The sequence below is a fragment of the Globicephala melas genome, chromosome 4, assembly GCF_963455315.2.
Source record: "Globicephala melas chromosome 4, mGloMel1.2, whole genome shotgun sequence".
NCBI lineage: Eukaryota > Metazoa > Chordata > Mammalia > Artiodactyla > Delphinidae > Globicephala > Globicephala melas.
The window spans coordinates 3,142,427-3,426,785 of NC_083317.1; the positions used below are offsets into that span (position 1 = coordinate 3,142,427).

Below are 284,359 nucleotides of genomic sequence, written 5' to 3' on the forward strand. Positions count from 1 at the left end.
TAAGCCCATGTAGCTCACCTGTTGCGCAGGTGCAAACATCCAAAGGACCCCAGAGCGTGACAGTGGGTTTTCACGAAGCTCATCAGTGGTCCAGAGGTCGTATCCTTACTGGAGGTCAGCGCAGCCCCGGCAGTGGCTACGCGGCTATTGGCCGGAGAAAGCCTCTTCTCCATCCCGATCAGGAAGGACAGGCATAAGCTGCCTGCTTTTGCAGGGTGGAGGGTCTGCACCACCTGGTCCACGTGGTCTTCCTTCCACCAAAGCCAGCCTGGCCCTCCCACCGCTGAGTGCCGCCCTGGACCACTGCTGAGCCACCTGTGTCCCCTCATGGGACGGGCTGACTTCCTGGTGGCCGGTGAATTACACTAGCCCCGTCACTCACGGAGGGGCAGCAGTCTGTCCTCACGGGGATAAATAGTTTCCCTTCCTGCCCTTGGTCCTCCGCCAGCACCACATTCTTGTACTTACAGGATCTCCTTCATCACTGCGGTATTCATACTGCATCATCCCCGAAAGCTAAGACAGTTCATAGCAAGGAAGTGCAGCCACCCCTAAAAGAGGTCTCTGGGGACCACGTGGCCCCAACCATGATACTGGAGATGCACAGTGGAATTCCGCAGCAGACGGAAGTTTCTGTGGGACGACCAGGTCAGAGCAGCCTGGAAGGCACTGGGAAACTGTCTGAGCCGGGAGCTAGGGCCCTGTGGTCCCGTCGGGTCCATCTCCACCTCTTCCTCAGCCTAAGCCTGGGGCCCTTTAATGCAGGAGACGCATGGGCCTGGTGAAGAGAAGGTTCTGAAGAGAAGGTTGCTGCCACCGGCTGGGAGTCGCGGCCGGTGCGCTGCCATCAAAGTGTCACTGGAGGACCCTGGTGAAGGGGTGCTCCCAGCGATCAGGGCTCCGACAGGCACAGCCAGCCGTCGTCCCCCTCCTGCGAGTGTAGCGCTGGCCGGGGACCAGATCTCGGTTGATCCATGGTGGGTGGCAAAAGGGTTAGCCTTTCGGCCAGAGACGTGGAAGGAGCACAGGTGGAAAACTGGTGACGAGGTGGGCCTTCGGGAGACACAGGTGGATCTCGTGGATGGGCACGTGGAAGATGTTTGTGGCCCATGTCAATACCCGCGGGGGGCGTGGGCGTGGTGTGTCAATATTCAGGGGCCCAAGGGTGGCCCATCTTCCGGATACCAGCCAGTCCTTTCCTTCAGCCAGCCAGATGCTTGCTCACTGGAGCCATGTAAAAGAGGCAACATTTTTAAACAATCAAAATTAAATTGAAAAAATGCACCATCAACATTTAAAATAAAAACCAGTGCAGCGCCAAACCTTATTGAAGTGTGAGCAGGGTGGGGGGCTGGGGGCATTGGGAGGGGACGTGAAACCTTGGGGTATTCGTTTCTTGGAGTTGCTGTGACAATTTATCACAAACCGGGGGGCTTAGAACAAGAGGGATGTATTCTCTCCCAGTCTGGAAGACAGAAGTGTGAAATCAAGGTGTGGGCAGGGCAGGTCCTTCTGAAGTTTCGAGAGTCCCTCCCAGCTCCCAGCTGGTGTCCTTGTGTGTCTCCTCCCCTTCATGTCTTTTATAGAGACACTTGTCATTGGCTTCAGGGCCCACCCTAGTCCGGGACGACCTCACACTGAGACTCTAACCTGGTTGCACCTCCAGAGGCACTGACTCTAAACAAGGTCACGTTTGTGGGTTCCGGATGGAGCACCTTTTGGGTGCGTGGGGACCACCGCTCAACGCACTACACCTGGCTCGCGTGGAAGCGGACTTAATAATATTTTCAAAACCTACTGGTTTGCTAATCTTATTTTTTAGATTTATTATTTTTATTAAGACTTGATTTTTTTTAGAGAAGTGTAAGGTTCACAGCAAAATTGAGGGGAAAATACAGCCATTTCCCACATCCCCGCTACCCCTGCGCACGCACAGCTCTCTCCCCCGTTAACGACACCCCTTACCCGAGTGGTTCATTTGTCACAGTTGGTGACCCTGCGTGGATGCGTCATAACCGCGCAAGTCTGTGGTTTACCTTACGGCTCCCTTCTGGTGTCCTACGTTCTTTGGTTCAGACCATTCTTATTTTTACTTAAGATTTTCCACGTTTGCCAAGTTTTCTTATCCAAGTAATTATCTTAAAGAATTTTAAATTAACTTAAGTTGGAGTAAAATTATAATTAATTCTGTTTTGATATAAATAAAATAGCGTTGTAAGTTTTAATACATCGGCTTTTCATCTTTGCAACTATTTTAATGCGCTGGCAAAGACAGGACCATATAAAACTACATAGAACATGTGACTAGGGGTGCATCTCTTTCCTTTTGTCTCAGGCTCCACTTTGGTTGGGACAACACTGCTCAGCTATCAAGATGCAGGCGGGGCAGCAGGAAATCAGGCTGGGGTCCCCAGGGGAAGCATGCCCTGAGGGGGCAAAGGGAGGTGGGTGTTGAAGGATGGAGGGAAGGAAGGTGTCTTGACACCGAAACATGAGGCAGGCGGCTCTGTCTAATCAATGGGTCGGTTTACTGTTAGGTAATTTACTGGCAGGGTGGGTCGGGCAGGCAATGGTCCGTATTCACAGCTGCACTCTGCACCCCCGAGGGGCCACTGGGACAGTTTTACAGTTAACCTAGGGCATGGGGTGCGTGCTTGGAAATAGGACGTGCATTCCTGAGTCAAGAAGATTGAATGGGCAACCGCTCCTCGTGCTGGGAACACATCAGCGTTCATCATTGTTTGGGGACTAGCAAAGCATGGAAGCCACCTGGTCCTAATAATTATCAAACGATATCTATTAACCTCAGAGCCTTTGATGACCGAGAGGGGATTTTCTGCACAGTACAGTCCTGGGTAGGGTCAGCGGAAGGACAGGAGGGACCTAGCGGGCCCAAGATGACGTCACTTACGCCAACAGCCGGTGGGTGCTGGCACTGAACACGTCTGTCCGTGACCCCCAGAGCTGCAGTGTGGATGAGAGTTTCAACCCCTGCTGCCCCGGGTCCAGGCGCCTCTCACAGTTTTGGTGTCTTCACTGCACCTGGGGCACCTGATAAAGACTTTCCAGCTTGGACATAAACGTGGAATCAGGATCTCAGTGCAGACCAGGGCTTCAGGGGCTGTAGGAACGGGCTCAGTCGCCCGACTGATTCCTCGCGGCCCCGGTGGATCCCACATCGAACACACAGTGAGGCCCGGCTGTGCTCTCAGATGCACAAGCCAACGCTTCCTGGGCAAGGTCCTCGGAATATCACACAGACGAGGGAGCACGTCACGGTCCTCGGTGGGGAAGGAACACGGACAATTTTACATAAAGACATGCCGGGGTGAGATAATCGGAAGAGCTGAGCTGAGCTGAGTCTCTGCTGGATTTGTGAAGGCTGCTGGGTGAGTGCTTCCTTCCTGATTTTATAAACTGGGACCCAGGTGTCAGCATGAGAAGATCCTGGAAAGTGGAATAGTGCAGGTGGGGCCGGGGACCCCGCTGTGGTGATGTGCCCCAGGGTCCCCGACTCTGGGGAAGGCCAGATTTCCGGTGGACGTTTGTCCCCCGTGACCCTATCCCCTCCCTGGGAGAGCAGGGCCCAAGGCGAGGTTCGGCGTCTGGCGGCTGAATGGAACAGGAACTCCCAGTCCAGTGCTCTGTGCTTGACCATCATGAGGACTGGAGATCACGCGTCTGATTCATGTGGCCCCAGGAAGAAGCACGTGTTGGGCTGGGGTGGGGTGGGGACCTGGTGTGGAGGAAACAAGGGGGACGCTGTCTCCTGAAGGGTCTGGGACAGAGGAGCAGAGGGTCAGCTGATGCAGGGAGGGCTGCGTGCAAGCTGGGAGGCACCATGCAGAGCTGAGGCCAGGGAGGTGCAGACGAGGAGACGGCAGAGAGGTGGACAAGCAGAGCCGTGACTTCCCGAGTCCCGATTCTCCGAGGTTAAAAGCCCCTCGCAGGGGCCCCCTCCTGGCCAGCAGGAACTTCACAAAGCACCCTGGTCAGAGCACACTTGCAATGTAACAAACGCAGACGGCTGGCTTCTGTCTGCCTTTTCCCTCTTGGGTTAAATGTGAGTTTGGGCACCTCAAGGTTGGATTTTGTACAGAAAACATAACTCAGAAATTGGCTTTGGTTTTAAAAAATAATCTTCATGTTATCGAAGTTGAGAATTTGCATAACTAGTTCTTCCTTGTATTTACCAGCCCATATTTATAATTTTGGTAACTGGAAACAGTTCCATTTTCTTAAACATAGGCTTTGATCAATGGAAGCAAATGTCAAACCCCTCTGAATATTTTCAACTGCGTGTGTAAGTTTAGCAAAGTTAACTTTCTTGGTGAGAGCTTCAGTTATTTGATTAACAAATCAGACTTTACCATTGATCTCATTAGCTGAGAAATTCACTTTCTAAACATGGCGACTTCTCCTGTATGTTTCAAAACTGAAAATAAATTTAGTAACATTTCTATTTCACATCCCAAGTCCAGATCCATTACTCCTATATCAATTGAAAGGAGCAACCAGGCAGGGCTTTTATTGCAGTGAACCTAATTATGAGCAGATAAAACTTCAACTGCCCATAAATCCCTTAACTTGAAAATACTATAGGCTAGGAGTTTGATTTTCTTAAAATTTCTGTACATAATTCCAAATATTTCTGATGTTGAAAGGTCCTAAGAAGTGAACCCTAAAAGGCCACTATGGAAACAATGGCTTATGCCCAAACCAGCTGGGGGCAGTGGAGTCTCTTCCTGCTATAGTTGTGTGTGACTGTCTACACTGGCCAGGATGCTAAGTGAATTATTTTTGACAGCACATTTGGACATAGAGAGCCCCACTAAAAGGGGTGGTTTCATAACACAAATCCCTTCTTTTAAATCCTTGTTTTCACATCCCAAAGATTTAAGCTGTGTATGACCCAAGTTTTCTGTCCACTCACAGAGTCATCAATTCCCACCAAGACTGTTAGACCCGCTCCAGGCTTCAGGGGGACTTGCCTTTTCTTGGTGCTCAAAATATTATAATCATGAAAATTTCCAAATATGCACAAAGTAGAGAGAACAATGAACCCTCTGTTTCCACCTTTAATTTCCATTCATTTAAGATACTTAAATATTTTTTCATCTATTTGCACTGACCTTTAACATTATGGAATCCTGCATTTTTCCCCAATCTTTCTTATAGATATTAAAGCGATATACAAGTCATTTCTGGATTTCCCTCTTTTTTTTTTCCTATTTGGTTACAAATTCTACGATGAGGGGAGGAAATGATCATAGAAAATACTGGAAAAATCTTAAAGAAGACAAGAAAGGAGAGAAAATGGTATATAAATAGTGGAAACAAGGAAAACAAATAGTGCAATGGTTGTCACGGCCCAAATATACCAGAATTTATTGAATTAGGTGAAAAAATGTCTAAAAAGTTAACAGGGAAGACATGCATCCTATGGGCACGATGAAAACCTAAAGACAGTTTCTGCTCCCTGCTCCCCGGCAACCTGCCCTTCACTTCAGGCCGGTCCTTCCTCTTTGCAAACCAGCACTGTTCTCTGTGGGGAGAGGGTGGGAGGCTCGCCTGTCCCTTTCAGATGCCAGTCTGTCTAGAATGAGCTGGGAGATGCCCAGAGTGAGGCAGACACAGAGCGGCCCCTGGTACCAGAGAGGCAGGTGCAGGGCGAGGAGCCCTTTGATTGGAGCGTTAGGAAGAGAAGAGCATCAGTGCGGGAAGCGTGTCTACGCGTCTGTTCTTCCTAGCAACACCTGTCCAATCACGTGGCACCAGAGAAATAAAAGATGATCCAGGAGAGCTGGGAAGAGCCTGCTGTCGTCTGCGATCAGCTTCAGGGGAAAGTGCAGCCCAGCTCGAGGGGCCTCTTCGCAGAAACCCCACCCGAGGCCACAGCAGCAGATATCCTCCTCCAACCCACTCACGCTCACGGAGGCCAGAAGGGGACACTTGGTCCTGTGTCTCCTTTTCAGAACAACTCTCGGGTTTCACAGATTCTCAGCAGCACCTACCTCTAGACCATAACTTTTAAAACTCACATTTCATTGCAGGGACCTTTTAAATAAGATGGGAGGGAATTCCCTGGTGGTCCAGTGGTGAAGACTCAGTGCCCCCAATGCAGGGGGCCTGGGTTCAATCCCTGGTCAGGGAACTAGATCCTGCATGTCGCAACTAAAGATCCCGCATGCAGCGACTAAGACCCAGCGCAGCCAAATAAATAAATAAAAAAAAAAAGATGGGAAAGTTGACTGTGTCAGCCTTTCAGAAACATGAGACAGATGAGTCTGCCACCTGCATGAAGATAAAATCGCTCACTTTTGATAAAATTCTGCAGACACTGAAAAAGCCTCTTTTGGAAGATTGTCCTTTGCTGCTAGCTGTCCTGTGTTTCTTCCACATGGACCGTCAGACTCCAGGTTCTGAGTGGACAGACTTGTCAGCCTCCTTCGCTGCTGGACGCTGCCCCTTAAACAGTGTTGACTCAATAAATCTTGGTTGCATAACTGAACACATAAAATAAAAGTAAGTGAATAGTTCAAGGATCCTAGAAAGCAAAATACAGCTCTAATGGAAACCATGGCTCCACAGAGCAGAGGACCATGTCCCCTGTCCCTCTCACTGGAGGGTCCACGGCACACATGACTCCCTCTGTCAGCATCCCTCACTTGTCAGCATCCCTCATCTCTCAGCATCCCTCACCTGGAGTGGGGGAGAGGGAGCCGGCCAGGAAGGACTGGGCTCCAGGAAGGAGATGCCTGTGGGTGGAGTTCCCCCTCCAGGAACTGACGATGACCACATTACTCCACCCTCGGGCCCCACCTGTGTCACTGTGAAAGGTGCTGAATTTGTTCCCCTCTCAGGAGCCCTCCTGATCCCCCATCTGTCTGTCCATCTGTGAGTCAGACGTCAGTTGGGCCCAGTATGGCCAGGCTGTTGAGTTTTGCAGGTGGTGGATTGATAATACCAGAAAGGTATCTGGAGCCAGCCTGGGGAAGCCTGAATCACCTGCCCGATGACCTTGACCTCACTAAGTCGTGAGGAGAACCACTGGCAGGAAGAGAGTAACATGGCTGGGGTGGATCTTTGTCTGCTGGGGCTGCTGTAACAAGATACCACAGGCTTATACGACTTGATCCACAGTGGTTGATTTCCTCACAGCTCTGGAGGCTGGACGTCTGCGATTAAGGCATCAGGAAATTCAGTTTCTGGTGAGCTTCACTTTCTGGCTTGTAGATGGAATGCTTTCCTGCTGTATCCCTGTGTCCTCACGTGGCCTTTCCTTGGTTCATATACTCAGTGGGGGGTGTGTGGTAGAGAGAAAGAAAGAAAGAAAGAAAGAGAGAGAGAGAGAGAAAGACGTAGAGAACAAATGTATAGACACCAAGGGGGGAAAGCAGGGGCTAGGGGTGGGAGGTGGGATGAACTGGGAGATTGGGACTGACATATATACACTAATATGTATAAAGTAGATAACTAATGAGAACCTGCTGTATAGCACAGGCAACTCTATTCCACTTTGCTGTACAGTAGAAACTAGCACAACATTGTTAAACAACTATACCCCAATAAAAAAAAAATGAAATAGAGACATATTTTATGATTGCAATAATCACCTTCCAAAGTAATAAGCTAACCATTATCTAAATGGTTTTATTTTCTAAATCATCATTTATTTTTATTTTCTGAAAATGATGTGAATTAATGTCATTTAAAAAAAGAAAGGAAGGAAGGAAGAAAGAGCTCCAGAGAGTGAGCTCTGGGGTCTCCTCTGATAAGGGCACTCATCCCACCAGACCAGGGCCCCACCCTGATGACCTCATTTAACCCTAATTACTTCCTTACCCCAACTACAGCCATGCTGGGGAGTTAGGGCTTCAACCTATGAATCTAGGGGGTGGACACAGCAGGGTGGTAGTTTAGGAAGATTCACTGGGGTGGCAGAGAGGGGAGCTGATGGAGAAAGAAACACATTTTTCGAGTACCTATTATATACCTGTCTGCGTTAGGGATTTTATGTACCTTTCAAACCTCATTCTCATCCTCCTTTACGATCAGGGAACCGGAGGCCAGGAAGTGAAAGAACTGCCCACAGGTACACAGCCCTGGGGGTGGGACAGGAGGGGTCCTGCCCCTGAGCCCAGGCCTGGCTCTGGGGAAGAGCGCCTGGAGGGGAAGTGAAGGGGCAGATGAGCTTGGAGTTGCTTTGGGCTCCTGGGCACAAGGGAAGAGAAACTCTGAGGATCCCTCGAGTTCAGGGGGGCTACTTAAGGACATGCCTGTGGGGTCTGTGGGAGAACGCAAGTCGGAGAGAAGGCACAGACCGAAGCGGTGAGCCATTGCCTGACAAGCCTGTGTCTGCTGGGACCAGGGGCCCAACCCGGGCCTGGGAGGGAGGAGCCTTGTGGTCCGAGCGTGGACCTGGAGCATGACGGGGTGCAGAGGTCCTTGCATGGGCTCCGGGGGTGGCAAGTGCTGCAGTTGACACCTCTTTACCAAAGCAGATGTGTTGGGGTGACATCAGGGCTCCGGGGAGGGGGTGACTTTGGCAGGAGGGAAGATACCAGGCAGAGGCGGCTGCAAGCTTCTGTGTGGGAGAGGAAGGAGAGTGAGGTGCTGCACGCGCAGAAATGGGGCCACAGGGTGGGGGCCAGCCCTCCCCTCTGGTACAGGGGAGGATGCCTCACCCTTTGAGTTGCTCTGAGCTACAGTGGGAGAGGGAGTGTGGGCTGCCCTCCGGGGCCCACCGGCTGCGTTTAAGAGAAAGCGCTTCCCGAGGAGACGCAGGCAGCTCTCTCTCTCAGCCCAACGGAGGAGTTTCTTTCCCTTCTCAACACAGGTGTGTATTTTCAAACACACACACACACACACACACACACACACACACACACACATTCCAACCCTGCTCTTCCTGGATGGGGTGAGAGGACCAGTCATTCCCCGGGGGACGTCTCCCGTCCGATCACACTCTTGGGCCACAGCGACCTGCTTCCCTTCCATCTCCTGATGTACAGGGTTAAGTGCGTTACCAGGACATAGGTGTAAATTCTGGGTGGGAAGCGGGGCTGTGCAGGCAGCCCCTCAAGGCTACCCACCTTGCCTCAGCCCAGGGAGGCTGTCCAGCCCTGCGAGTGGCCACACTCACAACCTGTTTTATTCCCTTCCCTCGTCCCTCCCCCACCTCTTGAAGGTGGCAGAACAGAGACTCCACAGCAGGGGCGGCTCGGGCTCTTCTTGCCTTTCAGGACGGGGTTGACTGGGGATCCCCTGCCCTGGACTCACTCTTGTGTGTCACACCGTGTTGGCTAGGCACTCGGCTGCCCTGGGTTTCTGTCCCGATGGCCCCAGAGATGGGCAATTCCCCGGCCAGTCTTTCTGTCCTTGGTTGGGTCTGTTTTGTTGACGGTCCATGAAGGCTGAGCTGGAGAAGTGGAGGTGTTCCTGCTGTCCCCCCACCTGGCGACAATCCACTTAGACTACCGCGAGGGAGTGGGTGTGACAGCTGCTTCCAGATGAGGGCCCTTCTGCTCCTGCACGTGCAGCAAGAGAGACGGACGGGCCCCTCGGGGTCCCGCCCTGTGTGGGGTCCTCTTCAGGGGGTGCAGGGCAGACTCAGGGCACAGACACACTGGACAGAATCCAGGCGTTGTGGCCGGACTCATCAGCGTTCTCCAGAGAACCAGATACATATAAACTTATTCTAAGGAGCTGGCTTCCATGATGAGGGAGGCTGAGAAGTCCTAGGACCCGCCGTCTGCAAACTGGAGGCCCGGGACGGCCGTCTGAGAATTGGGGAAGCTGATGGTGCAAATCCCAGCCCGAGGGCAGGAGGAGACCGAGGCCCCAGCTCCACGGTCAGGCCGAGTCCCCGCCTCTAGTTCTGTTCCCGCTCCAATAGACTCAGGAGTCTAGACTCGCTGGTGGAGGTCAAGGGTGCCCCTTTGTAGCATCCTGTGCCAACTCTGGGACCACACCGGGAGATGAGCTGGGTTTCAGCCCCACTCAACCCTCTGGCGGCACCGCTGTGGACGGCACAACCACCTTGGTCTACACAGCAAGCCTGGTTGTGTTGCTGTGGACGAGGGGCGAGTGGGTGGGAGTGGGGCTCCCCAGAGCGTACTGTGTGAAGCAGGAGTTTAATGGGCGCTTCTGGAAGATGAAGGAGTTACGGAACTTCCCTCCAGGTGGCAGCTGCATGTAAAGTGGAGAAGCTCTAACAGTGAAGGGAAGATGTTGGGGTGTTAGCACCGCAATAACTGTCCGAGAGCCCAAAGGGGACGGGAGGGAACGGAAGCTGGTGTCCGACGTCGGGATGGGGGCAGCCAGTCTGCGGGAGTAACAGGGGCAGCCCTGTCAACTCTTTTCCTTTGGGGTCAAGTACTGTCTGGGGAGGATGATGGGAAGGGAGGTATGGTGGCCTTGGGCAGTAGGGTCCTTGCAGGGCACAGCGTGTCTGTGCTGGGGACCTGTCCATAGGTAACGTGGTTCGACTTTCCTCTCCCTCTGGGTCAACCTGTGACCAGTGCCACGATCATAATGAAGGTTGACCATTATCCATGAATAACATGAATCAAAAAAAGAAAGAAGAGCAACAAATAATTAGGGGGCATGGAGAAGTCTTCTCCTGGGATAGAAGGGAATATCTCAGTCTTAGCACCAAAAATGTCCATGCCACGAGCGTCAGCGGCCTTCCAGGTTGAATACATAGTCTAGCTCAGCTCGAAGACGTGACATCGACTCCTTTCTGCTTCAAGGCCCGACCTTGTCTATGTTAGGAAAGTTGTGAACATCACAGCAGCTTCTCCGCCGTGGGACTGAGGCCGTGCCGGTCTGTGTCTTGCCTCCTTGCAGAACTGGGAGGCCTGATCCCTGGACCAGGTGTCTGCAGGGTCTGCAGGAGCTTAGACCACAGTGAGTACGAACCAGGCTCCCTTGACGCGGCAGCGGGCTGTGGAACGTGACCCCGACACTTACCACGTCCTGGACCCCAGCTCTGGAGAAGACTGTAGTTTCAGGTTAATTTTACGACTAGTATGGGTGTCTGTTTTATACAAAATGTCACCTTATAAATCGGTAGATACGGAAAACGGCCATTTTACTCCATTGTTTTGGAAAAGAAATGATAGCTTTTCATGTGAAATAGGCGAGAGCAGTTCAGGAACTTCAGAGGTCACTACTTTAACTCAAGCAAAGACGCTTTGAGGGATGTGCTCCGGAGCTGGGTTCAAGCCGAGTCCAGGAGAAAGGAGACCCTTCGTTAGGGCTCTGAGTCCTCAGTGCAGAAAAGTTCCTCCAGCCGAGCGGGGCTCTCAACTCTGGGTGCCCTTGGGTATCTGCTGAGGAGTTTTTTAAAAAATGCTGATGACTGGGCCCCCCCTAGACTAAGGGGATCAGCATCTCTGAGGGTGGGCCTGGGCAGATGTATTTTTCAAACAGCACCTGGGTGGGCGCTGAGAACTGTTGCGCAGAGTTTCCTGATTGCTGCAAAGCCAGAATCCAACTGTTTCGGTGCCAAGGGTTTTGTGGCTGGGACTGGCTGGTGCAGGGGGTGGGGTGGGTGTTGCTGGTGAGGAAACGCGGGCCCGGCGTCCACAGCCAGGCTCCGTGGGAAGCCCCCATCCTCTTTGCCTCTTGATCAGGATTATCCAGGGGGCTGACAACCCCAGGCGAGGGTGTGTGATGGGCGTACGGGGAGGTTATAAAGGGACGCATGCCCCCCATCTCGACAGCTCCTCTAACAGGCGAGCTCTCACCAGTTCTTCTATGTGAGTCATCCTCCAGTTGCCCCTAAATTAGCCTGCGCATCTCCACGTGCGTTGCAGGGAAGCGGTGACTGACAGCTTGTCCCAAAGTGGAAATGCAGATGACAGACGCTTAATCAAAATAGAATAGATAGTACTTTTAAGACCCCACACGTTGAGGCATGGCTCCCGCTGGGAATGCAGTCGACGGGAACTTGAGTCAGTGAGTTGAGCCGTGGGGACGTGACTCAGCAGGGCCGAGGGGAGGCGTCAAGCCTCAGGACTTCTCCCTGCGGTGTCCCTGACTCCAATCACGTCCCATCCCCAGCGGGCTGTACACTCCTCCAGGGCTGGGACTATGTCTTATTCACCTCGGTCATTTGCATGGCAGCCAGCGTGATGTCACACACATAGTAGAATTACTTTTTCTTTTATTTTTCGAGGAATGAGTGAGTAAAGGCAGTGATGTCTGGGAGGTAGAAGATGAAACCAGCTTCCGTGAGGTGACAGGAGGCACATCTCACTGGGGACTGAGATTCCTCCTGCCCCAGGATGACCAGGCAGACCGGCAGATGCCAGCTGGTGTTTCCAACAGGGCGGTGACCAGTCCTGTCCTGAGTCCAGGCGTTGGACTCAGAACGGTTTGGGGGAGGTGTGGAGGGGAGTCACGTCTTCATCAGGAGCGGGCATGTCACGATGGCTGAATCCTGCACCTGAGACCTGTGGGCAATGCTCTCGTGAAGGGCGACAGCAAACTGGCCAAGGCGCCATATGTACGCCTATGCCTTCGTCCCGCAGTGTTATTTTTTTGTTATTTATTTATTTTTTTTTGCCGTACGCGGGCCTCTCACTGTTGTGGCCTCTCCCATTGCGGAGCACAGTCTCCGGACGCACAGGCTCAGTGGCCATGGCTCACGGGCCCAGCCGCTCCGCAGCATGTGGGATTTTCCCGGACCGGGGCACGAACCCGCGTCCCCTGCATCGGCAGGCAGACTCTCAACCACTGCGCCACCAGGGAAGCCCCCGCAGTGTCATTTTGAGCGTCAGGATGTTCTGGACTCTAAGCTGGGCCCCAGAGACCTAGGCTGAGGGACCACAGCTTGCCCTCATAGAATCACCGCCCAATGTGGAGACAGACTCTGACACAAAGAATTTCAACCCCATTTGAGGGCTGGAGATGGCGCCTGGGGACCAAAGGGGCTCTGAGGAGAAGTACAGACCCTGCCTGGAGCGGGGAGCAGCCCACTTGTCCTGGGCATTTCTGACCCAGAGGAGCTGGGGCAAAGGTGGGAGCAGGCTTCCTGCTCTCCGGTTTTCTGAGCACTTAACGTTCTGGGTTAATGGTGCTGATTTTAGGAGAGTGGGAAGAAGGCCTGGGGTGGGGTGCGCGCGCGCGCGCGTGTGTGTGTGCGCGCGCGCGCATGCGTGTGCGCCTTTGGAGCGTCTGTGCGGAACCCCAAAGCATAGAATTGTCAAACAGGAGTATTGGACTCTGACTTTATGGTGAAATAGGATAAAATGTGTACATTCTACAAAACTACTCAGAATGCTGTTAAATCAGTCGTCTTTGGTGACAAGAACAAGTGGTTTTGCTGATGGTCAAGTATAGAGTGAGCTGAGGATGTCGAGTGGGTCCTTCATGACCAATTCAGTCACCTCTGTTCCCTAACCGTGTCTTGTTTACATTAAGCTCCCAATAAATTGCTGGCGAACGATAAATGGATGAGCTTAATACCCACGCGCATGCCCGCCCTGCATGGGGACGGTTGCAGTCGGCTTTTTATTTATTTATTTTTATTAAAAAAAATTTTTTTTGCGGTACGTGGGCCTCTCACTGCTGTGGCTTCTCCCGTTGCGGAGCACAGGCTCCGGACGCGCAGGCTCAGCGGCCACGGCTCACGGGCCCAGCCGCTCCACGGCATGTGAGATCCTCCCGGACCGGGGCACGAACCCGCGTCCCCTGCATCGGCAGGCGGACTCTCAACCCCTGCGCCACCAGGGAAGCCCCAGCAGTCGCCTTTTTAAATGTCTTTGTGTCTTAATGGTAGACATTTTCCTATTTTTAGCTTTTAATTGCGTTCGTTGCAATACTAATACAAAAGAGATGGTTTGCGTTTCTGGACATGCTCTCACTCGTCCATGTGGAAGATAGTGCACTTTCGAACAGATGTTTACATTAATGCCTGAGATCTGCTATTTCCACCCTTTTTCTGCTGCCAGAGCCAGTGCCTTGAAATCTTTTCGAAGTAGGGATGGAGATCAGATTTTTCCTTAGCGTTACACAGAACATGAAAGTACTGGGGCGAGAAACGAGGATTCAGCTCAAAGGGCCCAGCTGTGCGCTCGGGCGCCATTTTCCAGGTAACTGTGAGTTAAGTCAACTCAAGTTGGCAATTATTCCAGTGAGCATGGCCTCGTCCATCTTCACCTTTAGATGCCTGTGGACAAAGGTGGGGACTTTCTAGAATACCTGCTTGGCATGAATCCCACTCGCGTTGGGGGTTCCCACCGCAGGCACCCCTGGGACAAGTTAAGTCTCAGCAGAGATGCTGAGAGAGCAGTGGACGGGGTGTCCTGCTGGCAGCGGGGACGAGGCAGGCGCCGCTCCTCACAGGACAAGGGGCCGAAGTTTCCAGTTTTAGAAGTCTGAGCGAGGGACTTCCCTGGCGGTCCAGTGGTTAAGACTTCGCCTTCCAAGGCAAGGGGTGCGGGTTCGATCCCTGGCTGGGGAGCTAAGATCCCACGTGCCTCGCGGCCAAAAAACCAAAACATAAAACAGAAGCAATATTGTAACAAATTCAATAAAGAGTTTAAAAAATGGTCCACATCAAAAAGAATCTTTATAAAAAAAAAATCGGAAAGGCAAAAGGGGCCCATTTGAGATTCTTGCTCTGTGCCCTCCTGAGTCCTCGATGAGGTCCTGTCTGGGTGCGAGGCCCTGCTGCTTGAAGATAACCACTGAACCTAAAATGTTTGTTTTTCTGGACCCACCATGACAAGAAGGGAAGTGAGCACACGAGGGGGTTGCTGTCTGATGTGAAGGGCACCCTGGTGCCTGTGGGAGGGGTTGGTGGCCTGGGGACCCTATAGAGAGACTCCCCAGGGCGATACCCAGTTAAATCAGAAACTAACTCCTTAAGTCTCCTTTGTGACAGTTTTTCAAGAGGTAATATCTGTGGCAAGCATGCGAGCCTTGGTCCCAGGATCCACCGGAGGGTGGGAGCTGCAGGGGGTCGTGAGTGGAGTGACAGTTTGTGTGTCGAAAGCAGTTCGGACACTGTCTGATCCTCCCCTTTTAACAGACGCTGTCAGCTTCCCTCTTTCTTTGGTTTTTGTTTTTTGGCCGCACCGTGTGGCTTGTGGGACCTTAGTTCCTCGACCAGGGATTGAACCCACGCCCTCAGCAGTGAAAGCGCAGAGTTCTAACCACTGGACCACCAGGGAGTTCCCCAGTTCCCCTCTTTCTGATGAGAAAAATAATCCGCCACCAGAAGGCTCGTACGTGCCCAGTTTCTCTTTAATAAATGCACTGAGGGGTCAAAGATATTCACGGTGATCTTCCGGTTGGGCTGCAGCCTGGAAGGAAAAACAGGGCCAATTACTTCAGACGTCAACAAGAGCATCTGTGGTTAAAAGAGTGTGTGCCGTTGGGTACCTGCCTGGTGTGCCAATCGTGGGTGCCATTCTGGATTCTTGCTTTGACACAATAGAAAGCCACCCTCACTGAATAATGGATGTGCACGGAATCGAGGAGAAGCTGGAGAGACGGGCTCAGAATGGGCCGGGACCGGGCAGGGAGCAAAGCAGGGTTGGCAGCTGGCAGCACAGTCAGATGATCCTTCAGACGCTGGCCATGGTGGCATAGCCGCCTCTGGACACACCTCTCTCCACCACCGCACACAGGTGTAGGTAGCCAGCTCAGGGAAGCCAGCCAGTCACCCTTGAGGGTCACCATCCCCTCACCAGGCTGCGTTCGCTGTGCTTGTCCATTGACCATTTGAACTGAACATAGGAGAACAAAGATGCCCCAGGGGATTAGATGGGTACCAACCACATTTTTACACGTCACCAGCCCTACAGCCACATGACCATCAAGGTCAGTTATCCCGGCCGCATGGTGATACCTTTCTCTGCCCGTTGGTCTCTTGGCGCGAGGAGCCCAAAGTGCTGTTGCCACCCTGCAGGTTCTTCCTGGACCCTCTTTCCTACAATTGCCAGGAAGCCCCGGGCTGAAAGAGCCTGCCCACCATCTGCCCTGTCCTACAGAGGCTGGCCACCACGGACCACTGGGATCCCCATTCTGGGTGCATTTCCAGGATACCTAGAAAAAAATCAACAACTGTGGCAAAAACTTGTCAATGTCTGCAACGTGGGGCAATGTCAAGGGCTTTTCAGATCCAGTGGACAAACCATACAGAGACAGGGCGAAGGCTGGGAATAAGGAATCCACTGGGACCTACATGCGCTGATGGGCACGTGAAGACATCCTCCAAGTCACCAGGAGTCCCATCCTTTACCTATCAAGTCGTCAAAGATTGAAGAGAAGTTTGGAAGCTTGGAGTTTGCAGTTGGCTTAAAAGCTTTCGAGTATGTTTCCTGCTCTCACCTTCCTGTGCCAGGCTTGTTTCATCTTGGGCCCTTTGTTACTTTAACCGCCATCATTCAGTGAGCTTTGCTGCTTCTTGTTGACAAAACAGCATTCATTTCTTCCGGGCACTCGTAACGCGTGGTGGCCAGTGTTACACCCTTGAGCGTACTGCAGAGTAGGATAGCATACCTGGCAGGAGAAAGATAACGTCCCTGGTCAGAATGATACATACTGGTGGAGCTAGAAAAATGATTAGTGAACAACGCAGAGATGATCTTGGCCACGGACGAGTGTGTGTATGAGTGCACGTGTGTGTGAGGGAGATCACACCCAGCCTTGGCACGCCGAGGAGGCGAGGTGGGCTGGACGGGTGGAGCAGTGGATGGCGGGAAGTCTTGTCCCGGCTCTGTTCCCGGTTTCCTTGGGATTCTGAGCAAATCATTTAATCAGCTTCTGCATCGGAAGCTCCTAAAACCCCTTTCAGCTCGGGCCTTCGTTCTGTTACCTTCAGGGATGGGTCAGAGTTGGGACAAGCTTTGCCACAGAAGGGCTGTTCTGGGGGTACCTACGGAGCCAGCCCCTCGTGGGACCCCACAGGTCATGCTGGCCAGGCTAGACCTCGGATGGAGTCCAAAACGACGTCAGTCATGAGGCCATGCCCGCTGGGAAGCACAGGCACGGTCACTGCGTACGCGGCCTCTGTCCACATGACGTCTTCCGTTCTCCTAGAGTTTGCCGTGTCGTTTTCAAAAACCAAACTGTCAGGGAGTAAACTCTGCCCAGACCTGCAGTGGGCCATGAATGTCAAATGTCCCCTCATCCCTGGAAAGCCCAGAGAAGTCCCTTTGGAAAAAACAATTCCAAGTTTTGTTGTCCAAAAATAGCCCCTTTGTGAATGTGGTTTTCTCCTACAGACACTTTGATCAGACACCCCTGTAAACCATAAGAATAAGGTTTGCAGAGAAACGCACGCAGTGCTGTAGAGCTGGCGGGGGAGGGCCCTGGGCGGCAGCCGTGACCTGCAGGGAGGCTGGCTTCCAGGAGCCTCGTTCCTTTACCTGTAAATGGGGAAAAGCCACGCTGATCATGTAGGGGGTAGGGGCCAAGCTTGGCCCTCAGGAAAGAGTTGTAAACCGCTCAGGCGCTCCAATGACCCTCCACCTGCTTACAGCGTGAGCTCCTCTTGTGGTTGCAACAAAACCAGGCAGGTTTTCTGTTTTCTAGAAAAACTGAGCACAATAGAAATGTCCACTAAATAAAGCGTAGGCAACCGAAACCTGCCAGGAATAAAAGCTTGACTTTGATTGTTTGTAAACTGATAATAATAAGAAACACCCCCCCCCAAAACCCCAGCAGCAACACCGTAGCGTGTAAATCAAATTTGATTCAGTCAGGGCAAAAACCTAAAAAACGACTCCAGATAATCCCAGCCTTACAGACGCCTGGTTTATTAACACAAATAGCTCCAGAAGCCTCAGCGCGGCCCCTGACCTCTCCCATTCGCTGTCTCCCCGTCACGGGTCCCCTTTGATACAAGGCAGACACTGCTCTGCCCTGGAGCAGCTGAAAAAATAACCAGACTTGGAATATCCCTAGGATTCAGAATTGGAGGGAGAGAAAGTTCTGGAAAAGTAGGACCTAATTAAGGGAATTGAATAGTTAAAGTAGAGGTACCTCAGTGACTGTCTCTCCTATTGTCTCCCCCCCAGATAATGTCACCAACTTTCTCTGCAAGCGTTCTGTCCACTCTGTTACCTCTGCTGCCTGAAATTGTACCAGGTGCCTCTTTACAGACTTGGAATTAGTCTGAGCGGATCCCTCCCTCTGTCAGCTATGAGCTGAGACGGCTGCAAAGGAGGAGTCTGAGATTTTATGATGAGGGAAAAGGATGAGATGAACTGGGAGTGTGGAGCAGGATGGGTGGGAGACAGGATGGGTGAGGCTCTCCAGTGCACAGTGGGGACCCCAGGAAGGCACAGGGTGCTGGGAACCCCAGGGAGGCAGAGGGCGCTGGGGATCCCAGGGAGGCACAGGGTGCTGGGGACCCCAGGGAGGCACAGGGCACTGGGGACCCCAGGGAGGCACAGGGCACTGGGGACCCCAGGAAAGCACAGGGTGCCTGGAGGCTGGGTGCTCAGAACGCAGAGAGGTGGGCAAACACCAAAGGCAGAGTGAGCCTATTAAACATCTTCTCCTGGGCCCTCCTCCTACTCGGCAGACAGGGAGGCGGTCCCATCTCTGGCTCCTGTAGTTTTCCTCCCACCTGCACCTCTGATCCTGTGACCCAGAATTCACGAGGCCTCAGTGGCTCAGCCCCACGTCGGGGCTCTTGTGGGCTGGTTGTCCTGCATGGGAACACACACTCCGAAATCTAGGCAACCCCCTGACAGGTGAACTTGGAAAGGCAACCTATTAGAGTGCTAGGTCAGCTTGTCCTCGAGCTTCTGAACTTCGTACAAAGTCTGACTGTATTTGTTTTTCCCATTTGTATTCAGAGTATAGAGTGACGTAGTCAGGATGACAAACCGAGCATATTTGAAGCTTTGATCTCTTGGTGTCAGAAGAGTGAATTGTTAAATTTATGCTGAGAACAACAGTGTAAAGACTTGTGCTTCCAGGAATACTGACCTAAGCAACTTGGACCAACCCTCCCTCTGAGGACAGCAAGATATATTTGAACAAAATATCTGAAAAAAATTCTTGACTACTGATGGACTAATAAGACAGTGAAAACCACGAGGCCAACGTCAGGGAGAAGATCAAAATTTGGAAAGATGAACCCAGCTTCTGGGGCAGTTTTTCTACTAAGAGTGTTTGCCAATCATGGAAGAGGCCACTGAGAAGTTGAGCAGTGCCTTCTACCATCCCATAGTAAGAGAGGATGACATTTAGAGTTCAAGGTCCTCCAAGTTTGGGGGTCTTATCAAGCCTTCTTCTTTGGGTTGGGACCCCAAAGTGTTACACCTAAGGGAAAAAAAGTGAATTGGAAATAAACAAGCCCTCACGAAAAGTTCAGTCCAGTTTTCAGACGTAGGATGTCTCAGAAAATCTCACTTATTACAATTAGATTAAAATGATTCCAGATTGCTAATATAACCAGGAGCCTGGCAGTCACAAAAAGTTCTCAGAGAAAAATATTTTCATCAATTATTTCTATAAAATCTTTTTGCTCCAAGTGCATTGTCCAGTACAAAATCTAGAATAACCAAACACACTAAGAGAAAAGATAGTATTGACAAGAACCAGCAGAAACAAAGGACAATGAAATTAGACGGACCCTCAGGGGCTCTAGATATTGGAATTAACCAGGCAAAATGTTAAAGTGAGTGAGAATTGAAAACTATAAAAAATGATATAACATAAATGGAAATAACCAAATACAAATTTGGGAATAGAGATATACAATTATTGAAATAAAAACTCAATAGATTGGTTTAACAGAATGTTCCATTACCTCATGAGAAAACGAGTGAATCTGAAACAGGTTAAAAGCAAACATCCAGAATAAAGCAAGGAGAGACACAGGACCGAACATACAAAATAGGGGGAAAAAGACATAAAGGCTACTGTGAGAAGGTTTTGTAAATATTTACAGGAGTCTGAAAAGGAAAGGGAAAAAAAAGAATTGGCAGAAGCAATATCGAAGAAATATCGGTTAAGAATTTTTCTCATTGAAGAAAGGCATTCAAGACCCAAAATGTTTCTCTAGACACTGCTTTGTTGCATCCCACAGTATCTAAAAAGTAAGGATAAAGATGGCTTAAAACAAAATAATGAAAAAAAAATGCCAGGCAAATACTCACAAAAAGAAAACTAGTGTATATATACTAATTTCAGACAAAATTGACTTCAAGATTAAAATCACTAGAAACACACATTTTCGAATGACAAAGGGGGATACTTTGATTCACCAGGAAGATATAGCAATTCTAAATTTGTATGCACTTAATAACATGTTACCAAAATATATTTTAAAAATCGACAGAATGAAAATAAGTAGAAAAATCTACAAATGCAACGATAGCGGGAGATGTTAACACACCTGGCTGGAATGCGTAAACTATGTGAGCCCCAAACCTACGAGATGCTTCTTTTCCTTGGGAAGTCCTGCAGGTCACACCATTGACAATAGGCACATGAAATGCGTCAGTGAGACGAGAACCAGCCTCACGAAGAAGTCAGTAGCGGCCTCGTCTGTGGAACAGGCTCACCGGAGGAGGGGCCGTGATAACCAGGCTCACCAAGAGCCCCAGAGACAAAGACATGAAAACCGTAGGATCAGGTGTGGGTGAGGACCCGTCAGAACACAGCTGGACAGAATCACTGCAGAGAGCAGAAGGGTCGGTAGGGCAACCTGCAGACCTCTGAAATGGTTAATAGAGTATAGCATCCTCAGGGGCAAAATGACCATGCGGCCAACAAGGGGACCACTCAACGCAGACCATGAGACAAAAGCAAGGATGGATGTCTGGAGGGTAAGAACAGCTGCCCCATTAAAGAGTCATGATCCTTTGCCCTCTTTCCAGACCTGAGAAGCCTGGGTCCCTAGGGGAATGGACCACATAACACGCGAGCTTGTTACAATGGCTTGCAGCCATTCCCTTGTGTATGGGGGGTCTCCAAACATTTTAAGGATCGCTAGACATAGGTTAGAGTTTACTTTGGTACCTAAGGACCCAGAGCTCCACAGTGGCCCCCTGTTGGGGCGGGTATATAGAAGCCAGGTAGTAATTATAGGTGGTCATGGCCAAGGACTGGCTTACAGTGGGTCCACTGGGTCTCTGACCCCCTATGGTCACGTCCCCCAACCCCAGATTACAATTAGGACAAACTTGGAGCAAGCTCGCTCTGGGTCTTTAGTCTCTGGGGGGTAAAAACAATCACAGTGGGACATGACAGGTGGAAGCCTCTGGAAATGCCCCTGACCCTGGTCAAGGTAGTAAATGAAAAACACTCCCGGTGAGCAGATACAGGAGGAGAAGCCCTGCCCAGTTCAGGGGTGGGTCCATTCCAGCCAAGGCAGCATGGCTGCCACACGACAGCCTCTCTCAGGTTGCTCCAGTGAGAGGGAAAGTTCTCCCCATGGGCAGAGCTTTGGGCCCGCCTGGTCCTCCGCCCTGTGTGGAAGGAGAGGCAGCCCCAATCTTAGAAGGTACTGGAATTCACGAGCGATGGGGAAGGACTTGGCCAGCTGAACAGAGGTGGGGAGGGGGGACGTGAGGGGAGGAACAAGGAGGTGTAAGTGGGGGCCTTGGTGGGTAGACACGAGTGAGCAGAAAGAGAGGCTCTCTGGGCAGCAGGGGGCATCGGCAGCGGGGAGGCAGCCAGCAGCCCAGCAGGAGGACCCGGCCCGCCGTCCCGGACCTGAGGGCCATTTTTGCTCAGATCTCCACCCTGGGACCCAAGGCTGTGGTCTGGTCTGCACAGCAGCTCCACAGCGCCCTTTGCCACGTCCTTCTCTGCCCCTCCTTTCCACCACGGCTTCGATCCCAAGGGAACTCCTGACAAATATCCTACGTGCTTAGCGCCATCTCAGGGTCTGCTTCCTGGGAGCCTGGCTGGGCGCCTAGCGGAGAGAATCGAGGCCATGGTGAGTAGCACTGATGCCCACGCATCCGCTCCACTGCCCAAGGTTCCCTCTCCTCACATTGGAAATAGCTCTGCCCGCACCACCCCCAGCTCCTGTTCAGTCCTGCACAAAACTCTCCGGCTCTCTGGGTGGTGTGTGTGTGTGTGTGGGGGTCTCTGCATTGGGGGTGATGCCCAGCGGTTCCCATGGGTTCAGAGATCTGGATGAAAAGGCAAATTAGCCCCTCCACATTCCATATAAAATGTCGGAACTGGGCTTGGATGACAGAGACCCTCACACCCATTGGACGGGGCCAGGAGGACAGGCACACAGGAGTCCCAGCTCTGCGCCATCCTGGAATCCCGGTGGGGTGGGAAGAGTCCCGTCCACCGTGCTCTGGCTGTGGCTCTGCCCCTTGGGTGTTTTCCCTTTGCTGTTGCTGTCTTCGGTCACGTCTGAACTGGACGTGGGGGAACCGCCCTGCTGGGGGCTGAGCTGCTCTCCTAGCCTGTCTGCTCCTACGAGAACAGGGCATGTTTAAGTTCCCATCAGCCTCAACCACAGCTGGTCCTCGTTATTCGCAGATTCTGTTTTTAAATTCATCTACTCGAGAAAATGTATTTGTAACCTCGAATCAATACTCGAGGAATTTAGGGGCCTTTTCTGACATGCACAGGGAGGCAAAGGATCTGGGGGGCCGGATGTGCAAGTCCCCAGTTGAGGGTGACAGGGTGGCTCTGCCCGCTTGTTTCAGCTCGTGCTGCAACCAGCGTCCTTTCCAGGGCCTGTTTAGTGCCACGTTGTTCACATTTTTGTGCTTTTTGCTGGTGATTTTGCTTTTTAAATGGCCCCAAGCACCGCGGGAAGGGCTGTCTAGTGTCCTAAGTGCAGGAAGGCTGGGACGTGCCTCCCCGGAGAAAACACATGTGTCAGATGAGCTTCGTTACAGGAGTGAGTTATGGGGCTGCTGGCGTGGGCTCAGTGTTAGAGAATCAACATCATGTATGAAATGAGCTGTCTAGTCACCAGAGAGGCTCATTGACTGATGAAAATGTAGTGACCAGAGGCTCGCAGGACCCTGACCCTGTATTTTTCCCCTTTGGAGCAATGGTTCAGATTTCACTAATTCTGGGTTCACAGCGACTTCGTGCAGTGTAGCTACTGCACATGACGAGCAATGGCTGTTTTCCTCCTGGTTTGTAGTCTCTCTGGGGGATCGTCCTCTTACCCCGATGGTGGAGAGATGGCTGCGGTCTCTGAGCCTACGAGCCGACATGGGGGACACGACCTTCTCTTGGCTTGTGTCCACCTGGAATGGAATGACTCCCTGGGAGTCGCCTTGATCCACGGAGAGGTTTTAGGAACGGACGCGAGGCCGGGCCCTGATCTCACCCGTGGAAACGGCTGAGGTTCGCGCAGCTGCCGCTTCAGGCATTTTTCGGGTTCGCCACTTGGCCGCTGGGGTTTGAGAATCAGTAGCTTCTCTCCAGCCCTGCGAGTTCCTCAGTGTGTTGACTCTCTGCCTTTCATCCCGCTTACAAACCAGAGAATTATTTTCTGAGCTCATCTTTTTGTATAATGTCTTTCCAACAGCAACTAAACCCACACACGCTAAAATACAATTTCCAACCGTGTCCCCTAGAGCTACGGTGTCCTAAGGTGGAGGACCTGCTTCCCACGGGTCACAGGTGACAGTTTTACTAAATGAGTGACCAAGCCCACTAGGAATGACCCTCTTCTCGCCTCTGATGATGGTCTCTGCACGGCCCTCCTGCTAGCCCCTCAGCTGTGTAGGTTTCGCAGCGGGGACCCCGCCCCTGGGCCTGTCAGGGGCTCTGCTCACATCTAAGCCAGGCTCGCAGAGCAGCCAGCATCTCAACGTCACCAGCCACAAGGGCAGAGGGAAAACTCTGGAGGGTCACACTCGGGCAGTTAAATGCTTCAGCCCAGAAGGGACACGTGTCACCCCTCTCACAACATGTTGGCCTAACAGGCAGGGGGCTGGCATCACAATGGCTGCGTGTGCTTGGAAGGGGCGAGAATATTTGGCAGAAAATGCGAATGACTGCCGCAGAGGACTAAAGAAGCAGGAGGACTTTTAGGGACTCCAGGGGAACAGACGCATTACAAGCCTGCTTGATGTAGTTTCAGGGCCGGGAGGATGAGCCCTGCGGGCAGGCTTGCCAGGGTGGTCAGGGTGAGCACACACGGTTTCATGGTCCAGCCCCTGCTCCAGGTCGTGCTGGCCACACACAGGATGGTGTCTGAGGTGTGGTGACTCAGCTCTCGGGGTTGGGTAAACCCTGGCACACACCCGGCCATATACCTGAAAGCCCTTTGGGGGTCCCTCCACGGGTCCTAGCTCAGGGAACAGGCCTGAAGTTTTTCTTTTCTTTTTTATTTTTTTGGGTTATGCGGGCCTCTCACTGCTGTGGCCTCTCCTGTTGCGGAGCACAGGCTCCAGACGCGCAGGCTCAGCGGCCATGGCTCACGGGCCCAGCCGCTCCACGGCACGTGGGATCTTCCCGGACCCGGGGCACGAACCCGTGTCCCCTGCATCGGCAGGCGGACTCTCAACCACTGCGCCACCAGGGAAGCCCAGGCCTGAAGTTTTGTTCCCACGTGACTCGGGAGCCCTAGAAGTACTGAGCCACCACTGTTCCTCACGCTGCGTTTGCTTTGGTGGAGAGAGAGCTGATCTTCCCTGGAGGATGTCGTTTAACACCATCGATGGTTTGCTGAGTTGCAACAAGTCCTGCAGTGGTTCACGGTCCCATCAAATCCCGCCCCCAGGCCCCTCTGAGTCATGGGTACTTGGACGGTTTCCTGGCATTTCATATGATTTGGAGGCATGATTTATCATTTCCCCTACTTGGTATTCTAGAGACACTCATTTCTCATTTCATGCTGCAGTTTCTAAAAATGAACTTAGTGGTATCTTGAGTTTCTTACTCATTTCTCTTCCTTTTCAACCCCAGGCGATGGGATTTATGAAATCTTGTGGCCGAGGAGGTAAGTGGAGGACCTAGTTACTCGGCACGTGTGTCGTCACCCTTCTGCTTCGGTCCGGGTGGCACATGTGTGGTCACCTGCAGAGGTGACACCACCACGTCGGTGGGGCTCGCTCCTTGCCCTTGGGGTCAGGTCACCAGCAGGACCCGTGTCCCCAGGGCTCCCAGCTCTGAATCTTGCGGACGTGCTGTGGGAAGTTGCTCAGGCTCTCGGGCTGTCAGTGACTGTCTGGACAGTGGAGATCAGCGTCTGGTCTTTGCTCCTACAGAAGAGAGCTGAGCAAATGGTTGGTGAAGCCAGTGAAGGTGTTTGCGTGCAATGATATGATTCCAGATTTTACCTAAAGATACGTAACATTATAAGAGGAAAATGAAAGTGCACAGGTGGAAACAGGAAACGTGCCGGGATGTCTGTTGAGGCCGGGGACGGGAGTGAGGAGCTTATTACGTTATCTTGTCCATTTCATGTGGACATGAAAATTCCCTTAATAAGAAGTATTAAAAAAAAAGACCATAAAACAAAATCACAAGGATTTTGCTGGTTTGCTCCAGCCTCTCTGGGGAAGGACAGACGGACGGTGAGCTGCGGGCAGAAACGTGGATGCTAACCTGGCTCAGGGAGCTTTGAGCAGTCAACCTGTCTAGACCTCGGCCCTTCGTTATTTTATTAAACGAAGGGGAAGACGGGGCCTCACGAGTGTTGGGAGGAGGGGGTGGTGACAACGTGATGGAGCTTCCCGCCCCCCCCCCACAGCGGTGGAGCTGAGCTTGACAAGGTCGGTGCCTCCCCTGGCCCCATCCCCCTGCCTCCCAGGCCCCCCTCCGCCCCCCTCCCGCGGCTGCACTGGGCCCAACCCCTCCCCACCGCCTGCAGGTCCAACTTTCCCCTTGCCAGGCTGGCCATCTGACACCTGCCCTTCGGTTTCCTGTACCACATTAAATGTGACAGCGAAGCAAAGGGACCCTCTGAAAACCCAGCCCTTGAGGGAAGGCTGGGGGCTTGGCTGGGGGCCCAGGGAGCCCCTGCAGAGGAGCCCCCCAGGGACGTGGCCGTACTTCCACAGGTCCTTCTGTGACTCAGCGCAGGGAGGCCCTCTGGTGGCAGCAACAGATCTGGGTTCTATTAAATCAGAACAAAAGAAAACACATAACAGGGGTCCTGGCCTTTCAGACCCTCAGGCCTGCAGGTCCCGTGAGCCCTCCAGCCCCTTGGCTGGGGGGAGCCCCTGGTGGTCTGTCAGTGGCCGGGACCCCTGGAGCGTGGGCGGTCCCACGGGTTGGGAGGCATGCGTCATGGTAGCCGGAAGGAGCGCTGTAAAGACAAGGGCGTCTCCAGGGGTACTGGCCATCAGAGGTCTGCTGGACTCGGCATTTATAAGGGACGGTGGGCAAAGCTCAGACCAGCGGCCGGCAGGCCTGGGCTGGTCTCCACTGGGCCTCTCTTTGGGTCTCAGCGTCCTCCACCGTCAAGTGGCGTCTGTCAGCTCCGAGCTTGTGACTTGCGCCCACATCGAGCCTCTGCTGCGCTTCACCCAGCTCGGCTTTCCTTCTGCCCCTCCGTCTCTAACCCCTGTCTCCTGATCGCCAGCCGCCCAGCTTGGCCCACCTCCCCCCACGTCAGCCCCCACTTCCGCCACCACAGCCTCAGCCTTGCTGTGGCCGGGATAGGCAGACCTCCCAAGTCTCTGCTCTGAGGCCCGCTGACCACCTCCTCTGCCCGTCTGGACCGTGCAGCACTGTCCTTCCATCAGGTCCTCAGTCCCCCTACCACCCGCCCCTTCTCCCACCGGGGATCCCGTCCCCCTTCCCCGCCTCCCCCTGCACCTCCCTCCCTCCCTCCTTCCCTGGCCCTGCCAGTCCTGGTTAAGGCAGCGCCCACTGTGCACGGTGCCCGCTGACCGTCCTGCCAGCTTGCCCGGGTCCCTGGACGGCTCACTCCATCCCGTCACTGAGTCCTCTGCTCAACTACCCCTTCCTCAAAGACGACCACCCGACGTAAAATAACCTCTTCCCTCCTGTCCCCTCGCACTGGTTTAGTTTCTCCTAGAACTGGCCCCCCGGCGCGGCACTGCTGGTCTGTCTGCTGCTCTGGTCTATGTCCCACAGAATCAACCCCACGAGGCAGGGGCTGCACTCACCCTGCCTGTCGCTGGTTTTCTCCAGCACCGGGAGACACGTGTGTTGGATGAAAGAATGACACCAGTCTACCAATCGGGTTTGAAGTCATGACTCCAGGCACCCGAGAGGTGTCTTCACAGGTGTGGCTTCCCGGCCGGGGGTTCTGAACGCAGCGCTTGTGCAGTTGGTGACATCTGATGTCCCTGAGGGTGTGGCAGGGTCCTAGGCTCCACAGCCCTGCTGCCGCTGCTGCAGCCCCTGGGAGAACGTGCTGAAACACAGCTGGCCCGGGAGACCACAACCCACAACAGTGGTCTTTACTTTCTCTCTAGTGTTACCCCTACTTTTAAAATTAACTTTATTACTTGTTCTGATTATAAAAATAAGACATGTCCCCTTAAAACCTGAAGACAAGAGAGGAAGACATTGTACGGGTCAGGGTTCCAACAGACACACAGAACCAGTAGGGGACTACACATGCACACCCACACACGACACACACACGGACACACACCAGCCAAGCGGAAAACCAACCATCAGAGACGGGGACCAGCTCCAGGAGGTACTCTGCCGGGCAGAAAGAAAGAGGCCAGCAGCCCAACAGGAAAACGGGCAAAAGCTCTCAAGAGGCCAGCGCAGGTGCCTGGGGGCCGCCGACACACGACAGGAAACACACCCTCACTCGCTGCAGTACAGGAAACCTGGTAAGGTCAGAATAATGTTGACTTTGAAGGGCAGGGAGGCCCGGGGCCCTCTCCAGGGTAGGGGTAACCCTCCACCTTTTGCCCTGGATCCCTGCTACATGGCTGTGAAGTTACAATCATTGATCACTTGTACATGAAGGGGTGAGGGGCTCCCCTGGAACGGGGCTGGTTCTCGCTTAGGGGGTAGAGGGAAGGCAGTACTGGCCTCAGCCTTTTGGGGTCAGACACTTTTGTGGAGAGGATGCTGTAGCCCTTGTCCTCTGGAGCAAGACACCTGCTTCTCCTGCGGCCCCCAAAGCACCCGGCTTTTCTGGTGCAAATGCAACCCATGCAGGGACCTCAGTCACATGGACTATGACACACAAAGATATGTTTTGGCCAGGGTTATCTGTTTTTGGTTGTAGGTTTAGTTTGACTCAAAGTAGTAAAAATAGTCTAAATTGATCTATTTTAAACACTGGTGGACCCGTGCACACTTAACACGCATGTGTGATGTGTCCCGGCCGGACAGTAAGCCATTTGGTGCTGTTGGGAAATCATCAATAAGTAAAACCAATGGGAAGAGGAGAGGAAATGGTGTTTAGGACACAGGTACCCAGACATCCGACTGAAAAGGAAAGGGGGGACGAGCCCATCAAAAGGGGCAAACCTCTAGCAGCCTGCCCGCCTTCTGAGCTGCGGGACACGGCCCGGCTCTGCCCGCGGGGTACCCCCTGCAATGGCTCAGCGGGGCCAGGACCCTCCGTCAAGATGTCACAAGGTCCCCATTTGGCTTGCAGTGAGTTTGGAGGTGACGCCCCTGCCTTGTCACGGAAGCATCTCAGCTGGGATGGTGACTCACCAGTTTCAGGGTCGGGCTTTGTGTGGGTCTAGGGTGCCAGCTCCTGTGCTTTATTTGGGGTGTGGGGGAGTCCGGCTCCTGGCGTGGAACCCCGTCCCTGTGGCGGTGTCACTGCCCTCGGGGCCCCGCTCCCATGGGCCTTGGTAAAGTGGCCCCAGTCAGTTAGCGCCCTCGGCAGGGGCCAGGTGGGAACAGGGCGGGGATGGGGACACCTAACCACGCTTCCTTAGAAGCATATCAGGAAGGCTGAGCCTTCAGGGGACAGTGACACCAGGCTGCGTGGTGAAAGGGTGACTTGAAAGGAACTGACTGGCTCAGCTGGAGAGGTAGGCCAGCCCAGCACCTGGAAGGACTGAGACAGGCTGGGGCTCGGGACCCTTTGCTGCAGGGCTTGCACCTGGACAAACGTCTTCTCAAGCAACAAAATACAAAGAGAGTATAAGGGACTAAAAATAACTGCGTGCATGCACAGCTGGGGCAAATTAATGACAGCAAGATATAAAAAGACCAAAACCCAAGTGCCACTTCTGCAGAGCCTGGAGCAAAGGCGGGGCACTGCGCGTGCCCCCTGCACACACCACTGCGCAGGCCCCCTGCACACACCACTGCACAGGCCCCCTGCACACACCACCACCTAAGGGGTGGGCAGACCACCTAAGCTGCCCTTCCGGCCTGACCCCTGGACACACCCCTCCCCTCACCCCATGTAAGGAACAGCTCACCCCCCCCTCGGGGAGCAGGCAAGCAAGGGAACCTGGAGTTTGCTGCCGATCCCGCCTGCTGCAGCAGGGGCCCCAGGAAAGCCCTGCCTGAATTTCTCGTCTGGCCTCTGATCAACTTCTATTGGTTAAGGAGGCCAAGAACCCTGATCGGTAACAGGATGAGCCCAGAACCCGTGTCCGTTCCTGGGGTGGGGGGTGGGGGGTGGGACATTTCAGACACCCTACAGGAGGACGCCCACAGGCCACCCTAACCGAACGGGCTGCACGACGTGCAGGGACCGCACAGTGGCAGGGAGAGCACGCGAGCCCCCTCCTGCTGACTCTGGCCCCGGGCTCCCCGTCTGGCCTGCAGGTCCTGTCTAAGCCTGGGTGGGGCCGCGGCGTCGCCATGATGGCTTCACGGGCTACGGCCGCCGCAGCCACGGGGCCTGTGCTTGGGTTTACGGCTCTGCCGTTGCTGTGTTGAGTCCTGCAGGGTGTTCTCTCTGGATCTGTGGTTTGTAGTGAAGTCCGGCGGGGCAGTGTTAAGGGGCTGTAGGACTGGATCCTCAGTGGTCCCGTGATCCTGTCTCCTACCGCCCCTCCCCAGGGAAGAGGGAAAACGTTTCATATTCTAGTACTTTGAACAGCACTTTCTTCTGACTTTTGAACAAGGGGCCCATGTGTTCGTTTGACACTGGGCTCTGGTTGGAGAAACAGACGCCTGCAGCCCGGCCAGTGAGCAGAGGAGCTGCCGGCGCTCCCCAGCCTGGTAGACCTGGGGCGCCCCGGAAGCCAGGCTGACGCTCCTTGGGGACACTCCACGTGACGCACAGTGTGGGTCACTCACAGCAGCCCCTGCACCCCCACAGCCAGCCTCCAAGCCATCCACCCTGGAGCCCCCATCCCCGGGATGGGGGGGCAGCCACGCAGCTCCCTGCCCTGCAAGCTTCCCTCCTATTCCGGGTGTGTCTGGTGGGTCACTGGTTACAGGTCACGATAAGATGAGCAGATTTCGAAAACAAATGGATGGTTACTGAAGGGGAAACGTGGGTTGCGGGGCGGGGGGGAGGGATGAATTAGGAGTTTGGGATTCACATACACACACGACTATATATAAAATAGACAGCCAACAAGATCCTACTGTAGAGCACAGGGAACTCTACTCAATATTCTGCAATGACCCATATGGGAAAAGAACCTGAAGAAGAATGAACGTATGTGCATGTATACCTGAATCGCTTTGCTGTACACCTGCAACTAACGCACTGTTGTAAATCAACTCTACTCCAATAAAACTTTTTAAAAAGGCTGAGCAGAGAGGGGAGTCAGCGTTCACAAACTCCTACAGCAACGCGGCAGAGTGCTTGCATGTGTATTGAATCCAATGATAAAAAGTTATGACATATTCTTTTTCCAGTTCATTTTTTCCAATAATTTATTCTTACTGGATTTTACAAGCTGGTGATCGGAGGGGGCTCTTTATCATGGCGAGTTTCTAGGACCAGTTTCTCTTTCATTTGTGATTGGAGGGCTGTAGCCCCGCCCCTGGCTCCTTCACTGCCCCTGTCGCAAGCTTGCATTTCAATCATCCTGGGCATTTTTTATGGATTGGAATAGGAAAATCTTACTGACATATACATTCAAGAAGGGCAGAGTTACATTTCCACATGAATACGAGCACGTAGGCACCACGGCTGGCTACTTGCAGAAGGATATTATCCCAGCTACTGCGCGGAATGAAACGATGATGTATTTTTATACTGAAACCGTATACTTTTTTCCTTAAAAGTCAGGATGAAATCTTCCATTCACGGATAGAGAAGGCTTCAGCCAAGCTGCTTTAGAAAATAGCCGTGTGCGAACCTCCTTTCCTAAAGGGGTCCACTCTCCCCCACAAGGGCGCTGTTTGCTGTCCCTTTGCAGGCTCAGGACGGCCGCCCCTCTTCCTCTGTGGGTTGTGGAAGATTTTCTTCTAATACCTTAGTGCCCTGGGTTGGGAAAAATAACGATCGCCTCCTAAAAAGCTTTCTGTTGCTGAACCACAACAGAGGGTAGCTATTCTTCGGGGAAGGTGCAAAATTGAATTGGGTCAACTCAAGACCTCACCTGGGCATCTGAGCAGCTCAGGCCCCAGACAGAACTGTGCTCTCAGGCGGGAGCTCTGAGTCTTTTCCTGCCCTTGTTGATGCCATTTAGTAACGAAAAAAGGACAGAGGCTGTATGGTAGCAAGGGGGCCGCAGCCTGCAGGGCACAGACAAACTCAGGCCACCACGATCCCTGGAGGCCGGGCGAGAAGGATGCTTACAGCCAAGGGCAGGGAGGGAGAATGAGGACGTGTGGGCCAGAGGCAGAGGATGAAACACAGGATGCCGGAGGGACAGAAGGATGAGGCTGAGTGAACCGTGTGTGCGAAACCGTATGGAATCCACTTAGCGTCGATGGAAATTTTACCTTTAGTAGGAGGAAGCTTTCTAAGTGTGTAAGTAACTGCGGTTAACAAAAAAAGCAAGCTCCCTGTGAGGACCAGTGTGCTCAGAAGGGCCCTCACCTCGCCTGCCCGCCACTGGAGAGCGGGGACAACAAGACGGCCGTGGTCTACGGCCAGACCCTGACCACGGCCCCAGGGACAGCCTGCCTTTCAGTGCACAGGTGTTAACACTCGGCACCCTGTCTGACAAAGACGTGTGTCACCTTAGAAGATGCCTGTTCTGAGAAGGACGTCTGAAAGCCTGCCCTGAACTGTGCAGTTTTCAAGTGCAGCCCTGCTCCTGCCGGTGTGACATTTCATGGTCAAGGACAAACCTTGGGGTATTCCTTGCATCACATGATTTACAAAACATCCAGCCGCTGGGTTTGCTGGGGCCTGGGCACGACCTTCTGTGTAGACTGGGGACTTGTCCACAAGCAGGTGACCCCCTCTCTGCTGGAAACGGTCTCTGCTTCCAGCTGCAAAACCACGGACTGTGTCCGACCCTGAGAAAAGCAAGAGCGCGAAGCTCTATTTGGAAGTTTTCTTTTTTGAATGTAATGGAGACGTGAGCAGAAATAACCGACATTCTGCCTGAGTTGGTTTTTCGTTTAAACGTTTTATTTCAAAGGTCAACAGCCGAGAGGCAACACCCGAGGAAACAAGTCGTTAGAGAACAATCGGAGCTTGTCTGAATCAACGACAAGATGCCACGTATGTTCCCTAAGCTTCTGTAACACGTCACCCATTTCAGCAAATAAATCCGCTCCAGTGCTGTGTCACCGAGGACAGGCCCAGGTCTGCGCGTGGCGTCATGGGGGGAGACACAGGGCTGGGCTGGGGGCCCGGCCTCGCCGCGTCCTCCCCGCGACCCCACCCGGGGCCAGTGGCTTCGGGGCCCTTGGGGCTCCGGTGACGGCAACCCCCGGGGTTCCGGGGCGGCCGTCTGTCCTCCAGTCTGTCCACAGGCTTTGACGGCTTCACCGCAGTCCACCCTGGACCGTTTCCGGGTGGGTGCAGAGCAGGGGGAAGTGCTGGGGACATCTTTTGGGTGACATGATGGGTCTGAGCTCTGTCTTGGTTTTGATGCAGGTGTCAGCTCTGTCCTTGCAGAGGTGTCTCTGCGGTCCGCACCCCGACTGCCTGCAGCATCCTGACTGTCCCCCGGCACGTTCCTGCCATCTGAGCTCCACCCACTTGGACGTCCCGCGCTGAAATACCTGAGAGAGACCGAGGCTCCCCTGGGCGCTGCACACCAGTCCCGGCCGCTGCCACTCAGGATGCAGAGGGGCCACCCGGCGCCCCGAGGTGCCAGCTCGTGGGGTTCGGCGGGCGGCAGCCAGCACCGCCCACGAGCTGCTCCACCACTGCCGGGGAGCTCCACGGCCCGGCCGACACAGTACCAGGATTTCTCAAAGTGGCTTGTGTGTCCTTCCCAGGTGAATGTGCAAAAGGCAAGGGTAAATCACTCTTTTCAACACAGGATCCTTTACTTGAACTCTTCCTTGAAAGGCCGTTTGTGAAGGACTGGCCCAGCCTCCCTCCACGGGACTCGAGGGGTCAGTGCTCCTTACACCTGCAAGAGGAGGGTGAAGCAGCAGCTGGTCTCCCAGCCTGCAGCGCTCAATTCACGCCCAAAGCGCAGAGCCTGGAGCTTCTCCCTTCCTGTCCCGAGGCCTTGGGGACAGAAAAGGGGAGAGGACACAGGAAGCGGGAGCAGAGCCAGGCTGAGCCTGGGAGCTGCTACGTTTGTCTGAAAGCTGCAGCCCAAAGAGCAGAAAAGAGGCGAATTTCCCGCACACTGTCCCCTCCATTTTGAGGAGAGGTTGCCGGGATCGCACCCACACCAGATATTGATTAGGAAAGGAAAAGTGAGCGTGAATGAGGCGTGCAGGGCCAGGGGCCACGGGTGAGCTGTGGTCTTTTAGGAGAAGCAGGTGTGGCGGCAGGCAGGCCGGGCTGGCGCTCAGAGGCTGAGGGGCGCAGGGGGCAGGGCGCACTTACAGAGCTTGGTTTCCCGTCGCCGACCCCGGGCAGCTCAGCTCCTTGTGTATGAGGCGGAGCAGGAACTGCACCCAGAGCAAAGACAAGGCCACGGTTACTGCTGGGAGACCCTGCGGGTGGTGCCCTGCTGGCAGCGGGAAGGTGCCCGAGCAGCCCCGCCCCCCGGGAGCCCAACCCAGCGGGCGCTCAAGTTCACCGTGTCTGCGGCTCTCCCGTGGGGCGCGGGGGACCAGCTGCCCACGGAGGGGCCTCTTCCTCAGAACGTAAAGAACTTAAAAGCCTCAAGCAGAGCGGTGGGAGTGCCCCGCACAGCTGCCCACGGGCCGGGTCCCAGGGCAGGGCTGCTGGGCACCGAGTCCCGTGTGTCACTGCGGAGGCCGTGCTCCTGGGAATAACGCCCTTAGGACAGATTCCAGCCAGAAGGATGTCTGTTTAAAATGAAACCAGTCCAGTCATAAAGTGTCCAAATGGGAAGAAGACAGAGAGTGAGGACAAGGTGACCCATGGTCACGGTGACACTGGGGGAGGCCAGGGTAATGGAGGAGGCGAGGGTCCGCAGCCAGCAGCACCAGAGGCTGCCCGGCCACCCTTGGAGCAGCCCTGTCTCACGGGGTAGCTTCTGCGAGAGCCCCGGCCCTGCCGCCTCAGGGCCTGCTGGTCGCCCCACCAACTTCTCAGACGTGACAAAAGCGGCCGTCTGTGTGCACTGCCCAGCAGGGAGAGGGCCTCTTGGCCCCAGAGCCCGCCCAGGTGGCTGCAGCCCCGTGTGACGGGGGTCAGAGGGAGAGGGGAAGGCCCGGGGCTCGGAGAGCAGGGCCCCAGGCGTGATCACAGCCAGACAGTCCGCAGGCCCCCAGAGTCACCTGCCGGCTTTGTGGAGGTCCAGCCTCAGATGTGGAAGGTGGTGAAACTGGCCTACAGACCCCAGAAGAGAAGAGGCATGTCTGGGTTTTTTTTGTTTTTTTTTTTGCGGTACGCGGGCCTCTCACTGCTGTGGCCCCTCCCGTTGTGGAGCACAGGCTCCGGACGCGCAGGCTCAGCGGCCATGGCTCACGGGCCCAGCCGCTCCGCGGCATGTGGTATCTTCCCGGACCGGTGCACGAACCCGCGTCCCCTGCATCGGCAGGCGGACTCTCAACCACTGCGCCACCAGGGAAGCCCGTGTCTGGTCTTTAAGGCTGAAAAGACTGTCCTCAGTGGAACCACCGAGCCGCCTGCTGGCTGTCCTCGCTCTCTCTCCTGCAGCGATTTTGGCTGGAGTCTCTCATCTAACCTAGCCGGTGCCGCGGGCTCGCAGTTATTGTTTGCCTGTTACGTGTTTTCCCTTTCGTCCTTTCTGACATTTCAGGTGTGTTTCCTGTAAGTAACTGGAGTCGGGGTTTCCAAGCCAGTCTGCCGTCCGCTGGTGACGGCAGACCCGCTGGGATCCTCTCCCACACCCCTCACTCCCAGCTCTTTTCTCTTCAACGACTGCTTCGACCTCAGGTTCTCCAGTTTCTTCCTCTGGGACTCCTGCTGGACGGTGCCGGGCCGTCTCCTCTGAGCCTCCAATCTCTATCTGCTCCCTAGTATTTTCCATCTTCCCCTTTCTGCTCCCTAGTATTTTCCATCTTCCCCTTTCTGGGCTCATTCTGGATGATTTCCTTATACCTGTATGTCACCAGCTCCGTCTGTTTTAGTTCTTGTTCTTTGCACGTGAATTCAGTTCCTTCTTTGCCATCTTTAGTCATTTTTTTTCATCTTTTTTAAACTGGAGTCTGGTTGATTTACAGTGTAGTGCCAATCTCTGCTGTACAGCAAAGTGACTCAGTTATGCACATAGAGACAATCTTTTTTCATATTCTTTTCCATTACGGTTTATCCCTGCAGGTTGGATCTAGTTCCCTGTGCGCTACAGTAGGTCCTTGTTGCTTATCCATCCTCTGTATAATCGTTTGCGTCTGCTGACCCCGAACTCCCGACCCTTCCCTCCCCCACTTCCCCTCCCCCTTGGCCTCCAGAGTCTGTTCTCTACGTCTGCGAGTTTGTTTCTGTTTTGCAGATGGTTCATTTGTGTCCTATTTTAGATCCCACATACAGGTGACATCATATGGTATTTGCCTTTCCCTTCTGACTTACTTCACTCAGTATGATCATCTTAGTAATGTTACAAGTGTTTATTTTGACGGTTTATGCGATAACCCTTTTACCTGCCGTTTGGAGGTCTGTTTGTTGTGCCTGTCACTGCATCACAGCGGGCCGTTCCCTACTGTTTCCTGATTTGGGAGTGTGAGCTCATCTGCAGCTGGGTGTTAGAGGCCCCACGCGGTGGGGGGTGAACTCTGTTCCTCGCACATGGTTTGGGATTTGCTTCTGCCGAAGAACCAGGTACATCACCACCCTAGAACCAACTTAATTTTTTGTAGGTGTTACATATTTACATAATGCTAAGTTAAAAAATGGAAGGTTACTGTAAGCAGGTCCATGGCTAAAAGTTCTCAGGGCAGACTTGCCCCCAGTCTGGCGTGTGGGCTGAGACGGCACACATCCTGGCTGTCTTCTGTACCAGTGTGCAAACGTGCATGCTTTCACCACACGCAGGGACCCCCGACGGTCCGGCCTTGACGAGGGGTCTCCACTTCCAGCTCCGCACCCTGGGCCAGCCCAGCACCGCGCCTTAGTCCCAGGGCTGTGGGAGGGGAGGCATAACCACCCAGCCCCTCAATTCCTGAGACCGACGACTCACCCTGGCTGCTCCAGCATCAGCCTGGGTACTTATTTTAGTTATCTTTACATTCTGGGGTCCTGGGGATAGCCTTTCCTCTCTTACGAGTTTAGCTGTGCTTTAAAAGGAAGTTTAGTGTATATATTACCTGGTATTTCTGAAATTGAAGTGTTTTCAGCCTTAAACAGCCATAACGATGGAAGTGTCACTGCTACTTGGCGGAAATGATCTGGGGACTTAATTGAAGAGCTGCTTTTAACACCTAACAGGTTCATAAGTTGAGAGTCGGTATTTGATTCTGTATGAAATGGGGGGAGCTGTGTCTTAGGGCTTCCGGGAATGAAAACATAAAGGTTTCATTTAATTGATGGAGTCGATATTTCCAAGATCCTCAACTCATTTGTAATGGGATCAACATTCGGTTTTCCGGGTGATGCGAGAGGAGACGGTGGCTTCAGGTCTGGGCCCCTGCGCGGGGTGACCAGTCGGGGAGGCGCGGTGGCCACTCTTGCAGGTGGCCGCTGCAGGGCTGTGCCGTCGGGACCGGCCTTCTCCATCCTGGGGAAAGCCTCCGACCGTCGCATGCAGGAGGGGACAGACGCGGGGCGCGGAGACCGCAGTGCTCAGTGCTGCATGGGCGGCCCCGGCTCCTGTTCTGAACTCTAGAACAGTTTGGGTGCGGGGACCAGCTGCTTCCCCAGTGCGGCCGGCTGGGGGCAGGAGGGGTGTGGGAGCAGTCACGGCACCGGGTAGGAGGCCAGCTAAGGGCACCGTCCCCTTTAACCCCCACAGTAAATCCCGCCCCTGGTGCCGTTATTCTGCCCACTGCACAGGCGGGTGCTTCGGAGCAGAGGGGCTCACGAACCCGCCTGAGGCCCACACCAGCCCCCTCTCGGCCTCTTTCCCAACCTGCTGGAAACCACCCGCTGCTGCTTCAGACGTCTGTTTAAACCAGAGAAAGGGCCTAGGACCACGAACATTAGGGGTCTGTCACCGGCCCAAACTCTGCCAAGAGCCGCAGGAGTCCGCAGGAAAAAGTGCCCCCGGTGTGTGGCTGGCAGCCGCAGAGACACTCGTGCAAGCTGCCTGGCTGGAAGGCAGAGGACTCACCACTAAGGCACAGGCGTCTGCAAACACCAGCATGTAGAACACGTTGCTCCACCCCGACGGGGACAGGAGCCCGGCCAGCAGTGGGCCCAGCGCTGCTCCTGGAACGAGGCAAAGGGACACGCGTGGTGCTGTGTGCAGACAACTCTGGAACGTGCCTACCCGAAACACCCAGGCCCAGTAAATACACAGGAAGGTGCCCGACACCTTACTCCTAACTTAAAAAAGCACGTTAAGGGGACTCCCCTGGCGGTCCAGTGGTTAAGACGTCAAGCTTCCACTTCAGGAAGTGGGTTCGATCCCTGGTTGGGGAACTAAGATCCCGCAAGCCACGGAGCATGACCCCAAAAAAGAAAAACCACGTTAAACGCTAAAATCTCACTCTCACCTGTCAGACTGATCAGGGATAAAAAAGCCTGGTACTTGTACTGGTGAAGGCAGGTTTGGTCCAAGCTGTTTTTGGAGGCAAATCTAAAAATGTGTCCTCACTTTACAATATCCATTCTTTTGACCCAACAATCCCATTAAAAAATTATTATAAAGCAGTCAGAACCTAATGCACAACCTTAGACATTCTTATGCTATAAAAATATTTGGTTAAATATGAATAAGGTTCGTAGATGTTAATACTGTATCACTGTTAACTTCCTGATTCTGATCATTGTACTGTGGCTATACCAGGAATTCCTGGTTTTGGGGGAATACACGCTGAATACATAGCTATTGGTAAAAGGGGCAGCATGTCTGCGATTTACTCTTAAGTGGTTTGGGAAAAAACATGCACGTGTATATTCATAAGTATACACTCGTGTGTATGCATATGTGCCCGTGTGTGGGTGTGTACGTACAGAGACAGAGAAAAGAGAGAGGGAGGGAGGGAGAGGGAATGATAAAGCAAATGTGATTTCTTTGTACTATTTTTGAAACCTTTTTGTAAGTCTCAAATTATGTCAAAATAATTTTTAAAAAAATGATAAAACAAAAGAAAGCAAATATTCCTCAAAATATCCAGAAATATCTGTTTAAGAATGTTTGTTGCAGCAGTTGTTTATTTTCCTAAGAGAGACTGGAATAAGTTATGAAACGTGTGGAGGATGGCTCAGTGGCTCGGAACAGGCAGAAGCGTGGAGAATTCCCACCAAGTTCCTGACTGAGCTTTAACCTCTGAGAGAGAGGTTGATGAGGGTCTTTCCTACGTCAGACGTGCTAGTGTTAAGCGTTCACAAAGAGCGCTTACTACTTTTATAATCGGAGAAGCAATTGTGTTTTTTGAAAGTCACAGAAGGACTCCAGGTCAACGTGCATTGTTCACACGTGTTTCTGTCTTCACTCCCGAACACCCCAGGATGAACCATAACTGAGTTAAAAAAAATGAAAACCCACAAGGAGGCGGGTGGATGAGAGAAGGCACTGCTTTTGAGGATGGGATTTAAAGGGCGTGACTGGCATGGTTCTCCTTGCTCACGAGAAGGGGCCGGGGACTCCCAGCTCAGAGCCAGACTGCCCAAGTGCACGAGGCAGGGCCGGAGGGGCGGTAGGAGAACACGGGATCTGGCTGAGACTCTTCTATAATGAATGGCTAGATACGACCCTCCGGCCCCTCTGATCCCAGGTTTCTCCTCCTCAGCAACACTACTCAGTGATCACCCCCCCACACCCACACCCCAGGAGAGCAGAAGCTTAACCTTGCCTCCCAGTGGCAAGAATGCTGGCCGTGAGGTCACACCCCTGTGGGTCCTGGGGGGGCGGGTCTCCTCCTCCTGACCCCAGTTGGACCCCAAAGACCAGCAGTTGACATGCGCCCCGTGCAGAAAGGGCTTCTGACGAGTTCTTAGTGGCTCCGTCTTAAATATGAATATATGATGGGATGGCCAAGGTTCACCCGTGTAGAGGAAAAAGCCTCAACGTGAAAGCAGACAAGCCGGGAGGAGGGGGAATCTGGAGGAAATAAAGAAACTGTGGAGAAGAACATTCCCCGGAAAATGTCATACCCTCGGAGAACTAACAGAAAAAGGAGTTGAATCATGCGAAACTCCCACTTTTGTGTCTGAAAACCATCCAGCTTCAGCAGTTTCACAGCATTCAATCTCACAACACTGCATCCAAGAAGAACAGGATGCACTGAAAGGGCAGGATGACACTAATGAATGTAACATGGTGATGCCTGAAATTAAAAGTTCAGCACGGAAGTTGGGAAGGAAAGCCGAGAACATCTCGGAGAAAGTAGAGGAGAACAAAGACATCGTCAGGCAAAAGGAAAAAAGAAAATTGAAGGATGAATCCAAAAAGTGAAACATCCAACTAATGGGTTTTCTAGGAAGACAAGAACAGGAGAGGAGACTTGTCAAAGAGGAAACACAGCACACTTTCCCAGGGATGCAGGGCATGTGTTTCCAGACTGGGTGGGCCCCAGGTGCCCAGGGCATGGGGGATGCAAAGAGGCTGCAGAGGTAAAGTGAGCCTGGGGGCCTCCAAGAGGAAAGACCAGAGGTCAGAGGTGGAGGCCTGGGCTGAGGGTGACAACGGGCTTCTCTGTGGTGACAGCGGGAGCTAGAAGACACTAGAATTCTGGAGAAAAAGGACTCTCGGCTAGAATTCTATACCCGAGGGAGAGAACCGAATCCAGACCCCACAGACTCCCGAGCCCTCAAATCTGCCTCCTGCAAACGATTCCTCGGAAGCTACTAGGAGACGGTTTCCACCAAAGAGGAGAAGTAAACACGGGGTCTAGGAAACAGGGGTCCACCGTGGCCAAGACATGAAAGGGGCTTGCAGGAGGGCAGTACAAGCAGCTCTGGGATGAGAGCCGTGTCCTACGCAGAGCACAGGGGTCACGTGGCTGCAGGGCCCCTCGCAGGCTGCCGGCCACACTGGAGAGGAAGGAACAGCCGAGACAGAAAAGTAAACAAAAGGGAAAACAGGACGTTTGTTACTCTGGGGAAAACCAAAAACGTGCATATTAAGGGTGTAATAGTTAAAGTTTATTTCTGGGCTCAAGAGTGAGCGAAGTCAAGCAGTCAGGATGGCTGGGGAGGACGAGAGGAGGGGCCGTGGGGAGCAGGGGCCCCAGCTTCCTCACCAGGAGGACAGCAGAGAAGGTGACGGATCAAGAAACGTGTGAATGTGTGTGTGGGGAAGACGGGACAGAATGGTCGAAAGCGATGGCTTCTAGAAAGAGGGGGCGGAGGGGGCGGAGGGGGCGTGGGCAGGGGACTGTCACTTTGCATTATAATACGTTTCTAAGACTACTATCTGGTTTCTAAAGTAACACCGTGTGTTACTTTGAGAAAATAAAAATTAACTTGAAGAAATTCAGGGCTCTATTTAATCGCCCTGCATAAACATAAAGAAACGGCCAGGCTTGCAGCCCACCGGGATGCAGTTCCCAACCCTGTGAACGCACCAAACACGTGAACTGGTGTCCCTGCAACCGTCTGGCTCTGGTGAATTGAGAGAAGGCACCAGCTTGTTCACAATTAGTCGAGCTCTGTCTCCGTTGGAACCAACATTTACAACATTTAATAAACACATCAGGGTAAACGCCCTTGTGAGCAGAACTTCTGCTGGAACAGTGTGCATCTCTGCCTGAGCCTGGCTTTGCTTCCATCTACTTGGGCAGCACTTAAGCAGAGAAACAGTGGGGGAGAGACACAGTGGTGGACGTGCCTGCCTGCCGTTTCCATGGCGACCACCTCCTCTGTCCCGGTGCACTGGGGTTGCCAGAGCCCGTGGAGTCCGAGGCTCAGCCAGACCCAGGATGCAGGACCTGCAGCGAGTGCAGAGGCCGGGGATGGTCTGAGTTAGCCTCTGCCCTCCTTCTGTGAGGGGTGACAGGTGTCCAGAGCTGGGCTTTGGTTCCTCCTGCAGCTCAGAGCCTGCCCCCGATTAGACACGCAGAGCCTCTACCCTGGGCCAAGAACTTCTGCTTCCCTCTTGTTTTGAGAAGATCAAGAAAAATGTGTTCTTTAGGCTACTTCATAATTTCCTTCTTTTTAATCCCCCATCTTCTGCTTTAAAATGCAATCAGGGCTGCCGGCCAAGCTCCCAAGTTGCTTTCAGAAAAGGGTGTCACAGTGGGCGCTGGACTGACTCAGACAGAGGCCTCTGTGGACAGGAGGTAGAGAGGATGCGGCCGGGTCACACAGCCCCTCAGAGCCGTGCTCAGCCCAGGGGTCTCCCGACAGCGCATCTTCCAGGCTGTGGGAAACTTCTCAGGGCCCATGTGAGCCCGGGGGGGCGTGCTGGCAGACCGCGGACACCCGTCACACGACACGGCCCCCTGCCCGACCTCCCTAACCCCAGACCTGTACCCCGGCTCCCAGGAGGCGCCCCCGAGGGGATGTTCTCACCGAGAACCTCAGGGTGGTGAGACCAGTATCACAGTGCGGCCCTGTCCCAGTGAGCCGTGCAGGCTGAGGCCTCTGCTACCCGGCCCCTCATCTTCGAACCCGACAGCCTGGATGGGAGACCGCCCCGCCCACCTGCGCTCTCCCATCTTAGAGCCACCGGGCAATTCCTTCCGCACCCACTTACTGAGTGCCTGCTCCATCCCAGGCACCGTCCCGGGGCTCAGAGTACAACCGAGAACGAAACAAACTCCTGTCCTCCTGGGGCTTCCATTCAGGTGCAGGGAGAGAGGACAGTACAGAGCAGACAGGTGGACGGTGCTCCAGAGGAGGGCAGGCCAGCGGGGAGAGGCCCTGAGCCTGGGCAGGGAGGGGTCTGCACGCCCCAGACAGGGTGGACCGAGGAGGGCCCAGTATTGGGTGGAACTGTGCTTACAGAGCCGCTTCTGTCCGGCAAGCGCTTGGTTTACTGCTACAAGGGTGCTCCAGACCCCCCAGGGCCCCTCCCCACCTGGCCTGCCCTCTCTCTCATTGTCCCCCTACTCCAGGGGCCTGGGGCAGCAGGTGACACCTCCACAGCGGCCATCGGGGCCACTCCGGCCCACCTCCCATCTCCAGTCCCCGTGTCTCCAGAAAGGGGCCCTCACCGACGCAGCAGCCCGGGGCAGGCGGCTCTGGGGGCTTGGCGGGAGGGGTCCCGGTCTGTGTGCTCCTCCCAAGAGGCTCAACAAGGTCATGGACGTTGCTGTCAGCCTTCTGACTCACGGGTCAGGACAGGCTTGCTGTTGACCAGCTCCCAGCGGCCCAGCTCAGAGCCGTGAGTTGCTCCTTTTTCCCTCTGGAATATGCTGCTGCATTCTCTCCAAGGTCCTTAACGGGGCTGGTAACACTCGGAGTCTTGTGCGCCACGAGACCCACCAGTTCACCTGTCATTTATATTGACATAAGATCCTATCTCCCTTGAAACGACTGTGAGAAACACTCAGCGGCCCAGAGGCCCGTGGGCCATAGTCTGCCCACCACCGGCTTGGAAGGAAACCTGGGTCCACCTCCTTTCAGACCGAGGAAACCTGGTTTTGCCAGCCACGCGCGCAGGTCTCCTCTGGAACCATCCGACCAAAGAGGATAGGCAGGGCCAGCCGCCTGTTTGCTCTGGGTTTGCCCGTGCTTTTGATCTGCTCACATTTTAGGAAGGCCAGCTGATCCTGACATCACCAAGGCAGCTGGAATCCTGGGCGGCTGTTAACTAGGATGTGACCATGTGTCTCCCCTAGGGCCACAGTGATGGGCTAAAAGCATCCACGTACCTACAGACCCAGTTCCGTCAATGATGGCGGTCACGGTGGCCAGGGCGTGGGAGTTTCCCTTCAGACTTTTATGAGTCCCCTAGAAGAGAGGGAGACACAATTGTGAGACACGTCCCAGCAACAGCAGAGGCAGAAATAAACCTACACCTCCTCTATGACAATTCACCCAAATCCCTTTGCAAAGCAAAACGGGTATTTCCATCAGAAAATTTAAGTTCTGTTCCATCCCAATCTCACCTTGGAAAAAGATGCAAAGTTTCAAGTGCTTTCAATAGTAAGAACTCATCAGAAATACTTGTCCAAATATATTCTAGTTTGAAAAAGGTCTTAGAATTCTCTTCAGTAAGCAAATCTTTCCTCGGCACTATCACCGAGGCACCGTATCGGCCAGCGTGGAAAATGAAAAGATGAATATGGTGTTCGTCCGGTCCCTAAGCTGTACCAGTGCTAACGCCTGCGTCCGCGAGTCTGCCTGGGGCTTTCTGTGCCGTGGCTGAGACGCCTCTGCAGCGTCTAATTAGTGGCAAGTGCCCGGGGACGGGTAACAGGGCAGGACCCAAGAAACCAACGGAGGGGGCACAAGTCCTACATGAAAAACCAACAGGACCTCTGGTTTTCAGAAAGCACACGTACAGGCTTGGGGGGAAAAAAATCACAAACTGAGGACAATAAAAGGAAAAAATAAAGCAGGAAAAATAGTGCCTGGAAGCCTAAAACTGTACAAATAAACCAAAGCTTGTAAAATACAAGTGCTTGTGTGTGTACGCAGACATCTACAGCATAAAATAAAGCACACACACACACACACACGACGAGTTAATCCCCCAGGATCCACGTCTTCCGGAATCTGTGAAAGTCCCTCTTCCGCCCTCTAACTCCATGAGGGCAAACACGCTGCTGGGCCGGTGTACACCCTTCCCGAATTCTCTGTGCTCACACAGACAGGAGCCTGGACACGCTTTGTAAAGGCAGTTTTAGGAGCCGTCTGTCAACGTGAGGGTGGGCCAGAGCCCTCGTGGGGACGAGGAAGAGAAAAGCACCCCCTCCTTCCTCTTCTGCTCCCCTGTCAGGACACGACTTCTGGTCCTGCCTGGAAGCAAAGAGCCTGGGATGCTGACGACAGTGCGTGAGGGCAGGCTGGTGGCTCTATGAGGGCCGAGGGCCAGGCAGACGCACCGCCCGCGGCCCTGAGAGAAGGGGACGCGGGAGCAGGTGTGGGGACTGCAGAGACATGGGCTTGCTGTGGTTTCTAAACGGGAGAGTGAGCTGGAGGCTGGTGGCTTCTGGGTCTGATGCAGAAAGGGCTTGAGAGACGCCGAAGTGAAGAGGGGGCCACTGGAGCTGGCAGGAAAGTTCAAGGGCACTCGGGAGCTGGCTGGGGGAGGGGACGCAGGACCACATGGCTGAGACGCCCGGCCGCCCTGCCCACAAGTCTGTAAACCACTTCTGGGGAAATGCTCCCGATTTTAAATACGCTTTTAATTTTAGAATAGTCTTAGAGTCACGGAAAATTTGCAAAGAGAGAGCAGATTGTGGCACACCCTGCTGCCACTTTCCCGTGTTAACACCTTACACCTTTCGGCTGTGTTCACCGTGACGAGTGGCCCACTACCGATGCAGTACTCGTGAAAATCTACACTGGATCCAGACCCCCTGGGCTTTTACCTCGTGTCTAATTTAATCTCTCTCTGTCCCAGGATCCCACCCAGGACACTGAATAACATTTAGTCCTTGTGTCTCCTGGGGCTCCTCGTGGCTGTGACAGCTTCTCAGACTTTATTTCTGGGACTTTCCTTGTTTCTTGTGATTGGATGGGGTGTGGGTTCTGGGAGGGGGACCTCGGGCGTGAAGGGCCGTGCCCATCACCTCTTACCCGGCATCCGTGCACCAACATGACGCATCCCTGCTGGTGTTGATGGTGACCCCTGGTGGAGGCGTGGCTGTCAGGTTTCTCCCCTGAGAAGTTACTCTATTTCCCCCTCCCCACGCTGCCCTCTGTGGGAGGACATCCCTGTGCACAGCCTGCACCGTAGGAAAGGGGAGGTGTTCTCCCTCCCCCAGGGCAGAGGACCTGCATAAACCCTTCTGTGCAGGACACCTGCCTCTTCTCTTCCGTTTATTTATGGAAACTACCTTCTAACGGGGATTTTGTATTTCAGTGCAGTGTGTCCTTCAGATGTCCGCACGTGGCCACTGCACGGAATTGACTGTCTTTCCTATCAGGTGGATGAGACAGCCCTGCTCTCTCAGGGCCCTAAGGTCGACAGTCAGATGGTATCTGTAAGAAGCCCCCCTCCAGGGAGAACTGGTCAGGAGCCCCCGTGGATCCCAAGGCCCTGGTGGCCCTGCCGTGGCATTCACCACCCTGTACCAGAACCATTTCTCTACCATGTTGGCCTACTACCTGGAGCGTGTCCTCCCAGGGCCAGGACCCCACTGGGCTTGTCCCTAAAGTCCTCAAGACCAGCAGGGGGCTGGGCACAGAGGGGGCAGCCGGGGTGGGCGGGGCTCTGGGGCACACGGCCACCAGCCTCCGGGGCTGCCAGGGCAGCTCGGAGGAGCGAGCCAGTTGCTGGCTTCGGACCTCGGGCCTCAGGCCATCTCAGCCCACTTGTTTATGGGACGGGACTGCCATGTCCCCTTATTTGCTTCAGAAGACTCTTGGCATCCTTACTGCTCATCTGCAAAAGAGTGCTTATAGAAACAGACCGTTTTACTAACAGAGACCACTGAGTCATGATGGACGGAGCGGCCGCCCCGGGCAGCACCTGGCCCCGGCTCTGCGCTGAGCTGCCCTCACTCACCAGGTCGGCAGAGACGGCGGTCGTGATCAGTGCGTACGGCCCGCTGACCAGGGCCCCGCTGAGGAGCAGCATGGCTGCGGGAAACAGAAACCGGGAGGGGGGGTTCAGCCAGCAGAACAGGGCCCTGCGGGAGCCTCTACCGTCTTAGCTACTCCTAGGTGGGCATCCCGGCATCACACACGGGTCGGGACGCAGGCCTGTGCGGGGAGTGGCCACTGCTGGGGCAAGCGTCACAAACATCTTCCTTCAAACTTGCCCTGAGATGTCTCTAAGTCCAATCACACTTCCCAAAGATCCAAGCGCCGTTCAGAGGACCTGGTCCCCACCTGCTCAAACGTGATGGGCAGCGGTGTTGTCAAAAGCCAAGAGGAACTGAGAGCCCCGGCACCCGGGCACAGACGTGACGCGGGTGAGCGCCTGGATGCCACCACCAGCCACAGCCTCGTCTGTAGCAGACAGGGCTTCCTCTCTGCACCCACAGCTGCACAGCCCAGCTCTGCATGGGCGGGACCACCGAGCTCATAACCTGTCCCCTGGGCTCACTTTCCCAGACCATCCCCTGGTTCACATTCCTCCGTGTGGAAGCTTCTGGACCGAGGGGTCCCAGGAAACTCCATGGTCTCCTTGAATCAGGAACCTGCCCTGTGGATAACTTTTAACGGGGTCCCTGCCAATCCCCACTGCTGTCACGTGACAACAGAAGAAGTAGTTACTCAGTGTCAGAGCCATAATTTGATAGCGCTCCTTGCAGGAAGTTAAAAATAGCAACTGTGCCCAGGATGGCAGCTGACAGAGCAGCTAAGAGGGGACGGTGCCCCTGGGCTGGTGATGCTGGGGGTGCAGGTCTCCGCAGCCCCACCTGCTGCCTTCCGGGGCACGTGCGGCTTCTCTGAGTGCCTCCTGCACTGGGCACCCAGAGCTTCTCACCGCCCCAAGCCCAGGGGCCTGCACCCTCCCACGCTGGCCCTTAAACCTGAGGCCTCAGGTCTGGGAGCAGAAGTCTCTATGGGCCCCTCCCATCTGCCCCCCCCATCCCCCAAAGAGGGACACAGGGACAATTGTAGCTACGTCGCACAAACTGCTTCTTTGTTGATTTTTAAGTTTCATTTCACAAGGCTGTGTGGCCAAAAAAAAAATGTGTGTGAAAGTAAAGAAAGGCCTCATGGACTCACCGATGGTGGCTTCTAGACCCATTTTGCTGATGGCAGAGAATACGTAGAGCTGTGAACGGTGTCAAAACCAGAGAAAGACAAAGGTTTACTACGACTAGCTGAGAGATTACCCAGGAATGTGTATTTCTGAAAAGTGATTCTCAGGCAGCCAACCAGACCGTGGAAACCCCTACAAAGGAAGGAAGGCCACGCCGCCCTGGCAGGCTACCCAGAGACAGGCAGCCAGAGTGCTCGGCCAACTGCCCCCAGGCTTGTCCCAGACACACAGGGTCTGATCACCCTGTGAGCTGGGAACCCAGGGGGGTGGCCCCACTCTGAGCTCCCAGGGGAGGGGCCTGGGTTTGGGGCAGCTCCCCCTGAGCTCCGTGTCCCCTCCCAGGCTGTCTGTCCCGAACACCAGGGCACTGATTGGGGTTGAGGTGATGCCCGTTCCCAGAAACCAGAGCCCTGAGAGGAGGGGGCCCGGGAAGCTGGCGTGTGTGCTGCGGGGAAGACAGAGAAGCTGTTTCCAGAGGCGAGGGTGCCCTGACGAGGTTGGGGGCTGGTCTCACCGTCGGGGCTGCGAGTAGCAGCATGAGGCCGCAGGTGGAGGCCCTCTTCTCCAGTCGATCGGAGATCACACCTGCCAGGATCCCACCTGCAAGGGAGAGGGAGGGTCCTGAGGGGCGTGTGTGGCCAGGGCAGGACCCCGTGGAGAGGAAGCAGGACCCGTGCTGCAGCAGCGGCAAGAAGAGAACGACCTCCTCTCTAGACCCGTTTCCACAGCCCGTGAGCAGGAAGCCGCCTCAGCGCTGCTGACCCGTGACCCGAGGGCACCCAGGTCTAGGGGTCAGCTTTCAGGCTGGCCTCAAAGCCCCTTTGCCTGTGAGGGTCCTGACACCGCCCGTCTGTCGCCCACATGAGGCGTGCCCTGGTCCCCAGGGAGCAACGCTCACGGCCCAGGATGGGGAGGGACCTGCCCTCAGAGGCCTGGCTCGGGGGCCTCCTGGTTGGAAGTCCACTCCAAGAGCGCGCGGGCCGCTGGCGTTCACGCAGCGCTGCGGCGGTGAAGGCTTCAGTCAAAGTAGAACAAAAATGAACTCACCGAAGATCCCGCCCACATCAAACAAGGTGGAGAGCTCCCCGGCCTTCTTGACATCGAGGTGATCTATTAACGTGACAGCAGAGCGTCACCGCAAGCACGCCGCAGCAGCGTGCGAGCTCACACAACGCTCTTTTGTTTCAGAAGCATGATTTAAACCAGGCAGCAATGAGATCCATTATCAGATTAGTGTCAAGGCAGTAAGTACAGAGGAGAAGGAAGAAAGAGCCCGCTCTGTGGGCAGACACGCAGAAAGGATGGGAACCGAACACTCTTCACCTAAAGGTGCGGATTCCCCTGGCTCCGTCCAAGCAACACCCAGCCTTTGCTCTGGGTCCCCCTCGGGGCAGCCGTGAAGTCAGACACAGCCCGAAGGCGAGGCAGGGCCTGTGGGGCACCACCTGGGGAAGGGGCTGGCCGCAAGAGCGCCCTGGACACGGACCACAGGACCCCCAGCTTTCAGGCCAGGGGCGGCTGGAACCTTCTCCTCCAGAGGAGGAGACCGAGGTGTCCTCACGCTCAGCTCAGGACCCGTCGCTGGACTTAGCCTGAGTTTCAAGCTGGATTCCGGCTGGCCAGCGCCTGGAGGTGGAGCCTCCGGACCGTGAATCAGGTCCTGCCCTTCCTAGAGGCCCAAACGGCACATACCGGGAACTCTGCTCTTTTCAAACAATCCCTCGGACGGTAAACGCCGTTAACTCACGATGTGAGCCCTTCGCAGTCACAGGAGACCGCTGGGGTGGAAGGCGCAGGGCCGGCCTATCAGGCACCCACGTGTCTACACTGTGTGCGCCTTGCCTGCAGTAACGAGTGGAGGTCTCTGGCCCGGGAAGGAAGCTCCCTGCTAACACGGGGTGGTCCCCTCGCCGCCTCCACAACCTCCATCCCCGAGAAACTCAGCCCTGCGGCCTCGGGCTCACATCCACCTCTGCTGGTCCCACGACACTGCCGGGAGTCACTGGTCTGTACTCTGGAGCCCCCATGTCCCAAATGTCTCCTCTTTTCACGTTCGCTAGAGCCCGCTCCTCCGGGGGACCCTGGTTTCTTCACTTTGTCCTCACACTCCCTGACCCCGGGGCCCAGAGCTCGGGGCCCTCCTTGACCATCCCTGTCCCCATTTAGCCGCGGCTGCGGCCCCTGCACAGGACCTCTCCCCGGAGGAGCTGCTGGTCCCTGCCCATCTTCCCGTGTGCTCACGCACGGGACAGGGAGTGGGCGTCACTGCGGGGCGAGTCTGCTCTGTCAGAATCTCCGGCTTCAGCGCCTGCTGGACTGGAAATGCGAGACAAACTGTCTGCTCCCCAGAATTAGAGCTCATCTCCAGGAAGCAATTTCCAGGCCAGTTACTCAGCCTTTCTTATCTCAGATCCCTCAGGCCTCTGCTCCTGTTCACCAGCGGCTGTGACCCAAAGTCCGACGCAGCCTACATTAAAAGTATGCTGCCTCAGATAGGAAGAGCCCCATGGAATTTGTAGCCAAGCTGGGATATACCGTGCCAACCCTTTAAACCCCATACAGGTTGCCATGATGGCAATGAAACGTTGCTGTCTGAATTCTTTCTGTCCGTACATTTCTACTAATCATGTTGTTTGATTCAAAAGCATCATGCATCCCTTTCCTTTCCAAGACTACAGACACCAGTGGATAAAAGGGAGTCCCGGTCACAGACCCCGCACAGAACTTCCCAGCTGTGACGCTAGCAACACGTACTCACCTACATTTGTGATGTACAGTGGAAGCCAGAAGAGGAAGGTATAGCTGACCAACTTGGCAAACAGGAGACACAGAGAGAACTCTATCACGCCCTGAAAGAGAGAGAGAGCAGGGGTTCACCCCGAAAGTGGACTCAGCAGGTTTGCTGAAATATGCAATAGAATTGCACAGCACTTCATTCCCATAAAAACAGCCCACGTCCTGGGTCTGGTTTTAGCACCTCCAGATGCACGGATACTGTACTGCTGTGGAGGACGTGAGGTAACTGGAGAACTGACCGATATGGACTCTTACCTTTTAAGGTTGAAATTCAATGTCTTTACATCAGATCAGAGTCAATAAAAATACTACTGGTTTAATTCTCACACCATCTCTCTCTGGAACTTAGCTATTAAAGGGGTTCTCAAAGGGCACAGATGTCGTGCAGGGTCATCTAGTTACTGAGTATTTACTGGCTATTTCTTTTCCCCTAAAACTGAAATCACTGCAAAGGACAGAGATCTGGAAACACACAGCACAAACGATTCCTACCATCCTGTAAGATACACAGGCTACCTCCGCCTGCCTGGGACTAAGCAAGCTAGTGGGTGTTGGGGAAACACCCACGGAACCAGGCAGAACCCTGCAACGCCCCCTCCCCGTCCAAGTACAAAGGCCCCTGCATGCCCCTGCCTCTTGTTTGTAGAGAAGCTGAAGTCTCCCAGGCCTCCCTGAGTCACAAGGGAATAGGTTTGAGCTGCTAGTAACCAGGAGAACAGAGTCACAGAATCTTTCAGTAACTGATGCACATTCCCGAGTTGTTTTACAGATACTGTAACTGCCACCAGAGGCGAAAGCTGACTGCATGGTGACCAGACTGTAGCCATGACACAGCTGCTGCATCTTCAGCTGTACTGGACCTACGGTTAGCAGAGTTCTGAGAACTGGCCTCAAGAGAATGGGATTAACACTACTGCACATAATAATCTCTGTCTTTGTGGGCATCAGAATATTGGGTTGACCAAAAAATTCATTTGGGTCTTTCCATAAGGTGTTATGGAAAAACCTGAAACGAACTTTTTGGCCAACCCAATAACTGTAGCTTGTTCTGCCCATGCACATAAGCAGGCAACTAAAATTGTCAGCAGAGAGGTGCCGCATGTCAACTTCTCCCACTCTGAGAATATGGCAACCTATGTGAGCATGAAGAAGTTATAGAAGATGGACCTTCCCCCATGAACTCATAGAAATGGGATGATGTTCTGACAAGGGAGATCTGTCAGCAGCTTTTGGAAGGAAAGAGCTCTCTGCAGGAGATGCCCCTTCTCTCGTCACTTTAGCAGAGCTGTACTGTAACTAACCTTAAACCAGGCACCCCCATGGTCTACGTGTCTCTGGCCTAAGCACACCTGTCAAATCTTTTGATTACACAATACCTTGCCTAACTTGTTGGTTCTTTCCTAGATCAAAGAAGTAAAAATGAAGAATAAGTAATTAACATCAATGGATGACCAGATCTCTTCCTTAGCTTCCCTGTCCATAAGCCTGTGAACAAGACAGCATCTAAAGAAAGATCACAAGAAGTCAACAAGCCTGCACACAAGCCTGCACACACTGGGGGATGGTGACAACTCTGACCCCTTATCTCAATGATTAACTGAGATTTCTTCTCCTTTTCTCTTTAAAAACGTTCATGGCCAAGCAGAATCTTTGGAGGTGGTTTTGGGGACATGAGTCCGCCTTCTCCCCGGTTGTCAGCTTTTCTGGTTAAAGCGACTTTCCGTTCTAACCAACACTTGCCTCTCGAGTATTGATTTTCGAGGGCAAGCAGCAGAACTGGAGTTTGGTTAACACCCAAAAGGGAGACGTAGCTCTCAGCGAGGACACTGAGGTTTGGAGTCTCACGGCTACTGTGAAACGCTTGTTTGTGTTCCATCTTATGTCTGCGTTTACAAAGAGGTGGCCCTTGTGAGACAGTAAGTCCAGATATCACTTGGGAAATTTGAGTGAGAAATCAGGTAACACTAAGGTACTGACTCCCTCCCCTGCTCCTCCCAGGTTATACTGCATAGTTACGAACATCCCTCGAAACTAGGCAAAGCACACAATATGCAATTCATGGCAGTGCCTTTGAAATTAAGCAAGTTATGTTTTCACAGTCAGACCCAGTATGAGGGTGTGTGTGGGTGGGGTACTGCATGCTTACCATGTGCCTGGCGTTGTGCTTACTGTGTAGTTAATGATCTCATTTGATCCCCAGAACAGCATTAAGTAGTAATTCGGGTCCTGAGCCTGTATTACAGTGAGGAAATGGAGGCCCAGAGTGGTTAACGCCCTTGCCAGGCACACCCAGCTCGTCTGCAGCAGGGCCAGGTCAGGCCAGGCCAGGGCTCTGAAGCCTGTTCTCTCCACCACCACCACAGTAGGTAGCGTGCACCCTACTTTTTAGCAAAAGTATTTGAGGTGGCTACACAATAAGGTACAACAGAAAAGTTACTTGTTGTTATTAGCAACATTTAAAAAATAACTTTTTAATTTAGAACCAGCATGTCCTCTGGCCAGCCCACAGAGATGTCCAGGCCTGGCCTTCAACATTCTCTTCTGGCAGGAAACCGGCAACAGGGTCCTCCACAGCCCAGTTTCATCTGGGCACTGGCAGAAGTTTCTGTTCTACAGCCGAAGTTCTCAGTTCTTTCGTTTCTGGGCCGTGAGTCTAAGGCTCTGGGTGTACCGTTTAGTTTCCAGCTCCCACACAGGCGCTACGGAGCTTCTGGGTTCTCTCTGCTGGTTTTCCCCGAGGCCAGCGTGAGGGAAGCGATCTTGCTGTATGAGACCCACGTCTGTTCCCCGGGATAGGACCCAAGGGCAGGAGCCCAGGTGTTTCTGAGTGTGGCCCGTGGGGCCGTCCATGCCGGCCCCCAGGGGCGGGGTGTGTTCCCTCCTCTCATCCTGCCTCTGTTCCTGGCTCTGTCTTCAGCACCCTCCACGGCTCCCCGTCAGCAGAACACAGCTCCTCAGGGTCCTCCGCATGGCTCCCCAGATGCTCTGCTGAGGGAGCCCATGAATTTCGTATACATACTATACACGTACAATATATTTTATAACTAGTAAGAGGCTAACACAACTCTGCAGCCTTATTCGTTCCTGAGCTGACCTGTCTGCAACTTCTGGTTCATGCTATGGATTTCTAATTTATGGATTACGTGATCCGGAGAATCACGGATTTCTCTTTTTAAGCTTGGTTATCAACAGGCCAGTGTCTGTTCACAGGGAGCATAAATGCCCCCTTTTGAAACTCTCCTGGACACGTGTAACTCACGGGAATTTTCAAGGCCCCTACGAAGCTGATGGCCACGATGCTGCCGCCGCCGTCTGCCGGGAGAACGACCACGTGGTTCTGGTGGCCGGAGCGCTTTCCATCCGACAGCAGTAAGCACTGCATCTCTGGGTCCTGGAGACAGATCCCGTAGAAACGATAAAAGAAAAGAAAAGAAAAGGTGTCACCAGGTAGTCTGCTTGGTTGAGGTGTGGTAAGCTGCCCCACTAAAGGCCTTGGGGAACGCCTTGGGTGACATCTGCACTGTGGCCATTGCTTTATGACCATTAACATTCACGTGGTTTTGGGAAATACTAACTAAAAACACACAAAATCCTATCCTTTGACCCAACAATTCTAGGACTCTGTGAAAAATAATTTGGGAAGTGGAAAAATACTTATGTGATAAAATTAATGTCACACCATCATTGAGAAAAATTGCTAAAGTACATCCATATAAATATCTTGCAGTTGTAAAAAAAAAAAGTTTGTGAGATTTGATGACATAGGAAGGTGCTTATGATACATTAAGTAATAAGACATCATTCAAAAGCACATTTTCATCATGATCTCAAAGAATGTTTAAATATGTACCTCTGTAAGTAGGTAGCTAAAGGATCTATTTATAGGAAGAAAGAAGCTAAATTCTAAACCGACAATGGTTATCACTGAATGGTAGAATTACATGTAATTTGTATGAAATGTCGATAAATTCTTTCCATGATCCTGTATTTTTTAAGGAGTTCACAAAGGACATACATGATCAAAAACAATATTATTTTAAAATTCATAAACAAATTCCACTATTTCATAAATTCTGATTCCAGACATCCCTAAAGGACAAAGTTTATCTTCATTAGGGCTTCCCTGGTGGCGCAGTGGTTCAGAGTCCGCCTGCCGACGCAGGGGACGCGGGTTCGTGCCCCGGTCTGGGAAGATCCCACATGCCGCGGAGCGGCTGGGCCCATGAGCCATGGCCGCTGAGCCTGTGCATCCGGAGCCTGTGCTCCACAACGGGAGAGGCCACAACAGTGAGAGGCCTGCGTACCGCAAAAAAAAAAAAAAGTTTATCTTCATTAAAACAAAGAACTGTGGTCCTCAACTCTGGGTGGGATATCAAGTCAGAGCAAGGATGATCTAAAAGTGTCCTTCGTGAGTGCACTATACAGGTCAAGGATTGAAAAAGCAATGTTTCTATGTATATTGGACTTACCACAAAACCAAATAGGTTTTATTGTACTTATCTCACTATAATCTACACGAGTTAGATTAAAAAATGCAATTAAATTAAAAAAAAAAGGCACTGCATTGCGGTATCCCACTGTTGATATTAGAATTCTCTTCCGGTGAAAGACAGAAATTGGGCAACAGGCTGGCAGGTTACAGCAACCGCAGCCCTACGGGCACTGAGCACGCAGCGCCTCAGCTCTCGGGCAGCAAGGGCTGCATCACCGAGAAGCCCAGTGCCCGCCATGACTCAGGCATTGAGAACCGGCCTTTGGTGAACATGGTCGCAGGTAACCACGTGCTCTGATGTTTCAGGACGCAGAACATCCTCCTGACGACCATTCCGCAAAGGTATATGAAAACTGAGAATTATGATTTGCGTTTGGAAATAAAGTTTTCTCTCATGAATTACGCCGGCTGTCCAGTGTAGGAGATGAAATCTTTAGTTCTCAACCCTGGCATCTCCTGGGGGCTCTGGGAGACCCCAGTGCCCAGGCTGTACCCCACACCGAATACAGCAGTCTCAGGGGCAGGCCCCAGGAGAGCCCGTTGTGTAGTCCAGGCTGAGAACCACAGGACAGACTTTTTTAACACTAAGTGGTCTGACTGGTAGACCATGAAATACAGCCAGATAAAGAGAAAAAAGAAAGTCAAGAGACTCTGCTCAGCCAGGACAGTAGTAACTGCAGGTCCAGCACAGAAACCCACCAGGTCACAGCCCTGGGTCAGCACCTGGCCCTTCCTTGCTCTGTAAACTGGCCTGGTTTAAAGCCCTGGTCCAGCCCCTCTGCTCTAAGCCACGAGCAGCCCCTCAGGCAGGCAGGGAAGGCCCTGTCTTCGTTGAGGATGGGCCTCCTGCCCACACCTGCTCATCCTTTATGCACAGTCTGGGGGGTGGGGGCCGTCCCAGCCACCCAAGTCCAGTCTTTTGCAGTGTCTGGAGGAGACAGAGGGATGTGTGAGGTCATGGCGGGTTTTCCAAAGCAAATCAGGAGAGCAAGGCTGCCTCTTCCTCGGAGCCAACAGGGACCTGCTGGGAGGACAGGGCAGGGGAAGCGGTGTGCCTGGAGCCCCCGGGGGATCTGCTGGGATGGGGAGCCCTCAGGGGGCTGGGGGCTTATTCAGCTGGGGACCCTCCTCTGAGGTTTATACATGCACAGAGTGAAAGGGCTCGTGTGATGAGAGCAAACGCACACGGGGCGTTTGCACGAATGACGGCTCAGCCCTGCCTCACCGCGTGCTGGCCTCAGATGGAGTCGCACTGGCACGCCGGGTGGAGAAACCTTCAGCGTCAAAACACCCACTCAGCGGTCTTGAAGTGGCCGCTGAGCCACAGCCAATCAGAAAGGCCCTCAGAGGGGTGGGAGAGGGTTGGACTGGGAGGTTGGGGTGAGCAGGTGGAAACTGGTATATAGAGAATGGATAAACAACAAGGTCCTCCTGTAGAGCACAGGGTACTCTAATCAATATCCTGTGATAAACCATAACGGAAAAGAATATGAAAAAGAATATACATGTATGTATAACTGAGTCACTTTGCTGTACAGCAGAAACTAACACGACGTCGTAATTCAACTATATGTCAAAGAAAATAAATTTTTTAAAAAGATAAACAAAAATAAATAAAAATAAAAAATAAGAACACAAAATGGAAAGAATTTAAAAAGAAAAAAGATAAAGACCCTCAGAGAAGCCAAGGATGACGTGAAGGACATGCGACTACAAAGACGACAGAGGTCGACATCCCCAGGACGACACGGTAAACGCCCACGAGGGCTGGACGCAGGTCCGCCGCGTGGCGAGACCCCGGAGCCTCGTTCTCTTTGTTCACATTCTCTTCCTGGCCCACCCCCTTCTTTATGTATTTCCCCACAAAGTCTAAGAACCATGCCTGGCATAGAAGGGAATGACGCAGTCCCAGGTGAAACGCAGTGGGGATCAGGGTCCTGGGTAAGGCTCCACTCCGAGCCCATGGATCTGAGCCAGGTCACGCGGGGAAAGGTGACACCAGCGTGTCTTGCCAAACGTGTGGGACATCCTGCATGTGACCCAGGAGCCACCTCCAGCACGTGAGCTCTCCACGCTGCGGAAGGGCGGGGACCACACAAAGCCTGGTGAGCGCGCAGGGGCCAGCTGAAAGGGGACACCCGTCCACTGCGGCCAACACCTGCCCGGTCACGTCCACATCAAAGTCAGCCTGTGGCGTGGCCGGGCCTGAAACAGGACCTACGGGGTCTCTAAATATGTCACTGTCTCTTTGGTGACATGTTAGTAAATAGACTAATAGAAGGAACAGAAAAGAGGAAGAGGGAAGCTATGCTCAGAAGAGAGCTAGCTTTACTGGTCAGTAACTACATCAGAACACAGAGAAAAGATAAGTCTTCAGTAACAAGCGGAGAGGAATTATAGCCATTTGGACATTGATTAAGACCTGATGCTATGGACTGACATTTGTGTTCCCCCAAAATCTGTATGTTGAACCCCCATCTCTAATATGATGGTATTAGGAGGTGGGGTCTTTGGGAGGTAATGAGGCCATGTGGGTGGAGCCCGCATGATGGGATTAATACCTTTAGAGGAAGAGACCGCAGAGAACTTGCTTGTCTCCCTGCTCTTTCACCTGAGGATCCACAGAGAAGGCGGCTGCCTACCAGTCAGGAAGAAGCCTCTCACCAGACATCAGATCTGCTGGTGCCTTGATCTGGGACTTCCCAGCCTCCAGAAACAAACGTTTGAAATGCGAGAAGTAAATGTTTACTGTTTAAGCCACCCAGTCTAGGGTATTTTTGTTACAGCAGCCCAATCTAAGACACCTGCTTCTGATGCAAACTCAGAAGTGAGTAGAGATTTTAAAGCATTTCAGTTGAATTTCACTAAGATCTAAGAATCAAGATGTATGAGACACCATTTTTCCCTCTTCCATTATTTCAACCACCAGAAATAACTTCCTTGGGCACTAAAGAAAAAAAGTAAGAAGCCTGTTTAGCACATTTATCCTTTAAGCTAACGGATTTAAAAAGAAAAGAGAATATCTTATACTTTCAAGAATTAAAACCAAACCTAAAATGCCCTTGCGGCTCCATGCGGTCAGCTAGGCAGACAATGGGAGGAATTTCTTGGAAGGACAGTCATCCCTTGGTACCCGGGATCTGCAGGGGGTTGGTCCCAGGGATCCCCCGCGGAGACCAAAATCTGCAGACGCTCAAGTGCCTCACGTACAATGGCTCAGTACAGTCAGCCCTTGTATGGGCGGGTTCGCATCTGTGGATACGAGGCTGACTGCATCTTGAAAGGAGAGGGGAGGGTGAGCCCAGCGCTGGGGAAGAGCCCTGGACTGCATCCTGGCCTCCCCACTTGTGAAGGGGTGGAAGGCTGGAGGTCGACTTTCTATGTTGCCTTCGGGTCGCTCTTATTCCCAGACCACCTACGCTCTCTCCACCTGAAACCCCCTTGGGCCACGTGGGTGCAGACTCACTCCTCACCTCCTTGACAGCTCCACGCAAAGCCACCAGCTTCGGGAAGCGCCCAACACCAGGCCTGAATTAGTGCCTGCTCAGTCCTCTGGGTGGCTCTGTCTGCTGCTGGTTTTCTCTCTACCCCACACTCGTCCCGCCCCAGGATGTGAGTTCCACAGGACACTGGGACTGATGTCCACGGCACCGGTGCTGCAACCCTGAATGCTGCAGACAGCTGTCGGATGAATGAATCGCTTACAAATTGGATTCACAAACTAACAAAGGCAAACTGAAGAAACACAAGACCCTGGATGTCTGCGACAGATGTCGCTGAGGCAGGACTCTGCCTTCCTGCCAAGCGGCCTCGTGTGCAACTCACCAGAGATTTGCTCCTCTCCTCGGTTAGCGCTTGCTTCTGCAGCCGGAATCTGTGCGTGCCGTTCTCGTAGCTTTTTGGATGCTGGGAGAAAAAAATGTAGTTAGAGCAATTACCGAATCAATGGACAGAAATTACACCTAGACTCACTGCAGCAAGGACACGAAATATCTTCGCAAAAATGCTATCAAGGGAAAATAAGACAAATGATTAAAACAAAACAAAGGCTAATCAGTTTAATCTCAAGGCTCCAGACCCTCAGATAACGGAGGGTGAAAATCAAATCCTTTCCTGAAGAATAATCCAAGACCGAGGAATAAAGAAACATAAAACTGCCGGTGAATGCAACTTAACTCTCCTTAACGGCTTTGACATTTCTAAACGACTTTTCCTCTAACCAGTGAAAAACACAGTCACTTCCTACAACAGCAGATCGCTTCAGAAGGAAGAAAACACCCTCCATAGAGAAGGAGAGCATGGCTTGCCGGACAAGACAGAGCTCGACCACTGGAGCCATGGGGTGCGTGCGTGCGTACGTGTGTCTGTACAATGAACGTATGTTTTAATTTCTCTTGGATACACCTAGGAGTGAAATTGCTGGGTCATATGGTGACTCTATGCTTCACCTTTTGAGGAATTGCCAGACTGTTTTCCAAAGTGGTTGCACCATTTTAACATCCCCACCAGCAGTGTATGAGGGTTCCGGTTTACTATTATCTGTCTTTTTGATTCTAGCCATGTTAGTGGGTCTGAAGTGGTATCTCATTGTGATTTTGATTACACTTCCTTGATGGCCAATGAAGCTAAACACCTTTTCATGTGCTTACTGGCCATTTATCTTCTCTGGCAAAATGTCTCTTCAGATCCTTTGCCCCTTTTTAAACTAGCTTGTCTTTTTATTACCGAGTTCTAAGTGTTCTTTACGTGTTCTAGATGCAAGTCTTTCATCAGATATATGATTTGCACATGTCGTCTCCCATTCTTTGGGCTGTATTTTCACTTTCTTGATGGTACCCTTTGAAGCATAAAAGCTTTAAATTCAGTGAAGTCCAATTTATCTATTTTTCCTTCCACCCCTTGTGCTTTTGGTGTCATATCTAAGAAGGCTTTGCTTAATCCAAGGTCATGAAGATGTCCTCCTATATTTTCTTCTAGGAGTTTTATAGTTTTAGCTCTCACATTTAGGTCTTTGATGCATTTAAATGTTGTGTACGCCGTGACAAACAGTTCCCAATTCACTCTTTGCCTGTGGATACCCAGCTGTCCCAGCACCACGTGTTAAAAAGATTACCCTTTCCCCACTGAATGGTCCTAGCGCCTTGTCAAAAAACAACCGACCGTAAGTATGAGGGTCTAATTTCTGAATTCAGTTCTATTCCATTGATCTGTATGTCTACCCTTACGACAGTAATACAGAGTCGTGAATACTGCAGCTTTGTAATAAGTTTTGAAATTGGGAACTTGGTTCTTTTTCAGGATGCCTTTGGCCTCTCGGGATTCCTTAAATTTTCATATGAAATCAGGGATCGGCTTGTCAATTTCTGCCAAGAAGCCAGCTGGGGTTTCGATATAGATTACACTGAATCCGCAGATCGATTTGGGGCAATCCTGCCATCTTGACAGTATTAAGTCTTCCTGTCGGTGAACACAGGGCGCCTGTTCATTTATTTAGGTCTTCCTTAACTTCTTTCGACAATGTTTTGTAGTTTGCAGTGTATCAGTCTTGTGCTTCCTTGGTTAAATTTATTCCTGAGTGTTTTATTCCTTTTGATGCTGCTGTTAATGAAGTGTTTTTATTTTCGTTTTTGGATTGTTCATGGCTAATGTACAGAAATAGAATTGATGTTTATATACTGATCTTGTATCCTGCAACCTTGCTAATTTTTTAATTAGCTCGAATAGGTTTTTGGTGGATTCCTTGGGATTTTCTATATACAAGATCACGTCATCTGCTAACAGAGGCACTTCTACTTCTTCTTGTCCAATCTGCACGTCTCTTATTTCACTTTCTTGCCTAAATGCTCTGGTGGCTAGAACCTCCTGTACAACGTTAAGTAGAAATGGTGAGAGCAGGTATCATTTGTCTTGTGCCTGATGTACAGGGAAAGCATCCAAGCTTTCACCATTAAGTATGACGTTAGCTGTGTTGTTTTTTTTTTTTTTGCGGTACGCGGGCCGCTCACTGCTGTGGCCTCTCCCGTTGTGGAGCACAGGCTCCAGACGCGCAGGCTCGGCGGCCATGACTCATGGGCCCAGCCGCTCCGCGGCATGTGGGATCTTCCCGGACTGGGGCACGAACCCGTGTCCCCTGCATCGGCAGGCGGACTCTCAACCACTGCGCCACCAGGGAAGCCCAGCTGTGGCTTTTTATCGTCTTTATCTGGTTGAGGCAGTTCCTTTCTGGTCCTAGTTTGCTGACTGTTGCATTAGGAAGGGGTGCTGGATTTTGTCGAATGCTTTTTCTGCTTCTACTGAAAGGACCCTGTGGTTTTTGTCCTGTATTCTATTCATGTGAAGTATTACATTAATTGATTTTCAGATGTTAAACCAACTGTATATTCCTGGAATAAATCCCATTTGATCATGATAGTTAATCCTTTTTATACGTTGCTGGGTTAGTATTTTGTTGAGTTTTGCATGTACATTCATAAGAGAGATTGGTCTCTAGTTTTCTTGTGATGTCTCCTTACGTTATCAGGATAATACCTCAGAGAGTGAATGGGGACTGTTCTCTTATTTTTGGGGAGAGTTTGTGAATAGTTGGTGCTAATTTTTCTTTAAATGTCTGACAGAATTCACCAATGAAGCCATCTAGTCCTGGAATTTTCTTTGTAGTCAATTTTTAAATTAATAATTCAGTTTCTTTCCTTGTTATAGGTGTATTCAGATTTTCTATCTCTTGAGTCAGTTTTGGTAGTTTACATCTTTCTAGGAATTTTCCCATTTATTCTAAGTTATCTAACTTGTTAGCATACAGTTGTTCATAGTATTCCTTTATAATTCTTTTTCTTTCTGTGAAGTTGGCAGTAACGTCCCCTCTCTCATTCCAGATTTTGGTAATTTGAATCTTTTTTTCCTGGTCAGTCGAAAGGATTGTCAATTTTGTTGATCTTTTCGAAGAACAAATTTTGGCTTGTGGACAAAAATGTTGTCTGCCACCAAGCTATCAGCCGCTGCAGTCCCCACCTCAGCCCCTCCCAACCGTGTGCCCTGAGGGGAATTCAGGAAGGAGAGAAACTGGATACTGGCCCTAGATCGTTAAGATGCATATCTAAGGAATAATTTCAATGAGCCCAGACCCCTGCATCTTCCTATAGAGACAAGCAATAAAATCATTAACTTGAGGTGTCTGCTTTTTGTGATTAACAGTAATCTTTCTCGATGTTTGACTACATGGCCTTTTTTTTTCAGCAAAAGCTCCTATATATCCTGGCTCCTACCTTACCTCTTTGGAACAGTTCCTCAGAGCTACGGAGAGGCTGTCTCCTGGGCTACAGTCCTCAGTAAGGTCCCTGAATAAACATTACTCACAACTTTTAGGTTGTGTGTTTTTTCAGTTGTCAGGCTTAATTGATTACCTCTATTTTTTTTTTTTTCTATTCTTTACTGTTGGTCTCTAGGTGTGCTAATGGTATAGTAACGTTGTTGTTTTTTTTTTTTTTGCGGTACGTGGGCCTCTCACTGTTGTGGCCTCTCCCGTCGCAGAGCACAGGCTCCGGACGCGCAGGCTCAGCGGCCACGGCTCACGGGCCCAGCCGCTCCGCGGCACGTGGGATCTTCCCGGACCGGGGCACGAACCCGTGTCCCCTGCATCGGCAGGCAGACTCTCAACCACTGCGCCACCAGGGAAGCCCCAGTAATGTTTTTTGTTGTTTGTTTGTTTTTAATAAAAGAGTCCTTAGAGTTTAGAAACATATATTGAAATAGTTGGAGACAAAATAATATGATGATTGGTATTTGCTTACAAAATAAATCATGAGGAGACGGAGGGAGTATTAGAAGGGGTACTGATGAAATAAGACTGGCAGGGTGATGGGCACATGCGGGTTCATGATACTATTCTTTTTACCTTTTTACGTGTTTTAAAATTTCCATAATGAAAACTTTAAAGAACTGGAAAGGAGAAGAACTTGATGCTGAAAATAACACCTTCAGATGGGAAATTCCCAGGACACGGCTCTACTTAGAAGTCAGCACCTGTGAGATGTCTTGCAAGTGCATCCGGCTTTGCACGGAAGCTCTGCTTACGATAGGGGGGAGGTGCAAACGGACAGAGCGGACAGAGAACCAGCCCAGCTCGCCCTCACTTCCCCAGGCTCTGGGGCCCCTCGAGAAGGCCCTGTGACACCGGTCTCTCCAGGGCCCTACAGGAAGTGAGTAGAGTTCCTGTGGGAAAGAGAACTTTGGGGCTGTGGCAGAAGCTGATGAAACGCCCCCAGAAATCAGTCCAATCTCTCCCTCTGACTGACCCCTGTGAGGAAGAAAGAGGAAGAGGAACCCCAGCTCCGTGGGCCACCCTACCCCATGTACCCTGGGGAGGCTCAGTGAGCTGTCAGGGAGGATTCAGCGGGGGAAGACGACACAGCTTGGGCCCCAGGTCACACACACAAGTGCAGGAACGCCTCTAGCACAGGTACGCTTTCCTGTACGTCTGAAGCTGTGCACAAGGATGACTCCACACACACATGTGCACGTGCACGCATACACACACACACACACACACACACACACACACACACACACACACAGAGCTGACGGGCCTGGGGATGGATGGGCCATGGGGCTGATGGAAGGAGGAGTTGGGACGAGTCCTCTGAATCCAGCCTGTCTAACGGGCGGACAGCGGTTCTCTGACTGACACGGGGAATGCCAGGGGCCTAGCAAGTTTACGGGGTGAAATAAAGAGAACATTCTGGTCATGTTAAGTCTGGGAAGACACCCAGACGCCTCTGTGGGGATGTCAGGTGGGCAGTGTGACCTATGACCACGGAGCTCAGGGCAGAGGACCATGCTGGGGACTGCACATCAACGCACACAGAGGTGCCGTGAGGATGCTGAAAGCCCCAGGCCCACGCAGGATCTCCTACGGTGAGAGCAGGAACGAGGGGAGAAGGGGCCAAGGACCGGGCTGGGGGGGCTCCCATGTTTGGGGGTCTGCCAGAGTAGGGCCAGCAAAGAGCTCTGCATGTTACCAGAGAAGCAGGAGAGCATGTTACGAGCCCCCAAAGGGAGCATCTCATGGAGGGAGGAGACCACTGCATCACACGCTGGTGACAGGTCAGGGGTGAGGCCAGAGCGCTGACCACATGCGGCCAGACCGTGCTGCTGGGGGCCCTGGCGGGTGGCTTTGGCAGAGCGGTGGAGGCCAGAGGACAGGAGGGGAGCCGGGAGAGGGAAGTCAGGGAGCACGACTCGGGGGGTCTACTCTAAGGTTAAGCAGGAAACCGGGTGCAAGGGCGACACCCCTGCTGGGAGCGACACAGGAGAGAGGGCAAGCCGAAGGCCAGGGGCGGGGAGCTGGCCTGGGCAGCTCCCAGAGTTAGTTACCTGGGGGTAGGCAGAGACCTCTGCGGACGCCGGCGGGGCAAGCGCCCTTCCAGGGCCGCGAAGACCGCAGGGTTGCTCACCAGCTGGGCGTGAGCAGGTCAGGGGCGGTGAGCAGTGACAATGACTCAGGGAATGTGGTCCTGGTGCTGGGCGGTCCTAGCGGGCCACCTGCCAGGTGTGGACGCCAGGTTCAAGTGACGTCAGCCAGCTTAGCTTTGCGTCAGCCTGTAGTCACACCCGCCCAGGAAAAGTGTGATGTCCCTGCTCCTCGAGAGGCCCGGCCGGTCCCCAGCTCCTGGTTGCTCTCTGAGTCCCTAACCCAGACCGCACCAAGCTCCTCGTCTGGTTTTGGCTGTTATCATTATGATTCATCTTTTTCTAAAACTGCCCGTATTTTGAGGGCAGGACCTCTGTCCACACTTTGTTACCCACTGACAGGACAGGCAGGGCCAGGCTGGTGACAGTCATCATCACAGCACACTGAAGACACGAGAAGCAGGGAGCACGTCCTTACCATGGCCGGGGAGGAAGAGCAGGCGACGTCCTTCGGATCTGAAACACCAAACACGGAACAGTGTGAACCAGGGCTGGCTGCTTCCTCCGACACAAGAACGTAAACCAAAGCAAGGCACCCTCTGATGCTTTTACTACATTAGCAACAATTTCAGAAAAAAGACAGTGCACGAGGCAGCACGTTTGGTGGGGTGAGGGCGCAGCTCGGCCACCCCCGCAAGAACCCACACGCGCCCCTTCCCTCACGCGGGCCCCATGACTGCCTGATCCCCACGCACTGAAGCCGGGAGGGTACGAAACCAGCACCGACAAACGTAAATCGTCACGAATATGAAGGCTGCTTTGCAACATGGAAAATAGTTTACAAGTAAAAATAAGCAGAGCTTAAATACACTATGGTGACGAGCCGTGTAAGGTACATGCAAAGGACGTAAGTATCAGAAGGAACTAGAAAAACATGACCCGCAGATCAGAGTAGCGGGGCTCTGAATAACGTTTGGGATGAGTCATTTAATGTTATGGAATTAACTAGAAGGAAAATTAGCAGGCACAAAACATCTACCTTGAAATAGAACAAAATGCCTTTTGCCTAAATGCAAGGAGGTGTGAAATAAAATTCGCGTTTTACGGCAGGACCAGAAACACGTGCACGTCAAAATGCTTCTCTGCCCTTGGGCGTCCTCTGCCGCGCACCGTGCATCGTGTATCCACAGGAGGCATCAACCAAACCTCCCCCATGAGCAGGAATACCTGTGCAGCCTAGAGGAGCAACGTTCCCCCAGCAACCACAGGACAACTCCTTAAACATTCCTTACTGATCCCGTAAGGGACCACGCGACCCACCACGACGCCTCTTAGACCTGGATTATGTAAACTGTCGATAATCCCTCTGTCTCAAAAACCTTACATAACTGTGTCTTGACTTCTCATGGGCGGAACAGTCCTCAGAGCTTTCTGAGATGCTCTTCCCGGGTTAGAATCCTCAAATTCAGCTTGAATAAAATGTCCCATTGTTTTCTTAGATCCACTGCTTAACTTTTTGTCGACAGAGGGAAGGACATGCGGAAGCGGACAGAACCAGAAGCGAGGCTTTCTTCATCTTCGTACTTTAAGATCACGCTGGTGTGACCCGGGAACGAGAGCCGGGCTCAGGGCCACGAGTCGCCCTGGCCAGCGAACTCCACTTCTTGAGAATCTAGACAGCCGCCTTGTAACAGCTTTGCTCCTTCCCCATTACCCAGAACCCGGGTCTTTTTTTATAAGTTTTGGGGAGACAGTTTAACCACCCTGAAACACAAACCGAGCCACAGGGCTTTCAACTTCCCACAGCGGCGTTCCCTCCCGCGAGATAGAGGGTGACACCGCGGAGGGGCCCCTGGACCACATGTGCTCCTGGGCTGGGGGCTCCTCCCCGCCGCCCTCTGCGGAGGGTGGGCCTGGGGAGCCCTGATGGTCCCGATGGCCCTGGGGATGTGCAGTGACATCAGCAGTTCCCCAGCCCGTGGCTTTCCCCAGCTGTGCTGTGAGCCCCAGGGTCAGTCTCCATGGGGTGTGGCTGGTCCCCAGGACGTGGCTTTTCCTGGGCTTTCACCCTGCAGGACATTAGTACCAGTGACCCTTGGCTGGGACACGTCTGAGGGCAGCTTCCCAGGCAGCCCTGGAGGGGCCTGTGGATGGGGTGCCCTGTCCCTTGGGCCCAGCCCCGGCAGGAAGGGGGAACAGGGCCGAGCCGGTCCCTCGCTGCTGGTCACGAGAAGGGGCGCTCCTGGGGCTTTCCCGCCCACCCTGCAGTAGGGGATTAGGGAGCGGGAGGGAGCGGAAGTAAGCCACCGAGACGCACGTGGATCCGGTCTCTCCTCTCTGCAGTGTTCTGCTCTCGGACACAGGATGTGCTGGTCACTGCTTGCAGCTGGCTTTCATCATCACTCATGCGGACACCACCTCCTTGTTACCAGGGGGAGTACAGGTACCAATCCTCTCAACAGAGAGGGCCCGGCGGTCTGATTCTCGTTCCGCCGTGGAGGGTCTGTTAGAGCAACAGGCCTGTGCCTGCAGTGGCCTCAGGCTGACAGGTGACGTCGGGCCCAGGAGGAGAGGCCTTGTTCACAAGGGCCCGGCTCGGGCTGCGCGAGGAGGAGTAAGGATGTCTGAGCCTGCGAACCGGCTTCTCTCCTTTCGCTGAGACACTCGTGGACAGGGGGCCCTGGGTGCCGGGTCCCAGCGTGGGAGGGTTAGGGGGCCACAGAAACGCCTCCTCCCGTGAGGCCGGCTGCAGGAGCCGCCCCCAGAGGAAAGTGTCAGAGGCACGGTCGGCGGGCGTCCTGTCCAAGTCATGTGCGCAGAGCAGTGCCTCCAGAGCCCGAGCTCAAGAGGAAGACGTTCAGCGAGAAGGTGGAGAAACGCCAAGTCCGGAAGGTGCCCCCGGCCGCACAAGCTGGGCCCTGGTGAGCTGGGCGGAGGCCAGGCAAGGAAAGCAGCAGCCGCGGGCGGTCGGACAAAGCCGGCCAGTCCCGGGGAAAGGTGACCGGCCCACGGCGGAGAGAGCGAGGACCAGGTGACTGAGCGATGCTCGCGGGACACCAGAGAGCCCTGCCCCAGCCGTGGGGACAGCGGGAGGGGAGCGCAGGGGTGAGGGCAGGAAAGGAGGCCCAGGGGGAGGAAATCTTTGGCGGCCTCATGAAGGACGGGGGCACGGAACTCAACGGACGATCCTGCACAACCCTGACCACGTTTACCTTGGACACCTAACAGCTAAAGGCTAAGACTCCAGGTGAAAAGAACCGACACGGCCCAGGGGAATGCGATGGGCTGAGGGAGGAGGGGAGAACGGCCTCTGTGGCCCGGACTTCAGCCCACAGCGCCCTCCCGGCGGCCCGTGGCCCCCCAGCGCCCCGTCCGTCCTCAGTGCCCGCTGGGGCCGCCTCCGCACAGGCCAAGGAGGGGGCACGAGTGCTCATCTGCTCCCTGAGTCAGTACCAGGACATCTCCCAGGAACACCTTACGGGCCTGGGGGAAGCTGAGCGAGTGCATCTCATCCCAGAGTGGGCCAGGGCGGGGCGGGGGTGGGGTTGGGAGGGAGGGAGGCAGAGCCCCACGGTCACCATGGAAACAGGAGAGGGGGTGAGAGGACGGCCAGAGGCGGGAAAGCAACTCCAGGAGAGACCCCCGGCCTCGCGCCCCCTTGGAAGCTACAGGAGCGGCGGCTCAGTGCGAGGACGCTCTCGTTTTATTATAAACGACCAAACCAGGGCTTCCGCGTTCTTGGAAATCCTGCCCCGCCCAGGATGACTGAGCTGAGCGGTGTTGGCGCTGAGAGCCCTGGCCGGGCCAGCAAACAAGTTCCCGTCCACTGCCAGGCCCTCCGCTCCTTGTCACTCCGCCCCTTTCCCCAGAGCCGCCCCTTTATCAGTTGAGGAAGAGAATAAAAGCCACCGTGGACTCTGGACCTCGGGCCGAAGGCACGCGGGGGCGGGGGTGGGGGGTGTCCCTGCACTAACATAGAGGAAGCGCATCCTTGTCCAGGTGACGGTGTGGAAGCAGCCCCTGGAGAGTCCAGGTGACACGACGATCCTTCCTGGAACTCCGGTGACACACAAGCGACAGTTGATGCCGCAGGTCGGCATGTCGGCAAGGAAGTCACAATACCCACCCTCCCCCCGCGCCCCCATCTGTCTAACGATTCACTTGTTTGGGCCATTTCGAGATGTTGCTAAAAGCTTACTGGGCCCCTGGAGAAAACGGTGAAGATGGAAGCTGAGCAGCCCCGTGCCCTCTGCTCACACCCAGGGGAGGGGGGCGTCTGATTCCTCATCTAACCGTGGCTTCCTTCTTCACTGACAGCACAACGCTGGCCTGAGAGCCTCACGTGTGCTCCACTAAACGGTGGTTATTTTAAAAATGAAAAGGTTAGTTAGCATTAGCAACAAGCAAAAAGAAGTGAGAAACTTCACAGCGCCTTAACCTTTTGGAAGATAAAACCGGCAACGCAACTCCGAACGCAAAGCTGAAGCTATAGTTGGCGCTTCCCAGGGATGAGGTCATCTGACTCCGGAGCAGCCCTACCTGCGGGCTGACAGCGGGAGCCATCTAGTGCCACACGATCTCCTTTTGCTTTAAGACAAATCAAAGAGGCAAACGCGAGATACAGCTCATCAGAACAGCTCGCGGGCTTGGAGCACCCTGACGCGTACCAGCTAAGGGAGCACCTGCTTCTCTGTCATTAGTGTAATTGTCAGCAATGCTTGTCCTGCCGATTTCTATTCAAAAAATTAATTTAAAATTCAGTTAAAACAAAAGCCTGGGATTGAGTCTAGGATGGACCAAAGGCTTGGATTTTCTGGTACAACACTACCTAATTAAGGTATATGATCTTAAGTCACGTCATGGCTTGAAAACATTGGCAAGCCTGTATCTTATCAGAAGGCACACAGGCTGGTGAGGCCCATTTCAGTTTGTGGCAGCAGGACGGACGTGAGCAGGTGTAGCCACGTGGGCTGGGCAGCGGGCGGCGTGGCAGAAGACCACGCATGCCCAGTGCCGTGGGGCCAGAGGACAGGGCGGGAGGAGTGTCAACACTGGTTACTCCAGAAATCAGGAAACAGCAGAAAATCCAGCAAGACCAGGAGAGCAGCGGCTCATCAGGGAAGCCTATACCTAAGAAGGAAGTCTTCCTGGCAAGGGAGAGCCGGACAACCCCATCCCTGCCTGCGATGAAGCAGCAGCAGCCTCTTCTCCTAAACTCGCCGCCCCCCCCCCCCCCGTCCCGCAACCCCGCAACGCCCTCCCGGGGAGAGGTCATCACCCACCGGTACTTACGTTCAATGAGAAAGAGAAAGCACACTATCCCCATGGCTGCCACGATGGCCCCAGGCACGACGAAGGACAGGCCCCAGCACGTGGACACCCAGTAGCCAGCGATCAAGGACCCCAGAATGTTGCCCACAGACGTGTGGGAATTCCAGACCCCCATGATCAAACCTCGCCTGCAACACAGCAAAACACAAGGGGGCAAATGATGTCTCGGGGCTTACACGGATCAGTACGTGAGGTTACAACAGTGCCTGCACAGCGTAAGAGCTGGTGGAGAAGTAAACAGGCAGCGCAACACACCACCTCTGCAAGGCTTGGGACCAGGGGTGTTTACGAGAGGACAGTATCTTCACTTACCTCCGGCTGCATAATTACATGTCTCTGAGCTTATTCATTCTATGACTAAAAGAAGAAAGAGGCCTTTTCCTAGAATTCTTGGAAGGCCCCAAATTTAAATTTGTGCCTTTGCAATCTAAATACGATCATTTGATGAAATACCCCATTAACGAAAGTTCACGTTGAAGAACCTGCCAGACGAACGAGGCTAAGTAAGGCTGGAGGAGTGAGTTTCCTGTTTTAGTTTCCCCATCTTGTCTGGCATCTTCGACCACTTCCTAACCGTGGGCCCAGTCATGCTGCCTGTCACACAGACGTTATGATGGAATCTGACCGCAGTGAGGTCACCAGAGGCTGGGTACAGCTCTGCTACCAGGCCCTGGGTGACCTGGACAGGTCACACTTCCCTGTGCCTTTCAGTCCTGTGAAAATGTAGCTTCTGCTTCGAAAGGCCTGGGGCAAGGCCCTGACTGCATTTCTCCCAGCTTCCCAGGAGGCCAGGTGAGGCCCGGGCTGCTGGCTGGCTGCGCAGATGACCCAGACTCCGCCCTGCCCACGACGGGGGTGGCATCTCCTGAAACAGAGGCCTGCCTGAATTTTAGACCCTCAAGACCCAGAGGTTTCAGTCATCTTATTTCATACAGTAGACTGACGTGTTTTTTTCTGTAATGAATCTAAAGAAAAACTAAACATAAAGCGGTCTGGTTTTCATCAGAATCTTCTGAAAACGGACGCTGCTGGAAGCAGGGCTGCCTTCCTTACCTCCCTTTGCCAAACCAGTTACCGAGGCAGGTGACGACGCTGGGCCAGCCGGTGGTCTGTACCAGTCCGTTGACGATCTGTGACAGAGGGCAAAGGAAGAGACCGCTGAGGGGGGACACCCACACCCGGGAGCCTGGCCTCAGGGGTTTGGGCGCCCAGCGGGGACTCTCACAAAAGGAAGGGGCAGAACCCGATTCGATATGAGCCGCGACAGCCAGACGTGTATTTTAACAATATACGCATATATCTTACCATGAGAGTCGTACGTGCCTATTGTGAAAATTTTGGAGTAAGTAGAGAAAAAAAAGAAAAGAAAATCTCTTGCTCGGAGATGAACTACTGTCAACAGCTTGGGGCCAAGCTGTCCGTTCTCTTTCCAAGCTAAAACTTTATGCAAAGAGAAAAACCCTCTCCTTTTTATAGAACTGTGATGATACCATAAGGGTGGCTTGTGAATTGCACGTTTTCCCTTCTTATATCACGAGGAAGGTACTGTTGCTAACGACCGAAGGGAGCAGAACCTTGACTAGTGCCTAGAGAAATGATTTCTCCAACTTGCCAAGAGCGCCCCGAGCTCTTGTTTGAAGAAGGGATTCAGGAAGTGTATCAGCAACTGGCTCTGCTTTAGTCTCAGGGGCCTCAGGGGCAGCCTCCTCCAACTGCCCCCTGGAAGGACCAGCCTCCAGAGGCCGACTGGGAGCCGCTGGTCCGGCCTCAGGGCCAGCCAGGCTCAGCCTTCCCTCCTGGAACGTGCTGGGACCCTGGGAAATAGGTTTTTTCCTTCTCTCCGATTTTCTGTATCACCATAAAGTGTGCATTGCTTTGGTAATGAAAACAGCCAAACTCTTTCGAGTCCTATGGTGAAAATTTTAAAAGCAAATTACACACGATGTGCCCTGATGACCTTGCCACATCTCCCTGGGCTGTGTCTGGGGAGCCTCGGAAGCTGAGCGTCATCGTTTCAAGTCATTTTCCATTTCTAGCTAATATTATCCACAGGGCTGTGGGGAGGGGCAGATCCAGGAGTTCCTGGAAGCACTGAGCCCCGCGGGAAGGGCCAGGCCGCATGCTCGTCCGGCCCTCACTCCCCTGCAGCACCCTTAGGCCCTGGCCTTTCCCCCGCCCCCTCCGCCCCCGCCCCCCGACAATCCCCAAGTCCCCTCAACCTCCTCCCCTCCCCACGCCCCTCATTCCCCCAACCCCAGAGCGGTCAAGTCTGACCCAAGACAGAACATCTCAAATGAGCCCAAATTAAGGCAGAAGGACTCAGAAGGGCTTCATGCCTCAAGCCCCCTGCCGGGGTACCGACAAGTAGGATTCTTCAGGCGGCAACTCCTGAAACTAAGAAACACTTCCCGGCTGCTGGAATTTCAGAGCAGAGGAGAGAAAAGGGGCTGGATGTGCCAGCGCTGACCCTGGCCTCAGCCAGGACGCAGTGCTGCGCCCCCTCCCACCACCTGCCATGGCGCTGACCCTGACCTCAGCCAGGACGCAGTTCTGCGCCCCCTCCCGCCACCTGCCATGGCGCTGACCCTGGCCTCAGCCAGGACGCAGTGCTGCGCCCACTCCCGCCACCTGCCATGGCGCTGACCCTGGCCTCAGCCAGGACGCAGTTCTGCGCCCACTCCCGCCACCTGCCATGTCCTCTCTTGGCAGAACCTGGGACCCGTGACATTAACACCGCGTCTGGCTCATCACGGAAATCCCATACGTGGTGAGCCGTGGACCAGACCTTACCTGGGTCACCACGTAGAATCCAAAACTGTGGATGTTGTAGAAATACCCTACCCCAAACAGGGCAGTGAAAGCACCGCTGGCCACCATTCCAAAAGTCAGGTAATACCTAATGGGCAGGCGCTCCCCTATTATGCCACTGGGGACAGAGAAAACAGAAAGACAAATGTGAGAAGACAAACACACCCATGATGTAAATGACCCAGCGACTCCCTGCTGGGTGCTTTCATGCTCTGAGCTTTTAGAACTTGAAAGCACTCCAATTTCCAGTAAATTTTAATCACAATCAGTTTTCAATGGAGCATTTATTAACCAGAAACTGGCAACACCTTTTAAGACTTTCTAACAAAAGTCACTGTCAAATAATAAAACTGAGACACTCTGACATATATGATGCCTGCCAATGAAAAAAACAAAACCAAAACCTTGTCCTGCTGGCTAATCCTGTTTTATATAAACAACAGTCAGTGAACGTATATTTTTAAGAGAACCACGTTTAACTGTCAAACTGTAGACAAATACGAAAAGGGGTCACCTGTGACCTTGAGCACGTCTCTTGGCCCTCGGGCTGGCATTAAGCCGCTGCATCGGCGGCCAGGCCAGAGGCGCTCTTGCCAACGACCCTCTGGCCACAAGCACTGTGATCTGGTTTAAAGGCAGAGCCTTTTCCTTAAGGTAAAGTCTGAAACGTGGGGCAAAGCCTCCAGGCTCCCTTTGAACAGCAGCGTGACGCCATGAAGAGCTCATCTCTCTGGAGAATTGCTTCCCAGAGCTGCCTGGGTGCTCGAACGAGATAAATGCGGTTAAGTGCTTGGCAAGGTAGTGGGTGCTCAATCAAACAGCTCCAGCGCTGCCGGGGAGGGTGAAAACCTCCAGTTTCATACCGGGGCATACATTCAACAGGCCTTTACCACCATCACACCTCACTACCCAATGCCATGTGAAATACGTCCTTCACTGCCTTGTAGGACATGTCACTGTGTCACACAGCTTGACACTGTGACTTAAGTGAATAAAGAGCTGGAGAACAACCACAAATGACTGTGAGCCTTCTGCAATCTCTACATACACTCTGTGGGTCTCGTTTCCTTCCACGTAATCATTCTAGGAGTCAGATAGATATGAAACGTAATGAAGGATGACGCCTGCCTGCCTGCCTGCCTGTGAACAGGACCCTGGGAACCAGCTCCAAAATTCTGGTCTTTCATCTCAAGAACAAATACCCCAGCGAGATCTTCCTTCAGAATTTACCAAAGAAAAAAAAAAAGATCAACCTAGTATCACGCAGATGACCTATTAAACACTAAAGCAGAGGAAGTAATTTAAAGTTGTAAACAGCATTCAGGTCCAATTTTAAGCTGAGTAGAAACTGATCACATACAAACTCGAGAGCATTCGAGAGCTAAAGGAATTATCCACTTCATCCTGCTCACTTCAGAGAAGAGGGGGCATGTCCCAGAGGAGCTGGCTGACCTGCCCAAGGTCACGGAGTAAGTGTCAGAGTCAGATGGGCCTCCTGCAAGCTAGTGCCATCGGCCGGCCGGGGCTTACAAACGTCCTCTAGTCTTGCTAGACCATACTGGGACTCAACTTGGTCTCTATTTTCAAGTTTTAAAGAAAAGGCCTAACGGAATGGACAGCATTCCACGTCGTATCAGGCTCCTACAGGTAATAAAGGCCACGCCACACCTGCTTGAACCTGCCAGCAATGACCTGGGTTAGCGAAGGTGCCACCACGTCTGAGTTACCTGCTACGCTAACACCATCCATCTCACTAGCAACGTGTCATGATGTCACTAAGAAGCCATGCGAGGAAGCATGCAAGGAAGCAGCGTACACCCTCATCCCCGTCACGAGTCCACTGTGGATTTCACATTAGGTTATTATGAAATACATAATGCTATTTCACAATAAAATTATTTAATAAGAACCTTCGTTGGCGAGTTGCATGAAGAACGATCTTTGCCAATAAATAAGCAATAATGAAACCACTTTATTCAAACCAGGTTTCTTAGCCTCAGCACACTCGCATGTGGGGCCGGGTAATTCTTTGTGGCGAGGGGCTGTCTTGTGTCCTGTAGCACACTTAGCGGCACCCCCGGTCTCTGCCCACTAGATGCCAGTAGCACCCCCTTCTCCAGCTGAGATGACCAAAACTATCTCCAGATATGGCTAAATGCTTCCTAGCAGACAACATCACTCCCAGCTGAGAACCACCTTTAACTAGTGTTTTCTAGTGACTGAGAAAAACACACTCCAACCTTGGGGTCTTTTTATATTATTGATGATTGGTGTCCAGTAAAACTGCGGTTTTTAGAACATAAATATTTGACCGCAGGATGGAATGCGGCTGGCAGCCTGGTTGCAGCCCACGCCCTGAGGCGCCTGAGGCTTACGCTGTCCTTCTCCGCAGCTGGGCTCCCGTTCTGCGCTGCACCCGTGTTATGCATTCCGCACTCGGACAAGCCCTGCAGCTCCGTGCAGATGTGCAAGTTCAACAAAGGGGTGACAGCCACTCCATCAGCAGAAACCGCCTGTCTGGGTACCAGACACCAGACGGTCCTGAGCTGGGGAGGGGGTCCAGGTCTCGGTGATAACACAGTCTGGGTGGATCTCAGGGAAGAAGGTAAACGTTTACAGGGATTCCAGAGATTCCCAAAGCTCTGAAACTGTGTCTCTGAACAAAGCCCTCTTTGGACTAAAGGCCTTAGTCCCTGTAAGTTTTGTTTTGTTTTTCCTGTTAGACCTGGCTGGACTGACACAGTAGCAGTAGTTTTTAACCGGCCAACGGCATGTCCTGTTATTACCCACTAATGTTTACCACTTCCCTAGGCCAATTCAGAACTGGATCAAGAATGGGTTAACGGGGCTTCCCTGGTGGCGCAGTGGTTGAGAGTCCGCCTGCTGATGCAGGGGACACGGGTTCGTGCCCTGGTCCGGGAAGATCCCACATGCCGCGGAGTGGGTGGGCCCGTGAGCCATGGCCGCTGAGCCTGCGCGTCCAGAGCCTGTGCTCCGCAACGGGAGAGGCCACAGCAGTGAGAGGCCCACGTACCGCAAAAAAAAAAAAAAAAAAAAAAAAAGAATGGGCTAACGATCGTATGTAACAGGCACTGGGAACACAGCACGGGCCAGGCCCTGTTCTGAGCATTCTGCACGTATTAACTCAGTTAAACCTCACCACACTCCTGTGAGTTAAGAACTACTGTTTCCCCCATGTTGCGAAGGGGAAACTGAGGCCCAAGGAGGTGCGGTAACTCGTCCAAAGCCACCCAAGCGGGCCGTCAAGCCGGGATCGAATCCCAGCAACGTGCCTCTGGGGTCCACACCTCCCACCGCCAGGCAGGACGGCCTCTGGCACTCAGGGGAGGCTCTGTTCCGGCCTAGCGGGCCATCCAGGTGGACACGCCAAGCACCCGCTGTGTGAACTGCTCTGATGCCAGGCGGGGTTAGGAAAGAGACGGCGGCCCCTGAAACCAGAGAAGAGGAGGCTCTGCCGTGCTCACCGGGTGGGGAGCTGCCAGGGCCCTGCTCCTGAGAGGCCGGGTCCCGGCAGGGCTCACGGTGCATCCAACCCCGGGGCCAGGAAAGCCGTCCGAGGACAGTCTGCCCGATCTGCAGGACACCCGGGCCGTGTGCTGGCTTCCACCTCACCCTTGTCTCTGAGGAGAGACCGGAGGACCAGCCACCTGCGGGCGGGGCCGCGTCTTCAGCCGTACCTGAGCTGCGCTCTGCACCCAGCGGACCACCTGGGTCTTGCAGTCTTAGCCAGACCTACCTCAGGTACATGCCAACAGCGTACGCACACAGGAAGGAGTAGTCCAGGGCGCCGAGCAGCTGCTGGAAGTTGTCCTGATCTACGTGGGGCGAAAAGCAACAGGAAAAGGAGGGTATTGTTTACTTTTCACTAAACACCAATTTATGTCCGGGAGAGGTACAATGACGTACGAGACATCTGCTCTCTACGTCTGGGCGGCGTCCTCAGAAGGGAACACAGAAAATACAGCAACTGGAAATCAAGTCACCATGTTTCCAATAATCGCTACATAAACGTTACTCCCATCAGGTCAAACCCCCATTGCTGGCGGTGAGCTTGTGGGTTCTGTTCTGTTTCACATGTTACCCCGGCTTTGGTTCGGGCCCCCCAGGCCAGCCCCACACCACAGCTCTGAGATTGCTCTCTTCTCTCCACCCACAGCTTACGCTCTGTTAAGTCCTAACTTCCAGCTTGGACAAATGCAACCTGCAGATGACCTGCAGCAGATCTGACCACTGAGCGACACCCCTGCAGACGGCACGGGAAACGTGCAGCAGCTGAAGGTGCGAGGCTGGTTTGCTGGGAGGAGAGGTTAGTTTGCACCTGGAGGCGCGGCTGCATCTGACAGCATCGTCACCGCTGCTGAGATCAGCCAGCCGGCGCGGGGACTGCCACCTGTGGAGGAGGCCCGCAGGGATGGCCAGCTTCAGTCACGAGACGAAAGCAGGGGCACAGACGGAGAACTCACCAAATGGGGCCCAGCCACAGTCGGTCCCGTTGTCTGGGAGCTGCTGAGCGGGGGTGTCCCCGGCTTTTGGGCTCTGGCTGTGGAATCCGACCTCCCCCTCATATGAAGCCGTGCAGTAGCTGTGCAGCTCACCCTGGGACATCCATGGGGAGGACAGAAGCCAGAGAGAGAGAGAGTGCACTCAGGTGGGGCTCAGCCACCCCTCTCCTTACAGCTGTCCTAGGGTGACTGCGTTCTAGGGGGATACGGCACCTCTGGGGCGGTGTGTCTAGGGGACCCACAGAGTGCCTGCCAACGAGGACGGTTCCTCCAGCTCCCTAGCGGCCGTCTCCTCCTGAGCACAGACACAGCGACACAGCCTGTACCGGGCCGCCCAGAGACGACTGCTCAGAGCAGCCGGGCAGCAGGGGGGCCCACCTGCCCAGAACGGAAGAATGGATTCATCCTGCTGGACTTATATCATTGACTACAAGTTACAGGTCCACAAGGACGAGGATGAATCTCGAAACAAAATAAGCCTGACACAAAGGAGCACGAATGGGAGACCCTGTTTACGAAGCTCCGGAGGAGGGAAATGGATAAATCCAGGTGACACTCATCACCTAGGGAAGGGCAACAGTGACGGGACCAGACCTTAACCTGCGTGATTTCCCGGGTGAGCGTGTAAATATTTGCTAGGCTAGACACCGCAGATCTGTGCACTTTACTATGTGCAAATCACATGTCAACCCCCCCCCCCACCCCCCCCACCCCCCGCCCAAAACTAGCTCAAGGAGCTCCTTAAGGAGGCATCCACACTTCCAGAAGAGTGCCGCAGGGCAGCCGGGGCCGTCCTGGTATGGGGACCTGAGTAACAGGTGACTTGTTCCTTAAAACACAAGGGGAAGCAGACAGGACTCCATGCACCTGCGGTGCCACCTGGGGGTCACACGTGTCCCCTCCCAGGTGGCCCCCGGCTCCCACTTCTCCCCTGCTGGGCGCTTTCTGGGGTTTCCGCTACACGGGGCTCAGATGAACCAATCCATCAGGTGTGAGCGAGGGCAGAAAGGAGGCGTCCTCAAGGTCGAGGAGGTGGCCCTCAGGGGGAGCAGAGGTCCCGAAGGGGCGGCCTTTAGTGAGCTGCGACCTGAGAGAGGCTGGGCCTGGGGGGCTATGAGGAAGCCTGGCCCCGGAAGGAGCATCTGCCCCGGGGTCAAGACACAGGGCAGCGGGCAGGGAGCTGCACCCCAGTCCACCAGGTGCGGGGGGCAGCCAGGAGGCCTGTCCACCCCCTTCGCGTTGTGGGTACCCCGCCTCTTCAGGAGGGGTCACTAAAGAGGCCGATCTCCTTTAAAAGGCCGCCTTGCTAGGGCTGTGGTCAGCCACGGCGGGACACCTGATTTTACACGGACACATGCCCCCGAGACCTGGCTTGGCACACGGGACCCAGCCACTCTGTGGTTATGTGGCTTTGTCATCATCGCTGGGCTGCTCTGCTGTAATTTAAACACAAGGTTCCGCTAAAACTAGCCGAGGTTCCGCTTTCCAAACTCAAAGTGACACTTTGCAGACAGCTTTCCTCCGCCGAGCTCCCACTCCTGGTGGTGGAGGCCGGGCACCGTCATCCTGGGATCCTCCGAGCTCCTTCCCTGCCCGCCTGAGAAACTGCGGACGTGGCTGTGAATTTGGGATGGGGACACGGCGGAGCCCTGCCTCTCTGCATAAAGCTGGATTGCCAGCACTTCCCCACCCGCCTGATGTGATCATTTCCTTCTCCTCTTTGCCTTCAGAAGTCAGGGGCGTCCGCCCACCTTTCTCTGCTGCTTCTCTTGGAAGCCAGCCGGGCCTGCAGGCACCACTGATGCTGTCTATTCACCTTTCAATAAGGGAGCCACAGGCAGGACGCAAGGACCCCCATGGGCTGAGGGGGACCCTCGAGCGGGGCTGGCGTGGGGTTCCTAACACACGCCTTACACGGAAGCCCGGGAAGAGGACCGTTATGGACGCGGCTCCCACTGGCAGGTCCACATCCTCCTTCACCATGCACGGGGGATATAAAGGATTAGAAATCAGCCCTTTTTGTTTCATTAACAAGCAGAAGAGGTTTTCTGTTTTGGTTTGTCCCGGGATGAGAGGTGCCGGTCAGGGAGACGGGCTCCGAGCCGGGATCCTGGTGCTGCTGTCCCAGTTTCCAACCTCAGCCGACTCACGGGGACTCCCCGCAGCCTCTTAAGAAGCCGGCACAGCGCGGCCCGTCGGCGCTGCTGTAAAGACGGGCATGTGGAGGTGTGTGCAGAGAGCTCCTCTCCGGGTCCCTCGCCCAGAAAGGCTCAGCGACTGGCAGCTGTGTGTTTGGGGTCCACCCACACAGGGGCACCCCAGGGCCTCCAGCTGGCCCTAATCCCATTCAGCTCCCTTCTCTCCCCAGACCTCTTCCTTCATATGAGAAATGCAATCTCCAGCCCACCCCGCTGAGAAGCTGAAGCAAAAGCAATAAAAGGCTTGACATTACTTGGGCATAAAGAGTTCTGAGGATATTAAATGACCACATGTTAGCTTTTAATAAGACTCTGCCGTATTTTAACTTTCCAATGAGTTTTATTCCCCAAACCTGGTGTTTGCAGGAAAATTAAGGATTAATGAAACTAAGATAAACTTAGTTTGTCAGAAAGAAAACTCACCAGGTGAACTGATCCTTACCATGTTATAAAATCATTTTGGGGGTGGGGAGCTAGTCCTTTGCTTTCATAAAAGCAGTCTCCTTTGCAAATTTCTTACACATGTGCCTTTCAACAGATAACACATAAACCGGCTCTGTGGCGCAATGGATAGCGCATTGGATAGCGCATTGGACTTCTAGCCGGCCTCGTGTGGTTATATCAACAGATAACACATAAAATTAATCAAAATACACCAGGCAGTGATTAAAAGTCGATCATTCAAAAGACAATGTGGCAGCCGAGAAATACGGCTGTGAAACGCCAAGGGGGAAGAGCAGAATGGAACATCCAGGTGCACGGGGCTCATACGTGTTTAGAAATGTCTGTGTAATACACAAAGGAACGGCGACAACACAATAAACCGCAAGACGCCAGTGTGACTGGAAGGTGGGCGGGGGGTGGGGTGGGTGGGTGGGGAGTGAGAGAAGACAGGTGTGGACATGATGGAAGGATGCAGAAAACAGCCATGACGTCACGAAGCACCATGTGGGGGGGAGGGGCAGAGACATGGGGGTGTGCACTTACCTCCCACCTACAGATCCCCTCTCTAGCGCCCTCCACCCCCAGCACTGGGCAGCTGGAGCTGCAGGAGACATGTTCCCCGTAAGCTCCACACACACCGGCCCGTGCAGTCCCTTAGGCACCAATGTTTTTACATAAATGTACATTAATGAAGACTCTACGCGCTGAACTCTGAACTTGAGCAGTTTCACCCTGAGAAACTCTTTATGCGCTCATTCATTCCAAAAACATGGGCTCTTCGGTTCTCTGGCCAAGGCTACAGCGAGCTGCTCATTGCCTGTGGGAGTGGGGAAGGGGTCCAGAAGATGCTGAGAGGGGCAGGAGACTGAGAGCCGGGGATTCAGGCCTCATCAGGAGGAGGGGGGCTGTGTCAGCTTCACTTCACCTCTGAACGACACACGGAGTGTCGTGTGTGTGCACGTACGTGCACGCGTGTGTCCATAATCTATACAGAGTGTATATGTGTAGTAAATTTTCTAGGGTTCATTAGGTTGTGTGGGTCCATTTATTTTAACTAGTCCTTTAGACTCCTTTTATGAAGCTCTCGGTTAAAAGAACTCTCCAAAGCATTATGCAAAAGAAGTCCTAGAAGCAAAATGAAAGCTCTGGTGCCTGCTGTGCTCTGAAGGCTGGTGTTCCCACCAAATTCACGCGTTGAAACCTAACCCCCGAGGTGACGGTACTAGGAGGTAGGGCCTTTAGCAGGTGATCAGGTCATGAGGGTGGAGCCCTCATGAATGGGATTAGTGCTCTTTTAAACGGACCCCAGAGAGCTCCTCAACCTTCCACCAAGTGAAGCTACAAGGAAGCGGCCGCCTGCAAGCTGGAAGAGGGCCCTCACCAGAAACTGACCGTGCTGCACCCACCCTGATCTGGGACGTCCAGCCTTCAGAACTGTGAGCAACAAATGTCTGCTGGCTACAGCCACCCAGTCGATGGTATTTTGTTACGGCAGCAAGAGTGGATGAGACAGCGCTCAAAACAGGAAGAACAGACAACCTGGGCCCCAGCACCCAGGAGGTGGTCAGTGCACAGGAGCCACGTGAAAATGGACCAGACACACGCCTGCATATGCAAAGGTACACCCACTCACAAAGGTGTACAGAAATGCACAGGGAAGCTTTCGGGTCACTGTCTTTTTTTTTTAAATGGGATCATTCTACGTGGACTTATGTCCACCTCAACTCTTCTGACTCAAAAATACCTGCTGGGAATCTTTCTGAGTCGACTGGTTTGGCTCCAATTAATTCTTTTAAGTGGTTGCACATATCGGAATATGGGTGTGCCACAATTTATTCACACTTTCAGCTGCTGAGTAAGTTCACAGAATAGCCACGTTTTATTTTTTTCCTTTAAAAAAAAAATTGCAGACAATGCTACAAAAAAGATGCCTATGCAAATACTCCTAAGGGCTGGCACTTCCATTCTTATGGACAAGATTCCCAGAAGCAGGACTGAAGGACAAGCATTTTTAATTTCAACAGGTGTTACCCAGATGCTTTCCAAAAGGCCGTAACACTTCACATCTCTATCACCCGTACCTGAAAGTCTTCTCCCGCCATCACTGCCAGCAACAGGGGCTATTACTCTTTTAGGGGTTTTGCCACTTCGTGGGTATGAAGTGGTATATCCCTATGTCCCTTGTCTGTGAACGGCCTCTTCACCCTCCGTCCATCATTCCTTTGGATTCCCCAACTTCATACCCCTAAGAGGGACATCATCTTGTTCTTGGATTTTTACTTTTTACATTTAAATCTTTAATCCATCCATCTATTTTTTATAAGATAGGGGTTCAACTTTATTTCTTCCAGATGAATCTGCAGTTGTGTCAACACCATTTATTAGATGAACTATACTTTTCCCGTCACCTCTGTCAGCCATTCTACTGTATGTTTCCACAGTATTTTCTATATTTTTCTACTGGCCTCTTTGTCTATCCTCATGCAATACCATAATAATTTGATTATAGTGGCTTAAAAAATGTTCCCTTTTCCACACTTTCCTTGGTAATTAATTCTTGGTCATTCTTTTCACATAAACTCTAAGATTATTTTATTCAGTTAAAAAAGACATTGCTGAGATTTTCATTGGAGTTGTGTCCTATTTAAATACGAATACTGGGAACGGTAGAACTTTCCAGATGGCAAGTTTCCCACCCAAAGCCAAGGTACACACTTCCAGCCTTTCAGGCTTTGTTTTCTGTCCGCCACTGAGGATTTCACGGCTTTCTTTTCCTGGGTCCCGTGTGTGCAGAGAGGGCTGGACACTCACACTCAGACCGGTCAATGTGACGGCTCCCCTCGGGGATCCCCTGCAGCTCAGGCTCTCCCCGAGAACCCTCTGCTTTCAGGCTTTTGTTCTGGCCCAGGCCGGGGGTGGGGGGCCAGGGAAGAGCCCCCCAGAGTGTCCCTCGGGCAGTGTGCAGGCCCCACCTGTCCATCGGCCTCCAGTTAAGAGGCAGGGCTAGCACTGGAGCCGCTCTCAGAAGACAGCGGGGTTGTAACCCCACCTCCTCCCAGCCCTGTTTTCATCACTGTCACTTATTTTTCCTTTTTGCTGTATACTAAAATCAGAGAAAAATGAAAGGTTTCATCAGTGGTTAAACTAAGTCTAAACAGAGTAGCCTCGTGCCACCACGACATGTCACGTCCCTGGAAGTGACATTAAAGAATATGAATCAGTTTATGATTCATCACCCCTGGTGATCAATTCCAGGTACGCAAATGTATTTTAATTTCGTTTTGCTCATGATGTGCTAATAAATGTAGGTTATAGATAATTCAGCCTGTTCCCTGGGTCAACAGCACCGTTACTACTTCTAGTTTTATAAATAAGATGAGCTAAATAAAGCACAAGGCATTGCAAAGTAACTTATCGTATGTAGTGTGACATCTTATCTATCTCAGAAGGCAAAGAAGCCCCGGGGTTCTGCGTTAGGCCAATCCACACATCCAGGCACGTCTAAGGTGCTAAGTCGGACAATCTGCGTGTTGAAGAAAATCTGGGCGTGATGCTGCGACTGTACCCAGCTTCTTACACCTGCCCTAGAGACCCGTGGCAGGGAGGGTAAGGGCAGGGACCCTGGAGTCAGCCCGACCCTGTGGAATTCACCTGAGGTGGCCCTGGCCTGCACAGAGGAATTAGGCCCCTGAGTCTCAGTTTCCTCAAAAGGACACGCACAGGACTGTCGTGATGATGAGATTAAATAAGGGAGGCGCGCACCTTGTCAGGCGCGGGGCTCAGCCAGTGGCAGTCACTGTGACTGATGAAAACTTAACTAAGAGCCGGACCCCTCATCACTAAGCCCCAAGCCCCCGACGGGGAAGCCGCGAGAGTGGCCGGGAACAATGCCGCATCCCTTCCTGGCTAAATGGGGACCCTCGTGGCCGCCAGAAGGAGACCCTCCAGTGGCCAGCCCCCCTCAGCATGCTGCCTCGGTCCCAACACGGGCCCCGCGCCTGTCAGGCTGCTGCTGCACCGCGACGCCCCCAGCAGGCCAGGACTGGCCCCAGGACCCTCGCCGGCCTTGCAGGATCCATCGGAGCCGCAGGAAGGCTCCCGACCCCGCTGGCTCCTTCAGTTCTAGGCACTCTCTAAGGTCCCTTCAACGGTCTCTTCCGTTTTCATAACTTGCCTTTCTCTTGAGCCATATGTGTATTTCCCTAACCAGGAAGGCAGGAATTAGTAGTATTTAAGTTGACAGGGGCGGGTTGGTCCTTGGTACTGATATTAGAGACACTGGTCAAGTGGATGACGGCCCACCCTCTCCTGTCCCATCCTTTTCTCTGTTTTGAAAACTGCATTATAAAAGGTCTGCAAAGATTGCCATAGTTATTCAAACTTCGTACATTAAAAAAGGGAGAAGTTTGCAAGCGACCTGAAGGGCCGGGGAAATGCCTGCTTACTAGGGGTCGAGGAATTTTAGGACCCTTGGAGTAGATGGATGATGTTTCACGCCCAATGGGAGTTGCTGGAGGCCGGGGAACACAGAACCGCCCAGAGAAGCAACAGCCTCGGCACTGCCTCTGCCACCGGCCGGGAGCCCGAGACGACAGCTGTCCAGCAGTCGGCCCCTCCTCCCCCCGACCCGGGGAGCAGAGGAGGCAGGACTACAAAGGTCAGTGGAATCACAGTCCTGGACCTGCGTCCCGGCCAATGAGGAGAAAGTGATGGAGGCGTAGTCGGGCTGTAAATGAACTACCTTTGGCCCTGGACGATTTCCTCGTCCCTTCTATGATAAAGGCTCAGCAGCCATTCAAGCCAGCTGACAGTCTGCAGGCAAAATGATGTCATTCCAGTGAGGGTAAGAAAACGACTCTGCTTTCCCCCAGGTTACAGCTGGCTACTACGTAGGACTGTCTCCTTTAATCTTCTTTTCCCCAAGTCGAGTTAAATGCCTGCTTAATAACTTCCTGCCCACCCATCACTCACACAGGAACTCAGTGTTCTAAGAATAATGGAGAAACACCACCACTGCCAGACTTAGGATCAAAGCCTAATGACCGTAGAAGCAATTTGGGGAACATTTTTAGACTGGATATATTGGGAGGGAAAGTTCACACGAGACAGAATAGATATGTAATTAAGCTTTAGAATTCTGGGACAGTCAACGAATATAACCGAAAGTATACTACCTCTGAAATTATAAATCCCAAAACCATTTTAAAGCTATTAATTTCAGAAAAGAGAAACTAAAAACCAAAGCAGCAAAGTACCTTGCTTCTCAACAATCCATTTTCTCCATTTATCTTACTGCTCTCCCCCAAACTCCCCTTCCCCCCAACCGGCTCACTAGTTCCTTACAGAGATTACAGGCAGGAAATGACATTGGGTGCTTTTAATGATTTCTTACCTTAACTATGCTGATAGGCTTTCGAGATAAGTGAAAACTTGCATACAGCAAAAATGTCAAAATAAAAATGAAGGCTCTGTACCTGAAACACAAAACAGTGGCAGGGATGACATAAAATAAGATAAGATGCCGTATGATCCAGCAACCCCACTCCTGGGCATACACCCAGACAAAACCGTAATTCAAAAAGATACATGCACCTTCTGTTTGTTCACAGCAGCACTAGTTACAATAGCCAAGACGTGGAAACAGCCTCAACGCCCATCGACAGGTGAATGGATAAACGAGATGTGGTGCGTATATGCAATGGAATATTACTCATCCGTAAGACAGAATGTAACAATGCCGTTTGCACCAACATGGATGGGCCTAGAGATTATCATACGAAGTGAAGTGAGTCAGAAAGCCAAAGACAAATATCATATGATATCACTTATGTGTGGAATCTAAAATATGACACAAGTGAACCTATCTGCAAAACAGAAACAGACTCACAGACATAGAGAACAGACTTGTGGTTGCCAAGGGGGAGGGAAGCGGATGGGAGGGCTGGACTGGGAGTTTGGGATCAGTAGATGCAAACTACTACATAGAGAATGGATAGACAACAAGGTCCTACTGTAGAGCACAGGCAACTGTAGTCGATATCCTGGGATAATCCACAATGGAAAAGAATATGAAAACGAACATATATATGTATAACGAACACACACGTATCACTTTGCCGTACGGCAGAAATTAAACACAACGTTGTAAACCAACCATACTTCAATTAAAAAAAAAAGGTGCATTAAGAATCCATTCCAACGGGATTCTTAAATTTCCTTATGCTGTATTTTTTTTACTTAGTCCTACATCAAAGATCAATCCTGTTTATAACACCACTACAATATTTCAAAAATGTGCCACTTTTACTTTGTTAATTGAAACTATTTAAACCATCATGAGAAAAACTAACCAAAGAGAAACCTGGGACACCGATGTACACATGGGTTTACAAAGCAGACAAAAACGAATGATGATTTAGTTCGTAACGAAATCAGCTGCAAGCGACTTATAAGCCTGCTACCCTGGGCATTTAAGATCATATTTATTTTTTACTTTTTAGAAGGACACAGCAAGGCAGAAATATAACTATTTCACCGGCCTCAGTGAGAACAACTCAGTGACGCTGACAAGCTATGAATAAGGCCAATGGCATAAAAATTAGTGGCCCAAAGCCCTGCTGCTGCGCTTGGTTTATGAGAAAAGCAGTTCGAGAGGAAGTGCTGAGGTGTACGGAGACTACAGACAAGAAGATACTTTAGCAAGAAGATGAAAGTTCATTCAGGTCTACATGTGGTTCTAAATGTTTGAACCACCCTATAGAAAAGCGGCCCTTCGGGGAAGACAACGGGTCAGGAGGATAAAGTCCTTGGGGCCCCTAACCCTGAAGAACCCGTCCTGTTCTGGTCTGCAAAGGCCAATCACCTTCCAACTGCGTGCGGGCTTAAACCCGTAATGACCCAAGGCGGAGGCAGGGGCGACAGAACAGGCAGGGGCCGCAGGGGGGCCACGGCCCCCGGGGAGGCGGCTCATTCAAGGCCCTCGATGAGGAGAGGGCCTTCCTCCTGTCTCCCACCCACGTTTCCAATGTTGTGATTTACTTCTCAAGGGTAGCTTTCTGGACTAACACGAAGACTCCTGAGGGTGTCTGGCTCCCTGGCCACCAGAAAAGGCAGGAGTCAAATAAATATTGCCAGCTTTTTAACAAAAGGTCATATTTCAGGTGGGAAAAAGGGCTTGATAGTACCGTGGGACTCAAACCGTCAACCTCCGGAACACCTGCGCTTAGCGAGGGCACACCACGCCGACTTCATCAAGGAAACACTGACTGATGGCTTTCCTAGGATTTTTCTCTTCGAACCCCTGCCAATGAGCAGGTAGGAAAAAAGTGAAACTGAAACCCAGTGAGTGTGTCGTCTATCGCAAAGAACACAGACTATGCAAGTACAGTGGACCTGTAACAAAAGTCTAGGCTTTTGTCCTTGTGTTTCTGAAAGTCATCTGTTTTGGGAGGGGGTGGAGGTCTCTCAATTCCTTGCTGGAAGCTCTCCACATCCCACCCCCTGCTCCTCTGCAGCAGCTTATGAAGGTTCTAGGCCACTGGAACTTTCAACACCCGAATTTCCAGCCCATAGCTAGACGCATTGGTTGCTTGATGCCCACTTGCTAGGGCTAGTGTGGACTGTGGGGGACCCCGATCGGCCCCCATCTGGGTACAGAGCTCCCTTTTCCCATCTCCACAAGGAGTAAGAAAATACTCTCAGTCTGAGTTGCCTCCAGCCCCTCCCAAATCAGAGTCTGAGAGGATTTGGAGCCCTCAGTGATGCTACACACAACCAGCTTACAGGTGTGCCATTGGCCAGGGGACTCTGAATTTCATCATCACCCAGCTCACAAGGACTTGGAAAGAGCAGGTCTACTTAAATGGGCCTTGGGGGGCTTCCCTGGTGGCGCAGTGGTTAAGAATCCACCTGCCAATGCAGCGACACGGGTTCGAGCCCTGGTCCGGGAAGATCCCACACGTCGCGGAGCAACTGAGCCCGTGCGCCACAACTACTGAGCCTGTGCTCTAGAGCCCACGAGCCACAACTACTGAGCGGTCGTGCCACAACTACTGAAGCCCGTGTGCCTAGAGCCCGTGCTCCACAACAAGAGAAGCCACCGCAATGAGAAGCCCACGCACCACAACGAAGAGTAGCCCCCAACTTGCCGCAACTAGAGAAAGCCCGTGCACAGCAACAAAGACCCAACGCAGCCCAAAATCAAATAAATAAATTTAAAAGGAAAATGGGCCTCAGGTTCATGGTCTCCACTCTCTACCCAGAACATTCCACTTATAAATATTCTAGTTTTATTAAGTGCATTTAATATATTTATTAAATAGAATAAATAAACCCCGAAATAACGAGCTCGTCCATATGCCTCGATCAGGTCTGAAGACCCCTGGGGCCCTAACACACCTGCATTCGTTCCTAGGCTGTCAAGCTGTCCAGGTTATTGGAACCCAGCGGCCATCCCCGGGCCCTCGCCTTCTTGTCTAGCGGGCGGTCTTGCATGGGATGCTCACCTGCCCAGAGCCTGCAGGGCTGGAAGTGGTTCCCATGACCGCCCCGTGCTGGGGATGCCGCACGCTGGAGCACAGCCGTGGAAGCCCCGAGAACACCGAGGGCTACGGAGTGGAGAACCTGCCTCCAGACATTTTCAGTTCAGTTCTGGGTGGAGGTGAAACACCTTGATGAATCAGGTCCTTTGGGAAGAGTACTGGCCTGCCAGTTGGCAGGGTTCTCGGAGGGAACCTGCTCTGCAGAATCAGGGCAAAGGGTCAACCTACCCTGCAAAGCGGGAGTTTCCTAGACACACACAGAAGGTATGTCGCCTAAAGAGGAACCCGATCTTTCATTTCGCCAGGATCAGTCCAACTCTACTCCCTCTGTTTTCAAATCCTTCCTCTCTCCTTCCTCATCTTATTACGTAGGATTGGAGGAGAGGGGAAGACCCAGTAGCTAGAGGCTGAGCTTTCCACTTCTGGAAGGCCTAAACACAGCCCCACTGGTCACTTTTAAACCACTGTGGGGCTGATGGCTTCCTAGCGGCCATGGCAATACCCCCCGTCCGGGTGAGCGAGCAGACTTTTTACTTCTGCAGGGTTATCCTGGGTTATGGGGATTAAACAATCCTCCAGAAGCCCTTTCTCATTTTGTAATTCTATCCTCGTCCACCCTCTTCCTTTATCACTTGTGAAGCAAGGACTTTGGATGATATTTGTTTCCTTTTATCCATCTTGCAGTGGGTTGAATACTGTCCCCCCAAAAATTGATGTCCACCATAAATTTTAGAATGTGGCCTCATTTGGAAATCGGGTCTTGCAGAGGTAATTAGTTACGTTGAGGTCATACTTAACTCACGTACGACCTAAAATCCACTAAGATCCTAAATCCAGCTCCGTGTCCTTATAAAAGGCCAGGGGGAGACACAGAGACAGACAGGGAGGAAGGCCACGTGGTGATGCAGGTAGAGCTGGACAAGGAAAACTAGGACCGCCAGCAGCCGCCAGAAACGGGAAGAGGCAAGGAAGCGTGCTTCCCTTGAGCCTTCCATGGGAGTACGGCCCTAGCGACACCTTGATCTCAGACGTCTGCCTTCCAGAACCACGAGAAAATTAATTTCTGTTCTTTTTTTTTTTTTTTTTTGCGGTACGCGGGCCTCTCACTGCTGTGGCCTCTCCCATTGCGGAGCACAGGCTCCGGATGCACAGGCTCAGCGGCCATGGCTCACGGGCCCAGCCGCTCCGCGGCGTGTGTGATCCTCCCGGACCGGGGCACGAACCCGCGTCCCCTGCATCGGCAGGCGGACTCCCAACCACTGCGCCACCAGGGAAGCCCCAATTTCTGTTCTTTTAAGCCACCCAGTTTGTGGACTTGTTATAGCAGCGCCAGGATACGAATATAATCCGATACTTCAATTTCTGCTTTGTGTTACATTTAGGCTTATGAATATTAAGCAAATACAATTAAAAATGAATTATTTAAACCTTTACTTCATCAGTGTTCCACTTACTTTCTGTAACAATAGATAGCATTCTCTGTATGCACCAATACTACAAGAATAGTGTTTGGGTTAACCCCAAGTTTCTAGCAAAAAAAGCCTATCTCAGCGAGGCACCTTCAAAGCTTCCTCAGCGATGTTCTAGAATGCTGCAGGCATTCCCAGACAATTCAGAGACTCAAGGAAGAATATTCTTTCCTTATCTGAGTGTTATTTATCTCGGTCATATGCAAATAAGTAAAAAGTTCTTTAGACGAGTCACTGAACAGTATCGTTTGGCACAGAAATTAGTAAGAAGACATCCCTAATTTAGGAACAAGGAAACGAGGCCTACTGTGTCTCTCCAGAGCACCCTAAAGGAGGGCCACGACGTCAGTAATGTTATCACTGACCGCCTGGTTTAGGGGCTTTCTGCGTGGTCGCCCCTCAGAGGAGCTACAGTTTTTCCCTCTAGTAGTCAATAAGGAGTTTGTGGGTACGTACTTTGAGGTTACATAGATATCCTGTTCCTCCAACCTTCCCCCCGTCGTGTGTGTCCATTGATGATCCTTGCCTAAACCAAGCAGCCCTGATGGTTTCAGGTGGCGACGCTCCAGCGTGGACACTCCTGCTCTACTTAGCAGCTGGCGTTGTACTGCAGGAAGGAGCTTTCCTTCCTCCCATTTATGCGTTATTTAGTTAGAGCAGAATGGACTCACTGGATGCTTGTTTTATTCAATGGGCTATAATCCATTACTGGTATCGTTTATTTCAAATCTCATCCCAGACTGGGCCAGTGAGCGCCCCTTCATTTTTAAGCACTTCCTTATTTCTTGGCACAAGATATTCCAGGCTCATCTCACTTTCCCTGCCCAGTGCTGACCCAGCCTCCAAGGATGCCTGACTGGCTCCTTCGGTGGAAAACGTTACAGAGAAACTGAGATCCAGTACTGGGTGTGCTCACTGCTGCCGGGGTGTTACTGTTCCCAGGGCCCCTCAGCGGGCAGAGAGAGGGCATTTTACATACACGCACACACGACCCATACCTACACAACACACACACACACACACACTATGTACACACACATCACACACACACATGTTTCTCCCCCTACTTCCTCTCCAGTTCTTCTTGATATTTTTAATTCCAACCCAACACCACATGGTTCATTCTGTCCCTCCTCCCCCCGCCACCAATATTCGTAACTCCTTTACCATCAGCGAGAAGCTGTCTCTCTTCTGTGTTATTCCTGACAAAGATGCATAATCTGAACCTAACCATGAAGAAATGCCGGACACACACACAACAAGGGACAGTCTACAAGATAAATGGCTTGTATCCTTCCTAAATGGCAAGCTCATGAAAGACAAAGGACGGCCAGGAAACAGCTCCAAATTAAAGGCGACTAAACCCACAGGACAACCAAATGCAAAGTGGGGCCCCAGGCGAGATCCTGGCCCAGGGAAAAAAATCTATAAAAGACATTATTGGACATTTGATATAATTTTGAGTATGGACTGTGGATTAGATAAGAGCATTATAACTGTTAAACTTGCTTATTTTGATCTTTGTGTGCAGTTATATGAAAATGTCTTGTTCACAGGAAGTACATACTGAAGTATTTAGAAATAAAAGGGCATAATGTCTTTAACTTGCTTTCAAATGGTTCAGGAAAAAATGTGTGTGTGTGTATACGTACATCTACACACACACACACACACACACACACACAAACACACACACACACACACACAGAGATAAGAGAAAGTAGGGGGAGAAGCAAATGAGGACAAATGTTAAGAATTTGTCTGCCAGTTGAACCTGGCCCCCACGGCTGGACCAGAGGCGATTCACCATTTCCTCTGCCCTAGGTTCACTCAACTCAAGACGGAAAGTCCCAGAAGAGAGAGGCCCGTAGCCCACCTTAGGTCCTCTCCTGCCTCCTGCTGGACCTGGGCTATGGCGGAAGGTCACGGGGCTGCCATAATGGGATGGAAAATCCTGAGACTCACCTACCTATCACACCTGCACACAAAGGAGGGAAGTCAATTCCCCAAAGGAAATCAAAGTGCTGTGAGGAAGAGGCAACGCATGCTGGGTAGAAAAACAGAAAAAATGTCCTTCGCAGGAATGTTAGAAGAAAAGCTAATTCTCTTCTTTTACAGCTAAGGAAGCTGAGATCTAGAAAGGTTAAATAACCTTTCAAGGTCAAAGAGCAAGTTGGAGGTAGAGATGGAATAGAAATGAAGACAAATACGCTATCTCCTTGCAACTCACAGTGTGGTCTATGGACGCAAAGCACCGCATCACCTGGGAAATGAAGACTCAGTCACCACCCAGATCTACTGCGTCAGAATCTGCATTTTAACATGTTTCAGGTGATTCCCAGGCACACTAAAGTGTGAGAAGCACCTTTCTATCTCTGTAGGTCTCAACCTTAAAAAAAAAGAATAGAATTTGTGATTATAAGAGTTCTACAGGAGCTCCTGGTAACATTCTTATTTTCTTCTGTGAGTTTGAAATTGTATCAAAATAAAGTTTCAAAACAAGGGAAAGATAAACACCCGCTAAATAAAAGGGAACCACTTGTGGCTAGATTAGCAGTAGACGGGAGACCAGTGGACAAGCGAACTGCTGTGGCAAGAGCCAGATGTCTGAAGTCACACCTGAGATCCTGTGGGCGCTCCACCCACCAGCCTGGGCCTGAGAAGCTGTAAAAGGCGCGGAGGCCAAGAGTGCGCCGGTGAGACGGAGCTGAAGGGATTCAGAACACGCTGCTGCAGCATCAGCGTTATTTTGAGCAGAAGACGCGTGAGTCCTGAAATCGCTTATCTGCCTAAAAGCAGAGCCTCTGAGAAAGAACTCAGCTGTCATACATCCTCCCCGGGGAGCAGCCAGGACAGACTGAGTCTTAATGCCAGAAACGGGACGTGTCCACATCACACCTAAACAGACATTGGCACAACGGTATCCTAGCTCTCAGCTAGTCTCCTAAGGGCACATCTACCTTTCCAAAAAGTTACCTGTTCTCCCAAAAGCGCCCTTCTCTTGCCCCTCTTCCCCTATTACGATGGCATACAATCCCCAAATTCTAAGGCCCCCTGGAGTCACGTTTTTCTGTGAACTCCCACACATACGTGGTTAAATCTGTCTTTTCTCTTGTGAATCTGTTTTTCTGCCAGTTTAATTCACATGCCCCCAATCATTCAACCTAAGAGGGGAGAGGAACAATTCTTCCTTCCCAACAGAGGTCAGCAGGGGAGAAAACCCACTGAGAGTGTGGGTTAGAGACTAGACAGCCCAGCTCTGCACTCCGCCCTCACCATCCGCCTGCTCCAGGGAGTGTGGGACTCACGAATCTCCTGTGAGAGAGCTTCTCAGAGCACACCAGGCGCTCTCAGAACACAAAGTGATCTGCGTGTAACTTGCTCAGGTTTCATTTTCTCTCTGAAAGTCCTGACCCAGCGAGGCCACTCACTAAGCTCAGAGTTAATATACTTATTTCACCCACAGCCCTTTTATTATCCTGCCAGTAGTCAGTGGTCATTTTTCTGTGGGTGGGGGCCAGGATTATCTTCAGTGGACCAGAAACCCCTGAAAACCTCGAAGGTTTTCAGTCTGTCTGTCACTGTCAGAACCAAAGATGGACAGCTCAGCCGTGTTCCTGGTCACCGCTTCCACCACCAATAAACCATTCAACAGTTATGGGGAGGCTGGTCATCCACGTGCGTTTTATCATGAAACTGGGGGCGGGGGCACTGGCTGCACGGAGGCACCGTGCCCAAGGACTTACCACTGATCCCTGGAGAACGAGACGATGAAGCGAATGCCGGGGGGAAGTGGGGCCATTTACGTCTCACTGACCGTGGAGCTTCGGTCACGAAATAAGATGCTTCATAAATAGGTTCTTAATCCTGGGAAGCATGCAGGGGTGTCCTGTGGGGTCTCGCCTCCCCTCTTCCTTCCAGCAGAGGCTCGGCTCTCTATAAGGAGAAGGAGGGGTGGAAAAGTCAAGTGTTCTGACAATGGCACCGTCGGAGGCCCTGGCAGAAGTAACCGCACATGGTGTGGTCACCCAGCCCACAGCAGAGCTGGACTTCCCTGCAACAGGGCGCTCCCACCACTAGAGCCACCAGGCAGGGGTAGAGCATTCGTCCTCGGGTGGGGTGAGGGGCAGCTTGTTCAAAGGTCACTGAAATGAACTTCACATGATGTGTAAGAAAGAACCACTGATTACAGAAGAGCTAACACCTATCCTTCTCAAACTCTTCCAAAATACAGCAGAGAGAGGAACACTCCCAAACTCATTCTACGAGGCCACCATCACCCTGATACCAAAACCAGACAAAGATGTCACACAGAAAGAAAACTACAGGCCAAGATCACTGATGAACATAGATGCAAAAATCCTCAACAAAATACTAGCAAACAGAATCCAACAGCACAGTAAAAGGATCATACACCATGATCAAGTGGGGTTTATCCCAGGAATGCAAGGATTATTCAATATAGGCAAATCGATCAACGTGATACACCATATTAACAGATTGAAGGAGAAAAACCATATGATTATCTCAATAGATGCAGAGAAAGCTTTCAACAAAATTCACCACCCATTTATGATAAAAACCCTGCAGACAGTAGGCATAGAGGGAAGTTTCCTCAACATAATAAAGGGCATATATGACAAACCCACAGCCAACATCGTCCTCAATAGTGAAAAACTGAAACCATTTCCACTAAGATCAGGAACAAGACAAGGTTGTCCACTCTCACCACTATTATTCAACATAGTTTTGGAAATTTTAGCCACAGCAATCAGAGAAGAAAAAAAAATAAAAGGAATCCAAATTGGAAAAGAAGAAGTAAAGCTGTCACTGTTTGCAGATGACATGATACTATACATACAGAATCCTAAAGATGCTACCAGAAAACTACTAGAGCTAATCAATGACTTTGGTAAAGTAGCAGGATACAAAATTAATGCACAGAAATCTTTGGCATTTTTATACACTAATGATGAAAAATCTGAGAGTGAAATTAAGAAAGCACTCCCACTTACCATTGCAACAAAAAGAATAAAATATCTAGGAATAAACCTACCTAAGGAGACAAAAGACCTGTATGCAGAAAACTATAAGACACTGATGAAAGAAATTAAAGATGATACAAATAAATGGAGAGATATACCCTGTTCTTGGATTGGAAGAATCAACATTGTGAAAATGACTCTACTACCCAGAATCTGTACTCTACTACAGATTCAATGCAATCCCTATCAAACTACCACTGGCATTTTTCACAGAACTAGAACAAAAAATTTCACAATTTGTATGGAAACACAAAAGACCCGGAATAGCCAAAGCAATCTTGAGAACGAAAAACGGAGCTGGAGGAATCAGTCTCCCTGACTTCAGACTATACTACAAAGCTACAGAAATCAAGACAGTATGGTACTGGCACAAAAACAGAAAGATAGATGAATGGAACAGGATAGAAAGCCCAGAGATAAACCCATGCACATATGGTCACCTTATCTTTGATAAAGGAGGGAAGAATATACAGTGGAGAAAAGCCAGCCTCTTCAATAAGTGGTGCTGGGAAACCGGACAGGTACATGTAAAAGTATGAAATTAGAACACTCCCTAACATCATACACAAAAATAAACTCAAAATGGATTAAAGACCTAAATGTAAGGCCAGACACTATCAAACCTTTAGAGGAAAACATAGGCAGAATGCTCTATGACATAAATCACAGCAAGATCCTTTTTGACCCACCTCCTAGAGTAATGGAAATAAAACCAAAAATAAACAAGTGAGACCTAATGAAACTTCAAAGCTTTTGCACAGCAAAGGAAACCATAAACAAGACTAAAAGACGACCCTCAGAATGGGAGAAAATATTTGCAAATGAAGCAACTGACAAAGGATTAATCTCCAAAATTTACAAGCAGCTCATGCAGCTCAATAACAAAAAAACAAACAACCCAATCCAAAAATGGGCAGAAGACCTAAATAGACATTTCTCCAAAGAAGATATACAGACTGCCAACAAACACATGAAAGAATGCTCAACATCATTGATCATTAGAGAAATGCAAATCAAAACTACAATGAGATATCACCTCACACTGGTCAGAATGGTCATCATCAAAAAATCTAGAAACAATAAATGCTGGAGAGGGTGTGGAGAAAAGGGAACATTCTTGTATGGCTGGTGGGAATGTGGATTGGTACAGCCACTATGGAGAACAGTATGGAGGTTCCTTAAAAAACTACAAATAGAACTACCATATGACCCAGCAATCCCACTACTGGGCATATACCCTGAGAAAACTATAATTCAAAAAGAGTCATGTACCGAAATGTTCATTGCAGCTCTGTTTACAATAGCCAGGACATGGAAGCAGCCTAAGTGTCCATCGACAGATGAATGGATAAAGAAGATGTGGCACATGTATACAATGGAATATTACTCAGCCACAAAAGGAAACGAAATTGAGTTATTTGCAGTGAGGTGGATGGACCTATAGTCTGTCATACAGAGTGAAGTAAGTCAAAAAGAGAAAAACAATACCGTATGCTAACACATATACATGGAATCTAAGGAAAAAAAAAAAAAAGGTCATGAAGTACCTAGGGGTAAGACGGGAATAAAGACACAGACCTACTAGAGAATGGACTTGAGCATATGGGGAGGGGGAAGGGTAAGCTGGGACAAAGTGAGAGAGAGGCATGGACATATATACACTACCAAACGTAAAATAGATAGCTAGTGGGAAGCAGCCGCATAGCACAGGGAGATCAGCTTGGTGCTTTGTGACCGCCTGGAGGGGTGGGATAGGGAGGGTGGGAGGGAGGGAGACGCAAGAGGGAAGAGATATGGGAACATATGTATATGTATAACTGATTCACTTTGTTATAAAGCGGAAACTAACACACCATTGTAAAGCAATTATACTCCAATAAAGATGTTAAAAAAAATAATAAACAGATGGACAGTGGAAAAAAAAAGAAAGAACCACTGAATTCCTCTTTATCTGGAAGCCCTCCTGAGATCAACCTGTTTACTCCCAATCACAGTACTCTGCAGAGCTAACATTCATATTCACAGGAGACCCATATGTGCCCAGTGGTCGCACCAGGTGCTCCACCACCAGAGTGCCAGGGAACTGGCCGTGCTCCATTCCCCCAAGCTGTGTCCCGGGCTACGTCTGAGCCAGTAACAGAGAGGAACATAGGCCTGGACAAGGTGGCAGGTCATGAAGCCCATCATCTGACTGTGGCTTTGCAATGCAGTTAAATGCACGAATGCCGTGGGAATGAACTTCAGCTCGTCTGTGCCACCTCATTTCTCACACCTGTGGTCACCTCAGCGGCCTTGGAAAACGGCCCCATTCTGTAGTCAGGGCTGAAGGCAGAGCCAGACGGGAAGGAAGGCGCAGGGAGGCCTGGTCTCCTGCCCCAAAGCCAACCTCACGACTCGTGCCATTCTTCAGTTTTTCTCCTATGTTCGGTGACAAGGAATCTTCGGGACCCATGCGTTAAATCACACAGCACACAGTGCATGCAGAAGCATGCACTGTTCCACCTTAATGCTTATCGAAAAGTCACAGGTTATATAACGGTGTTCAAGAAAGCGACTTTTGACTAAACATTCATCTCGAGTTAAAGCTGAAATGTATTCAGTGTCTTTAAACAACTTTCTTGAGAGAACAGATAAGTAATAGCAAATAGCTCCGATTTAGAGGACCTCAACTATTCCTCAGCGCCTGTGTCTTCCCGATTAAAAGAGTTTTCCATGTTCATTCCCGCTCTCCCTCCAGAGTGAGTTTTCACAATGCACCTTGCCGAGCTCTCCCACCCTCCCCACTGCCCCCACCTCCTCTCGGTGAGGCACTGAGGCCCCTCCGCTCCAGCCAGGGGAACTACAGCTTTGCTCTGGGCAGCCAGCCCGGCCACTCGGCCTGCGCCCACACCCCACCGGGGCCCTAACTGTGTCACAGCCGCAGCTCTTCATCCCACCAGAGTGCCACCTGCCCCGACAGCTGACCCTGGGCTGGGTAATCCCGGGCACGCCACCGGCTTTCTGCTCCCTCACCTTCCCCAGCTAGAAAATAGGGATGATGGTACCTACTTAGGGTTGTTATAAAGATGAAATGAGTGATCTATGGACAGCCCTCAGCACAGAGCCCGGTGGGGAGGAGATGCTCCGTAAACAGCAGCTGGTGTCGTCTCAGTAGAAATCAGGGAGGAAGGCCCAGCGCTGCAGGCAGCCACCTGGTCCCCATCCCCTGGTTCAGAACCCAGCACAGAGCGAGCGGTCAGGAGATGCGCTGAACCAAGCTCCACAAGTGCTTCGCAATGTTTTTGCTCAAATCTCTATATTTAAAAAAACCATTTTACTAAAATTCTGCTCAGAATGAGTGGACTCCTGTTTGGGCCTAAATATACTTTGAGAAACAATCTTTGAGTGACTCCTTTAGAGTAAAGGATTTGGGCTAAGTTTTATAGCACCTGGAAATGGATGGTCAGAGTCAACTTTCCTCCTCTGTCCAGATGCTGCTTCTCTAGGTACCTATAGCTCATCTGGAAATATTCTATTGCCATCTATTACATCGACTAATCAATGAACCTCAATTCAATTCTGGTAAAACCTGTAATGTTAAAAAAAAAAGAAATCCAGAAGACATTGGAAAAGTCAGCAGGAAAAAAAAAATATCTTGATTTCCTTTTAAAACCATGGTTCTTACCTCTGTAAAATGGGTGAACTCAAGCGCTATAAGTTTTCACTGTAAGTGCAATTAAGATGTGTAAACATAGAGATTTTACACGTAGGACATTAAGAGCTCTATTTAATGAGGCCCCTTCCTCCAAAGCCTGGACGGTGCCCACTGAAAATCATTCCAGCGACAGCCAGTCAAGACCGCCAAGGTCATCAGTGACAAATTCCGTGCTCTCCTGTGAGCCCCACTGCCTTGTCGAGGAAGAGGCCCGGAGGCTGATCTGGGTTGGCTGGACGCTGTGGGGCAAATTCAGGTTGGTCCAGTTTCCCTCAGTGCTCTCCTCCCTCCAACCTGCTTCCTCTGGGCAGGTCTCCTCCAAAGAGAGGGCGGCAGAACTGGAGCAGATCACTTGGTTTAAGCCCCGTTTTTGGCACATAATCCAAGCACATAAAAAAGAAAACGTACTTTTAAAAAAACGGCTCTTAATAGGCACCCTTGGAACTCACCACTCCAGTAGGGAAAAGTGTCAGAATACCCAGTTTCATCCTACTGTTAAAGATAGCAACTTCAGAAACACCCCATTAGAGCATCTCTCTTACAATCTAAAATATACATTTTTATACCCATGTTCCGGAAGTGCCCAACCTACTCTATAAACTACATAACTATAAAATGGGATGACCTGAGGGCAATACACATTCTGGAGCCCAACCCTCAGCACACTACCTGGGGAACAGTTCGTACTCGCTGGAGACGAAAATGAGTCTCAAAAGCAATGATGCGCGTAACACTGAAAGGGGGCGGGGGGAATGCATGTTCCCCAAACAAGTTTTCAGACATTTTTCTTTTAGGGGAGAGAGAGAGAGAGAGAGAGAGAGAAAGAGAAAGAGAAACACAACTTCCTTTTCAGAGAAAACAATTTGTATGGTCTGTGCTTTAAAGGCTGTAAGCAATATTAAAAATTAATGACAATAGCCAGTATTTCTTTCCTGGGCTTAAATACAAAAAGGAATCCTCTACCTGTACCACTTTCTCCCACCAACAAACAGAACCTCAAGGTGGCGGGTACAACACAGAACATGCAAATGCCGTTCCAAAACCACATGGTGAGACACTGGAGGTCTAGAGCCCTGGGTTCTCAAGGTTGACCTTAAAAGACATTAAAGAAGGAGCCATGGGGGGAGGGGGAGATCTAATCTAGTTACCAACTCGAACATCCTCACATAATTCAGATTCAAGGGCAGGTGGGCACTTTCCAGACAGAAAGCTCAGGGAGAATAAAGGGAAGGCGGGCTTTGGAATTCCACCCGGAGAAATTCAAACCTGGCGGTGTGCTGAGGGGCCTTCCAGGATCCTGGTCGCAGTCCTAGGTCGCCAGGTCCCCAGGATCAGCAGCGTGGCTGCAGGGGCTGGGAGGGCCGGCGGCTGGGGGGTGTTGGAAAAAAGAGCCTGACGGTTGGGGCCCCGAAGCCGGGTGACTTTCCGGGGCTTTGAGTCCAGTCAAATCCCTCCAGGAGGCTCACCGGCTCCGGGAACCAGCTGCTCAGACGAACAAGCCGAAGGCCCAGGGAGCCGGCGCTCCGAGCCTCCCGCCGGCTTTGGCGTCGGCTCCTCCCCGGCGGCCCGTCCCGGAGGAGGACTGGCGGGCACACCCACGTCCCGCCGCGCCGCCCACCCCGCGCGGGGCTCCCCTCTCGAGCCCCGGGCTGGGCTGTCACCGCGGTCGCCCGGTCGGGGAAAAGGCCCGGAGGACGGCTGGGCTCGCCCCCGCCCGGGGCTCCGCTGGGCGGCTGCTGGCCGGGCACCGGCTCCCCCGGGGTCCGCTCGCCGGGTCCGGGGGCGCCCGGCCGCTCCTCCAGCCCCGCCCCCGCCCGCTGCAAGGGCCGCCCCGGGCCCGGGGCCCGCCGGACGCCTCCGCCCCGGACGAGCACAAAGACGCGCGCCCGGCGCAGGGACCCCCGGCCTCCCCGCCCGTCGCCGGCGCTGGCAGGTGTCGCTCGGCCGCGGCGCCCGAGTCCCGCGGCCCGGCCGGCGCGGGCGGTGGGGAGGGGGTCCCCGCGCCGCCCGCTCCCCACCGGCCCCCTCCCGGTCCCCGCGTCTCACCTGCGCCCCAGGCCGGCGCCCCGCTGCCCGGCCCGGGCGCCGCCGGCGCTTCCTGCTCGTGACTTCCTGGGGCGGCGCGCGGAGGCCCCGGCGGCCCTTTCACTTTCCTGAGGCAGCGGGGCGCCCGGCCGGGCGGTGGCGGCGGCGGCGGCGGCTCGGCCCCTCCCCCTCATCCCCTCGCCGGTCCTCCCGCGGCCCCGGAGCGCACCCGGAGGCCCAGCCAGCCCCGGGGAGGCCGGGCGGGGACGCCGCCACGAGGAGACCCCGGGCCACCGCCGCTCAGGACTCCTCCCCGCGGTCCCCGCTCCTTGCACCTGCCTGCGGGCGCCCGGGCTTGAGTTCGAAACTGACCAAAGAAGAGCTCCCCAAGGACCCTTTGTCCTCAAGGTAAGTCCTCCCGGACAGCAGCGGAGCCGGGCTTCCCGAGAAAGGACCGGCACTAAAGGGGGCCAGCCTTGGTCTCCTGGACATTATTCTTATTACCTCCTCTCAGGGGTCAGACTCATGAGACTAGCCTCGTATTAAGTGAAAATGGGGCCCACGATCGGCTGTGGTGAACCATCTTTGATCACACCTGTGTGTGTGTGTGTGTGTGTGTGTGACACGCCCCTCACGTGGCTGTGCTGGAGAACCGCACTGGGTCTCAGTCTCCTGAACCAGACGGACCCTCCCCGGTACCATAACAGGCTTCCCACCTCACCCAGGAACAGCGTTCGCGAATCCCACGCTCACTTCTTGCCAAAAAGTGACCGGGCACCGCCCCGCACAAGCCTGATTATTTTCCTGGGGTACCTGCAAAGCACCCGCGGTAGACACATGGCATCTAAATCCAGCCCAGGTGCCCAGCTCCTAGGAAAGCACCTCCCTGGAAGGGCCCAGTGAGGCAGAAAGCATGTTTTGCAGAAGAAATTGCAGGAAGAAGTCTCCCCCTTGTTAAAACAATGCTTAAAGTTAAAACCAATCCAAGCAGGAATAAAGACGCTGACGTGGAGAATGGACTTGACACAGGGAGGGGCAAGGGTAAGCTGGGGCCAAGTGAGAGAGTGGCATGGATATATACACTACCAAATGTAAAATAGATAGCTAGTGGGAAGCAGCTGCATAGCACAGGGAGATCAGCTCTGTGCTTTGTGACCACCTAGAGGGGTGGGAGAGGGAGGGTGGGAGGGAGACGCAAGAGGGAGGGGATATGGGGACATATATATACATATAGCTGATTCACTTTGTTATAAAGCAGAAACTAACACCATTGTAAAGCAATTATAATCCAATAAAGATGTTAATAAATAAATAAAACCAATCCAAGGCCTGGCAGTAACTGCCCAAAGAGGTCAGAAGGAGAGTGCGCACAGCCTCCTGGCAGGTACCCACCTCCTGCCAGGCCTGCGCTTGGGGACACCCTGCTATCCTTTCCCGTTGGCTAAGCTGGGTGTCGAATGCATCACTTCTGTAGGCCTTTGAGAAGCGTTCTCAGTGCAGGAAGGAGACTGGCCAGCCTCACCGTAGCCCTGAGGTTCAGCCGCAGGATGGGTGCCGGCCCCTCATCCTGCAAGGGAGGTGGCCCGGCCTCCTGATTCCTCCCTCCCCCTGGCGAGGTCTCTTTCCGCAGACCTCCTCTCTCACAGTCCTCCTCCCTCCCTTCCCTAACTCTCCATCCATGGTGATGCAAGCCTGCCCACCCTGGCACACCTCTCTCTCCAGCCACCCCAGGCTCTGCTCCGGGCTCCTCCTCTCTCCCTGAGCGTCAGCCTCCCTGCCTGCAAGCTCTCCCCTCCCGAATCCACTCCTCCAGCCCTTCACATTGCCCTCCTAAAGCAGATGGGACCCTGGCTTTCCTGATGAGAACCCTTCGAGATCCCCCTCCGGATCAGGAAAGAGCCTCAGTCCTTAGTAGCTGGAAAACAAGACCCTAACCCACTCTCGACTTCACGACCAAAGCTCAGGACCGCTCTTTTAGTTTCCAGGACTTTCTCACACGTTGAGTGGCTATTTCTGCCTTAGCCCTCCAGACCCCGGCTCTTCCTAGTGAGCTCAGACTTCGAGACCCAGGTCAGGTGTTTTGTCTGTTCCTTTCCCAGGGCACTGTAGATACCTCTTGCTCCTGACTTAGCACACGCAACTGGTACTGGTTATTTCTAAATCTGTCTCCTGGCCCCTAGCCTGGGACTGGAGGGGTTCTCGGGGCCTTGCCCTACTCAGAAGGTCGCATCCACGTTTGCCGAGTGCATGAACAGGTGCGGAAGGACTCAGCACGGGGATGCTCCACGTTTCCACACCATTTCTCACCTGGAAAATGATGATGTTTGTACGGCACACTGGGGAAAACCAGACAGACCTGAGGTGGTCTATATAACACTTGCCGAAAATATTCATCTATGAATTTTACAAAGATTAAAGTATTAATCTTTTAGAAAATATTAGTTTCTATATTAATCTTTTGTATGATTGTAAGAAACACCTAAAAATGAATTAAGGAAGTTAGTAAATTTCTATGAAATCTCCAAATAAAACGGTTCACATTTTGAAACGAAAACGTGTGATTGCTTTGATGATCGTATCAGGTATTATGCTTGAAATGACTGCACACAAGCTCAGGACGGAGCACAGCTGGGATGTCACTCTGGACACTCTTTCTTGGCGCAGGTAGATGATAACTTTAAAGTCTTTTTTACAATCACACAAATTTCACAAAAGTTGAAATTATTTTTAAGAATCTGACACTCTTCCTTTTCTTTCTAGGTGTAATGTTGACATTTCTTGTGTGAATCAATAAATGAATTTCCAACCCAGTTGAACTTTTCATATCCAGCTTTTCGAACTTATGACACAGCGTGGGGACCGGTGGAGGTGTGCCCTCAGGCTGCCGCTGCCACAGCCCATGGCCAGGGTTCCAGAGAGATGAGTCCAGGGTGCCCAGACCTGGGGCTGCCCGCTCAGCACACCTGCCTGGCCGGGCCTCTGCTTTAACTCGAGACTTCGACGCTTGCTTTGAATTTATTTTGATTTTTATTTCAGAACAAGAGGAACAGACCAAATGAGAGGCACATTCACTCTTATCCGACAGATGTGTCTTGGGTGCCTACCAGGGCCAGAGCGTGCCAGGCGCTGAGGCCTCAGTCAACTGGGGCCTTGCCTTTGCAGAATCCACAGAGCAAGAGGCTTGCGGCAAGAGTGGAAGGGACTTGGGTTCATATCCTGGGGCGGCCATAACTAAAGACCTCAGACTGGGGGGCTTAAGACAATGGACGTTTATGGTCTCACAGGTCTGGAGGCCACAGGTCTAGATCAAGATGCTGGCGGGGCCGTGCTCCTTCTGAAGCCTCCAGGGGAGAATGAGTTTCGTGCCCTTCTCTCAGCTTGCGGCGTCGCTGGCAATCCTGGGTGTTTCTTAGCTTGTAGGTGCATCGCTCTAATAGGCCTCTGTCGTCACCTGGCCTGTCTGTGTTCACACCATCTCTCCGTGTGTCTGTGTCTCTGTGTCCCCCTCCTCTTGTAAGGACACCAGTCATGTTGGATTTAGGCTGTACCCTACTCTGGGAGGACTTCAACGGAACTGACTGTATCCGCAATGATCCTATTCCCAAGTAAGGTCATGTTCAGAGCTTCAGGGAGGGACATGAGTTTGTGGGGCGGGGCAGGGCGGGGCCGGAGGGGGACATTATTTAACCCACTACGAGGCTAAATAAGTCTGAGCAGGTGGTGGAGAAGGCACTCCCAGGCCAGAGGCAGCAGGAAGTTGGCACCCGAGGCCTGAAGAGGCCAGGGAAGTGAGCCATTACTGGAACCCAGGGCGCTGAGGCTATAGAGGGACCCCCTGGACCAGGGCGGCACTTTGGTAGAGAAGCGGCAGCGGGGAAGAAGCAGGGAGTCCGCAGCCCCACTTCCCCTCCTGCCCTCCAACTGCCCTGATCTAGTAGGGGGGCGGAGGCCGGGGGAGCCCCCCGACGCAGTTCAGCCCAGGACAGATGTGGTCCTTCCCCGCCAAGAGCTCCCAGCTAGTGGAGAGGTCAGACGACAGGTCACCAGCGATCATCACAGCACTGTGTCACACAGTGCAGTAGGGGACATGGGGTGCAAAAGAGGGTCACCTGACCCAGACTTGATGGTCACAGGAGGTGACATCTCAGCAGCATACAAGGAGTTGGCCAAGCGCTCGGGGAAGAGAAGGGACATGGTCTGTGCAGAGGGGGCACAGCGTGGACACGAGCCCGCAGGCTGGTATGGGGAGCGGGACGGAGCAGGGAAAGGGAGGGGGGAGGCTGAGGACCCTGGCAGCAATCCAGCCCGAGGATGGTTGTCTGGGAGCACAGACTTAAGGAAGGCCCAAGAGGTTAGAGAAAGCAGAAGACGGAGCTGGGATGACACCCAGCTGTCTGGCTTGGGCAGCGAGCTGGATGGCGGCATCTTCGTGGAGCGAGGTGACAGACGAAGGACAGGCAGACTTGAAGGGCAGGGTGCGGGCAAGGAATTAATTTATACTTGTTGAGTGTTTGGTTCCCGTGGGCTGTTAACTGGGGTTGGATGTGTGAGTCTGGAGTCTCTGGAAGAATCCTAGGTGGGTGAGAGAGGCCTGGTACAGACAGCAGGGGAGGAGAAAGCTTGCCCGGGGCCCAGAGACTAGGGCTGAGCCCCCAGGGGTGCCAGTATCTAAGGGCCAGGCAGGGAGGAGGGCCTGGAAGCTGTGGATGGAGCAGAGGGAAAAGCCAGAGAGTGTGATGTCCAGGAAGCCCCAGCAAGTCAGTGTTTGCTGATGGGGAGGGAGCCGGTGTGGAGCTGGAGGCTGCAAGGAAGTCATTGTCTACTGGCCTCACCCTGGAGGTCGTGAAGCTTCCTGGGTGGGGGGTGGCAGAGGCCTGGGTGGGGGTGAGGAAGGAGAGCAGAAAACCATTTCAGGAAGGTTGGCTGCGCTGGGGAGAAGTGAAGGGCCCAAAGCTGGAGAAGGACTCGGGGAGGAAGGACATTTCTTAAACGCAAGGACATTTTCTTCCTTCCTTCCTTCTTTCCTTCCTTCCTTCCTTCCTTCCTTCCTTCCTTCCTTCCTCCCTTCCTCCCTCCCTCCCTCCCTCCCTCCCTCCTTTCCTTCCTTCCTTTCTTTCCTTTCTTTGTTTTAATATTTCTTTCTTTAGGCTGTGCCGGGTCTTAGTTGCAGCGTGCATGGGGGATCTAGTTCTCCCTCCAGGGATCGAACCCGGGCCCCCTGCATTGGGAGTGCGGAGTCTTACCCACTGGACCACCAGGGAAGTGCATGGGCATTTTCAAGCGTAGACAGAAGTCGAGAGAACGTTAGAACGAAGCTCCAGGTACCCCCTGCCTGGCTTCATCAATGATCAATGTGCCACCGATTTTGTTTCCTCTGTCTTGACCCACTTCCCCTCCCAGGATACTTTGCAGAAAATCCCAGACGTTATATTTCACCTGTAAAGTTTCAGTGTGTATCTCTAAAAGATACAGTTTTCAACATAATCACTCTACCGTCATGAGGGCTCCCCAAGCAAGAATAATTCCGTAATAGCATCAAATCCCCAGCCCGTGTTCTCACTCCCCTGAGTGCCCTATAGATGGTCTCACTCTGTCAGTGTATGTTCGGATGGGGACCCAAACAGTCCACACATGTATTGTCTGATGTGTCTCCTAGATCTCTCCATCTGGAGATTCCCCTGCATCTTTGTCCTAAGCAATGTCTTGCTGTTGTCACGGAGGCCAGGCCGTTCTTCCTGCAGAGTCTCCTACGCTTTGCACTGTGCTGACCCCATCGTTGTGACAGGGTCGAACATATTCTTTATGTACTTCCTGTACTACCTGAAATTGGCAAGGAGCTCCCGAGGCGTGATCAGATTCGGGACGATTCAAGCCAGTGAGGCACCTGGTATCTGGTCATCTTCTGCCGTACTTAGACGTTCCTTGCCTAAGTTCATTAATTCATTAGAAGTAGAATTCATAGTTGTGAAATGGACATCATAATTTCATTGTTTCCTTTTTATTTGCTAACCTACTTCTATAAAGAGAAACTTCCCCTCATCAGTTACTTAGTTAACTCTGAAGCACGGTTTATATAGGAGAGGCAGGATACACGTGGAATTCCTTTATTTGCCACTTGTCAAAATAATGAGTTGACTTTCTACTATTCTTCAAAAGTTAGCCGTGAGATTTCCTTTGTTCTGCTTTTTTATTCTCCGCATGAGTGGCCTGAGCCACAGTTGCTGTATTTGCATCCATTCCAGTTACTCTCCTTGTTGAATCGCATTGGCCAGTGAGTCCTTCTGACGTGACCCGGGTACCTTTGATAGTGTCCTTGCTTTCTAGGGTGACAAGATGTCCTCACAAGCTCATCCCATGCACCTCCTGCCCCAGACCTGGAAATTAGCCCCTTCTCACGGGAGGCCCAGGTCCCAGAGCAGCCAGAAGGGAGGGTGGGTGTCCACACGTCCAGGAAAGGGAGCTGCGTGCTTGAATGACACGTCCCTTCAGAGGCGGAAAGACAAGGAATCCAGAACATGTGAGGAGGAATGAGCCTCGGGTTGGAGAAGAGACGATGGAAAAAGGGGGGAGAGCCGTCACTTTGCCTGTGGGCAGGTACGAGGGGAGGGTTCCTCCCTCTGTCCCCTTTGTCGCAGAAGGGAGTCAGTTGTGAAAGTGAAGAGGGAGGTGTTTTGGGGAAATGGAGAGGGTTCCGGGGAACCATTGGGAACCCTGGGGAGGGGACAGCAGGTGTGGGCCGGAGACAAGACGGAAGGTCATGAGACAATGAACTTCTCTCAGCGCCCATCTGAGAGGTGGTGGAAGCGTGTCCGTGAGCCCCAGCGGCGCTGGGAGAGGACAGACAGGTGGACAGCTCCACTTGGAAGGGTCGGCTTTTGCGGCCCCCAACTCTCAGGGAAGACTCACTCCTGTTCCCTGGTCTTAAGAAAGAGGCAACTCTGCCACCTGCTGGAGGGTTGGGTCATCCATGGTAGAGAGGCACTAGGAATGCAAACCTACTATGCGCAAACAAGCTCTGTGCTAGTGCTGGGCATTGCAAGGAGAAATCAGACTGGGAAAAAGGACCTTCTGCCCAGAAGCTCTGTCTCTGCAGGAAAACCACGAGGCGTGTGCATCCAGGGGGGAGCAGACATCGCCTGGGGAGGGCGGAAGCGGGCCGATGGCTCCCTGTAGGGAGCTTTGAGGATACTGGGCTTCAGAGCTCGTGAAAATGCCTCCAACTTAGAAAGCAGAAAAGCATGAAATATTATTAGAGAGATAAGGAAACGGAACGCGTTTCCTGACCGTGAAGGAGTTTCATTTTATCTCCACTGATCAAAAAGCAAGGATTTTAGCAGTATGGGGCGCTCAACCGGTGAGCCGGGGAGATTTTTGGTTCCATTGCTAATGTTGTTGGTAAAGAACCGAATGAAGAGCCTCCCACTAGAAGCACATCTTGTATTCCAGGCAGACAAGAGTCCACACACCAAGGAGCCATAGCCTGACCGAGAATGGAGGAGCAGGTCTGCTGGGTCCCCAGGGGCCCAGAGAGGAGACGGCCAGGCCTCCGGCTGCCTCGGGCTGCAGATCTCTTGATTCGACCCTAGTTGACTCACGTATTCTGTGAGTCACCCCTTCTGTCCCCACCCAAGGCTCTCCTCCTGGATGGGAAAATCTCAGGCAGCAGCCTTAACAGCACTTAGAACTATCCTCGGGGACGTCAGAGAGCTAGATCTCGTCTGCAGAGCAAGAGGTCTAAGCTGGGCAGTAAAGTCGCGGTGTACTCATCGTCTTTGGAAACGTGGAGAAAAGGCTAAGAGTGGGAAGCGGTTGCCTCTGGGCTGTGAGAAGAGGCACAAAAAGGACAAAGCCGTGTATTTTCAAACAGAATAAAAATAAACGTCAATGTTAAAAAAAAATAAAACATAGAACGACGTGCTTAGCCTAGGCAGCGGCTTGTTAGCGGTAGGATTTTAGACCCCGTGATACCCGAGTTGGGACGCATTTGGGGGAGAGGAGCCTTGTGAGTCCTACGATAACACCTAACACTTGAGACAACTGCCATTTGCGAGGGCGGTCCTGGGCGAACTGCTCGTGTAAGACAGGTGGGCAAAGGTCCCTGCTTCCAGGACCCTGGCAGTTTTTCCGAGTTGAGCGCTTTCTTGCTTTTCTTCTGTATTGGGGTGAGGGGAGTGGTCGCTGGAGGATGCCCGAGAGCCTTGGGCGTAGCTGGACCCTGACTCCAGCGGGGTTGCTAGAGAGGCTTGCACCGGATGCAGGGACTGTTGCTTCCATCGGCCAAGTGTTCCTGGCAGCGGAGCTCCCCTCTGGAGCTCACATGTTGCCCGAGCCCATGCGCTGTAAGTTCCTCCTAGTTTTAAACCTATAAGGTCATAGCAGGTCGGGGAAAGGGAAATAGGAAACGGGTCCATCAACTAGGGAGTCACCCCTCAGCTGAGCTAGTGCAGATAAATAGGACAACCAAGTTGGAATATTTTTATACGGTCTTCAGCAAGGCTCAGTACTTTTCAGCCTAGGTGTGGTTTGGTAAAATACGTGTTATAAACCAAGGGACTGTACTTTAAAGGTCCCTCTGGGCCTGTACATACAGACAAGCAGGTACGCCAGAGCCACGGAGGAGAGGCCAGCACCCAGAGCTGAGAAAGGACCCCTCAGGGGGTCATCCCAGAGCAGGGGGGAATGAGGTACCCAGAAAAGACACCTGAAACGGTATTTTCTTAGTAACACAATGGAGTACAATTTCCTTAGGTAACGCCCCCTACATCCTTCAAACTTGTATTAAACATTCCCATTCATTCTTTTATCAAATCTTGATTGAGTCAAGATAATTTTGGTATATCCTTAAGGTGACATACTTTTCAGTCTTTTAAACACTTTTGAAGAAGTTTGGACATGTCACCCCATAATGGTAAGTGATAAATAAAACGACTTCAATTAAGCACACACATTATATGTACCCATTCAAAAAGCCCGGGAGGACGCGCACCACATGCCAGCAGGGGCACCTCTCTCTGGGAGGTGGGGTTAGTGGTCCTCTTTACTTTCTTCTTTGTACTTTACTGTATTTCCCCAATTTGCCAAGAGCGTTTAGTAATTTTTAATAATCCGAGCCTAGGCTCTGCGCTAGACTGCAGGGGTCAAGGCCCTGGGACCCTTAGGGAGGCTGACCCCGAAACACAAGTCACAACTATGCAAGGAGGGCAACAGCCACAGCCAGAGGGATGGTCAGAGGGGCCTGAAGCAGCCGGCAAAGGCGTCCCCAGGAGGTGACATCTGGGTAAAGTTGAAGAACTATTCCCCAGGTAGAGAAACAAGACCCAGGTAGGTCTTGCATTTCAGAAAGAGAGCACGACATACACGGATCTCTGAGGGTGTCCTGGAGACATGTGATCTAAATAGTTAACAACAGCTAATGGAGATGGAGAACGAGCCTTAGGGAAAAGTGCTTATCTTCACAAATAATCAAGGAAGTACAAAGTAAAGGCACCAGGAGACGCTGTTTTGCCCAGCAAATTAGCAAAGAAGAGAAAGGACTTACAGCAGACCGGGCAGCAGCAGGAATCGGTCACTCTGCTGGAGGGAGCAGGCCCAGGCCGGCCGTTCTAAAAGGCAATGTGGTAGTAGGTATTTAGTCTTAAGGTTCCTTCCCACCGGCCCAGTAACTCTTCATTCTCTATAACCAAATTCTACAGAGTCGGATTTGAGGTGTGGACAGAGATCTCTGCACTCAGATGTCCGTGGTGATTCTCTTTATTTCTTCATTCATTTCTTTATCTGGGGAAGTAGGTTCCCGGGTATTTGTGTGTGACTTTGCTACATCACTGACACATATGAACATGTATTCTTCTGTTTGCATCAAATATTGTACAAACAGTGAATTAAAAATGTGAGTTCAACTTACACATTACGTTTCTCCAGCATCTGCCGTTTCCAGAGCATTCTCATCCTCACCGTCTTATTTGGTCCTTACGACCTCCTGAAGGTTGGGTAGGGTGAGCCCGACTCTGGGAAGAGCGGCCTGCAGCCTCCCCACCTGCTCCTTGCTCAGAGAGACTGCTCCATCCTTAGGCCTAGAAGGTGCAGCCCCTCGTATCATGGGCTCTCCCACCACCTCTACCACTGGCCAGAGCAAGGTGACAGGTAATATCAAACACAGAAGCAACCTTCCTATCCACTAGTCGGAAAGGACATCCATTCTAGGTTGAGGCACTAACATGTAGCCATCAGATATCATAGTTTTGGTAATTTTTTAAATAGCATGGATTAATGTCAAACTTGCCCCAAATGGGTCTGTACTTTTTCTTCCCTCATTTCCTCATAACCCCTAGTATATGACCAGGGACCCAGCACACACTAAGCCATAGTTATTTAACTGACATACTGAGAGAGCCCCTGGAAAATGGAATCTGATTTAAGGAGAATAAAAAAAACAAGATAGAAGAAAAAAAGAATGAGAAATTGATATACTTTACCTTTTTTTTTCTTTCCCAAGTGTTGCATAAAGTACAACTCTGTTACAAAATGCTACCTAACACCACGATCACAAGCTTCTTTGATTGAGGGCTTACTATGTGCCGGGCACTGCTATGGGGGTGGGGGTGAGGGGAGCACAGGTGAGCACAGGTGAGCACAGTCTGTGCCCTCAAGTTGCTGCCTAACATAAACTCGAGCTGGCCCAACTTTCTGATGTCTCCTGGCTCCATCCTGCCTGACTGCATGAACCCGTCCGCCCATGCTGCTGCTGAATTACTGAATAATCCCACTACCTGGATGGAAAAGAATTTACTTCCTTTCTGGGCTATAGCATTCTCAATATCCTTCCATGAAACCGCATACCTCACGTAGGTGTGTAGGGGTGTGTGTATCTGTTTATTTCCTCCTTGTCAGTTGTCACTTTTATAAGAGACATAACATCAAACAGTTAAAAGAGTTCCTTTTACGTAAGAATCTACTCGTCAATATCTTTCTAGAAGCTTCGGTCTCTTCCCATCCTCATGTGTATCAGTGCTAATGGATATAAGCATTAAACATAATCTGTTTTTCACAGACTAACTTCTGATTGTCACGATTACCTGGTTGAACCATCTTTGGCAGTCTGATCCTCTCCGGGAAGACACAATTGAAAATGACCAAGACAACCTGACGTCAGAACTTCCCCAAAGACCCATGGATAGACAGAACGTGCTTGGTTACTATGTGAGTAACCACAGTGTAATTATTAACAATAATAGCTAACATTTACTAAGTGCGGAGTAACGATAATACAATTACTAGTAATAGCTAATATTTACTAGGTGTTTTATTGTGTGCTAGGCCCGTGCTAAGCTCATTATAAACATCTTATTTGGACCTCACAACAGCCCTAAAAGGGCAGTGAACGATTACCTCCGTGTTACAGATGGGTAAATTGGCTTCAGAAAGAAGCAAACAGAGCTAGGATTTCAAACCTGGGTCTGACTCCTACCCACTAAATGCCGTAAAAACTCCATTTTAAAAAAGAAGTTACAAGGCCTGTGTTTTTATATCTACCTATAGATATACCTAAAATTGTATGTTTATAATTGTGCGTATATACATATACACATAAAATAGTTCCATTCTCAAGAACACAAGTGTTTTAATAAACAACCACACGTTTCCACACCGAAGATGGGCCTGAATTCCTTTTGTTGAAAGTCCCTGCTTTTTATCTGAGCAGTTTGTAAACAAACACAGAAACAACCCTGTTCGCACTTTGCCGACCCCCCTCTGCCTTGTCCTCCACGGTCCAGAAGGGACAGGCTCAGGGCCTCAGCCAGTCGCCATGGCAACTGCCAGGCAGCCCCGACCCAGCTCGGAGGTGGGTCAGAAAGCTGTGGAACACGGGAAGCGGACCCCCAGGAGGCCTCCAAGTCACCTTCCTCCCCCGGGGCGGTCCCACCGTAGGAGCCGAAGCCACTATCCCCAGCCCCTCTGGGCAGAACCACGGATCGGGTGTCCTTCACCCCTTCTTTTGGCGGAGATGGGAGAAGTAGAGAGAGGAGGGTCTCATTTATATTTAAGAAAAGCAAGAAGATAATTTTTGCCTGGGGGAATGGAGCTGGGAGGAACCGTGGTCCTTCACCTCCGCGGCTCACCTGAAGCCCTGCCGCCTCGCCCCTCCCTTCTCCACGGAGGGCTCATCTGCGCACGCTCCCTGCGGTGGGGGGGGGAGGGGGAGGGGGAGGGGAGAGGATGGGAACCTCCTCCTGGGGGGTGATGGGAAGGGCCGGCTGGGGGAGTAGGGGAAGTGCCTCCCTGTCAGGGTTGAGAAGTAGGAATTCCTCCTTTTTCCAGTGAAGAAACTCCTCCTAGTGAGGCCTCACCTTTTTGTCTCCGGGAAAGGAGGATGAGCTATGCCACAGTTTCGCAGGCCTTCGGATTTTGAAATCGCTGCTTCTGTGATCACCAAGTACTTGCGTGTCACGTGGGGCTTAAGGGTCAGGGAGTTTGGGGCTGCCCGGCATCAGGCTGGCCGAATGAGGTCTTTCTGGACTACGCAGGTCTCATAGGGAGAGGGTAGGTGGGGCTTCCTACCTGCCGTGAGCGGGGAGCAGCCTCTTTCTGGAAGGAGTTTCTGGGCTCTGTGCTGCAGGAGGCTGGGAGGCCGGTCCTGATGTTTACCTGATCTTGCCTTATTTGGACGATTGTTAAACCTGCAGGGTAATGAAATTACTATAGATTGACTGAAAGATTTGGTGGGTGGGGAGGATGACTAATTTGCATAAGCCATAAATCCAGTTGTAAATTTTAGGATCTAATAATTCAATGGCTAGGCACCCAGCTGCTTATGATGTGATCCAGGGCAGGGTGTGCTTAAACCACTTTCTGAGTCTTTTAATCGAAGGCTCTTTGAGCCAGTGGTTCTCTGCTTGGTAGATGGTTAAAGTCACTCCCAGAAGAGCATAGTTATGCCTTTAAATCAGAGATCTTGGGGGGGGCAGTAGAGTGTAGTGATTTACAGCAATAGCTTGGGTCAGATGGCATGGTTTGAATCCCACTGGCTGTGTGATTTTGAGCAATGTCTTTACCTCTCTGTTGCTCCGTTTCCTTAGCTGTACAATGGAGAAACGACAGTGAGGATTTGTTAAGATAATTCATATATAAAACTCTTCAAACACTGCCAGCACAGAGTCAGAACTTAGCAAACATTACTCACTGGCATTTTTAGAGAAAATTTGAAAATTGAATTCCTGACATTTATTTTTATATGCAAAAAAGCTAACATCTGGTTGCATATTCTTGATTGTATTACCATTCCAGATCTCTAATATTTAAAATATTTTGAGGTATTATTATAAAAAGACACACCCCACTGTAGTAAATGTGGCAACTGACAAGTATAAAGAAGAAAACCATAGTCATCGGTCCTTCTAAAGTCCCCACTTTTTCCCACAAGAAAAACTGTTAATTTGGGGTGTTTACAATCTTTTTCTCTTTGCAACTAACAAACAATATAATTGTAGGGTCTTGTGTGTTAATTTGCCTGTACATTGTTTCTTTTTTCGGTAAGTGATGGATTTGGGCCTGAGATGCGGTTGAGATTGCAACCTTCCATTATGCTGTTGTTTCAGAGGGAAACGTTGGCATGCTGTGTGTCTTCTGGAAGATCTGTTGATTATTCAGCCATTCACCTCATGGATTTGGCCTTTGTGTTTCCTCAGGCACTGCTACCCTCCCCCATCTCGCCATCCCCCAGCAACATCACACGACACACCTGGGAGGGGGGTGGGTGGGTGCGAGGAGAACTTTCTATTAACGATATGTGATTTCTTTGTTAGATCTTCATTGATGGCATTATATAGCTATCATAATAAATAACGATACATTAATAAGGTACCATTTTTGATCCCCAGGGCAGCTCTTCGAGTTTGGAAGGGTTTATTCCCCTCAGTTTACAGAATAGGAAACTGAGGCTCAGGGCAGGTGAGTTGCCTGAGGTCACCAAAGCGAATAGGCCATGGGAACCCAGAATTTGACATTGGGCATTCTGGCTCTAGGGGAGTAATATTTCCACTAAATGATAATGACTTTAAGACCTGTTTTCCCTCCATTTAGATCAATTTTTTAAAATACTTAAATATTAGATTTAAATAAACAAAAAGTTGGGGTTATTGTTGAAGTATTAAATCTCAAAAGCAGGTAAGAGCACCATACAATATTTAGATTTAAGATGAAACACAGTTATTTGTATAATTTGCAAAAACACGTTAAAATTGGATATACAAATGTACGATGGCCAAACCATATATAGAAATAGAACTCTGACCCACAAGTTGCAGCGACAAAGGCCAGGAAACCAACCCACTATCTACAGTAGCCATCGCAAGAAGCCAGCCTACTGTAGGCCAGACTGGCAGGAAGTCAGTCGCTAGCTCTACTAGCTGATCTAGCAACAAACAATAACCCCTTTAACAATGGGCTCCAAATGGCCTGGACTTGATTATAACTGAGAGGCACCCTAATTTTTGCCCCCCCCTTCCCCCTTAGGACCAACCAGAGAAAGCTGAATTTTTACTGTAACCAAACTCACGGGCTGTCTCGGTTCTCGTGAGCCCTCTGGCAGCTTTCCCACACCCACAGCCTGCAGTCAGGGCACCAACCCCCTTCCTTTTTCCCACCAGAAAGCTTTCCCACTCCTCTGCCTGCCTTTGAGTCTCTGCCGAAATGCAAGTGATGGTGGCTGAGTCCCTTGCTATAGCAAGCCGCGAATAAATAGTCTTTGCTTGTTCTCATTGGGTGGTCTTTGTTTACTTCCACACACAAAACAGAGATTCTTTTAAGTAAAAGTGATAAAGGAGAAACATTTCCATCTCACCAGGGGATCTAAAGGCCCACATGGACTGGATTTCCGTGGCTTGGTTGAGCATCCACTGTGTGCAAAACATGAGGTGCTGAGGGGGAAACGAAGGTGAGGGCGGCATGGCTCCTGATACCCAGATGACCGTCACATGAGACAGAACTTGTCTTGTGTGTTTGATGAAGATGGCTAAAGGTACGATGGGAATTAAGAGAGACACAGTGAGCACAGCTAACTTGAAGGATCAATAGAAACTGGAGGAAGGTGTCCAACATTTAGAGCAAAAAGTTAAAAATACAGAGAAATATGGTTATTATATACTAATAAAAACTCACTACTTAAAATTAAATTTTGCATGTTGTCACACTCAGACCTTTAAAATATATAGGTAGATGGATGGATGATAGCCAGATAGATGATACAGAGCTGAAGTCCTTTCCTCTTTCTCTAAGCCCTATTCCCCTCTTCCTCCACGAGGGCACCCTTATCATGAATTTGGAGCTTTTTCTGGAAGTGGTCTCTTATCCAGTCTTTGATGAATGGCTATGACTTTTGATAGGCAGGGCTGGGGGAAGGGAGACTTTCCAGGGAGGGTCTGGCACGGGCAGAGGCATAGAAGTGGGGAAGTGAAGGATGTACTGGGGCAAGTGCCTGTGGTTTTCTTTTGTCTGAAGCATCTAAACCAGTATAGGAAGGGGATGGTGGGCTGTGAGGCTGAGAGGATGACTTAGGGCTTGAACATGGAGGGACTGAACGCCAGTGGATAAGGCTGGTCTGCATTTGGGCTTCGGAGTAGAGGAGGAACGTGAGGTGGTGAAGAGTACCAAAGGCTGGAGCTAGAGAGGCTGAATTAGAGACCACTGCTAGAACTTACAGGCTGGGATCAGGGCTGGTGACAGACGAGTTGGGAAGGAGATCATGAGGGGCCCTGGGCAGGCCGAGGGTCAGATGACCGGAGGGAAGCTAGGAGGAGGGGCCCATTAACGAGTGGGAATGAGTGTCCATGTGCAGGTGTATGTGTGCGCGTGTGAGTGACTGTCTAGGCGTGTGTGAGGGAGCGAGCTCCATATGGGAACCCCAGGGGGCTGGACTCACACCTAGGGTGGAGGAGAGACGTCAGGGTAGATTGCATCTGCTAGTAGGTCGGAGCTGACTCCTTGAGTCAGGAGGAGATGTTTACAAACACGAGAAAAGATCTCGAAGAACACATCTCTGTGGACCGCCAACACCGAAGGATCAGAAGAGAGCTCAGAAAGGTGAAGAGGGCCTGCCGGGGGATCCGAGGAACCAGTGGCCGGGGCTGGGAAGGGGCAGTGCCCAGCCCTAGGCAGGGGTGAAGGCCTCAAGTGAACTGGCCCGACGCGCTTCCTGCACCCCTCCTCGTTGCAGCATCACCCAGCAGCTGGTTAAAGGGGGCAAGCCACGTGGTGTCCAGGTTAGCGAGCAGGTGGGTACCTAGTACGCCTCAGGCCCCGCCCCCTCCCTCCTCTTGCGCGACGATTGGCCGAGGCTCCCCTTCTCGTTGCTATGACAGCCCCCGAAGGCTGCCATTGGCTTCTCCCTACGCCTTCCCGCCCCAGGCCCCGCCTCTCTCCCGTCCCAAGCGGCGATTGGTGGATGCATCCCGTTGCTATGACAGCATGCGATGGTTAACAGTGACTCCTACCCCCACCTTTCGGCTTCTACGCCCCAGTTGGGAGGAAGGCGGGCCTGGCCGCGTCTCCGTGGCGACGGCAGACGCGGTGCAGGCAGCTGGTACCTACCGACTAGAAAGGCTCAGGCGGCAGCCGGGATCCAGACTGGGGCGGGATCATGTCGGACCTGGGCTCGGAAGAGTTGGAGGAGGAGGGAGAGAAATATCTTGGGGTGAGATCTCCGGGTAAGGGGGGGGGGAGCTCCCAGGGGTGCGCGGACCCTTGGAAGCCGGTTTCGGAGAGTGGGGTGGCCTGGAGGCCAGCCACAGTCCCACTGGGAGGCCCAGCCGAGAGCAAGGACCACGCAGGCCACAGCGGGCGCTGCGTCCTGCAAGATGGCTGTGAAAGGTGAAACGTTATGACGTCCGCCTGCCGAATCCCTTCTCGCTCCCCCCTCCACCAATTCCTCCTATCGTTAAAGGCAAAGATTTCCAAATCCAAGGCTTTGGAAGCGTCCTCTTCCCTGCTGTCACCCTTCATCGAGGCAGTTTCCTTGGATGGCTGGGTCATCCCAAGCTACCATACTATTCTTGAATGTATTTTTGCATATTATTTTGAAACTATTTCTGTAATGGAGCCTGGCTCCTCAGGATTAAAGGAAGATGGAGGAAAGCTGTTTCCTGGCAGCCTTCAAGAAATGCTAAGGCGGTCCCAGGCTCAGCGAAGGCTTCCTGATGTACCATCATACAGGCCTGTAATCACATGTGCTTTCTTCACTCTTGTTGGAAGTGACCCGGGTCGTTGGAAATATTTCCTGGTTTAGACAGCGGAGAGGAGGTAAGGGATGCACATTCAGTGACGTGAGCTGGGCTCCATGTGGGCATGTTTGTGCTGCCCGAAGCCAGAGGGTAACTATTGCCTGGCTGGCAGGTCGGGAACCTCATCCGCTGTGTGTGTGCAGGGTACAGAGTTGAAATAGTTTCAGAATTACCTGAAAAATCTAGCACCCCTGCTGAGATCGGTGTGCTTGCTCAGACCTTTTTTACTAGCTCTGCACACCCATCTTCCAGCTTCTGCCTGATTTGCTGCTCAAGACAAGCACCTCTGTGCACTGGAGCCACCTGGCCAGTAGGGAGCAGCGGAAGTGCCTGGGATGTACGCATCCCGGGACAGCCAGCAGCTAGTGCTAAAAGGCAGGACAAACTGCAGTGATCTACACTCCAGAACCCCCTGTGCAATGAGGCTGAGTCTGGGACATCACCCGACATCACCCATGCTTGGCAGCCGCCTCTTTCACGTCTGTTTTCGCACCCCCTTTGCTGGTTTCTCCTGGGAGCACTTAAAAAAAAATCTCTCTCCAAGGTCTGCTTCTGGGGAACCCAAGCTACATCACCTTCCCAGTAAGCTTTCTAGTTCATCCCCTCAAATGGCCCTACTGATCTGTAACTTTTTAGTGTCCATAATTTTCAGGTTCGATTCACAGTTGGGGTCATTTTCAAGGGTTCTCTTCCTATTCAGGCACCCCAGCGTCTCAGTACTGGGTGTATCGAGAGGTCTTTGGGGCGGCAGGAGGAGCCTTTTGTACACTTTGACGTAGACTAACCCTGAAACAAGTTTGTAAGGTTATAAAATTCTGCGTTATAATCTGAGCATGAATTTCTGAGCCAAACGGTGCTAGAAAAGCACAAGAACTGCAAAAATGTTTGTTTCTGAAGCCCTTGACTGAATGTGTCTGAGCTTACGTGTAATGTCTATCCAGATCCAGCGCCATGTCAAGTCATTGCTCTATGCCATTTCATTTCATTGCTCCTCGCCATTTCATCATTCATTGTTTGCACTCTACGCTCATGTATTAGGTGCTTGAGAAACGTTTATTTCATGAAGGATGGAGAAAATAGGGAAGCGACAAGCTTGTATTATGTTTTTTATTGATTTACTTTTAAGATAGATTAATTATCGATCTTAGCTATGAGCGTTTGAACCTTAAGTCTCTTGATAAGGAGTTTAAAAATAAGATAAACTAAATTGAGTTGGGAGACTCAAGTTGACAACTGAGCCCAGTTTATTCCTCAGCTCCCCCGCCCCTCTCCCACCATCCTTGAAGGTCAAAGCTGTCTTCAGGCCACAGACACCCCAGGGATGATTTGCATTTTAAGTTCTGTATTATTGGAGGAAGGTGGGTTTAGGACACGTTCCACCTGCAAATGCTACTTCAAATGTGTTCCTATAAAGAACACAACTTGGTGCACCTCGCATTTTCCTCAAAATGGTCAGTTTTGTTTACAGTGTAAAGGATTATCATAATACATTGGAGGGAGAGAGTGAAAGTCCCACCATGGACAGGTGCCAGCTGTGTGACCCTGGACAGATGCTCCATGTCACCCAGGTGTGGTACCTACCTCACCTGTAAGGCAAGGCCAAGGATTGGGAGGAGGCAATGGAATACTATTTATAAAATGCCTAACACATAGTTAGTGCTTTTATTTATTTTATTCATTTTTAAAAAAATTTATTTTGGCTGCGCTGGGTCTTCGTTTCAGCACGTGGGATCTTCCTTGCAGCATGCAGTATCTAGTCCCCCAACCAGGGTTCAAACCCGGGTCCGCTGCTTTGGGAGCGCAGAGTCTTACCCACTGGACCACCAGGGAGGTCCCTGGTTAGTGCTTAATAAATGGTAACTGTGATCGTCTTGTTTTCTTCGGTCCAGGAATACGAAGGGGAGCGGAATGAGGCCGGTGAGCGGCATGGACATGGGAAAGCGAGACTGCCCAATGGGGACACGTATGAAGGGAAATACGAATATGGTAAAAGACACGGCCAGGTCAGAATCAGTGGCTTGAGTGGGTGGTTTACCCAATTTAATACTCTGTTAGCAATGATTAAATTCAGGATTGATATGAATTCTATAATCAATGTGTTTCAGGGGACCTACAAATTTAAAAATGGTGCGCGGTACATTGGAGAATACGTTAAAAATAAAAAACACGGTCGAGGCACTTTTATCTATCCAGACGGATCAAGATATGAAGGTAAAGTATTACCACAAAGCAGACTTCCGTGTTGTGGAGGACTTGGGGATGGAACTTCTCTGGGAATGCTGAGACACACACGAAAGCTTCAAGTTCCCCAGTCATTCAACAAATACGATCTATGTTCCTGTGTTCACAGGGTTGATGCAGAAACCAGAGAGCCTTGTAATTAGTGAACTGATCCACAGGGGGACATGTGACTGTCCCTGTGGCCTGCACATTCCCTCCTGGGGGCCCCTGTGCTGAGAGAGGCTGCTGGGCGAGCACGGACCTCGGGGGGTGGGTTGGACCCAGGTCAACTGGTGCTCAGTGTGGTAGAGTTTCCTTGGAGCTGTCCTTGCTGTCTTCCATTGCTGACCAGCCCCTCTTCTGATGAGCACGCTGTTGGTTTAGATGGTGGTTCCTTCACGGAAGGCTTCTGATCTGGGAAGCGTTCTGCCTCGTTAACGTGGCGTTCTTACCTCTGCCGCAGTGCGTTACGTGCCAATGTTATGTGGCTCAGGAACTCTTGTCCCCTTATTTCCAAGAACCGCACTGCCGCCCCACCCACCATTGTCACCTGGTGTGACGACAGTGTGACGTCTCACCCCAAAGACCGGTGACGGCCGTTCCTAACCCAGGGAGAGAGACGAGCGGGGGTGGGCTGTGAGCCTCGCCAACGGTGTGCAAAGGTTATGTTCTGGGCTGCTTTTCTGGGAAGTTATCTAGTTTTCATCAGATTTCCAAGAAGGTCTGTGAGCCCAACCCTGGAACTGGTGTGACAGTAGGTGTGACCTTGTTCAGGGGACCCCATCCCTCCCTGCCTCAGCCTTCTCCCCTGCAGTGCGAGGATCAGAGGAGTGAACACACGTGAGATGCTCAGAACCAGACCTGACGGATCGTATGTGTTCAGTAAATGTCGGTGGGCCACAATGTAGCTTGTGCGATAGCGGCGCTTCTTACCACGGATTCCACCCTCTGAGGGTGTGGGCTGGAGCTGCGGGTCTGGTGGCCACATAAAACCAGAACCGAGGCATCCTCAAACAGGGCTTCTGCTGGAATCCGACACCTGGGTGGACAGTGTCACTGCTGTTCCTACTAGAGATGGAATTTCTCTTTGGTTTTGTTTCGTAAATCTTAGAAGCCTGGCTCCAGACGTAGGACCCATCTGCTTTTTAAATCAACTTGACACAATCTAATTTAGGATTTAATTCTTTCCAGATTCTGATGAACCTAATCTCATTATTGTCATCTTGAGTTCAGCGTGGATGTTAATCTAATTTGAACAACGTATCTATTTATATATATTATATATGTGATGTATGAGAAGATATATGCATATGTGGAGATACACATATACGCGCTCAGAGTAGGGGGTTGAAGGAATTTTTACTGCGAAGGTTATTAGCTAACATATAAAACGCCTTTGGAGGCAGTTGTAAGTTGTCGTGTCCCCTTATGGGTTTGTACCTTAATGGGTGCAGGGCGCAGTCACTGCCCAGGGGTTTCCTCTCTGAGGTCGGAGGCTAAGTACTCATTTTAGCTCAGTAAGTCCACAGTCTTCCAGCCCAAAGCCCAAGTTAACATGGGACTTCTTCGCCGCTGCTTTGGCCGAAAGGGGCACAGACCGGCTCGCGGCCACTTGGTGAGGATGCTCCACACAGGTGTGCAGGGGGTGCGGCCCCAGGCGCCGGAGCAGGTGCGAGGTGGGAAACAGATGGAAATGCCGGCACGTGGCTGAGAATAGACCACCGAGGCTCCAAGTTGTTGCTGGATCACTGAACGCACACGAGGCAGCAGGGGTGTGGAGCTGGGGCCACTGTCCATAGGGCAGCAAACCCTGGCTTGAAGCCTTGCTGTGCCGCCGGCCAAGTGGGAAAAAGTGGCCCAGTACATACACCTGCCAGCCCGTCCCCCCAGAGGCCCGGCTCAGCCTCCCTCCGCCGGCTCCCCACTCCAGGTGTCCATCGGTCCGGCCGAGAGGCAGGGATGGAGGGGGGTCAGAGTGGGCAGGGACAGCGGTGAAGGGCAGAGCTGTTTCCTCCTGACCCCTGCTTTTGTGTGGCCCTTCCAGGGGAGTGGGCGGACGACCTGAGGCATGGCCACGGCGTGTACTACTACGTCAACAATGACAGCTACACCGGGGAGTGGTTTGCTCACCAAAGGTTCGGTTCTCCCCCTGGGCCCGCAGATCAGTTCACGTCATGAGCACATGACGGTGACTAAGCAACAGAATCATGACTGGAGAGCCCGCTGGCCAGCTCTGCCCCATGGTTCATGGCTTTAAGGCCAGCGTGGGGGCAACGTACTGCTGCGCGGCTGCAGGTTCCCGGGAACCCACCCAAGGGCCCCAGGCCGCGGAGGGCACAGGAGAACCTTCTGGGCGCTGAGTTGCAGCTCCCAGGAGCCCTGCCTTTTCCACGCGCCAGCCGGCTGATAGGCAGGAGGCCGCCGCTGTCCAGCAGGGATGCCTGCTCTCAGCTGGGGCCGCGAGCAGGCGGTGTGCTTAGATTGGGCCCAGATATAGAAGCCACTGGTGAGCCCACCTCAGCCTAGGCCCCCTTGATTCAAATGTGTGTCTCAGGGCTTCCCTGGTGGCGCAGTGTTGAAAGTCCGCCTGCCGATGCAGGGGACACGGGTTCGTGCCCCGGTCTGGGAAGATCCCACGTGCCGCGGAGCGGCTGGGCCCGTGAGCCATGGCCACTGAGCCTGCGCGTCCGGAGCCTGTGCTCCGCGGCGGGAGAGGCCACAACAGTGAGAGGCCCGCGTACCGCAAAAAAAAAAAATTGTGTGTCTCATAAACCTGGAAGGGTTTTCACTGCAACGGAACCGAGTGCATCGCGGCCCTCCTCTTCGTCAGGCACGGGCAAGGCACCTACTTCTACGCGGAGACGGGCAGCAAGTACGTGGGCACCTGGGCGAACGGCCAGCAGAAGGGCACGGCCGAGCTCATCCACCTGAACCACAGGTACCAGGGCAAGTTCTTGAACAAAAATGTAAGTCAGCGGGCAGCGATGTTTGCCAATGAAATAAGCAACACCCTCCTCCCCGAGCCTGTGTAAATGTGTGAGCAGAAAATAGGACAAACCCAGGCAAACCCTCCCCCCCCCCCAGATAGGGAAACAGGGCAGCTGTGCTGAGCTCCGAGCCTCACTGATACCCACAGAGGGCAGGGCGGGGGCGGGGGCAGCTCAGCCAGTTTCTCTGCATCTCAGTACCATCCATGCTCTCTCCCAGCAACGGGAATCCTTATAGCACTGGGGGCATCTTGACCTTGGTCTCATGAGTAAATCGGATTTGTCTGCAACGACGGAGCATTTCCTGCAGTTGAGCCTGTGGGTGTTTTTGGCTTTCTTTCCCCTGGGAGGCCCGCAGCCGGAGCCGCAGGGAGGAAGACCCACCAGGTCCTCCCTGGAGCCCCACGCCCACCCACCTGCTCCAGGTGGTGGTGGGACTGGGGGCCTTGGGTCTGAAGGTTTCCGGTTCGCAGTACCCGTGATGGGTCATTTCTGTTTGGAGGCCTCTGTGGCCTTACCTGTCCTTGTTGCCCGAGCCCTGATGGGATGCAGAGAAACCCTGAATAATTTGAAACCTACCTACCACCCTGCCTTTACCATGTAGCCTTGATCAGGGGTTGAGCAGCAACTTTCCCCGAAGAAAGAGTTTGCTGAGCAAATGAAAGGTGTTAAGAGTTTGACAGAGGAACATCTAACTGATTTAATAAAGCAGGCTCAGACCCTTAAAACTCAGTTTTCATTTCCATGTAATTCACACCCTAATCGCAGACTCTGCTTTTAGTCTTTGTAAGTGTAGGCACGTTCTCCTCAAATCTGTACATGGAATACGTCACTCCCAGCAAAATCTCATGAGAGAGTTTTCGGCACACGGAGGTGGGTGGAAGAAAGAGAATTTGATACGAGTTAATTGGGAGGAACCAATGAATGCTGCGAACCTAGACTCATCTGAGGAGTAAGAGCAGAGTGGGGCTTTGTTCTGCTAGTTAGAAAAAGACTTTAAAGTCGTGCCAGAGCGTAGTTCCACCCGTGAAACGCCCAGACTCTGGATCCCACCTGCCCACCTCAAGCATCGCAAAGGCACAGACTTACACGTACAGCTTATACAGAGTTACAGCGTGGGGATCTTAATTACATAAATAGAACCACACTATATCAGGACACAAAAATATACCCCCCCAAAAGCTATCTTTTTGTGTATTCAGAAGTTTTTATGTAGGTTAGTTACTGGAATTGCGAAATCTACAAGTATTGATACTTTAAATGATGATGGCTACGCTAATTGTCCTGAAAAGCTAAGCCAGTTTATACTCTGGTCAGCAGGCTGTGGGAGTCTCTTCATCACTTCTTCCATCAACATTGGATAGTATTAGTCTTTAACATTTTCTTTTCAAATCTGGTGGGTAAAAAATGTTATCTCATAGTTTTAATGTGGAATTTCCTGATTCCCGGTGAGGCCCAGCACCTTTACACACTTTTATTGCTGGTTTGACTTTCTTCCTTCAGACAATTACCTGTTCACATCCTTGCTGACAAGTTATGAAAACACACTATAAATCTTCAATAATGAAAACAGTGTGATACTAGGATAGAGAAATATAGATCAGTGAAGCAGGTTAGAGTCCACAGACAGATCGAAGTATATAAAATAATTTAGCACTTGAAAGGATGTCATTTCCAGTTAAAAGGAATGGTGGGGAGAAGTCAAGAAATGGTGCTGGGAGGGCTTCCCTGGTGGCGCAGTGGTTGACAGTCCACCTGCCGATGCAGGGGACCCAGGTTCGTGCCCCGGTCCGGGAGGGTCCCGCATGCCGTGGAGCGGCTGGGCCCGTGAGCCATGGCCGCTGAGCCTGCGCGTCCGGAGCCTGTGCTCCGCAACGGGAGAGGCCACAACAGTGAGAGGCCTGCGTACCGCAAAAAAAAAAAAAAAAAAAGAAATGGTGCTAGGACAGCTTGATGACCATTTGGGAGAAAAAATAAAACCAAAGTTTGTCCTCCAGCATGTAGAGGAAGATACTTACTAGAAGAAATAAAGATTTAAATGCAAACAAGAAAGCCACAGATAGAAGAATAAGTATTTATGACCTTTGGATTGAGGAAGAGGACTTTCTATACAAAAATAGAAAGGAAAACCCAAAAGGTTTCACTTGATAAAAATAAGCCAGTATAGATTAGAGAGCACCATAAAGAAAATGTAAAAGATATCTGACAAAAGGGGTTGGGATATTTGTAACATTTAATTTGTAAAGCACTTAATCAACGTGATTTAAATTTCAAAAATGTTGAAAAAAAATTCAGCCTTACTAATAACTTAAAAGGTGTGACTTCAAAGGATGAGGTCCTGTTTTTACATGTATATAAAAAATGTAAAAGTATAACAAATGTTAAGCCCAGAAAAAATAAGGGTTTGCGGACGAGAGGCTCTTAAGTGCTGTTGTGGGAAAGAAAATTATTAGAGCCTTATTCTGGTTTAAAAAATATATATATATATATAAATATAAATATAAATATAAATATATATATATATATATATATATATATATATATATATATATAAACACATACTTTTATCCAGAAATTCAACTTCTGAAAATTTACCCCGAGGAAAATGCCACGGGTGGACCTAAAGATTTAACTCAGAATATGTTCACCATAGCATTTTTTTGCCAAAGTATCAGCATACCAAATGTCAACAATAGTAGGTGAGTAAAACAGATTATGATTCTTTGATGAAATAACATACCAGGTTGACAACTGATGTTATGGAAGAATATCTGTGATATGGGAGGTCATTCATGCCCTATTTCTAAGTAAAGATAGAATAAGAGTCAGCACGTGTAGTTACGGTCAGATTTTTATTTAAAAAAAAAATCTCTGTATTAGAAATAAGGTTACAGAGACTACATCAAAATATTAGTAGTTCTAACACAATATTGTAAATCAACTATATTTAGATAAAATTAAAAAATATCAATAGTACTATTTTTAGCTAGTTTGTGTGGGTCAACTAAGTGAAATTTTTGTCATAAATACATTACTTTTATAAGGAGATAAAATGTAGTTAAAGTTTTTTTTTTAAAACAAACAAAAGGGGGCGTTATACTTTGCATTCCATTAGCCATTAGTTCACAAAAGCATCTTTAATCCATACTGAATTTTCCCCAGTTCCATGATTTGGGGTAGGTTTTATGAAAGTCACATTTATAAAGCATTTTGTACTTTCTACTGGGTGTTGACGCTCAAGAGTGAAGTATTTCTTGGTTTCTCTTTGCTCGTAGCCCGTTGGCCCTGGAAAGTACGTGTTTGATATTGGCTGTGAACAGCACGGGGAATATCGCTTAACAGATGTGGTAGGTTGCAGAGTCTATATCACTCCTACGTTCATAGGCAAACGAGCTGCTTGGTGATACTGATCCTACAGATCTGCGTCGGGACCAATTGCCCTAAGGGAGTATAGGAAAGGGGATTGGGCAGAAGGGGAAGCTGGGTTCTGACGGGACCCCATGGGAGCTCTGAAATGGGATGACCCTTCAAAGTGTCCTGAATGGAGGCCAGGACCTGTGACCCACATGTGGACCAGTCACCGGCTGTGGGCTGCCCGTGGACAGGGCCATGAAACCTGGACAATGTGGCCTCCTTTGATGGAGGGCAGTTCCTGGGAGGAACTCTGTTATGAGCAACCAGCTGCCGACACGGCCAGCAGCTGGAGGAGTGAGCGCCTGAAGGGCGGGGGAGGTCACATGATCACACAGGAGCCAATGAGAGAGCAGACACCCTCGGGGGCGGTTCTCAAAGCGCAGTCCCTGCTGCAGCTCTGGCCCTACCTGGGAATCTGTTTGAAATGAAGAGTTTTGGGCCCCACCCCATTCTTCCTGAATCAGAAACTCAGGCTGGGGCCAGCGATCTGGACTTCAGCAACCCCTCCACGGGATTCTGGTGCAGTTCAAGTTTGAGCACCACTGTCCTGGAGAAACTCAGACATTGGGACATGGAGGAATACAGTGCGTTTCCGAGTGACTCAACGGAAGTGACAGGCAGGGGTCTGTCACTCTTTGTCACAGGTATTATCATCTTTGCGACAGTGAAGTTTTCCATATTTATAGATTGATGTTCAATCTTTGGCGTGTTGTGATAGTTACAAAACTGCGACGTAGACCAATATGCTTGGTAAGATTGCCACATGTTGGCTGTTAACCTTTGCTGGAATTATTCATTATTATAAATTATTCCACGTTTGGAACTGATGAACTTTGTCTACTTCCACTGCATTTTATTTTTCTCTCCATAATCCTTGAGACGAGAGCTTCAGGCTTTATGCCCTTCCCTGTCATTCCATGGATGTCTTTGTGTGTTTTTAGGCTTTTTCTTACAGTGATGTTGATACCGAAACGTGGCCTCTGTACACCTGTGCTGAATCAAATCTCAGAGGCAGAGTTTTGGGTGAAGCAGAAAAGAACAGCTTTATTGCTTTGCCAGGCAAAGGGGGACACAGTGGGCTAATGCCCTCAAAACTGTGTGTCCCAACCTGGTGGAATTTGGTGAGGAATTTCATAGCAATGGTTCAAGGGTGGGGCTGCTGATAAGGATCAGGGTGTGTGCAGGACCTGCGCTCCTTTAATCTGGCCTCAGGTGGTCTCTTGATGAGCTTCTCAAGGTTATCAAACTGTGACCTTCTCTCTGGAATGAACAATGTTTCGTCAAGTAGTGATGAAACATTCCAGTTTCATCAAATGCACATCTTCAAATGAACATCTTCCATTTCTTGGGGGTTTTAGTTCTGCAGAAGGGCTCAGCGACATTGTTTTGTGTATCCCTTGAGGCAGAACGAGGACCCTGCCCCAAGGCTGCACCACTGTTTCTTGGTTCTTCCCCTCTTAATCTCTGCATCCCCTCCCTTTCCTGATTAGTAACCGCTTGAACCTGCCCTTTGGAACTCAGGGAAGGTCATGGAGGCTGGGCCCTATTCCCTAAAACAAGAAACGGGGGACACAAAGGCTTTGGTGTCCAGGAGCCCCACAAGGTCCTGCTCAGTTTCAGTGTTTGTTTTGTTATGTTTAAGGAATCTTAGAGCTGAAATGTGGCTGAGCGGCTGCAAAGGGCACTTAGTCCTGGTCATTTCTTAACTGGGAAGCGTTACGTCTTTTGTGCCATCAGCAGAATGAGTACAGGAACTGCCTTGCCCTCACCTTCGTGTCTCATCCTCGTTCTTTCAAGATTCATTTTCAGCCCTTGGACTATACTATGGAGGGTTGGCAATTACTCTGATCACTGAATCCTGTTATAAAAATGCCCCAATGCAATTCAAAACCTGTCCCGTCTCCCCTCACTTTAAATGTCCCATGCATGTTGGTCAAGTTACATTTTTTAACTTAGGAAAGAGGAGAAGAGGATGAGGAGGAGACACCGGTAACTGTCGTTCCAAAATGGAAAGTGACCAATATCACAGAATTGGCCTTGTGGACCCCGCCCCACCCCCAGGAGCAGCCCGCTGCGGATGGACCAAGCCAGGGCGAGGCCCCAGGAGCTGAGGGTATATGGAGGCCCTGGGGGGCAGATGGAGTAGGGCTCCCCGGGAAGCAGGCTCTGAGTCCCTCCCCTTGGTCAGTGATTGAGTGGGTGTGACCTGGGCAAGGCTCCGACAGCAGCTGGGATGACAGGTCCTTCCTAAAGGGGATCTGGACAGTGTTTCTCTGTGACCCTCGCTGGGGGCTTCCTAAGAAGTTCTCAGGGGGCTGTGGAGTGTCGAAGGTAGGTTACACTGGGCAGGAGCCCTTCTGTTGCAAGTGATTGAAGACCAGTTCCAATTGGCCTAAGTGGAAAAATACTGATACTAATTCATTGGTTCATACAACTGGAGCGGTGGGGCGGGGGGGGGGGGGGGAGAGAGCCTCAGGTGTGGCTGGATCAGGGCTCCGCGCCCGGATGTCCTCTCTCCTGTGCACTGGCTCTGCTTGCCAGCATCCTCTTCCCTTTGGCGACCAAAGCTCAGTGACTTTATCAGATTGCCACCCAATCCGCTCAAGAACCCTAGGGAACAGAGAGCTTCTCTCTCCAAATGCTCATCAAAACCCTTGGGATATATACTGTATACTTAAAATAGAAAGCCCTTGGGAATTAGCGCTTCAGAGCAGTGATGCCCATCCCTGAGCCTATCACTGTGATGGGGATGAGGGAGCAGATGCCAGGCCTGGGTGGAGCTGTGACTCTGAGTTAGGGGGTGGTCCCCTGATGGAGAAGCGGGCACTGCTGTCAGCAGGGTGGGTGTGGCAAGGCGTCTGCTGATACCGGTTCCCTTTGTTCCATCTCAGACGGGGGAGAGCCGGTGGAGGAGGTCCAGCCTCTGACCGACGACATGTCAGAGGGGGAATTAGATTCAGTGCATCCTGGAGAGGAGGAGGGAGACGCCAGCAGGGAGGACGGAGAGGAATTCCACTACGACAGCTTAGATCAGGGTGAGCCTGCGCTCTGGGGGCCAGGAGGGCGGGAGGGAAGGAGGCACCAGGCACGCCGGGGTGGGCGCAGGGTTTTCTCTGCCTTTGACCGAGGCCATCCTTGGGCCAGGCCTGAGAGATGGGACATCTCAGAGGACCTGCCCTGGGAATGTCGCTCCTTCTTAGGTGTCCTGGTAGGGACAGCCGTGCGATGCATGTTCTCTCTAACTGGGTCCTTGCTAATCTGCATTTCAGCAATACGGCATGCCTCGGGCTGCAGGTCCCAGTCGATTGATCCCACGGCTTCACTTTACTACATGCTTTTCACCTTTATAACGCTTTATAATAATGCACGTATAATAATATACAGCAAACACCTTCAAAATTTAAACCCTTTTACCATTTAATTTTTCAGCATTAATACACAAATGCTCTTACGGGGGTGTGGGAGGAGGGTGGGAAGCGTGGAGTACAGCTTCCACAGAGATCAGAGTTTCAACAGTGTTACTTATAAATTATAGTCCAGCAGTTTTATTCACCGATGAGTGCGCGCAGGCAAAAGATAATGCTGGACCTTACTCTCACTTACATGGATGTTCTTTGTCTTAGCATTTACTCTGAATAAACCTTTTGCTTAGTTTATTACTGGTACCAAAAGAAAAACTATAAAAGCCTGTATAAGATAAAATTTAACGTTCCATGATTTTGCCTGATAAATAGAAATGTTTAATATTTATAATACCTATTGCAAAAGATCTGCTAGCAAATCATGCATTTTTAAATAGAAAAAAGGTAACACACTCACATTTCCTTTTTCTTCCCAGGAAACGTTAATTTTGAAGAAGAGGAAGCCAGACAGCCAGAGCTGCTGGATTAAGATGAAGCAAAAGCCCGAGTGGTAGGAGGTTGAGTCTTAAAGATGCTTCTGTTACCAGGGTAGTTATTACTCATCTATCACTAATCTTTCTTACTTAGTTGTTTGTTAAGACGTTTTACAGTTGCAAATAAATTTCTTCATTATCCTTTGTTTATGAAATAGCCTCTGCTTCCAGTTCTTTAAAAGTTACCTGGTTGGGGCTTCCCTGGTTCCACAGTGGTAAAGAATCTGCCTGCCAATGCAGGGGACATGGGTTTGAGCCCTTGTCCAGGAAGATCCCACATGCTGCCGAGCAACTAAGCCTGTGCACCACAACTACGGAGCCTGTGTGCCACAATTAATGAAGCCCGCGTGCCTAGAGCCCGTGCTCCGCAACAAGAGAAGCCACCAGCCCCTGCTAGCCACAACTAGAGAAAGGCCGTGTGCAGCAATGAAGACCCAACGCAGCCAACAAAAAAAGTTACCAGGTTATTTTGCCATGATTTTTTTAGTGCTGTTTTCTCCTAGGAGAAAGAAAAACATCATATGACTGTAACTCTGCTGAAGATGGTTAATGGAAATGGATTCTGGCTAAGTTAGCTGAGTGACTAGATAGTGAAGTCCCTCTCTCAAATTACCCTCAAGCGAGCCAGGAAAACACCTAGAAAATAAGAATTCCTGTGTGCAATGCTCATAAAACACAACGTAACAAATACATGTCAGGCTTGGGTAAGAAACCCTCAGGTGCCGCCGGAGGGGGCGCTCCCATCCGTTCTGCGCCTTCGGCATCTCGGCGTGGGCTTTGGGGCTCCCTGCCGGGAGGTCCCCGCAAAAGGCTGAGGGGCAGGGCTGGCCGCAGAGATGGCTTTGGCCTGTGTGTACGCTCTTCAGGCCTCCTGGTGGGCTGGGGGCTGACACCTACGTCCCATCCGAGTTCCTTGAGTACGGGTCCACCTTGTTTTATTGTGTTTTGCTTTATTGCCTTTTGCAGATACTGTGTTTTTTTACAGATTGAAGGTTGGGGCAACCCTGTGTCAAGCAAGTCTATTGGCACCATCTTTCCAAGAGCATTTGCTCACTTCACGTCTCTGGGTCACATTTTGGTAATTCTCACAATATTTCCAACTTTTTCATTATTTTTATATTTGTTGTGGTGATCTGATCTGTGATCTTTTTTTTTTTTAAATGAAGTAGAGTTGATGTACAATTTCGTGTCAGTTTCAGGGGTACAGCAAAGTGATTCAGATATATATATATATATATATAACAAAATATCGAGTATAGTTCCCTGTGCTGTACAGTAGGTCCTTGTTGGTTACCTATTTTATATATAGAAGTGTGTATCTGCTAAGCCCAAACTCCTAATTTATCCCTCCCCCGACATTTCCCCTTTGGCAACCATAAGTTTGTTTTGTATGTCCGTGAGGAGTCTGTTTCTGTTTTGTAAATAAATTCATTTTTATCTTATTTTTTTGGATTCCACATATAAGCGATATCATATGATATTTGTCTTTCTCTGTCTGTCTTACTTCACTTAGTATGATAAGCTCTAGGTCCATCCATTGCTACCAATGGCATGATTTCATTCTTTTTTTATGGCTGAGTGATAATTCCAGTGATCAGTGACCTTTGACATGACTATTGCCATTGTTCTGGGACACCATGAGCTGCACCCATATAAGATGGCCAACTAAATGGATCAATGTTGTGTGTGTTCTGACTGCTCCACTGACCGGCTGTTGTCCCATCTCTCCCTCTCTTTGGGCCTCCCTGTTCCCTGAGACACAACAATATTGAAATTAGGCCATTGAATAACCCTACAGTGGTCTCTAAATGTTCAAGAGAAATAAGAGTCACATGTCTCTCCCTTTAAATCAAAAGCTAGAAATGATGACGCTTAGTGAGGAAGCCATGTTGAAAGCCTAGACAGGCCAAAACCTAGATCTCTTGCACCAAACAGCCAAGTTGTGGATGCAAAGGAAAAGTTCTCGGAGGAGATTAAAAGCGCTGCCCCAGTGAACACACGAATGATGAGAAAGCGAGACAGCTTTATCGCCGGTACGGAGAAAGTTTTACTTGTCTGGATAGAAGATCAAACCAGCCACAATATTCCCTTAAGCCAGAGCCTAACCTAGAGCCAGGCCCTAACTCTCTTCAATTCTGTGAAGGCTAAAAGAGGTGAGGAAGCTGCAGAGGAAAAGTTTGAAGCCAGCAGAGGTTGGTTCATGAGGTTTAAGGAAGAAGCCGTCTCCTGACATAGAAGTAGGAGATAAAGCAGCAAGTGCTGATGTGGAAGCTGCAGCAGGTTATCCAGAAGATCTAGCTCAGTAATTAATGAAGGTGGCTACATCTGTTATCCAGCGTAGACAAAACAGCCTGCATTGGAAGAAGATGCCGTCTAGGAGTTTCATAGCTAGAGAGGAGAAGTCAGTGACTGGCTTCAAAGCTTCAGAGGACAGGCTGACTCTCTCATTAGGGGCTAATGCAGTTAGTGACTTGCAGTTGAAGCCATTGCTCATTTAACATTCTGAAAATCCTAAGACCCTTAAGAATTATGCTAATTCTACTCTGCCTGTGCTCTGTAAATGCAACGACAAAACCTGGATGACAGCACATATGTTTACAACATGGGTTACTGAATATTTTAAGCCCACTGTTGAGACCTACTGCTCAGAGAAAAAGATTCCTTTCAAAATATTACTGCTCATTGACAAGGCACCTGGTCACCCGAGAGCTCTGATGGAGATGTACAGTGAGATTAGCGTTGTTTTCATGACTACTAACACAACATCCACTCTGCAGTCCATTGATTCAGGAGTAATTTCAGCTTTCAAGTCTTACTATTTAAGAAATACATTTCGGAACGCTGTAGTTGCCATAGATGATAGTTCCCCTGATGGATCTGGACAAAGTAAGTCGAAAACCTTCTGGAAAGGGTTCACAATTCTAGATGCCATTCGTAACATTCGTGATTCATGGGAAGAGATCAAAGCATCAACATTAACAGGAGTTTGGAAGAAGTTGATTCCAGCCCTCATGGATGACTTTGAGGGCTTCAAGACCTCATGGAGGAAGTAACTGCAGATGTGGTGGAAACAGCAAGAGAAGTAGAATTAGAAGTGGAGTCTGAAGATGGGACTGAATTGCTGCAATTTCATGATAGAACTTAATTGATTGAGGAGTTGCTTCTTATGGATGAGCAAAGAAAGTGGTTCCTTGAGATGGAATCTTACTCCTGGTGAAGATGCTGTGCAGACTGTTGAAACGACAGCAAAGGATTTAGAATGTTACATAAACTTAGTTGATAAGGCAGCTGCAGGATTTGAGGGGATTGACTCCAACTTTGAAAGAAGTTCTACTGCGGGCAAAATGCTATCACACAGCACTGCTGCTACAGAGAAATCATTCGTGAAAGGAAGAGTCAGTTGACGTGGCAAACTTCATCGGGGTCTTCTTTCAAAAACTGCCACAGCTGCTCCAAACTTCAGCAGCCACCACCCCGACCAGCCAGCCGCCGTCAACATCCAAGAAAGACCCTCCACCAGCAGCAAGATTTTGACTCGCGGAAGGCTCAGATGACGGTTAGCAATTTTTAGCAATAAAATATTTTAAAATTAAAGTATGTACACTGATTTTTATTTTTAAAAAATTTTATGGGAGTAGAGTTGATTTACAATGTTGTGTTCGTTTCTGCTGTACAGCAAAGTGAGTCAGTTATACACATACATGTATCCACTCTTTTTTATATGCTTTTCCCATATAGCTCATTACAGAGCATGGAGTAGAGTTCCCTGTGCTCTACCTGGTGGACCCTGGTTCCCTGTGCTATACTCGGCATCCTTATTAGTTATCTGTTTTATATGTAGTGGTGTGTATATGTCAATCCCAACCTCCCAATTTATCCCTCCCTGCCCCTCTCCCCCACCTTCCCCCCAGTAACCATACGTTTGTTTTTCACCTCTGTGACTCTATTTCTGTTCTGTAAATAAGTTCATTTGTACCAGTTTTTTTCGATTCCAGATAAAAGCATATCATATTCGTCTTTCTCTGTCTGGCTTACTTCACTCAGTATGACCATCTCTAGGTCCATCCATGTTGCTGCAAACGGCATTATTCGTTCTTTTTTTATGGCTGAGTAATATTCCGTTGTATATATGTACCACACCTTCTTTATCCATTCCTCTGTTGATGGACATTTAGTTTGCTTCCATGTCCAGGCTATCGTAAATAGTGCTGCAGTGAACACTGGGGTGCATGTATCTTCTCAAATTATGGTGTTCTCCGGATATACGCCCAGGTGTGGGATTGCTAATTTTAGTTTTCTAAGGAAACTCCATACTGTTCTCCATAATGTTTGTACCAATTTACATTCCCACCAACATAAATTGTTTTTCTAGGGCTACTGCACACTTAATAGACTGCAGTATAGTGTAAACGTAACTTTTATATACACAGGGAAACCAAAAAATTCACGTGACTAGCTTTACCTCGATGTTCGCTTTATTGCTGTCATCTGGAGCCAAACCTGCAGTCTCTCTGAGGTCTGCCTGCGTTGGTCCCTCCTGGCCCCGCCTTTCTCTCCCAGCACCAGTTCAGGCCCCACTGCTCTGAAATCATGAACTCCGGAGGAGCCCCCGCCTCCCATTTCTCCAGCTCGGCTTCACCCATCCTCCCCTGTTCCCAGAGTCACTCAGAGGGCAAGGGTCTCCAGCTCACCCCAAAATGTCCTTGGGAGCCGGTCTGCCCAGCCCCAGGTCACGCACTGTATCTGGTGGTTATGCCCCTGAACGTGGGGCCTCTGTAAGAAACAGCACACAGCACTATGGATATAAAGTTACATGAAGCAAATATTTATTCAGAATGAGAAATTTCAAAATGATTATGAGCTAAAAGGTGACAAATCCACATATAGCACAACTAGAAAACTGTCAGACTACTGCTACTAATTCATTGCCTAATACAATTCTCTAGTATTTCTTTTCCTACAGTTTTTTCGCCGGCATGTTCTTTGATTGCCTCTTCTTACGACAGTAATTTTGTAAGGTTTTCTACAGGGACATTAACAAGAAAATTAGTTGTTCCTTGAGCGTGGTTTATGAAATACCAATGGTCGAGGGGCACAAAACGCTTATCTTCCCCTGTGTTGCTACTCACAAAATTGCTCCAGCGTGGCATTTCAAACAAGCACTGTGATAAACCCCACTGCGTGTGAGTCCCTCAAAAATTGTATACGCTGCGATTAACATACATACACTACTATATATAAAATAGGTAAACAGCCAGGACCTACTGTATAGCACAGGGAACCATAGTCAATATTTTGTAATAACTACAAAGGAAAAGCATCTGAAAAAGAATATATATATATATATATATATATATATCACTGAGTCAGTTTGCTGTATACTTGAAACTAGCACAACATTGTAAATTACCAATACTTCAATAAAAAAAAAAAGAAAACAAATTGTATACGTTGTATCATCACATTCCCCACAGGAGATACTCTGTTTTGATCTGGCATCAGTAGTAACCTCCCTTACAGCTTTGCACATCTGATGATTGAAATACTTTCCCATAGCCTGGAGCCTGTACTCCTTGTCCACTCCCACATCTATCGTGCTGGACTCACCAGACAAGTTCAGACTGAGACTTGACCTTTGACCCCACGCCCTGGGGTGTCAGAAGCCTGGGTAAGTTATCCAAATGGCTGGCAGGAGTGTTTCTGGAAGCTTTTCCAGAACAGCTAGCAATGACAGAACTACACGTGGAAGTTACTGCAAACGTGTCACACACAGATACATGTATTCTACCAAACCCAAACTCCTAAGTCTATCCTCAGTTCAGCTCACTCAATGCTCCCTTAAATGGATTCTAAAAATGCCCCTGATTGTTCAAGTGACCCCATCGTGAGGACGTGTCTGAATGAGCCGGGAGAAAAGAGACGGAGGACGCAGGTGATTATGGTTAAAATACTTCGCTTCCGCAACTACACAAAAAAAGTCACCACATGAATGCACAGTCAGGGTCTTGGAAGGGCCCAGGTTGGTGAGCTGAATTCACGATAAATCCCCTCTGCCCTTCGCACTCTATTTTGTACAGTCCCTCTCACATCGCTGGGGTTTTTTGGTTTTGTTTTTTGTAATGTTTTTTTAGCAACACTGGTTTTGAAGAAACTGAGCCACTCCCTGGCAGAATATCTGACCTTCTCCATGTGTCTGGATTCTCTCAGCTTGTTCTTCTGTCCCCATATTCCTTATGTTCTAGAAGTTACAGCTAAAGGCGTGATGATTCACCGTTTGTGGTCGTGTGTACTCCCCACTTCATTAAGCAGAAGGTGTGGTGAACCTGGCTGACCCGCCGTCATGGTTGACCCTGGTCCAGCACAGTGGCCGATACCCCTCTGGTCCCCTTTGCTGCTCAAAGTGTGTGCCAGGCGTGATTCTGGCTCTGTGTGCCCGTCCAATTCCCCACAGTCACTTACCTGACAGTTTCAACACTAGTGGATAACCTTCGTCTGAGTTAATTTCATTATTGTCTTGGTTTCCTAGGGCTGCTGTACAAATTACCACAAACTGGGTGGCTCTAAACAACTAAAACTTATTCTCCCACAGTTCTGGAGGCCAGACATTCAAAACTGAGGTCCCAGCAGGGCCGTGCTCCCTCAGAGGCTCCGGGGGAGGGTCCTTCCTGCCGCTTCTGGTGGCTCCCATGTCCCTTGACTCGTGGCCACGTCACTGCGTCGATGCCTCCTTTCACATCTGTATCAAACCTCCCTCTGTCTCTCTTACAAGGACACGTGTGATTAGGTTTAGGTCTCTCCTGGATGATCTAGGATAATCCCCAAATCTTTAATCACATCTGCAGAGATCCTTTTTCCGAATGAGGCAACATTCACAGGTTCCAGGGTTTAGGACCTGCTATCTTTGGGGCCACCACTCAGCCCACTACAATTACGGTTTAAAAAAATGGTTTTTCTAACTACCGTTCCTTCTGCATTTATCAGGCTGTAAAATGTGCATTTATTTGGTTCCCATGAAATACAGTCCTTCTGGGAAGACAGGGTAAATACTTAATTCCTTCCGTTGAATTACCAATGTTAAAAGCAAGACATTAGTTCGATAAATGCTTCAAATGGTAACAGATTAGTTTGTTCTGGACCTCTCTTTTCTGAGCAGTCATCATGGACTCCTGGGTTTTCATGGACTCCATGTGTTTTAATCCACTACAATTCTTATTCTTTATCGTGCTGAAACAGACACAACTTTGGCCAGTGGTAGCCCTTCATGCTGGCTTCTGGTCCTTCGGGCACAACTCTGTTAGCCCTTGAAAATTTCATTACATCTTCCTCAGTGTTTTCATAATTTATTTTTATGTATTTTCAAATTTACAAAAACATTGCAAGAATAGTAAAAGGAACTCCGCTATACTCCTTAACCAGGCTCAGCAATGACTTGATTACTTACATCTTTGCCCCATTTGCTTTAGAGACAGAAAAAGACAATAGTATGTATAGTATCTATATAGTATCTATACTATATATACTATAGTATAGTATATATACTATAGATATACTATATATATCTATACACATACTATTTCATATATATATACACACTATTATATATATTATATATAGTATATATTATATACTATAATAGTATATTAATAATATAATAGTATATTATATACTATTATTTGTATATATATATGTATGTATACTACATACATGTGTATATAGTATACATATATAGTATATATATACACTATTTCTTCAGAACCATTTGAATGTAAGATATGTCTAAGTTTTTCAGTGTATTTTTTAGAAACAAGGACATTCTCTTACATAACCACAGTAGAATTATCCAAATCAGGAAACTTCACCTTGATGTAATTTGGTATGATTCCCCCAATCCCCACTCCTTATGTAAATTTCATCAATTTCTCCCTTAATGTCCTTTTTAGCTAATATTAACGACTCAGCATTTATTCGTGTGCTTATTGGATATTTACATAACATTCTTTGTGAAATGTTTGTTCAATATTTTTTCTGGTTTTTAACTGGCTTGTCTTATTTTTTGATTTGTGGAAGTTCTTGATCTCTTCCGGATGTAATTCCTTCATCAGACACGCGTGTGCTTTCCGTCTGTGGCTGGCCTCTTTTCTTTTTTTTTTCTTTTTTCTGTACGCGGGCCTCTCACTGTTGTGGCCTCTCCCGTTGCGGAGCACAGGCTCCAGACGCGCAGGCTCAGCGGCCATGGCTCACGGGCCCAGCCGCTCCGTGGCATGTGGGATCTTCCCGGACCGGGGCACGAACCCGTGTCCCCTGCATCGGCAGGCGGACTCTCAACCACTGCGCCACCAGGGAAGCCCTGCCTCTTTTCTTGACAGTGTCCTTGACAAGAAGACGTTTGAAATTCTGATGATCTAATTTGGGCAGATTTATCCACAGAAGTTGAGGCTCCTCTTTTCTGGCTTTTTCTGCTCCTGGATTTTCTGCTCACTTTCCAGCAGCTGTGGTGGCCCTGAGCCCGGTCCTCTAGCTCTTCAAATCAGAGAGGTGCCCTTTTCTATCGGCATCTAGTCACTCTGTGTGGCTACCACTGCCCCAGGCTAAAGTTATAATCATGGAAGCTCACCCTTCTATCTCCTCTCCAGGCGTCAGCTCTCTGTCAGGTCCTGGCCAGTTTTTGTTCACTCCATTGGCATCAGATAGTTGTTTGGTGACTTCTCCAGAGTTTATCTCCTGTTATCTGCAGGAGGGCTAGGTCTGGAAGGAGCTTACTGAATTTGGAACCTTCAGTGCGTAATGCTGGGTAGAGGAGAGTTTTGTTCACCGAATGTCTTTACCATAAATGAAATGAGTAAGACATTCATCTTGATCTCAAGATGTGAGTGATTCATATTTCAGGATTTCTGACACCCGGGGCTGTCCCCGGCCTCGGCCAGCTCCGTGGGTTCTGGCGTTCTGGGCCTCAGCCCAGGGCACCTCCTCAGAGCTGCCCCCTCTGCTGGAGCCCATCCCGGGGCCCTTCCCTGCATAGTTGCCTTCCCGAGTGAGGTGTCTGGGAGCCCACCTCAGAGAAGCCCCTCCACTCTACCCATTCTTCTCTCCGCCAGCCCAGAAGGGTGGTCTGGATGCTGGCTCACCCCTCCTCACCAGCCGGGGGTCCAGCTTCCTGGGCTCTCCTGCCAGGTGCCTGCACACTGGTTCTTGGTTGTTGATTTGGTTTGGTCCCAGTTTGGGGTGGGCAGGCAGGGGAACAGGGGAAGAGGAGGGCCTCCAGCGAGGCTGCTGTGAATGAGCAGGAAGCAGAGAAGGGAAAGAGGGTGGAAAGGATTGTAGAAAGAGAGGCATGGAGGGTGAATGGAGCTGCTGCTGGATGTCTACAGTAATGGAATCTCACCAGCAAAAAACATCTATTTCTGCACCTAAAAAGAGCGTGCCGCACAGGAATTCTGGAAACCCTCCAGCAAGGCTGCAGACCCTGGACGCTGCATGATCCTTCAGCCACTCTCCTCGGGCAGCATGTGAACCCAGGGGTGCGGGGCTGGTTCAGAGGGTGCAACGTGTTTGTTCCCTGTCTCCTTTGCCATCATGCGAGTTACAGAGACAAATGCCACCGGGGTACCTCACCAGCGGAGTCTGAGTCTCCCGTCTCTGATTTGTACCCGCTGAATCTTGACCCTTTAGCCCCTGCCACGCCCCCTCTAAAGCCACATGTGTTAGGAAAAGCTCCATCTATCTCCTGCATTTCTCCTTTACTCTCCATGACTGCCACACTCACAGCACTTCTGACACGGATGTGTGGGTTTCTCCACACCCGGCACTTCTGTGACCCCAGCTGGTGTCCTACGACTGAACTCAGTTCTGACACTACCTACCTGGAGATGGCATCAGATCCCACAGGCTAAGGGCTCAGTCCCACAGGACTGCCCCCCACACACTTCAGATGCCAATGGCAAGGAGTGGGTCCCCAGGTGACCCACAACTTCTGTCCGACTTGGCTACAGATCGGACGTTCCCATGACTGCCTCCCTTTTGGATGCAGTAATTTGCAAGAACAGCTCATAGAACTCAGGGAAACCCTTATTTACATTTACCAGTTTATTAAAGGATGAGATAGGGGACACGGATGAACACCCAGATAAGGAGGTACAAAGGCGAGGTCTGGGAGGTCCCTGAGTGCAGAAGCTTCTGTCCCCATGGAATTGGGGTGCATCACCCTCCAAATGCACAAACTGGGAGCTCCTCAAACCTCATACTGTTGGGATTTTATGGAGGCTTCCTCGCAAGGGCATGATCGATTATTAACTCCATTTCCAGCCCCTGTTCCATCTCTGGAGAATGTTGAGGAGAAGGGGCTGAAAATTCCAAGGTTCTAATCATGGCTTGGTCTTTCTGGTGAGACCAGCCCCCATTCAGGAGCCCAGAGTCACCTCATTAGAACAAAAGACACTCCTATCACCCAGGAAATTCCAAGGGATTTAGGAGCTCTGCGGTGAAAGACCAAATATAAGAACAAATTCTAATTGTCTAGTTGTCTTAATTGTTGACAAACTGTCAACAAGTTCACCTTGTCTTATCACCTAGAAAATGACTAGGGTTTCAGGAGCTCTGTGCCGGGAGCAGAGACCAATTTATATATTTTCTATTATTTCACACCACCCTTATCTTTCACCTCTTCACAAAGGCCTTCTTTGACCCAGTCTCTTTTAGGCCCCTCCTAATGTCCTATCTCCTAGCACTCTTTTGTTTTTCTTTATGCCATTTCTCATAATTTTCAATTCATTCATTCAACAAATACTTCCTGAAAGCCAGCTGCTTGCCAGGTAGTGTGTTGGAGGTAGGGCTTAGAGTGGGATGCTTATTCCTAGGACCCCCCGTTACACGGTGAAGCAAAAGGGGTCTGGCTTCCTTGACCGTATTTGCCACTGCAGCGGCCACTTCCAGAACGCATCCTCACTCAACACCCAGCCCTGGTCAGTGCTGGCATCTTTCTGCCCTGGACCATCATGCCCACACTTCTGGCAATCAGTCTTTCTGATTGTCAAATTTTCCACAATACAATATGAGTCTATTACCAACAGATGGCAACATGAAAACTTGAATCTTGCAAAAGATGTAGGATTTCATGGAATTGATTAAATTTATGTTGAATGACTGCTCAAATCACATACAAAGCTGGGAGAGGTTCTGGCAAAGTTAGACTGAATAACAATAGGGTATAAGGACATCAACAAAGGGATAAACCCAGTTTCTGGGGTAAACCTCACTTGGTCAGGATATATCACCTTTTTTATATATTGTTGTATTTGATTTGCTAAAATTTTGTTAATACGTTTTGCAACTATGTTTATGAGGGATATTTACTTGTAGTTTTCTGATTTGAAATGTCTTTCTCTAGTTTTGTTATCAAGGTAATGCTGGCTTCATAGAATATGTTGGTGAGCGTTCCCTTCTCTTCAATTTTCTGGAAGGGTTTGTTTAGAATTGGTATTATTTCTTCCTTCATTGTTTGGTAGAATTCACCAGTGAAGTCTTCTGGACCTGTACTCTTCTTTGTGGAAAGGTTTTTAACTACAAATTCAATTTTGTTATTAGGTATAAGACTGTTCATCTTCCTTCATTGTTTGGTAGAATTCACCAGTGAAGTCTTCTGGACCTGTACTCTTCTTTGTGGAAAGGTTTTTAACTACAAATTCAATTTTGTTATTAGGTATAAGACTGTTCAGATTATTTTTTCTTTGTTGAGCTTCGACCGTTTGCATCTTTAAGAAATTTTCTATTTAAGTTTTGGAAATTGTTGGCACAAAGTTGTTCATAATGTTGTCTTTGTTTTTTTCCTATTTTTTTTTTTTTTTAGAAGATGTTGGGGGTAGGAGTTTTATTAATTTATTTTATTTATTTTTGCTGTGCTGCGTCTTCGTTTCTGTGCGAGGGCTTTCTCTAGTTGTGGCAAGCGGGGGCCACTCTTCATCGCGGTGCGCAGGCCTCTCATTATCGCGGTCTCTCTTGTTGTGGAGCACAGGCTCCAGACGTGCAGGCTCAGTAGTTGTGGCTCACGGGCCTAGTTGCTCTGCGGCATGTGGGATCTTCCCAGACCAGGGCTCGAACCTGTGTCCCCTGCATTAGCAGGCAGACTCTCAACCACTGTGCCACCAGGGAAGCCCCATAATGTTGTCTTTTAATATCTGCCAACTCAGTAGTGATGTCACCTCTCCTGATAGTGGTAATTTGTCTTTTCTCTCTCTCTTTTTCCCTCTGGTTAGTCTGTTGGAGGCTTATGCATTTTCTTGAATGTGTTCAAAGAGCCAGCTTTTGTTTTCATTGATTCTATTAGTTTTTCTGTTTTCTATTTCATTGATAAATCCTGGATTTGTATCATTTCCTTTCTTTGGCTTATGTTGGGTTTAATTTGCTGTTATATTTCTAGTTTTTAGGGTGGAAGCTAAGCTCATAGCTTTTAGACTTTCCTTCTCTTCTAAGAATGACATTTAATGTGCTATAAATTTCTTTCCAAATTGTGCCTTAATGACATCTAACAAGTTCTGATACCTCGTATTCTCATTTTAACTCAGTTCAAAACTTTCCATTTACCCTTTTGATTTCATCTTTAATCCATGCGTTATTTAGAGATGGGTTATTTAGTTTCCAAATATTCTAGATATTTTACTGTTATCAATTTCCATTTAATTCCTTTTTGGTAAGAAAACATACATTTAATGACTTGAGCACTTTTATTAAACTTACCAAGACTTGTTTTTTAGCCTAGAGTATGGTCTATCTTAGTAAATGGCCCATGCACACTTGAAAAAGATGTGAATTCTGCGGTTGCTTGGTGGAGTGTTCTATAAATATTGATGAGGCCAAGTTGGTTGATAGTGTTGCCAAATTCTATGTACTTACTTATTTTCTGTCTACTAGTTTTTATCAATTATTATGAGAGAGATTGAACTCCATGACTAGAATTGTGGATTTTTCCACAGTTGCAGTTCTATCAGTTTTGGAAGCTCTGTTATCTGTAGTACAAATGTTTGGGGTTGCTATATTCTTTGGATGAGTTGACTCATTAATTATTATGATGAAATTCCTTCTTTATCTCTGGCCATAATCTTTGCTCTGAAATGTTTAACATCAATATAGCCATTCCAGCTTTATTCTGAATAGAGTTAGCAGGGTATATCTTTCTCCATTCTTTTACTTCTAATAATTTTTAAAGAGAGGCAAAAGAGGTTTCACGTAGGTAGCATGCAGTTAGGTCTTGATTATTTATCTTATCTGTTGAGCTATGCTGTTTAATGGGTATGTTTAGACTACTGATGTTTAATGGTATCATCGATATGACTAGGTTTAAATACCAACTGTCATTTTATTACCCTCCCCCCCCTTTTGTCTTCTTTTAGATTGTTTTTATGGTTCCCTTTATCTCTGTTCTTGGATTATTAGATATAAATCTTTGTCTTCTCTTTTAGTCATTGTTTTAGGGTCTACAGTACACATATTTAGTTCTTCACGCTCCGCTTTCAAGTGATAGTATATCAAAGTGATAGTATATCAGTTCCTGTGTAGTATAAGAACCCTATTTCTACTTCTCTGTTCCCAGGCTACTGTTGTCTTATGTTTTAATTTACAGATATTATAAACCCCATCCTACATTGTTATTATTTTTGTTTATGTATCCCACAGTCTCTTAAAAATAACAATAAGAATAAATATTATATACTTATCCATGCAGTTAACGTGGTAGATGCTCTTTATTCCTTTGTGTACATTCAGATTTCCATCTGGCATCATTTTCCTTCTGATGAAGAATTTCCTTAAGATTTCTTGTCCTGTGAGTTTGCTGGTGATACCTTTCTTTAGCTTTTTATATTTGAAGAAGTTTCTGTTTCACTTTTATTTTCGATGCACATGTTCGCTGGGTATAGAACTCTATGTTGGCAGTTTTTTCCTTCAGTACTTAGAGATGCTTCGACGTTACCTGTATTGTTTCTGACAAAAAGTCTGCTGTTATTCTTAAATTTGTGTCTCTGTCTGTTCTGTATATTTTTACTCTCTCTGCTTTTAAGATTTCTTCTAATTCCTGGTTTGGAACGATCTGCTTATATTTTTTTCTCATGTAATTTTCATTATATTTCTCGTGCTTGGAGTTTGTTGAGATTCTTGGCTGAGGGCTTGTGGTTTTCGTGAGATTTTAAAACATTTTGGCTCTTGCGTTCCAAAACTATTTTTTCTTCCCCCATCCCTTTCAGGGACTCCAGTTCTTCACGTACTAGCCTGCTCAATATTTTCCTACAAGTCGCTGATGCTTTGTTCATTTCATTGTCGGTCATTTTTCTCTCTGTTTCAATTTGGTTAGTTTTTATTGTTATGTGCTCATATTCACCAATCTTTTTCTTCTGCAGTTCTATCCAATGTGTTTTTAAGTCTTAGTCATTATAGTTTTCATCTCAAGAAATTTGACTTAAGTAAGTGCTCTGCTGAATAATTGAAGTTTACCATCCACATGTCCCTGGAGCTCTCTCTGTGCCACTCTCTTGTCTGGTACTGGTGAATCCCTGCTGCCTTGTCTCTACAAACTCTCACCCCTCCTCATCTACTCAGGCAGACTACTGGGCTTACCTAGGTTCTCGCTCTCTGTACTCTGACCTGGAAACCCTCTCTTCAGTCAGTAAGATGGACAATTGCTGGACTGCCCGTTGTCCAACATCTGAGAAAAACCTGTTTCAGATATTTTTGATGAACCTTCTCATTGTTCATGGTGAGAAGGCGAGGGCCATAGCAATTACTTCCAGGACCCAGTTTCACTTTTGATACTGGATCTAAATGTTTCTAAACCTGTACCCATCTCTTCTCACCTGGGCTCCATCACTTACGAGGTATTTGACTTGAAAAGCCACACCTTTTCACTGATACTGAGATGGTATTTCTCATCCTCTTATAAAGTGTTAAAAGCATAAACTGAAAGAATAGAAAACGATTCAAGAAAATAAAAAGCATTCTGTAGAAGCTACTGTTATTTGTCATCTTGCTCTTTTCAGGAGCCATTTTCTCTTCTAAATTGCTCTAACTTTCTGATTACAACAAATGACTACTTTACCTTTTTGTATATAATTCTTTTAAATCCAAGTGCATAGAAAAATTGATTTAAATCAATTTTCTCAAGTTCTAGGTCCTGCTTCCCTCTCGGTTCACAATACCCCATGTAAATATCCCTTAAACACTCCACATCTAGGCTCACAGGGCCAGAGTGGAAGAGGGAATCTAGAAAAAACCTGAATGGTTTTATTGGTAATCGAAGCTACGATATAAAAAATAACAGAGCTTCCAACACAAATTGAGATCACTGTGTTCTAGGCATTATGCTAAATATTTTATGTAAAGAACATTGGTTAGCTTCACCTCACAACGATCCTATGAAGGAGGTACTAACATATGTCCATTTTTTAGGTGAGAAAATAGAAGTTTAGATAATTAAATGACTCCAGGTCACAAAGTAGGTGAGTGTCAAGTGTGGGCTTAACTCAGAGTTTTCTGACTTGAAACTTGTGCTCTTTTTAGCTCCTCTGCACCACCGTGACCTAATGACCAGATTGGGCCACTTCACGTGCTCTGACGTCACCCACGCCAATCATGACTGCAAACAGTCCACAGAGGTTCCCCAGCTCCAGTGTCCTGCTCCGTGCTCTATACAAGCGAGATGGAACAGGAAACTCAAGAAGCATAGACATGGCAAGATGATTTATGTCCTCCCCAGATGACGTCCTGGCCGGGCCGTAGCTCTGCTTCCCTCCCTTGTCCCCTGCGCCTGCTGGCAGGGTGGCTGGAGGCCTGGATTTTTGCAGGGTGAGAGCCCAGGGTGAGCTCTCCAGCCCCGGAGCAGGCTTGGCCCAGCTCATCTACCCATCCAGCCCACAGATTCCAGTGTGTCCTTCTTCCTGAGCCTCTACAGGCAACTGTCAGGTGTGATAACCAAGCCCCCGTCCCCTGCACTGCTCCTGAAAGATGAGTCCATCCACCCAGCAGGGCCCAGGACCACGTTGGGTTTACATCCTGAGTCGAGAACCAGTCTGCTGTGAACAAGGACTGCTTGGTCCACTTTTCTTTCTTTATAACCCCTGGGGTGGACAGCTGTACTCAGTTCACTGGGGTTCAATTTGGGGGCCGGCTCTCTTTTTGAGCTTCGTTTCATCTCTAGCTCACATGAAGTGACCAGTGTTTTCTCCCAGCCTCCTGGTTGGCTATCTTCCCGCTGCTGCTCAGGCCTCCTCGGTGGGGCTGGGCTGCAGAGCCAGAGGACACGACCGGGATGACGTTTATGTAACAGCGAATGGGCACTGGAGATGTGCCCATTCAGACTTGATCAGGTGAGGCGGTCTCCTTGGGGCTCCCCAGACCCCCGCACGCCCCGATGATGTCCCATTGCTCGCTCACCCATGCATGTCCTGCACACGGCGGGGACTGAGTCTAAGTTTCTGTCTCCAGGGCCTCCAGCTGCCCATGTAGATGATGCCCATGTTCATCTCACATAAACTCTGAGGCTTCCGAGGAGGTCTTAAGGGCGGAAGAAAGCTTTCCTTCTAGTGGTAAAATCTGGGTTCACTTATCTTTTATTTTTATTGAAGTCCAGTTGGTTTACAGTGTTGTGTTAGTTTCAGGTGTACCGCAAAGTGATTCAGTTACACATATATTCTTTTCAGATTCTTTTCCATTACGGGTTATTACAAGATATTGAATATAGTTCCCCGTGCTACACAGTGGGTCCTTGTTGTTTATCTATTTTATATATAGTAGTGTGTATCTGCTAATCCTAAACTCCTAATTTATCCCTCCACCCCTTTGGTAACCATACGTTTGTCTTCTATGTCTGTGAGTCTCTTTCTGTTTCGTAAATAAGTTCATTTGTACCGTTTTTTTAGTTTCCGCATATAAGTGATACCATATGATATTTGTCTTTCTCTGTCTGACTTACTTCACTTCGTATGATCTTCTCCAGGTCCATCCTCGTTGCTGCAAATGGCATGATTTCATTCTTTTTCGTGGCTGAGTAGTAGTCCATCGTGTACATGCACCACATCCTCTTTGGGTTCACTTATCTTAAGGAAGGAAGGAAGGAAGGAAGAGGACTAGTTAGGAAGACGTTAGAGCAGTCAACTGGGACCTCAGAGGCTCAGGGCGTGGTGGCACATTTCTATCACAAATGCTGTGTCACCATCCCTGTGTTCCCTTCTCTGCTGTGTCCCTTTTCATCTTCGCATGGCACGTGACATAATATATTTTCTTCAAGGCAGACAGCACCTCTTCACGTTCACTTCATGCAGACCCGCTGGGGACTGAGTCAAAATGCAGCTTCTGACCCAGCAGGTGAGTGAGGGGCCTGAGACTCTGCACTTCTAACACGCTCCCAGGTGATGCCCATCCCACTGCATGTTTGAGAAGCAAGCTGATAGATGGCTTATTCAGGGTTCCTTGCTTTTCCTCAAAGACTGGTTGTGTTTTCCCAGATAATAAGCTCTGGGACCCCCGGTTTTTAGTAATGTCGACGTGAGCCAGGGTAGAGGGTCCTCCCTTCTGTCAGCACCCCGAGCAAGGAGAGCAAAATGGTCCAAGGATCACTGAAGGCAGTAAAACGTGTACTTTCCAGAATCAACTGCTAAAATCAGCTGGGCTGCCTTTCTGGGAAGGGTTTTTGGGGGAGAGCCTACCTGCAGTTCACTCAGAGCATTTCTCCTTTGGGATTTATGTGCTGTAGCTTCTTGGGAAAACACTTTGCTTATTGCACTAACAGATTCTCACCTTATTGTAAGTGGAACAGAATGAAAGATAATGAGTTACCAGTTGAAAGAAACACTTTTGGAGGGAGAAGGAGAAATCTGACATTTCCAGATCATTCATTTTTGGAATGATTTCTCCAAGAACGTCTTTGCTCCACTGAGGAGATCATGTGTGTGTATGTGTGTGTGTGTCTAATTCTTAGCTTTTGGGGGGGCTTCAGTTTTAGAAGCAAATGATATTCAACAGCTGGAAGTGGCATTTACTTGGAACCAAACAGGGATGAGAAGCTAAGGATTCTGGAAATTTTCTGCGGAGACTTGCGAAGACCTTTCGACACAGCTGAGTTCCTACTACCCTTTGCGATGGAGAAGGCTGTAAAATCTGTGACGTCTCTAAAAGTCAAGTTCAGCTTGGTAGTTGGCCATCTCCACCCCCCAGACTTTACTCAGTGCGTGGAGTGTGCAGGCTTTGTCTTGCCTTGGAGGAAGTGTGTGGTTTTCTCGTGTGTGTGTTGGGGGGGACAGCAGGTCAGGAGGGGGTGGAAGCAGGTGGTGCCCAGGTGAACAGGGAGACTGGGTACAGGCAAGCGGTGGGGCTCCCTCCAGGCAGAGTCCAGGCGCCAGAGTCACTGGTTGGACCCGGAACCCGGAAGAGACACAACCTTGGAGGGATCCTAGGAGCCAAACGTCTGTCCAGAGCCCAGCACACAGCATCTCACTTGATACCCCCTGGCCCGGCTCTTCGGCCAAGTCTTTCCTCCCAGCCCAGGGCCATAGTCTCCTCACTCTCCTGTTCTGGCCCCCTCCTCCTGCCCGTCCCCCTCTTTGTGAAGGAGGCTTGTTTTCTTTAGCAGGAAGTGGGCACCAGCCCGAAGCACATGGCTGCGATGGTGCCCGCAGGCCCGTCGAAGCCCCTCTCACTAACCCTGACCTCTCCCCACAGAGCGGTGGTGGGCTGGAGCCGGCTCACGCCAGCTCAGGAGAGCAGCTTTTGATATTCTCAGGTATTTTGTAAATCGACTGTTAAAACGCTGATGGCTCAGAATCCACCACGGTGGGAGGAGCATTTGCATCATGGAAATGGGCAAACGCCACAGACACCCCAGCTCAGCCCCCCAGTGCTCACTGCTAAGAGGGTGCCACTTCCTCCTGAATAGAGGGTAGGATGCTGTTACCCAATGCCAGGTCACAGTGGCGCACGCAAAACACACAGAAATGGTACCCGAGGTCACATGAGTAAAAGACAGAATCGGAGCTCAAACCCAGGTCTCCCAAACCCAATTTAATTCCTCCGGACAATGCTGGTGGTGACGTTGAATAATTAATGTCTCCTTCGTTATTGGAAACTATTTCTTGCCATTCTATTAATTTTGTGTGTATCCATTGTCTGCTGGCCCTTGGGGCCTGGGGGAGGGAGGAAGCACGGGATAGGGATTGGGAAGATTACTCTGATTTGGGACCATGCGCTGTGTCCAAAGACTCTACAGCCATTGGGCGTTCATGGCAGACTTTCATATGGTATCACTTATACATGGAATCTAAAAGAACGATACAAAGGAGCTTATTTACAAAACAAACAGACTTAGGAAACAGACTGATGGTTACCAAAGGGGAAAGGTGGGGGGTGGAATAAATTAGGAGGTTGGGATTAATATACGTAACTACTATATATAAAATAGATAAATCAATGAGGATCTACTGTATAGCACAGGGGACTCAATACTCCATAACAACCTATATGGGAGAAGAATCTGAAAAAGAATAGATATATGTACATGTATAACTGAATCACTTGGCTGTACACCTGAAACTAACACGACATTGTAAATCAACTATACTCCAATATAAAGTAAAAATTAAAAAAAACAAAAACAGACTTGCAACTTCTAGAATTTGGTTGGAGGTCTCGGTCAAATGGACTAAAAGACTAGAAACAAGGCTGGGTTGTCACCAGGTCTCGGCCACCGGACAGAAAGACCCACTTGACAGAGCTCTCCCCTGCTGGTCTTGGCCACCCCTCCGTGCAGACCCCAGGCTCACACAGCTGTTCACAGGTACCCCCGGGCTTCCTCTGTCCTGTGATGCACAAAGCCCTGCCCTTCAGAGCAACACAAGCTGCTCAGCTCAAGATAGGGACCTATTGGTTAAGGCATTTGTCTCCATGATAGCACGTGTACCCAGCAGGGGTTCCACCCACACACGTGTGTGGGTCCTGGGGAGCCCGGGTGACTTCACGTGTCATCACCTGGGGACAGGGCTCTCGGCATCTCTGGGAAGGGGATACATCAGTGGTTCTCAACTGGGGTGATTTTGCTCCCCCAGACACATTTGGCAATGTCCAGAGACGTTTCTGGTTATCATCATGGGGAGGAGGGGTGCTTCTGGCATCTTACTGGGTCCAGACCAAGGATGCTGCTGGATGCCCACAATGCACAGGACAGCCCCCACAAGAAGCAATTATCCCTCCCCAGTGTCAGCAGTGCCGAGGTTGGGAAACCCTGGACCACGTAAATGGAGCAGGTTCGCAGGTGAATCACTGTCACAGAGGTGACGGGGTGCCACTCCCTGCCCAGGTCCTGGGCTTGCGGTGAACTTGGCACGTGGTCACCGTTGCACCCTTTGAAATAAGCAATGTCTACACAAACAAGTGACAGCAAACAGCAGAGCGAGGCAGAGCATGGCTAAGGGCATCGGGGTCCCTGCGGTGCAGAGGGAGGAGGCTGGGTGGGCTGGGGGTAGGGTTACGCTTGTAGTACTTTTAAATTTTGTACTTTCCCAGCTTGTACTTTTGAACTTTGTTTAAGGTGCTTTTTAAAGCAGATTTGAAGAATATTTTAGTTGAATTTATCTATTTTTCCTTTTATAGTTCCAGATTTCTGTGTCATGGTTACAAAGGCCTTCCCCCCACTCTGAGATACTTTTAAAAAGTTCTCACATGGTATCTTCTAGTACTTTTACAATTTTACTTTGTACATTTAAACCTTTGATTTTTTTTTTTTTCCCCTTGCAATGAGTGAGGAACGACTCCAACCTTCTCTTCCCCGGATGGCGACCCTATTGTCCCAACATCACTGACTTAATCATCTTCTGCCCCACCACCCAGTCATTCCATTACCCAGTTTAACATACATAAACGCCTATATTTCAGGGCTGATTCCTGCCTTTCTATTTATACCTCTGATCGCTCTGCCTAAAATCCAGCACTTCTGCCACACTGTTTTAACTACAGTAGCTTTATAATGTGTTTAAGGGGCTTCCCTGGTGGTGCAGTGGTTGAGAGTCCGCCTGCTGATGCAGGGGACGCGGGTTCGTGCCCCGGTCTGGGAAGATCCCACATGCCGCGGAGCGGTTGGGCCCGTGAGCCATGGCCGCTGAGCCTGCGTGTCCGGAGCCTGTGCTCTGCAATGGGAGAGGCCACAACAGTGAGAGGCCCACGTACTGCAAAAAATAAAATAAAATAAAATATAATGTGTTTAATATCTGTTGGGGTTACTTCCCCTCTTTATCCCAATACTCCCTTTTGGATTTTGTTAGTTATTCCTCCTGGAAGTTTGTTTTTCCTCATGAACTTCAGAATCCACTCATTTCTCCCTCAAAAGTCATTTTCATGATTTGAATTTGATTGTGATCACCCTGTGGATGAATTTAGGAGATGGCATCCTTGTGATGTTGAGTCTTACTTTCTATGGGGGAACATGGCGTGCCTTTCCAACCATTCCAGCCTTCTTCTGTGCCCCTCGGTGGTATGTTAAGTTCTCATGAGTCCTGTAAGTGTATTCCTAGGTGTTTCATGTTGTGCTGTCAGGGCCATGCAAACGGGACATTCTCTGTGTCGTATCTCCTAAGGATGTGGGCCTAAACAAAAGTTATTGATGTTTGAACTTACCCATGAGCTCAGCCATGTGGCTGAATTCTCTTCCTGGGGTACGAGGATTTCAGTCCATTTCTTGGGGTTCCAGGCTTATGGTCCCAGCATCTGCAAGTACTGACAACTGGCTTTCGATGTGTGGCCAGAGGGTGCAGGGTCTCTGCACGTGGGTAGGAGGGACGCCTCTGTTCCCCACTTCCTCTGCCACGCTCCTTGGACTGATCTGGGGGTCTGATGGAGTGGGAGAAGCAGTTAGGGCTGTTTGTAGGCCTTTGTGAGCCCCCAAGACCGGGTGACAAAGGGACTTGGAGAGGCTCCAAGCCTCGCTCCCCAGCCTGGCTCTGTGTAGGAGGTTCTGGGAGCATGGGCCGTGACCCCAGGTGGGTGCCTTTCTCTAGACAGTAGGATGGCAAAGCCACTAGGGGCTCTTGAACTTGGGGGCTGAGAAGGGCAGTGTCCCACAGATCCCTTCCCGAGCACTCGTGCTCCCCAGAGGACTCCCAGAAATAACTGGGGTGGGAAGAGGGGGTCAGCACAAATGTCCCTGCACCTCGTTCTTCCCCAAGGCCAGGGAGGGAGGACTTTTAGGTGACCCAGGTTCTGGCCTTTACTCCTCACAAGACCTGCCCACAGGGAGTTAGATTTTTATGTTAACTGAAAATAAGTACAGAAAAAGTCAGGAGGGGTCGTGTATGGATCTGGACGCTTTAAACAGGCTCGGTTGATGGTGACATTTATTATGGGCCTTGCGCTGAGCTGCGTGCCCTGGCCAGTAACCAGCCCTTCAGAAGTATCCATGTTTGGTGTTTGTGTCAATGTTTTTTATGCTCTGTAGTAGAGTCTTGGGGCTGCCTTGACAAAGTGCCACAGGCTGGGCGGCTCAAAAAAAAGTTGTTTATTTTAGTCTTATACTCTGGAGGTTTGAAGTTCAAGATTGAGGTGTGGGCAGGGCTGGTCCCTCTGAGGCCTCTCTCCTGGGCATGTAGATGGCCTTCTGCTCCCCGTGTCCTCACATGATTGTCCCTCTGTATGTCTGTGTCCTAATCTCCTCTTCTTATAAGGACTCCAGTCATCTTGGATTAGGGCCCCACCCCAATGACCTCATTGTAGTTTTATCACCGCTTTAAAGACCCATCTCCAATGGAAGTCACATTCTGAAGTGCTGTGGGTTAGGACTTCAGCTTATAAAATTTAGGGGGACAGGATTCAACCCATAAAATTCACCAACATGACTCATACCTAAAGCATCTCAAATTTGGTGCTAAAATAAGACTTGCTTCAGTGGAAAATTATGACGGCTCTTTCTTCTCAGAGAAACTTAGCAGCGTTTGCAGGGATGGGTGGCCCCAGACCTGTGGCTGAGGGCTTCTCTGTCACAGGCATGAGCTCAGGCCCCTCAATTCCTTTGCAGCCCAGCCCAAGGCCAGCTCCTCCCCCTGCTTTCAGCCTCCTCTCATCTTCCGAAGGAGCCAAGTACTGGCCAGGAGAAGCCCCAGTCACTGTGCCGCAAAGTTATTAAACAATGTTAACCTCCACCGTGTGGGGGGCAGCAGGTAAAACACGGTGGAGGGCCCCTTTCCAGGTTTGTGTTTTCGAGCTCACAGGTGAGAAAATCAAAGAGATGATGTGGGCGGGAACGGAGGTGGGCGCCAGTGGGCACAGGACATCTATTTCCAGATGACGTCAGCAGGGCTCAGACTAAGCTTGTAAACACCTGAGGACCAGCAGGGCCAAAGGAAAGAGGAAAGAGGAGAGTGCTCAGAAATCTTTCTTTCCTTCTTCTTTTTTTTTTTTTTTTTTTTTTTGCGGTACGCGGGCCTCTCACTGCTGTGGCCCCTCCCGTTGCGGAGCACAGGCTCCGGACACGCAGGCTCAGCGGCCATGGCTCACGGGCCCAGCCGTTCCGCAGCCTGTGGGCTCTTCCTGGACCAGGGCACGAACCCGTGTCCCCTGCATCGGCAGGCGAACTCTCAACCGCTGCGCCACCAGGGAAGCCCTCTTTCCTTCTTTTTTGGTTCCTTATTAGTTCATAGAGTTGAAAACTTACACCAAATAATGAAAAGCTTCCAAAGGCACCTCCATCCTTACCCCTCCGCACGACAGCTCTGTGCCCAAGGACGCCCCGCACAGTGAGGGTCATTCTGGAAGCCGAGAATGACAGAAGTGGGCTTTTCTATCTTTGCAGCACAAGTGGGGGGCTAGTCAGAAGAATTAGAGAATATAAAGAAAACAGTGTTTCTTGCACACGTGACTTCAAGCTCCGAGATTCAAACCCATCTCGTCGTCCTGTGTAAACCCCCATCAGCAGCCCACTGAAGACGAGGTCGTTGTCTGCCCCCTTCATCACCCAGGGGCGTGAGACCTAGAAGCCTCCCCCGTGAGAGGGTGACCCTGGACATCTTGTGGACCACCCCAGAGCAGTGACCACTATGTGGACCACCCCAGAGCAGTGACCACTATGGAAACCCCATTTGCTTGATTTGTGAAGTTTTTATCATCATCGTGATTAGGAAGGTCTGTGTGGCACTGGGCTACCCAGGAGAGAATGCAGAGGGATTGCGAGGTGGTGGTGTAGCACATCCAACCACGACTGTGCCCTCCCTCTGAGCACTTGGAGAACTTTTTCTGTTTCTTCAGCACGGTTGGGGTGAGACGACACCACTGGGGGCCCCCCCTCGACTGCCTGGACCAGCTTCTTCAAAGTCAGAGCACCGTTGGATACACCATCTCTGGATACTTCACTGTGCCTGGTGGGCTTGGGGGCTCTCTGGTTTTTCCTTCCTGTTAGTCAGGGCAGGACCCACTGCCTCCATCTGTAAAGCTCCCCTCCCCCCTCCACTTGATCAAAGGGAGAAAAAGAGAAGCTGAATAAGACCTGCACCAAGGGGGGATGTCACAAATCCTTACACCTTGGCCTCTGTATAAGCAGCTGGAAGTGCTTGGAAGGACTGGGGGTGGGGTGGGCTGAAGACTGAGCGGCCCCAGAGATGTGCACATCCTAATCCCTGGACCTGTGACTACGTTACATCACATGGCAAAGGGGACTTTGCAGGTGGGATTAAATTATGGGTCTTGAGATGGGGAGATAGTCCCAGATTATTGGGATTATTGGGTGGGTTCAATGTAATCCCAGGGGAATTTACAAAAGGGAGCCAAGAAGGTCAGAAGCAGAAGGCAATGTGACTGTAAGTAAAGGAACAGGGAGATCTGAAGGGGCACCACTGCTGCCTTTGAAGACAGAGGAAGGTGCTGTGAACCAAGGAATGCAGGAGCCTCTAATGCCTGGAGAAGCAGGGAAGCAGACTCTCCCCAGGGCCGCGGAAGGAAAGGAACCCGCTGGCCTATTTCAGAACTGCTGACCCGCAGGACTGTAACAGAGTAAACACGTGTGTGTTTAAAAAGTTGTGTCTCTAATCAGTACTGTGCAGTTACTTGTTACAGCGGCAACAGGAAGCTAATACCTGGTCTGTGGTCACCAAGCCTGTTTCCCGGTTTTGATCTGGTAGGTGGTTTCCTTGCAACATTTTATTCAATATTCCACCTCTTTTGGCCTATGTGGACATAGCCAAAGAGTGATGGAAACAGAAAAAGAAAAAAACGATTGGGAACTTGATGAATAAAAACATATAAAGTAAAGTAGAATTTTCTGTGGGGTCAGTGTCATGGTTCCTCATTCCCCTCCAAGCCACATGGCCAATGCACATGGTACACGGTGGCATCCCCACAGCTAAGCTCACAGGATGACGGTCCGCAGAGGGCAAACACTCTGGTATCTAAAAGTGCCTTTTGTGCTTCTACAAGTCACATTAGGGGAGACTATGACTCCTTCGAAATAACGGTATCTTACAGCCACTGCGAAGCGTTTCCCCTCTTCATCATTGTGAATTATGCAAACATAGAGGCGGCTCTTAGTTGCCCGGGATCCAGTTACTCCAGTTAAACGCTGAGTTTGAGCCATGAGTCAGCGTCTTCACGGGAGGGTTCACCAGCTCCCATTTTCCTTCTTCTTTGTTTTCTTCTAAGAAGCACATACCCAGAGAAGGGATCTAGAACAGAGTTAAATCACTTATTATTATTTTATACCAGGTCCATGGATTTCAGACTTGTTCCAAAGGCAACAGCCTTGGAGGCTGGCGTGACGTCCCCACGATGCCTTGAATGCAGCGCTAACACCCAATGCAGCAGCCCTCAGTGGGGCCTCCCCGCCCTCCTACGGGCAGTGGGAAGTGTCTGCAGACCTTACTCTTGGTCACAGCTGGGGGTGCTACGGCATCTCAGGAGTAGAGGCCAGGGATGCTTCTAAACATCCCACAATGCACAGGACAGTCCCCATAGCACAGCATCGTCCCGCCCAGATGTCAACAGTGTTGAGACTGAGAACCCCTTCTGTCTACCCTACTGCTTCAAGAGCGGCTTCCATTCTCGAATTCAGCGTCACAAAAGGATACAGGTATTGTGTTTTCAAACCCAAGATTAAAGGACAAAGCGAAACTTCAGACCTCAATTCCCTGTAAAATAAATGGTTTGGAGGAGATCTTTGTTTTTAAGGCTTTGTTTGTTTACATGTTCTGCTTTCCTTTATTCCCCCTCTCTTTTCAATGTCCAGAAATTCCTTGTTTAGAAGAAACGTGCAAAAACTCCAACCTGGGGGGCAGGATGCAAGTGGGGGCTGGCGTTGACTCAGGGACACCCTCTCCTTCTGTGTGTAGAGACTGGGGGGAGGGTTCGGGGATGAGTGTGATGGGGGTGGGCTCCTGAATGTCCGTTTTCAGCTGCCCCTGACTTTAAGGCCCATCGTTGGTTGGTAAAGCCCTTGATGAATTTCTGATATAAACTGGCAAGTCCAGCTAACTTGGGGATGGGGTGGGGTGGACTCTAAGTCCTCAGTGTAAGAAAGTGGCGGGAGTGTGGAAGTTCAAGGCTGGCATCTCGAGAGGGGAGGCCAAGGGTCAGGGGAGTGGGTGGGAATTTGGCCACAAAGACTAATGGGATTTTGGAACCGTGTCAACATGCAATTGACATGCAGTCTCAGTCAGCGTCTGGCGTGTGCAGCACTGCTGTCTGCATGGATAACGAGGACCCCCAGGGGGCCCCGGGGTGGGAAGGGATGCGAGAATAGGAGCGGCCACGTCGGAGTACGCGGGGACGGGAGACGTGGTGATGTCAGCAGGAGCAAGGCCCTGAGTAGACTTAGGGGGCAGGGATGGGGGCGCGGTCTGAGTCCTGAGTTTCCCGCCTCCATTCACCTCGCCATCTGGATAAAAGCCACCTCTGCTTTGCCGGGTGATGCTCCAGTTTGGTCCAAAGTACCCGTTATCCTTCTCTACACATCCGTCACCTGCTTGCTTTTTCAGTATGTGTTTATACGGCCCCGGCCCGGCACCAGGCACCCCAGCAGCTTTGACCAGCTCGTGTGTTCCGAGGCTGGATGACTCCAAAGGCAAGAGGGAGGGGCTCCCTTCTGTCCGTCAGCCCCCCAGTCCCCAGAGCAAGTGAGCCCAGCAACCGCCCTTTCTCTTCTTATCCAAATGTCTCATCCCCCACTGGACCAAGTGCTCAACTACTGGAGTGACAGGAATTATCATGTGACCTGATAATAAAAGTTCTCTGTCTTGTTTTTTATATTATGTGGGTAGCAAATGGCCACAGTTGCCATAATGGTAAAGATGACAAACATCCCCGTCTGCTCCCTGCCCAAGGCTGCCCTTTGCGTCAGAGCAGGCGGGCACGTTCTCAGGTGACAGGTGGGTCCCTGCTGCCCTGGGTTGTCAGGACGCTTGTCTTCGTCCTGAGAGGGGCGTGTGGTGATGCCGCATCGTCGGGCTGCCTGTTTCTGCGGCAGAAACACGAACGAGGGGGCGCGTACCTTCCTCACTAGCTGGGTAAACACTGTGCAGTCCCGGGGTGGCAGCCCAAGGAGTGGGCGCGTGCAGGAGTCCAGCGCCGAGCCATGGCCAACGACCAGGATGACGCCCACTGTGGGAGGAAGGACACCCCGAGGTCAGAGCAGGCACAGAGAACGCGTCTTATTAGACGGTGGGGGGGGGGGGCAAAGTTGTCGGGCGGAACAAGCTCGTGGTGCCCCGAGGCCTTGAGGGACCCCGGGTAGGAGGGAGGCGTGGTTGATAAGAGCTCGTTAACACTGGCAGTCGGCCTCTCGTTTGTGTAGAAGTTCTTCTGAGCCCATCGCATCCTGTGCGGGGCTCGGGTGGCTGCACCCGCCCGCAAGCTTCAGGGATGGGCCGGCGCCGTGCGCTGAGCGGCCTCGTCCAGGCCTCGTCTGTGAGCTTGCGAAAGATCAGCTGCTCAGGGCCAAAGGGGCCACGGATGACTCTCTCTTTACAGAAAGACCTCCAGAGTCCAGGGCCGAGTGAGTCTCCTAACGGTGACGGGCGCGGGCAAGGCTGGGAGTTAGTCCCGCGCGTGAGCCAGGGGGGCCCCAAGGCCGGACCCAGCCCGCCACCTGAGGACGGAATCAGAACCCGAGCTTCCCTGGAAAGCTGACAGTCACAGAGCGATCTATTCATTTGCCCCTAATGTGGCTATAAATTCTCCGGTGTGACCCCCAGAGCCAAGCCCCCGCCTGCTTCTCCTGTGTTATTTCTGAGTAATTTCACACTCATTTCTTTGGCCTCCAAGGTCATGGTGAGGTTGCCGGACATGCAGGTTTGACCCCTGGCCTGTGCTCTCCAGCCGGGCCACCTGGACACGGCGGCCTCCTAGACACTCTGAGCTTCCAAGTCACATGGTGTCAGTGGAGGTGATATCTCAGACCGCACGGGAGGGTGAGGACCTAACAGGTAAAGCCTGTGACGGGCCGCCAGTGCCGCAGGATTGGCAGGTGTTAGGTTTTACCCTCCAGCCCCACTGGACTTTCCGTTGCTCTGTCCGCTGGATCCACACGTCTCTGCCTCCTCCTGGCCCCGCCTTTGCCTTCCAAACCCTACTCATTCCACGGCTCAGGTGCTGCGTCCCGGGTGCCTCAGCCATGGGTGGAAGGGTCTGCATCCCTGCAGCAGGCCGCGGCCACCTGTGTCACAGGCAGGGCTCAGTAGACCCTAGAGGTAATGAAGCAATGGTTCTGCATCCTCTTCCAGAAGCCCTCAGGACCGTAGGGAGATGCTTGGAAGGAAGGTCATCCGTGGACACTGAATTTCAGCCTGGGTCAGGTGCAGACAGGTGGGCCAGGGCGGGGCCTGGGTGCATGAAAGGCCCTCATTTCATTCTGTCCTCTGATGGCCTGTAGCGATAATTGTGAGCAACGGGAGACTGATAATGAGTCAAAGGCCACTAAGGTGTGGTTTCCAAAAGCACCTTCCCCAGGGTGTCCGTCAGTCAAAACAGGTCACGTGGACCCGTCTCGGGGCCGGGTGTGTGTGCGGTGCTGGACACCGCAAGGTTGAGGCCTCAGAGCCTGTGCCCCACGGTGCACTGGGGACTCTGGCGGGAGGGCAGGGGCTCAGCTGTCCCTGAGGTCCTGGTCATCAGAGTCTTTGGTCCCCTGAGCTCCTTTGGACAAGGGATGGAAAGAACGACCGGGTGGTCCCTTATCGACTCCTTCTGAGCTCTTTTTCATGTTATTTAATATTCCTAATACTCCAGACGTTTGTGTCTTTTCCTCCAACAACATTCATACCCTTTGAGGGCAGAACGTGTGTCTTCTTTGCTTAGATTTTTCCCATGATGCTTTATCTGGTACCTGACACACTGCTGATGTTTGATACGCACTTGCTAACTTAAATCTTACAGGATTCGTTTTTCCAGTTTTACTATGGACATTTTCATATATACCCCAAAAGCGGGTCTGATGAATCCCCGTGCTCCCATCAGGGAGCTCCAACGGTTGTTGACATTTTGCCCATCTTGTATCATCTGTCTGCTACCCCACGCCCTTTTCTGTGAAGTATTTTTATTTTATTTTTACTGAAGTATAGTTTATGTACAATATTATACTGTATAAGTTACAATATTATATAAGGTGTACAATATAGTGATTCAAAATTTTTTTTTTTTTTTTGCGGTACGCGGGCCTCTCACTGTTGTGGCCTCTCCCGTTGCGGAGCACAGGCTCCAGACGCGCAGGCTCAGCGGCCATGGCTCACGGGCCCAGCCGCTCCGCGGCATGTGGGATCCTCCCGGACCGGGGCACGAACCCGTGTCCCCTGCATCGGCAGGCGGACTCTCAACCACTGCGCCACCAGGGAAGCCCCTGATTCACAATTTTTAAAGGCTATACGCCATTTAGTGGCTATAAAATATTGGCTATGTTCCCTATATTGTACAATATATCCTTGTAGCTTATTTTATACCTAATAGCTTGCACCTCTTAATCCCCTACCCCTATCGTGCCCCTCCCCGTTTCCTCTCCCCACTGGTACTCCTCGTTTGTTTTCAATACCTGTGAGTCTGCCTCTTTTTTGTTATATTCACTAGTTTGTTGTATTTTTTAGATTCCACATATAAGTGTTTGTCTTTCTCTGTCTGACTAATTTCACTTGGCGTAACGCCCTTCAAGTCCATCCATGTTGCTGCAAATGTCAAAATTTCATTCTTTTTTCTGGCTGAGTAATATTCCATTGTGTATATGCACCACATCTTCTTAATCCATTCATTGGTTGATGGACACTTAGTGAAGTGTTTTAAAGCACATCCCAAACATCACGTCATTTCACAGGATATACCTCGGTTTGCATCTCCAAATGAGGACTTTTCATTCTTACACAACAACCATGCTATTATCACACCTCACAAAATTAGCATTAATATTTCTCAAATACTTCCATATTCAGATTCCAGATTTAAATTCCATGTTCAAATTTCTTTCATGGTCTCAACCATCAACTTAAACAGACGCTTTGTCCGAACTGTCATTTAAACATGACCCAACATTTGGCTGTTTGCTCCTTAGTTTCTTTTGTTTCCTAGGAAGTGGGCTTGGGTGGTCTGTGTTGACCCTTCTGTCCTGGATCCCATCAGGTCTTGGTTCCGAAATCAGGGGCCCCAGGGCCTGGGTCGGGGGGCACGTGTCTATGCAGAGGCAGCGATATAGCACTCCAGAGGCAGGGAAATGGGGCAGGGGAGGCTGGGGCATCCCTAGGTTCAAAAATCCATCATTTCCATCCCGGAGGTGAGAACCCAACCCCCAGGGCGGCTGGTACCCGAGGACGACGGGGGCACGTACCATCCTGCGGGCGGATGCTGACTATCTGTTCCATGCTCACCGCACACCTGTGCAAGTAATCCTCGTAGCGCTCGGCGGGCAGGAGGGAGGGAAGGGGGAAGGCGGGCCTGGAGGAGGGGGAGGGGAACAGAAGAAAGGTGACGGCTCGCCTCTAGCCAGGGCTCGCGGTCAGCAGGAAGCCTCCAGATCTGTGCTCAAAACCAGCAAAGAGCTGGCGTTGGGCCTCCAGCGTGCCTTCTCACTGCGCACCAGCCACACGGGCTTGTGATGGCGGCCAGCCGCGGGCAGAGGGAGATGCAGGTCCTCTGGCTGACGAACTCTAGCCAGACTGACTGACCCTCTTCTCAGCGGGCCCGACTTGTGGGCTTCACATCCAACCTTGTGGACTCAGTTTAGCCAGAATCGCCCACCCCCGTATCTGACCACTCTGGATATCCGAGCAAACTCGGCTTCCCCTCCAACCCCAGGAGGTGTCCGATCCCCTGGCCTGCCTGCGGAAAGGATCCTTTTAGGTTCCGTTTAGCGAGAATCACCCTGTTCTCTTAAGAATCTCCCATCGCCCCACCCTGCTCCTGGGAGGAAGAATCCCCACTTGGCCTTGTATTCGGAGGGGAAGCTGATCTTCCTCCCGTTCTGCAACCCCCCACTGCAGCGGTCCCTCTTGAATAAAGCCTTCCTTGGTATCTTTACCAAGCGTCGGGAGTAATTTTTCTTTAACAAGAACGAGAAAACCCCAGCAGCAGACGACGCGAGGCGGCTCACCTATAATCCATGCTGACGTTGAAGTTCGCCCCTTTCAGCTCTTCCAGGGTCATGAGGGTCGGGGTAGTTTTGCCAGCCTCCCATTTGGTCCATTCAAAGATTCCGGGCTCCACTCTTATCTTAATTTTCTTCTCCAGTTTGAGCTCTGGATTCAACAGAATACAAGTGTTTATCATCTTCGGCGTCTGTTCTGGCTTTCTGTAAAGATGTCTCTTCCTAGGTCTAAATCAAACCTTTGGAAAAAAATCTGACTTTATACTATTTCTCAGACAAAAGCCACGGGGCAGTTGGAGGGTATGAGAGGAGTGAGGACCCTCTGTTCATCAGGAAGGGCCAGAGTCTCTTGGGATCTGGGAAGTGCCACTGGCAGCAGCCTCCCTGGAGCTCATCCTGGTCACCCGATGCAGCCCCATGGCACGCGGAACCTGCGCGGCTCCTTGGGTCAAGAAGGAACCTGCACCTATGAGGACTTGGCTGGTCCAATGATCTGAGGAAAAGACGAGGGCAATCGTGGAGCTTGTTAGTCACACGGAAGCGCCATCCTGGTAAACACTTACCCCGGACTGAGCTGAAGCGGAGGGTGGATGGGAGTCACCTTTTTTTTTAATACCTTCAGTAAGAGACCTGCAAACTAAAGTCACCTCTTTTCGAGTGGGGGAAAAACAAGACCTTAATGCTTTTATTCAAAATGGAGAAAATGACATTAAACGGAAATGCTGGCAATAAAACCCATTCCCAAAATGTATTTCAGGCTCATGAAATGGGTTCCTTTGCAAAGCACATTTAGAAAAGAGAGTTAAGCCTGGTTGATGGGGCTCCTGGGCTCTCCCGCAGCCTGTGAGGGGCTCGTGTCCACCGGGAATAGGTGACACGAAGAAAGAGTTTGGAGAGGGATGGATTGGGAGTTGGAGATTAGCAGATGCAAACTATTATATATAGGCTGGATAAACAACAAGGGCCTACTGTAGAGCGCAGGGAACTACATTGAATATCCTGTGATAAACCATCATGGAAAAGAATACGGAAAAGAATATATATGCATACAACTGAGTCACTTTGCTGTACAGCAGAAATTAACACAACATTGTAATTCAACTATTCTTCAATAAAAAATAAATTGAAAAAAGAAAAATAATACTCTACAAAATTAAAAAAAAGGAGTCTGGAGAGTGTCCCAAATGGCGTTGGGCCCTCTCCCTGTTCTGTGGGTCACACGTTGGGAAATGGTCCATCGGGACACATTCACTGACATGGTGGTGAGATAAAGCTTAGCATTCTGGGGAAAGGATGGTCATGTTCGAGGACATATGAAGAAGGCCGGGCATCCTGCTTTCTGGGTTAACACAGGATTTATGGATTTATGCTCTTTTAACTGACTTTGTCGTCCTCTCCCCACCTGCATATAGAGTAAAAGTCAATGAGAGATCATGTTAAAGACATTGACATGATCATGGTCAGAAAACATTTTGGGGAGCTTTTATTTTAAAGGCAAGAGATCCACATAATAGAATAGAAGTCAGAGAAATTGGAACAGATACGTTCATAATGAAGAAACATGAATGATAACCAAAAGGGGATAAAGTTATGAAAAATGTTTTTGAAGCTCTCAGTTATATTCATTTAAGGCCAAAAGAATATTCCTTTATCTTTTTTCTCATACATTGTGACCATGGCTGGGAGGCTGGGTGGGGAAAGGGAGCCCGAGAGCATCCTTAGCAAAGGGCCTGGCGACTCGGAGGAAGTAGTCACCGTCAGAGACATCCGCGTGCTGGCCTGGCTGGACACGGGCTATCTGCAGGTGTCACCCCCGCTCACCTGTGGGCTGCCAGCCTCAGATGGAAATTCAAGTGTTTTTTTAGGTTAGTGGAAACGTATCAGCCTCTCGGATGGGTTAAAACAAAATAAGTTCCATTAAATGGCAGGTTTAAAGGCGGGTGGGGGGCATAGGAGAATCGGGGGTGAGCCGTCACCTTTTGTCCTGTATTTGTGCGTGCTTCTTACCTTCTTCACATCTGATCACTGTAGCTGTTGAGTTAATTGCACATATATTGATCCTGAGCTATCCGGGGATAGAATGACTTCATATCTATTTTGCTTTCTTCTGTCCTATTTATTAAGAGTTATCAAATGGAAACAGAGCAAACACGGCGGGGTCCTGGGCCCCTCCCGGGTTTGTTTAGCAGCTGACATTGTGCGTTAACCTGCCCTCGGCTCCATGGGTCCAGAGCCCAGAGCTGCAGGGAAGCAAAGCAATGAACGTGCACATCTCAACAGTGGGGGAAACCACGGGCGTTTCTCCATCTCAGGGACCCGAGAAACCGTGCAGGGGAGTCCAGGGTCCCCTGTCATGCTCGGATGAGACATGACAAACGGAGGACGTCCGCAGGGCTGACGATGCACAGGGACGACGTCCGAGTTTTAAATGTGCGGAAAGTGGACGGTGATGAAATGGGTTTCTACCCTCACAACTTAGCCAGTGGATCAAGAAACAGCACGTTAATGAGAAGGTAGGAAAGGACTGGATTGGCCACGGGCCCACACGGGTCCTGTGCAAGGATCAGGTCCATCCCTGGGAGGGATTCCCGGCTGCATGGCAGAATTGGGAAGGCACTTTGTCCGAGCTTCTCTGATCTACGTGGAGGAGATATCGGGGAGGGACTCGGGCTGGCGGACCCGCCGTCGTTTCAACAGCTCCTCCCGTGAAGGTCCGCGTGCTGCCCTCTTTCTGACCCCGCTCCAGCAGTAGCCTCTTTCCGCTTTGTCCCCTTCCTCCGCTGACGTCCTTCCTCCCTGACCTTGATCTAGTAGGTCATTCCCAGCAGCTGCAACCCCCTCTAAGCTCAGTGCCATTCCCTTCTCTATCTCCAGCCAGCCTTCCTTTCTCTGTAGCCTCCTGTCCCTCGTGTCGGATTCCAACCCTCCAGCCACCTCCCGGGATTTCACTCCACGGAGCTGACTCTTTTCTTGGTATCATTGGCCTCCCCCAGCCCCTAACTCCCTACCTTACACAGCTTAAAATCTCCACTCAATCTCCACGGCCCTTCCCTGTGCACCTCGCACCCTTTCTTGCTTCATCGTACTCACTTCTCAAACCCGTCAGGGGTTACAGCCCCAGGTCCTTCCGCTCCTCCCGGCCCATGCCTGGGGGCAGCCCCAGCCCAGCTGATGGGTCTCCGTGTAAGGCTGTGCCCATGACGTCAAGTGGCCTTTGTGCTGCCCAATGGTCACCTTGTACTTCCCCATCCCTGTCCTGGTCCCCCTCCCCAATAAGCATGTCACACGTTCAGCACTCCCCTTTCTCATGCTCACCTGGTGACCTGACTTCCTGTGTCTCTGAGAAAGCAGAGGCAAGCCACCTCCTCCACATGTGCCCACCTGCTACACCTGTGTCCACACGCTCTGCCCTCATTCCCATCACTGTGGAGGACCGGCCGTGCATGCATGGCGACCTAGGTCTTGTGCCCTCTTCCCCACACTGGGAGGGGCGGAACCAGGACCTCCAGGGCAGGCTGCCCATCTCTGGCAGGAAGTTGCTTCTTCCTGTAGGTGGACGCTCGCTCAGAAGGGTCTGCCACTGGCTTCCGATCACACAGCAGCTTTTGATGGTACTGAACAGCTCCCAGGAGCCGATTCCCTTGCCCAGGGAGTCTTGCATTTTGGACTTGAGAAGGGACCACAGCAGTTCTCAGCTCTCTGGGAACACCCTCGCCCCCAGCTTTTTAAAAAACACATGGCAGAAGCAGGCCAAAGGCGAATTACAATCCTGACCTCCCAGAAATGCTAACTGGCTCAGTGCCTCCTAACAGTCCTCGAGGGCTGGTTCACGGCTGTCTTGTGACTTTGTGTGGCCATTCGTGGTCACCCACCCCAGTCTCACCTCTGTTCACTGTCGTCTCCCCCAGGAGAAGAGTCATGAGGTCAAGGGCACATGAGAAGCTAGCTACAGTTCTCACTGACCTTCCAGGATGTGTTTGGCTGTCTGCACACAGTGGAGGGCTGGGGAGGTGAAGACGGAGGTGATCCTGATGCCACTGTCCAGCAGAGCTTCCCCTGGAAGACAGCAGGTGGAGAAGTGTTCTCTTTATAACTGTAGCTACCCATGGTGGCAACTCCAACAGGTGGCTTATTACCCGTGGCAGGCAGGGTCTTAAGTGGCCCCAAGAATCCCCACCACCACCCCGTATACACACCCTGTATAATCCCCTGGTGTGTGGGTGGAAGCTGTGAGTACGGTGAGCTAGCACCCCTGTGACCAGGTTATGTTATAAGGCAGAAGGGAGATTATCACAGGTGGGCCAGACCCATTCAGGTGAGCCCATTAAAAGCAGAGATTTCTCCAGCCGGTCACGGAAAAGAAGTCAGATAACATATTCACACTGCTATGTATAAAACAGACAACCAACAAGGTCCTTCTTCATAGCACAGGGAACTAGACTCAATATTTTGTAATAACCTATAAGGGAAAAGAATCTGATAAAGAACATCTATCTATCTATCTATCTGTCTGTCTATCTATCTAAAACGGAACCACTTTGCTGTACACCTGAAACTTATATGATATTGTAAATCAAATATACTTTAATAAAAATTTTTTTAAAAACCAAAGGTAGAGGGATTTGACATGTAATAAATTCTCTATTGTTGGCTTCCAAGATGGAGGGGGCCATGTTGCAAGGAAGGTGGGTGGGCTCTAGGAATCCAGCAGGCCCTCTGCTGGCACCAGGCAAGGAAGTGAGGACTTCAGTCCTACAACCACAAGGAACTGAATTCTCCCACCAGCCCAATGAATGTGGAACGTCTTCCAGGAGGCTCCAGGTGGGAAGTCAGCCCAGCCAGCAGCTTGATATCAGAGTTCAGACCCTGAACAGAGAACCCAGCCATGCTGTGTTTGTGTTTCTGACCCACAGAACTGTGAGCATCAAGTGGGTGCTGTTTCAAGTTCATGGTCATCTGTAGTAATGGAAACTCAAGCCCCCGGGGGCTCATGGAAGGACAAGCCTGTAAATTACATTTCTTCTTGCAAAATTAGAGGACCTGGTCTTTGGGAAAGAAGGACATCTCTTCAGTACAAAATCTGCACGGTACCAACCCCAGTGAGGTTTCCGTGGATGTTGTGATGGGCTGATTTCTGTTCCCTAAATTCACATGTTGGAGTCCTAACCCCATGCCTCACAGTGTGACCTTCTTTGAATGTAGGGTCTTTCTAGAGGTGATCAAGTTAAGATGAGCAATTTGAGGACTGGTGCCCTTATATAGAGGGGAGATCTGACCTCCAAGGGCACGTAGCAAGGACTCAAGACACGTGAGTGATAATCACTGCTACAACTATTGTGACTATTCCTACTAGAATGATCCTCAAACATACCTGCCATTCTGGACTGGAAAATTCCACAGGACGATAAAGGTGGATCGTTTTCAAAGTCTTTGATACCTCGGCTCCGTCTGGGCAGACTGCGAGGGAAGTTCAGGTCTGGCCGGTAGTATTTCCCTAAAGCATAAATACGTACCAGATGCTCAGTTCCACTGAGTTAGTGCACATTTGTCCCACTAAACTCTTAAGATCAAGACCCACATTTGAAACATGGTAATTATTTACATTGTGGTCGACTGTGTTTTTTCTTGAGCATGCTCTGTGATGTGGATTCCAGGAGGAAGTCCTACTCCCACTACCCATTCCCTCAAACACAGAAGACGTATGTTTCAGCCATAGGAACCATGAGACCTTCCTTGTCCTCTCAACCCCCCCCCCCCGAAGAGTCATTCATACAATTTTCCTGATTAAGAGCCGAGACTGATTTAGCTTAACTCGATAAGAATCTCAAATTGGTATTAATTAATTAGATGAAACTCAACCCATCCCCATAGCTTGAAGATGTCCCATTGCCTACGGGACAGAATACAGATGGCGGGAGAGGGTCCTGCATTGTGTATTATTAGTCAGCTGCTTGAGGTAGGACTGGACATCAGGGGGCTCCACTGGGACTCCGCCCCCCACCACCCATTCAGAGGCTCAGAGCACCTTGGTTCACTTTGAGTTTGACCTTGGGCTCGAAGATTGGATGATCTGGTGCAAATCCTGGCACCACCAGTTACTAGCTGTGTGTGTAGAGGCAACTGACTAATCTCCCTTATCAATAAAAATCGGGAAACAACAGAGTTGTCTGAACGAATCAGCAAGATAATGCTTGGAGCCTGGAGCCTGGCTCAGAGGTAGTGGCCAATAGGGTCAGGTCTGATCTCATCCTCAGATTATCCAATTATCCCTGCGGATAAATGGATAATCACGCCACACCACACCAAGCCCTCTCATCCTCCCAAGCGGCCCCCAAACCTCCTGGCTACAACAGATTCTAGCAGCCAACCTGCCTCTCCTGAGACCTGCCATACATCATACGGCTGGCCTGTCACTTGCTCCTGAACACGCCACCCCAGCCTCCCAGCAGTTCACCGAGGGGAGGCAGGTGGAGGCTATCTGCATGCCTTGTGTTTTTAGGTTCCCTGCAAGATTTTTCTGGAAGCTGCCTCCCTGGAATTTCCACTGGCAGAGACTTTGTTTGAACCGTAAGCTTTACAGACCTTTATTAAATGCCAGTGTTAGGTGTGCCTGCAGGGAAAGCTGGTATTTGTTTTTCATTCAAAGCGAAGGTCCGTCACTTCTGTCATATTCTCAAGGGCATCTGTCATCCCCAAATGTGAAACTACTCCATTGAGGTCTTTTGCCCTCACTGATGCTTTATCTGTGATCACTTTGGGAGGCAGAGGGCAGAGCTCAGAAGAAGCCGAGGACCTGGGGGGTGGTTGGGTTCTGACGGGAGTACAGTCTGAGCGAATAGGGGTGCCCTGGGCCAGTGCCGCTGGGAAGTCAGGGGCCATAGAGAGTGTGGGTCCTTCGTCCAGAAGTGAGCAGAAACCAGGAGGGACGCCGGAATGCAAGGGGAGGCCAGCAGTGTCCCCAAATACCCGCCATTGTAATTGATCAAACACTGCAACTTGCAGAATTCAGACCAAGTAGACAGTCACAACGCACTTTACCAGGGCTTCCTTACCTGGTAGAACACCCATCAGCAGCTTCCTCTAAGCTGGGAATTTCCAGTGCCTTTAAAATATTTTCCCTTATAGGTGACTTGATCTTTTGCATAGATGACCAAATCTTTTCCCTCTTTTTATGAAGTCTAGTCACTTTTTTTTTCAGTCACTCTTTTTTGACATTGGTTGTTTGGTCTGGTTCTCACACCACCACCACCATCATATACCTACTGACGTGTGTGCCATTTCAGTCTGTAGTTTTAGTAATTGTTTTATTGCAAGAAGTGTCTTATAACTCCTTGTTTGAATGCCAATGCATCTTCAGGGCCACCTGTTTCTTTCTTGAGCCTTTGTGCCTCTACTTGGTCTTGTTTTGTAGAGACAAGCATTGCATTAGTTCTATGGGTTCTTGGCGATAGGTGTAGTCATGACGTCATTTGCTCAGGAATTTTCTTCTGCATTCAGGTCATCTGCCAATGCTTCCCCTAGTCACCTCCCCCTTTCTTGGCCTGTTGGGCTCCTGGAGGGATCCCCAAGGGCTCAGCAAGTCCAGCCACTGTGAATGGATTTTATCACTGGGTTCATTTAATACTTTCATTTATATAATTATCCATGGCTCAGAAATAGTGGCACTCTGGGCTTTCCATTAGGGGATGTGTGTGACACAATTGTGGATCAGTACAGAGACTGTGGGTATTTTGTGTTTACAAGCCCTGTTCTCAGTTCTTGGCATCCAGAGGGGTGAAGTTGGGGTAAGCACCCAATACAGTAAAAAATATGCCCTTCAGTTGAGTATAGCAAGGCCAGACATTGTAGGGAAGCGACCACCGCAGGGAAGAGGACCTCAGAAAGATGCGGCTGTGAGACTGCAAGCTGGGGTATGTGCCAGCAGCTGAGGGTCCGTGACTGCGGTCAGAGTGACTGGCTTTCAAGGCAGTGCCTTACCCACTAACTAAATGCCACGTGTGTGCTGCCAGGATACACAGGGCTGTCCACGTGTCACTCCAGCAGACTTGCTTACTATTGAAAACCATTCCTCCATCTTCCCCAAGCGTTTGAGGTAAGATACTTACGGATGCATACACGCTCACATGCACACATGTAATGCCTGTGGAGAGAGATGGAGCGTGTGTCTATCCCACATGAACAGTCTATGCACGGTCATTCTGAAGAATGGTGCCCCAGGGGCTCTGGCTAAGAAGTCTGAGACGTGATCTCATCTGTTAGCTCTGTCTAATTCCTGCCTCTGGATTCTCCAGGACGGCACCTACCGTCGGGAGTGGAACACTGCTGCAGCCAGGACTTCCCGAAGATCTGGTCCACTCTCTCCCCATGGCGCACCACCAGGACGCTTTTCCTCAGTATGGTGGCCTGGAATGGTGGAAAGAAAGGCACGTGAGAGTGAACACCCACCTTATGAGACTTGTTCCAGCAGCTTCTCCCCCTCATCCAGTGGTGGCCTGGACACCACGTCTCTTCCTTCCTCGCTCAGTAGCTACAGCCCGTTTTACCAGGATCATTATGATGAGAAGGGACTAGAATTGCAGGTGATCTCTCATTTCTTGCAACTTTTAATTTTCTGGGCACTACAGCACACATAGGAAATGAAAAGAAAGTGGAACAAATGACCCACATCATGACACATCAACTGTCTACTTTCTGTCTCTTCCAAGTTCTTACCCTTTGTCTTGGTCCCTTCAGGCTGCTGTAATAAAATACCTGGGTGGCTTAAAGACAACAGAAATTTGTGTCTCATGGTTCTGGAGGCTGGAAGTCTCAGGCTGCCAGAGATCAGGCACCAGCACAGTTAGGTGAGGGCCCTCTTTTGGGCTAACATCTCACTGTGTCCTCACACGGTGGAGGGTAAGGGAGCTCTCTGGGGTCTTTTCCATAAGGTCACTAACCCCTTTCATGAGAGCTCCACCCACATGACCTAAGCCCCACCTCCAAACACCATCACATTGATCAACAAGATTTCAACATAGGAATTTGGTGGGGGACACAAATATTCACCCCTCCATAGTGACTTCTTAGGAAATGATCTGAATCTATCTAAATATAATAATGTATACATTTATTACTTTATAATATGATATGTAATTGTAATTCAATTATATAATATAATTATAATCTTTATAATATACTATATTATAATATATCTATCATAATGTACTATATTATAATATACTATCTATTATAATATTATAGATTACATAATATCTATTATATATAATAGATATATGTATATACTATTAGATATGTACAAATCTTCCTCAACATAGGATGGGGTTACATCCCAATAAACCCATATAAATTGAAAATATCTTAAGTAAAAAATGCATTTAATATCATTTGATATCTGCCCAACATCAGAGAGAGGATTGGACCACATGTCACTAGTCTGGGAAAATTCAAAATTCAAGTATTCAAAATTCTACTGAATGCATATTGTTTTTGCATCATCTTAAAGTCAAACAACGGTAAGTCAAACCATTGTAAGTTGGGGACCATCTGTGTGTGTATATCTATATCTATCTATAAAATCTATCTATTATCTGTTTATCAATCATCTATCTATCTACCTATCTATCTATGTATCTATCTACCTATCTATCTCTCTATCTATCTATCTCTCTATCTAATCTATCTATCATTTAGCCATCCATCCATCCATCCTAGTCTCCTCTGTTGTTGGCACTCGTTTTCTTCCGAGGGGGCCTCTGGGACCACCCCAGTGTTGGTGTGTTAAATGTGGTTCTCTGCTTAAATGTGGTTCACCCTGTTCTCCAGGGCGTGTGTTCAGCTCTGGGCACCCAGGGGAGAAGCCCTGCATCTACCCCTTCCTTCTCCTTTCTTGCCGGTCCTTCTTTCCCATAGCTGGCGTTTTTCTGTTTGGCTGAGGGCTAGGGAAAAACAGCACTTTATTTTACTTCATTTATTTTGGGGAGAGAAAGGCATCGACAGGAGGTTAGCAGGGTCCAGCTGTGGAAACAGCAGAGCTCTCTGGAGCTCTCCCCCTTTGCTTTGGGCAGGGGCTCAGACGGCCTTTGGGCCTCAAAACTGCAGGGCTCATGTCCACCTTTGCTCTTGGGGAGGTCAGTGCTTCGGTGAATTAACCCAAGGGCTGCATTCCAGGCTGTGGCGTGGGGGGTCTTTGAGGAGGGGGCCCCTATATGCGGGGTGGCTGGGGGTTTCCTCAGGGGAGCTGGGGCTGAACCTTCTCCTCGCTGTGCTATGTCGGAGGGAGAGGTTGACCTCGAGAGGAAGCCTGAGCACATTTTCTGCAAAAAAGTCGGAGAGAATGAGGGAGAGCTGAGATGGCCAGAAAGGTGAGAGCGACCTGCAGAGGCTGAGGGTGGAGCCGACGTGGAGCTGCCAGGACAGCTGTGTGGGGCACAGGCCTCCCCCGGGAGCCCCAGAGGTGACAGAGAACCTCTCGAGGGAGGCGCTGAGGCTGGGCCGGGACCCTGAAGGAGCTCGCCTCCCAGCCTCGGGGGCAGGGGTGATGCTGCCCAGTGCCAGGCCCAGACCATTCAGGGGACTCGACTCTGGAGCAGGATGGGAAATTCCACATCAGCACAGGCTCGCTGCCTCTGGGGACTCGCGCCGTCAGGGTCCGGGGACACGCGTGCCAGATGCTGGGACACAAGTTGTCGTCCACAGGTGCCCCACTTAGGGGGCCTCGGATCTCACTGGGGCCTCTGGACCAACATGGAAAGATGAGTCACAGATGGCAGAGGACGAGGGGCAGAGCTGACAGTGCCTGCCACAGGAGGTGGGCTGGGGGGACTCCAGGGAAGACATGGGACTTGGTCATGCCTGGAGCCATGGTCACCAGGGATGGTCAGAAGGGGGAGGGCGTCTGGACAGGAGACAGCTCCAGCCAGAGGTCTGCTTTGCCCTGACCACTCCTTTTCGTCAGGTGGACCCTTTCTCTCCCTCCCCATCTTTGGCCTCACATCCCTCTGAAGGTGGGCTTCGGGGTGCAAATGAGAGAAGCTGATAGTTTTGTATCTGCTATTTTTTTTTCTTTTGGCTGCTCTGCGCAGCATGTGGGATCTTAGTTCCCCGACCGGGGATCGAACTCTCGCCCCCTGCATCGGAAGTGCAGAGTCTTAACCACTGGACCAGCGGGGAAGTCCCTCTATCTTTGCTATTGAGTGAGGTGAGGAAGAGGTGACGAGATGTGGCCCTCCTCAGTGTGAACTCCATCACCAGACCCAGAATCACACTCTGGTTTCCCCCAAATACTGGAGAGGAAAATGTAGGTATTTTTAACAGGTAAACACCCTGAGAGACGCGGCGTTCATTTGAAACTAGCCAGTGCTACTGACCACGCCCTTGGGATTGATTCTGCCGACAGGGGTGGGGCCTCGAGGGTCTGCACCTCTGGCTGCCCCCCCAGCACGTCTTCAAGTTCATCAAGAAGGACGAAGGGGCCCCAGCAGAGTCCCCGCATGTTGGAAAGTGGTTGGGAATTGCTGAGAAGGGCAGACACCAGAAAGTAGGGTCTCGGGCAAACTGCACCTGCCTCACAAGCGCTCTTGGGTCCGACACCATGGGCAGCCCCAGCCAGACCCTCCCAACCCCTCATGGGGCCCACCCACCCCTGGGGGGGTGCAGAATCCCCAGCTGCTTGACATACAGTGCTCTTCTCAGTGGACCTGACTACGTTCTGACGGGCGCGTGAAATGCGGTGTTTGTGAGCCGATGGGACGGTCAAGGTCTCCATATGTAGTTTCTCGGGGCCTTGGGGCGGAGTCTTCAAAATGGGCACAAGGTCAAGGTGAAGTGAATACTGTGGTGGAGGGCGCCGATGTTTGGTCCAGGATGCAAACACCGACCTCTGACAGCTGCAAGGGGAAGGTCGTCTTGCCGTCTTACATTTTTTAAAAATTATTTATTTGGTTGCACTGGGTCTTAGTTGCAGTATGTGGGCTTCTTAGTTGCGGCACGTGGGCTCCTTAGTTGTGGCGTGCATGTGGGAACCCGAGCCCCCTGCCTTTGGAGCACGGAGTCCCAGCCACTGTGCCACCAGGGAAGTCCCGTTGCTGTCTTACATTTTGAAGTATGGCTGTGGGACTGCCTGCACGGACACCAGGACCCCCTTTCTATTTCACTCCCCCTGCCGAGGACGGATCTTCCCAGCAGGTCACAGGACACACATGTGCTCCCAACCTGGATCTGCTCCCTGATGGTCTCAAAGCACATCACTGCCTTGGGCTGAGGTTTTGGACTGGGGACATTTTCTTCCCTGGAAGAGCACGGACGAGTTGAACTTTGAAATGCAGAGCTTTGCATCAGGAATATTATGATAAAGTGAAAGGTCTGTGGGGAATGGAATGGAGTAAGCCCTGGGCCCACACAACAGCAGGGCTGCATCAGATCTTTTTTTTTTTTTTTTTTTTTTTGCGGTGCGCGGGCCTCTCACTTTTGTGGCCTCCGGAGCCACAGGCTCCGGACGCGCAGGCTCAGCGGCCATGGCTCACGGGCCCAGCCGCTCCGCGGTATGTGGGATCTTCCCGGACCGGGGCACGAACCCGTGTCCCCTGCATCGGCAGGCGGACTCTCAACCACTGCGCCACCAGGGAAGCCCACATCAGATCTTTTGACAGAAGGCGCCGGATGCCTTTCCTGGGACTGCTGTAACAAAGCACCAACTGCGGGGGCTGAAAACAAAGGAAGCTTATTCTCTTCCAGTTCTGAAGACCGGAAGTCCAAAATCAAGGCGTCGCAGGGCCAGGCCCCCTCAGAGGCTCTAGGGGAGGGTCCCGGTGGCCCCTGCATCCTTGACGTGTGGCCGTGTGGCTGCAGTCTCTGCCCCGAGGTCACGTGGCTTCTCCCTGTGTGCCTGTCTCCTCGTCTATGAGCATCACATCCCCTGTTTCCTGTGATTAGGTTTAGGGCCTGCAAGATAATCTCCCCATCAAGATCCTTATCTCAGTCCCACATGCAAAGACCATTTTCCTCATAATAGGTGGCAGGAATTGGGACCTTACCTCTTTGGAGACGTTTTTCAGCCCACTACTCGACCATAGCAAAACGATGGCCAGTTTTCCTTTCTCACTACCTGGATGGAGTGACCTCAGGCCAGGGGAGGGTTCAGTTATCAGGGACGGTGTCAGGTTCTCGTTCATTTAAAGCACCAGTGTTCAGACAGAGGCCGAGCTCGAGCTCGGGGCTGACCATTGCAAGCCAGCTCCTCCCCTCCTTCAATCTGAAAGGGGGGCTCAGCCTCAGGGAGCCCACGGCCCCAGTCCAGGCCGGCCCCCCTCATTCCCAGAGAGTCTGGGCCGGGGGCCCCATTTTCATCGGTCTGGGGCTGGCAGGTCTCTGGCTCCCAGTCTGCAGCTTCTCCACCCAGGCCGTTCACCCCCTGAAGGCCCAGCTAAAGAGGTCACCCATTGTCCTCCCAGGGTCCCCTGCCCTGCGCTCAGCTCTTGTCTGAACTGGAGGCAAGCTCTGGGGGCCGGTGGGCTCTTGGGGAAGGAGGCAGCTGGCCGATGGCAGAGTTAGGGTGAGAGTGTGGCCCCCCAGGAGGGCTGGGTCTCTGCCCCTTTCCTGCCCCGTGACCTAGTGCCATGATGACAGTGGTCAGGCTCACAGCGTGTGAGTGTGTGCAGGGGTCACCCTCTGCCCGGGGTGGACGGAGCAGGGGGACCTGGTAGCAGAGAGATGGGGCCCTTGCTGGCCCACCTGGGTCTGAGCTCAGGGCAGCAGTGTCTGAGTGAAAGCTGCCCCTGAGAAGTTGAGTCTACCCCGAGTCGACACAGAGTCGGGCTGTGAGCGGCTCATTTGACCTCAGGGCCCCGTCACCTGTAGGGACTGCAGGCTGCTGCTCTGGGACACAGGCAGAGGCTGAGGCTCCCCGTTCCGTCTGCTGCTGGCTTCACCGTCCTTCCTGGAGCTCTGGTCTGGGGCTACACCGAAGGTGTACGTCCTGTGGGAGAGGAAAGAGATCAGTGTCATGACGACCCCGGGAAGCATCCGGTCGTCACGTGATGGAGACCACGCATGCGACGCGACAGGTGGGTGGGGTCGTCGTGGGGATGAAACGAAACAATGGTTCAAAACGGCTCAGTGCCCAGCACATAGCAGCTCCTGAGCCAGTGGTGGTGGTTCACATTCTCCGTCACCACCTGTTACAGACTGAACTGTGTGCCCTCAGGTGTATAGTCCTGACCCCCAGGACCTCCGAATGGGACCCTATTTGGAGGTCGGACCTTTAAAGAGCTGATGAAGGTAAAATGAGGTCACTAGGGTGGGTGCTAATTCAATCTGACTGGGTCCTTTTGAGAAGAGGAGATCAGGACACAGGGACGACAATGTGGGGACACTGGGAGGAGACGGCCATCTACACACCCGGGAGAGAGGCCTCGGGAGGGACCAGCTTCAGCTTGGGCTTCCAGCCTCCAGGGCTGCAAGAGAAGGGACACCTGCTGTTTAAGTCACCATGTCTGTGATATCTTGTTATGAGGCCCGAGCAAACCAGTGCATCATCCTCTAAGAATCGCCTTCTAAAATAACCAAAGGTGTGAAGATGCTCGTGGTTGGGAACAGGGATAAGGGAGCAGAACAGACACATTAAACACCATGGCAACACACAGGAAAGGCACAGATGCATTAGCGGGCGGGCGGGTGACCACAGTGCCCGAGCAGTTGCAGGTGGAGAAGAAACTGCTGCTCGTCTAGGGGATCAAGAAAGGTGCCCCGGGTGGGCAGCTGTTTGGGAGCTCTGAGGATCACTGAGGGCAAAGGTCATGGCACACCAGAGCTGTGAGAACTCCGGAAGGCGAGTGGCTGCTGGTGCCGAGGTGAGGAACAGGGGAGGGGCCAGGCGCCGACCGTCATGGATGCAAATCCTCCAAGAGCAAGAAATGGCCAGGTTCCCGGGGAGATTCCCTTTAGAAAGCGAAAGGCCATCTTTGTAACCTCTAGTTAAAAACAATTTACAAGCACCTCTGGTTCCCTTTCCCATGGGATCTGAACACCTGTCCTGGTGGTCGTAAAAGGACGACTAGTTAGACTGAAGCTGTCCTCAGGAGCTGTCTGCTTTAGAGCATGTGGGCTAGTTTCAAACAAGGCTGAGTGAAAAAGATACGTACAATCAGAGGAGAGAAATGGACAGTAGCTAGAGAGGGAAATGGGAAAAAAAGAGCTTGTGCTTGATTTTGTTTTTAAGATGACAGCATGTTTGCTTGCTGGTGGGAGCCATTGGGGAGGGCCTTGGGATGACAGGTGATGCTGGCGTGATGCCATTGGAGGGCAAGGGATGCCCAGGAGGGATGGGATGCAACGCGCCGTGAACAGGTGGCCTTGGCTAGGAGTTTGGGCCCAGCATCACTGTGTGCTATGGGGAGAAGGGCACGTGGGCCCAGAGGCTGCAGGTGACCAGAGCGGGTAGACACCCTTCTGATGTTCACCTGTCCCGGTGGATAGGAATGAGGAATGCAGTAGGTGGCCTCTGGGTTCAATGAAAAAATCGGACACAAATCAACGGGTGGGCAGAGTGTCCAAGGATGCCTGGGCCTCCAGTTTACGGGGGAAGAGAAGGAGGCAGACAGTCCGCTCACGTGAGTGACTGGTAAGGGAACGTCATCTTTATTACTATTCTCTGGAAAGCATGTTCTCATCTTGCTCTTTAAATTGTAGTATTCTTTATGATTTTTAACATACAGAAGGCTTACATTTTAAGCATTTAATAATCAGTATTAAAGACACATCTGTTAAGTCTCACCCTAAGATCCATTCCACTGCTTCTCTGCTTTCAAAGCTCTCCCCAGTCCAGAAATCAGAAATACAGTCGTTTAAACTGCCTTCTATTTTAAAATGAGTTTCTTTTTCTGTTTAATTCTTGACTCAGAATTAAACTGATATCAGTGTGTGCTGTGAGGTCATACAGAACACCTCTTATTTTACACCCATTTATTTTCCTATTTCTGATGTATTTATCAGATAGGAACCTGCTAATATACCAGGTCTCCTGCTCTGTTAGCTAGTCTGTTCCATGGATGTATTTTTTCTCTTTCCCTCAAGTCAGTACCATATTATAGATTTATAACATGCTTTTAATATCTGGTAGGGTAAATATCTCCTCTCATCCCTTTTATTTTTCAAAGTGTTCTCAGCTCTTCTCTCCTAGTTATTCTCCCAGATAAATTTTTCAAGCACTCAGTGAAGTTCCAACAGACGATCCCATTGGGATTTTCCCTGGAATTTCATTAAACCTGGAAATGGCTCTGGGAGGATTCATTTTGCTCCATCATGAACGTGGTGTGTTTCTACTTATTCGGCCCATTTGTAAATGTTTGCCTTTCTCTCCCACAGTGGCCCAAGTCCCCCAGTTCTCGTAAAGCTGATGGCTCCCAGGCCTCCATCCTGAGACCCTAACCGGGTCCTGAGCTGGGAGTGGCATCATTTCTCCTGCATCTCAGGGGCCCACAGGCTCAGGCCACCTGCTTTTCACCATCAAAACCGTACGCCCGGGACCCTCAGTGCCCACGCGGTGTTTCGATGTAGTGAACTCACTTCTGAAACTGTCTGCCAGTCGTACCTTCTCTTCCCATCTTGTTGCCTGTCCTGTCTTGAGCGGTAAATCCTACTGGCGGTGAGACAGGCTGGGACCTGGGACCTTTTGCTGGGACCTGGGACCCTTTGCTGCAGGCCTTGCACCTGGACACACCTCTCCTCCAGCAACAGAATACAAAGAAACTGTACAGGACTAAAAATAACTGAGTGCATACCCAGTTGGGTCAAATTCTGGACCCAAAAGATACAAAGAGACCAAAAAACCCAACTGCCACTTTTGAAGAGCCTGGAGCAGAAACAGGGTGTCGGGAGCAAAAGCAGGGCACTGCGCGTGCCCCCCGCGCACACCACCACCTAAGGGGTGGGCAGACCACCTAAGTCGCCCCTCCAGCCTGACCCCTGGACACACCCTACCCTCACCCCATATAAGGAACTAGCTCGCCCCCCCTCGGGGAGCAGGCAAGCAAGGGAACCTGTTGTTGGTTCTCACTCCCCCCTGTGGCAGCAGTGGTCCCAACAAAGCCGTGCCTGAATTTCTTGTCTGGCCTCTGATCAATTTCCATTGATTAAGGAAGCTAAGAACCCTGGTCCGTAACAGCAGGATCCAGGTCAAATAGATTTACAGGCTCATATTCTCACAGCGTCAGATGTCAGCACATTGGACATCTTTAACTGGTCGTAAATAGACAAGAAGGTGATCCCCTTATTCAGACCATTGACATTTCCCTCTTCTAGTGAGCACGCTCTCAGTATTTGCAGAGTCTCCTGTTGACACAGGAAAGGCTGGTGGGTTTCCCCTTCCTGAGGGCGAGGTGTGGCCCTCCCGCACCCTGCTCCCGGCCCTCGGGGCAGAGAGTGAAGCCTCCTTATCTATAAATAACATCTGTGAAGCTTACAGCTGGAGAGAAAAACTGAATTTTTTTTTTTTGCTACTCTTTCAAATGAAATACAACCTTGATTACGACGGGGATGTTGGTGATGAGAAGAGAAAGGAAAGAACGTAGCGTTTTAATACTTCTGTTTTTTTCTGAAACGTCGGAGACCCACTTACTGCTTAACTTACACCATAGAAATAGATGTATTTGAATTCTCCCTGGCTTTTAAAAGGCACAGCTGCCGTCTGTGGGGTTGTGTGGACTGTGTCTGCTAGGGATGCCGTAGCGAGGTACCATGGACAGGGCCGCTAAAGTAACAGATACTTATTCTCATACAGTCTGGGGGCTGAGTCCAAGATCGAGGTATGGGCGGGGTTAGTTCCTCCAGAGGCCTCTCTCCTTGGTGTGTACACGGCCGTCTCCTCCCTGTGTCCTCACATGATCATCCTTCTGTGTGTGTCTGCATCCGGATCTCCTCTTCTTATAAGGACACCAGGCAAATTGGATTAGGGCCCTGTGACCTCATCTTACCTTAGTCACCTCTTTAAAGACCCATCTCTAAATACAATCACATTGTGAGGTGCTGGGGCTTCAGACGTCAACGTACGGATTTGGGGGACACAATGCGGATGACAATCTCTATTATGTCTGAGCTACTTACCTGGAGCTTGCTCTGTGGCTTTGGAAAGTTGCTGAGCATGTATTGCTCCAGGGTTGGTTCTCTCATCTTGGCTCAAAGAGGACAAAGTGTCCTCTAAGCTGTAACGTTCATGGCTCCTTGTTCGAGATTATGCTACATACATTCTTGTCCGTGGAGGGTTGAAAACTGCTGTGATGCATGACTATGTTCCATCAGTATCACAGTGGTCACCTCTGATCTTTTTCTTCAAAGTAACAGGCAAATCTTGTGGGGTCATTTTGTTGCTGAGTAAATCCAGAGACCCTGAACCATTGGCACAAAGGCTGAATTGTCGCACTGGTGGTGGGTCACTGATGTAAGGCCAATAATTTTTCCTGCTTGGGTTGCACGTCCCAGGTGTGAATTCTGTGCTGACACTGTCAGAGATATTTATCCACTGTCTATAAACAACAGTTTGTCTGCCCACAGCTAAAGTAGCCTTGGACAGTATCATTGGACGGCATTTCTGCTCAACCAATTAGTAAGGTGTCCAGACATTCTAGGGCCATTTTCTGAATTTGAAAGTTTGAAGTTTAGTAAAGTACACTTTGGGCCATTTTAAAAGACTTAGCCAGGACAGCTGAGTCCGACAACAGTGCTGGCTCTCTGTCCTTCTGACCCATAATCACATGTCACAGTTTGTCTTACTTCTTCCCCAGCACAGCTGGGGTGCTTCCAAAACACGGCCAATCAGACACCCCACAGCCCAGCCCAGTACTTAGTTTTCTCTTCTTTTGCTATAATTCTTGTTAATACTTATCAATTCCTAGGGGAAACTTGTTTCTAGAAGGAATAGTCCCAGAAATGTTCAGCTTAAAAGCTGGAACCGTTACTTTGGTGACAGGTGACTCATACTAGATTAACTGTGAAGTGAAAGACGCGATAGCCACAAGCTCATTTTCTCCAGAATCTTAGCTGCATAGTTCTAGAAACATCCAGTTTGCCGACTGCCTGGCGACAGTGATGCTCTCTCGTCCTGAGCAAGGATTGGAGGACTTGCTAGAGGACAGGGACCAGACGGGAGCCCACACCACCTGGACCTCAGATGGTCAGTTGGGGTGGAACTGGCATCTTCTCCCTTGTTACTCCTTAAATGGTTCATTGGACCGGGTGATGGTCTGAGCTGGTTCTAAAAGGAACCAAGTGCTTCCCTGATTGCGTGATGTCATCTGGCCCCTCCACCTCCCTGGGCCCAAGTGTTCTCAGCTCTCAGGGATGACGATGGACCTGATTATCTCTGCAGTCCCTCGTGACACCAATGTCCTGTGATTTTGTTGTGGCCACTGGACACATGGCCATGTCCACACCTGCAAAACTGTGCTTCTCCGGGACGACTGGTCTACCCACACCCGGGATGGCTGTGATCTTTTCATGGAAGCCATATCCCTTTCCACGCTGGGTGTGGGAGAGCTCGGAGCCTGGGGCCCACAGCGTGCATGGTGTGCACAGAGCTTGGCCCTGGGTTTGTCTGACTTCTCTCCCTTTATTCTCCCTTTGACCCAGTTTCCTTATATTCTTTTCTTTAAACTTAAAATTGATTAATTTAGATATTGAATAAGTAATGCATTTCTATGGTTCACAAAGTTAAAAATTATGCAGTGGTAGAGGGTGAAACGTCTCCCTCCCATTCCTATTCCATTCTCCCAACTCCCACCCTCAATCCTGCAGGTAGCCACTGTTAGACGTTTATAGACATCTTCCCTTCCAGGGAACTATTACATATGAACGTGCATATAAATACATATTGTGCAGATAGAAGTACAGATGGTAATGTTTTAATGCATCTGTTCGCCACAGTTAGTACTATCCTATACACATTGTTCTGCAACTTCTCTTGGATTTTTTTATATCAGTACATAAAATACTTCCCTGTGATCATTTTTAAAAACCTCCAGTGTTCTATTGTATGGATGTATCATAATTTATTTCACTGGCTTACCTTTAATTGAATTATCTCTTCTACGGAGCTTGTATGCTTCTATAATTTGTTATGCTCATAATAAGGAAGTGGTATTTTGTAGTCCTTTTGGGATTATGATCTCAGAAAAGTTTTGTAGAGTAATTGATGTTTTCTGAATGTTTTCAGTGGAAAACCACAAATCAACCAAGATATTTACCGTATACCTTCAGGGATAATGTTGCCAGCACGGAGAAGGCAATTTTTACCAACAATGGAACTGTCTAGAAGCATACAAGCACCGTGGCCACTGTTTCCAAAAAGACGCTCTCAGACACTAAGTCTGAGAGAGGCGTCTGGGCTGCGGGGGCAGAGCGGCGCTCACCTGTGCTTCACCCAGGTGTCACACTCGCTAGCTCGCTCCGTGTAGTTCTCGGGCAGGAAGCCCCGGCAGCCGGTCTGCTGCGAGATCCCAAACACCCAGCCCTCGCTGGCTTCCTCCTGCTGCGTGGGATCCACGAAGATGTAGTCACCGGGGCTGAGGGTCAGCTCATCCATGTTCTGCGGCTTGTACTGGAACAGGACCCTCAGGGTCTAGAATGGAGGAAAGTGTCTTCACGTCTCAAGCAAGGATGGGTTCTGTGTCTCCAAGACACATCCAAGCCTCTGTCTGATGACAGTAGACTATGACAAAAGGAAGTATACACTTGTTCAGATACATTCAGAAATGCATTTTGATATCTATCTATCGTCTGTCTCTCTAGTTATTATCTATCTATCATCTATCTATTATCTCTCTATCTATCATCTATCTATACATATCAATCATCTATCTATCATCTATTTACCTATCTGTATCTATCAATCACCTATCTAGCTAATCTATTATCTATCTACCTCTTATCTACCTATCAATTTATCTATCTACCTATCTATCATCTATCTAGCTATCTCTATCATCTATCTACCTATTTTATCAGTCTACTATCTACCTACCTATTTATCTCTGTTTACTTATTTCTTATATGAAAATCTCAAAGCATAACCAGATGTTCACATCTGGCCCCCTTGGAATGAGGTTATTTACAGCTTCTCCCACACCACAGAACACGGTGGATTCATTCATACTTGTTCCATGGGTCTGAAAGGAGCGTAACAAGCTTTCTATCTAAAGCAACCAATCCCGTGGGGAGGGAGTCTTGAACCGAGGCTTCACTCAAATCATTATCTAAACAAATTAGCAAGCAGCACAATGTATTCATAAATCTTTGCAACCGTCCATTTTTAATACCAGAAATGTTTCCACTTTTTCCCCAAATTTCTGTGTCTGCGACTCATATATACAAAAGAATGTTAATTCCCAAACGCAGGCCACAGAATGATTTTAGACAAGGGATAGAAGTTCGTCCTTCTGCTGAAATACCTCCATCCGAGGGCTCCTGCGGGTCAGGGCTCCGTCAGGAGGGCAGCGTTCACCTATTCCCATGGCGGGGTCCAGTCCAGCCATCCGCCTGCATTCGCTCACCTGGTAGTGTACAAAGCGCATGTCCCGGGAGTAGAGTGCGGCCGTCCACTGGCAGCCGTGGCCGGGGTGGACGGCTCTGGCCAGCTGCTCCAGCGTCCTCTGGTGGTGGGGATAGAACTTGTGGGCCAGGGTGAGATGCAGCTGCTTGGTGCAGGGCTTCACGGTGCAGTCTGTGAAATCACGCAAACGAGGCACCTTGACCCGGACGTCCGCAATGCACGCCCGGGGTCTCCGCATCCGGGGCGGCCACGAGCCCGGGCTGGAGGTGCAAACGCCTTTACACACGCACCTCCTGCCTCTGCCCACTCCCCTCCCCACACCAGCGCTCCCCAGCCAGGGCAAGGAGTTGGCCCAGACGGGCCACCACACAGAGGTCACCTCGTTAAGGAGGTGGCCGGGTACTCGCAGATTCTACGAAGAAGCAGGAAAGCAGAGGGTATAGAGACACAGGTTTTGGGGGCGGCTGTTTATGGCCCATCAATTTGCAAGCTAATTGCCGCGACAACTGATTCAAATCTCCTTCATCCCCCGGGGTGTGCATGTGACACAGTGGCCTGAACGGGTGGGCTCACGCTCCAGTCAACTGCGGAGTCTCTGGAAGAAAATGCCCTAAGCAATGCGATTCCATCAGGCATCGCAGTGCCTTTAATATTCTGCTGACTTTGGTGAAGCAGGAAGCCCTTGGAGCGGCCAAGGCCCTGGTCTTTTTTTTTTTTTTTTTTTTACGCGGGCCTCTCACTGTTGTGGCCTCTCCCGTTGCAGAGCACAGGCTCCAGACGCGCAGGCTCAGCGGCCATGGCTCACGGGCCCAGCCGCTCCGCGGCATGTGGGATCTTCCCGGACCGGGGCACGAACCCGCATCCCCTGCATCGGCAGGCGGACTCTCAACCCCTGCGCCACCAGGCCCTGGTCTTTTGGAGTGACCTCTGCCCTCATGGCCCCAGTCCTCCTGGCCCCCATCCCAGGGCCCTCAGGTTAGTGGGCAGCAGCGTCCCCGAAGCAGCCAGGATCCGGTTTCAGCCAGGTCACAAAGCAGCTTTGTTCCGGGGAGGCGGTGACTAGTGGAACTGCACAGACTCTGGAATCGGATAGACCTGACTTTAGACCCAGCTGCCCCGTTTGGCAACTGACTTTGGGGACCATCCTGGTCTGACTCAGCTTCAGTTTCGACAGCAACAACTTGAGGATTGGACGGGCTGTCCTGGGAAACCGACCTCTTAACCGTAAGGTCCCCGGGAAACTTTCAGTAAATCTTAGTTACCTGCTACCTTTCTCACAGGCAACACTTAGCAACACACAGGATCCGTCTTCCCCCTGAAAAACGTCAAGGGTGATGCACCCACTTCCTGGAGCCCAGACTTGGCAAAACCCCATTGATGTCTCTCGTCCTCTATCTGAGCCTTTGGTAGCAAAAGAGAAACCGGCGAGGTCTCCAGGCCCTGAGCTGTGGGGGAGAGGAGCTCGAAGCAAGAGAGCATGTGGGTGGCGGGGAAATTCCTTTTCTCGGGTGTTCCAGACGAGGTGGGGGGGACGGCCCTGCCGTGGATGAGTCAGCGTGGCCTGGGAAAGGCCCGCTGAGGTCATCGTCAGAGAGATCACTGAGTCACCTGATCTGAATGGGCGCTTGTCTATTTCTCTGTGTGGCCCATGCCCCTGGGGACCGTGAGCTGGCCAGGATCACGCTCGCTGGCTGAGCTGTGCCTGGTGCCTCCCGATCCATCAGGGTCAGGCCCAGGGTGCCGGCCGTGGAGGGCAGGGCGGAGCCTGCTAAGGGGTGGGCGATGGACGTGAGGTCAAAGCCCGTTTCCCGGGGTGCGGAGCGGGTCAGCACGAAGCCCAGGAGGCGTGAAGCAGGACGCGGCCGGGCTCTAATGCCAGGTCCACCACCCACTGGCTTGGGGACTCTGTTGTCACAGATGGCCACACCCTGGGTGGCCTAGAACAACAGAAATTTGTTCTCATGCGTCTGGAGGCTGCAAGTCCAAAACCAAGGTGTTGCAGGGCAGTGCCCCCCGCTGAAGGCTCCCGGGGAGGGTCCCTCCCGGCCTCCTCCAGCTCCTGTGGCCCCAGCATTCCTTTGCTTGTGGCCACATCCCTTCAATGCCTGCCTCCGTGGTCACATGGCCTCTCCTCTGTGTCTCTGTGTCTTCTCGTCATACAAGGACACCGGACTTAGGGCCTGTCCTACTCCAGTGTGACCTCAACTAATTACATCTAATAGAGACCCTATTTCCAAATAAGGTCCTTTTCTGAGGTTTTGGTGGACTTGAATTTTAGGGGACACTTTTCAACCCATGACAGTGACCTTGGGCAGGCACTTTACCCTGCACAGCCCTCGGTCACTCTATTTTTAAATGAGTGGTCATTAAGAGCTACTTTTGGGGGGCATGGGAGTAAGTGAGGTACTAGGCCTGCTCGGAGGCAAGCGGCTGATACACTGCATCAGGACAGGAGCCATGTCCGTCGTCCTTCTAGAGACAAGGAGATTCAAGAACCATCCCCTGAACTCACGTTTACATAAGGGAGGCAATCCGCAAGGACATGGGGTGAGGTTATCATTAGCTGCAAATATGACCCCAGACTCGACAAGCGAGCCTCCAAATGGAGATCTGGGACTAAGGAAATTATTCATGTGACCGGCACCTGCGTTCATACATGTCTGCAGGGGGCAGGGAGGGGTCCTGCTACCAGGGTGCTGCGGCCTCTTCGAGTTTCAGACTCAGCAAAGCACAGCTGTGCGGAGCACCTCTGAGTACCAGGACCACGGGGAAGTTCCCCAAACATACCGCACTGTTTAAAGGGCGAGAGCCCCAGTCATTTGCAGAGAAAGCAAACGACTCAGGGGTCAGAGGACATGATTCAGGTCACATCACCAACCAGAGACGAGGGAAAATTCACACCTGAGGTCAAGTCTGGAATTCTTCCCAGTAAACCCCAGCCGGAACCTCAGTCTCCAGACCGGGGCTGGTGTCTGAGGAAAGTGAATTTGGTTGATTTGCAAAGTGAGTCTAGATAATTTTCCCCCCAAGAGGCCAAGGAGACAAGACTACGCTCATACCTAGAACGTTAAAATGAATCAGCTAGGACTTGTGTTCTACATACAGCGCTGGCCTGGTGAGGAGGCCTGCCTCTGGTGGGCGTGGGGCTGGGGGAGGTGCCCCAGCCTACGATCCCCTGTCATCATGTGACCACACACCGTCCCTCCTGGGACAGTTTCCCAGCAGCTGGAACACGGCTGAGCGTTTTGAAAAACCACATCGATGCAGACAAGGCTATTCCCACTCAGAGAAGAGCCGTCTGCTAGTTCTGAGTCTTTCTATGCGCTCACTCTGTTTTGTTTTTAATTAATTTTTATTGGAGTATAATTGATGTACAATGTTGTGTTAGTTTCTGCTGTACAGCAAAGTGAATCCGTTATACGTATACATATATCCACTCTTTTTTAGATTCTATTCCCGTACAGGTTATTACGGAGTACTGAGTAGAGTTCCCTGTGCTATACAGCAGGTTCTTATTAGTCATCTATTTTGTGTATAGTAGTGTGGCTATGTCAGTCCCAATCTCCCAATTTATCCCTCGCACCCCTTTCCTCCTTGGTAACCGTAAGTTTGTTTTCTACATCTGTGACTCTGTTTTGTAAATAGGTTCATCTGTACCATTTTTTTTTTCCACGTGTAAGTGATGTCATATGATACTTGTCTTTCTCTGTCTGACTAAGCTTACATTTTTGAAGGACATCCTGGCCCGTTACGGAGGTTCTAGCTAATCGTTCAGTCTCAGGTTAAGGCCGTGTCATAGCTGCTGGCTGTAAAGGGCCAGGTGGGTGTGGAAGTGACCTGGTGAGGGTGCAGACAGCCCTGTGCCCGGCCAGCCCGTAGGATGACCGTCGCTGCATCAGGGAAACAGCCTCACTCTTGCGGCCCTGGGGTCTGCCCATCGCATCCGAGTGTGGCGGGCTCAGCCCCAGGCACAAAGGGACCACTTTCTATTAACCGGGCCCTGCGTGTGCTTCTGCCTGGGGCTGCCTACCTGCTAAGATGGACGCTTCCGTGGCGAACATCACAGCAAATTCCTGGATGATGTCTGCGGTGCTGTCGTTCACGAAGAAGCCCAGGTAGCTGACGGAAGAATGGAGCACCAGAGGCACGGCCGGGGGGAAGGCGCCCAGGGTCCTGTCCCCGGCTCTCTTCAGCGCTTCGTACAGACACTCCAGCTTCTGGTCCTCGCACTGAGGGACAGAGACGGGACGTCACCTGTTACCTTAGCTAATAAAAGTCAGGCAGCCTCGGGAGCCTCCTTTCTGTCCACGATGCTGTAACATAACTTAACTAGTCCTGGCGTTTGGGGTGATGGATCCGTTCTGTAGCTGGTCCCCAGTTTCTTACAGAATTCAGGTCCAGCTCTTTTGGGAATAGAATAGCCTTTGAGTGCCCAGGTCAAACATCCCTTGTCCCTCTAAACATGTGCCTCACTCCATGTTGAGTTGACCCAACCCCGCATCACATCCTGAGCCCCGTCCTCCGGTCCTGTGGCCCACAGCTGGGCTCAGCGCTGCATCACTGGCTTCTGGAGGTTTCCTGTAGACACCAAGGCAGCCCCGGGGCGCACCGCTCAGAACCTACCCTACTGAGGAGGGTTGTAGCCTACCCCTCAGCTGCTGACCTTCAGACCCGGCAGCAGGCCACACACTCCGCCAGTGACCGAGCCATCCTTGCCCCCAACGGGGTCTCCTCTGACGTGGTCTTGGCTCACAAGCTCCCCCTCAACTCTGCTGTCACCCACTCACCTGCCCTCTGGCCACACAGCCCTTGGCTCCTTGCTCAGTGGGAAAGACTCCACGCGCCCGTGTGGGACCCCAGTGGAACCCTGACAGAGCGACCCCCTTCGGGGAGCCGGCCAAATCCCGCTCTCCCCAGCAGCGGGCTCCCTCTGGGCTCCCCACAGCCCTCTTTACTCTCTGAGCTATGAACCTTATCATCGCTGGTAATGTGCACTCTCAGCCCCCCTGCTAACCAGGAGCGCGCTGAATTCAACCCTTTCTGTTGTATCTTTGCAGTCCTCGTAGGGCCTGGGAAGCTCGTGGTGCCTGGAGGGCACTCACCTCGTGGTGCCTGGAGGGCACTCACCTCATGGTGCCTGGAGGGCACTCACCTCGTGTGATCTGGGAGCAAGGGGGCCGCGTTACACACCGACCTGTGGATGACGGCGCTATGCGGTGGTTGAGCGTTATTTTACAGAATCAAAGGCAAGGGTGAATCCCTATTACACTCCTGTGCTGCACAGGGGCGCTCAGCCACCAGGGCAGGGTGGGACGTGGGGCGGGCGTGAGGGGGCAGCTACCTCGAGAGGAGGGAAATGTGTGTGTGTTATCTACGTGTGTGGTGTGTCTGTGTGTCACGCTGTGTGTGTCTCTGTGTATCTGTGTGTATATCTGTGTGTGTGACATGGTGTGTGTGTGTGTATGGTGTGTCTGTGTGTCACGCTGTGTGTGTCTCTGTGTGTGTATCTGTGTGTGTGACATGGTGTGTGTGTGTGTATGGTGTGTCTGTGTGTCACGCTGTGTGTGTCTCTGTGTATCTGTGTGTATATCTGTGTTTGTGACATGGTGTGTGTGTGTGTCATGCTGTGTGTGTCTCTGTGTGTATATCTGTGTGTGTGACATGGTGTGTGTGTGTGTGTGTGGTGTGTCTGTGTGTCATGCTGTGTGTGTCTCTGTGTGCATATCTGTGTGTGTGACATGGTGTGTGCGTGTGGTGTGTCTGTGTGTCTGTGTGAGATGCTGTGTGTGTCTCTGTGTATCTGTGTGTATATCTGTGTGTGTGACATGGTGTGTGTGTGTGTGTGTGTATGGTGTGTCTGTGTGTCATGCTGTGTGTGTCTCTGTGTGCATATCTGTGTGTGTGACATGGTGTGTGTGTGTGTGTGTGGTGTGTCTGTGTGAGATGCTGTGTGTGTCTCTGTGTGTCTGTGTATGCGTGTGTGCGTGCACAAATGGACATGCCTCGACAGGCTGGGAGGAAGAGTTGGGGGCCCCGGTCAGCTCGCCGGCTGTCAGGACCCGGTGTGTCCATTTCTAAGGTCATGTTCGTTGCTGGCTTCACTGCCTCTCCTTTCCCTGATGAGCTCCTAGGACAAGCCAGGAAGGAGCCTGTCACACATGCCATCAATGTGCACGTAGGGTGACGAACTCACCCTGGTTTGCCTGGGACTTTCCTGGTTTCAGAACCTGGGAATCCCTCCCCACTGGCCCTGGCAAATGAGGATGATTGTCAAGGGCTTTGGAAGATGCTGCTTCTCCTGGGCATCTTCTGGAAGCCTTCCTGCACAGGTTTGCAACCCCCTTTCCATGCAGCGCAAAGGAGCCTGGAACAGAGGGCTCCTTGGGCCCCGGTGGGACCCTTAGAGTTTGCTGGCAGTAGAGCCGGGTGGGGCCAGGGTGTGCCCTCAGTACTTTCCTCTGGTCGGGAGCCACAGTGGTGTCTGCCCCTCCTTCTCTCACTCTCATGCCTCCCTCTTGTCTTTTGAGCATCCCAGGTCCTTCTCACCTTCCCAGGACCCCATCCTGGGAGCTGCAGCTGGCTCTCTGAACATCTTTTGAATCAGAGAACTGGTCCCCCAGGCAGGGAGAAGTCCTACATCTGTGGCTGGCCAGCCCGTCCTTTAGTTGATCCATCACACACCTGTGTGAGGCATGGTGCTGGTCTCTGGGGGGCAATGGCAAGTGAATTATCCTCCTTCACTTGAGCGGTTCAGTCCAGTGAGGGATGCGGAGCTGAACCAGACACATGGCCATGCAACAGGGAAAGAGGGCCGCTAGACTTAGAAACAAGAGGATGGTGGGAGCACAAAGGGCAGCAACCTGTTCTGCCTGGGGAGCTGGGGAAGACTCAAAAAGGGAGGGGATAAATGAGTTGGGTTCTGAAGGATGAATAGAAGTTGACCAGATGAAGATGAGGAAGAAAGTAAAGGATATTTCACACAAAGAGTCCAGCTAACACCACCATTGTGGACCACCCTGTGAAAGGAAACCCCTCAATTTTGACCCATCACCACCTAGTTCTGGCAGAAAATGACTCAGCTGCTGTGTTAATGAGCATGAAAAACTCCTTGGACCGACTCACCGTGAAGAAGTCACAGAGCGTTATGTGAGGGAAGACCTCATGGGCTCTGTTCTTTGCGCACTGACGCCTGCTCTCTCTCCAGAACTCTTGAAGTTTGTCCAGCAGGGGTCCCGTGGGACAGAGGAAAAGGGCGTACTCCTGGGGGATGGGGTCGTCGAGAGAAGGGTCATTGCAATGGCAGTGCAGCCTGCAACAGAGAATGGGACACTTTTACCTGGCGTCGTGGCCAAAAGAGTCTTTCCCCATGGAGGACACGGGACAGTGGTGACAGCGACTCAGAACAGCAGGCCGTGCAGAGCAGAGGTGTCCATGCCCGGGCGGGACTTGCCGAGCATGGGGCTGAGTGTGGCCGCAGAGCAGGTCAGTGTCCAGCCAGGTCTCAGATCCTGGCTAGTCTGATTCCCAGGCCAAAGACCCAGAAAAGCAGAGAAAGGTGACAGAAACACTCAAAACCTGGTCTTCTAATGGTGTTTGTGGGCCAGTCATCTCCTTAGGGTTGAAAATTTTGTGGAAAAAAACTCACACTTTAATTTTATCTCCAACTTCAAATTAAGTGTAAAAATCAAAGCCACAAAGAACTAGACAGAACTTAGGTGGCTACTATACTTTCTTTCAATTCAGAAAGTTATTTTAAATACTAAGAAAAAGAATACTAGGAAAAATGACATAGAGCCCCCAATTCAAGTTCATTCTCACCAATAATAAAAAAAAAATTGGGGCTTCCCTGGCGGCGCAGTGGTTGAGAGTCCGCCTGCCGATGTAGGGGACACGGGTTCGTGCCCGGGTCCAGGAGGATCCCACATGCCGCGGAGCAGCTGGGCCCGTGAGCCATGGCCGCTGAGCCTGCGCGTCCAGAGCCTGTGCTCTGCAACGGGAAAGGCCACAACAGTGAGAGGCCCGCGTACCGCAAAAAAAAAAAAAAATTGAGGCAACCATGAGACACTAATTTCTCACTTGTCAAATTAACAGAATGTCTTTGAGAGGGTGAAAGTTAGGCTTAATTGTGTCGAAGGTGCAGTGAGACTTAAGGATGAATTTCTGCAACCTTTACATATAGCAGTTTGCTAAGATGTGTCAATAGCCTTAAAATACCCATTCCATTTGAACTAATAATTCCACTTCCAGAAATTTATCCGAGGCAAAAAGTATAGATAAGACTTCATATAACATATTCATTGTACGGTTATTTATAATAGGAAAGAAGGAAAAAACGAGAAAAAAGATAGTAACTTTATCATGCAGTCATTGGAAATTATGGATTTGAATAATTTTTGATGACTCAGAGAAGTGCTTGTGATATAATATTGAAGTTAGGAATCAGGGTACAGCCACTGGAGAAAACATAAGATACACACAAATACCTTCTCCTTAATAAAAAGAAAATACCAATAGAGGAAGCTATACCCCTTCCACTGTAGCTCACTTCCCCTTTTCTAGAGGAAACCTCAAGTCTTAACCCGCTTTGTTTTCTTCTAGACATCTAGGTAACCAATCCAGATAGCACTTGTGTGTGTTTTATATAAATCATAAGCTATTGCTCAAATAATTCAGCAACTTGCATTTTTTACTCAACCCTGTGGTTTTGTAATCTCTCCACATCGATACACATACATCTGGGGAAGTTTGTCAGAATGAACCTTCTAAGGTCTGTATAACAGTGCACCATCTACATAGCTCATCCACCCATGCCATCGATGGACAGTTAAATTGTTTTCTTTTTTTAAAATTTCACAGCTCTGTGATCGAGATTTTTGTACGTGTCCTTTTAGGTCCTCTGTGTCTCTCCAGGGAATGTACTTGGACATGAACTTCTGGGGGGCAGCTACACATTCTCAGTGTTGATATTCACCGCTATTGCAGCTGAGAAAGCGAGAGACCACCTTCCCCGCATTCTCACCAACACTCGAAGCCGCCTTTTGCTGTTAACGGCATCCTGATTTGCAGCCCCCCCGCCCCCGATTAGGAGTGCGGTTGCGCCCACTCTCACAGAATCTCGGGGACCCACCACCTCCCTGTTCTCCGGCGGGTCTGCTGGGCTTTCTGGCTGAGTCACCACTAGCACGACCCTCAGGGCAGCGGGTTTGGTTTTTAATTCCAATTCTGCAATTGACTTTAGGGTTAGCCTAGCCCAGAGGGTCCCAGGTGCTTCCCTTTGTCCCATACAGGGCTGGCATTTTTGCCCTTGGCCTAGAGTTGTTGGAGGAGGAGGGGGTTCCCGCCGAGGACACGCTGAGCCCTAAGAGACCTGGTGCCTGTGTCTGCCATCCTGCTCTGGGGAGGGCACCCCAGCCTGGCGGGACCTGGGGTTTTTGTTTGATTTTCACTGCAGCTATTCTGGGGCGGAGCACGAGGGGACTTCCCACCAGGGGAAGGATGATGGCATCAGGCCACACGCGGGCGGCACTGAGTTTTAGAGAACGGGGTGTCCTCTTTGATTCCCAGGGCCAGAAACCGAGGCCCATAGCAGCAGGAGGCTGGCAGAGCCGCAGAGCTCCTGGAACCCAGAGCTCCCCCCAGCCCCCAGGCACCTGGCACCCTGAGGGTCAACGTGCGAGGCCTTGGGGGGCATTCAGCACCACCTGCAAGTTCTCGCCCCATCAGAGGTGAAGACGGTGGCAACCTCGCATTCATATCAGCAGGAATGGCTCTGCCCTGTTCACTCAACAAATCACATGGAAATTACTCTTCGCTGACAGGCACGTTTGGATTAAATCAGACTTTTAAGTGAAGAAAACGTTCAAAGTTCTCTCTCTTTTGTTTTCCATTTTGACCGGGGCCTCTTTATTCCTTTCCCTGGGTACTGGGTGGGCGGCGTGGAGGTTCCCCGCCCCCTGGAGTGTCCTGGGCACTTCCCAGCGCTCACCCTGCAGAGACCTCACCGCACCTACCAGTCTGACGCCTCCGCCGCCGTCTTCCTTCCAGTCGCCGCCAACGCCTTGAGCCTGTGGGGAGGGAGAACGCGAGGAGCTCTCAGAACCTGCCTTCTGTTCTTTGGAAAAGGTCAGAGAGACAGGAGTGTCCCTGCAGCACATGGGACCTTAGGGGGTCCCCCCCAGGGGCTGGACGGCCAGACCTCACAGTGGGATGCAGCGCCCAGGCCTCCGCCCTCCGCGTGGCATCACTGTGGTTTTGGAAACGCAGACGCCCTGCATCTCAGCCCATCATTTTCCTTCCCTGGCCCCCACCCCCAGTCCCTGGCACGGAATCCAAGGGCTCCTGTCCTGAGGTCCACCCACACCTGAATCCCGCGTCCCCATCCCTCCCCACGCACCTGCTCCCAAGCCAGGTGGACCCGCTCTTGGACCCTTGAGTCGGCTGCGCAGGGCCATGTCCCAGGCTTGCACACCTGCCTCCCTGCCAAGATTAGGCCCGGTGCCAACATGCCCTGGGGCAAATGGCACTGGGTCTTCCAGGCTCGGCTCAGAGGTTTCTCTTCCAGGAAGCCCTCCGCAAACCGCCCAAGCAGGATGCCCGTGCAGCTCTCCTGCACTTCCCCACAGCACATATGGCCACCTTGCCCCTCATCTCAATGGACTTGAGTCCATCTACCTCATCAACTGGACCACAAGCTCCCTGGGCCCAACCAAGTCTTAAGCATCCTTGAAACTGGGATGAACGTACACTGAATGGAGTTTAACTGAAGGGGACTGAACTGGACAGATGGAGCTTGGTGAAGGTAATTCATCCGGGAATCCAGCCTGGAAATAGCCAGAGTTGACCAGGCACCCAAGATGGCCAGTGCCCAGCGCTGCTATTTCAGAGGATACTGGCGGGGATGAGGCTGCTTGGAGACGTTAACAGGAGCCTTACCTGGGTGCTCTCGCCTAAGGGAGACGTTTAAAACACGTTTCTCCACCTCCAACACGCAGCTGTTTAAACTGGAAGGAATTTTGAGTATGTCTCCGATGGTGGCTTCGGTCACATAATAAAGCGTGAGTGTTGCGAGCGTGAGTGTTACTGGGAGTGGGGTTCCAGCCCTGCCCTTCCAGAATCTGCCCTCTCCAGCCTCGGTGTCCCCGTCTGCCCCTGACGGACGGTGCCCGGCCCACGGCAAGCACCCTGCACACGCCTGGTTCTGTTCCCGTCTCACAGACCCCCGATTTACTATGAGCATAACATGACAACAAAGTCCTGATTTGGGTTGGGGAGGAAAGGGGTCCAGCCTCAGTCATTCCACGCAGCCGGGCAAGGGTTTGTCATCTGTCTAAGGAGAGTTTGCCCCCCCACCCCAAATCCAAGGTTACCTAAGGGGACTTATGATGTATTTCCCACATGAATAAACACGTGAAAAGCACCAGATCTAAGAACACTGTGGAAGCTGCAACCTGATGTCAGTCTCAAGCTCATTGTTTTGGGGGACCCTGTCCTCTCCCGGAGGGTAACCTTCAAGGTGGAGTTGTCTCTGTGTGGCCCTTCTCCTTGGACAAGTAGGCTCATGTCCACCCTGCTCGGGGAGTTCCTTAACCATTTCGCTCCATTCTCAGACATTCAAGAGAGTCCTCCCCTAAGGACAAGGGGTTTCCCTGCATGTTTAGAACTACATTCTTGTGTATTTCAAGAGATCCCAGCATCAGAGACCCACCCGGCTTTGGGGCTTTCAAATTCGAGTCTAAAAAGCTGTCTCAGATTCACTGAGCTGCCCACAGAGGAGGTACAGCCAGGCCCCTCCAAACCCTGCTTCCAATTTTCACAAATTTCAAGGTCCCTCCATCACCAGCCAGCAGAGTTTGTCTTTAAAAGGCAAAGATCGTGTCATTTATAAAAGCAGAAAAGGCCTCATTTTGAGCCAGTCTCTGGCCCTGCACGGTGCACCCCTTGACAGGAAGTAAGTGCTCTGAGCCACCTGCAGTTTTGTGGCCCCAGAGGGGCCAGCTCAGGGTCCAGGGCACATGGCCAGCCAGGGCGGTACTCACGCGATGTGTGCCGGGAAGCCCATGCCCAGGAGGGGGTCCAGGAGCGAGGTGGTGCTGCGGCCCTTGAGCTTGTTGGAAACCTTGGCATAGATCTGAGTCTCGCCCGCTGCCATCTCTTCCTGATGCCGACTGAAGCGAGCAGATAAAGCAGGGAGGGAGAGGCAGGGGAGGCTGAGGCTGAGAAGAAAAACCTCAAGCCCGTTTTGATCTTTCTGACAAAAGCTAATATCCTGTTTGCATGAGCTATTGGTTTTCAGAATTCTCTTTGCAGAGTACGGGTGTAAGGTCAACCAAGCCCCTTCCACAGTGGGGTTTGGAGTCTAGAGGTCCAACCGAGTACCTGCAGGGGATCGGCCTTGGCTCTGACTTGGGCTGTATTGGGGAGCGAGTCGGCCTGAGAGGGAGGGGGCAGGGTGGGGGAGGGGAAGCCGGTGTGGGGTTAACTCTGAACCACTGTATCTTAACTTCCTTATCTGCAAGGCACTGCATCTAGTGTCCCTGCTAGCTCTAAAAGGTTTGGCTCTTCTAGTTATTCATTGACTTTTTTTTTTTAATTTAAAAAACTCTTAAAGTTTAATATGCATGCAGAAAAGCTGATGAATCGTACGTGTACAGCTCAATGCATTTTCACAAAGTGAGCTCGCTAACCTAACCCTCCAAGACCAGCAATAAAACAAAGGTCCTCAACCAGGGGGATTTTGGCCCCCATCCCCAGGGACCGCTGGCAATGTTTGGAGACATTTTTTGTTGTCACAGCTGGAGGAGGGGGTGTTTGCTACGTGCACCCAGTGGGCTGAGGCCAGGAATGCTGCAGCGTATATGACAGCAAAGAAGGGCCCAGACCAAGATGTCAACAGTGTCAAGGTTGAGAAACCCTGTTCTAGAACATCACCAGAACCTCAGAAAACCCCTGGCCCCCAGCATCATTCCCCCAGCCTCCTCGTTTTCTCCTCCCTCCCCCAAAATGTAGCTGCTGTGCTCACTTGTATATTAATTTTGCTCATCTTTGAATCTGACATAAACAGAACCGTACGGCATGTACTCTTTCATGTCTGATTCCTTTTGCCCAAAATTATGAGTGTGAAATTTATCCACGTTATTGAGTGTAGCCATGGTTCACTGTATTGCTGTGAACTATCAGATAAATGCACCCTAATTTATTTCTCTAGTTCTCAGCTGATGTACATTTGGGGGGTCCAGTTTTGCCGCTGCACACCTTCTTGTCTATGTGTGTGAGTGCCCCATGCGTGCATTTCTGTTAGGCACCCGTCTAGGTGTGGGATAGTGAGGTCATAGGACATGTGCATCCTTCATTAGAAACTGCTAAGCAATTTTATAAAGCACTTGTACCAACTTGCCCCCTTGCCAGCAGCGGAAGAAAGTTCCTTCTGCTCTACGTCCTTGCCCACACTTGATGTTATCAGTCTTTCAGCCAGTCTGGGGCTGCGTCGTTGTATCTCACTGTGGTTCTAATTTGCGTTTCCCCAAATGTCAGTGACACTGACCACCATGAGACAGGCTGTTGACCATCTGAATTTCCTCTTTGGGGATGGGCCTCTTCTAGTTGTCTGCCATTTTTAAATCGGATTGTTTGTGCTTGCTTATCAATTTGTGGAAACTCTAGAGATGAGTCTTTTTTTTTTTTTTAAGATGTTAGGGGTAGGAGTTTATTAATTAATTAATTTATTTTTGCTGTGTTGGGTCTTCATTTCTGTGCGAGGGCTTTCTCTAGTTGTGGCAAGCGGGGCCCACTCTTCATCGCGGTGCACGGGCCCCTCACTATCGCGGCCTCTCTTGTTGCGGAGCACAGGCTCCAGACGTGCAGGCTCAGTAGTTGTGGCTCACAGGCCTAGTTGCTCCGCGGCATGTGGGATCCTCCCAGACCAGGGCTCGAACCCGTGTCCCCTGCATTAACAGGCAGACTCTCAACCACTGCGCCACCAGGGAAGCCCTAGAGATGAGTGTTTGGTTGGATGCCTTTACAGGTAACTTCTTCCAGGCTTTGGTTTGCTTTTTTAATCTCTTACTAATGTCTTTGGGCAAAACAAAACTTCTTAATTTGAATAAAAATTAATGTAGCAATCTTTTCTTTTATGGTTAGAACTTCCTACATCTTATTTAAGAAATCATTGTTAATCCAACATTGACGAAGATAGTCTCCTATGTTTCCTTCTTGGAGCTTTTCCATGTTTGCGGTTCATATTTAGCTCTAAGATCCCCTTGAATTCATTCTCTATATGGTGGGAGGTAGGCATAAAAGTTCACTTATTTCCCTATACCTTTCTTTATTCATGGATAAGACCATCCTCTGCCCAGTGAATTGCAATAGAATGCTTATTATAAGTCAGTAGACTGAATATGTATTAGTCTGTTTCTGACTCTGTTTTCCTGTTTGATTTGTTCATTTTTGTGTCCACACTACACTATTTTAATTACTATAATGCTAAGGCCTCTGATTTGTGTCTTCTTTTTTTTTTATTTTTATTTTTTGCGGTACGCAGGCCTCTCACTGTTGTGGCCTCTCCCGTTGCGGAGCACAGGCTCCAGACGCGCAGGCTCAGCGGCCATGGCTCACGGGCCCAGCCGCTCCGCGGCACGTGGGATCTTCCCGGACCGGGGCACGAACCTGTGTCCCCTGCATCGGCAGGCGGGCTTTCAACCACCACGCCATCAGGGAAGCCCTGACTTGTGTTTTCTACTTCAAGATTGTCTTGCTCCCCTGGGCCCTTTGATTTTTCATATAAATTTAAAAATCAGGTTGCCATAGTGAGCCATTGGAGAGTGCAGAAAGACCCTCATATGTAGCCAAACTGATTCTCAACAAAGGGATCCATGTAATTCATGGGGGAAGGGGTAATATTTTCAATAAATAGTGCCGAAAACTGCATATGGATATGGGAAAAGTATGAACCTCAACCCTTTCTCCACTTCATGCCCCCAAATTAACCGAAAATGTATGATAAACCTAAATGTAAAAGCTAAAACTGTGAAACTTCTAAAAGAAAAAGGGGTTGCTATGCTGGAGTTTGCAAAGCTTTCTTAGTACATAAAAAGCATGAATCATACAAGAAGAAAATTGATGAATTGGCTTCATCGAAATTGAAAACATCTGCTCTTGAAAAGACATCATAAAGAAACTAAAAAGGCCAGGCACAGACTGGGAGAGAATATCAGCCTATATACACCTGACAAAGGACTTATATCCAGAATATATAGAGAATATAATATAATATACCGCAAGTCCCCTACATACGAACGAGTTCCATTCCGAGAGCACGTTCGTAAGTCCAATTTGTTAGTAAGTCCAACAAAGTTAGCCTAGGTACCCAACTAACACAATCGGCTATATACCGCTGCTCTTACGCTTGCTTCCAGACATCCTGGGTTTGAAATAAAGACACTATACTGCTGTACTCTATACAGTACTGTACAGTAAAGTACACAAAAGCACAACCACTTGTAGAGGATGCTCGCACGTGACAATGTACGCTAGACACGTGAACTAACTTACGTGATTGGACATGCGAACGCACGTTTGCATCTTTGACAGTTCGCAACTTGAAGGTTCGTATGTTGGGGACTTACTGTAATTGCATATGTATCTATTGTGTGTATTTATATTACTATAATCAATAATAAAAAAACAAACAATCCAGTTTAAAGATAGGCATAAGATCTAAATGGACACTTAACAATAGAAGATACATGAATGGCTAGTGAGGATGTGAAAAGATATTCAATATCATTAGTCATTGGGGAAATGTAAATTAAAACCACAACGTGATACCACAACACACTTACTAGAAGAGCTAAAATTGAAAAGACAGACGATACCAAGTTTTGACAAGACTGTGGAATAACTGGAACTCTCATAATGTTGTTGGTGGGAATACAAAATTGTCCAACCAGTTTGGAAAACATTTTGACAGTTTCTTATAGTTAAACATACATTTGCTATATGACCAATCCATTCTTAGCAATCTGCCACAGAGCAATGAAGATGTATGTCCACAGTAAGACTTGTATATGAATGTCCATGATGGCTTTATTCACAAGAGACCCAAACTGGAAAGAATCCAAATGTCCATCAACTGGAGAATGGATACACAAATTATGGTATATTCAATCCATGGGATAACATTTATCAATAATAAGTAACACACCACTGATTCATGCAACAGCATGGATGAATTTAAAAGAACATTTTGTTGGCTGAAAGAAGCCAGACACAAGATCATGCATACTATATGGTTTTATTTAAATGAAATCCTAAAAACGGTAAAACTAATCTATAGAAACAGAAAGCAGGTCACGTGGTTGACCAAGACTAGTGTATGCAGGGGTTTTGGGAGGATAATGGAAATGTCCTATTTCCTGATTTGGTGGTGACTGTATAGGTGCATAGATGTTCAAGACTGACTGAACTAAACACTTAGGATGGGTGCATTTTATAGTGCGTAAACTAAACCTCAATAAAATTGATTTTAAAAAAGGAAAGGGAAGGAATCCAGAGGAAAATCAAAAGCAGTATATGCCAATTTCCACCAATCAAAAGGCCCGCTGAGATTTTGCTGGAGATTTCGGTGACTCCATAGATCAATTTCAACAATGTTAAGTCTTTCATGAGTATGGTATATCTCTCTATTTGTTTAATTTCTTGTAGTAATGCTTTGTAGTTTTCAGGGTCTTGTACTTCTGTCATTAAGTTTATTCCTACATGTTGTATGTTTTCAATGCTATGGTTTAAAAATAATTTCAGTTTCCATTTGTTTGCTGCCAGTGTATAGAAATACAATTGAGTTTTATGTGTTGATGTCACATCCAATAATCTGGCTGAGATCACTTATTTATTTATTTTTTTTGTGGTACGTGGGCCTCTCACCGCTGTGGCCTCTCCCGTTGCGGAGCACAGGCTCCGGACGCGCAGGCTCAGCGGTCATGGCTCACGGGCCCAGCCGCTCCGCAGCATGTGGGATCTTCCCGGACCGGGGCACGAACCCGTGTTCCCTGCATCGGCAGGCGGACTCTCAACCACTGTGCCACCAGGGAAGCCCTGAGATCACTTATTAATTCTAATATTTGGTAGATGCTTTTGGATTTTCTATGTACATAATTATGTAATCTTCAAATAAGGACAGTTTTCCCCTCACTTTCTAATATTTATAAACTTTATTTCCTCTTCTTGCCATATTGTCTGGCAAAGACCTCCAATGCCATGTTGAATAAAAGTGGCTTTTTGGTAGATACTCGTTATCAAATAAAAGAAATTCCTTTTCACTCCTAGTTTACTGAAGTGTTTTAAAATTTCATTAATGGATATTAAATTTTATCTTATGCTTCTTCTGCGTCTATTGAGGTGATCATATTGTTTTCCTTTTTTATTCAATGAATGAGGTAACTTACACCAATTGACTTTTGAATGTTAAATCGATCTTGTTTTCCAAAGATAAAACCTCTTTGGCTATAATATGTTATCCTTTTTATATATCGCTGGAATCAATTTGTTAATGTTTTGTTTAAAATCTTTGCATCAATATTTGTAAGTTTGCTTGGCCTTTTGTTTTCCCTTCTTGTAATTTCCTTGTCAGGTTTTGGTATCAGCAGTGATCAACTCATTCTGACTTACCTGTGACTTTCTTGGTCTTAGCACTGAAAGTTCCCATCCTGGGAAAACCCTCTCTGTCCCAGGAAAACAAGAACAGTTGGTCACCCTAGTGTCAGCCTTATTCTGGCCTCATAGATGAGTTGGGAAGTGTTACCTCGTTCCAAATTCTGAGTTTTTGTAAGTTTGGTATAATTTCTTTCTTAAATATTTGAAAAGATTTATCAGGGAAGTCATCTGAGCCTAGAATTTTCTTTTTTGGGAAGTTTTAAACTATGGATTTACTTTATTTAAGCAATATAGCACTATTCTCCTTGTGTTTTATTAAATGGTTTTTCAAGGAATTTGACCGTCTTATGTAAGTTGCCAAATTTCCAGGCACTTCCAATTCTGTTCCATAGTTTCTGTATCCAGATTGTCATCTTAAAAAATAAAAGTCCGTTATTTTACCAGCAAAAATGGGTTTATTCGAGAATAAAAGAGAATCGCAATTCAGGACAAGTAAGTCACAGTAAAAACCACAGGCAGGTCTAATAAACAAAGGAGAGGAACATTATTTTATAGTAAAAAGGAGGAAGCTGGGAGGGCTTATTTTGAACTAAGTCCATTGGATAAAAGTGAGAATTCAGGGTGATGATGGTTTGTCCCTGGCTGAGTTACCCGGCTGGTCAATTTCTTGTAGGAGATGCAATGTACATCTTTTCCTGTTGGGGGGCATAATTGGCGATTCTTTCCTTTTGGTGATCCTTCCGCTGGGGTCTGTAATTGACAATTCTTCCTGTAATTGACGTCTACCTGTGTGTCTGTGAGAACTCCCACTTCTGGCCTTCCAATTCCATTTTAGTGAGGTTTCCCTCTTAATTTTCACAAGGTTTTACACTATTGCTTTTATTATTCTTAGATATTTGATTATTATTGAGGCACTGTAAAGTATATCTTTTAAAAATTTCATGTTCCTACTCTCTGTTGCTGGTAAATCAAAATACTATTGATTTCAAATTATTTTACACTCAACTTATATCCACAAGTCTTACTTGACTTACTTATTCATTCTAAAAGTTTATCTTTAGAATTTTAAAGATATTCTTTGTGCAAAAATAATTTTGTCTATGAATAATACTAGCTGTGTTTCTTGTTTTCTAACCAGTACATATTCTTTTCTTTTAAAAATTCTCCCTTCCTTCCCTCTTTCTTCCCTTCCTTCCCTCTTTCTTCCCTTCCTTCCTTTATTCCTTTCTTTTTCTTTCATCTTTTTTCTTTTTTCCTTTTCTTTTTCTCTTTCTTCTTCTTCCTCCTCCTCCTTCTTCCTTAGTTTTATTGCTTTGGTTTGGACACCAAATATTGACTACATATGACATATACCTATATAGTGCATCTCCTTATATTTTCGTCCACCTCAGAGGAAAGAGTTTCGATATTTCACCTTTAAATGTGAAAAGTAAAAATTATATTTTAAAGTAATATCTTTTTCCTTTGGGAATTTCAAAAGATGAAATAATTTCAAAATCAAAGAATTATAGATCTTAAATTTGAATGTCTGAAAATAGGCAAAGCTTGTTACCCAAAGGGAAAAAAGTAGAGTTGGGGTCTGAAATAGAGCCTCTCTTCAAACATACTTTTCTCTTCTAATAGTAAGCCACTTTGTGAACCCTGGTGCTTATAGCACATTAAAATGTAAATTTTTTTAAAAAAATATCTTATCCGTGTAAACCAGGAAGTGCCCTATCTAGCTTAATTCCTTTCTCTTAGATTGCAAAGTTATCTTCAAAGGCCAACAGTGAAAGGACTAAAGCTTCCTGATCAACGATTTCTACTGTGGTTGAGCCCCAAAGCCTCCCTTCACTCACTAAAGGAATCAAGGTGGAAACAGACCACACCTGTAACTCAAGCTGTGTGAAGATGGTTAAGGCTTCACAGCTTCTAGATCAGTCCTCAGGGGAGGATGCCCCTTCTCATACCTTCAAACGGGGACCTCTGAAGACATTAGCTTGGTGAATATCTGCCAGCCCTACGTATGCTGATTTCTGTTTCCTTAACATTTTATTTTGAGTTTGATGGAATTGAATTGTAGGTAACCTTTCTGAAAAGCTACTTTATGGTGGTAGAAGTCCAGCTACCTTCATGGGTTCTTCCCCTAATACTCCCTGGTGAATTGTCCCAATCTTTGACTTCATGTGACCCACATGCCAACATGTGAACACATGGTAATATGCCCTCGTGGCTGCTTTTGGTTTTCTGCATGTCCACTCAGTATTCTCCATCCACCTAGGTTTACAATCAACTCGTAGACATGGAGGCCCATCATACACTCACCATTGGGCTGGACACCCAAAGAGTACATTCTAGACTCTGTCCTTCGAGAGCTGTACCACACTTGGGAGCGCCAGCTATGACACTCAGGTAAAAGCAAAGAAAGAATTAAGTTCTAAGTTTCCTGTTGCTGTCTTTGAGAGCAAATGCTCCTTCAGGGACTGGGGAGGGTAGTTAGGACAGATGTAAAGAAGGGATGTATGGGCTTGAGGGACACCTGGTGTTAAATGCAAAAGACACTGAGAGATATGTGAGCAGGTGCTCGGAGGTGGGAAAACAAGACTGAAGTAATTCACGATTGGCTGAATATAGTTCTTTGGCTACTGTTGCCATTGACAAATCCCACCAAGGCGACCTTCAAAATCAATCCCAAACCCTGCCCTTGATCTCCACCTGCACCACCAGCACCCTGGTTGCAGTCGTGGTGGCCCAGGGTTTCAGTAGCCTCCTACTGGTCCTCTGTACACACAAACCTGCCCCTATACTTGGTGCACACAGGTCGATCCCCACCACACCCGGGGATCTACCACATCAGCTCCTCCACCCCTTCCCTCACGTGGATGCCAAACCAGAGTCCTTCCAGGAGCCCGGGCTCTCCAAGCTCTGCCCTTTGGCCTCTCCAGGCACATAGGCTTTCCTGAGCTTCTCCAACACTCCTAACTCATCCTCTCCACTGGGCCTTTGGCATTGATGGTCCCATGCTTGGAGCAAGCTCCCCTCTTAGCTGGAGACAGGCTGGGACCTGGGATCCTTTGCTGCAGTGCTTGCACCTGGACAAACATCTCCTAGAGAAACAAAATGCAAAGAAACTATAAAGGATTAAAAATAACTTCGTGCATGCACAGTTAGGACAAATTCTGGACAACAAGATTCAAAAAATACAAAAAGACCAAAAAAAAAAAAACCACAAAACCCCAACTGCCACTTCTGAAGAGCTGGGAGCAAAAGCAGGGCACTGCGCATGCCCCCTGCACTCAACACCACCAAAAGGGTGGGCAGACCACCTGAGCCACCCTCTGGCCTGACCCCTGGACACACCCCTCCCCTCACCCCATGTAAGAGACAGCTCAACCCCCCTCGGGGAGCGATCAGGGGAACCTGTTACTTGCTTTTGCTCCTTCCTGTGGCCACAGGAGCCCCGATACAGCCTTGCCTGAATTTCCTGTCTGGCCTCTTATCAATTTCTCTTGGTTAAGGAGGCCAAGAGTCCTGGTTAGTATCAGGCTCACGAGACCCACTTTGCCACATCATCAAGGGCTCTACGAAAACATCACTTCCTTCCTGGAGGCCTTCCTCCACCACACCGTCCCATCATTATCTAAACCTCTCCTGGCCTCATCTCTTCCTACTGTTTGTCATCACCTGAGACCACAGGTGAGTGCTTTGTCCCCTCTGCCACCTGCTCTGAGTCTAGATGGCTGGCTCATGGCAGACGGCCCATCAATGTTTGCTGAATCAGTGAATGCACGACTCTCATCTAGCTCACATTCACCCTGGCCTTCCAAAGGGCTTCCTAGTCCCCTGCCCACAGCAGCAGGGCTCTGTGCTTTCCTGATAACACATCTCTAAGCCGTATTGTGTGCAGAAGCCTCTTGGGACGCAGAGGACTCTGCAGAGTGGAGCGGGCAGGGTGTCTCTGTAGAGTGCTGGCTGCGGGTCCCCTGTCCTTTGTCTGCAGAGCGCTGCAAGTCTAAACCTGAGGTCGGGCACACAGGGGGCTCGAAAGCCCCACCAAAGAGTTTCCCTGCCCTGCTGGGTGACCTTGCTCAGCAGCGGGCAGGACCTGCCTGTTCTTTTAAATAAAAGGAGTGCCTGTGTCCCAAAGCCTCTCTTATGAGAAGTTTCTGAAAAGGTTTGCTTACCTTACTTAACTAATTAAAGGCAAGCCACATTTTCCCCTCTCTGGTCGCTGCAGTCAACCACCAGTGGTACTTGATAGTCACTGCCAGGTAGGGTTACCCAGGGGCCCGTGATCAAGCCATTTGCGTGATGATTGAGTCGACAAGGCTGAGTGCCTCGGTGGAAATATTTCCCGGTTGGACTCTCCTGTCGGCAGCCTGCTCACCATCACGCTTGCTTTTATAATGAGAAAGGAAATTATTTCTGCTTTTAATGATGGCGGCTCCAGAAATGGTGAGTGGAGTGGGGGGTGGGGGTGGGGCAGGTGCAGGGGAGAGAAGCCGCTTCTAAAAGATGACTTCTCAACATTTCTGGATGTGAAACCCCCCAACCATGACCTGCTGGGAAGGGACTCCCTTACCTAGGTTCCCCGTTTCAGAAAGCCTTTTGCTGTCGATTCTTATTCTCGTTCTAAAGCCAGGCTGTGGAATTTGCCACAGGCTGACGGTCAGCTGCAGTTACGAGCAAGAATCAAGGTAGAAGATGCTGAATGTGAATTATTAGTTTCCTAAGCTGTTCGTCGAAGCTACTCTCGCAATGGAAATGAAATAAACATTTTTAGCGCATGACTCTTGCTTAGATTTTCCCATGACCACGTGAAACAGCATGAAGACAGAGTCTGTTTTAAGTGGCTTAATAGTTCCCTTTTGAATTTCAAACATTACAAGTAAATGGAGAGAAAATAACAATGGGTGATCTAAGTATCCATGTTTATATGGCTGTTGGCAAGTCTAGGCTTTAGCACGTTGCAGAAGCAACTTCCTGGGGTGCTCTCGCCTGAGTCCTCGGAGAGTGAGCTGCAATTTAGTCGGGAACATTTGGACTGTTTCTTTGCTCCCTCTGCCCCTCTTTTGAGTTATTGGAAATGACTTCCAAAGGCTTCTGACCTGTCCGGCATCACGATAGGTGGAATTCTCTTGGAGGAAACAGATCCCCCGTGTAGCTTTTGGGCGAGCCCGCAGTCCCCAGCCACTCCTCCCTTTGCGAGGTAAGGGGGGGGGGGACTGGGCACCCAGAGGGCGAGGATACTTTCATCCTTAATTAGGTCAAGCCTGTGCGAGCCAGGAAAAGGTTGTGTTTACGGGAAGCTCCGAATACTGTGGGTGAGCGTCCCTTCCTTGGTGCTATCTGCATTTTGGGGGCACGGACATGATGTGAGTATCCAGACTTCTTATAGTATGGTAGGTGTATCACCTGCACGGGCCAAGGGTCAAGTTTAAGTGGGACAAAAGAGAGAAGGAAAGCGTTTGAAAGTAATGTATCTTCTGAAAAATAATGGTAACTAACTTCTAAATGGTAAAAGGGCATATCTCTAGAGACATGCTATTCAATTGATTTGAAGATTGGTTGAACAAATAATGGGAAAGTCATACGTTTGGCAGAATTACATTCGTAGTTTCGCTCACTCTAGACGTTTCTGCGTTATCTGCTGTGGCTCAGAAAAAAAAAATGCGTTCTCCCTGGACAAATAGTTTCGATTTATCGGCACTGAAAGCTCTTTATGTGGATTGTCAGACTTCAAAGATTTCACACGACAAAGATTCGTTTGATGCTAAAACTATAAATAGGGACGCAAACGCTCTCTATTCTTTCCTGCGAAGGAGGTGGAGGTAGAGCCTGGTCTCCGAGGTCCTGAAATAGTCACCATGGGGGAAAATGACCCGCCTGCTGCCGAAGCCCCCTTCTCCTTCAGATCGCTTTTCGGCCTTGACGATTTGAAAATAAGTCCTGTTACACCAGGTAGGTGGCACCAGGTATCATTTCTGCCCCGCTTCCCCTCCCCCATATAGATGATGGATGTGGCTGAGTGTTCCCCTGGAGAACTATCTCCCCAGGAGCCCTCACACCCACAGGCCGCTTCCTCGTGTTTGCAGAATCCTGGAGAGAAGGGGCATTAGGGGGGCCGTCACTTTGGTTAGCCTCTTGCCAACTCCCTGGAGACAGGTGTTGGTATTCTCTGGATGGAGGTTTTCAGAAATCGAGGCTCCCACTGCCCCTGGGAGTTAGGGGTCAGATCCTGGCCAGGAAATCTCTGAGCCCTCCAGGAATTCCTGACAATCAGTGGTCACCAGCCCTTCCAGAAAACTTAAAATAAGCCGGTTGCCCTAACGATATCAGATACCTAGATTAAAATTCAACAGCAGGTGACGGAGTTGCTCCTAGCAACCGAAGGAAAGAAAGTTGGTTTTGGAAATGGGTCATAAATGCTTGGAGAAATGGCAGACTCCTTCGTGCCTGGATAGGATCTTTCTGGCAAAGACCCTATCAGGACTTGTCACAGGAAGCTGTGGCTCCCTGGTCCTGGCTGCAGTCGGGAAGGCTGAGCCCAGGGGCTGGGCAGAGGGACATCTGGGGCCCCTGGCTAGGGTTCCAGAAATCATGGCATGGGAGCCGCACTAACGATTCCTTTTAAACCACCTGGACAGCGGATGTGGACCGATGGGAGGTGGGAGAAGAGGTTTCAAGTAAGGGAAAATATACACAACTTACAAATGCTTTTCAAAAATTAGCATCAGTGGAAATGAAGAAAAAACATCCTGCAGTTACCTAACCACCCAAACTTAGCTAGTTTTTACATTTTCTTTATTCTCTCCATGCTCTTGACCATAAGTATACACTCACAGGCAGTGCAGGTGCAGACAGGCGTTCTTCCATGTGCTTTTTGGTTTTCTAAATGCCCTTTTTTATAGGATCAGGTAGGTGTGTAATTTACGTAGCCATTTTGGTCATCATTTGACATATAATTGTTTCTAATATTTTATAATATAAATCATAACATGATAGCACTATACATAGTCTTTTCTGCTAAGTTTTGATCATTTCTTCATGATTAATTCCTCGTCATGGGAAGGAATAAAAACTTTTTTAAACTTTTCTTTTTAAGTAAACCAATGCACTGTTTATGAGAGAAATTTAGAAAATACAGTTAATCAAAGTTTTTTTAAGATGACCCACAATTTTACTCTTACTCAGAGATAAACCTATTAGCACTTTATAATTTATTTCTTGCCTTTTTCCTATCAACATATCTGTATTTCTCTTTGGAAGTGAAATATGAAGGTAGACCCCAGAGATATTTTGGGTTTGGTTCCAGACCACTGCAATAAGTAAATATATTTTTTTTAAATTTTATTTATTTATTTATTTTTGGCTGTGTTGGGTCCTCGTCTCTGTGCGTGGGCTCTCTCCAGTTGCGGCGAGCGGGGGCCACTCCTCATCGCGGTGCGCAGGCCTCTCACCGTCGCGGCCTCTCCCGTTGCAGAGCACAAGCTCCAGACGTGCAGGCCCAGCAGTTGTGGCTCAAGGGCCCAGCCGCTCCGCGGCATGCGGGATCCTCCCAGACCAGGGCTCGAACCCGTGTCCCCTGCATTGGCAGGCAGACTCCCAACCACTGCGCCACCAGGGAAGCCCAATAAGCAAATATTGCAATAAAATGAGTCATACTAATTTTTTAGTTTCCCCATACGTATAAAAGTCAAGTTTATTCGATAGCATAGTCTATTCAGTGTGCAATAGCTTTATGCCCCCAAACAATGTACATACCCTAATTAAAAAATTACGTTTTAACTTAAACAATTAACTTCATCGCTAAAAAATGCTAGCCTTTACCTGACTACACAGTGTTGCTACAAAGCTTCAATTTATGAAAACTGCAATACCAGCAAAGCGTGATAAAACGAGGTCTGCCTGTACTATTTGTATGATTTTGAAGCTTATTTTTTTTTAACTTAAAAATACTATGTTCATCTTTCCATGACATTAAATAATTAACTAGCCTTTAAGGCTTGGCAAACTATGGCCCCTGGGCCGAATCTGGCCTGCTGTCTGTTTTTATAAATAAAGTTTTATTGGAACACAGACATATCCATTTATTCACATTTTGTCTGGCTGCTTTCAGGCCATAGCTGCAGAGTTGAGAAGTTGTGACGGGACCACTTATGGCCCATAAAGTTTAAAACATTTATGATCGGGTCCTTCACAGAAAAACGTTGCCGACCCCTCTCCTCTATCGTTTTAGATATTTCTATGCCATTTGTTATTTCACCACCTCCCTTTTGTTGGTCACTTAGGCTGTCTCCATCTGTCCGTGTGTCAATATTTTCAAGGTCGCTCCTTTAAGTGTCCTTTACATAGAGATTTGTGTACATCTATGATGACTTTTTAGGATAAATTCCTAGAAGTGGAATTAATAGGTCAAAAATTCTATCCATTTTTTAGCTTTTTGGTACATATTTCCAATTTGACTGTCAAAAAGTTGACACAATTTATACTCTTATGGACTGTTAAGTGGAGATCCATTTCCTTTCACTTTGGACTGCAGTGGAAATAGTAGTAGTAGTAGTAGTAATAATACATTGCAAAGGTGATATGTAATTGTGTCTAATTTGTGGTGTGTTTTTCGTTTCCAGAGGGGTTGAAGGGTTTTTGTGTGTGTGCTTGTTTATCATTTGCATTCCTCCTTTGAAGAGATGCTATACCTTTTGCTTTTTATTCCAAGCATGACCTCAAAGACAGGGCAAGGAGGAGGGGGACCACAGTGGGACCACAGGGCACGCGGCCGAGGAGCCGTAAAGTGGCAAATGTGAGCGGATACAAAGGCGCTGTGACTGCAGGAGGCGTTATAACTGCAGGACACTCTGGATCTACAACTGGGGCTCACTTCCTAAACCTCACTCTTAGATACAGAACAGCTAGAATGATGAGAAGTCATTCTGGGGTTCCTGCTGAGTTTTAAAGTGTGACTGGAGAGCCGGCATCTCAGTAGGGAGAGTGACTGATTGGGGCAGGCTTCCGGAGGCGGGGGAGGTGGAGGGGAGGGGTCTGCTTTGCTGACTCTAAATGGGTCATCCTGAAAGGAACTGGTCTCTGGCCTTGAGATAAAACCACGTTCATTATCCCGAAACCATCCCCAAACCAACCATCCATCCATCCATCCATCCATCCATCCATTCCTTCAATCTACTAACATTTACTGAGGACCGTGGAATGGCTAGTGCCATTCTAGGTGCTGAGAGCACACCCTGGAACAAGCTGCCTGCTCCTGCATCCAAGGCTAAACAAGGACCGTGCGGGTGGTCCCTCTGCCCCGCTCCACACTCACAGCACAGAGTCTGATGTGCATCTCCTATCCCCCCATTCTTCCCTTTCTGCTCCTGCATTTTCCTTGTTTACTCTTTTCTCCTTTTTTTCCCATTTCATCGCTTTCTTTTTTCCATTTTTGTTTTCTAATTCACTTCTGTTTTGGGCAACCGGGAAGGGTACTGACCATTTTATAATCGCAGTCTTTATAGCCAGAGGATGAAGTTGTGGGTTTCCAAAGACAGACAGGGAGCCTCTTTTTGGCTCTTCCATCGGAGACTCTCGGCCCAACGTCTCCAAGAGCAGGAAAACAGGCCAAGGCAGTCTCCGTCCTGTGTCGTCATGTGAGGCCTGGGAAGCTTCCTCCCCTCCCTACATTCTAACCTTCCTAATTATAAGAGAGGACAACTTCAGCATAGATGTATTTTCAGGATTGATGAGATAATTTGCATGAAATGGCCTGTTCTCCTGAGAGTGAACGTTGCAGTGGAAATCCTCCTGTTGTCCAGAGAGGCTTGCACTTTTGGGTATCTTAAACTCTTCACATCTTCTTTTCTACCAAATCAGCCTTGTTCTATAGGCAAGAACTGGGAAGGGTCTGGGGCTTTACCCTACTTGCAAGCTAACAAGTCAGCCTGCCCCAGTCCCACGGATGCTGGCAGAAGACACAGCCCTTCCGTCAGACACGTGTACGCACAGCACAGGTGGCACGAGCATCCTGTTTGAGTAGGTCACGCTTGCCCACCACGTCCCTCAGCAGCAACGTGGAGCGGCCCAGGTGCACGCTGTACATGCAGCGGGTCTGCACCACAGCTGAGGAGCCCTGAGCTGAGGGAATCCACATCTTTTGTAATGGGCTTCAAACAGACCTGCACAAGCTTTGTCCCAAAGGAAGAGGTGGTATTTACTAAGCCAGATGTAAATAATAACCTGTCCCTTGCTCCGGAGAAGGACACCATCTCTGTCTTCTAAGCTGTTTGCTCTGCCAGCATCCTCCAAGAGATGGTCTGGAATAAAGGCCCTCGGTGTCTATGCCCAGGACTGGTGGAGAATGACCCGCACATCATCTGGTGACCCTCTCAGAGATCCCAGCTGTCTCTCTCCTGAAAGCACCCTGCTTGGGTTTTACATGTTGCCTTCCTCTGTAGGAAAACATCCTTGGGAGTTGGGGTTCTACCTCCCCTCCGTATTAGTTTCCTAGGGCCACCAAAACATCACAAACTCGGTGGCCTAAAACAGGAGAAATCTATTATCTCTGGAGGCTAGAAGTCTGAAACTAAGGTGACCGCAAGAACTTGCTCCCTCTGACACCTGCAGGGGAAATCCTTCCTTGCCTCACCTTAGATGTTGGGGTTTGCTGATAAATCATGGGTTCCCTGGCTTATAGATGTATCACCCCCATCTCTGTCTTCCTCTTCACATGGCCTCTGCCCGTGTCTCTTCACATCATCTTCCCTCTGTGTGTGTCTGTCTCTGTGTTTGAATTTCCCCTGTTTATGAGGACACCAGTCATTTTAGATTAAGGCCCACATTAATGACCTTGATTTAACTTGATCACCTCTGTAAAGACTCTATTTCCAAATAAGATGATATTCTGGGTTCTGAGGGTTTGAACATAAACATGTCTCTTGGGGGACACAATTCAACCCATCACACCGTCCCCTAACCGAGGACGGATGGAGCTGGGCTGGTGTTGGGGAGCTTGGGGCTCAACTTTTAGAGAACGTGCCCCTGGGTAGGCGGCCATTTCTCGAAGTCAACTCCCTTTGGGCTGGAACATTCTCTGCACTGAGGGCAGGGGGGATGAAGAGCTAAATTTTGTTTTATTTCATTCAGATTCGCTGTTCCGTGGCCTTTTGCTCTCCCCGCTTTTTGGTTTCTAGATGCCGACGCGGTGGCTGCCCAGTTCCTGTCTCTGCTGCCACTGAAGTTCTTTCCCATCATTGTCATCGGGATAATTGCACTGATATTAGCGCTGGCCATTGGTCTGGGCAGTGAGTACCATCCATTATTTAGTAGGTTCTCAAATACCTGTTCAGGCGTTTAGACTTTCACGGGCTCCCCCCTCACACCAACCCGGGCCCGCCACACAGCCCTAATTACTAAGGCAAACACCCTCTGGGTTTGCTGATTTGAGCTTTATTTGCCGGCAGGATCGTGAAGCCGACCAGGGCCCCAGCGGGGCCTTTGGCTGTGGTGGAGGTTTCGTCACCAAGGAGCCTCTGCCCAGTTAACAGTGGCCAAAGGCAGCTGATGAAACTGAACCCACAGGCAGGAGAGGGTGGGAGCGGGTGGAGGAGACAAGGAGGCCATTCATGCCAGGCCAAGCTGGGTTTCAAATAAGGTGCAAGTGGCTTTTGAGAAAGAGAGTCATTTGAATGGTCCCTGATAGGGAACAATTTCGCATTTACTCTTCAAATAGGCGGATCTCAGATCAGTTTAACTCTCCACGTGCTCGGCTTTGGGGTCCATGGTGCCCTCACTTCTCGCCCAGGGTCAGAGAAGGCAGGAGGTAGAGTGGGGGCCAGGGGTCCTCTCTCAAGTCTCCTTGCTCAGCCGGCTTAGCCAGTCGGCCACAGCCATGCACTTTCTCTCTGGACCTTGAGCCACCGGAGTCTAAATTCATCTTGAGTTGTGGCCTGAGGTCACTTAGGGAGACACGGTGGGGTGCAGCTGCCCCACCCGCTGGAATCTGGAACAGAAACTGGGCTGAGGGAAACAGGCTGCTGGCAGTGGTGCCGTTTCAATGCAGCCTTCATGACGCTTGGGCAAGCTCAAGGCCGCGTGGCAGGTGCACGGTTGTCAGTGCTGTGCACTGAAGCAGCCCTTCCCCGACCCCCTCCCTCCTTTCCTCAGTCCACTTTGACTGCTCCGGGAAGTACAGGTGTCGGTCGTCTTTTAAGTGTATTGAGCTGACGGCTAGATGCGACGGAGTGTCCGACTGCAAAGACGGGGAAGATGAGTACCGATGTGGTAAGGTCATGCCTTTTCAGAAGCAGAAGCAGGAGGACGTCAGTACAACCCGACCCTGACCTTCCCCATCTGAGACATGGGTCCAAGGCAATGCCTTTGTTAAGTCATGGGATCCAACTGGCATTCAGCCCAGGAGACCTTGGGCTGGGTATTAAGGGAGGGTCCTTACATGGAGCTAAAATTGGGTTGGTAAGCAAGCAGAAGAGAACTCCAAGAGAGCTCAGGGGTACAGACGATAAGAACTGTGGCCGCCCTGCGTGGGTGGGGCACTGACCAGGGGCAGGTCAGACTCAGCACGGGAGGGTCTAGGCTGGCTGCAGAGAAATTCTGCCGGGTCTCAGGGCTCCTCAGGCCACTAACGACCTGTCTTCCTGTGCATTGGTCAGTCCGCGTGAGCGGTCAGAACGCCGCACTCCAGGTGTTCACGGCTGCCACCTGGAGGACCATGTGCTCTGAGGACTGGAAGAGTCACCACGCTACTGTCGCCTGTGCCCAGCTGGGGTTTCCAAGGTAATTCAGAGAGTGTCCAGCAGTGGGCAGGACATGAGCAGTGATCACGATGAGGGCAGACAGCTGCCGTTTAGCTGAGCACGCACAAGGCACCTGGACATCCCCATGGCAACCCCGCGATGCCTGACATCACAGGCGTGCAAACCAAGGTCCCAACATGCTAAGTGACTTGCTCAAGGTCACATGGGACCTAACGTGTTTGGGGGCATCTCAGGTCAGGACCCTAGATGCAAACATTCAATAGAGAGCTTCAGAGCTGAGGACTGAGCCCCCAGTTCCTCAGGCCACAGCTTTTGGGCAGCTTCCCGACACCACCCAGCTTGGTCCCACTTCCCAAGGAGCCCCAGGGAGCCAAGTTCGAAAAGTCAGCAATTTAGTGAATGTCCAGTTATTCAAAACAGTTGATTAGCAACAGGTGGAAGAAAGAAACAGGTAGAAGAGAGAACTATTGCAGTGGAATCTCCATGTTTCAACGTTCTGCGTTCCTTATGTGACTTTTTGCACTGGGGCGACACATTTTGGCCCTGATGCGGCCCCGTCCCTCCCCTGGCCCCTCCTTCGGGCCCCCGGTAGCTGCTGTCTTCCTCGGGTGCCCAGGACTGCACTTCTGCTCCTCTTTGTGCCGGACTCTTGGAGTTCAAAACCAGCAGGCTCTGAGTACCCACACGCTCCTCGGGAAGTGGGCATCCCTGTTGGTGCCCAAGGAAACGGGTGTTGAAACCTCCACGCTCTGAGCAGGGAGCCCTGACTTGCAAATCTGAGGCATCACATTCTCAACTCTTTCCTCCAAAGCCAGCGACACCCACCCTCCAGCCCGTATCCCTGACATGTGCCTCTTTCTCACCCGAGACAACCTGGATTCAGAAATCAGCTGCACTTCAAGCCCAACGACAACAGCAAAACACCCACACAATTGCCTTCAGGAGTTATGTAGACTTGACCCCTCATAGGCAAGGAGGACGTTCACATACCACACACACACAGCCCACATCACACACCACAAACACACACACGCCACACACACCATGTGCACACATCACATCACACACACGCCAATTACACAGACACACACACAAACCCCACCACCACGGCGCACAGCTGAAAGCTTCCCTTGGGCATTTCTGCTCCATAGGAGGTAGTTCCTTGGACTCACTAGGGGGCGTCCCTTCTTCTTCCCATCTGCCTCCCCTGCTACTCCCTCCTGGACCACCTCCCCGCCCTGAATCCTTGGCCTCCCCTCTGTCCTGCAGAAGGACCCAGCAGCCCCTCTCTCCTTCTCCCAACCCTTCCCGGCAGTGCTCAGGCATCTCTGCACCCCAGCCGTCTGCGGAGAGGCTCCTTCCTTGTTCCATCTCAGGGCAAGTCTGGAGTATGCAATTTTCCGGTCTGTCCCCTCAACACTGTCCATTTTCTTCCCTCTAAACTTGCTCTGTTCTTCCCTGTTTCTTCAGTTCTAAGATTTGCTTCTGTATCCTTTCTTGTTTATTCTTCCTATTTCTCTCTTGAAAGCCCTCCTTTATCCCCTCTGCTCTATAGCATCCTGTGTCAGAGGTCTGTGATAAAGAATAAAAGATAGACTGGCAACTCAGATTGCCTGGGTCCAAATCCCAGCACACCTGCAGCCCCGTCACATGACTGAGGCCTCAAAAACAAGGCGAATAATAATACCAGCTTTAAAGGGTCGCTGTGAGGGTCAAGTGATCTTGGGGCTTTGAAGCCGGCCTGGACCGCAGGGACGCCCTGTAAGAGTCTGTGGTCATGGTTGTTGTTACCACTGAGACTTTGACAATTTATGGGGCTCCAGGTGCAGCCTTTGGGGTCCCTTTGCATCACCCTCACCGCCCCACTGGTGGCCCAGTCCACCTGTATCAGGATCTCCATCTCGGTAACATCCAGCTCTTTCATCTGGTGCCTGACGTATCAGCGGGTTGAACAATACCTGGGGAGGCTGGAAGGGTCATCGCTGCCGCCTAGATTACATTTTTCTCAAGACTCAAACCTGGCTGCACTTTGTACACCACGTACGCTGCCCACGCCGCCCCCCAGCGTTTACAATCACCTGATGAAATCGTGCTTGATAAGCTGGTGAGTTCGTGAGCGAAGCAAGCCAGCGACTCTGTCTTTTGTTCATTCCACGACCTCCCATCTCATAACTCTTTGGATGCCTAATTTGAAAAATATTATTCCCTCTTTTCCATCATTCTCCAGACCTGTTTCCTGACCCTTTAAACACTGGCTTGTCCTGGTGCCCCCGAATCTCTCCGTCTACGTGCTCATCTCTCTGTAACGGGAGTCCTGCCAGCTCTGGGCAGCCTGGGAAAGTCTTTCATCCCCCCCCACCCCCAGCCTATCGTACCTGGGGCGCTCAGCATCCCCACTTCGGTGCTCACCTGAAAACACTCCACCCAATTCTGTGTTCTGTTCCCTCTGAGGCAAGCTTCAGGCCAAGCAAAGGTCGGTTCAGCTCAATGCATCGGAGTGTCCCCCCAGCTACGTCAGGAAGTGGTCCTCCCTCGCATGTGGCTGGAGCCCATGGTGGGTGGATGGGCTGTGGGGAGAGGGTCGCCCCAGACTCTTCCAGGTCTGGAATACCTTGCTAAGTTGGCAGAAGGAAGCCATTTACGGTTTGGGGCTGCAAAATGACTCCCCTCCCAGTATGATACCTGTATCCTTGTGACTTGAGCCCAGGTAGATTTGCTACAGAGTGAATTCCACACATCACGTCTGTGTTTCCATTGTGCTTGCAGCTATGTGAGTTCAGACACCATCAGAGTGGATTCACTGGAGGAGCAGTTCCGAGAGGACTTCGTTTCCATCAATCACCTCTTGCCAGATGACAAAGTGACCACTTTACACCAGTCGGTGTACGTGAGGTAAGCGGCCAGGTGGTGCTGTGTCCACTTATGTCCACTCATCCGCTGGACCTGTGCATGAGGTTGTGTTCTCCAAGTGCAAGGTGCGGGTTTGGCCACTTTGGTTAGAAGGGTGGACGCACCAGGCTGGGGTACAAGAACCTAATCCCAAGCCAGGCAAATACAGCCCAACAGACAGAGGGAGGAAGGATGGTAGAGTGGTCCCGTGATGCGCGTGCCGTAAATGCAGCATTGCACCGTGCACACGGTGGGCGCTGCTGATGTGTTAGGGGAAAGGAGGGAGGGAGGGAGGAGAAAAAATATTAGAAAGAAAGAAATTAAGAAAGAAACGTATCCTTCTTTATTTACAAAATACTTTAATGTTCACCATTTGTATTACATGTTTCCCCAAAGAAGTCATAAGGAAGGTAAAACGAGGTATCCTTAAATGACAGTCAGGTACCTGAAGCTTACAGGGGTCACCTGTCTGGTGCACAGAGGTACGTCAGGCTTTCTGAACCCACGTTCCATGTGATCTTCCTGACTCATTGGACCAAACCCCAAGAGGAGTGTGTTCTCTGCTCCAGGAAACACCTGCCTGTCAGCCTATTGTGCAATTGACAGTCGCTCCTGAACCCACGTGAAATCTGCAGGGACAGCTCCTCTCTTGGGTCCTAAAACCTCAGTCTGGTGACACTAGCTATTTCTTGCATGATCATGTGACAGGACTGGGGCTCTAAAGGCAGGAAATCTACAAAGCGATCTACAAAGGGATCCCAGGGTGGATTGTAACATGAGCACCCACCCACGCAAGGGACACTGTGTGTCATTTCCCGGGCAATCACATCTCAGCTCTGGAGGTGGGGGGAGGTCTTCTCTGACATGCATGTGTCCCAGGCTGCAAGGACTTTGTGGCAGGAGAGCCACAAAGCTGACATGCACATGACACCAGTGTACATTTGTATAATATAGCTCATTAGACATTTCTTATCATTAGCTATACAAAGCCTAGAAATACTCAACACCCGGTCACGCACACCAGACCTCACTGTAGTCACGTGTTTTATAATGCATTGTGTGACCTCACTCTCGTGGGGTTTTTTTATAGACTAAAATTATAATCTGTATTCAAGAGCAGGGGAGTAAAGTTTATTTTTCTTTTACCCCAAGATTTAAGTAAAAAAAAAAAAAAAGTGTTCAGTTCACAGGCCTCGGGTATTTATCATTAAACGCATTCTTTTTCCACTTTAGGGAGGGATGCACCTCGGGTTACGTGGTTACCTTGAAGTGCTCAGGTGAGAGTTACAGCAACGCAGAGAGAAACGGAAGGAAGCCCTGGCTCACAGGCTCCTGTCCCCCCTCCCCGCTCCTTGGACTGCTCTGTTGGCAGTCCCTTCCTCCCAGGGGCCAGGTGGGAACTCTGTGACCCCCATCTGCCAGGTTGGTGAAGAGAGCCCTGGGCGACTTCTCAGCAGCAGACAGGACCATGGCGCACGATGTCCTGTCCTTCCGTGGTGGCTCCAATCGCCTGACTCTCTGTCACCTTCTCTTCCCCACCCCTCCTGCCAGAAAAGTGTGCACGGGCTGCTTAGTGCCCGCCCCCAGCCTGGGCAGGCACCCTGTGTTCCTGGCAAGGGGGCGCCGTACCTGGCGCTGTGTCCTGACGGGCTTTTCCCACTGCACCCCTACAGCACCCTGCTTGTCCCACGCCGCAGGGGACCTGCCCCCCCCATCCCTCACCCTGTGCTCCTGCCAAAGCTCCCGCCCCTGCCCCTCCCTCTCGCTCTGCAGTCTGCGGTCTGAGGACGGGCTCCAGCCCGCGCATCGTGGGTGGCAACGTGTCCTTGCTGGCTCAGTGGCCCTGGCAGGCCAGCCTGCAGTTCCAGGGCTACCACCTGTGCGGAGGGTCCGTCATCACCCCCGTGTGGATCGTCACTGCTGCCCACTGTGTTTATGAGTGAGTTCTCCTGACCTCCTTGCGGGGGGCCCTCATCTTCTGCAGACCCCCATCCCAGTCCGGGCCATGTTGGGACAGGGCTGATTTGGGTGGTCGACAGCAGGGCAGGTCCAGAAAGCAGGAAGACAGACCGGATGGTCACAAAGTAATGTCCCCGGGGCGGGGCACCTTCCTTCTTCACTGTGGATCCAGCTCCATCAGCTGGGTGAGACTGGTGACCCCGGGCTCATTTTAAGGATCTCTGGCCCGCAGCTCTTACAGAAAAGAGAGAAGGAAGAGGAAGGAAGCTCTCGCGGGAGGGAACCCAGCAACGTAAAGGCCCTAGGCCTCCCCGTAGCTCATCACAGTGGACCATGCTGTGGCTGAGAGGGAGAGGGAGGGTGCAGGGTAGGCAGGGGTGTCCCCAGAGCCACCCCTCCTTGAGTTTCTCTCCAGGGGGGTGGCTTGGAAGAAAACCACAGAAGATACTTCCAAACACAGGGGCAATTGTCCCCGTTATTTCCACCTCCCTCTACTTCGGTTTCTGATGGAGAACAGACCCTGATGGACTCTCACAGGGAGCAAAGTTCAGCTCACTTCTCAAATGCCCAGAGGTGCAAAGAGCAAGGCCTGTCTAGGAAATGCATAGGGTGGGTCTGTGCTTCTGCAGGGCTTGGTGGGGGGGACGTCTGCTGGCATCTCCTTGGCACCGGCTCTTGGGACACCTGAGGGGTCCGTGGGTTAACGTGCTTGGGGCTTTCTCATTTTAGTCTCTACCTCCCCAAGTCATGGACCATCCAGGTGGGCCTCGTTTCTCTGCTGGACAGTCCAGCCCCCTCCCATCTGGTGGAAAAAATCATCTACCACAGCAAGTACAAGCCAAAGAGGTTGGGCAATGACATCGCCCTCATGAAGCTGGCCGGGCCTGTCACTTTCAACGGTACGTCTGGGTCTCTGTCATTTTGTTGCTATCCTTTGTTTCAAGAGAATTTGAATTGCTTGTTGAAGCATGGTGATGAAGGCTGCCTTACAAACTCTGCCAGATAATTCCAATACGGGATTCATTCCCGCGTTGGCCTCAGTTGACCGTCTCTTTGTATTAAAGTTGTGATTTTCCCCCTTCTTGGTATGATAAGAAATCTTCAGTCACATTCTGGTCATTTGGACCATCGTGTTAGGAGACGTACATCGTAAGGAGACGTACATCGTAAGGAGACGTACGTCTTCAATGTTAGCAGACGGTCACCCTGTTCAGGTTCACTCTGCAGGTCCTGGCCTGCTTCTGTGGGCTGTGGTTCTGATGATTATTTGACTTCAGAGCCTGTGTGGTTCTACTTTGGTCAACTTGGTTTGGCTGGGGCCACGGGGGCCCTCACTTGTGCTACTTCCTTTCTGCTGGTACCACCTGGAGATTAAAGGGACTTCCCCAGGCCAGACCACCCGGTGCCTGTGGGTGGTAGAAGGGGGTCTCAGGCACGTGGGAACAAAGAGCTTTTTCTTGTGTCGTGTTTATTGTGGTGAGGTCCCCACCCATCTGCCTGGTGTCTCAATCTTGGCTGAGAAAGAAAGGGCCTCCCAGGCCAGCCAGCTGCTTGTGGTGGGATCTTCCCCGCAGCCCTTTCTTTCCAAGTCAGAAGACACTGGGAATCTCCAGCTCCTGGAAATACTCAGAAACGTTCTCTCCCAACCAGCTGCTGAGTTCAGAGGCTCTGTTTCTCCACAGAAACGTCAAGTCCTGACTCCCGGAGGTTTCAAAAACACCAGAAAAGCCACACAGGACAGAACTTTCCGAGGTGTTGCAGATGCAGCAAAGCATATGAGCTTACTCCTAAATAAGTGAAAGCCCCCTGCTGCTTCCCAAGGACTAGGGCAGCTCAGAGAGCAGCAGAGTATGATAAACAAGGCCCCTTGTCGGAGCAGGATCCTGGCTCAGGACCAGCAGCAGGTTGGACCTGGCAGAATCAACAGTGTGTTTATCACACAGCACACAGAATTCTCTACGTATCACACTCGGAAACAAATATTTCTAGAGAAACAAAGAAATTGTAAAGGTGGTGTTGGTTTGTTAATTATGATTAATGACCCTTGGTTATAAAGAACTGAGGTGCCAACACTTGCACTTTGACAAAAATTAGAGTGAGTGCCCTTCCCCCTTCTACCTCTCCTCTAGCTGCCCCGGAAGCTTAGCGTGTCCCAGAACACGGGCACACGAAGGCCCCGTGACAGTCTTTGGTGGAGGGCTTACGTGACACAGCCCACGTGGACAGGCAGGCTCGTCGCCTCCAGATAAGTCAGGAGGGATGGGAATAGTCACACACTGTTGGTCCATAAAGCAGCGTGCCCATGGTCTAGAACAAGAGCAGGCAGGCTATGGCCCATGGGCTGAATCTGACCCTTTGCCTACTTTTGTAGATAAAGTTTTATTGGCCCACGGCCTGGCCCATTTGTTCACCACGGCCCGTGGCTGCTTTCATGCTACTGTGGCAGAGGTGAGGGTTGAAACAGAGACCACGTGGCCTGCCAAGCCTAAAATATAAAGTATTTGGCTTTTTTTTTCTTTTTTTTTTTTTTTTGCGGTACGCGGGCCTCTCACTGCTGTGGCCTCTCCCGTTGCAGAGCACAGGCTCCGGACGCGCAGGCTCAGCGGCCATGGCTCACGGGCCCAGCCGCTCTGCGGCATGAGGGATCTTCCCGGACCGGGGCATGAACCCGTATCCCCTGCATCGGCAGGTGGACTCCCAACCACTGCGCCACCAGGGAAGCCCTATCTGGCTTTTTATAGAAAATATGCTGAGCCCTGGTCTGGACTCCCTCATGTTGCCACGGTCTCGGGTTGTTTTAAAGTTTCAGGGCTCTGGTGGGCGAGGGGTCCCTACTCTGAGCAAATAGCTTCCAAACGACCAGGGACCTGGCCTTTCTCTGGGAGCTGGCTTGAGCTGCCGGAGCGGTAGGCACTGAGAAGACGGTTTTCTCAGACCACAGCTGTCACAGGCTTGAAAGCTCTTGTTTCCTCTCCAAACAGAGATGATCCAGCCAGTCTGTCTGCCCAACTCCGAAGAGCACTTTCCTGATGGGAAGATGTGCTGGACGTCAGGCTGGGGGGCCACAGAGGATGGAGGTCAGTGTTCTGAAATCAAGATTCTGAGTCCAGGGTGCCTAGAGCCGAGAGGGCTGTGGGCCTGCTCCCCAGGCTCCCCGTGTAATGTCCCCGCCCACGTGTCCCGGTCGGGGTGTAGCGCAGAGCCCCAGCCGGCCGCTGAGACATGAGAGGAATGGGAGGCGGGCGTGCCCTGTGGTGAGCCTGTAATACGTGAAGGTCACAGTTTACAAGCAGGTGAAGTTAGAGGGTGTCGATCTGTTCGGGTGGGTGGCGAGGCTGACCCACCGCAGATGTGTTAGTGTCTTGTCGCTGCTGTAACAAATGACCCCACATTTACTGGCCTAAAGCAATGCACGTGTATTACCTTACAGTTACGGGGATCAGAAGTCATAAATCAGTGTGTCGGGAGGGCTGTGATCCTCCCAGAGGCTCTGGGGGAGGATCCGTTCCCACGTGTTCCAGCCTCTAGGGCCCCTGCATCTCTTGCTTCTGCCCTCACCTCCACCTTCAAGCCAGCAGCACAGCATCTTCCAATCTCTCTCCCCTCTGACCTCCGCTTCTCCTATCATCACATCTCCTTCTCTGACCCTTTGAAGGACCCTTGTGATTAGATTACACTTAAGGTCCACCCAGAGAGCCCGGCATCGTGTCCCCATCTCAAGGTCTTATCACATCAGCAAAGTCCCTTTTAGAAGGTGACACGGTCCCTGGTTCCAGGGGTTGGGATGTGGATGCCTTTGGGAGTACAAGTTTCTGCTGACCACCCCCAGGTTCCACCCCAAAGCTGTGAGTGGGATCTTCACGTGCCTCAGTTTCCCTGCTGTCATCTGGGTTATTCTGGGAACTAAACAGACTGGTGTAGGTCAAGTGCTTGGCCCAGGACAGGCTCTGGCAGGGCGGGGGGGGGGGCCCTGTTGGCTACATTTGCCCCCCGTCCTCCCACATTGGTGACCTTAGGGAAGTGAGTGGCCCTGACATGAAGCAGCGGGGTCCCCCAGCCCACTCCCCAGGGTGCAGAGCTCTAAGGCCATCCACCTCCAGGCTTCCCCACCCGCATGCAGGCCCCCTGAGTTCCCGGTGGGGGCCCCCCGCACCACACGAACCACCCCCTGCTCTGACCCAGGCGATGCCTCCCCGGTCCTCAACCATGCGGCTGTGCCTCTGATCTCCAACAAGATCTGCAACCACAGGGACGTGTACGGTGGCATCATCTCCCCCTCCATGGTCTGTGCTGGCTACCTGAAAGGCGGTGTGGACAGCTGCCAGGTAGGGGCCCCTGGTGACCCCTGGGGGCCACGCTGCGAGCAAGGCGAGGCTCTGCTGTGGCAACCCAGCCTGCGGGAGAGGCCACCACCAGCACGTCCCTGTGACTGACTGAAAAGCAAATTTACAGGGCGTGGGAAGAAGTTTGCTCAGGATATCAGTGTTTACCCAACGCTCCCCTCTGCCTGGGTGCTGGGCAGTGGGAAGGGTCTCGGAGTTTGCAGAGGGACCAGACGGGCAGAGGGCAGGTGGGGACCAGGGAATCCAGTCTGCAAAGCTACAGTGGGCGAGACTCCAGCACTGCCTGGTCCAACCGAAGCCCCTGGCCAGGCAGACCCTCCCTCTGGAGCATCCCTCTGTTTCCCCAGCTGCCTTGACCTTCGTGGGTTCAGGGTACCAAGATCTGGCAGGGAGATGGCTGCAGGGGGACCGTCCCCAAAGGATAAAGACCCCACTATTAGGGGTACAAGTCAGTTCCAGAAGGACTGGGGGGTGAATGCAGAGCCATCTTCATGCTGTATTTTGTGATAGAGTGAAGGGGGGGATCCTGCCACCAGGACAAGGGACACACCATGGCAGTGCCTGTTGTGTGCCCTTTGCTCTTTCCTTGTCATCCAGGGAGACAGCGGGGGGCCCCTGGTGTGTCAAGAGAGGAGGGTGTGGAAGTTGGTGGGAGCCACAAGCTTCGGCATTGGCTGTGCCGCGGCGAACAAGCCCGGAGTCTACACCCGCATCACCGCCTTCCTGGACTGGATTCACGAGCAGATGGAGGTGGGTGCAGCGCCGCCCCTGCCCTGGAATCTCGTGCTGGTGCCCGTCAGTCAGTCCACCTCTGGCATCCCTTCCGTGGGACCCCAGTCCTGCTGTCCGGAGCCAGGAAGTGATCAATCAGTTATCGATTTGTCAAGCAGTGACTTTGTGCTTCTGGGCGTTAGACTGAGCAGGGCTAATCCCACAGACAAGGCCCTGACGGGGTGGGCATGGCGGGTGGGCACACACGGGGCGAGTGTTGCTGGGACGTGAAGGAAACATGCTTCCACCAACTGGGGAAAGGAGGAGGGGCAGCCGAGGAAGAGCCCTGGGGGACGGGAACCAGCCAGGTGGGCACGTGTGGGTGTGGAGACAGGTGGGGGATGGAGAGTCTCCAATCAGGAGGGGTCTGGGCGGTTCTGTGCTTTGGGGGGGCCTCCCTGTGGGCGGTCGGGGGTGGTGCTGGAGGAGGGAGATGGGTCAGTGAGGCTGGCTTGGCAGGACCAGGGCTGGCAGGGGGAGCCCTGGTGATGGCGGGAGGAAGAATGGGACGCCCAGGGACAAGGAATGCCCCAGCCTACTCCAGGCCCCAGTGCAATGGCTTAGAAGACAGGGGGAGACACCCACCTAGGGAGCGAGAGCCTGGACAGCCCGGCCTTCCACCCCACGGGCGCGCAGCAGATGTTTGCGGACCTGATCACCGGCTCTGAGTCCCACGTCAGGCCTTGGACCAATTTCAAAGAACTTTTTTTTTTTTTTGGTGTATTTTGTTGTTGTTGTTTTCGTTGGGTTTTTTTGAGGCAAACTTTACACAGAGTGAAACTGACCATTCTAAAGTGAAAATCTGGGGTCATGTAGCCCGTTCACGATGTTGGGCTGCTGCCGTCTCTACCTAGTTTCAGAATATTTTCATTTTCTGGAAATAAGACTTCATTAAGCAGTCGCTCCCTGTTCCCTGTCCCCCGGCCCCCAGTGACCAGTAACCTGCTTTCTGTCCTGGTAGATCAAGACCTTTAAAATGCTCCTTTTAATTTAAAGCATTTGGCTAAGAAGGACCAAACTCCTCAAGTGCCTTGGTGTTAATTTCCACTTCTTCCTCCTTGAATATTTGCCTTAAATCAGGAGCTACGAGCAGGGCTGAGGCCCCAGGACCGGGCCTGGCTGGAATTCCAGCCCTGCTGTTGTATAGCTGTGTGTCCTCTGCAGGCATATAGTGCCAGCCCATTGCAGGGCAAGGCTAGGAGACAGGCCTGCCGGGGACTTCTGCTGGGGCGCATTTTGCTGTTAGCTGACCGCCTGGCCCAGCGCTGAGGGCTGTGCAATGCTCTTCAGCCCCCAGTTCAGCCCCAATCCCTCACCCCCTCAGAAAACAGACGTTTGAAAGAGCAGCCTCCTCACTGCAGTGGCTGCAAACAGCCCGTGAGCAGGATTGAGACGGGTGAGGGTCATGTGGGCCGGGGGGGTGGGGGCATCACGTGGGTACAGGGAGTGGAGGACCCTCCGCATTCGCCCAGGGAGCCTCGGAGGTGCAGCTCCACGACGCTGCCCCCAGGCTCAGAGGGTCCGTGGGACCAGGCTTGCTGTAGGGGTAGGTTGAAGAAGTTCGGCCCAGTCCTGAGCTGGTGGGGAGGACCAGGTTCCAAAATCAGTCTGGGAGGTTCGGACAGAGGGGTCCTGACCTCTCAGCCCATTTCCCCCCAGCACCGCCCTGGCTGTGGGGCCCTAGGACCATTCCCATATTAGAGGTGAGGGGACCCACAGAAGCCCCCCGCCGAGGCTGATAAGGGCAGGGTGTGAGTCTAACCAGCTCCGTGAGCCCAGCCCCCCACCCTGCAAAGCTCAGTGATGGACCTCCAAGCGGGGCCGCAGAGCACTCCTCCTGGCTGCCCGCTAGCGTTGAGGGTCCAGAGGGTCTGATCGGACGCCCTGGCGATTCTGAGGCAGGGGTCTCCGGGGCACACTCTGAGGACGTGGGGGGATTTTAGAAAGAACGATTCTTCCTCCCAGAGCTTGAGAAGCAGGTTCTCCTGGATGTAGGTGGACGGCTCCCCTGAGGCCTGGGAGAGCATCTCAGCCACGGCAGCCTCTGGCATCTGAAGGCCTGTGTGAGTCACGCCTCTCTTCAAACGTCTCTGGGACGACCCAGAAGAGGCTTCCCTCCCATGAGCGTTTTCCAGCGGGCCTGCATTTTTATTTATTTTTTATTTTTTGTGGTACGCAGGCCTCTCACTGTTGTGGCCTCTCCCGCTGCGGAGCACAGGCTCCGGACGCGCAGGCTCAGCGGCCATGGCTCACGGGCCCAGCCGCCGGGGATCTTCCTGGACCGGGGCACGAACCCGTGTCCCCTGCATCGCCAGGCGGCCTCTCAACCACTGCGCCACCAGGGAAGCCCCGGGCCTGCATTTTTAGTTGTTTCTTTTGAACTTTGATGTGAGGGCCTTCCAATAGCTCTCACACCTCGAGGGGAATCACCCCAGTTTTTAGCTGATGCTAAAGCTTGCCGCATCACCTTCATTTTCATCCAGTAGTTTTCTCTCTCTGCTGGACGCTTAAAATGAAATTGTTGCAACTCAAAGAGAGACACAGGAACACTGATACTAAGAGCTGGAAACGATGGAATAGTCTCAGGTCGATGACGGAGACGGCAGGGGTGTGGCAGGTTGGAGGTGTGGCACAGGGAAGGGGAGCTATTTCACACTTACCTGGAATCCGCATGGAGCAGAGGCCAACTTTGTCCCCATCAGTCGTGTACAGCTGACGCTCCACTCAGGGTACAGTCAGGTGCTCACTCCATCTTAATATTAGAGAGATGCCTTGAAGCGCTGAAAAAGATAATACCTGTGTTTTCATTTCTAGAGGGACCTGAAAACTTGAAGAGAAAGAGGCAGGTTACCACCTTGAGTTCCGGCCAAGATGGAGACATCCCTGTCCTTCCATGGATTCTAACAGCAGAGCCAAAAGAAGGAGCATCTTTTCGTTCCTCTACATCTAGAGCAATTTTCTTCTGTCACCTCTAACAAGCCAGAGGGGCATTGGACTGAAATGACCCCGAACCTCCTTTCTGATTTCCACTAAGAACAGAAGCAGGAATGCCTCCAAAGTGCTACAGTTTCCTTGTCCATCTGGTTTCCTCCCCTGCAAAGCGATCCACACCTTAGCCCCTCAACAAAGACACGGCAGCCTGGACCTGCAGGAGCGCGGTCAGTGCAGATGCAGCTGTCTGCGCCTTTTTATCCGGGCACCAGAACCTACCCAATTTTCTACCAGGATCTCCTTTGACATGTGGGAACGTAAGATTATAGTTTGAGGTCTATTTCTGGTATTTTTTGTAGCCTTTGGTGCTTGAGGTATCATTGTCCCTTGCTTCCAGAGGATGTCCCCTTTCTTAGTGCATTCATCCCTCCGAGCTTGTCTGAATGAATCCTGACTGCTCATATACGCTTAATGCAAGAGGCTCAATTGATTTGATCTCTTCTGTATCCATCGTGGGTTTTATATTCTAACAGAATTTTCTGTTAGAACAGGTTTCTCGGCAGATCAGAATCATCTGCTATTACATCACAGGGCTCAGAAGCAGAGTAAGAAAAGAAAGTACTAAGTCAAAGCCACCTAAACCTCACACAACGGTACTGAGGCAGACTAGACAGTCTCAAGTCGTTAAGAGGCCAGAGGTGTCCCTACCTCTCTGTATGGGCCCATTCATCTCCCACGCAGCTGTAGGATTAGAGACCCCTTTCTGTACCCACACACCTCCTGCGGTCCACATAACACACACCTAACAGAGGAAGGTTACCTGGTAAGTAATCACTGTCCAGTGGTGCTTTATCACAAATGACTTCATCAGGATATGAATCCGTTGCTTTGCCTGAGGTAACAGTGGGAAAGATGGGTGAGTTTCAAAGAGCTCAGAGATGGGTCCAGGTACCCGGCGAAGGGCCGGCTCCAGGGAGCCTCCATGTGTGAGAAGGGGATGGGGAAGATAGGGAGGGAGAACTAAGGGCAAACCTCATCTGATGCACCTCACTGTATCATAGTCACTGCACAGATCTCTGTACATGTCAGAAAGTGACAAGACCATTTTTATTTTAAGTGGGTCTGCCCAGCTCTCTTTGAAAGCAGTGGTAGCTCACCAAAGCATCTTGAGAAAGAGGAACAAAGCTGGAGGTATCACTCTCCTGATATCAAACTATCCTACAAAGTTTCAGTCATCAAAACAGTATGGTACTGGCACAAAAACAGACACACAGATTAATGGAACAGGATAGAGAGCCCAGAAATAAACCCACACTTATATAGGCAATTAATCTACACCAAAGGAGGCAAGACTATACAGTGGAGGAAAAGACAATCTCTTCAGCCACATGCAAAAGGATGAAACTGGCCTGCTTTGTTATACCATGGACAAAAATAAACTCAACATGGATTAAAGACTTAAATGTAAGACCTGAAACCACAGAATTTGTAGAAGAAAACATAGGCAGTAAAATCTTTGACATTGGTATTAGTATTATTTTTTAGATCTGTCTCCTCGGGCAAGGGCAAGAAAACCAAAAATAAACAAATAGGACTATATCATACTAAAAAAACATTTTGCACAGTGAACGAAACCATCAACAAAATGAAAAGTCTGCCTACTGAATTGGAGAAATATTTGCAAATGGTATATCCAAAAAGGGGTTAATATCCAAAATATATAAAGAACTCATACAACTCAATAGCCAAAAACCAAACAATCCAATTTTAAAAGTGGGCAGAGGACCTGAGTAGACATTTTTTCCAAAGAAGACATAGAGATGGTGGACAGACACATGAAAAGATGTTCAACATCAATAATCACCAGGAAAATGCAAATCAAAACCATCATGAGGTATTACCTCACACCTGTCAGAATGGCTATTATCAAAAAGAACACAAATAACACATGTTGGTGAGGGTGTGGAGAAAGGGGAACCCTTGTGCCCTGTTGGTGGGAATGTAAATTGGTGCAGCCACTATGGAAAACAGTATGGAGGTTCCTCACAAAATTAAAAATAGAACTACCATTTGATCCAGCAATTCTGCTTCTGGGTATTTACCCAAAGGAAACAAAAACACGAATTGGAAAAAATATATGCACTGCTGTGTTCATTGCAGCATTGTTTACAATAGCCAAGATATGGAAGCAACTTGTGTCCATCAGCAGATGAATGGATAAAGGAGATGTTGTGTATATATGCAATGGAATATTATTCAGCCATAGAAAGGAATGGAATCTTGCCATTTGTGACAACTTGAGTGGACCCTGAGGATATTATGCTAAGTAAAATAAGTCAGACAGAGAAAGACAAACACAAAAATGAAAGAAATATTTCACTTACACGTGGAATCTAAAAAACAAAACAAATGAGCAAACATAACAAAACAGAAAAAGACTCATAGATATAGAGAACACATGGATGGTTGAGGGGGGTGAGGGTTGGGTGAAATGGGTGAAGGAGATTAACGGGTACAAAATTCCAGCTGTAAAATAAATAAGGCATGGGGATGTAACGTACAGCACAAATATAGTCAATAATACAGTAATAAGTTTGTATGGGGACAGTTGCTAACTAGACCTATCCCAGTGATTGTTTCATAATATATTTAAATGTCGAATCACTCTGTTGTACGCCTGAAACTAACATAATATTGTACGTCTGCTATACTTCAATAAAAAAACAATGTTCTATAGGAAAAAAGAATAAGAAGTCATCAAGTTCTTCAGATTTCAGTCTATAATGGTATCATGGCACATAATCATTTGTTAGTTTAAATAAACCCATATAACTTCACTAAATTTACCCTGTTATACATAAAATAATACTCCAATTAAAAAAAAAAAGTAGTGGTAACTCACGTATTGAAGATCCAAGCCGTGAAAAGTTGAAAGATTTCATATGTGATCATCTCAGTTTTGAAAACTTGACTTTGGGGTCAATGCACTTTAGCCTGTTGTGGTTTCCTTCTGCTAGCTTGCTGGGAAAGACTTGCTGTCTTACATCTTTCAAAGGGTCCTGGATAATACTAATGGTGGGGAGTTACTCGGTGTGTGCTGGGTCCTGACCCTGTTCTAAACCTGTTCCCTACGCTTACTTGCTTTATCGTTACAGCACCCCTACGGCACAGGGTTTACCACTAGTTCCAGTCGCAGATGAGGAAACCGACTTGTGAAAGTGACGAGATTTTCCCAAGACCACACGTCGGGCCAGTGGGGTACATCATACCAGCAGGAATTAAAGCAATAAACTAATTGCAAAGCTACATTCTTTCACATTTGAGTCCAAAGGGACTTTGTGCCACCAGTTTGAACCCATCTGAGATGTAGTAGTGATTCAAAGTCGTGATCGACTTTGTCCTCTAGAAACGTTTGGTTCCCATGGAGCCGTTTGCTGGCTTAAGGTTCTCGAGTAAAGCGGTTTGTCATCTTGTTCCTTTTCTCCTGTGCCTACAACAGCTTGACACCTACCTCACACCTGGCAGCCAGGCCACAGCAGGAGCCGGGAGAGAAGGCCATGGCTGGAACGTCCCTAACCTGCAGCCCAGCCACAGCCAGAGGAACACACCATAGATGAGGTGGGCTGCCTCCCCTGACGGCTCAGACCTGAAGAAGCAGCTGTGAGGCATCCGTGTCCCGAGGTAGTAAATGAGGGAGCCCCACCTGCGCCCAGACATCCAGGACAGTGGCTGGGAAACAGCTCCTCCCCCTCTCTCTCTCTCTCTTTCTCTCTTTCTCTCTCCCTCTCTCTTTCTCTCTTTCTCTCTCCCTCTCTTTCTGGTACTTTAGTATTTGATATGGCTGTATTTAAATATGTTTATAAGAATTGCAGAAGACCTAACAATATTATAGAAAGCTTGGAAACAGAGTATTAAAAATTGGTCCGGGGCTTCCCAGGTGGCGCAGTGGTTAAGAATCCGCCTGCCAATGCAGGGGACACAGGTTCGATCCCTGGTCCGGGAAGATCCCACATGCCGCGGAGCAACTAAGCCCGTGCGCCACAAGTACTGAAGCCCATGCGCCTAGAGCCCGTGCTCCACAACAAGAGAAGCCACCGCAGTGAGAAGCCCGCCTACTGCAACAAAGAGTAGCCCCCGCTCGCCGCAACTAGAGAAAGCCCGCGTGCAGCAACGAAGACCCAACACAGCCAAAAATAAATAAATAAAATAAATAAATTAAAAAAAATATTGGTCAACAACTTGAATACTGTAATTGGCCACAAAATCTGTTAGTTGCCTCCCTTGTCTAATAGGAGGGCTTCTGGCCGGGAGCTGAGGAATCTGCTGAAGTCTATCTCCTCCAATTCGTACCTGGAGAGACCACCTGGGCTGTGCAGGAAGATGCCAGGACGGTCTGGCTGTGGGTCCTCCACCCTGTCACCCTGTCCCACAGCCCAGCCTGGGAGCCACTGCTGGTGGAAGACGTTCCGGCGTGGGCGCAGCTGTACTGGTCTCAATGTCCAAAGGCTTCTCTGCGCGAATTTCCCAACAGCAGCAGTGGGGCTGGGATACTTCCGCAGGAGCCAAGCCCTGATCTACCGGGCAGGGGCAGGTGCATTTTCCGATGGCCTGGCCACCAGCACCGGGGAGGCAAAGGGACGTGCCAGCAGTAAGCAAGAAGAATCCAGTTTCTGCTGCAGAATCGTAAACAACACTGGCTTCCAATCAATTAATTTAGACTACTTACTCGCTGGGCCACGTTTTCCCCACAGCGTGAAAAATCCTGGCTGGCTTGTTGTGTCTCAGTGACTTGCAACACAACGTCCTCTGTGTCTGGCCCAGCTCCGCACCAAGAACTGTGGCCTGTCCCACCTGCTTGGGAGCAACTTCTGGAGACTGGCTACCCTTTATTCACCTGCACATCCCAATATCCAGACCAGGACCCAGAAGCTGCTCATGGACACGAGCAGAGTGACCGAATGATGACTATGAAATAAATGCACCACCTCCATGGACTATACCTGAAGCCACTGTTTCATAAACCAGCACAAATTATGTATGGAAGTAGGTGAAAATCAACCTAATGATAACATTTATAATTTAAAATTATGACGTATTTAAAAGCACATCCATATTTCTCCCCTTAAAAGTACAAAATAACTGCCTGATGTGTGAAAACCAAACCCTGCTACATGTCTACACTGTGTTCTGGTCTGCCATGGAGTGATCGAAATTCTGTAAAGAATTATGACCCAGAGTCTAGTTCACAGAACAATGGTCAAAGTGATATCACTAAGGGGTGAGAAACGACAAGAGAGTGAATTTATTTTAAGAATGAAAAGAAAACAATACTGATGCTCTTTAAAATCCATCACTAAGCATTGATATCATGTTTTCAGACTTGGGGAAATGGACTCTTAAGACATAATTTTTTTTTTTTTTGGTGGTACGCGGGCCTCTCACTGCTGTGGCCTCTCCCGCTGCGGAGCACAGGCTCCGGATGCGCAGGCTCAGCGGCCATGGCTCACGGGCCCAGCCGCTCCGCGGCATGTGGGATCTTCCTGGACTGGGGCACGAACCCGTGTCCCCTGCATCGACAGGCGGACTCTCAACCGCTGCACCACCAGGGAAGCCCTTAAGACATAATTTTTATATCAGGGTGTTTTTTTTTCTTTTTTCTTTTTCTTTTTTTCTATTTTTTTTTACTGTTTTACCCTTTCTTTCCTTTTCATCTTAGGTGCAAACTAGAAGCTTCCACTGGCCCTCATTTCCTTGCTGGGGTGAGAGCGGCGAGGGAGGTTTGCAGGAAGAGCTGGGGTCTGCTGTCTAGTCCACATGTGCCTTGGCCTCTTGCTGACATCCCTCTTCTCCAGGAGCGGCTGGAGTGGGGATGCAGCTGCCACATCTGCACGATTCCCTGTATTCTCTCCTCAGGCCCCGGTGGCGGGGGGGCGGGGGGTCGGGCCTGGCCCCAGGCAGGAGGCCCCCAGGTTGGTACATTAAAAGGTGTTCCCAACACAGTATTAAAACTTAGTGCTCATTTCCTGCAGACTCCAGAGGACAAGGCAAGGAAAGGGAAGGGATGGAGTTGGGGACCATCCCTGGGTCCAGACCGCTGCTTGTTTATCACGCCCACCCTCAGAGAACTTCAAGGGAAACCTAGGCGCTTCCCAGGCCTGGCCACCAGGGGGCGCTCTGGGGAGGGCACCCACTCCCACCCCTTCCACCTGGTCACTGGAAAATTCCAGATTCTCTCCCAGGTCCCGGACGGACAGCTGTCTGCTGGGACTGTGACGCTGGGGCCACAGCTCGCCTTCCTCCTGGCTTGTGAGAGGGCTGCCTGCCGCCAGGCCAGAGCCAGAGCTTCTTCCTGTCCCCATCCCCGGGGTGCCCACTGTGACTCAGTGCTGGCCACAGGGCAGGATGGATGCCAGACGGGCGGCAGGGCCCAGGGCGAGATTCCAGAGTCTGTACCCATTTCAACCAGAGCAGGAGTCAGGCCTTCAGCTGTGAAATTGTGAGGACACCCCTGCAGTCCCCAGCTTTCCTGAGGCTGAAGCCAGAGTGCCTCCATGGGCCTCCGTGCGGGAGGCGGTTATCTTCTCGGTGCAGTCACATCCGGGAGGGGCGGGGGGCTGGGGTTTCCGTTTAACCACTTTCCATCACCAACCACACAGAGGTCTGCTGAGAAAAGGAACCATGAAAATGATTGTTTAAAGTTATGCTTGGTTCATGGAGCCCAAAGAACTATGATTTCAGAAACATTCTTATCGGGCTAATATATATGTTTTTTAACATCTTTATTGGAGTATAATTGCTTTACAATGGTGTGTTAGTTTCTGCTGTATAGCAAAGTGAATCAGCTATACATATACATATATCCCCATATCTCCTCCCTCTTGCGTCTCCCTCCCTCCCACCCTCCCTATCTCACCCTCTAGGTGGTCACAAAGCACCGAGCTGATCTCCCTGTGCTACGCGGCTGCTTCCCACTAGCTATCTATTTTACATTTGGTAGTGTATATATGTCCATGCCACTCTCTCACTTCGTCCCAGCTTACCCTTCCCCCTCCTTGTGTCCTCAAGTCCATTCTCTATGTCTGCGTCTTTATTCCTGTCCTGCCCCTAGGTTCTTCAGAGCCACTTTATTTTTTAGATTCCATATATATGTGTGAGCATATGGTATTTGTTTTCCTCTTTCTGACTTACTTCACTCTGTATGACAGGCTCTAGGTTCATCCACCTCACTACAAATAACTCAATTTCATTTCTTTTTATGGCTGAGTAATATTCCATTGTATACATGTGCCACATCTTCTTTATCCATTCTTCTGTCAATAGACACTTAGGTTGCTTCCATCTCCGGGCTATTGTAAATAGAGCTGCAGTGAACATTTTGGTACATGATTCTTTTTGAATTATGGTTTTCTCAGGGTATATGTCCAGTAGTGGGATTGCTGGGTCATATGGTAGTTCTATTTTTAGTTTTTTAAGAAACCTCCATACTGTTCTCCATAGCGGCTGCATCAATTTACATTCCCACCAACAGTGCAAGAGGGTTCACTTTTCTCCACACCCTCTCCAGCATTTACTGTTTCTGGATTTTTTGATGATGGCCATTCTGACTGGTGTGAGATGATACCTCATTGTAGTTTTGATTTGCAGCTCTCTAATTATTAGTGCTGTTGAGCATCCTTTCATGTGTTCGTTGGCAATCTGTATATCTTCTTTGCAGAAATGTCTGTTTAGGTCTTCTGCCCATTTGTGGATTGGGTTGTTTGTTTTTTTGATATTGAGCTGCATGAGCTCCTTGTAAATGTTGGAGATTAATCCTTTGTCAATTGCTTCTTTTGCAAATATTTTCTCCCATTCTGAGGGTTGTCTTTTGGTCCTGTTTATGGTTTCCTTTGCTGTGCAAAAGCTTTTAAGTTTCATTAGGTCCCATTTGTTTCTTTTTGTTTTTATTTCCATTTCTCTAGGAGGTGGGTCAAAAAGGATCTTGCTGTGATTTATGTCATAGAGTGTTCTGCCTATGTTTTCCTCTAAGAGTTTGATAGTGTTTGGCCTTACATTTAGGTCTTTAATCCATTTTGAGTTTATTTTTGTGTATGGTGTTAGGGAGTTTTATAATTTCATTCTTTTATATGTAGCTGTCCAGTTTTCCCAGCACCACTTCTTGAAGAGGCTGTCTTTTCTCCACTGTACATTCTTGCCTGCTTTATCAAAACTAAGGTGACCATATGTGTGTGGGTTTACCTCTAGGCTTTCTATCCTGTTTCGTTGATCTATATTTCTGTTTTTGTGCCAGTACCATACTGTCTTGATTACTGTAGCTTTGTAGTATAGTCTGAAGTCAGGGAGCCTGATTCTCCCAGCTCCAGTTTTCTTTCTCAAGATTGCTTTGGCTATTCGGGGTCTTTTTTGTTTCCATACAAATTGTGAAATTTTTTGTTCTAGTTCTGTGAAAAATGCCACTAGTAGTTTGATAGGGATTGCATTGAATCTGTAGATTGCTTTGGGTAGTAGAGTCATTTTCACATGTTGATTCTTCCAATCCAAGAACATGGTATATCTCTCCATCTGTTGGTACCATCTTTAATTTCTTTCATCAGTGTCTTATAGCTTTCTGCATACACGTCTTTTGTCTCCTTAGGTAGGTTTATTCAGAGGTATTTTATTCTTTTTGTTGCAATGGTAAATGGGACTGTTTCCTTAATTTCTTTTTCAGATTTTTCATCATTAGTGTATAGGAATGCAAGAGATTTCTGTGCATTAATTTTGTATCCTGCTACTTTACCAAATTCATTGATTAGCTCTAGTAGTTTTCTGGTGGCATCTTTAGGATTCTCTATGTATAGTATCATGTCATCTGCAAACAGTGACAGCTTTACTTCTCCTTTTCCGATTTGGATTCCTTTTATTTCCTTTTCTTCTCTGATTGCTGTGGCTAAAACTTCCAAAACTATGTTGAATGACAGAGATGAGAGTGGACAACCTTGTCTTGTTCCTGATCTTAGAGGAAATGGTTGCAGTTTTTTCATCATTGAGAACGATGTTGGCTGTGGTTTTTTCATATATGGCCTTTATTACGTTGAAGTAAGTTCCCTCTACGCCTATTTTCTGGAGGGTTTTTATAATAATGTGTGTTGAATTTTGTTGAAAGCTTTTTCTGCATCTATTGAGATAATCATATGGTTTTTATCCTTCAATATGTTAATATGGTTTATCTTCACATTGATTGATTTGCGTATATTGAAAAATCCTTGCATTCCTGGAATAAACCCCACTTGATCATGGTGTATGATCCTTTTACTGTGCTGTTGGATTCTGTTTGCTAGTATTTTGTTAAGGATTTTTGCATCTATGTTCATCAGTGATATTGGCCTGTAGTTTTCTTTCTTTGTGACATCTTTGTCTGGTTTTGGTATCAGGGTGATGGTGGCCTCATAGAATGAGTTTGGGAGCGTTGCTCCCTCTGCTATATTTTGGAAGAGTTTGAGAAGGATAGGAGTTAGCTCTTCTCTAAATGTTTGATAGAATTCACCTGTGAAGCCATCTGGTCCTGGGCTTTTGTTTGTTGGAAGATTTTTAATCACAATCTCAATTTCAGTGCTTGTGATTGGTCTGTTTATATTTTCTATTTCTTCCTGGTTCAGTCTCGGAAGGTTGTGCTTTTCTAAGAATTTGTCCATTTCTTCCAGGTTGTCCATTTTATTGGCATATAGTTGCTTGTAGTAATCTCTCATTATCCTTTGTCTTTCTGCAGGGTCAGTTGTTACTTCTCCTTTTTCATTTCTAATTCTATTGATTTGAGCCTTCTCCCTTTTTTTTCTTGTTGAGTCTGGCTAATGGTTTATCAATTTTGTTTAGCTTCTCAAAGAACCAGCTTTTAGTTTTATTGATCTTTGCTATTGTTTCCTTCATTTCTTTTTCATTTATTTCTGATCTGATCTTTATGATTTCTTTCCTTCTGCTAACTTTGGGGTTTTTTTGTTCTTCTTTCTCTAATTGCTTTAGGTGTAAAGTTAGATTATTTATTTGAGATTTTTCTTGTGTCTTGAGGTAGGCTTGTATAGCTATAAGCTTCCCTCTTAGAACTGCTTTTGCTGCATCCCATAGGTTTTGGGTCATCTTGTTTTCATTGTCATTTGTTTCTGGGCATTTTTTGATTTCCTCAGCGATCTCTTGGTTATTTAGTAGTGTATTGTTTTGCCTCCATGTGTTTGCATTCTTTACAGAGATTTTCCTGTAATTGATATGTAGTCTCATAGCGTTGTGGTCAGAAAAGATACTTGATATGATTTCAATTTTCTTAAATTTACCAAGGCTTGATTTGTGACCCAGGATATAATCTATCCTGGAGAATGTTCCATGAGGACTTAAGAAGAAAGTGTATTCTGTTGTTTTTGGTTGAAATGTCCTATGAGTATCAATTAAGTCCATCTTGTTTAATGTATCATTTAAAGCTTGTGTTTCCTTATTTATTTTCATTTTGGATGATCTGCCCATTGGTGAAAGTGGGGTGTTAGAGTCCCCTACTGTCAATTTCCCCTTTTTTGGCTGCTAGCATTTGCCTTATATACTGAGGTGCTCATATGTTGAGTGCGTATATATTCACAATTGCTATATCTTCTTCTTGGATTGATCACTGGATCATTATATAGTGTCCTTCCTTGTCTGTTATAATAGTCTTTATTCTAAAGTCTATTTTGTCTGAGTGTTGTTACTACAGCTTTCTTTTGATTTCTATCTGCATGGAATATCTTTTTCCATCCCCTCACTTTCAGTCTGTTAGTGTCCCTAGGTCTGAAGTGGGTCTCTTGTAGACAGCATATATACGGGTCTTGTTTTTGTATCCATTCAGCCAGTCTATGTCTTTTGGTGGGAGCATTCAATCCATTTACATTTAAGGTAATTATCGATATGTATGTTCCTATTACCATTTTCTTAATTGTTTTGGATTTGTTATTGTAGGTCTTTTCCTTCTCTTGTGTTTCCCGTCTAGAGAAGTTCCTTTAGCATTTGTTGTAAAGCTGGTTTTGTGGTGCTGAATTCTCTTAGCTTTTGCTTGTCTGTAAAGGTTTTAATGTCTCTGTCGAATCTGAATAAGATCCTTGCTGGATAGAGTAATCTTGTTTTTTTTAAAATTATTTATTTATTTTTGGCTGTGTTGGGTCTTTGTTTCTGTGCGAGGGCTTTCTCTAGTTGCAGCGAGCAGGGACCACTCTTCATCGCGGTGCGTGGGCCTCTCACTGTCGCGGCCTCTTTTGTTGTGGAACACAAACTCCAGATGTGCAGGCTCAGTAGTTGTGGCACACGGGCCTAGCCACTCCGCGGCATGTGGAATCTTCCCAGACCAGGGCTCGAATCCATGTCCCTTGCATTGGCAGGTGGACTGTCAACCACTGCACCACCAGGGAAGCCCCGAGTAATCTTAGTTGTAGGTTTTTCCCTTTCATCACTTTAAATATGTCCTGCCACTCCCTTCTGGCTTGCAGAGTTTCTGCTGAAAGATCAGCTGTTAACCTTATGGGGATTCCCTTGTGTGTTATTTGTTGTTTTTCCCTTGCTGATTTTAATATGTTTTCTTTGTATTTAATTTTTGACAGTTTGATTAATATGTATCTTGGCATATTTCTCCTTGGATTTATCCTGTATGGGACTCTCTGCACTTCCTGGACTTGACTGACTATTTCCTTTCCCATATTAGGCAAGTTTTCAATTATAATCTCTTCAAATATCTTCTCAGTCCCTTTCTTTTTCTCTTCTTCTTCTGGGACCCCTATAATTCAAATGTTGGTGCTTTTAATGTTGTCCCAGATGTCTCTGAGACTGTCCTCAATTCTTTTCATTCTTTTTTCTTTACTCTGCTCTGCAGTAGTTATTTCCACTATTTTATCTTCCAGGTCACTTATCCGTTCTTCTGCCCCAGTTATTCTGCTATTGATTCCTTCTAGAGAATTTTTAATTTCTTTTATTGTGTTGTTCATCATTGTTTGTTTGCTCTTTGTTTCTTCTAGCTCCTTGTTAAACATTTCTTGTATTTTCTCCATTCTATTTCCAAGATTTTGAATCACCTTTACCATCATTACTCTGAATTCTTTTTCAGGTAGACTACCGAAGTGCTACTGAAGCGCAACTCCTTATAGAGCCATGGATAATCAGTCCAGCGCAGCAGCTTCTGGGTGGGTCATGCCCCCGCAGTGCCCCCTGCCAGGCGACAGTCTTCTCGGGCTAATATTTTTTAATTGAAACTTTTATTGAGATAATTATCGTATCACATGCAGTCACAAGGAATAATACAGATAGGGGTCTTGTGAAATTTGCCCAGTTTTCCCTCATGATGACATTTTATAAAACTATGGGGCAGTATCACAGGCAGAACGTGGACAGTGTTAAAGTGCATTGATCTTACTTGGGTGTGTCCAGTTTTACTTGTTCTTGTGTGTGTGTGTGTGTGTGTGTGTGTTTATATGTGGTATATGTCTTGTGTGTATATGTGGTATGTCTGTTTATGTGTGGGTGTTTATGTGTGCATGTATGTGTATGTGGGGTGTGTGTGTCTGTGGTGTGTGTCTATATGTGGTATATATATGTGTGTATATGTGGTATGTATATGTGTGTGTGGTGCATGTGTCTGTTTATGTGTGTGTGCTTATGTATGTGTGTATATGTGGTATGTACGTGTTTTATATGTGGTGTGTGTGTTTGTGTGTGCATGTATGTGTATGTGGTGTGTGTCTGTGTGTGTCTGTGTGTGGTGTGTGTCTGTGTGTGGTGTGTGTGTATTTAGCTCTGTTCACTGTGTAAAACCCATGTAGGTCTGTGTACCCACCACCACAATGCAGACACTGAACAGTTCCATCACTGGAAGGATCCCTCCAACTGCCCTTTTCAAAACGCCACCTAATTCCTTCATGAATCCACCACCCTCACCTCCCACCCCTCTCCCTTCTCTAATCCCTGGCAGAACCACTAAGCTGTTCTTCATTTCTAAAATATAGTCATTTCCAAATGTTCCATATGGAAGCATACAGTTTCCATTCCTCTCAGATAAATGCCCAGAAGGGCAACTTGCTGGGTGATCCCATAGTTGCATAATTAGATTTTTAGGAAACTGCTGCCCTCTTTTGCAGAGCGACTCCACCATTTGACAAGCTCAGAAACGCACGAGAGCTCCAGTTTCCTGAGCCCTTGTCAGCATCTGCTGTGGCCCCTGGTTTTTATTTGAGCCATTCTGATAGGTGTTTGGTGGTATTCCATTACAGTTTGAATTTGCGTTTCCCTGATGGCTAATGATGGTGAACACCTTTTCCTGTGCTCATTTGCCATCTGTGTATCATGCTCTTGGTGGAACGTCTCTTCCTGTTTTGGCCATTTTCTAATTGGATTGTTTGCTAGCGCTGAGATTTGAGAGTTCTTTATACATTCTAGATACAAGTTCTTTTTTGGATGTGTAGTTTACAAATATATTTCCTACCAGTCTGTAGTTTGTCTTTTCATTTTCCTCACACAAGGATTCACAGAGCAAAAGTTTTAAATTTTGGGAGGAGGGTACATTTATCAACTTTTCCTTTTATGTGTCATGTTCATGGCACCAAGTTGAAGAACTTCTTGCTTAGTTCTAGGTCCCAAAGATTTTCTCCTAAAAGTTTTTATCCTAAAAGATTTATAGCTTTGTGTTTAATTCTATGCTGTATTTTGGTTAATTTTTTATATAAGAGGTGAGGTTTAGGTTATAGTTCACTTTTTTTTCCCCCTGTGGATGTCCATTTGCCCAGCACTATTTGTTGACAAGGCTGTCTTTTCTCCATTGAATTGCTTTTACTCCTTTGTCAAAAAAAAGAGTTGGGTGGGCTTCCCTGGTGATACAGTGGTTGAGAATCTGCCTACCAATGCAGGGGACATGGGTTCGAGCCCTGGTCCAGGAAGATCCCACATGCCATGGAGCAACTAAGCCCATGCGCCACAACTACTGAGCTTGTACTCTAGAGCCTGTGAGACACAACTAATGAAGCCCACGTGCCTAGAGCCCATGCTCTGCACCAAGAGAAGCCACTGCAATGAGAAGCCCACACACTGCAACGAAAAGTAGCCCCCGCTCGCCACAACTAGAGAAAAGTCTGTGTGCAGCAACGAAGACCCAACGCAGCCAAAAATAAATACATTTATTTTTAAAAAATCAGTTGGGCATATTTGTGTGAGTCTATTTCTGGGTCCCCTGTCTTGTTGTATTGATCTCTCTCTCTTGTCTTGATTACGGCCACTAGATAGTAAGACTTACTATCAGGTAGAGTGATTCCTCTCAGTTTATTCCTCTTTTTCAAGATTGTTTTAACTATTCAAGGGCTTGTGTCTTTCCATATAAATTTTAAAGTAAGCTTCTCTATGTCTACAAAAACCTTGCTGGAATTTTGATAGGAGTTGCATAAACCTATAGATCAATTCGGGGAGAATTGACATCTTGACTATGTTGAGTCTTCCAACATGTCTCTCTATTACATTTTCTTTGATTTCTTTCATCAAAACGTTGTCATTTGCAGCGTACAGTTCCTCAAAATATTTTGTTAAATGTATACCTAAGTGTTCCGGTTTTTGATTGGTTATAAATGGTATTGTGTTCTTAATTTCAGTTTGTGTATGTTTACTGATAGTAAACAGAAATACAATTGAGTTTTGCATACTGATCTTGAATCCTGTGAATCATTAAACTCTTTATTATTTCTAAGAGTTTGTGTTTAGTTTCTTTGGGATGTTATACATAGGTGATCATACCATCTGCGAACAGTTCTATTTCTTCCTTTCTCATCCCATGTTCTTTTAATTTCTTTTTCTTCCCTTATTTCAGTGGCTAGAATGTCTAGGACTGTATTAAACAGTAGTGATGAGAGCAGAGAGACTTGCCTTGCTCTCAGTCTTATGGGGAAAGCATTCAGTCTTTTTCAAGTTTGACATCAGCTATAGGTGTAGAGGCTCTTTTCCAAGCTGAGGTCATACCCTACTATTTTTAATGGCTGAGAGGTTTTGTCAGTAATGGCTGTTGGATTTTGTCAAATATTTTTTCCACATCAGTTGATAATGTATGGTTTTTCTTCTTTAGCTTGATGTTGATTATTTTCTAATGTTGAACCAGCCTTGTATACCTGGAATAAACCCTATTTGGCCATGGTGTATAGTTCTTTTTTATTGTTGAATTAAGTTTGCTAATATTTTGTTGGGAAATTCTGCATCTAAATTCATGAGAGATATTGGTTTGTACTTTCCTTTTTTTGTGTTGTCTTCATCTGGTTTTGGTATCAGGGTGACACTGGCCTCATAAAATGAGTTGGGAAAAGTTTATCCCTTTTCTATTTTCTGGAAGAGATTGTGTTAAATTGTTGTTAATTATTCTTTTAAAACTGGGTGGAGGGACTTCCCTGGTGGCGCAGTGGTTGAGAGTCTGCCTGCCGATGCATGGGATGCGGGTTAATGCCCCAGTCCGGGAAGATCCCACATGCTGTGGAGCGGCTGTGCCCATGAGCCATGGCCGCTGAGCCTGCACGTCTGGAGCCTGTGCTCCGCAACGGGAGAGGCCACAATGTACTGCAAAAAAACCCACAACATACAAACAAACAAAAAACTGGTGAAAATTTCTTTTTTCAGAGATTTTACATTATAAATTAAAATTCTTTGATGTTTATAGGGCTGTTCAGATTGTCTATTCCATGTTCATTGAATTTTGGTTGTTTGTAGCTTTTGAGAACTTAATCCATTTCTTCCTAGTTGTCAAATTTATAAGCATAAAGTTCTTCACAGAATTCCCTTTATATCCTTTAGATGTCTGCAGGGTCTGTAGTGATATCCCCTGTTTCATTTCTAATGTTATTTGTGCCTTCTTGCTTTTAATTTTTGTCCATTTTGCTATAGGTTTGTCAATTCTTTCATTTTCCAAAGACCTAGTTTTCATCTCATTGTTTTTTTCCTATTTTTCAATTTCATTGATTTCCACTCTTATTTTTCTTATTTTCTTCCTTCTAATTGCTTTGGCTTTATTTGGCTCTTATTTTTCTAATCTTTTGAGGTAGAAACAATTTTTTGATTTGACAACTTTTCTTATTTCTATTGTAAGTTAATGCAATGAATTTCCCTCTCAGCACTGCTTTAGCTGAGTCCCACAAATTTTGTTATGTTGTGTGTTCATTTTCATTCAGCTCTATATACTTTTAAATTTCTTTAGAAACTTCTTTTTTAACCTGTGAATTATTTACACAAGTGTTATTTAATTTCTACCCATTTAGAGCTTTATCTATTGTTTGCTATTGATTTTTCATTTGATTTCATTGTGGTCAGAGCACACATTCTGTATGATTTCAATTCTTTTATATTTGTTGAGATTTATTTTATGATCCAGTATACTGTCTATCTTGGTGAATTTACATGAGCACTTAGAAAAAATGTGTATTCTGCTGTTATTGGGTGGAATGTCCTAGAAATACCAGTTAGATCCTGTTGGCTGGTGTGTAGTTCATATGTGCTGTGTCTTTGCTGATTGTCTGTCTAGTGGTTTATCTGTTGCAGGGAGGGGGGTTCTTGATGTTTCCAACTATAATTGTGGGCTTATCATCTATTTCTCCTTTCAGCTCTATCTGTTTTTGTTTCACCTATTTTGAGGCTGTTTTTTTTATAAGGACTAAAGCTTTTGAAAATTTTAAATGCAAAATAATTTTTTAAGAGTCATGTAAGCATCGTAACAATTTTTGAGAGTATACATACTACATATTTTTACCCCAAACCACTTTCAACTTCTTCATCATGCTATCCTCATGCTGACTGTGGAAGGAAAGGTCAGGTCCACAGAGGTCTGGGTCTCAGAAACTAACGTTGCCCCTTAGTATTTTTTTGGAATCTTTATCTTCTTATGTGGAAAAATGAAAAAGATGAAGAGTGGACATTCAAGGCGATGTTGTAAACATCCTATTAAAACACTTAAGAAAAATGACATCCCTTTTTAAAGCAAGGATTTAAAAATAGAACATTCCAGATGAACGAGTAGACCTGAAGCCATTCCCTGACACATACATAGGGATGAATTTCCTACAAGGACCCTAGGTTGTGTGTGACCTGGAGCTTGATTACTCCAGGACTGCCTCTTTCTCCTCCAAAGAAGAAAGAATGTGAAAACGCAAGGGAGAGATAATAATATGGGGAGAACCTTGAATCTCTTCTAATTTACATTTTAAAAAGCCAATCATTTTTTTTAATTTTTAAATTTTATTTTACTTATTTTTTTATACAGCACGTTCTTATTAGTCATCAATTTTATACACATCAGTGTATACATGTCAATCCCAATCTCCCAATTCGCCACACCACCATCCCCACCCCCCACAGCTTTCCCCTCATTGGTGTCCATACATTTGTTCTCTACATCTGTGTCTCAACTTCTGCCCTGTAAACTGGTTCATCTGTACCATTTTTCTAGGTTCCACATACATGTGTTAATATACAATATTTGTTTTTCTCTTTCTGACTTACTTCAGTCTGTATGACAGTATCTAGATCCATCCACGTCTCAACAAATGACTCAATTTCATTCCTTTTTATGGCTGAGTAATATTCCATTGTATATATGTACCAAATCTTCTTTATCTATTCGTCTATCGATAGGCATTTAGATTGCTTCCATGTCCTGGCTATTGTAACTAGTGCTGCAATAAACATTGGGGTGCATGTGTCCTTTTGAGTTATGGTTTTCTCAGGGTATATGCCCAGTAGTGGGATTGCTGGGTCATATGGTAATTCTATTTTTAGTTTTTTAAGGAACCTCCATACTGTTCTCCATAGTGACTGTATCAATTTACATTCCCACCAAGAGTGCAAGAGGGTCCTCTTTTCTGCACACCCTCTCCAGCATTTGTTCCTTGTAGATTTTCTGATGATGCCCATTCGAACCGGTGTGAGGTGATACCTCACTGTAGTTTTGATTTGCATTTCTCTAATAATTAGTGATGTTGAGCAGCTTTTCATGTGCTTCTTGGCCATCTGTATGTCTTCTTTGGAGAAATGTCTATTTAGGTCTTCTGCCTATTTTTGGATTGGGTTGTTTGTTTCTTTAATATTGAGCTGCATGTGCTGTTTATATATTTTGGAGATTAATCCTTTGTTGATTCATTTGCAAATATTTTCTCCCATTCTGAGGGTGGTCTTTTCATCTTGTTTATGGTTTCCTTTTCTGTGTAAAAGTTTTTAAGTTTCATTAGGTCCCATTCGTTTTTGTTTTTGTTTTTTTTTTAATTTCCATTACTCTAGGAGGTGGATCAAAAAAGATCTTGCTGTGGTTTATGTCAAAGGGTGTTCATCCTATGTTTTCCTCTAAGAGTTTTATAGTGTCTGGCCTTACATTTAGGTCTTTAATCCATTTTGAGTTTATTTTTGTGTATGGTGATAGGGAGTGTTCTAATTTCATTCTTTTACATGTAGCTGTCCAGTTTTCCCAGCACCACTTAGTGAAGAGACTGTCTTTTCTCCATTGTATATCCTTACCTCCTTTGTCATAGATTAGTTGACCATAGGTGCATGGGTTTATCTCTGGGTTTTCTGTCTTGTTCCATTGATCTGTATTTCTGTTTTTGTGCCAGTACCATAATGTCTTGATTACTGTCACTTTGTAGTATAGTCTGAAGTCAGGGAGTTTGAATCCCCCAGCTCCGTTTTTTTCCCTCAAGACTGCTTTGGCTATTCAGGGTCTTTTGTATCTCCATACAAATTTTAAGATTTTTTGTTCTAGTTCTGTAAAAAAATAAATGTCATTGGTAATTTGATATGGATTGCATTGAATCTGTAGATTGCTTTGGGTAGTATAGTCATTTTCACAATATTGATTTTCCAATCAAAGAACATGGTATATCTCTCCATCTGTTTGTATCATCTTTAATTTCTTTCATCAGTGTCTTATAGTTTTCTGCATACAGGTCTTTTGTCTCCCTAGGTAGGTTTATTTCTAGGTATTTTCTTTTTTTTGTTGCAGTGGTAAATGGGAGTGTTTCCTTAATTTCTCTTTCAGATTTTTCATCATTAGTATATAGGAATACAAGATATTTCTGTGCATTAATTTTGTATCCAGCTACTTTACCAAATTCATTGATTAGCTCTAGTAGTTTTCTGGTGGCATCTTTAGGATTCTCTGTGTATAGTATCATGTCATCTGCAAACAGTGACAATTTTACTTCTTCTTTTCCAATTTGTATTCCTTTTATTTCTTTTTCTTCTCTGATTGCTGTGGCTAGGACTTCCAAACTTTGTTGAATAATAGTGATGAGAGTGGACATCCTTGTCTTGTTCCTGATCATAGAGGAAATGCTTTCAGTTTTTCACCATTGAGAAAGATGTTTGCTGTGGGTTTGTCGTATATGGCCTGTATTATGTTGAGAGAGGTTCCCTCTATACCCACTTTCTGGAGTGTTTTTATCATAAATGGGTGTTGAATTTTGTCAAAAGCCTTTTCTGCATCTATTGAGATGATCATATGGTTTTTATTCTTCAATTTGTGAATATGGAGTATCACACTGATTGATTTGCCTATATTGAAGAATCCTTGCATCCCTGGGATAAATTCCACTTGATCATGGTGTATGATCCTTTAATGTGTTGTTGGATTCTGTTTGCTAGTATTTTGTTGAGGATTTTTGCAGCTACATTCATCAGTGCTATTGGTCTGTAATTTTCTTTTTTTGTAGTATCTTTGTCTGGTTTTGGTATCAGGGTGATGGTGGTCTCATAGAATGAATTTGGTAGTGTTCCTTACTCTGAAATTTTTTGGGAGACTTTGAGAAGAATGGGTGTTAGCTCTTCTCTAAATGTTTGATAGAGTTCACCTGTGAAGCCATCTGGTCATGCACTTTATTTCTTGGAGGATTTTTAATCACAGTTTCAAATTCATTACTTGTGATTGATCTGTTCATATTTTCTATTTCTTCCTGGTTCAGTCTTGGAGGTTACACCTTTCTAAAAATTTGTCCATTTCTTCCAGGTTGTCCATTTTATTGGCATAGAGTTGCTTGTAGTAGTCTCTTAGGATGCTTTGTATTTCTGCAGTGTCTGTTGTAACTTCTCCTTTTTCATTTCTAATTTTATTGATTTGAGTCCTCTCCCTCTTTTTCTTGATGAGTCTGGCTAATGGTTTATCAATTTTCTTTATCTTCTCAAAGAACCAGCATTTAGTTTTATTGATCTTTGCTATTGTTTTCTTTGTTTCTATTTCATTTATTTCTGCTCTGATCTTTATGATTTCTTTCCTTCTGCTAACTTTGGGTTTTGTTTGTTCTTCTTTCTCTAGTTCCTTTAGGTGTAAGGTTAGATTGTTTATTTGAGATTTTTCTTGTTTCTTGAGGTAGGCTTGTATAGCTATAAACTTCCCTCTTAGAACTGTATTGCCACATTGCATAGGTTTTGGATTGTCCAGTTTTCATTATCATTTGTCTCTAGGTATTTTTTGATTTCCTCTTTGGTTTCTTCAGTGATCTCTTGGTTATTTAGTAATGTTTTGTTTAGCCTCCATGTGTTTGTGTTTTTTACGTTTTTTCCCCTGTACTTGATTTCTAATCTCAAAGCATTGTGGTTACAGAAGATGCTTGATATGATTGCAATTTTCTTAAATTTACTGAGGCTTGATTTGTGACCCAAGATGTGATCTATCCTGGAGAATGTTCCATGTGCACATGAGAAGAAAGTGTAATCTGCTGTTTTTGGATGGAACGTCGTATAGATATCAATTAAATCTACCTGGTCTATTGTGTCATTTAAAGCTTGTGTTTCCTTATTAATTTTCTGTTTGGCTGATCTGTCCATTGGTGTAAGTGAGGTGTTAAAGTCCCCTACTATTATTGTGTTACTGTCGCTTTCCTCTTTTATAGCTGTTAACAGTTGTCTTATGTATTGAGGTGCTCCTCTGTTGGGTGCATATATATTCATAATTGTTATATCTTCTTCTTGGATTGATCCCTTGATCATTATGTAGTGTCCTTCATTGTCTCTTGTCACATTTTTTATTTTAAAGTCTATTTTATCTGATATAAGTATTGCTACTCCAGCTTTCTTTTGATTTCCATTTGCACGGAATATCTTTTTCCATCCCTTCACTTTCAGTCTGTATGTGTCCCTAGGTCTGAAGTGGGTCTCTTGTAGACAGCATATATATGGGTCTTGTTTTTGTATCCATTCAGCAAGCCTGTGTCTTTTGGTTGGGGCATTTAATCCATTCACGTTTAAGGTAATTATCGATATGTATGTTCCTATGACCATTTTCTTAATGTTTTGGGTTTGTTTTTGTAGATCCTTTTCTTCTCTTGTGTTTCCCACTTAGAGAAGTTCCTTTAGCATTTGTTGTAGAGCTGGTTTGGTGGTGCTGAATTCGCTTAGCTTTTGCTTGTCTGTAAAGCTTTTGATTTCTCCATCGAACCTGAATGAGATCTGGGTAGAGTAATCTTGTTTATAGGTTCTTCCCTTTCCTCACTTTAATTATATCATGCCACTCCCTTCTGGTTTGTAGAGTTTCTGCTGAGAAATCAGCTGTTAACCTTATGGGAGTTCTCTTGTACGTTATTTGTCATTTTTCCCTTGCTGCTTTCAATAATTTTTGTTTGTCTTTAATTTTTGCCAATTTGATTACTATGTGTCTCGCATGTTTCTCCTTGGGTTTATCTTGTATGGGACTCACTGTGCTTCTTGGACTTTGGTGGCTATTTCCTTTCCCATGTTAGGGATTTTTCAACTATAATCTCTTCAAATATTTTCTCTGGTCCTTTCTCTCCCTCTTCTCCTTCTGGGACCTCTATAATGTGAATGTTGTTGCATTTAATGTTGTCCCAGAGGTCTCTTAGGCTGTCTTCATTTCCTTTCCTTTCTTTTTCTTTATTCTGTTCCACAGCAGTGAATTCTACCTTTCCGTCTTCTAGGTCATTTATCCGTTCTTCTGCCTCAGTTATTCTGCTATTGATTCCTTCTAGTGTAGTTTTCATTTCAGTTATTGTATTGTTCATCTCTGTTTGTTTGTTCTTTAATTCTTCTAGGTCTTTGTTAAACATTTCTTACATCTTCTCAATCTTTGCCTCCATTCTTTTTTTTTTTTTTTTTTTGCGGTACGCGGGCCTCTCACTGTTGTAGCCTCTCCCGTTGTGGAGCACAGGCTCCAGACGCGCAGGCTCAGCGGCCATGGCTCATGGGCCCAGCCGCTCCGCGGCATGTGGGATCCTCCCGGACCGAGGCACGAACCCGTGTCCCCTGCATCGGCAGGCGGACTCTCAACCACTGCGCCACCAGGGAAGCCCCTGCCTCCATTCTTTTTCTGGGGTCCTGGATCGTCTTCACTAACACTATTCTGAATTCTTTTTCTGGAAGGTTGCCTATCTCCACTTCGTTTAGTTGTTTTTCTGGGGTTTTATCTTGTTCCTTCATCTGGTACATAGCCCTCTGCCTTTTCATCTCGTCTATCTTCCTGTGAACGTGTTTTTTGTTCCACAGGCTGCAGGATTGTAGTTCTTCTTGCGTCTGCTGTCTGCCCTCTGGTGGATGAGGCTATCTAAGAGGCTTGTGTAAGTTTCCTGATGGGAGGGGCTGGTGGTGGGTAGAGCTGGCTGTTGCTCTGGTGAGCAGAGCTAAGTAAAACTTTAATTCACTTGACTGTTGATGGGTGGGTCTCGGTTCCCTCCATGTTGGTTGTTTGGCCTGAGGCAGCCCAACACTGGAGCCCACCTGGGCTCTTTGGTAGGGCTAATGACAGACTCTGGGAGGGCTCACGCCAAGGAATACTTCCCAGAACTTCTGCTGCCAGTGTCCTTGTCCCCACAGTGAGACACAGCCACCTCCCGCCTCTGCAGGAGACCCTCCAACACTAGCAGGTAGGTCTGGTTCAGTCTCCCCTGGGGTCACTGCTCCTTCCCCTGGGTCCCGATGCACACACTACTTTGTGTGTGCCCTCCAAGAGTGGAGTCTCTCTTTCCCCCAGTCCTGTCGAAGTCCCGCAATCAAATCCCATTAGGCTTCAAAGTCTGATTCTCTAGGAATTCCTCCTCCTGTTGCTGGACTCCCAGGTTGGGAAGCCTGACATGGGGCTCAGAACCAAAGCCACTCATTTTAACATTGCTGGTGACACCATAAAGAAGATGCTAAACGGCCCAAGCTGGTTCACATTTTATGTGGTAACATTTTGGGTACGTGATTGGCACCTGAGCCATCAGGCTGCTTTGGTGAGATGCCTCTGGTTTTCACCAAGAAGCTAGGCAATGCCATCCTGGAGGGCGGTGGGTGAGGGGTGAGGTCAGGGCACCTGGTCCAGGTCTTACCCACCACTGAAGAACCATAGGGTTCAGGACATTCTCTTAACCTCACCCCCAGGCCCCTGAGTCCTCCTTCATAACCAGCCTTGGCTACATGTTAGGGCTGTTAGGAAGAGAAAACAGGATCCTTGGTACAGGGGACTCTTTCTGTCATTTGTTTTTGCATAAACTTGTGTAGCATCTTGAATGGTAAAAGTGGTTTCGTCTCCAGCAGGGTGAAGTTTGCATCGACGCTGGAATGCTAATAACTAAGTCTGGGAGGTGGCCTATTCCACACCCCTCTGACCAGTGCCACACCTGCTGTCAGAGCCTCTGTCTTGTGGAAGGTGCTGCACAGCAGGGACAAGAGAACCAGTTTAGGACACAACCAGTGAGATAAGACTTGGCCCAAGAATCATAATCCTTTATACATCGTACTCCAACCAATGGACGTGCAATCAGATTTGCCTGAATTCTAGGGCCCAGTCTTTGGGAACTCTATTTAGAAGAAGTAGAGGGAAGACATGAACAAAACGTATAAAATTGAAATAAAGTTTAGTCAGGCTCTTCTGAGATGATCAAATCCAGGCCCTTTGTCCAGTAAATGAAACGCTCCCTACTGGTCAATCACGACTGATCACTAAACCACAGGATAACCTGGGGCTTATGAAACAGTATTACAGAAACAGCCTCAGAGCAAAGCAGGGGCTCGTAACTGCCATCCTTGGGCAGCCCCACTTAAGGGTAGTTTACATGTAATTCTTCTTATTCTTTCCTCTGCTGGAGTGGAGACGGTTCACCACCAGTCCCGGCCAGATGGAAAGTCCTCATGCCTGAAATAACAAATGTACTCACACACTTCTGTCTGGGGTAGACATGGATTGAAATTTGGTCTCATGGTCAGGAGAGGTGCAGCACCAAGGCCCGAGGGGGTAAGACTCCAGCCAGGGACAGCAGGCGGGAGGAAGTAACACAGCCAGTGTCACTGGGAGGGGGCTGGTGCAGTCCTCACCTTGGGGACTGAGGTGCAGATCAATGGGAGAATGTACAGTGTCCGCACTTACCCCAGGCTCCTGGAACCTAGGCAAGGAATCAGCAGATGAATTCCAGGCTCACTTGCTGGGCAGAACAACCCTGGCTGGTGCCGAGCTGAGTGTAGGATGCTTAGCTGCAGCTTGGCAGAGTCAGGGAGGCTGGCGGGGATGGCTTGGGGCTGAGGAATCCGGTATCAGACTCCTTGTCTCTCACTCCTAGTTTTAAACTCCTTGGAGGCCATGGTTAGGACTTGGTGGGTGTTTGGAGCCTTGGTTAGTGGAAGGGATTGCTGGGCTTTGGCATTCCCTCTCTGAACAGAGAAGGGTGGTGAAGGCTATTGCTGGGCTCAGCGGGGAGGAAAGTGTGGAGAGGCCTGGGCGAGCCTGCACCTCACTGACACGGCCTCTGTGTGGATCGAGGACTCAGTGGACAGGAATGTGTGGCTTTGCTCAGCGGGATTGCTGAAATCTATGGGATTATGGGCAGCTCACACCAACTCCTGACCTGTGTTTAACTTTAGGGAAGGTTTAGGGAAGGTGTGAGCAAGCAGGTCTTGGGGGAAGCAGGTCAGTGGGGTGTGGCCAGTGGGGAACCCCTCCAAGGTCAAATACCTGCTCCAGGACTGACTCACTGCCTCACCCATGGAGGGGAGGTGGCAGGGGAACTCCCCTCTTTTTCTCTTTTTGGGGAGAGCAAAGCCATTACACCTCATTTTTAAAAATACAGTATTTTTCAATTATAAAAGTTTATTATGTGCCTTATAGAAACATTTCAGGGACTTCCCTGGTGGCACAGTGATTAAGAATCCACCTGCCAATGCAGGGGACGCAGGTTCGATCTCTGGTCTGGGAGGATCCCCCATGCTGCAGAGCAACTAAGCCCGTGCACCACAACTACTGAGCCTACGTGCCACAACTACTGAACCCCACTCACCTAGAACCCGTGCTCCGCACAAGAGAAGACACCGCAAAGGGAAGCCCACACACCACAATGGGAAGCGCCTGCACCGCAATGAAGAGTAACCCCCGCTTGCCACAACTACAGAAAAGCCTGCACGCAGCAACGAAGACCCAATGCAGCCAAAAATAAATAAAATACATAGATTAAAAAACAAACAAACAAACAAACAAAAAACATTTCAATGACCAGGAAAGCAGAATCCAAGAGAAGGGATGGAACTCACCATTTCACAGTGACACCCACTGGTGTATCTACTTTTTTCTCCTTTTTTCTACTGAGTTGTTTGTAAAGCTTTGTTGTCTTGTTCTTTCTGAGTTAACACTGCAGGATGAAAATTCTCCACGTGATTACAAATTCCATAGAGATACACTAGTGATGGTTGCATGTTTCACCATGTAGCTGTAACCAAGATGTGTTAGCGATTTCTCTACTACTGGTAATTTGAGTTGCTTATAATTTTTCACTATTAGTAAGATTTCCTTTGATGAACATCTTCATGCAAAATGATTTTTCTTGGGGAAAAAAGTGATTTTTCTGTGCTTGGGATTCTTTCTTTAGGACATCTCCAAAGTAGATTTACTGAGTCGGAGAGTGTGCTGTTTCTCAGATTCTTGGTACAAAATACCATGTTGATTTCCACAGAGGTGATGCCGGTTTCCACTTACTATGGGTGTAGGTGTTCATTTCACCTGAGCTTCATTCAGCAGCCTTGAATCTTCTCTTAAAAAAAATCAAAATCTGACAATTTGATTGGTTTGAATATTGTTATTGTTTTAAATTATTTCTTTGATTGCTAATAATTTTTCTCACTTTTCCTGTAATTTTTAATCATTTGCGTATTGTTTTCTAAGAATTTTGTGTTCATGTTCTTTGTTTCTTTAATTATTGGAGTTCCAGGGTTTTAGAAATCATTTTGTGTGAGATCTTTACATCTTAAAGTTTTTAAACCTTTGTCCATTTTATATACTATAAACTTTGCACAGTTAAAATTTTTTGATATCCAAAGTTCAAGATATTTTACACAGTCAAATTTGCTCTCTACCTATGTATTTATATACATTTAGATGATTTCTCTCATTTTTCCAAGGGTTAGAAATCCCTAAACCTTCCAGAAGTTTGTTAAGTATTTACTGTCATTTTCTTTAATTTACATTAAACATAGCTGCAACAGTACCTGCTTTGGTTGTTGGTCAAGAGGTCAAAGTAGGTTATCATTGCTTCCTTCCCATTTCATGTCCTGTTATCATCTGCAGTCATTCCAGCTGGATGTGGTTATCTCCCTGGTAGGGTGACCCAAATCTTGACATCTGTAGGATATGAGTTCTTAAGTAGTCTTATATTTACTGCGTTGCTTTGGTTTTTCATCGACCAGGACCCCTGAGTGAGAAAGCACTACCAGTGACCCCCTTGGGCTACAAGCATTGTCCTCCTGGTTCCCACGGTGCAGCAGTTACACAGTTTCCTTTGGGAATTAGAACCACTCCTTCTAGTTGATAATTCTCTGCCAGCTGGTTCAGGGGCCTGAAGAGGTCAAGGGTACTATCTTCACTGCCAGTTCAGTGGAACCAAGAGTGTGTTTCTAAGTGGAAGCCAGCCTCTCTTGGGCAACAGCACTCAGGCCATGGTCACGGGGATGGGAAGCAAAATTTCTTACATCCTTTAGTCATCAGAAAATCCACTCCTACTTCTCTTGCTTGGTTTCTGGACAGGCACACTTGGCTTGAGATGGTCCCATATTCTGCTGCTGTTTGAGGCATATACTGCTGGCTGCCAAGCAGATAGGTCCATCATTCTATGAAGCTAGCTGCTCCTGGGTGGTGGGCATGTGGAAAGACCAGCGAATAGCTGGGACATTGTTCTATTTCTTTGACCTAAAATGTGTTGTGATGTATTCTGTGCACTGGATTACACTTGCTGTAAATTCACAAGTGAGTGGTGGTGCTGCTAGGGGCTGCAGGCTCAGAAGGAAGGCATGTCCAGACCCAAACTATGTGCCCCTGGCCCTCTGTAATGGAAGGAATCCTATCAAATTAACTTGCTGCCAGCTTGCCGGCCACTGCTCCTGGGTAATGATGCTATATCCAGTCTCACGTGCCAGCCTTTGATGGGAATTCAGTGGTATAACTCAGATCAGCCACAGCGAGCAGAAACTCATGGGATTGATCCTATATGTCACCATCGCCACTTTTTACATGGGCCATTTGTATACGGACAGGGAAAAGAAAATTGATGTGTTTGCATTCATGAGCTCTGCATTCATCCCTGGACGACACCTACTGCAGCCAATGAGAGAGCCTGAGCCAGAGGCCCCAGGAAAGCTGTGGTGGCACAACTAAAGCTCAGGAACTAGAAGACGGTAAATGTTTGTTGCTTTAACCCACTAAATCTTGGGGTCATTTGGCACATGGCAACAGAGAACTTAGACAGATCTGTGCTGTTTCACTTATTAGGACTTCCCAAAGGTGCTGTACACTATCTGTGTCTGCCATGAATATTTCACAAGCCATAGAAACTTCTGGGCTCAGTGGCAGGGCATCTTGTAATACAGCCTGGACCAGCTGCTGCCAAGCAGTCTATGACTCTTAACTCTACTCAAAATTGCAAACTTACCTGTGGCTTGGTAAATAAGCCAGAACAATATGTCCAAATGTTGTGTATATTATCTCAAAATCACATGAGTATTTTGGGGGTGAGTAGTACAAGCTGCAGAAAATTATCTTTCTCTTTCAAGAGGATATTTCCAGTGTACTGGGTCTCCTAACACCTCACTCATAGACCAGGTCCCTGAACTTTTGCAGTTCCAATCTCTGACACATCTGTGTTTCGCTAAGGCATCTTACTTCCTGTTTTCCAAATGCAATCAAAATAGCATCCTGTCATCAGTGTCATGGGCCAGCGGGATGTTTAACATAATGTTCAAGGTCCCTCTGAATGTGTTATATCAGAGAACAGGGGACTTGATGTAACCCAATATAACTCACACAGTAGAGGTATACGGCTGCCCTTGCCATGCAAAGGCAAAGTACTTCTGATGATTTTTTCTGAAGTAATGGGGAAAACCAAACATTTTCTAGGTCAGTAGCTGCATATCAGGTGCCAGGGAATTTGCTCCAGTAATGATATTTCATCTAGAACCTCAGCAACAATTGTCATCACCACTTGGTTAAATTTATGATACTCTATATCAAGGACGTGACAAATGTCGGTCTGTGGGCCAAATCCTGTGTGTGGCCTGTTTTAATACAACCTTTAAACTAAGAATGGTTTCTACATGTTTTAAGGGTTACAAAAATAAAACAAAGAAGAACATGTAATAGAGGTCAAATTTTTTCCACCAAGCCTAAAATATTTACTACCTGGCCCTTTACAGAGAACGTGTGCTCTGTAGTCATTCTCTGTAACTCACCTGGCCTGAGCGCTGGCCAAACATGCGAGCTCAAAGGGCATGTGCAGTGAACACTCCTGAATCTTTCACATCCTTGATAGTGACATGGATTTCTGCAATTCCTTCCTGGACAGTGATAGTGGTTTTTCTTCCCTGTCTTGGTGAGAAAGACTTCCACTATAATATGCCTCTCCAAAAATCGAAGAAGCAATGTAGCTACTGAGTGTATCTGTTCTGGGCCTTAGGAGGTCCCCAAGGGATGTGTGTGTCACCTCGCTGGACCCAGAGTGAGGCCATGTCTTGGACCAAGGCTTCAACCAGCACCTGAAATCCACAGGTTCCATCTTTGGTGAACCACAGGAGATTTGGGCTCTGAGGATTAGTGTCAGTTCGGAGCTAATATTTAATGACCTTCAGAAAGCCTAGATATTTTTCTTTCTCCAGTAGTAGTCACCCCGGTTGTATTAGTTTCTAGGACTGTATCATAAAGTACCACAAGCTGAATTTACAGCAGAAATTTATTGTCTCTCATTTCTAGAACCTAGAAGTCTGAGATCAAGGTGTCACCAGGGTTGGTTCCTTCTGAGGGTAACTCTCTCATAGCTTCTAACAGCCTCAGGCATTCCCTTGGCTATAGATGGTGTTCTCCCTGGGTGTCTTTACATCATATTCCCTCTGTGTATGTCTGTGTCTAAATATCCTCTTTTTATAAGGACACAGTCATAATGGATTAGGGCCCACCCTAATGACCTCATCTCAACTTGATTATCTGCAAAGATCCTATTTCCAAATAAGGTCACATTTACGGATACTGGGGGTAAGGACTGCAACATATTTTGGGGAACTCAATTCAACCCTAGCAAACGAGTACTAGTGAATGGCTCAGATCACTCTGGGGAAGGCTTGGGGGACGGCTCATCACTTGTATCTGTGGCTTTGCTGTAAGGCTCTTCCTCAAGGCGACCTGGCCTGCATTCTTGGTGAGGGACTTGGTCCCACATCAACTCTGGGCTACAAAGACTTGAGAAGCCCAGAGGGGATTGTGAAAGATCCTGGTGGCCCCCCACCAGGGCATTTTTGAACATCTGAGTGATGGGAGAACCCAAAAGAGTTGCAGGACTGCATTGGCAGGAGCCTGGGGAGGATGGTTGAGTGTGGAGTCAAGGGATGTTGGACCCTAGGGTGGCCGAGAAGGGTGCACATCATAGGTCCATCCAACACTGAAGCCTCCCTGAGCTGGGACCCCCTCACCTGCAGCATCACTGAGCTTCCCACAGCTAACGTGCCTGTGAAGTACCTGGGAACTTTCTAGAATGCAGATTTGACTTCATGAAGCCTGGGAGGGAGCGTGTCTGCCGAGATCCCAGGGGTGGGATGCTGCTAACCCAGGGCCACCTTGAGTAGTGAGGTTGCCATGTTTTGGAGGTGGAAGGTGGGTCTCCGGCATTTCCCCGGCATGAACTCTTGGCCACCTTCGAGCCCAGGGCTTGGTTACCCACTCACAGGACGGTCATAGCCTCCTGTACACTTGGCCAGCACATCCGCCCTGAATCCTGGGGAGTGTGACAATGTCAGTCCTCTGAGCTTGGCACCTCATCCTCTGTGGTCTGACACCCCCAAATCTACCCTCAGTCTTCCCCAGAATCCTGCCAATGCAGCTCTGCAACTCTCCTGGACACAGGCTGTCCACCCTGGCAGCCCAGTGCTTGTGTCTGGGCCATGAGGGGTCTCACCCTCATGCACCTGGAAGCGATGCGGGATGTGGAGATGGCCCCATCCTGTGTCCACATCCCGTGTGAGCCCTTGGGTGGTCAATGGTCAATGGAAGCATTTATGGAGGGGAGAGATGCTTGGCCTCAGATGGGGGTGGAGGGGTCATCTCTGCTGGGGGAGAAGGGTCAGGGTATTTGCTCAGGATCCCAAATTCTCGGCCTCACCTTTCTGCCCAAACTTCCCAACCCCGTGTCTCAGAGTTTAACTCTTTGCTCTCCAAGGCCAAGACCTTGGTGTAAGGAAGTGGGACGTGCTGGACGTCTAATTGGTGCTGAAAATCCAGGAGCCTGGCCCAGCCTGAGCCCAGCCCTCATGACCTCACAACAGTGGAGGCTTAGTTGGGAAAGCCACTCCCTTTTCCCATTCCCAAAGGGACACTCTCACTCCTCCATTCCTTCTTTCCTTCTTGAATGTTGTGTAGCTCTCAGAAGAAGCCAACTGACCCCCATATTTATCACGTGGCTGTTACCATGGAAACGAGATGCCCCCAGGTACCTTAACTCACACTCATGCTCCCAGGTACCTTACCTCACACTTCACTCCACATCACCTCTGGTAGGTTTGGGACCTTTTTCCACCTCTCCAACCAGGAGACATGCCCTGGGAGCCAACCTTGGGTCTCATTTCCGGGATCGGTTAACAGGGTCACTGCCGGTAGCAATTTCTGTGTCAGTCAGAGGCCCTGCAGGAAGCAGGCCTGTCACTCCAAATCTGGGTAATTCAAGGAAAGTTCGATGGAGAGAGTGTTGATCTCTCTTTGGAGCTAGTGAACTCCTCAGCCTGAGGAGTGAAGAGAGGGGTCAGTTTTGGTGAGCCAGAGAAGACTGCTGTGTGGAGAGGGCCGCCCACGGGGCTGTGGGTAGACGTGGAGGTACAGCCTGTCCAGGGTGACACTGCCAGGAGGGACCAGGAGGCAACCTCCGCCCACTGAGTTCACTTTCTCCCAAGTACCCATGTCCTGCTGGTGCCACCACAGTGGCCAAAAGCCAGGGGATGTGAGGGCTGGAGACACAGCTGATGCGCCTCCAGGGGCTCAGAGAGCTGATCAGGATGGGCAGAGGACCCCAGCCCACCCCACTCAGGCATGCACCCCCGAGCAGAACCAGGGTGACTGTGAGATGGAGGTTGACGGGGGGCAGGCCAAGTCAAACTACACGCAGTGGGAGTGGGTGTGGGGAGGGGGCCTGGAGATGGAAAACTTTAGCCCCAAAGCAGGAAGGCCTGCTGGGCATGCAAAACCAGGGGCGCCCACTTGGAACCCTAGCACGAGAGGACTGCAAGTTAGATCAGGCTCCAGCTGCCTCAGGGTCCGGACACATTATTTTCCATCAAGAAAAGTGAAACCCAAGAGGACTTCCAATATCTGTACAAGGCCACCCAGCTCGTTAGTGGACCAATACTCAACTCAGTGCAGTGTCTTCTTCACCAAATGGTTATTTTCTAAAAACAAGACCATCGTGTGCTCTTGTGTTAGTGTTGTCCGCCAGGAGTCTTGGAATCACCACTGCAAGTCTGAGAGGCAGTCTGGAGAGTGACGTGGGCCCCGTCCACCCACCCCCCACTCACTCGGGAGGGCAAAGTCAGACACACACCGGGAAGGATGTAGCAAACAACCATGAATCCTGCCCATTGGGCCTCTCCTGGAGACCCCGGCTCAGGGTCGGCAGCTGGAGCCAGGGTGGCGGGCTGCGGGGGAGCCTGACTAAGAATGTGGGGGCCCCAGTTCTGACCCTGCTCCCCTCCCAGAGGGGCTGCCAGGACACACGTACCAGGTCACCCAAGAGAAGTTATTCTCTCTCCGAGGCCAGACTCATTTTCCTCCGAACCTAATCTTTCACTGAAGCAAAGAATTTCTCTTACATTCATTCATTCATTCGTTCATTCATTCATTCTTCAACAGATATTTGTTGAATAAGGCACTGTCGTAGGTGCTGGGGCCACCTGAATGCACAAAATAGACGAAGCTCCCTGCATTGTGGACCTTCTGTTCTACTGGGGGGGCAAGGGTGTCAATACATAACAAGGACAGAGTGTAAGCAAATCGTTGTGTCCCTTAGAAGGCAGTGAGAACTGCAGAGCAGGGGAGGGACCTGGGACACTGCGGTTGGAGGTGGCCCTTTGGTACAGGGTCAGGGAGGCTGCACCGCAAGGACCTGAGAGAGGGAGGTCCCCCCCCCCGCCAGATGCAGGGCCCCTGCTAGAGGGAGAGACCGCTGCTTCATCAGTGTCACATCAGCTCTCGTACACACAACCTCACTGTGAAAAGGACTCCACTGGGAAAGGAAAAAGCAAAGCAAAAAAAAAATCTAATTAATTAATTTAGGTAAATAAGTAAAAATGCTCCCACAATTCCTTTAAGTGGGATGTTGAACATTGGTGAATTTTCAATGTCCATGCCAACAGGAAGGGCATGGCTCTCTGGACAGGGCCAGGGTGCTGAAGGACCTAAGGGTGCTTTGCTCATGTACCAGTTTGCCATGGAAAAGTCTGACAAGACAGACGAGTGGAGAAAAGAAGAAGCTTGAAGTCCAGTTCCTGGTATTTCCAGGTCATTTTGCCCAGGCACTTGGGTCCTTAAAACCATTGGAAAGAGTTGCATGCCCAGTTGGAAAGGACCAGGCTGGGCCAGGGGGCTTCACTTGCCCCTGTCTGCCTGTCCGTCCCTGAATCGCCATGGGGGACAGGTGAGTCATTGTTGACACACTGTGCCTGGCATGGGCATCTCACCTATGACTCACTCCCCCGTGAGTGTACTGTTGACTTAGCAGGAGGGTCTCCAAAAAGCTCAGGCACTGGACCATATCGTGACCAAGGAGACTGCCACAGGATAAGAGAGGGATTTTCTGAATCTCAACTCCCTCAACAAAGATGACCATGCAATATAGCATTTTCCTCTGTCAACAGACTTGTCAGTTGGGCTTGGCTGTGTTTAGGAAACACCTTTTAATCGTGGAGATTACTTGGAATGAAGGGTGTCGGGGCCTCCTTAGGCAAACGTTATCTGACCCTCTTTAAAAAGCAAACAGAGCCTGTGGTATAAGATCGAGGGCCAGGACGCACACTCATCCTTGACGGTGGTCTCCTTTGGACAGAGGAGGAAGGTCATAGCCGCCATGGAGCCCAAGGTGACCTGCGTCCTGGTCATGGTCTTTGCTCTGGCCCTCAGCAGCCTGGCTCAGGGCGAGGCCGGTAAGACACCCCCTTTCCTGCTCTGTGGTGGGCACGCGGGGCAGGGGTCCACCTCTGGGAGTCATGGTTTCACAACGTACTTTTGAGCCAAGCGCTGTTTAGTGCCAGGGGCTGTTCTAGACCCTGGGAAGATTCTGGAAAGCAGAACAGGGGAAGATAGCAGCAGGGTGGAGGGGCCCGTGGAAGCTTTGGGGACTGCGGTGAGAACGTAGCGGCCTCGGTTGGCATGTCTCTTCAGTACTCTTAAGTGTCACATTTCAAAGAGCTATCTTTGATGTGAATGCCCAAGCCAAACCCCTGGGGCTGGACCCACTCAAGGTCCACACAGACCTCTAAGAGCCTCTTCTGAGGACGGGCGTCCCCTGGGAACCCCGCTGGCAGGTTCTGTGGGCTCTCCTGGGCCCCCTGTTCCGTGGAACCCAGACCACCTGTCCCATTGGTGCATGTGTCCCATCAGTGCCTCGTCCATGGGTGTCACCAAATGAGAGCATTAAGGAGGGAGGACACTGTTGCTTCCTCTGAACGTGTTTGTGTCTCAAATCCTCTACCTGCAGAACAGGGTCAATCTTCAGCTTCAGACGGTTGTCAACAAAATTACGTGTGATGATATTTGGGAAAAGCTACAAAGTGCTCAATAAACGTTGCTTATTATTGGTAGATACACTTTTAAAGGGAGAGGGTGGAGAAGGATTTTCCAAAGGTTTCAGAATGAGGATTCCGATAGAGGTTTGAAGGGAGGTAAAAGGATGGGTCCCATGTATCTCTGGACACGTTCCAAGGACCCCACATGTCAGGAACAGCGGACCAGGCATGTGAGGAGGGGATGGGGGGAGGAAGGCTCCACAGCCTAAGGCAAGGAGGAGGGAGGGGGCTTGGACCTGAAAGGACATATGACCTCCTGTGGGGATGGAGGAGGGTGGTCTGCACCTGGCCGCACCCCGGTCCGTCTGCATCTTCCCTGGCACCCCAGTCCCCAGCTCTGCCCACGGCACTGTCCGCTTCCGGGAGGCTGGGCAGCCTAGCCCTGGTCCCCACTCTCCACACCAGCTTCTGGCCACCCGCTGGCCCCTGCCCTGTGGCCCAAGGCTCAACCTTTCTCTATGGTTCTCACAGGGTCAGCGATCCTGTGAAAACAGAAAACTAGGAAACTCCATCCAATTACAAGTGTAGCCCTGGCTGGAAATCATTTCCATTTAGTCCTGTTATGCAACAGAAAACAGTGGGCAAGATGGACTCCTGTTGAGGACAGAACGCTTGGAAATCTTCAGTTCCCGTTTAGGATGGCAGCTGGGAGGGGGTCAGGTTACCCAGCAAAGCAGTCCTCTGCCCCTCCCCCTGGCTGCTGCATCGCATCCTGCAGGGAGAGAAAGGACGAAAGAGCTGTGGTTCAAGCTCTGCACACACAGCCTGTCTTGACCTTCCCCACCACCCTGCCCGGTGGAATGGGCAATGACCACCTTCTCTCTACGGTGGGGAGGCCAGACCCTGGGGGGTTTGATGTCCCCAAGAGGCTGCACCGCCAGTGGGAGATGGACGCCCGTCTTTCTGCAAAGCCACAGAAACTTTTCTTCAAAGAAAGCTGGAGGCGATCCTCAGATGTCGATACAAAAACCCACAAAGACCAGCTCGAGTGACGGGCTCCGCTTTAAGATGCTCAGGTGGACTTCACGAGGGACCAAAGGCGAGCATCCTGCCTCCCAGTCTAGGAGATGCCAGGCATCTATCTGTCTTTGGTTGGACTGCCTTCTTCTGAGAGCGAGATGCTCCAGGTCAAGGCCAGCTCGTGACCACGTCTGCCCTGAACCTCGGTCCTCCTTGCTCTGTTCCGGCTCCTTCCCTCCCAGTCTCTTTACCACCCACACTCCCAAGGCCTGGCTGCGCGTCCCCTTCACCCGGGGACAGAGTCTGGTCCGGGAGTGGATGGCGCGGCTGCACGGCCAGGCCTGTCTCTGGAGGCCAGCTGGTGGCGTTCATCCACGAGCACGCCGAGCCCACGTGCAGAGCGGAGCCCCTAACCTTCGAAGCATCCCCCCTCACCTACAAGACAGGGTAGGGGTTCCGGATTCTTCTTCTGCGACCTGCCTCAACCCGCCCACCACCCGGTCTGAGCAGTATGCCTTCTCAGAGCCCTACACTGTGGCCCTGAGTTCAGACCCTCCCCATCTTGCATCTAGAACACATGGGAGCCGTTAGCCGCCCGCGAGTGTTCTCCACTTTGGGTCAATGTCGTCACTCCTCTGCTTAAAGCTTCCGAGTGGCTCCCTTTGCTGTTGGGCTGAAGTCGTCCACTCCAGCCCTCAGCCTGGCTTCCCCAAACTACCCTACCCCGACTCCCCATCTTACCTCGAACACACTTTGCTCTCTCTCTCCACCGCCTTTGAATGCGCTACTCCCTCTGCTTGGAGCACCCATTGCCTCGTCCTCATCAGGTCAGCCTCCTCCGACAGGAAGCCCTCCTTGCTTTGTTCAGCCTGTTGTCACTCTCCCCTCTTGGGCCTGCCCATGGCTGGTTGCACTGTGCTGTTTTGTACCTTTACTCAGCTCCCGCCTCCGTCAGACTGTGAGCTTCTTAACAACAACGTCTCTATTTTTAATTTCTGGGTCCCTATCACCCAGCACAGGGCCTGGCATGAACTTGACCCCTGAGGGGATAAATAGATCCCTGTCTATTTCTGCTGCGCTGGCTCCCGTTTCTAGCACCCACAAGCGGTGCTCCACAGATATTTATCAATTGAGTGAATAAAGTTTAATAATTGTTGAAATTAATGAGCAAATGAGTAGATTATCTAGGTAGGTGCCAAGTTTACAAATCCCAGGCACCTTGCATTTTCCCAGAGTTTCGGTGTTTGCGCATCAGGAAATGAGGACAGGGTCTCCTCTTGTGTGGGGAGCCCTGGGTCCACATCAACTGCTCGGCTGGCTGCTGATGTAATTGGGGAAAGGAAGTGAGCTGCAGTGCGGGTAATAACAGGAAGGGATCCAGCCTGCCACTTACCTTCACCTCTTGGCCCATGTACTTTCAGAGACGTGTCAGATGGAACCCCATCGAAGGGTAAATTGTGGTCACCCAAGTATCACGTCTACGGAGTGCAAACGTAAAGGCTGCTGCTTTGATAACAACATTTCTGGAGTCCCCTGGTGCTTCCATCCTGTGGCCGTTGAAGGTAAGCCCATGACAACACCGTGGGGTCTGAAGATGCAGAATTCGTGAGAGAAAAACACCACATGGGACCACGGGACCCTGCTCCGAATTGCCTGCTGCGTTTTTACCCAAAGTAATGGCCAAGGGCTGACTAGCAAGAAGTGGTTTTGCCTAAATCGGTCTGAATCCAGGGCCGGGGGATGGAAACACAGGGGTGAAAGACCCATTGGGTGAGGCACCCTATTTTTTTCCTGGCTTTTCTTCACATCTCGAACTACAGATCTGTGAAGAATTGTCCTTGGTAACGCGCTTCATCGCTTGCTTGGGGGTGGGGAGTGGAAAGAATGACAAAATATAAAAACAATCTTTGTTTTCTAAAGAACGTTCCCGTCACACTTTTAAGCAAATTCTCTGTAATTATTTAAAAGTGAAAGAAAATACTTATTCTTGCTAATGCACCTCTTCTTCCCCACACTTCATCTTTGCAGGGGAGTGTCAGTTTTAGACGCTTTTCCGGTGGGGATGGCATCAGCCCGGCGCCGGGGTCTTAACTCCATCTCTGGCTGGATGTTTCGGGGTCCTCTGAGCCTGAACTCACTTCCTGGATTGACTGCTCTGATTCCTCATACCCAAAATCAGCCTAAAAATTAAAAGAGATAAATGTTACTCTGTGCTGGTACTTCTTTTAAAAAATAGAAAGGATTTTCCCTTTGAGGGAGGAATGTGATATTTGCACCTCTGGGTTCTCATCGTGGATTACACATTAACTCAGGCTATCTTGGGCCAGATGAGAGCGTGACTTGTAATTGCGTTAGGCTCTCTCGATGGGTATCAGCCATCGGCGTCCGTGCACCAGGCCATTGGGTTGCAAAGTCTCAGAAGCAACTCGGAGTCACACCCTTGTCAAATCATGAAAACAGGCACCAAACCTTACTCACATTCTTTACGTATTCATGGTGGTAATAAAAGTTGCCTGGTAATTTCTTCACTTCCCCCAGATGGAAACTGACTTAGGAGATCGAATCCATCGCAAAGCGTCTGCAAGTGTTAATAATAAAAACAATTGCAGAGGACGGCGTGGGTTGACGTCTTGAGGAAACACCCACCCGCCTGGCCCCCCACGCTTGAACTCCAAACTGGAAAATAGAACAAAATGGGGGGTGGGGTGGGAGATACGGAGGCCACGGTGCCCCCTTATCACCGACACAGGCAAGACGGAAGGGAGCCAGTCGGACCTGCCTGGACCTGGGCAGACGCCTCACCCTGGCGGGCAGTGCTGGGCTGAGCAGGTTCAAGTGCCCCCGGGGCAGTCAGCCCTGCTCCAGGGAGCTCAGCTCAGCCAGCCGTGCTCCTGGACGCCTCCTCCCAGAGCTTGTCTCTGGGGTCCCAGGAGCCCCGCCCTCCCGCCCTCCCCAGCCACCTGGTTCCCAGAAGGAGGTACCGCCCTCTGCGCGATCAGTTTTCTTCCCAATTTTCCAGCAGATCCATCACCCACCCGCAACCCTTGGCCACCAGGACGATTAAGTACAGAGGCCCCGGGGGCCAGGAGATACACTGCACATGCGGAAACATCAGGATGGGGACCCCAGCACACGAACACAGCAGCATGCGTGTGTGTGCAATAGTGTATGTGTCGTGCGTGTGCCGTGACCTTCGCGGGAGAATGTGCAGAGAAATGTTGGCTTCTCTTTTTTTTTTTTTTTTTTGCGGTATGTGGGCCTGTCACTATTGTGGCCTCTCCCGTCGCGGAGCGCAGGCTCCGGACGCGCAGGCTCAGCGGCCATGCCTCACGGGCCCAGCCGCTCCACGGCACGTGGGATCTTCCCGGACCGGGGCATGAACCCGTGTCCCCCGCATCGGCAGGCGAACTCTCAACCACTGCGCCACCAGGGAAGCCCGGCTTCTCTTTTTTTTTAAATCTGAAGCGTATCTGATCTTTCTCGCAATCTTCACCTGTTAGTGAGAGGTAAAAATAAACTCCCTGTGTTTACTCCGGCCGCTCTGGAAATGCAGCGTGTGACGGTACTTTGCGCAGCGTCTGCAGGTAGTAGTCGCCAGTCTCTCTGGACCCTCCCTCTCCCACTTTCCTGCCCCTCCTTAGAGGTGGGTGGACAGAGGGGACCAAGCCCCCGCGGCTGTGGAGCAAGGGAGTCCTTGGGTCTGCGTCATGCCCTTTGGGTCGCCACTGACCTGTCTGGGGGTCTCGGCTGGAGTTTTTTCTGGAGTCCAGCTTGTCGCGTCCCCTGTACCTTCTCCCCACGTTCCCCAGTGCCAGAGAGGAGGGCTTTCCCCCATGACAAAACAGGCCCGTTTCCCAGTTCCCAACATCCGTTCCTTCCCTGACTTCCACCCTATAAAGAACGGAAAAAGTACTCACTTTCCCAACCTCTCTTTCAACGAGAGGTAGGACTCCACTCTGGCCCATGAGGCAGGAGCAGGCATCTACTTGAAGGCTCTGGGGAAAGGCTTTTACTGCTTGGTGAGAGGAGAGCGCCCTCTAGCGGTCATGGACGGCCCTTGCAGCCTGCCTTTGCTGTGTGGCGTGAGGGTGTGATGTGGTGCTTCAGGCAGTCATTCTATGATAATGCGGAAAAGCCAGAGAACTCGAGCCTTGATCTCCCTCAGCTGCTGATTTGCTCCAGCATCACCCACCTCCACACTTCATGTCAAGTAAACCCAAATATCCTTATGGGTTAAACCTCTGCTGGTTGAGTTTTCTGTATCTTCCAAGACTTTACCAAGGCCTGTATCTTCCTTGTACCTTAGAGGGGTGAGTCTAGATCCCAGCTACCACGGGCAGGGGACCAGCTCTCAGCCAAAGTAAACGTCCTCAGGGTGAGTCCTCCAGGCTGGGCCCTTCATCTGTTAAAGGCCAGTGGGCAACCTGTCCCCTCTACCACACCTAGTGTTCCACCAACTTCTCACAGAGCCATCCACCCACCTCAGGCTCTCGGGAGGAATTTTGGGCTCAGAATCAGGAGTGATCAGGGGCAAAGGGAGGTGCATGTGGGGAGGATTAAAAGGCATTTCTTTAGGTTTTCGAAACAAACTCCATTACAAATGTTATCTTACCCTTATCTTCATCCCCGTTTGGTAAGACAAGAAATGTTTAGTAACTCGCCCAATCGAGCAGGCACACAGATCAGACCAGACTCCCCTGGACCAGAGAGCCTCTAGGATCAAGGTTTACTAATAATTTCAAGGATGCAATCAGGAGAAAGCCAAGAATGGGATCTGGGACACGAGGGCCGTACCCACGCTGCCCCTTTGTGTCACATGTACCCCGGCTCTGAGAGGTGAACTTGGTCTCCTGGGGGTTCCTGCAGCAGCGGGCTGCACTGGGCATTCTCCCCCTTTTCCTGGGCAGAGAGCGTGAGGGCTACGCCACTTTTCAGGGAGCTGTGATGCACAGATTGGGGTTTCTTGACCCTAAGTACTCCTGTGGCTGACAGGCACCAGGCTGTGGGGCGGAGGCCAGGTGACAGGAGGCCAGGTGGGTCCCCTGCCTTCCTTCTGTTTCTCTGGATTCTTGCCCACTGAGGGAGTGAATGGATGGAGGACCAGCAGCTTCAAAACCCTTCCCCCTCCCACCACGTTACAGGGAAAGAAGTCTGCGATCCACGATGGCTCGGCCACCACCCCTGGTGTCTACCCGCGTGGATGCGAGATCCTACGGCTCCACTGTCTGGACACCAGGCCTCTGGGGCTCACCCGCATGGGTACGAGAACACGGGGGACTCCTGCAGGGGTGCCCAGTCCAGCACCCCGCACGGGTGGGAAAGGGATTTGACTTGGCCTCGGCCACGCTGTGCTTCCTGAGAATCACAAAATCCCTAGGAATTCCGACAGTGGAGGCAACTGAGGGCAGAGAGGGAGGCGCCCAGGCAGCGTGTAGGGGGACCTGTCAGAACAGATGCCGGTGGAAATGCTCTGGGAAGCCGGGTGGCCTCAGAGGGCAGTCAGGCCCGTGCCCGCCCGTGCTGTCTGGCCTCAGCCTCCCAGGACATCCCAGTGGGTCCCAGCGCTCAGTGAGGCTGTGGAGGGAGAGAGGTGAGAGCCGGGGTGTTGGGTCCTTCCCGTGTTCAGAGCCAGGATGGGGGAGACGGCAGGGGAGCCGGTGGGGGACAGAACAGGACCGTAAAGAAGTCACCACCACCCACGGGGGCAGACCTGCCCCTATGGCCGCCTCCCTGTCACGCTCTCGCGTCACCTGCCCCTCCCCATCACGCGCCCCCATGAAGGCGATTGGTTGGTGACCCCTCCTGGGGAGGGAAATCTGGGCTTCCCAGGAGCCTGGACCGCCTCCCCGCCCCGCGCTTCACTACAGCCAGGAGTCCACGGCCAGGGAAGCAGAACAGATGGCAGGGCTTAGGAGCAAAGGGCACCTTCTCACGGCCAGTGCAGAGGCCTTGAAGCATCCAGAAGGTGGTGGAAAAAAGGCAGGCTGCGTGACAAAGAACAGCTCTGCTGGTAAGGCACAAGGAGCCTTGACATGGGGACCATGTCACACGCATGCACACACACACACACACACATGCCGACACACATACACACAGCTCTTAAGGGGCCCACGCTGCTCCTTCCCCCCAACCTTGGAAACCAGGCTGAGGGAGGCTATTTGGGGGTGAGCTCTCTTGCACATCAAGACCAGTGGATTTCTGCCAGAGGAGGGGAAGCCACCCTTATACTTTCTACATCTGAATACGTAGCTTGTTAGTGGAAAGTTTTATGTTTTCTATCTTCGTTTTTAGAGACAGGCCTTCAACTTCAGAACGACGCAATGGAGTGATGTGTCAGTTTAGAGTTTTCTTGGTTTTCACACAGGTGGAGCTACAAGGCTAACTGGCCAGTCAACACGGCTGTCTGACACCCTGCGTACTACCCTTTCCCTCCAGCCTGGAAACCACCAATGCGGGAATTTTTCTAGAACTTTCCATGTCCTTGAAGAGCTTCAGACAAAAGTCCAGGAAGTTTCTCCTGGGAGAGATTCATATTTTGAGAGGAAGTCAGGGGTCTTCTGGTGGACACAACTGGTGTGGGAGGGAGTCACGTCTGTATCAGCCCTGGAGAGAATGGGTAACAAATGCATAACAGAGGAGCCCAAGTGAGCACAGCTCTCCACGCAGCCTGAGGGGCCGGGCAAGGACAGGTGGATGTGCAGAGAGGGGCCAAAGGGAGAGGGAGCGAGTCCCGACCCCGAGGCTGGCAGTGCTGTCACACTGGTGTCCCAGTGACAACTGAAGCCATGTGACACACCCTCCCCTTTCTTCATCAGCTTGCGCTGGTATCCTCGTCAGACCGGACGACTTAAACAACTGACATTTATTCTCACAGTTCTAGAAGCTGGAAGTCCAAGATTGAGGTGTGGGCAGGGCTGATTTCTCCCGAGGCCTCTCTCCTTGGTGTGTAGATGGCCGTCTTCTCCGTGTTCTCTGTGTGTGTCCTAATCTCCTCTTCTTAGAAGGACACCAGTCATATTGGATTAAGGCCCACCCTACTGGCTTCATTTTAACTTAATTATATTTAGAGACTTCATCTCCAAATAAGGTCACATTATGAGGTCCTGGAGAATAGGACTTCCACATGTGAATTTGGAGGAGACATTTTAGCCCATAACAGCTGGTGTCTCTTACTTGCAGCCAAGGAACCCTAATAAATGCAAATTACCAAAGGGCAGGGGTCACAACTGTTTGTTGCTGAGACTAGTCACTTCTGCTCTAGGTGGTAAGAAAACAAAGGGAATACATGAGACTGAGAATGTGTCAAATGCAGACAGTGAGCAAACCCAGAGACCGTGAGACATAGGGGACATTCACACTGTGTGTTAAGGGCAGACAGGGAGTGAGTGGGTCACCTGTAGGGTGTGTTATGTGACAAAGAGGATGGAACAGGCAGAATGTTATCACAGGTGGGACAGGATGGAGGATCCGTAGGAAGCAGACTGCACATCTCCAGCCTGGCCGCTCCGTCATCCTTAATCAGGCCCCCATTGATGACCCTGGTCATGGTCCAATTCAGGCTCCACGTGTCATCCCAGACACAGACTAACAGCATGGCTGCTCTGTGGGTCACTGTGGGCTGCAGTTGGGCCAACGCTGCTTTCCCTGAGTCTCCCCAATAAAGCCTGAGTGTGTGGTGGCACTGCCCATGTCCTGGCCCCTGTTCAAGCCCCAGTTCTTGTCCTTGTCACCATGCATTGATGGAAAGGCCGAGAGAGGAACAGGACACATGAGCATCTCATGACCCAGGATCCAGGTGTGTGGTCCTTCCACCCACTTGCACCCCATGCAGAGTGCAAACCTGCCACTTCTGCCCCTCACTTTTCATCACGTGTGGGAGATAGATTTACTAAACCCCGTGGCTCAAGCACCTTAATTGGATCTGTGAGCCTTTCCACTCTGCAGCTGGCCGTGTACTTGGAGGTTATCCTTGTTTCTAGAAAATTGCCAACACAACAATAGGCTTCTATTCAGAACATGTTGAACTAAGGACCAGACCAGGAACCAACTCTGGAAGCCAAGTTGTGGCTTCAGATACTATTCGTAGGGTTGTAGGGAAGGGTATTGTTAGCTCAAGAAAACTCCCTTGCGTTTATTTGTGAGTGTGGGCAGAGACAGCTTGTGGAAATATTCAGTGCTTGTGAGCCCGACAGGAAACATTAGCTAAGAAGAGACACATACCTGGGAAATACCAGCACAGGAATGTACTGGCAGGTATCAAACAGTCACCCATTTAAAGGTCCGAGCTGTCACATTATAGTTAGTTCCAGAAAGGTAAATAGTATTATTTTAAAGGTATTTCTTAACTGTTCTTCTCAGCTCTTGACATTGCCCTGAGCCGGACATTTTGGGGGTAGCAAACAGATTAAATTAGGCAAAGCCATACACACTCACATATATATGTGGTACAGTGTAGTTGATTGAACCTAAAAGTAGGGAACATCTACTCTAAAGACAAACAGTGATGGGATTTTTGTATTTAATCTTATCTGGCTCATCAGTGTTGAGGACTCAGAAGGGCTGAGAGTTTACCCTACTTGCAAGCCAGTAGCTTCATGGCCGCTGGCCGAGGACAGGAGACTCCCGGTTCAGAGATAAAGGACCTTATTACTCATCACATAGCAAGCAGCGTAAGCAGCAGCACGCTTGTCTTGGTTCCCTTTGCCCCCAAGTCCTGCAGGGGTGCCACCGATGAGCTCAGATGGGTGTCAGCACACACAGTGGGCTACCTTCCAGGAGAGAAACACTGACCTCTCAAGGGGTTTAAATCTTTCAAGGGGTAGTAAGCTTGCCGGCCCTCTGCCGCCTGCTTATCTACCTTCCAAGGTTGTTTGCCGCACAAATATCCTGCCACGCAGGGCCACACGGGAGCTGCACTCAGGAACACAGCGAGCAGCCAGGGGCTGTGGAAGGAGCTGTGTAGTATCAAGAGGGCGGGGTGCTCCCTGGTTCCTGCAGGAGGATAAGATTGGCTTGATTGGATAGTTCTGCTGGCTGGCAGGGAAGTGAGGTCCACTCCTCAGGGATAAGCAGGAACTGTGCCCAGTCCCTAGATAAGGAGGTTGTTTGGCTAAGGGGCCTTATCTGTGGGAGCTGAGTAAGGAGGAGAATTCGTGGTTAGGCCACTCGCGGCCTCTCAATTGCCAGATGTCAAGGCATCTTGACATCATTAGCATTCAACTGTAATTTTAGGTCCTAAGCTATCGGGACAGTTAGCATCTCATTCACAAGACCTGCGGGAACGTGAGAGACTCACGGGGAATTGTCTCCTGAAAATCAGTATACTAAATATACCATTTCCAAGACCAGATTACGGAAGGGGCAAAGAGCACTGAGGCACATTTCTGTAACATTTCATTTATAAATACATATATTTACCACCTTCCTTTTAAAATTTTGTTTTTAGAGAGTTGTAGGACTAAAATACAGGGATAGGCAGATTTTTTTTTTCTTCAAAGGCCAGAGAGTAAATATTTTAGGTTTCCTGGGCCATACAGTCTCTGCCACAGGTAATCAACTCTGAAATCATAGCTAGAAAGTGGCCATAGACAGTGTGTGAATGAATGGGTATGGCTGTGTTTTTAATAAAGTTTTATTTAAACACAGGCAACAAGCTCATGGGCCATAGTTTGCCAACTCCTACTATAATATATCATTTTTCCTTGACTTGTGGTAAGTTTCAAGACTGGCCAGCTCCCACTCAGATACAAAAGGGGTACAAAAGAGACATTTTGAAGGAATGTAAATCTTGGTTAAAGTCCCTCAAAGTAGGACAAGGAGGAATTCCATTGCACAATACATTGAAAAATGCTAAGGTTTATGTCCGTCCAATTATGTCCCCCAGATATAACCCATCAAGACCTCTCTATTTGCTCCTTCCTAAAGTCCGTACCAAATTCTCATCAGCATTGGCTCATCTGCTTATGTCTCCTCCCAGCTTTGGCCATCTTCTTTATTATGTAGCTAAATTAAGTCCTGGGTTTTAGAAGAGTCTATTATTATTATTTTTGCCTGCATTGGGTCTTTGTTGCTGTGTGCCAGCTTTCTCTAGTTGCGGTGAGCAGGGGCTACTCTTCGTTGCGGTGCGTGTCTTCTCATTGCAGTGGCTTCTCTTGTTGCAGAGCATGGGCTCTAGGCACGTGGGCTTCAGTAGTTGTGGCACATGGGCTCAGTAGTTGTGGCTTGTGGGCTCTAGAGCACAGGATCAGTAGCTGTGGCACATGGGCTTAGTTGCTCTGTAGCATGTGGGATCTTCCCAGACCAGGGCTCGAACCCGTGTCCCCTGCATTGGCAGGAAGATTCTTAATCACTTCGCCACTAGGGAAGTCCCATAGAAGAGTCTATTATTTACCCATTCTATTGATCAGCACAGCCAAACTCCAGAAACCTGGAATGCTGGGGAGGGAAATTGAATTTGCATGTTTTTCAGCCCCACCTTCTATATTTAGGAACACTGTACATGCAAATGTTAGTAATAAAAATTTACTTTTTCCCCTGATGACAGTGTAAAAATGAAATATTATCCTAGTCAGTATCCGAGTGAGGGTTCACCAGGCATGTGAGACCTTGGAGATCATTTGATAAACTCTGATTCCAGCTCTCATTTCACAGATGAGGAAATTAATCCAGAGATGAGAAGAGGCTTGCCTTACTTATTTGCATATATCCAGGCCTAGGTATTATTTTATGAATTCCATAAGGAAATTTGGGCGAATGGGTGACATTAGGAGGCAGACTCCTCTTCCTCACCTTCTGGGTGTCACTTACCCATTTTTCCACCCCACACCACCTCACTAAGTAGGTCTAGTTTGTGCAGATGCTGGCTTTGGTTCTAGGGATTCAAAATAAAGGAGGCATAGGTCCGGCTCTGGATGCCACCCTGCACTTACTTTCTGTGTTGTTTGGGGAAACTATTTTTCCGTATACACTATAAACTGGGGGTGATAGGTTCAGCCCTTCATTTGGATTGTTGTAAGAATTAAATGACATACAGCACGTGAAATCCTTAGAATATCACCTGGGACAAAGTTGGCCTGCAGATTTAGCTGTTACCTTTGGAACAATTAATAAAGGAACCAGAAACATAAAACTCTACTTAAAATGCAGGTGTGGCTAAGTGTTGTGAATCAGGTGAACAAAGGATGCTTGGGGGAGGGGTGAAGGGCCCTGTCTTCTCTCAGGGGAAGTGAAGGAGGCCTTCCTGGAAGAAGTGGTTCCTGAGTCAAGAGCTGAAGGGTGGACAGGAGTGAGCAAGGCAAAGAGTGGAGGAAGAGCACTGCAGAGAGAGGAGGACATGCAAACAAAGTGTCAGAGGTCAGGGTGTGTCAGAGGGCAAGAGGCTTAGGTTATGAAGGAGACCCGGCAATAGAAGAGCGCGGGGCTGGGGGGGTGGGTATGTGGGGACCAGCTCATAAAAGGTCTTGCTTTTCACGCACGCTTCAGGCTGGGAGGTGTGAGGGAGTGCCAGGGGAGTGACATGTACTGATTGTCACTTTATAAAGGTAATCAAGGCACCAGACTTTTGTCTAGATGAGGACAAAACTCTGGCTGAGAGATTATTTAGGAAACAGTTGTAGCAAACCAAGGGAGAAATCATGAGACTAGACTGGGCTGTAAACACAAATGCTGACAGAGGCCCAAATGCTGCCATAACTGAATAAATCCAGCCGGGTGGGAAGTGGTGGCAGCACTGCCCTGCGTCAAGGGACAACCACAGCTTCAGCCTGAAGAACCAATTTTAGATTCCTTGGAGGAGAGGTTGGCAAGTGACAGATTCTTACAGCCTTTGTTTGTCTAAAAAAGTGTTTTGAAATCTCTGTACCTTCTGCTCAATTCTGCTGTGAATCTAGACTTGCTCTAAAAAATAAAATAAGGACATTTTCTGTGAGTATAGAATTCTGACTTGACAGATTTTCTCCTTTAGCACTTTAATATCGTTGTTCCATTGCCTTCCAGATTGCACAGTTTCAGATGAGAGGTCCCTTGTCATTCTGTTCTTTTTCCAATACAATATTTTTAATAACTATTTTATAATACCAATTTTTCTAAAATATACTTTAAGTATGTTTCCATCCAAACCTTGAACTGACATTTAAAAAATTTTTTTAATTTAATTAATTTTTTTATACAGCAGGTTCTTATTAGTCATCCATTTTATACACATCAGTGTATACATGTCAATCCCAATCTCCCAATTCATCACCCCACCCCCACCCCCACCACAGCTTTCCCCCCTTGGTGTCCATACGTTTGTTCTCTACATTTGTGTCTCAACTTCTGCCCTGCAAACTGGTTCATCTGTACCATTTTTCTAGGTTCCGCATATATGCGTTAATAGACGATATTAGTTTTCCTCTTTCTGACTTACTTCACTCTGTATGACAGTCTCTAGATCCATCCATGTCTCTACAAATAACTCAATTTCGTTTCTTTTTATGGCTGAGTAATACTCCATTGTATATATGAACCACATCTTCTTTATCCATTCGTCTGTTGATGGGCATTTAGGTTGCTTCCATGACCTGGCTATTGTAAATAGTGCTGCAATGAACATTGGGGTGCATGTCTTTTTGAATTATGGTTTTCTCAGGGTATATGCCCAGTAGTGGGATTGCTGGGTCATATGGTAATTCTATTTTTAGTTGTTTAAAGAACCTCCATACTGTTCTCCACAGTGGCTGTATCAATTTACATTCCCACCAACAGTGCAAGAGGGTTCCTTTTTCTCCATGCCCTCTCCAGCATTTGTTCCTTGCAGATTTTCTGATGATGCCCATTCGAACTGCTGTGAGGTGACACCTCATTGTAGTTTTGATTTGCATTTCCCTAATAATTAGTGATGTTGAGCAGCTTTTCATGTGCTTCTTGGCCATCTGTATGTTTTCTTTGGAGAAATGTCTATTTAGGTCTTCTGCCCATTTTTGGATTGGGTTGTTTGTTTTTTTAATATTGAGCTGCATGTGCTGTTTATATATTTTGGAGATTAATCCTTTGTTGATTCATTTGCAAATATTTTCTCCCATTCTGAGGGTGGTCTTTTCATCTTGTTTATGGTTTCCTTTTCTGTGTAAAAGTTTTTAAGTTTCATTAGGTCCCATTCGTTTATTTTTGTTTTTATTTCCATTACTCTAGGAGGTGGATCAAAAAAGATCTTGCTGTGATTTATGTCAAAGAGTGTTCTTCCTATGTTTTCCTCTAAGAGTTTTATAGTCTTTGGCCTTACATTGAGGTCTTTAATCCATTTTGAGTTTATTTTTGTGTAGGGTGTTAGGGAGTGTTCTAATTTCATTCTTTTACATGTAGCTGTCCAGTTTTCCCAGCACCACTTACTGAAGAGACTCTCTTTTCTCCATTGTATATCCTTGCCTCCTTTGTCATAGATTAGTTGACCATAGGTTTGTGGGTTTATCTCTGGGCTTTCTATCCTGTTCCATTGATCTGTATTTCTGTTTTTGTGCCAGTACCATATTGTCTTGATTACTGTCGCTTTGTAGTATAGTCTGAAGTCAGGGAGTCTGATTCCTCCACCTCTGTGTTTTTCCTTCAAGACCACTTTGGATATTCGGGGTCTTTTGTATCTCCATACAAATTTTAAGATTTTTTGCTCTAGTTCTGTAAAAAATGCCATTGGTAATTTGATATAGATTGCATTGAATTTGTAGATTGCTTTGGGTAGTATAGTCATTTTCACAATATTCATTCTTCCAATCTAAGAACATGGTATATCTCTCCATCTGTTTCTATCATCCCTAATTTCTTTCATCAGTGTTTTATAGTTTTCTGCATACAGGTCTTTTGTCTTCCTAGGTAGGTTTATTCCTAGGTATTTTATTCTTTTTGTTGCAATGGTAAATGGGAGTGTTTCCTTAATTTCTCATTCAGATTTATCATCATTACTGTATAGGAATGCAAGTGATTTCTGTGTATTTTGTATCCTGCAACTTTACCAAATTCATTGATTAGCTCTAGTAGTTTTCTAGTGGCATCTTTAGGATTCTCTATGTATAGTATCATGTCATCTGCAAACAGCAACAGTTTTAATTCTTCTTTTCCAGTTTGTATTCCTTTTATTTCTTTTTCTTCTCTGATTGCCGTGGCTAGGACTTCCAAAACTATGTTGAATAATAGTGGCAAGAGTGGACATCCTTGTCTTGTTCCTGATCTTGGTGGAAATGGTTTCAGTTTTTCACCATTGAGAATGATGTTTGCTGTGGGTTGGTCATATATGGCCTTTATTATGTTGAGGTAAATTCCCTATATGTCTACTTTCTGGAGAGGTTTTATCATAAATGAGTGTTGAATTTTGTCAAAAGCTTTTTCTGCATCTATTGAGATGATCATATGGTTTTTATTCTTCAATTTGTTAATATGGTGTATCACATTGATTGATTTGCGTATACTGAAGATTCCTTGCATATATGGGATAAATCCCACTTGATCATGGTGTATGATGTTTTAATGTGTTGTTGGATTCTGTTTGCTAGTATTTTGTTGAGGATTTTTACATCTATATTCATCAGTGATACTGGTCTGTAATTTTTTCTTGTAGTATATTTGGTTCTGGTATCAGGGTGATGGTGGTGTCATAGAATGAGTTTGGGAGGGTTCCTTCCTCTGCAATTTTTTGGAAGACTTTGAGAAGGATGGGTGTTAGCTCTTCTCTAAATGTTTGATAGAATTCACCTGAGAAGCCATCAGGTTCTGGACTTTTGTGTTTTGGAAGATTTTGTTTGTTTGTTTGTTTTCTGGAAGATTTTAAATCACAGTTTCAATTTCAGTGCTTGTGGTTGGCCTGTTCATGTTTTCTATTTCTTCCTCGTTCATTCTTGGAAAGCTATACCTTTCTAAAAGTTTGTACATTTATTCCAGGTTGTCCATTTTATAGGCATAGAGTTGCTTGTAGTAATCTCTCATGATCCTTTGTATTTCTGCAGTGTCTGTTGTTACTTCTCCTTTTTCATTTCTAATTTTATTGATTTGAGTCCTCTCCCTCTTTTTCTTGATGAGTCTGGCTAATGGTTTATCAATGTTGTTTATCTTCTCAAAGAACCAGCTTTTAGTTTTATTGATCTTTGCTATTGTTTTCTTTGTTTCTATTTTATTTATTTCTGTTCTGATCTTTATGATTTCTTTCCTTCTGCTAACTTTGGGTTTTGTTTGTTCTTCTTTCTCTAGTTCCTTTAGGTGTAAGGTTAGATTGTTTATTTGAGATTTTTCTTGTTTCTTGAGGTAGGCTTGTATAGCTATAAACTTCCCTCTTAGAACTGTTTTGCCACATTGCATAGGTTTTGGATTGTCTGGTTTTCATTATCATTTGTCTCTAGGTATTTTTTGATTTCCTCTTTGGTTTCTTCAGTGATCTCTTGGTTATTTAGTAATGTATTGTTTAGCCTCCATGTGTTTGTGTTTTTCACATTTTTTCCCTGTAATTGATTTCTAATCTCAAAGCATTGTGGTCAGAAAAGATGCTAGATATGATTGCAATTTTCTTAAATTTACTGAGCTTGATTTGTGACTGAAGATGTGATCTATTCTGGAGAATGTTCCGTGCGCACTCAAGAAGAAAGTGTAATCTGCTGTTTTTGGATGGAATGTCATATAGATATCAATTAACTCTATCTGGTCTATTGTCTCATTTAAAGCTTGTATTTCCTTATTAATTTTCTGTTTGGCTGATCTGTCCATTGGTGTCAGTGAGGTGTTAAAGTCCCCCACTATTATTGTGTTACTGTTGATTTCCTCTTTTATAGCTGTTAGCAGTTGCCTTATGTATTGAGGCGCTCCTATGTTGGGTGCATATATAATTGTTATATCTTCTTCTTGGATTGATCCCTTGATCATTATTTAGTGTCCGTCCTTGTCTCTTGTAACATTCTTTATTTTAAAGTCTATTTTATCTGATATGAGAATTGCTACTCCAGCTTTCTTTTGATTTTCATTTGCATGGAATATCTTTTTCCATCCCCTCACTTTCAGTCTGTATGTGTCCCTAGGTCTGAAGTGGGTCTCTTGTAGACAGCATATATATGGGTCTTGTTTTTGTATCCATTCAGCAAGCCTGTGTCTTTTGGTTGGAGCATTTAATCCATTCACGTTTAAGGTAATTATCTATATGTATGTTCCTATGATCATTTTCTTAATTGTTTTGGGTTTGTTTTTGTAGGTCCTTTTCTTCTCTTGTGTTTCCCACTTAGACAAGTTCCTTTAGCATTTGTTATAGAGCTGGTTTGGTGGTGCTGAATTCGCTTAGCTTTTGCTTGTCTGTAAAGCTTTTGATTTCTCCATCGAATCTAAATGAGATCCTTGTCAGGTAGAGTAATATTGGTTGTAGGTTCTTCCATTTCATCACTTTAAGTATATCATGCCACTCCCTTCTGGCTTCTAGAGTTTCTGCTGAGAAATCAGCTGTTAACCTTATGGGAGTTCCCTTGTATGTTATTTGTCATTTTTCCCTTGATGCTTTCTATAATTATTCTTTGTTTTTAATTTTTGCCAGTTTGATTACTATGTGTCTTGGCGTGTTTCTCCTTGGGTTTATCCTGTATGGGACTCACTGTGCTTCTTGGACTTGGGTGGCTATTTCCTTTCCCAGGTTAGGGAAGTTTTCAGCTATAATCTCTTCAAATATTTTCTCTGTTCCTTTCTCTCTCTCTTCTCCTTCTGGGACCCCTATAATGCGAATGTTGTTGTGTTTAATGTTGCCCCAGAGGTCTCTTAGTCTTAGTCTGTCTTCATTTCTTTTCATTCTTTTTTCTTTATTCTGTTCCACAGCAGTGAATTCCACCATTCTGTCTTCCAGGTCACTTATCTGTTCTTTTGCCTCAGTTATTCTGCTATTGATTCCTTCTAGTGTAGTTTTCATTTCAGTTATTGTACTGTTCATCTCTGTTTGTTTGTTCTTTAATTCTTCTAGTTCTTTGTTGAACATTTCTTGCATCTTCTCAATCTTTGCCTCTATTCATTTTCTGAGGTCCTGGATCATCTTCACTATCATTATTCTGAATTCTGTTTCCGGAAGGTTGCCTATCTTCACTTCATTTAGTTGTTTTTCTGGGGTTTTATCTTGTTCCTTCATCTGGTATGTAGCTCTCTGCATTTTCATTTTGTCTGTCTTTCTGTGAATGTGGCTTTTGTTTCACAGGATGCAGGATTGTAGTTCTTCTTGCTTCTGCTGTCTGCCCTCTGGTGGATGAGGCTATCTAAGAGGTTTGTGTAAATTTCCTGATGGGAGGGACTGGTGGTGGGTAGAGCTGGGTGTTGCTCTGGTGGGCAGAGCTCAGTAAAACTTTAATCTGCTTGTCTGCTGATGGGTGGGGCTGGGTCCCCTCCTTGTTGGTTGTTTGGCCTGAGGTGACCGAACACTGGCGTCTTCCTGGGCTCTTTGGTGGGGCTAATGACAGACTCTGGGAGGGCTTACACCAAGGAGTAACCAACTTCCCAGAACTTCTGCTGCCAGTGTCCTTGTCCTTGTCCTCATGGTGAGACAGAGCCACCCCCCGCCTCTGCAGGAGACCCTCCAACACTAGCAGGTAGGTCTGGTTCAATCTCCTATGGGATCACTGCTCCCTCCCCTGGGTCCCGATGCGCACACTACTTTGTGTGTGCCCTCCAAGAGTGGAGTCTCTGTTTCCCCCAGTCCTGTCGATGTCCTGCAGTCAAATCCTGCCAGCTTTCAAAGTCTGATTCTCTAGGAATTCCTCCTCCCATTGCCCGACCCCCAGGTTCAGAAGCCTGACGTGGGGCTCAGAACCTTCACTCCATTGGGTTGACTTCTGTGGTATAAGTGTTCTCCAGTTTGTGAGTCACCCACCCATCAGTTATGGGATTTGATTTTATTGTGATTGCGCCCCTCCTACCATCTCATTGTGACCCTTCATTTGTCTTTGGATGTGGGGTATATTTTTTGGTGAGTGCCAGTGTTTTCCTGTCAATGATTGTTTAGCAGTGATTAGCAGTGATTCCAGTGTTCTTGCAAAAGGGAGTGAGAGCACATCCTTCTACTCCGCCATCTTGAGCCAATCTCCTCCTCACTTGTCATTCTTAATATGCTCCCCTGTAATTCAGTGTGTCTTTCTGCCAGTTGCTGTAAAAACATTTTAAAATTACTGATTTTCAACAATTTGATCATGCTGTGCCTTTATGTGGTTTTCTTTATCTTGCTTGGCATTCATTGAGCTTCTAGGATATATGAGTATATATTTGTCAGCAAATTTACAAAAAATTTGGCCATTATTTTTTCAAATCCTTTTTCTTGCCCCAATATTTCTTCCCCTCCTACTGGTACACTAATTACATATGTGTTGGTCTGCTGACACTGTCTCATGGGTCACTGAGGTTCTGTTCCTTTTTATTTCAGCCCTCTTTCTCTCTATGTCCCAGTTTGGAGAGCTTGTACTGCACTGACTTCAAATAAATCAGCGATTTCTTCTAAAGTATCTAATCTAATTAGAATTTTTCATTTCAGATATTGTAGTTTTCATGCCTAGAATTTCCACCTGGTTCATTTTTAGTTTCCATTTCTCTATGCAGATTTTAAAATGTGTTCCCTTGTTATATTTCTCTTTAAGTAGTTGATCATTTTAATGCAGTATCTGGTCTGTTTCTATTCTCTGTTATTTGCAGTGCTTAAGGTCCTGCTTCTTCACACACCTAGTAAGTTTTGAGTTTGTGTTGAACATTATGAATGCTATGTCATGTGTCTGGATTTTGTTGTCTTCCTTAACAAAATGCTGAGTTTCATTCTGTTAGGCAGTCACTTTACTTACAGATTAACTTGATCTTTTAGGACTTGTTTTAAAGTTTTGTTAGAAGGGGTATGGCTTTACTCTAGAACAAGATCAAGCCTACTCTTATGGCATGTTATGGACTGAATGTTTGCGCCCCCCCCCCCCACATTCATATGTGGAAGCCATACCCCCCAATGTGATGCTATTAGGAGGTAGGGACTTTGGGAGGTAATTAGGGTTGGAAGAGGTCATGAGGATGGGTCCCCCATGATGGGGTTAGTGGTCTTATAGAAAGAGACAGCAGGGAACTCACCCTTTCTCCACCAGGTGAGCACACATTGAGAAGGCCACCATCTGCAAGCCAGGAAGAGAGCCCTCACCAGAACCCTACCCTGCAGCCACCCTGATAATGAATTTCCAGCCACCAGAACTGTGAGAAACCAATGTCGGTTGTTTAACCCAACTCCCTGTGGTATTTCGTTATGGCCACCCAAGCTGACTAAGACATGGCATGGTCATTCTACGTCCCTACTCAGTGCTTGGACAGCCAACAAGCCTTCCCCTGTGGCTGGCCAGAACTCATGTGAATCAGGCTGCTGACAGCCCTGTCTCCTTGGTGTGTGTTCCTTCCTGGGAGCTGTTTCTTCCTGGCCTTTTGTGTGTGGCGGCTTAGCATCTGACTAAACCCCAGGGAGTCCCCAGCCCTGTTTCAGGTGTCCCTCTCCTCCGACCCCCACCCTGGAAACCCATCCCCCCGTGGCCTCTGATTCCATCCTCTGTCCCTCAGCCCCATAAGCCTCTGATGCTCTGTGGCCAGACTGTGTTTCTAGACAGAAAACCAGGTGACCTTGGGCCTCTCCACACTGCTTCCCTTTCTGTCCCACACAGCCTGTTGCTCAGGATCTGTAAACGGTTATTCCACGTAGGTTTAGAGTTACTTATAGCAGGAGGAAGTGTCTGGTACCAGTACCTCCATAATAATCAGAAGTAGACTGACATGGGTGACCTCTAAGGGACCCCCCATTTGGCTTCTGTTTCCTGTGAGAACTGATAGGTAACATCACTACAAAGAAGAATTGCAATTCCACTAGGCGTGGGATGGGTCTGAGACTGGGCGCTCCTGTGGCAGCACCAGCTAGCACAGCAGGTGGGGTGGGAGGGCCTGGAGATGGTCAACAGATGGGTACTCCTGGGGGTGATAAGACGGGGGGGAGCAGGTGGAGTGGGGACCATGGGAACCAGGCTGGAGAAGGAGGGGAGGGGGAGACGCAGACGGTACAGTGCTCAGAGGGGAAGCCAAGGGGTTAAGGGATTGGAGGGTTTAGGAGTAACGAGGAAGCAGTAGAAGCTTAGACATGCTGAAGAGAAAGGACATTTGCATGTCCTCTTTCAGAGGTGGAGTACGGGTTCTGAGTGTGGTCATGGGAGGGGTGGCAGAGTGGAGGAGGGATGGAAGTTCCCAGAGATGAGGAAGAAATAAAAACCTGAGTTCCTGTGGCTTTGGGTGAGATGTCCCTGGAGTGCTGAAGCCGCCCAGGATGTCACACATCTTGGTGTGACAAGGGACACAGCGAGCGCGGTGCCAAACCCTTAACAAGGAGCAGGTTGACAGTCAGCCGATGACGGTGGGGCAGGAGCCTTGAAGGTGGTACAGTCACAGCTGCGATTCCGAGGAGCATGGTGACACTGGGGCTCAAGGTCAATGTCCAGCCCCCAGCCTGAGCCCACGTGATGGGAGCACAGGCACCCAACGCAGCTTAGAGGTTGTGCCGTGCACAGAGCTCCACGTTCAGGTGGGTGCCACTCATACTGTAGACACTGTATCTAACGTAATGACTTCCCCACAGTGGAAGTAACTTGTCTTGAAGAAAATGTGCCTTTTTCTAAAAGCACTAAAATACCGTGTGGGCGGATGGTGCCCTGGATGGGAGCCTGAGCACCTCCACCTGAGATGCATGCAAGAGGAACATCGCAGGGAAGATGCAGGCTTCCGTTAGGGCCAGAGCAGGTCAGAGACCAAGGGGCTGATAAGCCGTCTCTTTGGCATGGGTCAGGCGGTTTTGGTGGGAATCCCGGAAGGGCCAGGAGGGCGCAGTGGGAAGTCGGGCCAAGGGGGAGGAAGCAAGAGGAAAGTGGAGGTGAGAATCTGGGGGAAGAGGGAGGACTTGGGGCCCTATGTCTTGGTGGTGACTAAGAGTGACAGGGACGCAGTGGGGAAAGGTGACTTTCTCAAGGTTTGCAAAGATAGAGTCATGGTGGTTGCTCAGTGGGGGAATAGGCAGGGGTCTGGGGCGGCTGGAGCTGGAGCTGGCAGAAGCCCTGAGCCCTCCAGACCCTGAGGACACAGGGTTTCCGATTCCACGCATCTCTGGGTTCCTGGCTGCTCAAGCCGTGCTGTACAGATTGGTGGCTCCTGGAAGTCCCCCAGAGTAGGGAGTTTACGATCCTCTCTTTCCTCCACATTCCCCTTCTGTGTTGTGTGTCTCATCTCCACTTCTCTTTTCTCTCTTTGGGTCCCATGCACAGAGTCTTCCCCGGAGCATCTTATCCTGGGCATAGGCTGGCTTACAGGTACCATCTTTTAGGCAACACAGACAGTTCCCATGGAAGAAAAGCATGACACACTTCAGGCTTTGCTGAAACGAACTTGTTACTTCTACACTCATCTGGGGCCGTTCCGTTTACCTGGACAGCTTCATCTCCACGAAGAGCAGCAGCCCCCTCCCCAAAACAGAGACAAGGAGATACAGACAGGGGCTGAGAGAGGGGTCTGTAGCCCTGAAGGAGGGTCTCCTGCCTTCCTCGGAGACCCTCCCATTCCTGGAGGAGGGGTCTTCTCTCTGTCCGCGGCTGGCCCGGTCATTTCCCCCAGTAGCCTTGGAACCAATATTTTAAAACTCCTGTGGTAGCCAAGTACTTTATCAGGAGAGATACATGACTTCTCCCTTCCTGGGTGGGACCCTGTGAGTACCCAGCGCCACACGCGCACGTGGCCCGTCTTCCATGTTGGCATCCTGGCATGACCTGGCTCCCTGCCTGGGTCGGGGGGAGCCCGGCTGTGCCCGGGGAGCCCGGAGGCCTGCTCTGTCACCACTTGGCACTTCAGCCAAGCTACCTCAGCTCCTTCTCCTAACAAAGGTTCCAAAGTGTCAGTGCCACGGGGAGAGAGGGGGTTATCTTGCTTACTGAGCAAACAGAGAGAAGCTTATAAAACAACCCCCCGCAGTGGGGAGCGTGCACTCTTCCGGCGGCCCTGGGATGCAGGCGAGCGTGGGCATGGGGGTCCGCTGCACCCGGCTCCTGGCTGCGCTCCTTCTGCTAGGGCTGTGTGCCCTGGGGGGGGCCCAGAAACCTGGTAAGCGAGGGCTCAGGTCCTCGAGGGGCTGTGGGGACCATTCGGACCAGCGAGCCTGGGGAGGCCTCTAGGGCCCCGAGCGCAGGGAGGGCGTGAGAGGTCCTTGTTTTCTGCCCCTCGGGGTGTCTCTGTTCATGTTAGTTTCCCTCAGAGAGAAAACGCAGGCGATGAGTTAACTTGAGAAGGGAAGCAGGTGGGAAGGTGTCTTGAGGTTTGGGACGCTAGCCACACAGCCAGCTCCTGTGTGCGTCCCCCCGCTTCCCCGCCACTCAGGAAGGGCAGCAGGGGGGCACTGGAGGGGGGTGAGACCTCCCAGGAGGACCCCCTTCAGGATCAGTAGGATGGTCTCAGGCTCAGGTGGGCGGGGGCTCCGGGAGAGGCTGGGTGGGAGGCCCACTAAGGGCTCCTAGGGGTCCGGCCTTGCCCACCTTAATCCCGACCTGGGCCTGAGTGCATCTGTCCACTCTCTTGCCAGAAGGTTTTATTTTTAAACTAAGAAAACCCTTTCAGCTAAGCCCTGTCAGTTCCTCTGAGGGACACTGGCTGGTTCAAATACGACCAAGATAAGACGGCCTTTCCCAGGGTGGGAGTGGCACTGCTGGGGGGTCCCGGACGCGCCTGGGGGCTGGGGGCAGGTGTGGGGGGCTGGCTGAGCCAGGGCCTCTCCGCAGATCCCTGCCAATGCTCACGCGTGAGCACCAAGAACAGGTTGAACTGCGGCTTCCCGGGCATCTCCAGCGACCAGTGCTTCTCCGCCAGCTGCTGCTTCGACTCCAGCATCCCCGGGGTCCCCTGGTGTTTCAAGCCCCTCCCCAAGCAAGGTAACGTCCAGGAGAGCTGGGACCTCCTCCTGTGCCCCGGATGGCAGCC

General features: G+C 49.6%; 5 protein-coding genes, 1 long non-coding RNA gene and 1 other non-coding gene across 18 annotated transcripts in view; 5 read left to right on the plus strand and 2 right to left on the minus strand.

Annotated features, from left to right (window-relative positions):
- Window positions 1–15,460: 15,460 nt before the first annotated feature.
- On the minus strand, window positions 15,461–116,911 carry SLC37A1 (solute carrier family 37 member 1). Of its 9 annotated transcripts, XR_009563644.2 has the most exons (22): window positions 112,340–112,505; window positions 109,534–109,597; window positions 92,978–93,167; window positions 84,615–84,696; window positions 76,542–76,674; window positions 75,815–75,893; window positions 72,040–72,175; window positions 70,303–70,379; window positions 69,211–69,377; window positions 64,397–64,434; window positions 58,339–58,419; window positions 53,281–53,412; window positions 49,984–50,074; window positions 48,273–48,335; window positions 47,740–47,825; window positions 47,189–47,237; window positions 46,017–46,090; window positions 43,213–43,291; window positions 37,563–37,660; window positions 17,388–17,558; window positions 15,866–16,518; window positions 15,461–15,743 (listed from the first exon to the last, which is right to left on the minus strand). XR_009563644.2 is itself a non-coding variant. In XM_060297762.2 (21 exons), the coding sequence occupies exons 3-21, from the start codon at window positions 93,031–93,033 to the stop codon at window positions 33,305–33,307; spliced, it is 1,602 nt and encodes a 533-aa protein (XP_060153745.1). In that variant the 5' UTR covers window positions 93,034–93,167; window positions 109,534–109,597; window positions 112,340–112,503; the 3' UTR covers window positions 32,344–33,304. The 9 variants fall into 9 exon arrangements, 8 of the variants coding, with proteins under 8 accessions (XP_060153745.1, XP_030691345.2, XP_060153747.1 ...); XM_060297762.2 differs by lacking the exons at window positions 15,461–15,743; window positions 15,866–16,518; window positions 17,388–17,558 and adding exons at window positions 32,344–33,320; window positions 33,749–33,813 and having other exon boundaries at window positions 112,340–112,503; XM_060297761.2 differs by lacking the exons at window positions 15,461–15,743; window positions 15,866–16,518; window positions 17,388–17,558; window positions 112,340–112,505 and adding exons at window positions 112,551–112,669; window positions 114,832–115,002; window positions 116,577–116,911 and having other exon boundaries at window positions 37,189–37,660.
- LOC115841589 (uncharacterized) lies at window positions 100,111–114,504 on the plus strand. The gene is made up of 3 exons (XR_009563646.1): window positions 100,111–100,403; window positions 111,043–111,191; window positions 113,588–114,504. It is a non-coding gene; the product is annotated as an uncharacterized lncRNA (long non-coding RNA).
- Window positions 116,481–131,233, plus strand: RSPH1 (radial spoke head component 1). Of its 2 annotated transcripts, XR_009563645.1 has the most exons (10): window positions 116,481–116,679; window positions 119,155–119,268; window positions 119,371–119,476; window positions 121,530–121,620; window positions 122,316–122,451; window positions 125,748–125,819; window positions 127,843–127,999; window positions 128,778–128,921; window positions 129,725–129,836; window positions 129,940–131,233. XR_009563645.1 is itself a non-coding variant. In XM_030835494.2 (9 exons), exons 1-9 carry the CDS (start codon window positions 116,626–116,628, stop codon window positions 129,775–129,777), a joined length of 927 nt encoding a protein of 308 aa, XP_030691354.1. In that variant the 5' UTR covers window positions 116,481–116,625; the 3' UTR covers window positions 129,778–129,930. The 2 variants fall into 2 exon arrangements, 1 of the variants encoding a protein (XP_030691354.1); XM_030835494.2 differs by lacking the exon at window positions 129,940–131,233 and having other exon boundaries at window positions 129,725–129,930.
- A 24,077-nt stretch (window positions 131,234–155,310) lies between these two features.
- On the minus strand, window positions 155,311–195,022 carry UBASH3A (ubiquitin associated and SH3 domain containing A). Of its 2 annotated transcripts, XM_030835480.2 has the most exons (14): window positions 194,910–195,022; window positions 192,885–192,938; window positions 189,997–190,183; window positions 186,905–187,103; window positions 182,876–183,045; window positions 181,736–181,944; window positions 175,188–175,311; window positions 169,643–169,742; window positions 166,711–166,833; window positions 165,303–165,395; window positions 161,346–161,490; window positions 160,584–160,690; window positions 157,269–157,378; window positions 155,311–155,448 (listed from the first exon to the last, which is right to left on the minus strand). In XM_030835480.2, exons 1-14 carry the CDS (start codon window positions 195,020–195,022, stop codon window positions 155,311–155,313), a joined length of 1,872 nt encoding a protein of 623 aa, XP_030691340.1. The 2 variants fall into 2 exon arrangements, with proteins under 2 accessions (XP_030691340.1, XP_060153516.1); XM_060297533.1 differs by lacking the exons at window positions 157,269–157,378; window positions 160,584–160,690 and having other exon boundaries at window positions 155,421–155,448.
- Window positions 176,328–176,455, plus strand: LOC115841595 (small nucleolar RNA SNORA61). Its single transcript, XR_004034897.1, has one exon. It is a non-coding gene; the product is annotated as a small nucleolar RNA SNORA61 (small nucleolar RNA).
- Window positions 195,023–206,351: 11,329 nt separating the features above from the next.
- On the plus strand, window positions 206,352–226,111 carry TMPRSS3 (transmembrane serine protease 3). Of its 2 annotated transcripts, XM_030835407.3 has the most exons (13): window positions 206,367–206,460; window positions 211,683–211,793; window positions 212,656–212,772; window positions 213,159–213,282; window positions 216,030–216,155; window positions 217,386–217,429; window positions 217,926–218,091; window positions 218,841–219,010; window positions 221,093–221,188; window positions 221,402–221,404; window positions 222,294–222,436; window positions 223,052–223,204; window positions 226,040–226,111. In XM_030835407.3, exons 1-13 carry the CDS (start codon window positions 206,367–206,369, stop codon window positions 226,055–226,057), a joined length of 1,365 nt encoding a protein of 454 aa, XP_030691267.2. In that variant the 3' UTR covers window positions 226,058–226,111. The 2 variants fall into 2 exon arrangements, with proteins under 2 accessions (XP_030691266.1, XP_030691267.2); XM_030835406.2 differs by lacking the exon at window positions 221,402–221,404 and having other exon boundaries at window positions 206,352–206,460.
- A 57,268-nt stretch (window positions 226,112–283,379) lies between these two features.
- Window positions 283,380–284,359, plus strand: part of LOC115841465 (trefoil factor 2) — a 2,991-nt gene continuing 2,011 nt past the window's right edge. Inside the window, exons 1-2 of the mRNA XM_030835405.2 lie at window positions 283,380–283,489; window positions 284,161–284,310. Coding sequence (XP_030691265.2) covers window positions 283,393–283,489; window positions 284,161–284,310 — 247 coding nt within the window. The 5' untranslated portion in view covers window positions 283,380–283,392. The remainder of the gene's footprint in view (window positions 283,490–284,160; window positions 284,311–284,359) is intronic.

What these genes read in the sequence shown, in the direction of transcription:
- SLC37A1 (XM_060297761.2), bottom strand. Translation starts at nt 93,033, where the DNA reads ATGGCCCCACTTCCCCCCGGCATTCGCTTCATCGTCTCGTTCTCCAGG. An exon ending in GCTCTTCCTCCCCGGCCATG is followed by an intron (nt 58,420 to 64,396) that starts GTAAGGACGTGC and finishes TTTTTCTCCCAG; the next exon opens with CATCCAAAAAGCTACGAGAA. An exon ending in GGGTCTAGAAGCCACCATCG is followed by an intron (nt 46,091 to 47,188) that starts GTGAGTCCATGA and finishes TGTTTCCCGCAG; the next exon opens with CCATGCTGCTCCTCAGCGGG.
- RSPH1 (XM_030835494.2), top strand. Translation starts at nt 116,626, where the DNA reads ATGTCGGACCTGGGCTCGGAAGAGTTGGAGGAGGAGGGAGAGAAATAT. An exon ending in AGGGAGAGAAATATCTTGGG is followed by an intron (nt 116,680 to 119,154) that starts GTGAGATCTCCG and finishes TCTTCGGTCCAG; the next exon opens with GAATACGAAGGGGAGCGGAA. An exon ending in GAGTGGTTTGCTCACCAAAG is followed by an intron (nt 121,621 to 122,315) that starts GTTCGGTTCTCC and finishes CCTCTTCGTCAG; the next exon opens with GCACGGGCAAGGCACCTACT.
- UBASH3A (XM_030835480.2), bottom strand. Translation starts at nt 195,022, where the DNA reads ATGGCAGCGGGCGAGACTCAGATCTATGCCAAGGTTTCCAACAAGCTC. An exon ending in CGCTCTGTGACTTCTTCACG is followed by an intron (nt 187,104 to 189,996) that starts GTGAGTCGGTCC and finishes TCTGTCCCTCAG; the next exon opens with TGCGAGGACCAGAAGCTGGA. An exon ending in TTACCCAGCTAGTGAGGAAG is followed by an intron (nt 155,449 to 157,268) that starts GTACGCGCCCCC and finishes ACTCTGTTCTAG; the next exon opens with ATCCCTTCTCTGGGTATGTG.
- TMPRSS3 (XM_030835407.3), top strand. Translation starts at nt 206,367, where the DNA reads ATGGGGGAAAATGACCCGCCTGCTGCCGAAGCCCCCTTCTCCTTCAGA. An exon ending in GCTGGCCATTGGTCTGGGCA is followed by an intron (nt 211,794 to 212,655) that starts GTGAGTACCATC and finishes TCCTTTCCTCAG; the next exon opens with TCCACTTTGACTGCTCCGGG. An exon ending in GCTGCCCACTGTGTTTATGA is followed by an intron (nt 218,092 to 218,840) that starts GTGAGTTCTCCT and finishes TTCTCATTTTAG; the next exon opens with TCTCTACCTCCCCAAGTCAT.